The 273,551-nt window shown below is 48.5% G+C and overlaps 1 protein-coding gene across 3 annotated transcripts; it reads right to left on the bottom strand.

Moving 5' to 3' along the window:
• Positions 1-42,017: 42,017 nt before the first annotated feature.
• On the bottom strand, positions 42,018-212,948 carry LOC140392950 (nucleolar RNA helicase 2-like). Of its 3 annotated transcripts, XM_072478749.1 has the most exons (16): positions 212,799-212,944; positions 164,041-164,289; positions 159,057-159,320; positions 154,127-154,202; positions 140,119-140,297; positions 125,250-125,367; positions 116,126-116,311; positions 108,683-108,828; positions 86,864-87,007; positions 71,796-71,957; positions 68,637-68,756; positions 67,856-67,929; positions 50,394-50,553; positions 48,537-48,671; positions 43,831-43,875; positions 42,018-42,432 (listed from the first exon to the last, which is right to left on the bottom strand). In XM_072478749.1, the coding sequence occupies exons 1-16, from the start codon at positions 212,886-212,888 to the stop codon at positions 42,247-42,249; spliced, it is 2,334 nt and encodes a 777-aa protein (XP_072334850.1). In that variant the 5' UTR covers positions 212,889-212,944; the 3' UTR covers positions 42,018-42,246. The 3 variants fall into 3 exon arrangements, with proteins under 3 accessions (XP_072334850.1, XP_072334851.1, XP_072334852.1); XM_072478750.1 differs by lacking the exon at positions 48,537-48,671 and having other exon boundaries at positions 212,799-212,948; XM_072478751.1 differs by lacking the exons at positions 164,041-164,289; positions 212,799-212,944 and adding an exon at positions 159,512-159,683.
• Between the last annotated feature and the right edge of the window lie 60,603 nt (positions 212,949-273,551).

The raw sequence follows: 273,551 nt of genomic DNA, 5'->3' as shown, positions 1-273,551 counted from the left end.
ACCCACGCACACACGGGGAGGATGTGCAGACTCCGCACAGACAGTGACCCAAGCTGGAATCGAACCTGGGACCCTGGAGCTGTGAAGCAATTGTGCTATCCACTATGCTACCGTGCTGTCAATGTTGGTTTGTGTTGCTGGGTGACCCGGGCAGGAAGAAGAGCTGAAGAGGAGCTGCTGAAGAGTGAAGAGCGCAATTTGAACTTGGGGCTTAACTCTTATAGTCCCCAGGGGCTTCCCGCCTTTCGGGGCGGACCCTGTACCTGGTCCCAAGTGATTGGACTTTGTCCCAATCGCTTGGTTCGATTTTCTCCAATACTGGAGCGGTTCCCTGATCGATGGGCGGTCTGGAGATGCTCGTTCACCTCCTTTGTGTTGGCTCCTGCTGGCGCCGAGGAGTCTGGCTTTGCTTTGTGTGTCCAAAATGTTACTTATTGTTCCCGGGGATTGCTCATCAGTATGCAGATGGCTGTTACTTTGTTATGCTGATGGTCGCTGGTATCGATGTTGTCTGTTTTTTTGCAGAGCTAAATACACAGCAAACCTGCAGCCGCTGATTTCTGTCTTGTTGGCTGACTTTCCCATCAGCCTTTGCCGTTCGCCATTTTAAAATCGGGAGTTGGCCACTTTAGGTGGCTACATTCCCTCCTTGTGATCCTAACGCGAAGCGTGAAGGATCACATAACTATGTTGCTTTCCATTCCCTGACCTGTGGGGCACTTCTTTCATGGCCTCTACACTGACCATAACTATGCAAACATTTTTTAACTAACAGTTCTAAGGGGCGTTATGTCAAACAGGGACATGCATTACAAAACAATAAAATGGGAACCTCTAACTATTCTTAATACACGACACTCACTTAAACATTTCATCATTCTAACTTCCTCAACCATACAAACAAAATCATAGCAGTTTATACACATTTTTCCTGGCTTGGCAGTCAAGCTCAGGATCGTACAATTTGCTCATGAACAGTTCTTTACATTTCTTTATTTACAATAAAACCGCAAATGAATGCTCTTTATTATAGATCGTGGGGGTCAGGGGTCTGGTCGTATCCAAAAATAGGGGATCTGATCCTATATACCGGGGTTCGAGCGCGGTAGGCTCTCCTTCTCCATTTCCTTAGATGCATAGTCTGCTTAATGCAGCAGAGTATCGCCAATACTAGTATGGTTTCTATTACATATGACAAAGTACCAGGTTATAAACTTGGCACACCAAGATGGTATATGGTATGGTGTCGCTGGTGACTGGGTTCTGGGTACTGTGGGGAAGTGGAACATTAACGGCTGGGGGGGCTTGAAGTCATGGGGTTCGCGTTCACTCGCAACCAAATGTCCATTATTATGATGATGAACCATGTGAAGGAAGTCCTCATGGCTCTTCTCTTTTCTTTTCTTCTCCGGGCCTGGAGCTTTTGGAGTTCTGTGGAAACAAGCATAGTGTAGGTTAGATGGCTTTTGTTTCGGTGCAACATCGTGGGCCGAAGGGCCTGTACTGCGCTGTATTGTTCTATGTTCTATGTTCTATGTCTGTAACTATCTTGGTTTAACATCTCGTACGATAGTCTGTCTGTCCTTTAGTGCCAATTACTCCCTTTATAATTGGTCACTATGTGTGACTCGCTCAGTTTTTTTTCAAAAGCCGAATTTTAGGACAAGACACACTTCCAACTAATGAACCAGTGCAAACCGTCTCGCAGACTGTGCAATTTACCATCCAAATGTCTCAGGATGCAAATAGCATGTGGTTGGCAACATTGAAAACAGCGCGGGAGGAGAGAGAGCAGGGACAGTGAAAACAGCGCGGGAGGAGAGAGAGCCGGGAGATTTTAAAAGCACGGGAGGAGGGAGAGCCGGGACAGTGAAAACAGCGCAAGAGGAGAGGGAGCCGGGAGATTTAAAAAGTGTGGGAGCTGCGAGTCGGAGCGGAGATTTAAAAAGATCGCGGCCTAGTTTCGGGAGCCGTTCAGGGGAGGAGGAGCACTCTCTGTCAGGGAGAGAACCTGAGAACATCTAAGACCCTCAGAAGGTAGGTAGGATCAAGGAAAACCCAAAAGCTTTCTACAGGTATGTCAGGAATAAAAGAATGACTAGGGTAAGAGTAGGGCCAGTCAAGGACAGGGATGGGAAGTTGTGTGTGGAGTCTAAAGAGATAGGCGAGATACTAAATGAATATTTTTCGTCAGTATTCACTCAGGAAAAGGAGAATGCTGAGACCCAGGCTATTAGAATAGATGGCATTGAGGTACGTAGGGAAGAGGTGTTGGCAATTCTGGACAGGCTGAAAATAGATAAGTCCCCGGTGCCTGATGGGATTTGTCCTAGGATTCTCTGGGAAGCCAGGGAAAAGATTGCTGAGCCTTTGGCTTTGATTTTTATGTCATCATTGGCTACAGGAATAGTGCCAGAGGACTGGAGGATAGCAAATGTGGTTCCTTTGTTCAAGAAGGGGAGTAGAGACAACCCCGGCAACTATAGACCGGTGAGCCTCACGTCTGTAGTGGGTAAAGTCTTGGAGGGGATTATAAGAGACAAGATTTATAATCATCTAGATAGGAATAATATGATTAGGGATAGTCAGCATGGCTTTGTGAAGGGTAGGTCATGCCTCACAAACCTTATCGAGTTCTTTGAGAAGGTGACTGAACAGGTAGACGAGGGTAGAGCAGTTGATGTGGTGTATATGGATTTCAGTAAAGCGTTTGATAAGGTTCCCCACGGTAGGCTATTGCAGAAAATACGGAGGCTGGGGATTGAGGGTGATTTAGAGATGTGGATCAGAAATTGGCTAGCTGAAAGAAGACAGAGGGTGGTGGTTGATGGGAAATGTTCAGAATGGAGTTCAGTTACAAGTGGCGTACCACAAGGATCTGTTCTGGGGCCGTTGCTGTTTGTCATTTTTATACATGACCTAGAGGAGGGCGCAGAAGGGTGGGTGAGTAAATTTGCAGACGACACTAAAGTCGATGGTGTTGTCGACAGTGCGGAAGGATGTTGCAGGTTACAGAGGGACATAGATAAGCTGCAGAGCTGGGCTGAGAGGTGGCAAATGGAGTTTAATGTAGAGAAGTGTGAGGTGATTCACTTTGGAAGGAATAACAGGAATGCGGAATATTTGGCTAATGGTAAAATTCTTGGAAGTGTGGATGAGTCGAGGGATCTCGGTGTCCATGTACCTAGATCCCTGAAAGTTGCCACCCAGGTTGATAGGGTTGTGAAGAAGGCCTATGGAGTGTTGGCCTTTATTGGTAGAGGGATTGAGTTCCGGAGTCATGTGGTCATGTTGCAGCTGTACAAAACTCTGGTACGGCCGCATTTGGAGTATTGCATACAGTTCTGGTCACCTCATTATAGGAAGGACGTGGAAGCTTTGGAACGGGTGCAGAGGAGATTTACCAGGATGTTGCCTGGTATGGAGGGAAAATCTTTTGAGGAAAGGCTGATGGACTTGAGGTTGTTTTCGTTAGAGAGAAGAAGGTTAAGAGGCATACAAAATGATCAGGGGGTTAGATAGGGTGGACAGTGAGAGCCTTCTCCCGCGGATGGAAATGGCTAGCACGAGGGGACATAGCCTTAAACTGAGGGGTAATAGATATAGGACAGAGGTCAGAGGTAGGTTCTTTACGCAAAGAGTGGTGAGGCCGTGGAATGCCCTACCTGCAACAGTAGTGAACTCGCCAACATTGAGGGCATTTAAAAGTTTATTGGATAAGCATATGGATGATAATGGCATAGTGTAGGATAGATGGCTTTTGTTTTTTGACTTCCCATGTCGGTGCAACATCGTGGGCCGAAGGGCCTGTACTGCACTGTATCGTTCTATGTTCTAAGGTAAGTAAGTGATTTTTACCCATTTTTACTTTTATACCTTTTTCAAATTGTGTGTGTTGGGGGTAAACTGAAGTGACATCACAGAAAAGTTGTGACCTGAGTGGCTGGTTGGGAATCTACACTAAATTTAAAAAATTAAGCATTGGTAACTAATTAAACATAATTGCTTAATTATAATTTAGAGGGGTATCTAAGCTAGAGATCGGAGAGTACTATATTTAGCTTTCACATTTATATTAGAAATCGAGTGCTAGGAAACAGATAACTTTTTAAAAAAACTTTTAATTTTAATTTACTAATTAATTGACGCAATGTCAGTTAGAGGGGTGCAGTGCTCTGACTGTGAGATGTGGCACGTCCGGGAGGCTTCCAGCGTCCCGGATGGCTTCATCTGCATGGTTCGGTTGGAGCAGCAATTGGATGCACTTAGGAGCATGCAGGTGGCGGAAAGCGTCATAGATCACAGTTATATAAATGTGGTCACACCCAAGGTGCAGGCAGAGAAATGGGTGACCACCAGAAAGGGCAGGCGGTCAGTGCAGGAATCCCCTGTGGTTGTCCCCATCTCGAACAGGTATACCCCTTTGGATACTGTAGGGGGGGATAGCCTATCAGGGGAAAACAGCAGCAGCCAGAGCAGTGGCACCACGGCTGGCTCTGATGTTCAGAAGGGAGAGTCAATGCGCAGAAGAGCAATAGTAATAGGGGACTCTATAGTCAGGGGCACAAATAGGCGCTTCTGTGGACATGAAAGAGACTCCAGGATGGTATGTTGCCTCCCTGGTGCCAGGGTCCAGGATGTCTCCGAATGGGTAGAAGGCATCCTGAAGGGGGAGGGCAAACAGGCAGAGGTCGTTGTGCATATTGGTACTAACAACATAGGCAGGAAGGGGCATGAGGTCCTGCAGCAGAAGTTCAGGGAGCTAGGCAGAAAGTTAAAAGACAGGACCTCTCGGGTTGTGATCTCGGGATTACTCCCTGTGCCACGAGCCAGTGAGGCTAGAAATAGGAAGATAGAGCATCTAAACACGTGGCTAAACAGCTGGTGTAGGAGGGAGGGTTTCCGTTATCTGGACCTCTGGGAGCTCTTCCGGGGTAGGTGTGACCTATATAAGGACGGGTTGCATCTAAACTGGAGAGGCATAAATATCCTGGCCGCGAGGTTTGCTAGTGTCACACGGGAGGGTTTAAACTAGTATGGCAGGGGGTGGGCACGGGAGCAATAGGTCAGAAGGTAAGAGCATTGAGGGAGAACTAGGGAATATGGACAGTGGGGCTCTGAGGCAGAGCAGACAGGGAGAAGTTGCTGAACACAGCGGGTCTGGTGGCCTGAAGTGCATATGTTTTAATGCAAGAAGTGTCACGGGTAAGGCAGATGAACTTAGAGCTTGGATTAGTACTTGGAACTATGATGTTGTTGCCATTACAGAGACCTGGTTGAGGGAAGGGCAGGATTGGCAGCTAAACGTTCCAGGATTTAGATGTTTCAGGCGGGATAGAGGGGGATGTAAAGGGGAGGCAGAGTTGCGCTACTGGTTAGGGAGAATATCACAGCTGTACTACGGGAGGACACCTCAGAGGGCAGTGAGGCTATATGGGTAGAGATCAGGAATACAAAGGGTGCAGTCACAATGTTGGGGGTTTACTACAGGCCTCCCAACAGCCAGCGGGAGATAGAGGAGCAGATAGGTAGACAGATTTTGGAAAAGAGTAAAAACAACAGGGTTGTGGTGATGGGAGACTTCAACTTCCCCAGTATTGACTGGGACTCACTTAGTGCCAGGGGCTTAGACAGGGCAGAGTTTGTCAGGAGCATCCTGGAGGGCTTCTTAAAACAATATTCGGGAGGGTTTAAACTAATTTGGCAGGGGAATGGGAACCGGATTTGTAGTCCAGCAACTAAGGTAGCCGATATTCAGGACGCCAAAGCGTGTAATGAGGCAGTGGGGAAGGGAGTACTGACAAAGGGGAGTACTTGCAGGCACGGAGATGGGTTAAAGTGTGTATACTTCAACGCAAGAAGCATCAGGAATAAGGTGGGTGAACTTAAGGCATGGATCGGTACTTGGGACTACGATGTGGTGGCCATCACGGAAACTTGGATAGAAGAGGGGCAGAAATGGTTGTTGGAGGTCCCTGGTTATAGATGTTTCAATAGGATTAGGGAGGGTGGTAAAAGAGGTGGGGGGGTGGCATTATTAATTAGAGATAGTATAACAGCTGCAGAAAGGCAGTTCGAGGAGTATCACCCTATTGAGGTAGTATGGGTTGAAGTCAGAAATAGGAAAGGAGCAGTCACCTTGTTAGGAGTTTTCTATAGGCCCCCCCAATAGTAGCAGAGATGTGGAGGAACAGATTGGGAAACAGATTTTGGAAAGGTGCAGAAGTCATAGGGTAGTAGTCATGGGCGACTTTAACTTCCCAAATATTGAGTGGAAACTCTTTAGATCAAATAGTTTGGATGGGGTGGTGTTTGTGCAGTGTGTCCAGGAAGCTTTTCTAACACAGTATGTAGATTGTCCAACCAGAGGAGGGGCAATATTGGATTTAGTACTTGGTAACGAACCAGGGCAAGTGATAGATTTGTTAGTGGGGGAGCATTTTGGAGATAGTGACCACAATTCTGTGACTTTCACTTTAGTAATGGAGAGGGATAGGTACGTGCAACAGGGCAAGGTTTACAATTGGGGGAAGGGTAAATACGATGTTGTCAGACAAGAATTGAAGTGCATAAGTTGGGAACATAGGCTGGCAGGGAAGGACACAATTGAAATGTGGAACTTGTTCAAGGAACAGGTGCTACGTGTCCTTGATATGTATGTCCCTGTCAGGCAGGGAAGAGATGGTCGAGTGAGGGAACCATGGTTGACAAGAGAGGTTGAATGTCTTGTTAAGAGGAAAAAGGAGACTTATATAAGGCTGAGGAAACAAGGTTCAGACAGGGCATTGGAGGGATACAAGATAGCCAGGAGGGAACTGAAGAAAGGGATTAGGAGAGCTAAGAGAGGGCATGAACAATCTTTGGCAGGTAGGATCAAGGAAAACCCTAAGGCCTTTTACACAAATGTGAGAAATATGAGAATGACGAGAGCGAGGGTAGGTCCGATCAAGGACAGTGGCGGGAGATTGTGTATTGATTCTGAAGAAATAGGAGAGGTCTTGAACGAGTACTTTTCTTCTGTATTTACAAATGAGAGGGGCGATATTGTTGGAGAGGACAGTGTGAAACAGATTAGTAAGCTCGAGGAAATACTTGTCAGGAAGGAAGATGTGTTGGGCATTTTGAAAAACTTGAGGATAGACAAGTCCCCCGGGCCTGACGGGATATATCCAAGGATTCTATGGGAAGCAAGAGATGAAATTGCAGAGCCGTTGGCAATGATCTTTTCGTCCTCACTGTCAACAGGGGTGGTACCAGGGGATTGGAGAGTGACGAATGTCGTGCCCCTGTTCAAAAAAGGGACTAGGGATAACCCTGGGAATTACAGGCCAGTTAGTCTTACTTCGGTGGTAGGCAAAGTAATGGAAAGGGTACTGAAGGATAGGATTTCTGAGCATCTGGAAAGACACTGCTTGATTAGGGATAGTCAGCACGGATTTGTGAGGGGTAGGTCTTGCCTTACAAGTCTTATTGAATTCTTTGAGGAGGTGACCAAGCATGTGGATGAAGGTAAAGCAGTGGATGTAGCGTACATGGATTTTAGTAAGGCATTTGATAAGGTTCCCCATGGTAGGCTTATGCAGAAAGTAAGGAGGCATGGGATAGTGGGAAATTTGGCCAGTTGGATAATGAATTGGCTAACCAATAGAAGTCAGAGAGTGGTGGTGGATGGCAAATATTCAGCCTGGATCCCAGTTACCAGTGGCGTACCGCAGGGATCAGTTCTGGGTCCTCTGCTGTTTGTGATTTTCATTAATGACTTGGATGAGGGAGTTGAAAGGTGGGTCAGTAAATTTGCAGACGATACGAAGATTGGTGGAGTTGTGGATAGTAAGGAGGGCTGTTGTCAGCTGCAAAGAGACATAGATAGGATGCAGAGCTGGGCTGAGAAGTGGCAGATGGAGTTTAACCCTGAAAAGTGAGGGGTTGTCCATTTTGGAAGGACAAATATGAATGCGGAATACAGGGTTAACGGTAGAGTTCTTGGCAATGTGGAGGAGCAGAGAGATCTTGGGGTCTATGTTCATACATCTTTGAAAGTTGCCACTCAAGTGGATAGAGCTGTGAAGAAGGCCTATGGTGTGCTCGCGTTCATTAACAGAGGGATTGAATTTAAGAGCCGTGAGGTGATGATGCAGCTGTACAAAACTTTGGTAAGGCCACATTTGGAGTACTGTGTACAGTTCTGGTCGCCTCATTTTAGGAAGGATGTGGAAGCTTTGGAAAAGGTGCAAAGAAGATTTACCAGGATGTTGCCTGGAATGGAGAGTAGGTCTTACGAGGAAAGGTTGAGGGTGCTAGGCCTTTTCTCATTAGAACGGAGAAGGATGAGGGGCGACTTGATAGAGGTTTATAAGATGATCAGGGGAATAGATAGAGTAGACAGTCAGAGACTTTTCCCCCGGGTGGAACAAACCATTACAAGGGGACATAAATTTAAGGTGAAAGGTGGAAGATATAGGAGGGATATCAGAGGTAGGTTCTTTACCCAGAGAGTAGTGGGGGCATGGAATGCACTGCCTGTGGAAGTAGTTGAGTCGGAAACATTAGGGACCTTCAGCACGGTAGCATTCTGGATAGCACAACTGCTTCACAGCTCCAGGGTCCCAGGGTCGATTCCAGCTTAGGTCACTGTCTGTGCGGAGTCTGCACGTCCTCCCCGTGTCTGCGTGGGTTTCCTCCGGGTGCTCCGGTTTCCTCCCACAGTCCAAAGATGTGCAGGTTAGGTGAATTGGCCAATGATAAATTGCCCTTAATGTCCAAAATTGTCCTTGGTGTTGGGTGGAGGTGTTGAGTTTGGGTAGGGTGCTCTTTCCAAGAGCCGGTGCAGACTCAAAGGGCCGAATGTCCTCCTTCTGCACTGTAAATTCAATGATAATCTATGATTAATCTAGGACAAAGGTTTGGCACAACATCGTGGGCCGAAGGGCCTGTTCTGTGCTGTATTTTCTATGTTCTATGTTCTTAATATGTAGACAGTCCAACTAAGGAAGGGGCGGTACTGGACCTGGTATTGGGGAATGAGCCCGGCCAGGTGGTAGAAGTTTCAGTAGGGGAGCATTTCGGGAACAGCGACCACAATTCAGTAAGTTTTAAAGTGCTGGTGGACAAGGATAAGAGTGGTCCTAGGATGAATGTGCTAAATTGGGGGAAGTCCAAAAAGACGAGGTGTTGGGTGTCTTAAAAAATATTAAGGTAGATAAGGTAAATAATACTTAAGGTAGATAAGTAGATAAAGTAGATAAGGGCCTGATGGGATCTACCCCAGAATACTGAAGGAGGCTGGAGAGGAAATTGCTGAGGCCTTGACAGAAATCTTTGGATCCTCACTGTCTTCAGGTGATGTCCCGGAGGACTGGAGAATAGCCAATGTTGTTCCTCTGTTTAAGAAGGGTAGCAAGGATAATCCAGGGAACTACAGGCCGGTGAGCCTTACTTCAGTGGTAGGGAAATTACTGGAGAGAATTCTTCGAGACAGGATCTACTCCCATTTGGAAGCAAATGGACGTATTAGTGAGAGGCAGCATGGTTTTGTGAAGGGGAGGCCGTGTCTCACTAACTTGATAGAGTTTTTCGAGGAGGTCACAAAGATGATTGATGCAGGTAGGGTCGTGGATGTTGTCTATATGGACTTCAGTAAGGCCTTTGACAAGGTCCCTCATGGTAGACTAGTACCAAAGGTGAAGTCACACGGGATCAGGGGTGAGCTGGCAAGGTGGATACAGAACTGGCTGGGTCATAGAAGGCAGAGAGTAGCAATGGAAGGATGCTTTTCTAATTGGAGGGCTGTGACCAGTGGTGTTCCACAGGGATCAGTGCTGGGACCTTTGCTGTTTGTAGTATATATAAATGATTTGGAGGAAAATCTAACTGGTCTGATTAGTAAGTTTGCAGACGACACAAAGGTTGGTGGAATTGCAGATAGCGATGAGGACTGTCAGAGGATACAGCAGGATTTAGATTGTTTGGAGACTTGGGCGGAGAGATGGCAGATGGAGTTTAATCCGGATAAATGTGAGGTCATGCATTTTGGAAGGGCTAATGCAGGTAGGGAATGGTAGAACCCTCAAGAGTATTGAAAGTCAGAGAGATCTAGGAGTACAGGTCCACAGGTCACTGAAAGGGGCAACACAGGTGGAGAAGGTAGTCAAGAAGGCATACGGCATGCTTGCCTTCATTGGCCGGGGCATTGAGTATAAGAATTGGCAAGTCATGTTGCAGCTGTATAGAACCTTAGTTCGGCCACACTTGGAGTATAGTGTTCAATTCTGGTCGCCACACTACCAGAAGGATGTGGAGGCTTTAGAGAGGGTGCAGAAGAGATTTACCAGAATGTTGCCTGGTATGGAGGGCATTAGCTATGAGGAGCGGTTGAATAAACTCGGTTTGTTCTCACTGGAACGACGGAGGTTGAGGGGCGACCTGATAGAGGTCTACAAAATTATGAGGGGCATAGACAGAGTGGATAGTCAGAGGCTGTTCCCCGGGGTAGAGGGATCAATTACTAGGGGGCATAGGTTTAAGGTGAGAGGGGCAAGGTTTAGAGTAGATGTACGAGGCAAGTTTTTTTACACAGAGGGTAGTGGGTGCCTGGAACTCGCTACCGGAGGTGGAAGCAGGGACGATAGTGACATTTAAGGGGCATCTTGACAAATACATGAATAGGATGGGAATAGGGGGATACGGACCCAGGAAGTGTAGAAGATTGTAGTTTAGTCGGGCAGCATGGTCGGCACGGGCTTGGAGGGCCGAAGGGCCTGTTCCTGCGCTGTACATTTCTTTGTTCTTACCTAAGGGTTACCTGAAACAAAACAAAACCCTTTGAACTAAAATTGCCAAAATGAGGTGCGTATGGGCCGCGACGGGTAAGAGATGGATGGAGTCCCCGGGTAGGACGGCTACCAATGCAGTGTCTCCCCTACCCGAGCGTAGTATACCAGAGGGGGGGTTCCCAGGCAGGGCGGGTCCCAAGCAGTTTCTCCACTGTCTGAGCAACCGACAAGAATGGGCAAGAAATGTAGTCATCGTGGGGTGGCTGCCGTATTGGTTCCTCACTGTCGACAGACGAGTTCCGCTGAACTGGAGTCTGGGACAGTAGCAAGTGTCTGTGGGCAAGTCCTCAGAGGTTTCGGCCGAAAAGGCGTGGGGCCGTGGAAAAAAATTTTTGCGGTCTGACAAACAACATTTAACAAACTTAGAAACAACAGGTTCCATCAGAAAGGACATCGTAAATCACATTTGGACTGGGGTGTAACTAGCATATGGAGGGAGTGCAGCGTGATCGAAGAAGAGCGGAAGGAGTGAAACAAAAATGAAGTGGCCTTGCTGCGGTATCACTGCCATGAGAAGTGGTGGGTAAGCGCTCACAGTTTGCATGGGGCAGCTCGGACCTTGTAGCTGCTGTGGGTGGTGTGCTCTTTCATATCTGGGGGCTAGTCTAGCTGGTGGGGGTCTCCTGCAATCTCGGGCGAAGTGTCCTGACTGCCCACAGTTGTAACATGACCCCTGGGGCACACAAGGTGGAGCAGGCTGTCTGGTGCATTGTTCCCTTGGGTATGGTTCCCTGGGTGGGGGGGTCGGGGCTGTTGGTGTCCCCGCTGGTTCGGGGGCATTTGTGGGCTGATTCCGTTGCAGTTTCAGGGGGGCTTGACAATCTCGTGCGTAATGTCCTAATTGTCTGCAATTATAACATTCCGGTGGTTTCTGGGGGGGGGCTGTTCCTTCCTTTGTTTACCCATGCGGGGTTCTGGTGCGTTTTAACTGGATGCATGACTGCCTGCTCTTCCTCGTGATTTTTAAACTGCGGGTTTGTTTCGTACAGACTGCTCAGGCGCGGGACAATCTTTTTAAAACCCATTTCTCATTGTGGGCTTCCTCGGAGGGGTGATAATTCGTGCAGGCTTTTTGTCCTGCCTCTGTGGCATGGGAGCTAAGGGTGCGGGTCAATTTGGCCATGTTGTCTGGGGACAAATGGGCACTTTCTAAATTACCGAAAACTGCTGTGAAATGAATCCACAGGCGTCCAGCAAACGCTGTGGGGTATTCTGTCTTTTCCTGCCTGCACTTATTGAGGCCATCTACGGGGTCACCCTGTTTATACCCGATCGCATCCAGGATCGCGGTATGCATTTCTGCAAGGGTGCCTCCTCCTACATTCTGTGGGTTGGCAAGGGCTGCTGCTACTGAAGGGTCTAAACTTAAAACTGTGAGCTTTACATGCTCTCGCTCATCCAGGCCGTACATGGTCGCCTGATGCTTTACGGTGGCAAAGAAATGGTGGGGGTCTGAGGTGGGGAGGAACGGTGTGATCTTATCGCACGCGTCCCGTAATTGGGTCACTGTTAATGGGGTGGAGTATAGAAATTCCGCATCGTCCACTATGGCTGTGCGGTGGGTGGTTATTGGGTTAATTGGAGCTGGAACTATCTGCTCTGTGGTGGGTTGGGGCGCTTTCCTCTTCTGGGGCTTTCCATGCGCACATGTTCCCTGAACATATCTCTGCGCTGTTTCATTTAATTCTTCCCAATCCGGGCCGTCTTCCTGATATAATTTCGCTCCAAAGGTTTCCTGGAAGCCTTTCTGAACTGAAAGCAGCGATTGCAGCTCTGCAATCTGCTTCCGGCACTTTGCGTGATCTAGCGTGCTTTGTCTTTGTTCTGTGGTGGCAGCATGGAGTGCTCTTAATGCTGCCTTTAGATTGCTACACTGTCTCGGTAATGCTTCAACCTGCTTTTCTGTTTCTTCATGTACCAGGACTGCACGTTGCGTGTCCTGATAGGCCTTTTCATATTGAGACTGGAAGCTGCTCAAGTGCGCCAGACAAGACTGGTGTGCCCTTTTGGCATCCTCCACCTCTCCATCTTTTGCTGCCAACTTCCTTCTCAATTCCAAACTCTCCTTTTCTACCTCGCTTACATCGACCTTACTCATTCGATGTATGCCCTCTACTTCTTTCCGGAGCGTCCTAACGACCTCCTCTGTGCCTCGCAATTGTGCCAAGCAGGACACAATTGCCATCGGCTTGCGAGCTTTCCCTAGGCTCTTTTGGTGGATCTCGCTCAGGTTCTCCCACCAAGTATGTCCTACACTCCCGGGGCCTGATTCCTCGTTGTCACGGAATTCACTCCAAAGGGGCCATCCTTTCCCTTTGAGATATTTCCTGATCTCTTCCTCCCAAATGGGACATTGTCCCACTCTACTGATGCTGGTCGCTGCGACCGCAAATTCCTCTGGGTTCATGAGGCATTGCATTGCCATCTTTCCTATCCGAATGCTGCTCTTCAAATTTGGGACAGGGGTATTAAGGCGGTGCTGTAAATACGGGTACGGCTTTCGCTACTTTCCGCAATACAAACTCCCGACAGTTTTGTCGCAACAAAAAAATCTATCAGTTTTACCTTATCATCCTGTTAGTTACGCATGCATACACACACTTCCGAATTATGAGTATTGATCAGAACTGCTTGAATGCTTGTGGTTTTCTGTTCCCAATTGGATCTCTAATTCAAATTCTGGGTTCTCCCGGAGTGGTTTTGCCACTTCTAGATCGGGTCCAGTCAGGATGTCGCCAAATAATGTTGCTGATTTTCTCCTTGGTTCAATTGCTCTGTTTTATTACCTTTGCTCTTGAGTCGCCAGGTATCTTTATGATACCGCCACGAGGTTCAAGTCCAAGCAATGATCAATAATCCAATACACCGATTAGTAAGATTTAAATCAAAGCACATTTATTATACACAGTAATCGCTACTCATGCACAAATTCTACGTCTAAGCTACTTCTACAACTAACAGGCCTATACTTAACTTTGGACTGGCCCACCAGGTCAGGGAAACAAATGGCCTTTAGTTCGGGTTCTGAGCCTGCGGGATTCGAAGTTGGTACGGATTGGTAGCCAGGCGCGCCTATCTCGTAGCGAGCGTTGAATTAAGGCTTACGATTGTCGGTCTTCACTGCACCGGTCATGGTCAATGTTGGTTCGTGTTGCTGGGTGACCCGGGCAGGAAGAAGCGCTGAAGAGGTGCTGAAGAGTGAAGAACGCAATTTGAACTTGGGACTTAACTCTTACTAGTCCCCAGGGGCTTCCCGCCTTTCGGGGCGGACCCTGAACCTGGTCCCAAGTGATTGGACTTTGTCCCAATCGCTTGGTTCGATTTTCTCCAATACTGGAGCGGTTCTCTGAACGATGGGCGGTCTTGAGGTGCTCGTTCACCTCCTTTGTGTTGGCTCCTGCTGGCGCCGAGGAGTCTGGCTTTGCTTTGTGTGTCCAAAATGTTACTTATTGTTCCCGGGGATTGCTCATCAGTATGCAGATGGCTGTTACTTTGTTGTGCTGATGGTCGCTGGTATCGATGTTTTCTGGTTTTTTGCAGAGGTAAATACACAGCCAACCTGCAGCCGCTGATTTCTGTCTTGTTGGCTGACTTTCCCATCAGCCTTTGCCGTTTGCCATTTTAAATCGGGAGTTGGCCACTTTAGGTGGCTATAGTATGTGAAGAGAAAAAGATTAGAGAAGACAAATGAAAGTCCCTTACAGTCAGAAACAGAGGAATCAATAACAGGGGAATCAATAACAGTGCTTGGGAAAATAGGACTGAGTCAGCATGACTTTGTCAAAGCGAGGTCGTGTCTGACAAATCAGTTAGAGTTCTTTGATGGCTGAGCAACTAAATACATACTTTGGGTCTGTCTTCACAAATGAGGACACATAAGAGACTAGAAATGTTGGGGAATGCAGGTTTAATGAGGGGGGAACTGAGGGTGATCAATATCAGTAGAGAAATGGTGTTAGGGAAATTGATGAGTTTAAAGGCTGATAAATCAACATCCCAGGGACTGAAGGAGGTGGACCTAGAAATGGATGCATTGGTGGTCATCTATCAGGATTCTATAGTCCGCAGAACATTTGCTGCAGATTGGAGGGTGGCTAATGTAACTCCCCTGTTTAAAAAAGGAGGTAGAGAGAAAGCAGAGAATTACAGACCAGTAAGCCTGACGTCAGGGGAATATTCTAGAATCCATTATCAAAGATTTTAAAGCAGAGTACTTAGAAAACAGTGGCAGGATTATAGCAGAGCACTTAGGAAACAGTGGCAGGATTGGACAGAATCAGCATGGATTTATGAAGGGGAAATCATGCTCGACAAATCTACTGGAATTCTTCGAGAATGTAACTAGAGATGCTGAGGGGGAGCAAGTGGGTGTGGTGTATTTGGACTTTCAGAAGGCTTTTGACAAAGTCCCACATAAAAGGTTAGCGCATGGGATTGGGGTAGTGTGTTGAGACGGATAGAAAACTGGTTGGCAGACAGGAAAGAGAGAGTAGGAATTAACAGGTATTTTTCAAATTGGCAGTCCATGACTGGTGGGGTACCACAGGGATCAGTCCTAGGACCCCAGCTATTCACAATATAAATATATATATATATATTTTTTTTTATTTTTTTTTAAAATCAATTTCGAGTACCCAATTCATTTTTTCCAATTAAGGGGCAATTTAGCGTGGCCAATCTACCCAACCTGCACATAGAATAGAATTTACAGGGACTTCCGATGGCAACCATGGAGTGAATGGTTGCATATTTAGCAGCTCCCACTCTTAGTGGTCTTTTAACAGCTTTTAAGCTGGATTTCTGTGGGAATGTTTCAATATCAGTGGATAAAAGCGCGAGGAGAAGAAGACGACCTTTAGTTTATGGAGCTGCACCCAAGAAACAAGCATAAAAGAAGATATCAAAAGTTGGTTGTGTCATATGAGAGTACTTTTAGGACATGTATGTTTAAGCAATGTCGCGTTAAGAAAACAGTGATGTCAGAGAGTGGGTGGGGCTGAGGTCAGGTCAGCCAATTTGCAGTTGAGTTTTGCAGGTTTTTAGTTTCAGTTTTAAAAAAGTCTGTGTGTGTGTGTGTGTGTGTGTGTGTGTGTATTTCCAGAGAGCTGCAAGTTTTGAAAAGAGCTGAGTGGGTGTCTGCGTTTTGCAGGGAACGGAATATCTGCCATGAAAGACTATCTCTGGATCATTTGAGTGATTTAAAGTAAAGTCTTTAACCTGATGTGATTTTGTTTAAAGGTGTTAAGTCTCTTGGAAGTTTGAAGGAACATTTTAAGGAATTATTTACTGTTGCAATATTTTCTGAGTTATCTTTGAAGTAAGGGGTGTTAAGATGTTAAGTTCATGGAATAAACAGTGTTTTGTGTTTAAAAACGCACATGTCCATAATTGTAATCCCACACCTAGGGAAAAGCCATGTGCTAGGAAAAGCAACAAAAACATTAAAGGGTGAGGTTGGTTGAACTCCATGATACATTTTGGGGTTCTGAAATGGTCTCGCCCATAACAATTGGGGACTCGAGGGGGATAAAAGTCTATCTATTGGATTGGCTTTTGTGAACTTAAAGACAGTGAAGGATTGTTGCTTTTCCGGTGTGGTAATTTAGTTTAAGTGGGGAGAGTGTTGTGAACAATGGCTCTTTCAGAGGCTCAGAAGTTTTTAAGGGGTGGAGAATGTCACACGTAGTACTTTACAGACAGAAACGAAACGCAGACTGTTAAATTTGGCAAGAACATTGCAGTTAACATTACCTGACATAATGCGAAAAGATGAGGTAATTATGGCTGTGGTTAAGCATTTAAAGTTGCCTGAGATAGAGTTTGACTCATTGGAAATGGCAAAAATTCAGTTGCAAACTAAACAAATGGAACATGAGAAAGAATTAAAGCGGCTGGAATGAGAGAGTGAGAGAGAGGAAAAAGAGAAAGAGAGAGGAAAAAGAAAGAGAAAGAGAGAGAGAGGAAAAAGAGAAAGAGAGAGAGAGGAAAAAGAAAGAGAAAGAGAGAGAGAGAGGAAAAAGAAAAGGAGAGAGAAGAAAGGAGAAAAGAAAGAATAACCCTAGCAGAACAAAAATAAATAGAAAGGGAGATACAGATCAGGGAAAAAGATAAAGGGAGGGAGTTTGAACTTCAGAAAATGGCCATGAAACATGACAATCAGTTAAAATTGGCAGACGTAAAGGGAAACGTACAGTTGGATGATAGTGATGAGGATAGTGAGAAAGAGCGTCACAGAGGAAAGGTTGAGGGTGCTAGGCCTTTTCTCATTAGAACGGAGAAGGATGAGGGGCGACTTGATAGAGATTTATAAGATGATCAGGGGAATAGATAGAGTAGACAGTCAGAGACTTTTTCCCCGGGTGGAACAAACCATTACAAGGGGACATACATTTAAGGTGAAAGGTGGAAGATATAGGAGGGATATCCGAGGTAGGTTCTTTACCCAGAGAGTAGTGGGGTCATGGAATGCACTGCCTGTGGAAGTAGTTGAGTCGGAAACATTAGGGACCTTCAAGCAGCTATTGGATAGGTACATGGATTACGGTAGAATGATATAGTGTAGATTCATTTGTTCTTAAGGGCAGCACGGTAGCATTGTGGATAGCACAATTGCTTCACAGCTCCAGGGTCCCAGGTTCGATTCCGGCTTGGGTCACTGTCTGTGCGGAGTCTGCACATCCTCCCCGTGCGCGCGTGGGTTCCCTCCGGGTGCTCCGTTTTCCTCCCACAGTCCAAAGATGTGCAGGTTGGGTGGATTGGCCATGATAAATTGCCCTTAGTGTCCAAAATTGCCCTGAGTGTTGGGTGGAGGTGTTGACCTTGGGTAGGGTGCTCTTTCCAAGAGCCGGTGCAGACTCAATGGGCCGAATGGCCTCCTTCTGCACTGTAAATTCTATGATAATCTATGATTAATCTAGGACAAAGGTTTGGCACAACATCATGGACCGAAGGGCCTGTTCTGTGCTGTATTTTTCTAAAAACAAAATAGCCGAAGGCTTGGTGGGAATCTATTTAAATAGGTCCAAGCATTGCCAAGGTTTGACGAGAAGGAAGTGGAAGCCTTTTTCATTTCATTTGAGAAGGTAGCTAAACAAATGAAATGGCCACAGGACATGTGGGTGTTACTGATTCAAATAAAGCTGGTAGGTAGAGCTAGTGAAGTGTTTGCATCACTACCTGAGGAGGTATCTGGAACGTATGAGGAGGTGAAGAAATCCACCTTAAGTGCATATGAGCTAGTGCCTGAAGCTTACAGACAAAGGTTTAGAAATTGAAGGTAAGAATTTGGTCAAACATACATGGAGTTTGAAAGGCTCAAACATAGTAATTTTGATAGGTGGATAAGGGCTTTGAAAATAGACTAAACGTATGAAGCTCTCAGAGAAATTATACTTTTGGAGGAGATTAAAAATTCAATTCCTGATGTAGTGAGAACTCATGTGGAAGAACAAAGGGTTAAAACTGCGAGATTAGCAGCGGAAATGGCAGATGATTATGAATTAGTTCATAAATCAAAGATTGGTTTCCGACATCAGTTTCAGCCGGTGAGGGATAGAAACTGGGGACATGAGAAATACTCAAGTGGTAAAGGTAAAGGTGATCTGATGGGAGACAATAAAGAGAGTGTACCTCAGATTAAAAAAGAAATCCAGGAGGGTGGAAAAGAAATGAAAAGTTTCAAATGTTTTCACTGTAATAAACTAGGCCATGTAAAGTCAGTGTTGGTGGTTGAAGAAAAGCACTGGGAAGGCTGATGTGGTAAAACAGGATAAGACAGTGGGGTTTGTTAGAGTGGTGAAGGAAAGCGCAAGGGAAGCGAAGGAGGTGCAAACGATTGTACAGCCTGTTCAAGAAGTAATTGTTAAGAAGGTGCCAGATGTCTTTAAAGAATTTACTTGTGTGGGTAAAGTTTACTCATGTGTATCAGGAGCAAGTAAAGAAGTCACAATTTTAAGAGATACAGGGGCTAGTCAATTTTTAATGGTAAGAGATGAGGAAACATGTAGTTTGGGAAGAATGTTGCCAGAAAAGGTGGTGGTATGTGGAATTCAGGGTGAGAGGAGTAGCGTTCCATTATCTAAGGTAAGGTTGTCCAGTGAAGAGTGGTGAAGTGGTAGTCGGAGTAATAGATAAACTATCTTGTCCAGGAATACAGTTTATCTTGGGTAATGATATAGCTGGATCGCAGATGGGAGTGATGCCTACTGTGGTTGATAAGCCAGTGGAAAATCAGTCAACTGAAGGGTTGAAGGACGAATATCCTGGGATTTTTCCGGATTGTGTAGTAACAAGGTCGCAAAGTCACAGGTTAAGACAAGAGGAGAAATCAAAGAGTGACGATGAAGTTGAAGTGGAATTATCAGAAATGATTTTTGATCAGATGGTTGAAAAAGAACAAGAACAGGTGGAGGATGAGGCGGTTATTTTTAGTTCAGGAAAATTGGCGGAGTTACAACTGAAAGATGTAGAAATAAAACGGATATATCGGAAAGCATATACGGAAGAGGAATCTAAGCGTATACCAGAGTGTTATTACCGTAAAAGTGATGTCTTGATGAGAAAATGGAGACCTGAACATATGCAGGCGGATGAAAAGTGGGCAGAAGTTCATCAAGTAGTATTGCCGGTAGGGTATAGAAAGGAGGTGTTGCGAGTTGCACATGAGGTACCAGTGGGAGGTCATTTGGGAATAAGGAAAATTCAAGCTAAAATCCAGAAACGTTTTTATTGGCCTGGACTACATAAAGATGTAGTTAAATTTTGTCAATCATGTCACACATGTCAAGTGGTAGGGAAACCTCAAGCAGTGATAAAACCAGCACCCTTAATACCCATTCCAGCATTTGAGGAACCTTTTACAGGGGTGCTAATCAATTGTGTAGGACCGCTCCTAAAACAAAAAGTGGGAATCAATATCTTTTGACTGTAATGGATGTGTCTACTAGGTTTCCAGAGGCCATCCCAGTACATAATATTACAGCTAAAAGGATTGTGGAGGAGTTACTTAAATTCTTTACTAGATATGGACTACCCACAGAAATTCAATCGGATCAAGGAATGAATTTTACTTCAAAGTTATTCAAAGAAGTTATGGATATCTTAGGAATAAAACAATTTAAATCAACTGCGTACCATCCAGAATCGCAGGGTGCGTTAGAAAGGTGGCATCACACATTAAAGACAATGTTCAGGGCGTATTGTCAAGATTATTCAGAGGATTGGGATAAAGGAATTCCATTCATACTGTTTGCAATTAGGGATGCACCTAATGAGTCTACCAAATTTAGTCCATTTGAACTAGTTTTTGGTCATGAGGTAAGAGGACCACTTAAATTGATTACGGAAAAATTGGTGGGTGAGAAATCGGAAATTACACTATTGAATTACGTGTCAAATTTTAGGGAACGATTAAATAGAGCAGGTGAATTGGCTAAACAACATTTGAAAGTTGCACAAAATGTGATGAAACGGGTAGCGGACAAGAAATACAAAGTTCGTAGTTTTGCCAGTGGGGATAAAGTTTAAGTGTTGTTACCGGTGGTAGGGGAGCCTTTAAAAGGTAGGTTTTGTGGACCGTATCAGATTGAAAGGAAATTAAGTGAGGTGAATAATGTGGTTAAAAACACCAGATAGAAGGAAGACTCACCGAGTGTGTCATGTGAATATGTTTAAAAGGTACTTTGAAAAGGAAGGAGAGAAAAAGGAGGTTTTAATGATTCTAACTCAAAGTGACGAACCAAATCCAGATGACTGTGAATTTGACATACCTCAAACTAAATTGGAAAATGAGGATGTTCTGAAAAATTGGGATGAATTGTGAAGTTACCTTTCAGAGAAAAAGCGAACTGACCTGAAGGAATTATTGATATCACACGGGCAAGTTTGTCGAGATAAATTGGGAAGTAGTAAAAGGCTATATCTGATGTAGATGTGGGAAATGCTGTTCCTATCAAACAACATCCACATAGGCTTAATCCTTTAAAATTGGCACAGGTTAACAGAGAGATTGAGAGTATGCTGAAGAATGGCATAATTGAAGTGGGTTGCAGCCAATGGAGCTCACCCATAGTGATGGTACCTAAACCAGACGGTACCCAACGGTTGTGTGTGGACTATAGAAAGACACGGAAAGAACATTTAAAACATTGTATGGAGTTCTTCGATTGACTTCAGGGGGCGGGTTTGGTGATGAACTTAGCCGAAAGTGAATTTGGAGAAGCCCGAATCACTTTCCTTGCAGACTTTCCATTATCTTCAAGACAAAGGGAAATAATTTGATTTCTTAGCGCGAGTGGTTTAGATCGAACAGTTGTGCAAATGTTTTGTGGCGTGATTACTCCACTGACGGACTTGCTAAAGAAACCTAAAAAAATTTCAATGGACAGCAGACTTTCAACAGGCATTTGACTGCCTGAAAGCTGTGGTAACCAATGTTCCTGTATTGGAGAATTGCAAGGGACTCTGTGGTCAGATTGAACGAAATTATCTGATTCTGAAGAGAAATGCCGAGGAGTAGAGGAATGGATGGATCGTGCAGAGACTTTGTTCAAAGAGACTGTCAATCGAGAAGGATTTCGGTTGAAGGAAGAAGAACAAAGAAAAATAACTATATTATTATACCTGTTTGCATGTGTTGTTTTTTTTAAAAAACGAAAAGGTATATTTACTGTGTACATTTCTTAGTGGATGGTGCAAAAGTGAAAAATAAAACCATCTTGAAATTGATGGTTTTTTTTTTCTTGGGGGGAGGTCTCATGTGAGAGTACTTTTAAGACATGGATGTTTAAGCAATGTAGCTTTAAGAAAACAGTGATGTCAGAGAGTGGGTGGGGCTGAGGTCAGGTCAGCCATTTTGCAGTTGAGTTTTGCAGGTTTTTAGTTTCAGTTTAAAAAAAAACGTGTATGTGTATGTGTGTCTGTGTGTTTCCAGAGAGTTGCAAGTTTTGAAAAGAGCTGAGTGGGTGTGTGTGTTTTGCAGGGAACTGGATATCTGCCATGAAAGACTATCTCTGGATCATTTGGGTGATTTAAAGTAAAGCCTTTAACCTGATGTGATTTTGTTTAAAGGTGTTAAGTCTCTTGGGCGTTTGAAGGAACATTTTACGGAATTATTTACTGTTGCAATATTGTCTGAGTTATCTTTGACGTAAGGGGTGTTAAGGGATCCAATGTTTATTTAAGATGTTAAATTGAGTTCAGAGAACTGGATATCTGCCATGAAAGACTATCTCTGTGTTATAACCTGCCTGCTTACCATTGGCTGGGGACTAATGACAATCCCACAATCCTGTGGGAGTATGAGCTTCCCCAATGAGGGGGGGCGGATAAATCATTAGCAGACTCACTGTATATCAATAAAGCTGGCCAGCTTGGAACCAGCAGGAAGGAGTAAGCAGCAAGTGAGGTTGCTGCTGTTGTGTATGTTACTGTAAATAAATGTTATTTCTTTGTATCCTTGAAACAAGTGCTGGATTCTTCGTGGCCCTCACAAAACTGGCGATGAGGGTTAAAGTGAATAGCTGTCTACACTGCTGAAGCCACCTCCCTGGATTTCTGTTGGATACAGGTTGGAAGTTGTTTTCTATTACACCGTGCCTCTGTATGGACGTTTGGATGTTTTTGATGCTACGCTGGAAACAGTATGCACAACGGATGCGTTACTATTTCCGGGCAAACAATATCACTGAAAACGAACGCCAGGTGGTCATATTGCTCACCGCCTGCGGCCCGCATACGTTTGGGGAGATTAGGAGCCTTACGTACCCAGCTGCGCCGGACACCAAAACGTTTGATGAACTTGTGAATTTAGTGGGGCAGCATTTTAACCCAACCCCGTCCACGATAGTCCAACGTTAACGGTTTAATACCGCTGAGAGGACCCGAGGAGAATCCTTGCCGACTTTCTATCCAGGCTACGCAGGATTGCGGAGTACTGTGACTATGGTGAGACCTTGTCAGAAATGTTATTATTAAATATTTTATTGAAAATTTTTGGTCAACCAACACAGTACATTGTGCATCCTTTACACAATATTATAACAACACAAATAACAATGACCTATTTTATAAACAAAAAATGAATAAATAATAAATAACAAAAATGAAAACTAGCCCTAATTGGCAACTGCCTTGTCACAAGTAACACTCTCCAAAAATATAATTTAACAGTCCAATATATAATTATCTGTAGCAACGACCTATACATACTATACAGTATATATTAACAACCCTGAGAGTCCTTCTGGTTCCTCCCCCCCCCCCCCCCCCCACCCCCCGATCCTGGGCTGCTGCTGCTGCCTTCTTTTTCCCATTCCGTCTATCTTTCTGCGAGGTATTCGACGAACGGTTGCCACCGCCTGGTGAACCCTTGAGCCGACCCCCTTAGGACGAACTTAATCCGCTCTAGCTTTATAAACCCCGCCATGTCATTTATCCAGGTCTCCACCTCCAGGGGCTTGGCTTCTTTCCACATTAGCAATATCCTGCGCCGGGCTACTAGGGACGCAAAGGCCAAAACATCGGCCTCTCTCGCCTCCTGCACTCCCGGCTCTTGTGCAACCCCAAATATAGCCAACCCCCAGCTTGGTTCGACCCGGACTCCTACTACTTTTGAAAGCACCTTTGTCACCCCCATCCAAAACCCCTGTAGTGCCGGGCATGACCAAAACATATGGGTATGATTCGCTGGGCTTCTCGAGCACCTCGCACACCTATCCGCCACCCCAAAAAATTTACTGAGCCGTGCTCCAGTCATATGTGCCCTGTGTAATACCTTAAACTGAATCAGGCTTAGCCTGGCACACGAGGACAACGAGTTTACCCTGCTTAGGGCATCTGCCCACAGCCCCTCCTCGATCTCCTCCCCCAGCTCTTCTTCCCATTTCCCTTTTAGTTCATCTACCATAGTCTCCCCTTCGTCCCTCATTTCCCTATATATATCTGACACCTTACCATCCCCCACCCATGTCTTTGAGATCACTCTGTCCTGCACCTCTTGTGTCGGGAGCTGCGGGAATTCCCTCACCTGTTGCCTCGCAAAAGCCCTCAGTTGCATATACCTGAATGCATTCCCTTGGGGCAACCCATATTTCTCGGTCAGCGCTCCCAGACTCGCGAACTTCCCATCTACAAACAGATCTTTCAGTTGCGTTATTCCTGCTCTTTGCCACATTCCATATCCCCCATCCATTCCCCCCGGGGCAAACCTATGGTTGTTTCTTATCGGGGACCCCCCCAAGGCTCCAGTCTTTCCCCTATGCCGTCTCCACTGTCCCCAAATCTTCAGTGTAGCCACCACCACCGGGTTTGTGGTGTAGTTCCTCGGTGAGAACGGCAATGGGGCTGTCACCATAGCCTGTAGGCTAGTCCCCCTACAGGACGCCCTCTCTAATCTCTTCCACGCCGCTCCCTCCTCCTTTCCCATCCACTTACTCACCATTGAAATATTAGCGGCCCAATAATACTCACTTAGGCTCGGTAGTGCCAGCCCCCCCCTATCCCTGCTACGCTGTAAGAATCCCTTCCTCACTCTCGGGGTCTTCCCGGCCCACACAAAACCCATGATGCTCTTTTCAATCCTTTTAAAAAAAGCCTTCGTAATCACCACCGGGAGGCACTGAAACACAAAGAGGAATCTCGGGAGGACCACCATCTTAACCGCCTGCACCCTCCCTGCCATTGACAGGGATACCATATCCCATCTCTTGAAATCCTCCTCCATCTGTTCCACCAACCGCGTTAAATTTAACCTATGCAATGTGCCCCAATTCTTAGCTATCTGGATCCCCAGGTAACGAAAGTCCCTTGTTACCTTCCTCAACGGTAGGTCCTCTATTTCTCTACTCTGCTCCCCTGGATGCATCACAAACAACTCACTTTTCCCCATGTTCAATTTATACCCTGAAAAATCCCCAAACTCCCCAAGTATCCGCATTATTTCTGGCATCCCCTCCGCCGGGTCCGCCACGTATAGTAGCAAATCGTCCGCATACAAAGATACCCGGTGCTCTTCTCCTCCCCTAAGTACTCCCCTCCACTTCTTGGAACCCCTCAACGCTATCGCCAGGGGCTCAATCGCCAGTGCAAACAATAATGGGGACAGAGGGCATCCCTGCCTTGTCCCTCTATGGAGCCGAAAATATGCAGATCCCCGTCCATTCGTGACCACGCTCGCCACTGGGGCCCTATACAACAGCTGCACCCATCTAACATACCCCTCTCCAAAACCAAATCTCCTCAACACCTCCCACAAATAATCCCACTCCACTCTATCAAATGCTTTCTCGGCATCCATCGCCACTACTATCTCCGTTTCTCCCTCTGGTGGGGCCATCATCATTACCCCTAACAACCTCCGTATATTCGTGTTTAGCTGTCTCCCCTTCACAAATCCAGTTTGGTCCTCGTGGACCACCCCCGGGACACATTCCTCTATTCTCATTGCCATTACCTTGGCCAGGACCTTGGCATCTACATTTAGGAGGGAAATAGGTCTATAGGACCCGCATTGTAGCGGGTCCTTTTCCTTCTTTAAGAGAAGCGATATCGTTGCTTCAGACATAGTCGGGGGCAGTTGTCCCCTTTCCTTTGCCTCATTAAAGGTTCTCGTCAGTACCGGGGTGAGCAAGTCCACATATTTTCTATAGAATTCGACTGGGAATCCATCCGGTCCCGGGGCCTTTCCCGCCTGCATGCTCCTAATTCCTTTCACCACTTCTTCTACCTCGATCTGTGCTCCCAGTCCCACCCTTTCCTGCTCTTCCACCTTGGGAAATTCCAGCCGATCCAAGAAGCCCATCATTCTCTCCCTGCCATCCGGGGGTTGAGCTTCATATAATTTTTTATAAAATGTCTTGAACACTCCATTCACTCTCTCCGCTCCCCGCTCCATCTCTCCTTCCTCATCCCTCACTCCCCCTATTTCCCTCGCTGCTCCCCTTTTCCTCAATTGGTGTGCCAGCAACCTGCTCGCCTTCTCCCCATATTCGTACTGTACACCCTGTGCCTTCCTCCATTGTGCCTCTGCAGTGCCTGTAGTCAGCAAGTCAAATTCTACATGTAGCCTTTGCCTTTCCCTGTACAGTCCCTCCTCCGGTGCTTCCGCATATTGTCTGTCCACCCTCAAAAGTTCTTGCAGCAACCGCTCCCGTTCCTTACTCTCCTCCTTCCCTTTATGTGCCCTTATTGATATCAGCTCCCCTCTAACCACCGCCTTCAACGCCTCCCAGACCACTCCCACCTGGACCTCCCCATTATCATTGAGTTCCAAGTACTTTTCAATGCACCCCCTCACCCTTAGACACACCCCCTCATCTGCCATTAGTCCCATGTCCACCCAGTGTGGAGCGTGATCCGAAATGGCTATAGCCGTATACTCCGTTCCCCTCACCTTCGGGATCAATGCCCTACCCAGCACAAAAAAGTCTATTCGCGAGTAGACTTTATGGACATAGGAGAAAAACGAGAACTCCTTACTCCTAGGTCTGCTAAATCTCCACGGGTCTACACCTCCCATCTGCTCCATAAAATCTTTAAGTACCTTGGCTGCTGCCGGCCTCCTTCCAGTCCTGGACTTCGACATATCCAGCCCTGGTTCCAACACCGTATTAAAATCTCCCCCCATTATCAGCTTTCCCATCTCTAGGTCCGGAATGCGTCCGAGCATCCGCCTCATAAAATTGGCATCATCCCAGTTCGGGGCATATACGTTTACCAAAACCACCGTCTCCCCCTGTAGTTTGCCACTCACCATCACGTATCTGCCCCCGTTATCCGCCACTATAGTCTTTGCCTCGAACATTACCCGCTTCCCCACTAATATAGCCACCCCCCTGTTTTTCGCATCTAGCCCCGAATGGAACACCTGCCCCACCCATCCTTTGCGTAGCCTAACCTGGTCTATCAGTTTCAGGTGCGTTTCCTGTAACATAACCACATCTGCCTTAAGTTTCTTAAGGTGTGCGAGTACCCGTGCCCTCTTTATCGGCCCGTTCAGCCCCCTCACGTTCCACGTGATCAGCCGAGTTGGGGGGCTTCCTACCCCCCCCCCTTGTCGATTAGCCATCACCTTTTTCCAGCTCCTCACCCAGTTCCCACGCAGCTGTATCTCCCCCAGGCGGTGCCCCCTCGCCCATCCTCTCCCATACCAGCTCCCCCCTCTCCCCAGCAGCAGCAACCCAGTAATTCCCCCCTCCCACCCCCCCCCGCTAGAACCCCCGCTAGCGTAATTACTCCCCCCATGTTGCTCCCAGAAGTCAGCAAACTCTGGCTGACCTCGGCTTCCCCCCGTGACCTCGGCTCGCACCGTGCGACGCCCCCTCCTTCCTGCTTCTCTATTCCCGCCATGATTATCATAGCGCGGGAACCAAGCCCACGCTTCTCCCTTGGCCCCGCCCCCAATGGCCAACGCCCCATCTCCTCCACCTCCCCTCCTCCCCCCATCACCACCTGTGGGAGAGAGAAAAGTTACCACATCGCAGGATTAGTACATAAAACCCCTCTTTGCCCCCCACATTCGCCCCACCACTTTGTTCGAACGTTCTTTTTAATAACCCGCTCATTCCAGTTTTTCTTCCACAATAAAAGTCCACGCTTCATCCGCCGTCTCAAAGTAGTGGTGCCTCTCTCTATGTGACCCACAGTCTTGCCGGTTGCAGCATTCCAAATTTTATCTTCTTTTTATGAAGCACCGCCTTGGCCCGATTAAAGCTCGCCCTCCTTCTCGCCACCTCCGCACTCCAGTCTTGATAAACGCGGATCACCGCGTTCTCCCATTTACTACTCCTAGTTTTCTTCGCCCATCGAAGGACCATTTCTCTATCCTTAAAACGGAGGAATCTCACCACTATGGCTCTGGGAATTTCTCCTGCTCTCGGTCCTCGCGCCATCACTTGGTGTGCTCCCTCCACCTCCAACGGACCTGCCGGGGCCTCCGCTCCCATTAATGAGTGCAGCATCGTGCTCACATATGCCCCGACGTCCGCTCCCTCCACACCTTCAGGAAGACCAAGAATCCTCAGGTTGTTCCTCCTTGCGTTGTTTTCCAGTGCCTCCAACCTTTCCACACAACGTTTCTGATGTGCCTCCTGCGTCTCCGTCTTCACCACCAGGCCCTGTATATCGTCCTCATTCTCGGCTGCCTTTGCCTTCACGACCCGAAGCTCCCGCTCCTGGGTCTTTTGTTCCTCCCTTAGTCCTTCGATCGCCTGTAGTATCGGGGCCAACAGCTCTTTCTTCATTTCCTTTTTGATCTCTTCCACACAGCATTTCAAGAACTCTTGTTGTTCAGGGCCCCATGTTAGACTGCCACCTTCCGACGCCATCTTGGTTTTTGCTTGCCTTCCTTGCCGCTGTTCTAAAGGATCCACTGCAATCTGGCCACTTCCCTCTCCTTTTTCCATCCGTATCCAGGGGGGCTTCCCTTCTGGTTTACCGCACAGTGTTTTTAGCCGTCAAAATTGCCGTTGGGGCTCCTATCAAGAGCCCAAAAGTCCGTTTCACAGGGAGCTGCCGAAACGTGCGACTCAGCTGGTCATCGCCGCACCCGGAAGTCGCCCTTGTCAGAAATGTTACGCGACCGTTTGGTTTGCGGTATTAACAATGTGGCCACCCGACTTCCGGGTGCGGCGATGACCAGCTGAGTCGCACGTTTCGGCAGCTCCCGGTGAAACGGACTTTTGGGCTCTTGATAGGAGCCCCAACGGCAATTTTGACGGCTAAAAACACTGTGCGGTAAACCAGAAGGGAAGCCCCCCTGGATACGGATGGAAAAAGGAGGAGAAAGTGGCCGGATTGCAGTGGATCCTTTAGAACAGCGGCAAGGAAGGCAAGCAAAAACCAAGATGGCGTCGGAAGGTGGCAGTTTAACATGGGGCCCTGAACAACAAGAGTTCTTGAAATGCTGTGTGGAAGAGCTCAAAAAGGAAATGAAGAAAGAGCTATTGGCCCCGATACTACAGGCGATCGAAGGGCTAAAGGAGGAACAAAAGACCCAGGAGCGGGAGCTTCGGGTCGTGAAGGCAAAGGCAGCCGAGAATGAGGACGACATACAGGGCCTGGTGGTGAAGACGGAGATGCATGAGGCACATCAGAAACGATGTGTGGAAAGGTTGGAGGCACTGGAGAAAAACGCAAGGAGGAACAACCTGAGGATTCTTGGTCTTCCTGAAGGTGAGGAGGGAGCGGACGTCGGGGCATATGTGAGCACGATGCTGCACTCGTTAATGGGAGCGGAGGCCCCGGCGGGTCCGTTGGAGGTGGAGGGAGCATACCGAGTGATGGCGCGAGGACCGAGAGCAGGAGAAATTCCCAGAGCCATAGTGGTGAGATTCCTCCGTTTTAAGGATAGAGAAATGGTCCTTAGATGGACAAAGAAAACTCGGAGCAGTAAATGGGAGAACCCGGTGATCCGCATTTATCAAGACTGGAGTGCGGAGGTGGCGAGAAGGAGGGCGAGCTTTAATCGGGCCAAGGCGGTGCTTCATAAAAAGATAAAATTTGGAATGCTGCAACCGGCAAGACTGTGGGTCACATATCGAGGGAGGCACCACTACTTTGTGACGGCGGATGAAGCGTGGACTTTTATTGTGGATGAAAAACTGGAATGAGCGGGTTATTAAAAAGAACGTTTGAACAAAGTGGTGGGGCGAAGAGGGGGGTTAAAAAGGGGGAAAGAGGAGTTTTATGTACTAATCCTGCGATGTGGTAACTTTTCTCTCTTCCACAGGTGGTGATGGGGGGAGGAGGGGAGGTGGAGGAGATGGGGCGTTGGCCATTGGGGGCGGTGCCAAGGGAGAAGCGCGGGCTTGGTTCCCGCACTATGATAATCATGGCGGGAATAGAGAAGCAGGAAGGAGGGGGCGTCGCACGGTGCGAGCCGAGGTCACGGGGGGTAGCCGAGGTCGGCCAGAGTTTGCTGACTTCTGGGAGCAACATGGGGGAGTAGTTACGCTAGCGGGGGATCAAGCGGGGGGGTGGGAGGGGGGAATTACTGGGTTGCTGCTGCTGGGGAGAGGGGGGAGCTGGTATGGGAGGGGATGGGCGGGGGGGGGCACCGCCTGGGGGAGATACAGCTGCGTGGGAACCAGGTGAGGAGCTGGAAAAAGGGGATGGCTAATCGACCCCAACCCGGCTGATCACGTGGAACGTGAGAGGGCTGAACGGGCCGATAAAGAGGGCACGGGTACTCGCACACCTTAAGAAACTTAAGGCAGATGTGGTTATGTTACAGGAAACGCACCTGAAACTGATAGACCAGGTTAGGCTACGCAAAGGATGGGTGGGGCAGGTGTTCCATTCGGGGCTAGATGCGAAAAATAGGGGGGTGGCTATATTAGTGGGGAAGCGGGTAATGTTCGAGGCAAAGACTATAGTGGCGGATAACGGGGGCAGATACGTGATGGTGAGTGGCAAACTACAGGGGGAGACGGTGGTTTTGGTAAACGTATATGCCCCGAACTGGGATGATGCCAATTTTATGAGGCGGATGCTAGGACGCATTCCGGACCTCGAGATGGGAAAGCTGATAATGGGGGGAGATTTTAATACGGTGTTGGAACCAGGGCTGGATAGGTCGAAGTCCAGGACTGGATGGAGGCCGGCAGCAGCCAAGGTACTTAAAGATTTTATGGTGCAGATGGGAGGTGTAGACCCGTGGAGATTTAGCAGACCTAGGAGTCAGGAGTTCTCGTTTTTCTCCTATGTCCATAAAGTCTACTCGCGAATAGACTTTTTGTGCTGGGAAGGGCGTTGATCCCGAAGGTGAGGGGAACGGAGTATACGGCTATAGCCATTTCGGATCACGCTCCACACTGGGTGGACTTGGAGATAGGGGAGGAAACAGGAGGGCGCCCACCCTGGAAGATGGACATGGGACTAATGGCAGATGAGGGGGTGTGTCTAAGGGTGAGGGGGTGCACTGAAAAGTACTTGGAACTCAATGATAATGGGGAGGTCCAGGTGGGAGTGGTCTGGGAGGCGCTCAAGGCGGTGGTTAGAGGGGAGCTGATATCAATAAGGGCACATAAAGGGAAGCAGGAGAGTAAGGAACGGGAGCGGTTGCTGCAAGAACTTTTGAGGGTGGACAGACAATATGCGGAAGCACCGGAGGAGGGACTGTACAGGGAAAGGCAAAGGCTACATGTAGAATTTGACTTGCTGACTACGGGCACAATGGAGGAAGGCACAGGGTGTACAGTACGAATGTGGGGAGAAGGCGAGCAGGTTGCTGGCACACCAATTGAGGAAAAGGGGAGCAGCGAGGGAAATAAGGGGAGTGAGGGATGAGGAAGGAGAGATGGAGCGGGGAGCAGAGAGAGTGAATGGAGTGTTCAAGACATTTTATAAAAAATGATATGAAGCTCAACCCCCGGATGGCAGGGAGAGAATGATGGGCTTTTTGGATCGGCTGGAATTTCCCAAGGTGGAAGAGCAGGAAAGGGTGGGACTGGGAGCACAGATCGAGGTAGAAAAAGTGGTGAAAGGAATTAGGAGCATGCAGGCGGGAAAGGCCCCGGGAACGGATGGATTCCCAGTCGAATTCTATAGAAAATATGTGGACTTGCTCGCACCGGTATTGACGAGGACCTTTAATGAGGCAAAGGAAAGGGGACAACTGCCCCCGACTATGTCTGAAGCAACGATATCGCTTCTCTTAAAGAAGGAAAAGGACCCGCTACAATGCGGGTCCTATAGACCTATTTCCCTCCTAAATGTAGAAGCCAAGATCCTGGCCAAGGTAATGGCAATGAGAATAGAGGAATGTGTCTCGGGGGTGGTCCACGAGTACCAAACTGGGTTTGTGAAGGGGAGACAGCTGAACACGAATATACGGAGGCTGTTAGGGGTAATGATGGTGCCCCCACCAGAGGGGGAAACGGAGATAGTAGTGGCGATGGATGCCGAGAAAGCATTTGATAGAGTGGAGTGGGATTATTTGTGGGAGGTGTTGAGGAGATTTGGTTTTGGAGAGGGGTATGTTAGATGGGTGCAGCTGTTGTATAGGGCCCCGATGGTGAGCGTGGTCACGAATGGACGGGGATCTGCATATTTTCGGCTCCACAGAGGGACGAGGCAGGGATTCCCTCTGTCCCCATTATTGTTTGCACTGGCGATTGAGCCCCTGGCGATAGCGTTGAGGGGTTCCAAGAAGTGGAGGGGAGTACTTAGAGGAGGAGAAGAACACCGGGTATCTTTGTATGCGGACGATTTGCTACTACACGTGGCAGACCCGGCGGAGGGGATGCCAGAAATAATGCGGATACTTGGGGAGTTTGGGGATTTTTCAGGGTATAAATTGAACATGGGGAAAAGTGAGTTGTTTGTGGTGCATCCAGGGGAGCAGAGTAGAGAAATAGAGGACCTACCGTTGAGGAAGGTAACAAGGGACTTTCGTTACCTGGGGATCCAGATAGCCAAGAATTGGGGCACATTGCACAGGTTAAATTTAACGCGGCTGGTGGAACAAATGGAGGAGGATTTCAAGAGATGGGATATGGTATCCCTGTCACTGGCAGGGAGGGTGCAGGCGGTTAAGATGGTGGTCCTCCCGAGATTCCTCTTTGTGTTTCAGTGCCTCCTGGTGGTGATCACGAAGGCTTTTTTAAAAAGGATCGAAAAGAGCATCATGGGTTTTGTGTGGGCCGGGAAGAGTGAGGAAGGGATTCTTACAGCGTAGCAGGGATAGGGGGGGGCTGGCACTACCGAGCCTAAGTGAGTATTATTGGGCCGCTAATATTTCAATGGTGAGTAAGTGGATGGGAGAGGAGGAGGGAGCGGCGTGGATTAGAGAGGGCGTCCTGTAGGGGGACTAGTCTACAGGCTATGGTGACAGCCCCATTGCTGTTCTCACCGAGGAACTACACCACAAGCCCGGTGGTGGTGGCTACACTGAAGATTTGGGGACAGTGGAGACGGCATAGGGGAAAGACTGGAGCCTTGGGGGGGTCCCCGATAAGAAACAACCATAGGTTTGCCCCGGGGGGAATGGATGGGGGATATGGAATGTGGCAAAGAGCAGGAATAACGCAACTGAAAGATCTGTTTGTAGATGGGAAGTTCGCGAGTCTGGGAGCGCTGACCGAGAAATATGGGTTGCCCCAAGGGAATGCATTCAGGTATATGCAACTGAGGGCTTTTGCGAGGCAACAGGTGAGGGAATTCCCGCAGCTCCCGACACAAGAGGTGCAGGACAGAGTGATCTCAAAGACATGGGTGGGGGATGGTAAGGTGTCAGATATATATAGGGAAATGAGGGACGAAGGGGAGACTATGGTAGATGAACTAAAAGGGAAATGGGAAGAAGAGCTGGGGGAGGAGATCGAGGAGGGGCTGTGGGCAGATGCCCTAAGCAGTGTAAACTCGTCGTCCTCATGTGCCAGGCTAAGCCTGATTCAGTTTAAGGTATTACACAGGGCACATATGACTGGAGCACGGCTCAGTAAATTTTTTGGGGTGGAGGATAGGTATGCGAGGTGCTCGAGAAGCCCAGCGAATCATACCCATTTGGTCATGCCCGGCACTACAGGGGTTTTGGATGGGGGTGACAAAGGTGCTTTCAAAAGTAGCGGGGGTCCGGGTCGAACCAAGCTGGGGGTTGGCTATATTTGGGGTTGCACAAGAGCCGGGAGTGCAGGAGGCGAGAGAGGCCGATGCTTTGGCCTTTGCGTCCCTAGTAGCCCGGTGCAGGATATTGCTAACGTGGAAAGAAGCCAAGCCCCCGGGGGTGGAGACCTGGATAAATGACATGGCAGGGTTTATAAAGCTAGAGCGGATTAAGTTCGTTCTAAGGGGGTCGGCTCAAGGGTTCACCAGGCGGTGGCAACCGTTCGTCGAATACCTCGCAGAACGATAGATGGAATGGAAAAAAGAAGGCAGCAGCAGCAGCCCAGGATCGGGGGGGGGGGGGAGGAGGAACCAGAAGGACTCTCAGGGTTGTTGATATATACTGTATAATATGTATAGGTCGTTGCTACAGATAATTATATATTGGACTGTTAAATTATATTTTTGGAGAGTGTTACTTGTGATAAGGCAGTTGCCAATTAGGGTTAGTTTTCATTTTTGTTATTTATTATTTATTCATTTTCTGTTTATAAAATAGGTCATTGTTATTTGTGTTGTTATAATATTATGTAAAGGATGGACAATGTACTGTGTTGGTTGACCAAAAATTTTCAATAAAATATTTTTTAAAAAAAACAATGCGGCCACCCAGAGAAAGTTGTTAGCTCAGCCAACATTGACTTTTCAACAGCCATTCAAATAGTATTGTCCCGAGAGAGCGCAGAACGAGGAGTGCAGGAGATGTGCACGCCTTGGGGCGCAGCCCCTTCCGCCCGAAAACGTCCCCCCGCACTCCTGCGGTACCTTGGGTGAGACGACATCCAGATCGACGCCAGTGGCCGTCGGACATTCCTCCCCGAAGGGAGCCTTCTCCAGAACCAATGGATGAGGAGCCATGTCCGTGTCACACTTGTAGGCGCCGACCCCGTCGCGGACGCCGGTCCTGGGGGCACCAGAGGCGCTGTCGTTCCGACCGAAACTGGGACCAGCCAGGGGCCGTACCTTCCATGTGGATGAACCTGCAGCGACTACTCCTGAGGACGTGGAGACGGAACACGACTGCCTGCAGCTGCATTGTGTGGCAGCTCCCCGTGTGGCCCCCATTAAGGTGACAGTACGGGTCAATGGTCACCCGCTTGAGATGGGAGTTGGACACTGGCGCAGCGGTCTCCGTGATCACCCAGAGGACATTCGACCGCATCAAGCAGGGAATACAGACCCTTACATTACCGACACACAGGCCAGGTTGGCCACCTACACGGGGGAACCATTGGACATTGCAGGAACTACGATGTTGTTTATGGACGCCAGGAGGGGCGTTTCCCACTTATCGTGGTGCGCGGCCATGGGCCCAGCCTGTTGGGTCGGTACTGGTTGCGCCATTTGCGCTTGCAGTGGCAGCACATCCTCCAAACAGTTTCTGGAGGGTTGAACGAGGTGCGAGGATGATACCCAGATGTATTCCAGACCGGTTTGGGGAAAATAAAAGGGGCTGTAGCCCATATCCAAGTCGAACCAGGAGCCACGCCGTGCTATTTCCGGGCGCGCCCGGTGCCTTACGCCTTGCTCGAGAAGGTAGAAGGCGAGCTCACTCGTTTGGAAAATTTGGGTATTATCAGGCCCGTCCGTTTCGCTGACTGGGCAGCACCAATTGTACCTGTAATGAAGCCAGATGCCACAGTTCGCTTGTGAATACGGCTTCCCGACTTGACCGATATCCAATGCTTCGCATCGAGGATCTCAACGCAAAGCTTGCAGGTGAACTCTCGTTCACAAAATTAGATGAGTCATGCCCACCTACACAGTTGGAGCTAGACCCTGCCTCCCGACCATATGTAACGATTAATACACACTGGGGCCTGTACACGTTTGCCCTTTGGAGTATCCTCGGCCTGTGCTATTTTTCAATGCGTTATGGAAGGCATTTTGAGAGGTTTACCGCGTGTCGCTGTCTACTTAGATGACGTTTTGATCACAGGGACGTCAGAGCAGGAACATTTGGAAAATCTGGTGGCTGTCCTTAGACATTTTTCGGAGGCTGGAGTCCGTCTACGTCACACAAAGTGCGTCTTTCAGGTAAAGGAAGTAATCTACCTGGGTTGTCGGGTGGACCGCGAAGGTTTGCACCCCGTCGCAGAGAAGGTGCGTGCAATTCAACAGGCTCCCGCCCCGCCTGACACTTTGCATCTTCGTTCTTTTCTCGGCCTCAAACTATTATGGGAAGTTCCTCCCCAATCTGGCAACTACGGTGGCCCCGTTGCATCTTCTGCTGAAGAAAAATCACACCTGGGTTTGATCTATGCACACTGTTGACAACACCACCGACTTTAGTGTCGTCTGCAAATTTACTCACCCACCCTTCTGCGCCTTCCTCTAGGTCATTGATAAAAATGACAAACAGCAACGGCCCCAGAACAGATCCTTGTGGTACGCCATTTGTAACTGAACTCCATTCTGAACATTTCCCATCAACCACCACCCTCTGTCTTCTTTCAGCTAGCCAATTCTGATCCACATCTCTAAATCACCCTCAATCCCCAGCCTCCGTATTTTCTGCAATAGCCTACCGTGGGGAACCTTATCAAACGCTTTACTGAAGTCCATATACACATCAACTGCTCTACCCTCGTCTACCTGCTCAGTCACCTTCTCAAAGAACTCGATAAGGTTTGTGAGGCATGACCTACCCTTCACAAAGCCATGCTGACTATCCCTGATCATATTATTCCTATCTAGATGATTATAAATCTTGTCTCTTATAATCCCCTCCAAGACTTTACCCACTACAGACGTGAGGCTCACCGGTCTATAGTTGCCGGGGTTGTCTCTGCTCCCCTTTTTGAACAAAGGGACCACATTTGCTATCCTCCAGTCCTCTGGCACTATTCCTGTAGCCAATGATGACATAAAAATCAAAGCCAAAGGTCCAGCAATCTCTTCCCTGGCCTCCCAGAGAATCCTAGGATAAATCCCATCAGGCCCCAGGGACTTATCTATTTTCAGCCTGTCCAGAATTGCCAACACCTCTTCCCTACGTACCTCAATGCCATCTATTCTAATAGCCTGGGTCTCAGCATTCTCCTCCACAACATTATCTTTTTCCTGAGTGAATACTGACAAAAAATATTCATTTCGTATCCCGCCTATCTCTTCAGACTCCACACACAACTTCCCATCCCTGACCTTGACTGGTCCTACTCTTACCCTAGTCATTCGCTTATTCCTGACATACCTATAGAAAGCTTTTGGGTTTTCCTTGATCCTACCTGCCAAATACTTCCCATGTCCCCTCCTTGCTCGTCTTCGCTCTCTTTAGATCCTTCCTCGCTACCTTGTAACTATCCATCGCCCCAACTGAAACTTCACACCTCATCTTCACATAGGCCTCCTTCTTCCTCTTAACAAGAGATTCCACTTCTTTGGTAAACCACGGTTCCCTCGCTCTGCGCCTTCCTCTCTGCCTGACCGGCACATACTTATCAAGAACACGCAGTAGCTGATCCTTGAACAAGCTCCACTTATCCAGTGTGCCCAACACTTGCAGCCTACTTCTCCAACCTATCCCCCCCAAGTCACGTCTAATGGCATCATAATTGCGTTATTAATGGTTATTATTATTGGTTACTAACCCACTATGATCCTGGAAAGCCTTTGCTCCTCACGTGATGCATCCCCGTATGGTATTGGGGCCTTCCTGTCCCACAAGATGGAGAACGGGGCCGAGCGGCCGATAGTTTTCGCCTCCCGCACATTGACTGCAGCGGAAAAAAAGTACGCACAGATTGAGGAGGACCTGGCAGTGGCCTTTGCTGTGAAACATTTCCACCAGTACATGTATGGCAGCCACTTCACTATCGTGACTGATCATAAGCCTCTGCTGGGACTTTTCAGAGAGGATAAGCCAATACCACCCATTGCTTCCGCACGGATCCAGCGCTGGGCTTTGTTGCTCGCTGCATACGAGCATTCTCTGGAGCACAAAACCAGGAACGCAGATAGCGAATGCCGACGCACTTAGCCAATTGCCTTTATCGACCGGCCCCATGTCGACCCCCACGACCGGTGAGGTGGTTGCAACCCTAAATTTTATGTACACCTTGCCTGTCACGGCATCACAGATCCGTGAGTGGACCCAGACGGAGCCAGTCCTGTCAAAGGTTCGACACATAGTCCTGTATGGTGGGCAGCATAGACGAGTTGCCCAGGCGAGTTGCGGGCATTTTCCTCCAAGCTGTCAGAATTCAGCGTGGAAGACAGCATCCTCTTGTGGGGGATGCGTGTGATTGTCCCAGAAAAAGGACAGGAGCTGATACTAAGAGACTTGCACAATGGGCATCCAGGTGTGACCAAAATGAAAATGTTGGCCCGGAGTTATGTTTGGTGGCCAGGCCTTGATGCCGGCATTGAGAAGGTGGCTCAAAACTGCTCCATTTGTCAGGAGCATCAGAAGCTTCCGCCGGCCGCGCCCCTACATCACTGGGAATGACCAGGGCGGCCTTGGGCGCGCTTGCATGCGGATTACGCCGGCCCTTTTCAAGGATCCATGTTCCTTTTATTAATCAACGCCCAGTCTAAATGGCTAGCGGTGCATAAGATGCTAGGCACAACGTCCGGCAACAATTGAGAAGATGCGTTTATCTTTTAGCACACATGGCCTCCCCGAAGTGCTGGTCACGGATAACGGCACTCCATTTACCAGTGAGGAGTTTGCAAGGTTCATGAAGATGAACGGCATACGCCATATCCGCACTGCCCCTTACCACCCGGCTTCAAATGGGTCGGCAGAGCGCGCAGTGCAGACATTCAAATGAGGCCTAAAGAAGCAGTCTTCCGGGTCAATGGACACGAGGCTGGCTCGTTTTTTGTTTTCGGATAGGACCAACCCCATGCGGTGACTGGGGTAGCTCCCGCAGAACTCCTAATGGGCCGGAGACTTCGCACCCGCCTTAGTATGGTTTTCCCGGACATTGGCGCAAAAGTATGCCGCACACAAGAACGGCAGGGACAGCATTTTTCTCGGCATCGGCTGATTCGGCAGTTTGCGCCCGGTGACCGTGTTCGTTCGCAATTTTGCTGGTGGTGCCCAGTGGGTCCCTGGCACAATCTTTTGCCAAACGGGCCCTATATCTTACCAGGTGCAAGCCCAGGGTCGTCTCCAGTGCCAACATGTAGACCACGTTCGGCCCAGAAGACTATCCCTTCCAAAGAATCCCCGCCCCTGGAGCTAATTTCTACAGCCGCAGAGATCAGAGACAATGGAAAGCAGTCCTCACAATCTTCCTCTGGTGCCTCACTCAAAGCCTGCGCAGGTCGTTACAGGAGATAGAGACACCGAGATGAGAGGCAGCAGACTCTGACTCCGAGATGGAGACACTGGACTCATCAGAGGGGGAATCCTCGGGCCCACGGGCCGTGGATGTACAACCGTTACGTCATTCATCACGGAAGCGCCGGTCTCCGTCACATTACACGCCGCCCGATCCAGCGCCTCGTGCAAATGGTGTCCGGCCTGCGGCAAAACGAGTCCGACGCCCTCCTTCGGTGGATTGCGTGGACTTTGGAGGGGAGGGTTGTTATAACCTGCCTGCTTACCATTGGCTGGGGACTAATGACAATCCCACAATCCTGTGGGAGTATGAGCTTCCCCAATGAGGGGGGGGGGGGGGGCGGATAAATCATTAGCAGACTCCCTGTATAAATAAAGCTGGCCAGTTTGGAACCAGCAGGAAGGAGTAAGCAGCAAGTGAGGTTGCTGCTGTTGTGTATATATATGTTATTGTAAATAAATATTATTTCTTTGTATCCTTGAAACCAGTGCTGGATTCTTCGTGGCCCTCACAAAACTCTGGATCATTTGGGTGATTTAAAGTAAAGCCTTTAACCTGATGTGATTTTGTTTAAAGGTGTTAAGTCTCTTGGAAGTTTGAAGGAACATTTTAAGGAATTATTTACTATTGCAATATTTACTGAGTTATCTTTGAAGTTAAGAGATCCAATGTTTATTTAAGATGCTAAGTTGAGTTCATGGAATAAACAATGTTTTGTGTTTAAAAACCCACGTGTCCATAATTGTAATCCCACACCTGGGGAAAAGCAGTGTGCTAGGAAAAGCACAAATCCATTAAAGGGTGAGGTTGAACTCCATGATACATTTAGGGGTTCTGAAACGTCCTCGCCCATAATAGTTGGGAGTGAAGTTCAGAGTTTGGTGTATGTGCAAAGAAGCAAAGTTCGACCACACCAGCTCAATGGACGATGGATCAGTGGGTTAAATACTTGGATAAGAAGTTCGCCCGGCATCTTAAGGAGTGTGCGGAGGACATGACCCAGGCGGTGGCCTTGATTAAGGAGGTAGTCGACCAGGTGGAGGAGAAAGCTACGACCCAGGGACAGGCGGTCCAACATATGAAACACAGCAATTCCTTTGGGCCCTGCCGCAGTTATGAGCATCGCTACCTTACCTGAATTTACTGCAGTAAGAAATGGATTAAGTTGTTGTTTAAACACACGCCAGTTGCTGTCCAGATTATCATGAAATCTGACTCATTAGTGGCTTCAACGACTCCCGTGTTACTTCTGCCAATCTGCAAAATGTTCAAATCTTTGTGGCAGGCTTTTCCCCCCTCAGTGCTTAATACCATCCAACCCTGGCACCATGTAAAGTTTTTGTCGGATAGTCTGATTTATATTACAATAACACTTGTAGCTAAAGCTATAAATAAATTAACATTAACCATGGGACAACTATATACAAAACAGGTGAATAACTGTACAAACATGCACAAGCAACTTCTCTCCCCAGCTTCCCAATCAGTCAGAGGTCACCTGACTCTAACTTTCACTTATATTTTGAAGCTCTTGTGGTCAGTCAGTGAATTACAACATAACATTTAAAATGGAGATGAGGTGGCATCCTCCCCCCCCCCCCGGCGAGTGTCACAAGTCTTTAGAATGCTTTCTGAAAAGGAAGCAGTCTTTGAATATTTTTACGGTAGAGGGGGATAGATTCTTGGTCGGCAAGGGGGTGATAGGTTATTGGGGGTAGACGGATTGGCAGATTCAAGGTTACTGTCATATCAGCCATGATCTTATTAAATGGCGGAACGGCTGGAGGGCTGAATGGTCTACTCCTGCTCCTTGAAGTCAGAGACAGACCCCAAACTCCAGCATTCTCTCTAACTCTTTGGCATTCTATAAAACCTACTTCTTTAACTAAGCTTTTAATCATGTCTGAATATCACCGTTAGCTGAATGCTAATTACGGTTTGGTTCCCACACATGCTCCTTGCCACATTCTGCTCCATTAAAATTGCTATATTGTTGCAGGTTGCGCATTTTAACTCCCCCGTGACTTCATCATTTTGCATCTGAATGAAGGTGCAGAATCCCAGAAACAGTAGCTCGACTCCTTGTCCTTGGTCTGACTCATTTACATCCACCACCTGCAACTGCTGTTCCAAGTCCCAGAATTGTTTTATTTTGGTTTACAATGTGTGCGTACCTACCTTCAGGCTGGTTAGATCAGACATTGGGCAGCATGTGATGTCTGGAACACTGTTGTGTACTGGGGTCTCATTACACTGCTCCTCCAGGCACTTGGCAGTATCGTTCAAATAAAACCAAGGTCCTGGTCAGATTCATCATGGTAAGGTGAAATGGATGGGGTGAAAACGGAGGAGGGAGGATGTACTGGAAATGCTGGCTATTCTCAGATTGGATAAGTCACCTAGTGCCGATGGTTTACATCCCTAATTTCTGAAAGAACTGGTGACAGAGACAGCGAATGGCCTTACCATAATCTTCCAACATTCAAATGCAACACCCTTATTCAAGAAAAGATGCAAGCCGGTTACTTTATCCGTAGTAGGTAAGGGTTTAAGAAACAATAAGGAAAAAAACAGGCATTTGTTTAGGTTTGTGTTATTTAAGGAGAGGCAGCATGGATTTGTAAAAGGTCAATTGTGCTGGAGTAATCAAAAGAGGGAGAGGGCCTTAGAGTTTATTGAGAATAAGAGATTGGCCAATTTTTCTGTGAATTCAAGAACATGGCAACATAAAGGTGATGTCCTTCAACAGTTCAGCAAACAATATTATCCAAACTCAACACCAAAGTTTTACGAAAGAGGAAAGTGATTGAATTAAGATACTTGATCAAGGGTTGACTGCCAAGGCTTAAGCTTTCAGTCAGCAGAGTACACTGGGCAGTAATATAGACAAGATGCCCCCCCCCCCCCAATCACACCCTCCCCAGGAAAGCTAAGAAATACACCATACAACAGAGGGCAGCCAAATCCACCACAATTTCCTCAAGTCCAATTCCTAAGGCTCTACTCAATTAGCTGATTTCTAAGCTAGAGAATGGCCTTAGCAGAAGTGAGGAGAGAATAATCTTGTTCCTAATCACTCACACACACCACTGCTGCTAAGAAAGAGGGTGTACAACTCCTAGCAATTTGAGCACGGAGTTCAGCTGTGGTGTCCCTTGATAGCATGGCGTATTCTTTTACTTCTGACCCATGCATCAAGCACTGGAGCAAGACTTAGCAACTCCCTCCTAATATCTGCACTGGAGAAGATAAATGGTTAGTGTTTCCACGAATTAACAAATATTCACAGTCTTCAAAGTTAAAGGAATACTTTTTAATTTTCTGTAACCATCCATCCAAATACATGATCCCCTGATTGCAAGTCAGCTGTTACCCACCAATTCCAGCAAGTGTTCTGTGCATTTAAAATAATGTGATAAATGCACAGGTCCTTCACACAGCCCAATGCAGCTGTTAAATCAGTAACTGGGACATAGTCAGATGAGTTGTATAAAAGTGCGAGGTTTGGCACGTGTCTGTTCACACCATTACCAGGCGAAAGATCTACTGAAATTTCTCTTCATGCCTCTGCCGTTCTGACTCCTGTTGAATCCTCCTCCTCTGTTGAAGGAATGCTTCCTGAATCTGGACCCTCCATCCCATCTTTGATCCTCCAGTTCTGGTAACTTAGTCGCTACAGTGAGCTGCCAGCGACGAGTGTCATGCCAGCTTCCCTGTAAACAACACAAGGTTAATATATGAATTTGGCTAGGATGAGCACAAAAACCTTGACTGCAGGTGCGATTCATCAGACTTCCTAGACACTTTAATCAAAATAAGGTTCATTCTAAGAATGTAGTTAACATGTATATAGAACATAGAACAATACAGCGCAGTACAGGCCCTTCGGCCCACGATGTTGCACCAAAACAAAAGCAATCTAACCTACACTATGCCATTATCATGCATATGTTTATCCAATAAACTTTTAAATGCCCTCAATGTTGGCGAGTTCACTACTGTAGCAGGTAGGGCATTCCACGGCCTCACCACTCTTTGCGTAAAGAACCTACCTCTGACCTCTGTCCTATATCTATTACCCCTCAGTTTAAAGCTATGTCCCCTCGTGCCAGCCATTTCCATCCGCGGGAGAAGGCTCTCACTGTCCACCCTATCCAACCCCCTGATCATTTTGTATGCCTCTATTAAGTCTCCTCTTAACCTTCTTCTCTCCAACGAAAACAACCTCAAGTCCATCAGCCTTTCCTCATAAGATTTTCCCTCCATACCAGGCAACATCCTGGTAAATCTCCTCTGCACCCGCTCCAAAGCCTCCTATAATGCGGTGACCAGAACTGTACGCAATACTCCAAATGCGGCCGTACCAGAGTTCTGTACAGCTGCAACATGACCTATATATATATATATATATATATTTCATCAATTATTAAAAAAAAGACACCACACAGCTACAGCAATCTATGTACAACACCCATGCACTATGGACTTCCCCCTTAGTTGTCAATTCAATAACAAAATCCAATTAAACCAAAACCACTTTTCAAGGGCGTGGCCCAACACACTGTATTCTCACTTGAATGGGACTGGTCCTGTCCCTGAGATTCTGATCCAGTTTCAACCAGCAGTTTCAAATTCCTTCCAGAAAGCAACTATTTTTAAAATTATCAAGGCAGTTTGCCCACACCCACTCACTGTGCTTTTCATTGGTACAGTTTTTAAAATGAAAACAGAGCAAAGCAGAGAAAACACTTCTTTCTCCTTCTGCAGTCCAAAGTAGTCAAACTGAAACGGGAACCCCATCTCACCTCACAGCATCAGCCCAATGTGCTACAAGTCACATGATAAGATACTAAACCTTTCTGAAAGGGAAACTCGCATGGCACTAGGAACATGGACAATACTCCGCTTGGGTCAGAGATACCAGGAAATTCCAACAAAAATCCAATCTTCAATGGGATAGTTACAGTATTGAAAGGATTTACTTTAATGGAGCGTTAAGATACGAGAGAAGAATCTGCCAGGAGAGAAATGCTGAGGCACATTGCCGAATTATAATTGTGTCAAATAGAAAACTACAAATCAATCATTAACATACAGAAAGATGAATGTACCTTCAAGACTTCCAGAGAATCTTCAGGAATATCGAAACACACACCCTAAACAAGAAGATTCATAGTTAGCCCATTCCATCACCCTGAGCAGGTGGGACATTTATGCAAGATCACAGTTTAAATTTGGCTGCTTCTGCATTCTGAAAGAATCCCAGAGCCCAGTAAATTTTCCAATTAAACTTACACCTAAAATTAATATTACAATTTTTGAAAGCGGTAGAGATTTATTCAAAAGGTTGAACATACGACACAAATATTAATGATAACGGAAAACCACCCAAATCACAGAACTGGTAATACAAGGACAAAAAGGGCAAATATCAGCCAGGGTCGGATTGATAAATCTTGGGAGATAAACATATGGGGAGTGCAGCAGAAAGCCCAGTCTGTGCAGTTGCCTTCCAGCACCTGGAAAAGTCCCATTTTAGCCATGATTTGGGAAGCATGTTAAAATCATCATCCACATGCAGTCACTGAGCACTGTACTGGGCTCATGCCTGAGATTTACCTTAAAGTGCCAAGACGCAGACATCCGGTTGCAGCATGTAGGTGAAGGTTGCATGTTTGGTGGCTCCTGCCTTTTTTCGGCTCTTTGCAACCAGTTTTGTGAAAAAAAAATTTGTGAGAAGCTTTGGGACGGTCTGACGCATTTATAGAATGTCAAAAATCAGAAAAAATAATCCAGGGGAAAAGGGAGTGAATGAAAGTCCGCCACCAAGCATGGTGCTGCAGGTATAAAAATAGCGGGTGGAAGGAGGCCACCTGGTGGAAAAGATGGCCGAAGTGATGGCTGGGGAATTTGTGGGGTTGATCTCAAGATATTTTGAAAGGCATCAGACGGAGTGGGTGGGTGAGACCCTTGCCCCAACGAGAGAGGAGTTGATGAAGACTGGACAAGAGGGAGCAAGGAAAGAAAATGAAGTGGGTGGAGGAGGCATTGTCACGGCCTAGCGACTAGATCACCTCAATGAGTGAGGAGCTGCGGAAGGTGGCAGAGATGAACAGAGAGCTCAGAGCCAAAGTAGAAGATCTGGAGAACAGGTTATGAATGGGCGGCATGATAGCACAGTGGTCAGCATTGTCGCTTCACAGCACAGGGTCCCAGGTTCGATTCCCGGCTTGGGTCACTGTCTGTGCGGAGTCTGCACGTTCTCCTCGTGTCTGCGTGGGTTTCCTCCCACACCCCAAAGACGTGCAGGTTAGGTGGATTGGCCATGGTAAATTGCCCTTAGTGTCTAAAGGGGTTGCATGGGGTTACTGGGTTACGGGTATGGGACGGAGTTGTGGGCTTACAGTGCTCTTTCCAAGGGCACTGTAAATTCTATGTTCTATGAATGCGAAATTTGAGGATCATGGATGTGCCTGAGGGGGTGGAGGGCTGGAGTAATTCACCGAGATACTGGCGAAGTTGCTGGGGATGGGGGGAGGATCCCTCCCAGTACGAATTGGACAGGGCCTACCGGTCGCTCTGGCCGAAACGGAGGACAAACGAACCGCCGAGAGCTGTGATAGTCTGTTTTCACAGTTTCCAAATGAAGGAGAAGGTGCGTGCAGAGGTGGGCGGAGCAGATGCGTGAGGTGGAGTGGGATGGAAATAGTATATACCGGGATTTTTAAAAAAAATAAGTTTTAGAGTACCCAATTAATTTTTTCCAATTAAGGGGCAATTTAGCGTGGCCAATCCACCTACCCTGCACATGTGGGTCGTGGGGATGAAACCCATGCAAACACGGGGAGAAGAACCGGGATCGAACCTGGGATCTCGGCGCTGTGAGGCAGCAATATACCGGGGCTTGACAAACAGAGCTGGCAAGGAGATAGGTGGCTTTCGGTCGGCTAAGGTGGTATTGTATAAACGTAACGTGTGGTTTGGTGTGGTCTACCCGGCGAAGCTAAGGGTCACACACAATGGCACTGACTACTACTGCGAGATGGCGGAAGAGGCGTTTGTGAAGGCAGAAGGGCTGGGAATGGACAGAACTTGGATTTTGATGTTTTTTTCCTTTGTGTACTTTCCCGTTACGGCGGTTATAGTCAACTGTTTTGTGTAACACATGTTTGGGTGGGGATTTATGGTTATTTTGGTTTGGGGGTTTAATTGGAGGTGGGTATTCCCGATGGTGGATAGGTCGCGGCCATGCTCGCTGGTCCCTTCTGTTCGCAAAAGTGTTGGCCGGGTTCATGGAGGAGATGTGGGGGGGGACGCGGATCCATGAAGGTTTTTACATCCGCGGGATAGGGAGTATCCTTTTTTTTTTTTTTTTTTTAAACTGGTGCATGAAGTGGACTCAAGGATTTACTTTTTTTGGGTGTGGAAGGCGCTGCTAGCTGGGTTAAAAAAGGCAGAGTATTCGGCGATCGTGATATCGGACCATGCCCTGCGCTGGGTGGATGTGGTCTTGGGAGAAGGGTTCAGCTCAGAGGTTGGCGTGGAGGTTGGATGTGGATTTGTTGACAGACTCAAATTTTTGCATTAAGATGGGGAAAGTCATTGAGGACTTCAACCAAAAAGGGGGAGGTTTCGTCATTAGTGGTTTGGGAGGCACAGGAGGAATGGCAGTGGTTGATAGGAGATTTTGCAGGTCCCGGAGCCGGGACGGTTGGTGAGGAGGAAGGAGTTGCAGGCGAAGTTTGATCTTCTAGCCATTGGGAGGGCGATTCGACAGTTGAAGTGAGCGAGGAGGGTCGTTTAGGAGTATGGTGAGGACAGTTGATTGCTAGTGGGCAGCAGCAAGTGAGATTGTGCGGATTAGGGATGGAACGGGTGGGTTGGTGAATAAGGTGTGTGAGGACTTTTATAGTGGTTTGTATAAATTGGAGCCGCCGGAACACGAGTCGGAGATGGAATTTCTGGAGTGTCCAGAGGTGGGAGGAAGAGAGGGCCACATTGGAGGAACCAATGGGGGCAGAGGAAGTGCAGGCAGCAATAGGAAATGCAGCCGGGCAAGTCACCGGGGCAGGATGTGGAATTTTATGAAACATTTAATGATATGTTGGCATCAGTGATGGTCATCTCATTACTACTCCAAAAGGTGAAGATCCGGTAGGGTGTAGCCCATTTCTCGACTGAATGTGGACGCTAAGATATTGGGCGAGGTGTTGGGGGTGAGGCTGGAGCAATGCCTTGCGAAGGTGGTGGGTGGTTTGTCAAGGGCAAGTAGCTGCCGTCAAATGTGCGACGGCTGAACGTGGTGCTTAAGGGAGCTGGAGATGGCATTAGATGCGGAAGAGTTTGACAGAGTGGAGTTATTGGTTTGCGGTGCTGGAGAAGTTTGGGATTGGGCCTAAGTTTGTGGCATGGGTGAAATTGTTATACAAAGGATCCGACAGATTGTGTGTGGACGAACGATATCAATTCGGGGTACTTTCCACTATTTCCGGAAACAAAGCAGGGATGCCCAATGTCCTATGGAAGGGGAGGGGTTGCTGGAACACAGGGTGTCTCTGTAAACGGACGATCTGCTGCTATACATCACGGACCCAGATTCAGTGAGGGACATAATGGGATCGCTAAAGAAATTTGGGGCATTTTCGGGGTATAAGTTAAATTTAGGGAAGAGCGAATATTTTGTGGTGTCTTCAGGTGCACAGGGTTGCCATTCTGGGTAGCGACAACTCATTGTAGATATTTTAGGGGTGCAGATGGTGCGGGACTGGCCGCGACTTTGCAAATTTAATTTCGCGAGCCTGGTGGGGAGGGTCAATGAGTACTTGGTACAGTGGGATAGTCTCCCCATGTCGCTGGAAGGTCGACTGCAGACGGTAAAAATGAACATTCTGCCAAGGTTCTTGTTTCTTGTTCCAGTATCTGCCATTCTTTTGAAGCCGGCTGTTTGAGGGGGTGGAAGATAGCGAGTGGTGTGGGAGGGGCTCAGCCAATCGTGTTCATATGTTCTGGTCCTGCCCAAAGTTGGAGTAATTTCAGGGGTCACTTTTCAGCACCATGTCTGAGGTCCGAACCGGGTCCCCTGGAGGCCATATTCGGGGTGTCAGACCTGCTGGAGCTGCAGAGGTTGATGTTTTACCCTTCGCCTCACTGATTGCTCACAGGCGGGTTCTGCTGGGGTGACAGTCATCTTCTCCGGCCTATGCCTCGGTGTGGCTGGGAGATCTAATGGAGTTCCTGTATTTGGAGAAGGTGAAATTTACTCTGAAAGGGACAGATGTGAGGTTCCACCATAGTTGGGGTTTGTTTATCTTACATTTTGGGGAATCTGGTTGCTGTCAAGGGCTGAAAGAACAGCTGGGAGAGGCAGTGGAAAACAAAGTGAAGAGGATGAGATTCCTAAAGGGTAAATGGCATGTTGGGGGTGAAGATGGCAGTGGCGTTGGGTATGTACCTTCCAAAAATGTTAAAAATCTGAATTAAAATACTTCTATTTTCAGGGGCCTGGAGCTTTGGAAAGGACTGTTTCTGTTAAAAGTATTTTAATTCAAATTTTTTACATTTTTGGAACGTACAAACAAATCAGATTCTATACGTAATAGAAGAACTGAACTGCTTGGCCATTTTTCCATTGACTGGATACAGGAATCGTGTGTGGAAGTGGACATAGGTAGGGTGCTCGCTCGAAGGGTCAGTGCAGACACGATGGGCCGATTGGCCTCAATCTGTACTGTAGGGAGTCAACGACTCTTGGTCCAGCTTGTAGCTATAGATTTCAAGGGTACAACAGTGTCACATTACCTGTACATTGCCAACATACCATTTTACCCTTCAGGAATGTCATCCTCTTCACTTTGTTTTCCACTGCCTCTCCCAGCTGTTCTTTCAGCCCTTGCCATGCATAACTGATATTGTGTAGCTCTGTTGAACAATCCAACACCATTGTTGTATACCCCTGAGACAGAATATGCATGTTAATCTTCAAGTTAATGAAGGCAAACAAACATAGCGACACACATCAAATACAAGCAAACAATTATTTTTGGTTCGAACATGTTAGAAATAGGTTGGCATTTTATTCAAGATAGTTTCTCATTTTGGATTTTCAAAAGACTTTTATTAAGGCACCATATGATAGCCTCATGAGTGAGGTCAGAGTGCACACAGTCACAGAGCAGGAAACAGAATGGATTGCAAATTGTCTAAAACAAATGCAGAAATTGAGGTTGTTAAAGGTTTTCAAACGTTAAAGTTTGTCAAACTAGTGATGGGTGGTTTACAAGGATTGGTACTGGGACCAGCGGTGTCCACCATTTACATAAATGATTTGGGAATTGGCAGCATGGTGGCGCAGTGGGTTAACCCTGCTGCCTCACGGCGCCGAGGTCCCAGGTTCAATCCCAGCTCTGGGTCACTGTCCGTGTGGAGTTTGCACATTCTCCCCATGCTTGCGTGGGTTTCGCCCCCACAACCCAAAGATGTGCGGTTAGGTGGATTGGCCACGCTAAATTGTCCCTTAATTGGAAAAATGAATTGGGTACTCTAAGTTTATATTTTAAAAAATAAAAAAAATGATTTGGGAATCAGAAGTGCAAACAAGATCAACAGTTAGTTAGAAGTATAATTAATATCGAAGAAAACCGTGACAAAATACATGACATGAACAAACATGCAGAATGGATAATGGATTTTTGTATAGGGTGAGCATGAGGTGGTACATTTTGATAGGTGGAATAAGGGGGTAATTTGCATCACAAAATATTGATTTAAAAACCGTGGTATTGGGGTATGAGAGACAGGAGTCAAAAGCAAAATACTGCGATGCTGGAGATCAAAAGTAAAAACAAAGTGCTGGAAAATCTCTGCCTATTTGGCAGGTCATAGTCAATGTGACTTCTTCAGAACTGGACTCGAAACGTTGACTCTTCCTCTTCCCCAGCATTTTCTTTTTATTCAAAGAAAACAAGTTGCGTCACACTTGTATAGAACTTTACTTACACCATTCTTTGGTGTAGTGAGCACACAGTTTAGGTCTCCATACAATGTAATGCTGTAAAAAGGACATGAAAGCATTGGAGCAGGTACAAAAATGATTTCCGGGAATGCTATTAGAGCTAAAACATTCTGCCCATCAGGAAAAATTGAACAAGAATAGATATGCTTATAAGTAGAAATAAACGAAAAAGGCAGAAGGGTTCACATTGAGAACAAAGAGCAGCATGGATCAGCTGTAAAACTTTATTTAATTTCATTGATGTAATATCACATGTAATTTTCAGTTTCAACATCAATGAGTTTACCTCACAGTGAGTCGACATAATGACCGAGGCTAAGCAAGGATCAGCTAGAGGTGGCCTTCCACTGCAGGGTCATGGTGAGGTACAGGAAGCAGTGGGATTAGTTTGCGATTATAGAGTTGTGGAAATCTTGTGGATAGATCGAAGCCCAGCAACAGTGCGATACATATTTAGGTGAAGGACTGGAGTTGAAATCAGCTTTACATTCTTCTTTCCTCGTCTTGTGGTGTGATAGGGGCAGTGACGCACCCTGATCACAGCCCCCAGGTGAGACAGCTAGCTCCAATATAGCTGTGTGAATAATGAACCTGTTACCATGCCCTGAAGGAGCTCTTTGCCACAGTGAGGAATAAGCTTCATGCAGCTGCAGTAATGCTTACCGCATCGGAGTTAAGAAGGGAACGCTGTTCAATGCTCCGTGCCCCAGAGATGTGTGCCAATGCAGCAGCCAACGCCTCCGATGCTCCTCGCTGCTCAATCAAGTTTTCTGCAGCGGAACGGAAACGTTCAATTGCTGCTGCCGGAATGGAATCCATAGACCTTTCAAACACAAAGACAAAACACTTGGCTAGTGGATCTCACTGATTCTGACTCTAGTTTTCTTATTCATTCACTAGTCAATACTTTACCCCAGTGGAGTCCCACTTCTCCACCACCCACAAAAAACCCATTTCCCGAAAACTCGTCATTTACTTCTTTTGTATTAAGAGTTTTGTTAAAGCTTTTTGTCTTGCAGTCAGATTGTATGTACATGAACACACACTATGCCAGTTTCAGCTAAACAAAGCAATGATAGCCATTCACTGGTTTATTCCTCAGCGCAAGATCTTACCCAGAGTCAAGTCCTGGTTTATTTTCAAACAATGCTCTGCTCGGCATAGAACATAGAACGATACAGCGCAGTACAGGCCCTTCGGCCCACGATGTTGCACCGAAACAAAAGCCATCTAACCTACACTATGCCATTATCATCCATATGTTTATCCAATAAACGTTTAAATGCCCTCAATGTTGGCGAGTTCACTACTGTTGCAGGTAGGGCATTCCACGGCCTCACTACTCTTTGCGTAAAGAACTTACCTCTGACCTCTGTCCTATATCTATTACCCCTCAGTTTAAAGCTATGTCCCCTCGTGCCAGCCATTTCCATCCGCGGGAGAAGGCTCTCACTGTCCACCCTATCTAACCCCCTGATCATTTTGTATGCCTCTATTAAGTCTCCTCTTAACCTTCTTCTCTCCAACGAAAACAACCTCAAGTCCATCAACCTTTCCTCATAAGATTTTCCCTCCATACCAGGCAACATCCTGGTAAATCTCCTCTGCACCCGCTCCAAAGCCTCCACGTCCTTCCTATAATGCGGTGACCAGAACTGTACGCAATACTCCAAATGTGGCCGTACCAGAGTTCTGTACAGCTGCAACACTGAGCTGACTCCGGAGCTCAATCCCTCTACCAATAAAGGCCAACACTCCATAGGCCTTCTTCACAACCATATCAACCTGGGTGGCAACTTTCAGGGATCTATGTACATGGACACCTAGATCTCTCTGATCATCCACACTTCCAAGAACTTTACCATTAGCCAAATATTCCGCATTCCTGTTATTCCTTCCAAAGTGAATCACCTCACACTTCTCTACATTAAACTCCATTTGCCACCTCTCAGCCCAGCTCTGCAGCTTATCTATGTCCCTCTGTAACCTGCTACATCCTTCCACACTGTCGACAACACCACCGACTTTAATGTCGTCTGCAAATTTACTCACCCACCCTTCTGCGCCTTCCTCTAGGTCATTGATAAAAATAACAAACAGCAACGGCCCCAGAACAGATCCTTGTGGTACTCCACTTGTGACTGTACTCCATTCTGAACATTTCCCATCAACCACCACCCTCTGTCTTCTTTCAGCTAGCCAATTTCTGATCCACATCTCTAAATCACCCTCAATCCCCAGCCTCCGTATTTTCTGCAATAGCCTACCGTGGGGAACCTTATCAAACGCTTTACTGAAATCCATATACACCACATCAACTGCTCTACCCTCGTCTACCTGTTCAGTCACCTTCTCAAAGAACTCGATAAGGTTTGTGAGGCATGACCTACCCTTCACAAAGTCATGCTGACTATCCCTGATCATATTATTCCTATCTAGATGATTATAAATCTTGTCTCTTATAATCCCCTCCAAGACTTTACCCACTACAGACGTGAGGCTCACCGGTCTATAGTTGCCGGGGTTGTCTCTGCTCCCCTTTTTGAACAAAGGGACCACATTTGCTATCCTCCAGTCCTCTGGCACTATTCCTGTAGCCAATGATGACATAAAAATCAAAGCCAAAGGTCCAGCAATCTCTTCCCTGGCCTCCCAGAGAATCCGAGGATAAATCCCATCAGGTCCCGGGGACTTATCTATTTTCAGCCTGTCCAGAATTGCCAACACCTCTTCCCTATGTACCTCAATGCCATCTATTCTAATAGCCTGGGTCTCAGCATTCTCCTCCACAACATTATCTTTTTCCTGAGTGAATACTGACGAAAAATATTCATTTAGTATCTCGCCTATGTCTTCAGACTCCACACACAACTTCCCATCCCTGTCCTTGACTGGTCCTACTCTTTCCCTAGTCATTCGCTTATTCCTGACATATCTATAGAAAGCTTTTGGGTTTTCCTTGATCCTACCTGCCAAATACTTCTCATGACCCCTCCTTGCTCGTCTTAGCTCTCTCTTTAGATCCTTCCTCGCTACCTTGTAACTATCCACCGCCCCAACTGAAACTTCACACCTCATCTTCACATAGGCCTCCTTCTTCCTCTTAACAAGAGATTCCACTTCTTTGGTAAACCACGGTTCCCTCGCTCTACGCCTTCCTCCCTGCCTGACCGGTACATACTTATCAAGAACACGCAGTAGCTGAACCTTGAACAAGCTCCACTTATCCAGTGTGCCCAACACTTGCAGCCTACTTCTCCACCTTATCCCCCCCCCCCCCCAAGTCACGTCTAATGGCATCATAATTGCCCTTCCCCCAGCTATAACTCTTGCCCTGCGGTGTATACTTATCCCTTTCCATCATTAACGTAAACGTCACCGAATTGTGGTCACTGTCCCCAAAGTGCTCTCCTACCTCCAAATCCAACACCTGGCCTGGTTCATTACCCAAAACCAAATCCAACGTGGCTTCGCCTCTTGTTGGCCTGTCAACATATTGTGTCAGGAAACCCTCCTGCACACACTGTACAAAAAACGACCCATCTAATGTACTCGAACTATATATTTTCCAGTCAATATTTGGAAAGTTAAAGTCTCCCATAATAACTACCCTGTTACTTTCGATCTTATCCAGGATCATCCTCGCCATCCTTTCCTCTACATCCCTAGAACTATTTGGAGGCCTATAGAAAACTCCCAACAGGGTGACCTCTCCTTTCCTGTTTCTAACCATCAGTTACTATCAGTTAACTATCAGTTACAATTAACTGATGCATTCTCCATGGCAATGCCGCTACCAAACATAGAGTTCACTGAGCAATCAACACTCTCTTCTCAAACTGCAGTCAGGGCCCTTCCTATTAATTCCCTTATTTCTCCTTTCTTTATTTTTGCTGTTACCATTTTGATCCATGGATGCTTAATGGACATATAGAGCAGGGGAAATGTGGAACTCAAAGGTTATAACATAGTACACTGTGCTAGCAGTGGACAGCAGAACTCAAGAATTTTCAGCACCCGGGAGAGCATTGGGACTCAGTTTGATTGGTTCGCTGGTGGGCTAAAGATAATATTCTGTTGGTAAAAGGCAGTAGGCTGATTTTCAGAGAGCCAGTTTGAATCCTGCAGTTTGAATAGGGAAGCATCTGCTCTCTCTCCCTTGTTCTCTCCAGAAAAGCTGCTGTATTTCTGAAACTGCAGAGACAGAATGAATCTAGTGAAAACCCCAAATTGAAAGCCTAAATTTAAGGAAGGTCATAGAATTTACAGTGCAGAAGGAGGCCATTCGGCCCATCGAGTCTGCACCGGCCTTTGGAAAGAGCACCCTACTTAAGCCCACACCTCCACCCTGTCCCCGTAACCCCACCTAAGCTCTTTGGACACTAAGGGCAATTTATCACGGCCAATGCAACTAACCTGCACACCTTTGGACTGTGGGAGGAATCTGGAGGAAACCCACGCAGACAAGGGGAGAACGTGCAGACTCCGCACAGTGACCCAAGCCAGGAATCGCACCTGGGACCTGGTGCTGTGAAGCAACTATGCTAACCACTATGCTACTGTACTGCCCTTTGTCATGCTTGGTTTCATTGGTTAGAACATTGGATACAGGAGTTGGGACATCTTTCTAAAGTTGTACAAGACATTAGTAAGGCCACACCTGGAATACAGTGTACAGTTCTGGTCACCCTATTATAGAAAGGACATTATTAAACGGGAAAGAGTGCAGAAAAGATTTACTAGGATGCGACCAGGACTTAATAGTTTGAGTTATGAGACGTTGGAAAGACTAGGACTTTTTTCCCTGGAGCATAGGAGGTTTGTGGGTGATATGATAGAGGTCTATAAAATAATTAGGGGCATAGATAAGGTAGATAGACAACATCTTTTCCCCAATGTAGAGGAGTCTAGAACTAGAGGGCACAGTTTTAAGGTGGGGGATACCGTGATTTTTTTCACAGAGGGCAGTGTGTGTCTGGAATGAGCTGCCGGAGGCAATAGTAGAGGTGGGTCTAATTTTGACTTTTAAAAAGCATTTAGACAGTTATATGGGAAAACTGGATATAGAGGGCATTTCATAGATTATCATAGAATTTACAGTGCAGAAGGAGGCCATTCGGCCCATCGAGTCTGCACCGGCTCTTGGAAAGAGCACCCTACCCAAGGTCCACACCTCCACCCTATCCCCATAACCCAATAACCCCACCCAACACTAAGGGCAATTTTGGACACTAAGAGCAATTTATCATGGCCAATCCACCTAACCTGCACATCTTTGGACTGTGGGAGGAAACCGGAGCACCCGGAGGAAACCCACGCACACACGGGGAGGATATGCAGACTCCGCACAGACAGTGACCCAAGCCGGAATCGAACCTGGGACCCTGGAGCTGTGAAGCAATTGTGCTATCCACAATGCTACCGTGCTGCATTTGGGACTAGTTTAGTACTAAAAACTGGCCGACATGGCCAAGTTGGGCCGAAGAGCCTGTTTTCATGCGATGACTCGAAGGTATGCTATAAGACATTCATCTGAAACAAAGACTTGTGTCCCTTTCATTATTGGGGTGGGTGGGGTTTAGGTGGGTGAGGGGGATTGCAATTAAATAGCAGTTAACCTATTATATTTGCTGCATATTTCAGTATAGTTGTCATTCATAAACTTAATTGTGTTTAAATATACAAACTTGCTGACTATAATTGGACTGCTAAGGGCCAAAGACATCGCATGATTTTCTAGGACTTATTTATTAAATTCCGGGTGAAGTGGGGCTGGAATTGACTGTGCACGAGACTCGGGGGTCGTAACGGGGCAGCACAGTTGCTTCACAGCTCCAGGGTCCCAGGTTCAATTCCGGCTTGGGTCACTGTGTGCGGAGGCTGCACGTTTTCCCCGTGTCAGCGTGGGTTTCCTCCGGGTGCTCCGGTTTCCTCCCACAGTCCAAAGACGTGCGGGTTAGGTGTATTGGCAATGCTAAAATTGCCCTTAGTGTCTAAAAAGGTTAAGTGGGTTACTTGGAGGGGTGGGCTTAGGTAGGGTGCTCTTTCCAAGGGTCGGTGCAGAATCGATGGGCCAAATGGCCTCCTTCTGTACATGTAAATTCTATGATTCTATGCAACATTGTCTAAGATTGTTTCCCGCCATTGGTATTGTGAATTGTCCTGATGAGTGCATACTAAAAGCTTCGACAAAATGTCTTTTTACAGCAATAAGGAAGTTCTGTACGACCAAAAAAAACTCTTATTAAATTAGTTCATGGGATGTGGGCGTCACTGGCATGGCCAAAATTTATTGCACACCCCCCAACTGTCCTCAAAACAGCGGTGGTGAGTTGCCTTCTTGAAACGCTGCAATCCATGTCATGTAGGTACACCTTGAGTGCTGTTAGGGAGAGAGTTCCAGGTTTTTGACCCAGCAACAGTAAAGAAACAGTGAGTCAGGATGGTGTGTAGCTTGGAGGGAAACTTCCAGGTGGTGGTGTTCCCATGTATCTGCTGACCTTGTCTTTCTAGATGAAACTAAAGGTCTTTTGCCAACTGGCTGGTTGAGATCGATAGCCATAATTTGGGGAGCCAGGAGGAGAGTTAACTTTCCACAGGATTCGCAACCTATGACCCACTCTTGTATTTATATGGCTTATGCGTCCCCCACCCCCCCCCCCGCAGAGTACGACAGGAGCTGGGAGTTCACACAGAGCACGTGAGGAGCCGGGAGTTCACAAAGAGTGCGTGAGCAGCCAGGAGTTCACAAAGAGCATGAGAGAAGCTGGGAATTCACAGTGTGAGAGAAGCTGGGAATTCACAAAGAGTGCAAGAGAAGGCGGGTTGATAAAAGGAGCGTGGGACTGAGCACAGAGATTGAAAACAGCACAAAAATTCATTGAGAAATCAGTGCTGGCATAGAATTTGGAGCTCTCGTGGTGATGCCGTATTTCAAGTGACACGGCACAAGTGGGAGCAGCTGATTAGGTGACTACGGTCAGCTAAGTATTTACTACATCAATTGCTTAAGAGTTTGTACGGCCTTTGTTTTATGGTTTAAAAGGGCTATATTCTGTATTAACGAGTAGCAGGAAGGGGCCATGGAGTAATTGATAGTATTTGATTTGAAGCACTTTCCAAAAGAACAAAATAGCACAGAAACGGGCGCTTCGGCCCTCCAAGCTTGTACCAGACATGATACCAACCTTGGCCAAAACCCTCAGCACTTCCTAGTGCTGTATCCCCTACATCCATATATTTGTCAAGATGCCTTTTGCCGTTAATGTATCTGCTTCCACAACCTCCCCTGGTAACGCGTTCCAAGCACTCACCACCCCGTGTAAAAAAACCACCTCGGACATCCCCTTTAAACTTTGCCCCACGGACTTTAAACCTCTGCCCCCTGGTGACTGACCCCTCCACCCTGGAAAAGAGTGCCTGCTCACCCACGCCTCTCAGGCAGGTCACCCCCTCAACCTCCGTCTTTCTAATGAAAACAGTCAGTCTATTCAGCCTCTCTACATAGCTAGCACCCTCCAGACCAGGCAACATCCTGGTAAACCTCCTCTGCACCCTCTCCAAAGCCTCCACATTTTCTGGTAGTGTGGCAACCAGAATTACACACAATATTCAAAGCTCCTCCTGCTCCTTGTGGGAAGCCGGGAAAAGTTTCAGTGCAATCGGCCATCAAGACGTAGGAGCAGTAGACCGTTCAGCCCATCGGGTTTGCTCCGTTATTCAACGAGATTGTTGCCTGGGATGGAACATTTAAGTTATGGAGAGGTTGGATAGCCTTGGGTTCTTTTCTTTGCGAGCAGAGAAGATTGAAGGGCATCCTGATTGATATGTACATGATTATGAGGGGCATGGACAGGGTGGATAGGGAGCAGCTGTTCCCCTTAGTTGAAGGTCAGTTTCGAGGGGCACAAGTTCAAGGCAGGAGTTTTAAGGTAAACCTTTTTACCCAGAGGCGGTGACGGTCTGGAATGCACTGCCTGGGAGGGTGGTAGAGGTGGTTGCCTCACATCCTTTAAAAAGTACAAAATAATAATAATCGCTTATTGTCACAAGTAGGCTCCATTGAAGTTACTGTGAAAAGCCCCTAGTCGCCACATTCCGGCACCTGTTCGGGGAGGCCAGTACAGGAATTGAACCCGCGCTGCTGGCCTTAGTTCTGCATTACAAGCCAGCTGTTTAGCCCACTGTGCTAAACCAGCCCCAGGTGTGGATGAGCACTTGGCAGGTTACAAGATTCAAGGCTATGGTCCAAGTGCTGGCAATGGGATTAGGTAGGTAGGTCAAGTGTTTTTCATGCATCGGTGCAGACTTGATGGGCCGAAGGGCCTCTTTTGCGCTGTATTATTCTGTGATCTTGAGATCTGGCTGATAAGATATGATAATCCTCAACTTCACTTTCCCACCTTATCCCCATAACTCTAGATTTTGTTACTGATTAAATATTTGTCCATCTCAGCCTTGAACATACTTAGCAACACAGCCGCTATGCCCTCGGCGGTAAAGATAGTCAACATCTTCTCCCCAAGGTAGAGGAGTCGAGAACTAGAGGGCAGTTTTAAGGTGAGGTAGGGGGGGGGGGGGGATACAAAGGGGTCCAGAGGGGTCATTTTTTCACAGAGGGTGGCGAGTGTCTGGGATGAGTTGCCAGAGGCAATAGTAGAGGTGGGTACAATTTTGACTTTTAAAAAGCATTTAGACGATATATGGGAAAACTGGGTATAGAGGGATATGGGCCAAATCCGGGCATGGACAAGTTGGGCCGGAGAGCCTGTTTTCATACTGTAAACCTCCATGACTCTAAGGTATGCTACAATACAACCATCTAAAACAAAGACTTTTATCCCGTTCATTATTTTTACACCCTCTTCTCACCTGTGTTTGTGTTTTATGGATGCCTGCATTGAGGGTGGGGAGAGATTAAGTGGGGAAGGGGGACTGCAATTAAATAACAGTTAACCCATTATATTTGCTGCATATTTAAGTATAGTTGTCATTCATAAACTTAATTGAAAAGTAGGGAACACAGCCTCTATGTCCTCTGCGGTAAAGATTTCCACAGATTCACTAATCTCAAAAGAAATACCCCCTCATTCTGGTCTTAATTATTCTGAGATTATGCCCTCTGGTCCTCTAATCTTCCACAAGGGAAAATAGCCTTTCAGAATCTACGCCCTTGAGAATGTCTCATTAAGGCCACCTCTCATTCTACTAAACTCCAATGAGTGCAAACCCAACCTACTCAACCTCTCTTCATAAGGTCGATAAATCCCCAGGGCCTGATAATCTACATCCTAGAATACTTAAGGAAGTGACCCTAGAAATAGTGGATGCATTGGCAGTCATCTTCCAAAATTCTATAGCCTCTAGAACATTTCCGACAAATTGGAGGGTAGCTAATGTAATCCCACTCCTTGAAAAGAGACCTCGGGAGAAAGCAGGGAATTATAGACCAGTCAGCCTTACGTCAATAGTGCCATTAAAAACGATTTAATAGCAGAGCACTTGGGAAACAGTGGCAGGTTCGTAGAGCCAACATGGATTTACGAAAGGGAAATCTTGGGAAATCTATTTGTTACATCATACAATCCAGACAGTGCAGGAGGCCATTCAGCCATTCAAGTCTGCACCGACTCGTCGAAAGACCACCCGACCTTCGCCCAATCCCCCGCCCCAAGGACAATTTAGCATGGCCAATCCACCCTGCTGCGGGAGGAAACCAGGGCACCCGGAGCAAACCCACGCAGACGTAGGGAGGAGATGCAAACTCTACATAGAAAGTCACCCACGGTCAGAATCAAATGCAGGTCTCTGGTGCTGCGAGACAACGGTGCTAACCACTGTGGCACTGTGCCATCTCAAAGAATCTCAGTAAAGTTGATGAAGGAACCAGTGAATGTGGTTTATTTGGACTTTCAGAAGACTTTCGACAAGGTCCCACATAATAGATTGGTATGTAGAATTAAAGCGCATGGCATTGGGCGTGGTGTACTGAGACAGATAGAAAACTGGTTGGCACACAGGAAACAAAGATCATGAATAAATGGATCTTTTTCTAAGTGCAGGCAGTGACTACTGGGGTACAACAGGAATCAGTGCTAGGACCCAGCTATTCACAATGTCATGATTTAGATGAGGTAACATCTCTCAATCAGCAGACGACACAAAACTGGGTGGGAAAGTGAGCGGTGAGGTGCTTCAGTATTATTTGAACAAGTTGAATGAGTGGGCAAATGCATGGCAGATGCCGTATAATTCTAAGTGTGGTAGCAAGCTGTAATTATAAGACCATAAAACATAGGAGCAGAATTAGGCCACTCGGCCCAATATCTGGCTATGTTTCTCATCCCCATTCTCCTGCCTTCATAGAATTTACAGTGCAGAAGGAGGCCATTCGGCCCATCGAGTCTGCACCGGCTCTTGGAAAGAGCACCCCACCCAAGATCAACACCTCCACCCTATCCCCATAACCCAGCAAACCCACCCAACGCTAAGGGTAATTTTGGACACTAAGGGCAATTTATCATGGCCAATCCACCTAACCTGCACGTCTTTGGACTGTGGGAGGAAACCGGAGCACCCGGGAGGAAACCCACGCACACACGGGGAGGATGTGCAGACTCCGCACAGACAGTGACCTAAGCCGGAATCGAACCTGGGACCCTGGAGCTGTGAAACAATTGTGCTATCCACAATGCTACCGCCTTCCCCCCATAATCAAGAACCTATCTATCTCTGTCTTAAAGACACTCAGTGATTGGCCTCCACAGCCTTCTGCGGCAAAGAGTGCCACAGATTCACCACCCTCTGGCTGAAGAAATTCCTCATCTCGGTTTTGAAGGATCGTCCATTAGTCTGAGATTGTGTCCTCTGCTTCCAGTTGTTCCTACAAATGGAAACATTCTCTCCACGTTAACTCTATTCAGGCCTCGCGGTATCCCGAAAGTTTCAATAAGATCCCCCCTCATCCTTTTAAACTCCAACGAGTACAGATCCAGAGTCCCCAACCGTTCCTCATGCGGCAAGTTTTTCATTCCAGGGATCATTCTTGTGAACCTCTTCTGGACCCTTTCCAAGGCCAGCATATCTTTCCTTAGATACGGGGCCCAAAACGGCTCACAATACTCCAAATAAGGTCTGACCAAAGCCTTATAAAGCCTCAGAAGTACATCCCTAGTCTGTATTCTAGCCTTCTTGACATGAATGCTAACATTGCATTTGCCTTAACTGCCGACTGAACCTGCACGTTAACCTTCAGAGAATCGTGAACAAGGACTCCCAAGTCCCTTTGTGCTTCTGATTTCCTAAGCATTTCCCCATTTAGAAAATAGTTTATGCCTAAATTCCTCCTTCCAAAGTGTATAACCTCACACTTTTCCACATTTTATTTCATTTGCCACTTCATTGCCCACTCTCCTAGCATGTCCTTCTGCAGCCCCCTTGCTTCCTCAATACTACCTGTCCCTCTACAGATCTTTGTATCATCTGCAAACTTAGCAACAGTGCCTTCAGTTCCTTCTTCCAGACCATTAATATATATTGTGAAAAGTTGTGGTCCCAGCACAGACCCGAGACACACCACTAGTCACCAGCTGCCATCCTGAAAAACACCCCTTTACCCCACTCTCTGCCTTCTCCAGTCAGCCAATCCTCTATCCATGCCAGGATCTTACCCGAAACATCATGGGCTCTTAACTTATTTAACAATCTCCTATGTGGCACCTTGTCAAAGGCCTTCTGGAAATCTAAATAAATCACGTCCACTGGTTCTACTTTGTCTAACTTCCTTGTTACCTCCTCAAAGAACTCGTACAGATTTGTCAGACATGACCTCCCTTTGACAAAGCCGTGCTGACTCAGTCCAATTTAACCATGCACTTCCAAGTTCTCCGCAATCTCATCTTTAATAACAGACTCTAAAATATTACCAATAACCGAAGTCAGGCTAACCGGCCTATAATTTCCGTCTTCTGCCTCCCTCCCTTTTTAAACAGCAGTGTTACATGAGCCACTTTCCAGTCCTCTGGGACTCTTCCTGCCTCCAGTAATCCCTGAAATATCACCACCGATGCCTCCACAATCTCCTCAGCTACCTTTTTTAGGACCCTGGGGTGTAGTCCATCCGGTCCAGGTGACCTATCCACCTTCAGACCTTTCAGTTTCTCCAGAACCTTCTCCTTAGTGATGGCCACTGCACTCACCTCTGCCCCTGATTCTCCTGGAGCTCTGCCATCCCACTGAAAATGAAATGAAAATCGTTTATTGTCACAAGTAGGCTTCCCTTATGGGAACAGCCTCCCCGAACAGGCGCCGGAATGTGGCGACTAGAGGCTTTTCACAGTAACTTCATTTGAAGCCTACTTGTGACAATAAGCGATTTTCATTTCATTTTCAGTGGGATGGCAGAGCTCCAGGAGAATCAGGGGCAGAGGTGAGTGCAGTGGCCATTACTAAGGAGAAGGTTCTGGGGAAACTGAAAGGTCTGAAGGTGGATTGGTCACCTGGACCGGATGGACTACAGTGTCTTCCACTGTGAAAACTGATGCAAAGTAACTACTCAGTTCATCTGCCATTTCTTTGTTTCCTATTATTGCTTCTCCAGCCACGTTCTCCAGCGGTCCAATGTCAATTTTTCCTCTTTCTTACCTTTTATATATTGAAAGAAATTCTTTCCATCTTCTTTTATATTACTAGCTAGCTTGCACTCATCTTTCATCTTCTCGCCCCTTATTGCTTTTTTAGTTGTCCTCTGCTCGCTTTTAAAGGATTCGCAAACCTCTGGCTTCCCACTAATTCTTGCCACTTTGTATGTTTTTCCTTTTGTTTTTATGCTGTCCTTGGACTTCCCTCGTCAACCATGGATGCCTTGTCCTCCCCTTAGCATGTTTCCTCCTCCTGGAGATGAATTTCTGCTGTGCCTCCCGAATAACCCCCAAAAACTCCTGCCATTGCTGTTCCACTGTCTTTCCTGCTCGGCTTCTTTTCCAATCAACTCCGGCCAGCTCCTCCTTCATGTCTTTGCAGTTACCCTTATTTAATTGTAATACTGTTACATCTGTCTCCAGCTTCACCCTCTCAAATGGCAGGGTAAATTCTATCATATTGTGGTCACTGCTCCTTAAGGGTTCCTTCACCTTAAGATCCCTGATCAAGTCTGCCTCATTACACATCACCAAATCCAGAATTGCTTGTTCCCTATTAGGCTCTGTCACAAGTTGCTCCAAATACCATCTCTTAGACATTCCAAATTCCTTTTCTTAGGATCCACTACCAACCTGATTTTCCCAGTCCACGTGCATATTGAAGTCCCCCATGAATATTGTGCCTTTTTTTTTTACATGCTTCCTCGATCTCCTGATTTATTTTCTGCCCTACATCCGGACTACTGCTAGGGGGCCAGTACTTAACTCCCATCAACGCCTTTTTATCTTTGTGATTCCTCAACTCTACCCACAGAGATTCTATGCCTTCTGATTCTATATCGCTCCTTCAGTCCTTACTTACTAACAATGCAACCATCACCCCCCGCTTTGCCCATCTGCCTGTCCTTTCGATAGGACACATATCCTTGAATATTTAGATCCCAGCCCTGATCCCCTTGCAGGCACGTCTCTGATGCCCACATCGTACCAGCCAATTTCAATGTGCGCAACAAGCTCATTTACCTTGTTCTGTGTACTGCACGCATCAAAGTACAATACCCTCAGTCCTGCATTGACCACCTCCCTTCTCACACGTGTCACTTTTTTTTCTCTGCCTGAAGGTGATGTTGTTCTCTTATTTTTGTTCTGTATTTCCCCTTCTAAGCTTACGCTCTGGTTCCCACCCACTGTTTAAATCCTCCCGAGTGACCCTAGCAAACCTCCCAGCCAGGATATTGGTGCCCCTCGAGTTTAGATGCAGGTCGCACCTGCCCCAGAAGAGATCCCAATGGTCCAAAAATCTGAAACCCTCCCTCCTACACCACTGGTTTAGCCAAGTCTTTAACTGCACTATTCTCCTATTTCTAGCCTCACTGGCACATGGCACAGGGACTAATCCTGAGATTACAACCCCAGAGGTCCTGCTTTTTAGCTTACTGCCTAACTCTCTGAACTCCTTCTGCAGGACCTCATCATTCTTCCTGCCTATGTCATTAGTACCTATGTGTACGAAGACCTCTGGCTGATCAGCCTCCCCCTTCAGGATGTCCTGTGTTCGTTCAGAGACATCCTTGACCCTGGCACCAGGGAGGCAACACACCATCCTGGAGTCTCTTTCACTTCCACAGAAACGCCTATCTGTGCCCCTTACTATAGAGTCCCCTATAACTATCGCTCTCCTGCTGAGCAACAGAGCCAGTTGTGCTACCACTGTTCTGGCTGCTGTTGTTCTCCTCTGATCGGCTATACCCCCCAACAGTATCCAAAACGGTATACCTATTAGAGAGGGGGACAGCCACAGGGGATTCCTGCACTGACTGCCTCCCTTTCTAGCGGTCACCCTTCTCTGTAACTCCTATCTATGATGCTTTCCACCACCTGCATGCCTGTTAGAGAGGGGGACAGCCACAGAGGGTTCCTGCACTGACTGCCTCCCTTTTTTGCGGTCACCCATCTCTATAACTCTCATCTGTGACGCTTTCCGCCACCTGCATGTTACCAAGTGCATCTAACTGCTGCTCCAGCCAATCCACACGGTCTGTGAGGAGCTGCCATTGGTTACACTTCCTGAAGACGTAGTCGATCGGAACGCTGGAAGCATCACGGATGTGCCACATCTCACAGTTAAGAGCACTGCACCTCGCTGAGTGACATTTATGCACTAGCTAATTAATTCAAAATAAACACTGAAATTGTTATTAATTACCACGAGCTTCCCGGCACTTGGCCCAGCAAGGCGGGCAACGCAATTCAACGTTAATTGGTCCACTTAACGAGGCCTCACGGGTTTCTTGTCGCAAATGAAGGCTCGCCAGATGATTCACTGGGACCACTCTTGCTAGCCCCCTGCTGACAAGGCACTTAAACTGTACTTGCTCAGCCAACCCCAGCCAGCTTGCAACAATGGCACGAGTCATTGAGACCGGCCCCAAGATTCAGGGACGCTGATCTGGGGAGGCTCTTCGACACAGTGGAGGCCAGGAGGAATGTCCTGCTCCCCCAAGGGTCCTGAGCCTTGGGCAGCCAGTATTGCCTGGGACGAGATGGCGGCAGCTGTGAGCTTGAAATTGTGACCAGGAGGACTAGCCTCCGGTGTCGAAAAAGGTCAACAACCTACACTGGGCAGCAGGAGTGAGTAGACACCACTGCCCCCCCCCCTCCCCCAAGGGAGAATCCACCCCCGCAACCCCCCCCCCACCCTCCTTCCACCCCCTCCCCTGCTCCCACCACTGTGAACCATGCGAGTGGCTAATGATGCCCCCTCAATGACTCCTCAGGAAAAGCTCACACCATCATTAGGAGAGGGCCCAGAAAGGCAACCCAGGCAGAGTCTGGTGGATGCCGCAGGGGTGAGGAACCACTGGGCTCCACGCAGAGGACCGGTCAAACGTGAGTTGTTATTTCCTTACTGACTGACCTATCCCTCCCACTGACCACATGTCTCCCGCAGGTCCTCCAACCGACGGCGCACCCCGGGCAGCATCCTCTCCTGCCTCCCATGAGACCACCTCGGGGGAGAGATCAGGGGATGCAACCGTTATAGTTTCGGCACAGCTGTTATCCCCACCCTCCACCAGCGCAGATTTACATCATGGTGGGACATGATAGTGGACAGGGTTCGGGGGCACAATCTGGTAAGCACCATGCTACTCCCTGATGTGTATCAGGTGGAGGCAGGAACCCCCAGGGGAGACAACAGTCAGAGGTCTGCTGGATCCCTGGATCCCAGCTTGATGCTGAGCCTGAGGAACCCGGAGCTGATGGAGATGATAGGGAGCAGCCAGGGCATTCAGAGGGAGATGTCAACTCCGCTCAAGCAGATCCATAGCCGCTCTGGGTTCCAGAGGCTACGGGCTACGCCGGCAATGCATGGCACTGAGGCCAACGCTGCTAGGGTGGCGACCGCAGTGGAAAGCCTGGTGCATGACATCAGCAGTGAAGGCGCAGTTGGCGACAGTCATGGCTGAGGGTCTCAGTAGAATGTCCGACTCGCTAGGGGAGGTCACCCAGTACCAGGCTGACTTTGATGAGATTTTGTGGGACCTGTCCCTCTCTCAGGTGGGCTTGGCCGAAACACTGCGGAGCTTGTCCCAGTCGCAGGTGGGCATTGCCGAGACGTTGCAGAGCATAGCCCAATCACTGAGGAGCATCGCCGAGGGCGTTGACTCAATAGTTGATCATGGGGAGTTGCCAGGGCTGGCAGAGCCAGATGATGCAGGGGCTGCCGGGGCTCGAACCAGTTGCCCCTCCGTCCCAAGGTGAACCCCTGGGCCCTATGGGCACCGACTGGAAGGAGGGGTGCCAACACGGACCCGTTACATGGAGTGGCGATGGTGGCTCCCCTTAGTTCTCCCCCTCTGATGAAGCCACACCTCGCAGTTAGCACACGGGACAGTGCATCACGGCTGTGCATGCGCTGTCGACAAATGAGCTGGGGCCCTTCGGCCCCAGAGGACGCCCGTTGGGGCATCAAAGGACACGGGGCGAGGTAAGCAGCTGGCTGCCTCCACCTCTCATGTGCATCCCGGGGACACACAGTCGTAGTGGAAGAGCTAGGAAGGCAAAGCAAGTTGTGGATCACGGAGGGCACCAGGGCGGGGGGGCGGCACCGTCAGGAGACTGGGGACTTGTATTACACATTAAACACCCTTGTGCACAACCATACAACCATTATGATGCCTCTGTCACTTTTGTCCGCAATGCGGGCTGACCTCCGATCCCATAGCCAATCTCTTCAGGCACTCTTCCTGTTTCCGTGGGCACCCAATCCACCCTCCGACCGTGGACAGGTCCCCGGAGCTATGTCCCATTCCCTGGGTGTTTGGAAGTTGGCTGCTGCCGGTGTGGTGTTGCCTCCTGCAGTGTTCAAGTAGAGTGTCCAAGTGTCAAGGTATGATTGGCATGCTCGAGGGATACGGCACAAGGAAGTGCTGAGGGTTTTGGCAAAGGTTGGTATCATGATCGGTACAGGCTTGGAGGGCCAAAGAGCCTGTTCCTGCGCTGTATTGTTCTTTGACTCCTGCATGCTACATGGCCTGCCTACCCACGGGAATCCACTTGGGATGTGTGAAGTGCTCACTTCACCACAATCGCCAATTCCCCATTAGCGATAGCCTTCAGCCGCATGACCAGATGTCTTTTTTGGCCTCTCCTGCTATTCACTGGCTCATTTCGCTTGTGTGACGAGGCCGGTGAATTGCGCCCAATATGGATAAATGTGAGGTTATCCATGTTGGCAGCAAAAACAGGAAGGCAGATTATCTGAGTGGTTATAGATTGGGAGAGGGGAATATGCATCTAGGCCTGGGTATCCTTCTACACCAGTCACTGAAAGCAAGCATGTAGACGCAGCAGTTGGGGCAGAAAGCAAATTATACTTTGGTCTTCATAGAGAGAGGATTAGAGTTTTGGATGTCCAGAAATAGGGGTCACAGCCTAATAAGGGTCATTCAGGACTGAAATGAGGAAGAGAGTTGTGAACTTGTGGAATTCTCTACCACAGAAAGTTATTGGGGTCAGGTTGTTGGATATATTCAAGAGGGACCTGGAGGTGGCCCTTGCGGCTAAAGGGGTATGGAGAGAAAAGAGGAGTGGGATACTGAATTTGCATGATCAGCCATGGTCATATTGCATGGCGGTGTAGGTTAAATTCTAACAGAACTAGACAGGGTAAATGCAGGATGGATGTTCCCGATGGTTGGGGTGTCCAGAACCAGATGTCACTGACCAAGTCGAAATGCAGGCCTAACCAGCGATGCCCAATACCGTAAGTGAATTAAAAAAAAGGATATGGGGTGGACCATTTTGGATTGAGATGAGGAGAAATTTCTTCACCTAGAGAGCAATGACCAGTGGAATTCTCTACCACAGGAAGCAGTTGATGCCGAAACATTGCATGTTAAGAAGCAGTTAGATATAGCCCTTGGACACGTGTTGGCAGCCAGGATTCAAGAGCTCGACAGTTATTAATATGAAATCACACATTACCGGATGGCGTCCTTGTAGGAAGCTTCGACGATGTCAGTGGCTGTTGGAACTCCAACACGTTTGAATGTCAAACCCTTCAAAGAACAAGCAAGAAATCTTAAATGCTACAGTTCCCCATTAGGATTAGATAGTTTTTGCAAGTTACTTACTTCAGAGAAGGGAAATGAAGTGAATCTCGCTCGCTGCGAATATTGAAAAATTTCACAGCAAAGATCAGTTGTCAGTAAAGGGGAGATGAAGAAACAGTGGATTAAACACTAGTCTGTCAGCTCTGATATGCAGGCTCAACTCCAGACCAGTTCCACCAGGGAAGAATTCAATTTGCTACCCATGAGCCTGCAGTGAACGAGTGGGCCATCTCAATCCAGCTCTTGGGTGGTCTGTAATATAGAATTGGCTCAATTCGTAAACCAAAACTGCAATATGATTCAGCGAGGCAACAGGGTGGCTAGGGATGGAAAGCAGGCAGAGTACAGAAAAACAGGCTGTATCCAAATACCAGTGTATCTGACCCCATGGCCCACAACTTAATGAAATGCCAACTTGCAGCTTGAACCTCGGCGAGTGCCTGAGAGGAGGGAGCAAGCAGCTGGCTTTAATCAAGACAGAAAATACAGGAACATGCACAGAATCAGACAAGTTTGAATTGCGTTGTTGTTAGCTAACACCATTATTGTTTGCTTACGGTTGGCTGAGGACAAATGCATTCACTGGGACAAAGCTTGCACATCACTTCTCTGAAGTAATCGGTACAACACACTTCACATCAAAATGTACTTACAGCTTGCTGTTCCACAAATCTCAGATGGTCTGCCTCCTTACGCTGATAAAAACAGATGCAGACCCCGGTACGCCCAGCTCTGCCTGTACGGCCAGAACGATGAATATAAGAATCCACATCCTAAACCAGACATTGATTAGAACAAAGGAAAACTTCTTCCAAAGAACTTAATCAGAAAAAACAGCAAATCACCTCACCCTGAGTAACAAAACACATGAACCAGCAAAAGAATTACGGTTTCATTTTGGGGAATATCTAACAGACGAGATGCTGGAGTAACTCCTCACTATTCAACTTACTACAAGTTTAGAACGTGTCACAAAATAACTCAAATATTAAAGCTCCGTGTTTAGACTATGTATAATTGAGCAATGGTCGATCTTGTGTAAAAGTCCACCCCTGACTTTTGGCCATAAAATCCACTCTTCTTCCTCACTGTGGTTGACAGGGCCCTCAATCGTGCCACTCATTTTCCACTCTTCTGCTCTCACCCCTTCCCCCTTGTTCCCAGAACCATGATAGAGTTCCCCTGTCTTCACTTTCCACCCTACCAGCTTTCGTATTCAAAGGTTCATTCTCTGTCATTTCCACCAACTCAAACATTATGCACCACCTCATCTCTCCTCTGTGACACCCTTGGTTCCCTCCAACATCCACATCATCTAAACAATTGCGAGGTGTAGCACCTGTCCCATAACCTCCTCCCTCTTCATTACCCCAGACACCAAATACTCCTTCCAGGTGAAGCAGCGATTCACTTGCACCACTTTCAATTTAGTCGACTGCGTTTGCTGCTCACAATATAGTCTCTTCTACATTGGGGAGATCAAACGCAGACCAGGTGACCATTTTAAGGAACACCTTTGCTTCGCTCACGAGCCTGACCCCAACCGTACTATTTCAATTTCCATAAAAGCAAGCATGCAGGTTCAGCAAGCAGTTAGGAAGACAAAACCTATGTTGGCCTTCACTGCAAGCGGAGTTGAGTACAGGAGCATGGATGTACAGGGGCTTGCTGAGACCATACCTGGAGTATTGTTTGCCGTTTTGGTCTCCTTTTCTAAGAAAGGATATACTTGCTAGAGAGAGAGCGCAGCAAAGGTTAACGACTGATTCCTGGGGTGGCAAGATTGTCATAAGAGGACAGATTGGGTAGACTGGGCCAAACTTCACTGGAATTTAGAAGAATGAGTCTCATTGAAACGTATAAAATTCTGACAAGGCCAGACAGACTGGATACAGGGATGTTGTTTCCTCTGGCTTGCGGGTCCCAGAATAAGAGGTCACAGTCTCAGAACACAAGGAAGGCCATTTCGTACTGAAATGAGGGGAAACCTTTTCATCAAAGGCTGGTGAGCCTCTGGAATTCTCTACCACATAAAGCTGTGGTGGCTAAGTCACTGAATATATTTCTGAACAAAATAGATTGATGCACTTGGGCAGGACGAACAAGGCAAGGGATCACATGATAAATGGCAGGACCTTGGGAGCACCAAGGACCAGAGGGACCTGAGTGTGCGTGTACAGCAGTCCCTTAAGGTAGCAGGGAAGGTGGAAACAGTGGTTAAGAAAGTATATGGTACACTTGCCTTTATTAGGCGAGGCATAGAAGCACAGGGAGATTATGCTTGAACAATATAAAAGGTTAGACCAGAGAAAGAATATGGTGTGCAGTTCTGGAATCCATAATAGAGGGATGTGATAGCCCTGGAAAGGGTGCAGAGGAGATTTACCACAATGTTGCCTGGACTGGAAAGTTTTAGTTATGAAGAATCATAGAATTTACAATGCAAAAGGAGGCCATTCAATCCATCGAGTCTGTGCCGGCCCTTGGGAAAAGCACCCACCTTAAGCCGACACCTCCACCCTATCCCCGTAACCCAGCAACCCCACCTAACCTTTTAGGACACCAAGTGCAGTTTAGCATGGCCAATCCACCTAACCTGCACATCTTTGGACCGTGGGACCCTGGAGCTGTGAAGCAACAGTGCTAGCCACTATGCTGCCCCTAAAAATAAATCTTCACTGTGATGGCTGGGAATCAAACCCGAGTCAATTGTTCGCCACTATACCACCATCACCCAAAGGATTGGAGGGGAGGGGCGGAGGACTTGATTGAGATGTATAAAATTATATGGGGCACAGAGGGACAAGAAGAAATTTATCCCCTTGGTGGAGGGATCAATGACCAGAGGGCATAAGGGGCAGGAGGTTCCTCTGGATGAGAGGAAAAACTTTTTCACCCAGAGGGTACTGAGAGTGTGGAACTCATTGCTTGAAAGGCTGGTGCAGGCAAAGACCCTCATAACATCTGAGAATATTTAGATACGTACTTGCGATCCCAAGGCATACAAGGCTTTGGGCCAAGTGCTAGAAAATGGAATGGTTGTTTTTGATCGGCACAGGCCCGATGGGCCAAAGGACCTTTTCTGTGCTGTAGACCTAGACCATATAGGCTCTGACATTAGCAACCCTATAAATGGTTGTAAGGAGTGGCACAGTGGGGCACTGCTGCCTCATGACACCAAGGACCCAGGTTCGAGCCCGGTCCCGGGTCATTGCGCGTGTGGGGTTTGCACATTCTCCCATGTGTCTCACGCCCACAACCCAAAGATGTGCAGGGTAGGTGGAGTGGCCACGCTAAATTGCTCCTTAATTTTGGGGGGGGGGGGGGGGGGCCACACTAGATTGCCCATCAATTGGGAAAAATGAATTGGGTACTCAAAATTTAATTTAAAAACGGGGAAAGAAACTTTATCTGGTGAAGGGCGGCATGTTGACGCAGTGGTTAATACTGCCACCTCACAGCACTGAGGACCCAGGCTCAATCCCAGCCCCGGGTCACAGTCCATGTGGAGTTGCACCCCACACAACCCAAAGATGTGCAGGGTAGGTGGATTGGCCATGCTCCTTAATTGGCCAAAAAAGAATTGAGTACTTTAAATTTATTTTAAAAATATGACTTGTGCTACCCCCCCCCCCCCCCCCCCCCCTCAACTTCTTGGCTAAATTTTAGTCTCAGAAGTTCGACTTTTACTAAAGTATATACTATATTTGGATTAGCTAATACAGTTTAAACAATGCTTGAAGAATGCCGCAAGAGAATTCACAATCAATTTAGACATGAGTGGTAAGCAGACATCAGTCGGACTAATTTACCTGTGGTGGGCAGCCCTGTATTACCAGATCTACTTCTGGGATGTCCAAGCCACGGGCAGCCACATTGGTGGCAACCAGCACTTCGAAGGTGCCGTCCCGGAATCCCTTCAATGTGATCTCTCGCTGTTTCTGTGGAATATCCCCGTGGAGACACTGAGCATCCTGCAGAAATCACCACAAACATGGTATAGTGAAATGAAGGTGTAGAATAACTCAACAAAATGATCAATGATTTAGATGTGGGGATGAAATGTAATATGATACAAAACTAAATGGGAGTGCAAGTTGCGAGGTGGATGCAATTTAATAATAATCTTTATTGTCACAAGTAGTCTTACATAACACTGAAATGAAATGAAATCAGAACAGTGACCGTCATCAAACCATTCAAGAAATGTGGGACATCAACAGATTATGGGTGTTTGGGGAACGATATGGCTGATTGCTCAATTAAACTAGTTTAAACTAGTTTTACAGGGGGTTGGGAACCAGAACTATGGATCAGAGAATAGAGCAGCTCTTGAACAGGTAGAAATAGTATGCAGCGAGTCTGTGATAGGGCAAAGTTGCACTCAGTGGAATGGGTTAAAGTCTGTCTGTTTCAATGCAAGGAGTGTCAGGAATAAGGGAGATGAACTTAGCATAGATCAGTACTTGGAACTGCGATGTTGTGGCCATTACGGACACATGGATTTCACAGGGGCAGCAATTGTTGTTCGATGTCCCGGGGTTTAGATGTTTTCAGGAGAATAGGGGGGGGGGGGGGGGGGGGGGGGAGTAAAAGAGGAGGGGGTGTGGCACTGTTAATTAGGGAGTGCATCACAGCTACAGAAAAGGAGGTAGTTGAGGAGGGTTTGTCTACTGAGTCAGTATGGGTGGAAGTCAGAAACAAGAAAGGAGCAGTCACTTTATTGGGAGTTTTCTATAGACCCCCAATAGCAGCAGGGATAGAGGAACAGATTGAGCAGCAGATCTTGGAAAGGTGCACAAGTAACAGAGTTGTTGTCTTGGGTGACTTCAACTTCCCGAATATTGACTGGAACCTCCTTACTGCAAATGGTTTGGATGGTGCAGATTTTGTCAGGCGTGTACAGGAAGGTTTCCTGACTCAATATGTAGATATGCCGACGAGAGGGGAGGCCAAATTGGACTTGGTGCTCGGCAACTAACCAGGCCAGGTGTCAGATGTCTCGGTGACAGTGACCACAACTCCGTGACCTTTATCATAGTCATGGAGAGGGATAGGAACAGAGAGTATGGGAAGAGGGGCAAATATACTGCCATTAGACAGGAGCTGAGGAGCATTAAGTGGGAACTATTCTTCTTGGGGAAATGCACAACAGTACTGTGGGGGTTGCTTAAGGAGCACTTACTGCGAGTGCTGGATAGTTTTGTCCCACTGAGACGAGGAAGGAATGGTAAGGTGAAGGAGCATTGGATGACAAGAGAAGTGGAGCTTCCAGTCAAGAGGATGAAGGAAGCTTACGTATGGTTGAGGAAGCAAAGATCTGGCACGGCTCTAGAGGGTTACAAGGTAGCCAGGAAGGAACTCAAAAATGGATTGAGGAGAGCTAGAAGGGGGCATGAAAAAGCTCTGGCGGGAAGGTTTAGGGAAAACCTCAAGGCGTTCGACATTGATGTGAGAAATAAGAGGATGATTGGATAGGTACATGGATTACGGTAGAATGATATAGTGTAGATTCATTTGTTCTTAAGGGCAGCACGGTAGCATTGTGGATAGCACAATTGCTTCACAGCTCCAGGGTCCCAGGTTCGATTCCGGCTTGGGTCACTGTCTGTGCAGAGTCTGCACATCCTCCCCGTGTGTGCGCGGGTTTCCTCCGGGTGCTCCGGTTTCCTCCCACAGTCCAAAGATGTGCAGGTTGGGTGATTGGCCATGATAAATTGCCCTTAGTGTCCAAAATTGCCCTGAGTGTTGGGTGGAGGTGTTGACCTTGGGTAGGGTGCTCTTTCCAAGAGCCGGTGCAGACTCAATGGGCCGAATGGCCTCCTTCTGCACTGTAAATTCAATGATAATCTATGATTAATCTAGGACAAAGGTTCGGCACAACATCGTGGGCCGAAGGGCCTGTTCTGTGCTGTATTTTTCTATGTTCTATGATCAGAGTGAGAGTAGGGCCGATCAGGGATATTGGAGGGAACTTGTGCCGAGAGTCTGAGGAGATGGGAGAGGCCCTAAAAGAATATTTTGCTTCAGTATTCACTACAGAGAGGGACCTTGTTGCTCATGAGAACAGTGTGAACCAGGTTAATAGACTCAAACAGGTTGATATTAAGGAGGATGTGCTGGAAATTTTGAAATGCATCAGGATAGATAAGTCCTGCCTGACAGGATACACCCAAAGTTACTATGGGAAGCTAGGGAGGATATTTCTGCGCCGTTGGCAATGATCTTTGCGTCCTCACTCTCCACTGGAATAGTACTGGATGATTGGAGGAAGGTGAATGTTGTTCCCCTGTTCAAGAAAGGGAATAGGGAAAATCCCTGGGAATTACAGACTTTTACATCTGTGGTGAGCAAAATATTGGAAAGGATTCAGATAGGATTTATGATTATTTAGATAAACATAGTTTGATTAAAGATAGTCAGCACGGCTTTGTGATGTCATGCCTCACAAGCCTCATTGAATTCTTTGAGGATGTGACGAGACACATTGATGATGGTCGGGCAGTGGATGTGGTGTATATGGATTTCAGTAAGGCATTTGATAAGGTTCCCCATGGTAGGCTCATTCAGAAAGTTAGGGGGCATGGGATCAGGGAAATGTGTCTGTCTGGATACAGAATTGGCTGGCCGAAAGAGGACAGCGAGTGCTAGTGGATGAAAAGTATTCCGCCTGGAGGTCGGTGACCAGTCGTGTCCCGCAGGGACCTCTGCTCTTTGTGGTTTTTATAAATGACTTGGATGAGGAAGTGGAAGGGTGGATTACGAAGTTTGCCGATAACACGAAGGTTGGGGGAGTTGGAGATAGTGTTGAGGGCTGTTGCAGGTTGCAACAGGACATTGACAGGATTCAGAGCTGGGCTGAGTGGCAGATGGAGTTCAACCTAGATAAATGTGAAGTGATTCATTTTGGAAGGTCGAATTTGAATGCTGAATACAGGGCTAAAGGCAGGATTTTTGGAAGTGTGGAGGAATAGAGGGATTTTGGGGTCCATTTACATAATCCCTCAAAGCTGCCACCCGGGTTGATAGGGTTGTTAAGAACAAAGAAATGTACAGCACAGGAACAGGCCCTTCGGCCCTCCAAGCCCGTGCCGACCATGCTGCCCGACTAAACTACAATCTTCTACACTTCGCTGGGTCCGTATCCTTCTATTCCCATCCTATTCATGTATTTGTCAAGATGCCCCTTAAATGTTACTATCGTCCCTGCTTCCACCACCTCCTCCGGTAGCGAGTTCCAGGCACCCACTACCCTCTGTGTAAAAAAAACTTGCCTCGTACATCTACTCTAAACCTTGCCCCTCACCTTAAACCTATGCCCCCTAGTAATTGACCCTGGGGAAAAGCCTCTGACTATCCACTCTGTCTATGCCCCTCATAATTTTGTAGACCTCTATCAGGTCGCCCCTCAACCTCCGTCGTTCCATTGAGAACAAACCGAGTTTATTCAACCACTCCTCATAGCTAATGCCCTCCATACCAGGCAACATTCTGGTAAATCTCTTCTGCACCCTCTCTAAAGCCTCCACATCCTTCTGGTGGTGTGGCGACCAGAATTAAACACTATACTCCAAGTGTGGCCTAACTAAGGTTCTATACAGCTGCAACATGACTTGCCAATTCTTGCCAATGCCAGAAGTCATATGGTGTGTTGGCTTTCATTAACAGGGGGATTGAGTTTAAGAGCCACGAGGTTTTGCTGCAGCTTTATAAAACCCTGGTTCGACTACACTTGGAATATTGTGTCCAGTTCTGTTCGCCTCAATATAGGAAGGATGTGGATGCTTTGGAGAACATAGAACGAAGAATATAGAACATACAATGCAGGAGGCCATTCGGCCCATCGAGTCTGCACCGACCCACTTATGCCCTCACTTCCACCCTATCCCCATAATCCAATAACCCCTCCTAAACTTTTGGACACCAAGGGCAATTTTGCATGGCTAATCCACCTTACCTGTGCATCTTTGGACTGTGCAAGGAAACCAGAGCACCCGGAGGAAACACACACTGACACGGGGAGAACGTGCAGACTCCACAGACAGTGACCCAGCAGGGAATCTAACCTGGGACCCTGGCGATGTGAAGCTACAGTGCTAGCCACGTGTTTTATCGTGCTGCCCTGAGAGGGTACAGAAGAGATTTACCAGGATGCTGCCCGGACTGGACGGCATGTCTTAGGAAGGTTGAGGGAGCTAGGGCTTGTCTCACTGGAGCGAAGGAGGAAGAGAGGTGACTTGATAGAGGTGTACAAGGTGATGAGAGGCGTGGATAGAGTGGATAGCCAGAGACTTTTCCCCGGGGCGGAAATGGCTGTCACGAGGGGACATAGTGATTGGAGGAAGGTAGAGGGGAGATATCAGAGGTAGGTTCTTGACACAGAGTGGTGGGTGCGTGGAATGCACTGCCAGCAGAGGTGGTGGAGTCTGAGTCATTAGGGACTTTTAAGCGGCTCTTGGACAGGCACATGGACAGCAGTAAATTGAAGGCGTGTAGGTTAGGTTGACCTTAGATTAAGATAAATGGTCGGCACAACATCGTGGGCCGAAGGGCCTGTAGTGTGCTGTACTGTTCTATGTTCTATGATTGCTGATGACAATGTTGATGATCCATATGATAAAGCCATTCAAGAAGTAAATTGGCGTATGTAAGTTGGTTCTGCGGATGAAGGTTCTTATGAATTTCAATGCATGTTCCAATACATGCTAGGTTGATGAGTGAAAAACTCAGTGATGTGAGACAGCACTGAGGAAAGCTCCTAGTCGCCACATTCCAGCGCCCGTTCGGGTTCAAAATGTCCAAATAAACAGCACTTATTTCGGGACTTGTGGGAGGAAACCCACGGAGGCACAAGGAGAATGTGCAGACTCAGTGTTAAGGAATAAGACCATAAGACATAGGAGCGGAAGTAAGGCCATTCGGCCCATCGAGTCCACTCCACCATTCAATCATGGCTGATTTCAACTCCATTAACCCGCTCTCTCTCCATAGCCCTTAATTCCTCGAGAAATCAAGAATTTATCAACTTCTGTCTTAAAGACACTCAACGTCCCGGCAATGAATTTCACAGACCCACCACTCTCTGGCTGAAGAAATTTCTCCTCATCTCTGTTCTAAAGTGACTCCCTTTTATTCTAAGGCCCCCGGGTCCTATTCTCCCCTGCTAATGGAAACAACTTCCCTACGTCCACCCTATCTAAGCCATTCATTATCTTGTAAGTTTCTATTAGATCTCCCCTCAACCTCCTAAACTCCAATGAATATAATCCCAGGATCTTCAGACGTTCATCGTATGTTAGGCCTACCATTCCTGGGATCATCCGTGTGAATCTCCGCTGGACCCGCCCCAGTGCCAGTTTGTCCTTCCTGAGGTGTGGGGCTCAAAATTGCTCACAGTATTCTAAATGGGGCCTAACTAATGCTTTATAAAGCTTCAGAGGTACACCCCTGCTTTTATATTCCAAGCCTCTTGAGATAAATGACAACATTGCATTTGCTTTCTTAATTACGGACTCAACCTGCAAGTTTACCTTTAGAGAATCCTGGACTAGGACTCCCAAGTCCCTTTGCACTTCAGCATTATGAATTTTGTCACCGTTTAGAAAATAGTCCATGCCTCTATTCTTTTTTCCAAAGTGCAAGACCTCACACTTGCCCACGTTGAATTATCGGCCATTTCCTGGACCACTCTCCTAAACTGTCTAAATCTTTCTGCAACCTTCCCACCTCCTCATTACTACCTGCCCCGCCACCTATCTTTGTATCATCGGCAAACTTAGCTAGAATGCCCCCAGTCCCGTCATCTAGATCGTTAATATATAAAGAGAACAGCTGTGGCCCCAACACTGAACCCTGCGGGACACCACTCGTCACCGGTTGCCATTCCGAAAAAGAACCTTTTATCCCAACTCTCTGCCTTCTGCCTGACAGCCAATCGTCAATCCATGTTAGTACCTTGCCTCGAATACCATAGGCCCTTATTTTACTCAGCAGACTCCCGTGAGGCACCTTATCAAAGGCCTTTTGGAAGTCAAGATAGATAACATCCATTGGCTCTCCTTGGTCTAACCTATTTGTTATCTCTTCAAAGAACTCCAACAGGTTTGTCAGGCACGACCTCCCCTTACTAAATCCATGCTGACTTGTCCTAATCCGACCCTGCACTTCCAAGAATTTAGAAATCTCATCCTTAACAATGGATTCTAGAATCTTGCCAACAACCGAGGTTAGGCTAATTGGCCTATAATTTTCCATCTTTTTCCTTGTTCCCTTCTTGAACAGGGGGGTTACAACAACGATTTTCCAATCCTCTGGGACGTTCCCTGACTCCAGTGACTTTTGAAAGATCATAACCAACGCCTCCACTATTTCTTCAGCTATCTCCTTTAGAACTCTAGGATGTAGCCCATCTGGGCCTGGGGATTTATCAATTTTTAGACCTCTTAGTTTCTCTAGCACTTTCTCCTTTGTGATGGCTACCATATTCAACTCTGCCCCCTGACTCTCCTGAATTGTTGGGATATTACTCATGTCTTCTACTGTGAAGACTGAAGCAAAGTACTTATTCAGTTCCTCAGCTATTTCCTTGTCTCCCATCACTAGATTACCAGCATCATTTTGGAGCGGCCCAATGTCAACTTTTGCCTCCTGTTTGTTTTTAATGTATTTAAAGAAACTTTTACTATCATTCCTAATGTTACTAGCTAGCCTACGTTCATATTTGATACTCTTTCCTTATTTCTCTCTTTGTTATCCTCTGTTTGTTTTTGTAGCCTTCCCAATCTTCTGACTTCCCACTACTCTTTGCCACATTTTAGGCTTTCTCTTTTGCTTTGATGCATTCCCTGACTTCCTTTGTCAGCCATGGCTGCCTAATCCCCCCTCTGATAACCTTTCTTTTCTTTGGGATGAACCTCTGTGCTGTGTCCTCAATTACTCCCAGAAACTCCTGCCATTGCTGTTCTACTGTCTTTCCCACTAGGCTCTGCTCCCAGTCGATTTTCGTCAGTTCCTCCCTCATGCCCCTGTAGTTACCTTTATTTAACTGTAACACCTTTACATCTGATTCTACCTTCTTTCTTTCAAATTGCAGACTGAATTCTACCATATTATGATCACTGACTCCCAAGTGTTCTCTTACTTTAAGATCTTTTATCAAGTCTGGCTCATTACATAACACTAAGTCCAGAATGGCCTGTTCCCTCGTGGGCTCCATCACAAGCTGTTGCAAAAAGCCCTCCTGTAAACATTCAATGAATTCCCTTTCTTTGGGTCCACTGGCAACATTATTTACCCAGTCCACCAGCATATTGAAGTCCCCCATGATCACTGTGACCGTGCCTTTCTGACATGCCTTTTCTATTTTGTGGTGCATTTTGTGCCCCTGGTCCTGACCACTGTTATGAGGCCTGTACATAACTCCCATTATGGTTTTTTTGCCTTTGTGGTTCCTCAATAGTAAGAGTTTGGTGACCGATGGAGTTAGGTGAGGAGGGAGTAAGGTGCTCCTTTCATTTTGTTTCCGACATTTCCACAAAGAGTGCGAAGAGAGTCAGGAGTTTACAGAAAGTGTAGCTGACTGGGAGCAGAGTCGGAGGGCGGAGATCTAGTTAGTCCACACGGCAGCTATATTCTGGAAGGTAAGAGGGGATGGAGGCTAGGCCAGTTGCATGCTCCTCCTGTAGGATGTGGGTGGTGAGGGATACCACTGGTGTCCCCGCTGACTATACCTGCGGGAAGTGCACCCAACTTCAGCTCCTCAAAGACCGTGTTAGGGAACTGGAGCTGAAGCTGGATGAACTTCGGATCATCCGGGAGGCAGAGGGGGTGATTGAGAAGAGTTACAGGGAGGTAACCACACCCAAGGTACAGGACAAGACTAGCTGGGTTACAGTCAGGGGCAAAAAAACAAACAGGCAGACAGTGCAGGGATCCCTCGTGGCCGTTCCCCTTCAAAACAGGTATACCGTTTTGGATGCTGTTGTAGGGGATGACCTACCGGGGGAAGGCCCTAGCGGCCAGGTCTCTGGCACTGAGTCTGGCTCTGGGGCTCAGAAGGGAAGGGGGGAGAATAGAAAAGCAATAGTTGTAGGAGATTCAATGGTTAGGGGAATAGATAGGAGATTCTGTGGTCGCGAGCGAGACTCCCGGAAGGTATGTTGCCTCCCGGGTGCCAGGGCCAGGGATGTCTCGGATCGTGTCTTCAGGATCCTTAAGGGGGAGGGGGAGCAGCCAGAAGTCGTGGTGCACACGGGTACGAACGACATAGGTAGGAAAAGGGGTGTGGAGGTAATAAACAAGTTTAGGGAGTTAGGCTGGAAGTTAAAAGCCAGGACAGACAGAGTTGTCATCTCTGGTTTGTTGCCGGTGCCACGGGATAGCGAGGCTAGGAATAGGGAGAGAGTGCAGTTGAACACGTGGCTGCAGGAATGGTGTAGGAGGGAAGGCTTCAGGTATTTGGATAATTGGAGCGCATTCTGGGGAAGGTGGGACCTGTACAAGCAGGACGGGTTGCATCTGAACCAGAGGGGCACCAATATCCTGGGAGGGAGGTTTTCTAGTACTCTTCAGGAGGGTTTAAACTAATTTGGCAGGGGAATGGGAACCGGATTTGTAGTCCAGCAACTAAGGTAGCCGATATTCAGGACGCCAAAGCGTGTAATGAGGCAGTGGGGAAGGGAACACTGACAAAGGAGATTACTTGCAGGCACGGAGATGGGTTGAAATATGTACACTTCAACGCAAGACGCATCAGGAATAAGGTGGGTGAACTTAAGGCAAGGATCGGTACTTGGGACTACGATGTGGTGGCCATCACGGAAACTTGGATAGAAGAGGGGCAGAAATGGTTGTTGGAGGTCCCTGGTTATAGATGTTTCAATAAGGAACAGATTGGGAAACAGATTTTGGAAAGGTGCAGAAGTCACAGGGTAGTAGTCATGGGTGACTTTAACTTCCCAAATATTGAGTGGAAACTCTTTCGATCAAATAGTTTGGATAGGGTGGTGTTTGTGCAGTGTGTCCAGGAAGCTTTTCTAACACAGTACGTAGATTGTCCGACCAGAGGAGGGGCAATATTGGATTTAGTACTTGGTAATGAACCAGGGCAAGTGATAGATTTGTTAGTGGGGGAGCATTTTGGAGATAGTGACCACAATTCTGTGACTTTCACTTTAGTAATGGAGAGGGATAGGTACGTGCAACAGGGCAAGGTTTACAATTGGGGGAAGGGTAAATACGATGTTGTCAGACAAGAATTGAAGTACATAAGTTGGGAACATAGGCTGTCAGGGAAGGACACAAGTGAAATGTGGAACTTGTTCAAGGAACAGGTGCTACGTGTCCTTGATATGTATGTCCCTGTCAGGCAGGGAAGAGATGGTCGAGTGAGGGAACCATGGTTGACAAGAGAGGTTGAATGTCTTGTTAAGAGGAAAAAGGAGACTTATATAAGGCTGAGGAAACAAGGTTCAGACAGGGCATTGGAGGGATACAAGATAGCCAGGAGGGAACTGAAGAAAGGGATTAGGAGAGCTAAGAGAGGGCATGAACAATCTTTGGCGGGTCGGATTAAGGAAAACCCCAAGGCCTTTTACTCATATGTGAGAAATATGAGAATGACTAGAGCGAGGGTAGGTCCGATCAAGGACAGTAGCGGGAGATTGTGTATTGAGTCTGAAGAGATAGGAGAGGTCTTGAACAAGTACTTTTCTTCTGTATTTACAAATGAGAGGGGCGATATTGTTGGAGAGGACAGTGTGAAACAGATTGGTAAGCTCGAGGAAATACTTGTTAAGAAGGAAGATGTGTTGGGCATTTTGAAAAACTTGAGGATAGACAAGTCCCCCGGGCCTGACGGGATATATCCAAGGATTCTATGGGAAGCAAGAGATGAAATTGCAGAGCCGTTGGCAATGATCTTTTCGTCCTCACTGTCAACAGGGGTGGTACCAGGGAATTGGAGAGTGGCGAATGTCGTGCCCCTGTTCAAAAAAGGGACTCGGGATAACCCTGGGAATTACAGGCCAGTTAGTCTTACTTCGGTGGTAGGCAAAGTCATGGAAAGGGTACTGAAGGATAGGATTTCTGAGCATCTGGAAAGACACTGCTTGATTAGGGATAGTCAGCACGGATTTGTGAGGGGTAGGTCTTGCCTTACAAGTCTTATTGAATTCTTTGAGGAGGTGACCAAGCATGTGGATGAAGGTAAAGCAGTGGATGTAGTGTACATGGATTTTAGTAAGGCATTTGATAAGGTTCCCCATGGTAGGCTTCTGCAGAAAGTAAGGAGGCATGGGATAGTGGGAAATTTGGCCAGTTGGATAACGAACAGGCTAACCGATAGAAGTCAGAGAGTGGTGGTGGATGGCAAATATTCAGCCTGGATCCCAGTTACCAGTGGCGTACCGCAGGGATCAGTTCTGGGTCCTCTGCTGTTTGTGATTTTCATTAATGACTTGGATGAGGGAGTTGAAGGGTGGGTCAGTAAACTTGCAGACGATACGAAGATTGGTGGAGTTGTGGATAGTAAGGAGGGCTGTTGTCGGCTGCAAAGAGACATAGATAGGATGCAGAGCTGGGCTGAGAAGTGGCAGGTGGAGTTTAACCCTGAAAAGTGTGAGGTTGTCCATTTTGGAAGGACAAATATGAATGCGGAATACAGGGTTAACGGTAGAGTTCTTGGCAATGTGGAGGAGCAGAGAGATCTTGGGGTCTATGTTCATACATCTTTGAAAGTTGCCACTCAAGTGGATAGAGCTGTGAAGAAGGCCTATGGTGTGCTCGCGTTCATTAACAGAGGGATTGAATTTAAGAGCCGTGAGGTGATGATGCAGCTGTACAAAACTTTGGTAAGGCCACATTTGGAGTACTGTGTACAGTTCTGGTCGCCTCATTTTAGGAAGGATGTGGAAGCTTTGGAAAAGGTGCAAAGAAGATTTACCAGGATGTTGCCTGGAATGGAGAGTAGGTCTTATGAGGAAAGGTTGAGGGTGCTAGGCCTTTTCTCATTAGAACGGAGAAGGATGAGGGGCGACTTGATAGGGGCTTATAAGATGATCAGGGGAATAGATAGAGTAGACAGTCAGAGACTTTTTCCCCGGGTGGAACAAATCATTACAAGGGGACATAAATTTAAGGTGGAAGATATTGGAGGGATATCCGAGGTATGTTGTTTACCCAGAGAGTAGTGGGGGCATGGAATGCACTGCCTGTGGAAGTAGTTGAGTTGGAAACATTAGGGACCTTCAAGCAGCTATTGGATAGGTACATGGATTACGGTAAAATGATATACTGTAGATTTAGGACGGTAGCACGGTAGCATTGTGGATAGCACAATTGCTTCACAGCTCCAGGGTCCCAGGTTCGATTCCGGCTTGGGTCACTGTCTGTGCGGAGTCTGCACATCCTCCCAGTGTCTGCGTGGGTTTCCTCCGGGTGCTCCGGTTTCCTCCCACTGTCCAAAGTTGTGCAGGTTAGGTGGATTGGCCAATGATAAATTGCCCTCAATGTCCAAAATTGCCCTTGGTGTTGGGTGGAGGTGTTGAGTTTGGGTGGGGTGCTCTTTCCGGGGGCCGGTGCAGACCCGGGGGGGCCGAATGGCCTCCTTCTGCACTGTAAATTCAATGATAATCTATGATTAATCTCGGACAAAGGTTCGGCACAACATCGTGGGCCGAAGGGCCTGTTCTGTGCTGTATTTTCCATGTTCTATGTTCAACTCTACCCACACAGACTCCACATAGAACGATACAGCGCAGTACAGGCCCTTCAGCCCACGATGTTGCACCGACATGGGAAGTCAAAAAACAAAAGCCATCTAACCTACACTATGCCATTATCATCCATATGCTTATCCAATAAACGTTTAAATGCCCTCAATGTTGGCGAGTTCACTACTGTTGCAGGTAGGGCATTCCACGGCCTCACCACTCTTTGCGTAAAGAACCTACCTCTGACCTCTGTCCTATATCTATTACCCCTCAGTTTAAGGCTATGTCCCCTCGTGTTAGCCATTTCCATCCGCGGGAGAAGGCTCTCACTGTCCACCCTATCTAACCCCCTGATCATTTTGTATGCCTCTATCTGACCCTATGTCGTTCAGTGCTATTGATTTAATTTCATTCCTAATTAACAAGGTAACCCCGCCCCCTCTGCCCACCTCTCTGTCTTTTCGATAGGTTGTGAATCCCTGGATGTTTAAATGCCAGTCCTGAACCCCCTGCAACCACTTCTCTGTGATGCCTACCACATCATACCTGCCAGTCACAATCTGGGCCACAAACCCATTTACCTTGTTCCGTACACTGCGCGCATTTAAATATAGCACCTTTAATTCTCTATTGACCGTCCCTTTTTGTTTTCTTAGTGTGGTGGACCTTGGTTTACTGAGCCTTTCCACACACTGTCATATTTTGTGAGATGGGGACTATCGTAACCTCTCATGAGTTCTGTCTTTTCGTGCTTTTTTGTATTCCTAAGCAGCTATGCTTCCCATTGATTACTTTGCCTTTTGGTTCCCTGACTTTCCCTCCCCCACCCCCCGCAATCTCTAGTTTAAAGTCTTATTGACCACCCTATTTACTCTTTTCGCCAGAACACTGGTCCCAGCTCGGTTCAGGTGGAGACCATCCCAATGGTATAGGTCCCGTCCCCCCTGTTCCAAAACTGATGCCAGTGTCCCATGAAAAGGAACCCCTCTTTCCCACACCACTCTTTCAGCCACATTTAACTTCCCTTATTCTTGCCTCCCTATGCCAATTTGCACGTGGATCGGACAGTAATCCGGAGATTATGACCCTTGAGGACCTGTTTTTTTAATTTGAATCCTAGCTCTTTATAATCTCTAAATAGGTCCTCTTTCCTAGACTTGCCTATGTTGTTGGTACCTACATGGACCACAACAATTGGATCCTCCCCCTCCCTCTCCAGTATCCTTTCAAGCCAGTCAGAGATGTCCCGCACCCTAGCACCGGGCAGGCAACATACCATGCGGGACTCTTTATCCTGCTCGCAAAGGATACTATTTATCCCCCTGATAATAGAATCCCCAACAACTACAATTTGCCTATTTACTCCCTCCCCTTGAATGGTCTGCTAAACCATGGTGCCTTGGTCAGCTGACTCATCCTTCCTGCAGCCCTGTTCGCCATCCACACAGGGAGCAAGTGCCTCATGCCTGTTGGACAGGGTCAAGGGCTGAAGCTCCTGAGTTCCAGACTGCTGGTTCCCTTTACCTGCCTGACTTGCAGTCACACCCTGGCCACTGGCAGGATTTAAACTACTTACTCTGACAGGTGTGACTGCCTCCTGAAACACAGTGTCCAGGTAAGTCTCCCCCTCCCGGATGTGGCTCAGTGTTTGAGGCTCAGACTCCAACTCATCAACTCTGAGCCGGAGCTCTTCGAGCAGCCAACACTTACTGCAGATGTGGTCGCTGCAGCTCATAATGGGATCTGCCAGCTCCCACATCAAGCAGCTCAAGCACATCACCTGACCAGCCATCTCTAATTAATTAATTTGTTTAATTTAAGTTTACGAGTTTAGCTGTGTTTTTTTTAAATTTGGGGCAGATTAGCTATCAACCAATCAGATCACAGCTTCCCTCTGACGTCACTTTTAGAGAAAAAAAACTGGAAAACAGGAAGTTACTGTTAGGTTTTTATACTCACAGAGACTGGTCCTCCTCCTCCAAACGGCTCCCGATAATTAGGCCCGAAGAAAGAGAACAAAACAGCAGGGAAAAAGCACCTTCTCCCACTCTGCACTGAATTACCTCACTGCACCAAATTACCAAGTTTCAAATTCTCACTCTGTCTGTGTCTCACTCACTCAGGCGGTGTCTCTTTGACCAGCGCAACGCAATGGGTTAAGAGACATTCCAATTAAATGTCCATTTATGTTAAGTATCCAATAATTGACACTAATATGTAAAGAAGCTTCAGGTGGCCTTTGGGGCATATGATGTGATGAGAGAGTTTTGTGCAGAGTTGTGTCAAAGGAAAATAAAGGTGTTTCTGTAAAGGAGCAGAACTTTTGACACTTTATACAACAGCAGCTAGACAGCTAACACTCCGCACATACAGTGACCCAAGCAGGGAATCGAACCTGGGACCCTGGCGCAGTGAAGCAACACTACTAACTATGGCACTACTGTGCCGCCCCATAGGCGCTTCAAGGGGATTTGGAGAGGCTAGGTGAATGTCAGTTAGAATACAATATCAAGAAATGGGAGTTTATCTACTTTGGTGGGGAAAAATATCAATACAGAGTATTTCTTAAATGTGAGAGGCGCAGTCTGGAATCTCTGTTATTTGGGAACGAAGAAGGGATAACGCATATCCAGGGTTCCGAATAGATACAGAGATCCATCAGGAATGTTGAACTTCAAAGGAGCTTGGGTGCCCTTGTTCACAATTCACTGAAAATTACCATGCAGATACAGGAAGGATGTTTCCCGTTTTTTGGGGGGGGGGGGGGGGGGGGCGGTTGTGAACGCTCAGCTGTAGAGTATGTTCCAAGACTGAGGTAAACATACTTCTGCATATTCAAAAATTCAAGGGTTATGGGAATGGTGCAGGAAAATGGTGAAGTAGATGATCAGCCATGATCTCATTGAATGGCGGAGACGGGCTGAATGGCCACTTCTCCTATTTCTCATGTTCTTAAAAGGTACCATTCCAGTAACTATTGGAATGGGAAGGAAAGTTTATTACACAGTAAACTGAGAGAAAACCCAGCAACTTGTGAGAAAACCTAGGGTAGAGATCTGTCACTGTATTATATCGGATAACAAAACTGGTTAAGTACAGGTCTATTGCTATGTAGCATGGTATAAGCCTGGGAGGAAGTACAGTCAAGCTCAGAGAGGAGAATGCAGTACCTGTTTTATTGAGGTTACCAGCTCATTTACTTCCCTTTTGGTTTCACAGAAGATGATAGTTCGCCCATGACGACCACTGTATACCTGAATGACATCGCCAATGACTGCCACTCGCTGCGTCCAATGGCATTCTATGGCCAAATGCTAGAGAAAAACATAAAACAAATTTAAGGATTTGGCTGTGAGTTCTACGCCTCAGACCGGAATCCAAGAATGTGAGGAGATATTAAATCCAGTGATAAAAGAACCAATATCATGCATGTAGGCTTTTCAGCAAAGCTAATTACCGGCCTGTATTAGTTTCATATTGTTATTAGAGAAACCAGCAAACGTGTCCAAACAACATGGCAAGTACCTGCAGGTTGAGCCATTTTCAAACTCAGGGCCGCAAAGCATGGGTGGGTCAAGGGGCCAACGGTTGTGGGAAGAAGTACCCAATGGTCATGACCTGTTTTTCAAAATGTCGGCCGCAACCAGCTTTCAGAATGCCAGCTGTCCCACACATACGTGCCCACACAGCAGTGTGCAGGCCCGGATGCCCAGCGAGGCAGACTGCCTCCTCCTGATGTCAGATTCTTGGGAGCAGGAGCAGATTGTTTTTTAAAAATCGATGCAAGTCTTCTCCCTCGAAGCGGTGTCAAGGGGGCAGGTCACGCTCTCGCTGTACGTTGACGTCACGTGCTCTGGGCTCGAGAGATTGCTCCATTTTGGAGCTGCCAGCAGTACACATTAAACAGGGAGAAAGCAGTATTAAGGTGATTTCTTGAGGTATGGGTTTATTAATTGTGCCACTGCAAATCAGGATGCAAAGTTTGTGTGTTATATGCAGGGAGGTACTGGCAAATGAAGGTTAAAACTCTCAAAACTTCAAAGGCATTTGAACACAAGTTTGAGGACAAACTTCTTGACTCTTTTCAATGGATAAATCAGATCTTATATCATAAGCTGAAGTCCTTAGCAGAAATGTAATATTCAATGACAAAGCAAGTGAGATCCTGAGGATGTCACATTGAAGGTAAGCAAAAATGGTGGGTCATTAAATTTGGGCTGCATGGGTCGCGAAGGTCAGCCGGCATGGGGCCCAACGGCTGGTAAAAATGGGTGCTGGGCAAAAAAGTTTGAAAAACAGAGATGGGCTATGCCACAATGGTTAAAAATAGAGATCACAAATCAAGTAACAATCCTCTGACAACACTGCCAGTCTAACTAATGGGTATTCTCATGCAGCACCACAGAGACCAGAGACATAGCTTTAAATTGAGGGGAGATAGATTATAAGACAGGCGTCAGAGGTAGGTTCTTTACTCAGAGCGTAGTAAGGGTGTGGAATGCCCTGCCTGCAACAGTAGTGGACTCGCCAACACTAAGGGTATTCAAATGGTCATTAGATAAGACATATGGATGATAAGGGAATAGTGTAAATGGGCTTTAGAGTGGTTTCACAGGTCGGCGCAACATCGAGGGCTGAAGGGCCTGTACTGCGCTGTAATGTTCTAAAGTCTGATTATACTTTTTCGTTTGATGGCACTTTATCACATTACATCAGGTGCCTAACATTCTACTTGGAATGAATGTCTACCAATTGCTTTTCATTGTACAGATCAAGCACACCAGTCAGTGCAACAATTGACCAACCCTGGCTCTTGCTCCCTGGTAAGCTGTACCAACCCTGGTTTTCGTCTTTGTGTCTTAAATGGGGAACCACTTATTTTTATCCTGTGTCTCCCCTTATTTTTATTCTAGTATCTCACACAAGGGAGACATCCTTTCATCATCCACCCTGCAAGCTCTCAGGAGCAAAATTACCTCTTTTTTTTCTTAAATAATTTTTATTAAAGGTTTTCATAAAATATCAATAACAAAATGAGAAAGAAAAAAGAACCCAACAGGGTTAAGTACAAAACACAATCTAAAAAAGCAACCCCCCAAACCCCTCCCCCCGTACCTAAATAATAAATTAACATTAACACCCCGACTTAAGACAACAGGTGTATACACCCCCTCAGACCCTCCCAGTGTAAATAACATAAACAAAAAAATAAATAAAATACCCCCCCCCCCCCCCCCCGGGCTGCTGCTGCCATTGACCAATGTCTATTGTTCTGCCAGAAAGTCTAAGAACGGTTGCCACCGCCTAAAGAACCCTTGTACTCTCAAGGCGAATTTCACCCTCTCCAATTTAATGAACCCTGCCATATCGCTGATCCAGGATTCCACGCTTGGGAGCCTCGTATCTTTCCACTGAAGGAGAATCCTTCGCCGGGCTACCAGGGACGCAAAGGCCAGAATTCCGGCCCCTTTCGCCTTCTGCACTCCCGGCTCCTCCGCCACCCCAAATATTGCGAGCCCCCAGCCCGGTTTGACCCTGGATCCTACCACCCTCGACACCGTCCTCGCTACGCCCTTCCAAAATTCCTCCAGCGCTGGGCATGCCCAGAACATATGGGTGTGATTTGCTGGGCTCCCTGAGCACCTAACACACCTGTCCTCACCCCCAAAGAACCAGCTCATCCTTGTCCCGGTCATGTGTGCCCTGTGGTGCCCCTTAAACTGTATGAGGCTGAGCCTCGCGCAAGAAGAGGAAGAGTTCACCCTCCCTAGGGCATCTGCCCACGTCCCCTCTTCGATCTCCTCTCCCAACTCCTCCTCCCACTTACCTTTCAACTCCACCACCGAGGCCTCCTCCTGCATCACCTGGTAAGTTTCAGAGATCTCCCCCCCCCCCCCCCCCCGCCCCGAGAGCACCCTGTCCTGTACTGTGTGGCAGTAACCGTGGGAATTCCACCACCTGCCGTCTGGCAAATGCCCTTACCTGTAAGTACCTGAAGGTGTTCCCCGGGGGGAGCCCGTACTTCTCCGCCAGCTCACCCAAGCTCGCGAACTTCCCGTCCACAAACAGGTCCCCAACTTTCGTATCCCTGCCCTGTGCCACCCCGAAAACCCTCCACCTGTTCTTCCTGGGGCGAACCGGTGGTTCCCCCGTAATGGGGTCCACGCCGAGGCCCTAACTTCCCCCCCTATGCCGCCTCCACTGCCCCCAAATTTTGAGGGCCGCCACCACCACCGGACTCGTGGTATACCTCCTTGGAGGGAGCAGCAGCGGCGCCATTGCCAGACTCGTACCCACACAGGACGCCGTCTCCAGCCTCTTCCATGCAGCCCCCTCCATCACCCACTTGCGCACCATTGTCGCATTGGCGGCCCAGTAGTACCCACAGAGGTTGGGCAGCACCAGGCCCCCCCCAGCTCTACTCTGCTCCAGGAACACCCTTCTGACCCTCGGAGTCCCTCGCGCCCACACAAACCCCATTATACTCGCCTGAAAAAAAGCCTTCGGGATAAACACGGGGAGGCACTGGAACAGGAACAAAAACCTTGGGAGCACCGTCATTTTGATTGACTGCACCCTACCCGCCAAGGACAGCAGCAACGCGTCCCACCTCGAACTCCTCCTCCATTTGCTCCACCAGACTTGTAAAGTTAAGCCTATGCTGGGCCACCCAGCTCCTGGCCACCTGGACCCCCAAATAGCTGAAGCTCCTCTCCGCCCTTTTTAGTGGGAGCTCGCCAATCCCCCTCTCCTGGTCCCCTAGCTGAACTACGAACAGCTCGCTCTTCCCCATATTGAGCTTGTACCCCGAAAAGTCCCCGAATTCCCTAAGGATCCTCATTACCTCTGGCATTCCTCCCACCGGGTCCGCCACATACAGCAGCAGGTCGTCCGCATAAAGCGACACCCTACGCTCCTCCCCACCCCGCACCAAACCCCTCCAGTTCCTCGACTCTCTGTGCCATAGCCAGGGGTTCAATCGCCAGTGCGAAGAGCAGGGGGGACAGGGAACACCCGTCTCGTCCCTCGGTGCAAACGAAAGTACTCGGACCTCCTCCTATTTGTGGCCACACTTGCCATTGGGACCTCATACAACAACCTAACCCACCTGACAAACCCCTCCCCAAACCCGAACCTCTTCAGCACCTCCCACAGGTACCCCCACTCTACCCTATCGAAGGCTTTCTCAGCGTCCATCCCCACCACTATCTCCGCCTCCCCCTCCCTCGCCGGCATCATGGTAACGTTCAAAAGCCTCCGCACATTCGCTTTCAACTGTCTCCCCTTCACAAACCCCGTCTGGTCTTCATGGATGATCTGCTGCACACAATCCTCAATCCTCGTGGCTAACACCTTCGCCAGCACCTTGGCATCTACATTTAGCAAGGAAATCGGTCTGTAAGACCCACATTGCAGGGGATCCTTGTCCCGCTTCAGGATCAAGGAGATCAGTGCCCGGGACATCGTCGGGGGTAAAGCCCCCCCTCTCCCTTGCCTCATTGAAGGTCCTAACTAACAGCGGGACCAACAGGTCCATATATTTTTTATAGAACTCGACCGGGAAACCGTCCGGCCCCGGTGCCTTCCCCGCCTGCATGCTTCCTATCCCTTTGATCAGCTCCTCCAGCCCAATTGCGGCCCCCAGTCCCTCTTCCACCTTTGGAAACCTCAATTGGTCCAGGAAACGGCCCATCCCTCCCTCCTCCCGTGGGGGCTCAGATCGGTACAATTCCTCGTAGAAGTCCCTGAAGACCCCATTGATGCCAACCCCACCCAGCAACACGCTCCCTTCCCTGTCCTTAACTCCCCCGATCTCCCTAGCTGCGTCCCGCTTCCGAAGCTAATGCGCCAGCATCCGGCTTGCCCTTTCCCCATACTCGTAGACCGCCCCTGGGCCTTCCTCCACTGCACCTCCGCCTTCCTGGTGGTCACCAGGTCGAACTCGGCCTGGAGGCTGCGCCTCTTCCTGAACAATCCTTCCTCAGGTTCTTCCGCACACCTCCTGTCTACCCTCACCATCTCCCCCACCAGCCTCTCCCTCTCCCCCCGCTCCTTGTGGGTCCTGATGGAGATCAGCTCTCCCCTCACCACCGCCTTCAGTGCCTCCCATACCATCCCCACTCGGACCTCCCCGTTGTCGTTGGTCTCCAAGTACCTCGCTATACTTCCTCGGACCCGCTCGCCCGCCAACAGCCCCACCTCCAAGCGCCACAGCGGGCGCTGGTCCCTTTCCTCCCTCATCTCCAAGTCCACCCAATGCAGGGCGTGGTCCGAAATGGCTATTGCCGAATACTCGGTATCCTCTACTCTCGCTATCAGCGCCCTACTCAAAATGAAAGTCGATTCGAGAATAAGCCTTATGGACATGTGAGAAGAATGAAAATTCCCTAGCCCCCCGGCCGTGCAAATCTCCAAGGGTCCACCCCTCCCATTTGGTCCATAAATCCCCTCAACACTCTAGCCGCCGCCGGCTTCCTACCCGTCCTAGACCTGGAGCGATCCAGTGCAGGATCCAACACCGTGTTAAAGTCTCCCCCCATTTTTATGGAGTTTAATCCGGACAAAGTCTGGTCGCCACATTACCAGAAGGATATGGAGGCTTTAGAGAGGGTGCAGAAGAGATTTACCAGAATGTTGCCTGGTATGGAGGGCATTAGCTATGAGGGGCGGTTGAATAAACTCGGTTTGTTCTCACTGGAACGAAGGAGGTTGAGGGGAGACCTGATAGAGGTCTACAAAATTATGAGGGGCATAGACAGAGTGGATAGTCAGAGGCTTTTCCCCGGGGTAGAGGGGTCAATTACTAGGGGGCATAGGTTTAAGGTGAGAGGGACAAGGTTTAGAGTAGATGTACGAGGCAAGTTTTTTTTTTTTTTTTTACACAGAGGGTAGTGGGTGCCTGGAACTCGCTACCGGAGGAGGTGGTGGAAGCAGGGACGATAGTGACATTTAAGGGGCATCTTGACAAATACATGAATAGGATGGGAATAGAGGGATACGGACCCAGGAAGTGTAGAAGATTGTAGTTTAGTCGGGCAGCATGGTCGGCACGGGCTTGGAGGGCCGAAGGGCCTGTTCCTGTGCTGTACCATTTCTTTGTTCTTTGTATTATCAGGCCCCCCACTTCCAAATCTGGGATCCGATCCAACATACGCCGCATAAAACCCGCATCGTCCCAGTTCGGAGCACACACATTGACCAGTACCACCCTCTCTCCCTGCAACTTACCACTTACCATTATGTACCTACCGCCATTATCTGCCACAATGCTCGACGCCTCGAATACACCTTCTTTCCCACCAAGATCGCCACCCCTCGATTTTTGGCATCTAGCCCCGAGTGAAACACCTGACCTACCCACCCTTTCCTCAGTCTTACCTGGTCTGCCACCTTCAGGTGTCTCCCCTGGAGCATAACCACATCCGCCTTGAGCCCCTTCAGGTGCGCGAACACGCGGGCCCGCTTAACCGGCCCATTCAGTCCCCTTACATTCCAGGTTATCAGCCGGATCAGGGGGCTACCCTCCCCCCCCCTCCCCCGCCGACTAGCCATGACCCCTCCTCGGCCAGCCTCGCGCCCGCACCCCACACCCGGCCCGTTCCCCACAGCGGCATACACGCTTCTCGACCCACCCCACTCGCTCCAGGCTCCAGCTCCTCCTTGATCTTAGCAGCAGCAACTCGATTCTCTCTCTCTTCTCTCCCCCCCCCTCCCGGGCTAGGACCCATCCTAGCTGGTTTACTCCCCCCATTGCACTTCCGTAAGTCAGCTGACTCCCGCTGACCACGGCCACTCCCGCCTCCCCTTCGACTCCTCCCATTGTGGGGCACACCCTCCTCTCCCGCTGACCTACAGGCTCACAGGCTCTCCCCCTCCGTTCTAAGCGCGGGAAACAAGCCTCGCTTCCCCGCCCCGGTCCCCCCCCCCCCACTCCCGTCTTCGGCACAGGAAAAAATCCCGCGCTCTCCACCTACCAGGCCCCGCCACCAACCAAAACAGTGCCCCCATCCACCCTCCCCAACCCGAAAGAGAAAAACACAGAGAAAAAGAAACCCAAAACAATGCAAAGGCCCCTCCCTCCGAACCAAAAATAGGCATAACATATCCACCGCAGTCCCCAATCGCCCATCACGACCCTCAGTCTGTGTCCAGCTTCTCGGCCTGAACAAAGGCCCACGCCTCCTCTGGAGACTCAAAATAATGGTGCCGGTCCTTGTAGGTAATCCACAGTCACGCCGGCTGCAACATGCCAAACTTCACCCCCTTCCTGTGCAGCACCGCCTTCGCTCGATTGTACCCGGCCCTCCTCTTCGCCGCCTCCGCACTCCAGTCCTGATATATCCAAACCTCCGCGTTCTCCCACCTGCTGCTCCTCTTCTTCTTGGCCCACCTGAGCACACACTCCCGATCGACAAACCGATGGAACCGCACCAGCACCGCCCGCGGAGGCTCGTTAGCCTTGGGCCTCCTCGCCAACACTCTATGGGGGGCCATATTCCAGCTCCAGGGGCCCCTGGAAGGACCCCGCTCCCATCAGCGAGTTTAACATGGTGACCACATAGGCCCCCACGTCCGGCCCTTTCAGCCCCTCCGGGAGGCCCAGAATCCGCAGATTCTTCCGCCTCGACCGATTCTCCATCTCCTCGAACTGCTCCTGCCATTTCTTGTGGAGCGCCTCCACCTTTACCGCCAGGACTAAGATCTCGTCCTCATTGTCAGAGATCTTTTGTTGAGCTTCTCGGATCGCCATCCCCTGGGCCGTCTGTGTCTCCAGCAGCTTATCAATAGAAGCCTTCATCGGCTCTAGCAGGTCCGTTTTAATCTCTAGGATTAATCGCTGGATACCCTCCTGTTAGTCCTCGCCCACTGCCTCCACGCTGCCTGGTCTCCACCCGCCGCCATTTTGTCCTTCTTCCCTCCCTTCTTCTGGTCCACCACCACCATTTTTGTCACCCCGCTCCTAGTTAAAGCCATATACTGACGGAGAGCTGTTATTAACACCTTCCCACACCAGGAAACGTCGAAAAAGTGCCCTTGGGGGCCCTGAAAAGAGCCCAAAAGTCCGTTTTTGCGGGAGCCGCCGAATGTGCGACTTAGCTCCGCATAGCCGCAACCAGAAGTCTCGAGAGGGAATCCTTTTGGCAGTGTTCGCTTCATCAATCTGCCCCAAAATGTCTGTGGAAACTCCTGAAAAAGGTCTAAGAGTCCGTTCCAGACGGGAGCAGCCGAATGCGCGACCTACTCCTCCATGGCCGCCACCGGAAGCCTCGTCCCCGCTTCTTCAGTGGCCTTGGTGAGATCTTTTCACAGTTGTTCCCTCTGCTGCTAGAATTCAACTTTGATAAATGCCCTCAGGTCAGCTTGCAGCTTTAAGCTTGCCCTTCCCCCGCCTGCATGCTGGAAGAGGCTTTTGTCTATTCCTGCAGCTCAAGCCAAATCTTTTACTGTTTCTGTCGGGTCTGGTAACCAAAAGACAGACCATTCCTGGGGGACACTGTCAGGGGAATGTTGCAGTCTTCTTGCCACACCAGGAAATGTCAAACAAATGCCGTGGGGGCCGTGTAAAAGAGCCCAAACGTCCGTTCCAAGGGGGAGCTACCGAATATGTGAACTAGCTCTGCATAGCCGCACCCGGAAGTTGCAAAATTACCTCTTAATCGTCTGCACTCCACTGGATACAGGGCCAACTTGCCCAACCTTTCCTCATAAAATAAACCCAGGATATTCCCAAGAATCAGTTGAGTGAAGCTTCTCTGAATTGCTTCTCAGGCAATGGTATCCATTGTTAATAAGGGGTCCAAACCACACTAGCACAGTGGCTAGCACTTGCTTCACAGCGCCATAGTCCCAGATTCGATTCCCGGCTTGGGCCACTGCCTGTGTGGAGTCTGAACGTTCTCCCAATGTCTGCGTGAGTTTCCTCCGGGTGCTCTGGCTTCCTCCCACAAGTCCCGAAAGACGTGCTGTTAGGTAATTTAGACATTCTGAATTCTCCCTCAATGTACCCGAACAGGCCCCAGCGTGTGGCGACTAGGGGATTTTCACAGTAACTTCATTGCAGTGTTACAACACAAGACATAGGAGCAGAATTAGGCCACTCAGCCCATCGAGTCTGCTCCGCCATTCAATCAGGGCTGATATTTTCTCACCCTCATTCTCCTGCATAACCCCTGATCCCCTTATTGTCTTTTTTAAAAAAAAAAATTATTAGAATTTTCACAAAATATCAACAACAAAATACAGAAAGAAAACAACCCCCCCCCCCCCCCACATAAATAATAAATTAACAGCCATCATCAACACAAAAGCAAATATACACGCCCACTCAAGAAAAGCGAACCAAACCCCCCCCCCCCTCCCGGGTTGCTGCTGCTGACCATCTTCTAACGCTCTTCCAGGAAGTCGAGGAACGGTTGCCACCACCTGAAGAACCCTTGCACCGATCCCCTTAAGGCAAATTTCACCCTCTCCAATTTAATAAACCCCGCCATATCGTTGATCCAGGATTCGCATCCTTCCACTGAAGAGGTCCTTCACCGGGCTACCAGGGACGCAAAGGCCAGAATACCAGCCTCTTTCGCCTCCTGCACCCCCGGCTCCTCTGCCACCCCAAATATTGCGCACCCCCAGCCCAGCTTGACCCTGGAACCTACCACCCTTGACACCGAGGCCGCCTCCTCCTCCTGCATTACCTGATACATTGCCGAGATCCTCCCCTCTCCAACCCACACCCCCGACAGCACCCTGTCCTGGACCCTATGTGGCGGCAACAGTGGGAACTCCACCACCTGCCGCCGAACAAACACCCTTTGGGGGAGCCCGAACTTCTCCTCCAGCTCACCCAGGCTCGCGAACATCCCGTCCATCCTTCTAATACCTGCCCTGTGCCAGCTCAGGAACCCTACGCCCATCCTCCCCGGGACAAATCAATGGTTCACGCATATCGGGGACCACACCGAGGCCCCCACCTCCCCCCTGTGACGTCTCCATTGCCCCCAAATTTTGAGGGTAGCCGCCACCACCGTGCTCATGGTATACCTCGTTGGAGGAAGCAACAGTGGCGCCGTCACCAGCGCCTCCTGGCTCGTGCCCATACAGGACGCCATCTCCAGCCTCTTCCATGCCGCCCCCTCCCCCTCCATCACCCACTTGCGCACCATCGCCACGTTGGCAGCCCAATAATACCCACAGAGGTTAGGCAGCGCTAACCCCCCCCCCATATCCCTGCACTGTTCCAGGAACACCCTTCTCACCCTCGGAGTCTTCTGCGCCCACACAAACCCCATAATGTTCCTATTAAACCACTTGAAGAAGGCCTTAGGGATCAGGATGGGGAGGCACTGGAACAGGAACAAAAATCTCGGGAGCACCGCCATTTTAACTGACTGCACCCTCCCCGCCAGGGAGAGTGGCAGCACGTCCCACCTCTTAAACACCTCCTCCATTTGCTCCACCAGTCTCGTGAAGTTAAACTTATGCAGGGCCCCCCCAACTCCAAGCCACCTGGACCCCCAGGTACCAGAAACTCCTCTCTGCCCTTTCTAGTGGGAGCTCACCAATCCCCCTCTCCTGGTCCCCTGGGTGAACAACTCGCTCTTCCCCATATTGAGCTTATACCCGGAGAAATCCCCAAACTCCCTGAGAATCCTCATCACCTCCGGCATTCCCCCCACTGGGCCCGCCACATAGAACAGCAAATCGTCCGCATAGAGCGACACCCGGTGTTCCTCCCACCCCGCACCAGCCCCCTCCAATTCATCGACTCCCCCAATGCCATGGCCAGGGGCTCAATCGCCAACGCAAAGAGCAGGGAGGACAGGGGACACCCCTGCCTCGTCCCCCGGTGTAACCAAAAATACTCTGACCTCCTTCTGTTCGTGGCCACACTCGCCACCGGGGCCTCATACAGCAATTTAACCCAGCTGACAAACCCCTACCGAAACCCGAACCTTTTCAGCACCTCCCACAGGTACCCCCACTCTACCCTATCAAAGGACTTCTCCGCATCCATCGCCGCCACTATCTCCGCCTCCCCTTCCACCGCCGACATCATTATAACATTCAAGAGCCTCCGTACATTTGTATTCAGCTGTCTCCCTTTCACGAACCCCGTCTGATCCCCGTGAATGACCTGCGGCATACAGTCCTCTATCCTCGTGGCTAAAATCTTTGCCAACAACTTTGCATCTACATTTAGGAGTGAGATCGGCCTGTATGACCCACAGCGTAGGGGATCCTTGTCCCGCTTCAAGATCAAGGGGTTCAGCGCCCGAGACATCGTCGGGGGCAAAGCTCCTCCTTCCCTTGCCTCGTTAAAGGTCCTTACCAACAGAGGGCCCAGCAGGTCCGCATACTTCTTATAAAATTCGACCGCGAACCCATCTGGCCCCGGCGCCTTCCCGCCTGCATGCTTCCTATCCCTTTGACCAACTCCTCCAACCCAACCAACGCCCCCAGCCCCTCCTCCACCTTCGGGAATCTCAACCGGTCCAGAAAGCGACCCATCCCTCCCTCCTCCAGTGGGGGCTCGGACCGATACAGTTCCCCGTAGAAGTGAAGACCCCATTGATACCCACCCCACTTCGCACCATGCTCCCTTCCCCCCCGATCTCCCTAGCTGCCTCTCGCTTCCGAAGCTGGTGCGCTAGCATCCGGCTCGCCTTTTCTCCATATTCATATACCGCCCCCTGCGCCTCCGCCTTCCTAGTGGTCAACAGATCGAATTCGGCCTGGAGGCTGCGCCGCTCCCTAAGCAATCCATCCTCCGGGACCTCCGCGTACCTCCTGTCCACCCTCACCATCTCCCCCACCAGCCTCTCCCCCTCACTCTTCTCCCTCCTCTCATGGGCCCTAATGGAGATCAGCTCTCTCCTGACCACCGCCTTCAGCGCCTCCCAGACGACCCGCACTAGGACCTCCCCGTTGTCATTAGCCTCCAGCTACCTCTCTATGCACCCTCGGACCCACCCGCTCACCTCCTCATCCGCCAGCAATCCCACCTCTAAGCGCCACAGCGGGCGCTAGTCCATCGCCTACCCCAGCTCGAGGTCTACCCAATGCGGAGCGTGATCGGAAATGGTTATCGCCGAGTACTCAGTATCTTCCACTCTTGGAATCAGCGCCCTACTCATAACAAAGAAGTCAATCCGGGAATAGGCCTTGTGGACATGGGAGAAGAATGAGAATTCCCTGGCCTCGCAAACCTCCATGGGTCCATCCCTCCCATCTGGTCCATGAATCCCCTCAGCACCTTGGCCACCGCCGGCCTCCTAGTCGTCCTAGACCTGGAACGATCTAGTGCCAGGTCCAGCACTGTATTGAAATCCCCCCTCCCCCATTATCTGTCTCCAGGTCCGGAATCCGGTCCAACATACGCCGCATGAAGCCCGCATCGTTCCAATTCGGGGCGTATACATTGACCAACACCACCCGCTCCCCCTGCAGCTTGCCACTTACCATCACATACCTACCGCCATTGTCTGCCACGATGCTCGACGCCTCGAACGACACTCTCTTCCCCACCAAGATCGCCACCCCCCCCGATGTTTTGCATCCAACCCCGAATGAAACACCAGGCTTACCCACCCCTTTCTCAACCTTACCTGATCCGCCACCCTCAGGTGCGTCTCCTGAAGCATGGCCACATCTGCCTTCAGCCCCTTCAGGTGTGCAAACACCCGGGCCCGTTTGACCGGCCCACTCAGTCCCCTTACATTGCAGGTTGTCAGATCAGGCGGCTACCCGCTCCCCCCCCTCCCCCGCTGACTAGCCATATCCCTCCTAGGCCAGCCACGTGCCCGCGCCCCCCACACGGCCCGTTCCCAGAAGCGGCAGACCCCCGCCCCGCCCTCCTCTACCGACTCCCCCCAGCTAGGCCCCCCACTAGCTGCATTGCTCCCCCCATTGCACTCCCGTAACCTGCTGACCCCGGCCACTCCCTCGACCCCTCCCAGTGTGGAACTTCCCCTCCGCCCCCCCCCCCCATTGCCCACCAGCAGGCTCTCCCCCTCCCCCTTCCACTCACAGCGCGGGAAGAAGCCTGCGCTTCCCAGCTCCGGCCCCGCGCCCTTCAGCCCTTAGCGTGGGAAAAAAACAGTGCATCCCACTCGCCCGGCCCCACCTCCTCTGGTGCAGCTCCTTTTTCAGGCCTGGTCCCCTTGCCCCCAACTCAGGCCTAGCCCCTCGCCCGACCCCCCCCCCCCCCCGCGGGACCCCATCCCCCCTGCCAGCCATCAACCCCCAAGCCGTTTACCTGCCCCCCCCCCCCCCACCCCCCTCCCCCCAAGAGCCCACCCGGCGGACCAAACCGAAACAGTGCCCAACCAACCCCCGAAAAACAAAGAACCAATAATGATCAAAGAACCTCCCCTCGAAATACAACACAACAATCCCTAACCATCCCTTCACCGCGGCCCCCCACCCCTGACCCTCAATCCGAGTCCAATTTTTCGGCCTGGACAAGGCCCACGCCTCCTCCGGGGATTCAAAATAATGATGTTGGTCCTTATAGGTGACCCACAGGCTGCAGCATGCCGAACTTCACGCCTATCCTGTGCAGCACCGCCTTCGCTCGATTGAACCCTGCCCTCTTCTTCGCCACCTCAGCGCTCCAATCTTGCTAGATCCGGATCTCCGCGTTCTCCCACCTGCTGCTCCGCTCCTTCTTGGCCCACCTTAGCACGCACTCCCGATCAGCAAACCGGTGGAACCGCACCAGCACCGCCCGCGGCGGCTCGTTGGGCTTGGGCCCCCTCGCCAGCACTCAGTGGGCCCCCTCCAGCTCCAGGGGCCCCTGGAAGGATCCCGCTCCCATCAGCGAATTCAGCATGGTGACCACGTAGGCCCCCACGTCCGACCATCCAGTCCCTCCGGGAGGCCCAGGATCCATAGATTCTTCCACCTCGACCGGTTCACCATCTCCTCGGACATCTCCTGCCATTTTTCAATGGAGCGCCTCGTGTGCCTCCACCTTCACCGCTAGGCCTAGGATCTCATCTTCATTCTCAGAGACCTTTTGCCGGACCTCCTGGATCGCCACCCCTTGGGCCGTCTGGGTCTCCAGCGGCTTATCGATTGACACCTTCATCGACACCAGCAGATCCGCTTTCAGCTCCCTAAAGCAGCGCTGAATAAACTCCTGCTGCTCCTGCGCCGACTGCATCCACGCTGCCTGGTCTCCACCCGCCGCCATCTTGGTCTTTCTCCCTTGCACCTTCTTTTGCTTCACTGCCATTTTTTTGATCGCCCCACTCCTGGTCCAAGCCAGGAGTCCAACTATTGGGGGAATGTTGCTATCTCCTTCCCACACTGGGAAACATTGAGCAAGCGCCGTTACGGGCTCTAAAAAGATCCCAAAAGTCAGTTTCTAGCGGGAGCTGCCGAACGTGCGACTTAGCTCTGCATAGCCGCAACTGGAAGTCTCTAGCTCTGTCTTAAAGACAGTGATCTGGCCTCCACAGCCATCGGCGGCAAAGAGTTCCACAGATTCACCACCCTCTGGCTGAAGAAATTCCTCCTCATCTCTGTTTTAAAGGATCGTCCCTTTAGTCTGAGATGGTGTCCTCTGCTTTTACTTTTTCCTATAAGTGGAAAAATCCTCTCCACATCCATTCTATCCAGGCCTCGCAGTATCCTGTAAGTCTCAATAATATACCCCCTCATCCTTCTAAACTCCGAGTACAGACCCAGAGTCCTCAACTGTTCCTCATACGACAAGTTCTTCATTCCAGGGATCATTCTTGTGAACCTCCTCTGGACCCTTTCCAATGCCAGCACATCCTTCCTTAGATACGGGGCCCAAAACTGCTCACAATACTCCAAATGGGGTCTGACCAGAGCCCTATACAGTCTCAGAAGTACATCCCCGGTCTTGTATTCTAGCTCTCTTGACATGAATGCTTACATTGCATTTGCCTTCTTAACTGCTGACTGAACCTGCACATTAACCTTAAGAGAATCGTGAACAAAGACTCCCAAGTCCTTTTGTGCTTCTGATTTCCTAAGCATTTCCCATTAATGTCAGCCTACTTGTGACAATAATAAAGATTCTAAAAAATTCCTGGGCAACAATTCTCCTCGAGTTTTAAATCCAGACCTCCAAATGAACAAACCGTGGCAAATGCTGGCCCAAGGGTTTTTCAATATGTCGATGCCCTTCGGTACTCCCTGGGCAGTGTCTGCTCAATGTGGCAGCAACACAATACAAAAAAGGCTTTGCACACAACAATCAATCAGAGACAGCAAATGTGTTTAATACGCTCCATGGTGATTTCGATGCTTGTGAGCTATAGGATATTAGGAACAGCAATGGTTTCAGTACTGGGCAGCAAGGTAGCACAGTGGTTAGCACAGTTGCTTCACAGCTTCAGGGTCCCAGGTTTGATTCCCGGTTTGGGTCACTGTCTGTGCAGAGTCTGCACGTTCTCCCCATGTTTGCTTGGGTTTCCTCCGGGTGCTCCAGTTTCCTCCCACAGTCCAAAGATGTGCAGGATTGGCTTAGTGTCCAGAAAAGGTTAGTTGGGTTACGGGGATAGAGTGGAGGTGTGGGGATAGGATGGAGGTGTGGGTTTGGGCAGGGTGCTCTTTACAAGGGTCGGTTCAGACTCGATGGGCCAAATGGCCTCCTTCTGCGCTTAAAATGTTATGATTATGATCCAGTACGTATCTAGTCCAACACAAAACTAGTTAGTGATTGGTCTGGTTCTGGGGAATGAAGTGGATCAAGTGTCAGTTGTGGAAAAACAATAGGTCTGAGGATTGGGAGATGTTTAGAATTCAGCAAAGGACCAAGGGATTGATTATGATGGGGAAACTAGAGTACGAAAGTAAGCTTGCAGGGAACATAAATACTGACTGCAAAAGTTTCTACAGGTAGGTGAAGAGAAAAAGATTGGTGAAGACAAATGTAAGTCCCTTACACTCAGAAACGCAGGAATCTATAACAGGGGACAAAGAAATGGCTGAGCAACTAAATTTGTGTCCTCATTTGTCGCTCTTCACAAATGAGGACACAAATAAAATACCAGAAATGTTGGAGAATGCAGGGTTTAGTGAGAGGTAAGAACCGAAGATAATCAATATCAGTAGAGAAATGGCGCGGGAAAAATTCAAGGGGTTAAAGGCTGATCAATCCCCAGAGCCTGATAATCTACATCCCAGGGTACTGAAGGAGGTGAACCTAGAAATGAATGCATTTTCCAGGTCATCTTCCAGCATTCTACAGACTGCAGAACAGTTGCTGCAGTTTGGAGGGTTGCTAATGTAACTCCACTATTTAAAAAGGGAGGTAGAGAGAAAGCAGGAAATTACAGACCATTAAGCCTGACGTCAGTAGTGGGAAAAATTCTAGAATCCATTATGAAACGAAATGAAAATTGCTTATTGTCACAAGTAGGCTTCAAATGAAGTTAGTGAAAAGTCCCTAGTTGCCACATTCCGGCGCCTGTTCGGGGAGGCTGGTACGGGAATTGAACCGTGCTGCTGGCCTGCCTTGGTTTGCTTTCAAAGCCAGCGATTTAGCCCTGTGCTAAACCAGCCCCTCTCAAAGATTTTATAGCAGAGTACTTAGAAAACAGTGGCAGGATTGGACAGAGTCAGCATGGATTCATGAAGGGAAAATCATAGATACATAGAAGATAAGAGCAGGAGGAGGCCTTTTGGCCCTTCGGGCCTGCTCCGCCATTCAGCACGACAATAGCCTAATTCTGCTTTCTCCCCATAGCCTTTGATCCCATTCTCCCCAAGTGTTATATCCAGCCGCCTCTTGAATATATATAAAGTTTCAGCAGGCTCACCATTGTGAAGAAGTGTCTCCTTATCTCTGTCCAAAATGGTTTACCCTGAATCCTCAGACTGTGACCCCTGGTTCTGAACACACCTATCATTGGTAACATCTTCCCTGCATCTTCTCTGTCTAGTCCTGCTAGAATTTTATAAGTCTTGATGAGATCCCCCCCCCTCATTCTTCTGAACTCCAGCGAGAACAGTCTCAACCTAGCCAATCTCTCCTCATATGACAGTCCCGCCATCCCTGGAATCAGTCTGGTAAACCTTCACTGCACTTCCTCGAGAGCAAGAACATACTTCCTCAGAGAAGGAGACCAAAACTGCACACAATACTTGCACTGTACAATTGCAGCAACACATCCCTGCTTCTACACTCAAAACTTCTTGCAATGAAGGCCAACATACCATTAGCCTTCTTTACCGCCTGCTGCACCTGCATGCTTACCTTCAGCGAATGGTGCACAAGGAGACCCAGGTCCCGCTGCACACTCCCCTCTCCCAATTTACAACCATTCAGGTAGTAATCTGCCTTCCTCTTTTTGCTTCCAAAATGAATAACCTCACACTTATCCAAATTATACTGCATCTGCCATTGGTTTTCCCACTCACCCAACCTGTCCAGATCTTGCTGTAGGATCCCTGCATCCTCGTCATAATTCACCCCCCCCCCCCCCCACCTAATTTGGTATAATCTGCAAACTATGAGATGTTACATTTTGTTCCCTCATCCAACATCATTAATATATATTGTGAATAGCTGGGGTCCCAGCACCGATCCCTGTGGTACCCCACTGGTTACTGCCTGCCAATTTGAAAAGGACCCATTAATCCCTACTCTTTGTTTCCTCTTTGCCAACCAGTTTTCTATCCACCTCAATACATTTCCCCCAATCCCATGCGCTTTAATTTTGCACAATAATCTCTTATGTGGGACTTTGTCAAAACGCTTTCTGAAAGTCCAAATATACCACATCGACTGGCTCCCCCCTAGTAAATGTACGGGTTACCTCTTCAAAGAATTCCAACAGATTTGTCAAGAATGATTTTCCCTTCATAAATCCATGCTGACTCTTGACTGATCCTGCCACTGCTTTCTAAATGTTCCGCTCCAAAATCCTTGATAATGGATTCAAGCATTTTCCCCACTACCGATGTTAGGCTTACTGGTCTACAATTCCCTGCCTTCTCTCTACCACCCTTTTTGAATATCGGAGTGACGTGAGCTACCCTCCAATCTGCAGGGACAGTTCCAGTCTATAGAATCCTGGAAGATGACCACCAATGCATCCACTATTTCCAGAGCCACTTCCTTAAGCACTCTGCGATGGAGATTCTCAGGCCCTGGGGATTTATCTGCCTTCAATCCCATCAGTTTTCCCAGCACCATTTCTCTACTAATGTTGATCTCCCTCAGATCTTCCCTCTCACTAAACCTTTCATTCTCCAACATTTCTGGGATCTGATTTGTGTCCTCATTTGTGAAGACCGAACCAAAGTATGTATTTAATGGCTCAGCTATTTCTTTGTCCCTTATTATGCATTCCCCTGTTTCTGTCTGTAGTGGGATTCCATTTCTCTTTACCAATCATAGAATCATAGAACCAATCTTTCTCTTCACGTATCTATAGAAACTCTCAGTGTCAGTCTTTATGTTCCCTGCAAGCTTCCTTTCGTACTGTACTTTCCTGTTCTTAATCAATCGCTTTGTCCTTCTTTGCTGAATTCTAAACTGCTCCCAATCCTCAGACCTATTATTTTTCTTGGCCAATCTGTATGCTTCTTCCTTGGATCGGATACTATTTCTAATTTCCTTTGTAAGCCATGGATTGGCCCTCTTACCCCCTTTGCTTTTGTGACAGACAGGAATGAACAGTTGCTGTCGTTCCTCCATGCGTTCCTGGAATGTTTGCCATTGTCTATCCACTGTCATCCCTTGAAGTAACTCTCCCCAATCTATCAAGGCCAACTCACACCTCATATCCTCATAGTTCCCTTTATTAAGATTCAGCACCCTAGTCTCCGAATCAACTACTTCACTCTCCATCTTGATAAAAAATTCTATCATGTTATGGTCGCTCATCCCCAAGGTGTCTCATACAGCCAGATTGGCAATAACTCCCTTCTCATTACACAGTACCCAGTCTAAGATGACCGATTCTCTAGCTGGTTCCTTCACATATTGGTCAAGAAATCTATCCCGTTTGGTTGATAAATCATGGTTGATAAATCTACTGGAGTTCTTCGAGAATGTAACTCGTAGAATTGATAAAGGGGAGTTAGTGGATGTGGTATATTTGGACTTTCAGACGGCTTTTGACAAAGTCCCGATAAAAGATTAGCGTCTAAAATTAAAGTGCATGGGATTGAGGGCAGTGTATTGAGATGGATAGAAAACTGGTTGGCTGACAGGAAACAAAAGAGTAGGAATTAACAGGACTTTTTCAAATTTGAAGGCAGTGACCAGTGCTGTACCACAGGGGATCAGTGCTAGGACTCCAGCTATTCATAATATATATTAATGATTTAGACGAGGGAACAAAATATCTCCAAATTTGCAGATGACACCAAGTTGGGTGGGAGGGTGAGCTGTGAGGAGGATGCAGAGATCCTTCAGTGCGATTTGGACAAGTTGAGTGAATGGGCCAATGAATGGCAGGTGCCATATAATTTGGATAAATGTGAGGTTATCCACTTTGGTGGCAAAAACAAGAAGGCAGACTATTATCTGAATGGCCACAAATTAGGACTGGGAATGTGGACTTGGATGGCCTTGTAAACCGTCACTGAAGGTAAGCATGCAGGTGCAGCAGGCGGTAAAGAAGGCAAACGGTATGCTGGCGTTCATTGCGAGAGGATTTGAGTACAGGAGCAGGGATGTCTTGTTGCAATTATACAGGGCCTTGGTGAGGCTACAGTTGGAATGTTGCGTGCAGTTTTGGTGTCCTTTTGAGGAGGAATGCAGTGAAGGTTTACCAGACTGATTCCTGGGATGGCAGGACAGATGTACAAGGAGAGATTGAATCGGTTAGGATTGTATTCACTGGGGCACAGACGAATGAAGAGGGATCTCATGGAAACCTGTAAAATTCTAACAGGATTGATGCAGGAAGTATGTTCCCGACAGTGGATGTTTGTCCATAACCAGGGGCCAGTCTGAGGATATGGGGAAGATCATTTAGGACAGAGATGAGGAGAAATGTCTTCACCCAGAGAGTGGTGAGCCTGTGGAGTCCATTTCGAGAAGTAGTTAGACATAGCACTTAGGGCAAAGGATTTGGAAGAATATGGACGAAAGCGGAATTAGGCTACTGAGTTGGATGATCAGCCATGATCAAAATGAATGCCGGAGTGGGCTTGAAGGGTTGAATGGCCTCCTCCTGCTGCTCCTATTTTTAAAAATATGTTTCTAATGTAGTTTCAGATTGAGTTGCCTATGGGAAAGGACAAGGAGCAATCCAGAGAAAAAAAAAATTGGAGGAGGCCCAAATTCAATGGGTTGAGAGTGGGTTTGGCTTGGGTAATTTTTTAAAAATGATTTCAAGGGATGTGGGCATTGTTGGTTTGGCCAGCTTTGATACAAATCCCAAAATACCCTAGAGGTGGTGGTGGCAAGCTGCCCTATTAATCTGCAGGTGTCCATATGGTGTAAATCCAGCCAGTGCTGTTGGGAAGGGAGTTTTAGGATTTGGACTTGGTGATCATGAAGGAACAGCAATATAGTTCCAAGTTTTACAATACAGGAAGAGGCCCTTCGGCCCATTGTGTCTGCGCCAACAATCAAGCATCTATCTATACTCATCTCAATTTCCAGCACTTGATCCGTAGCCTGGTGCTACGACTTGAGGACTTGAGGTTTCAAGTCCTCATCTAAATGCTTAAATGTTGAGAGGGTTCCTGCCTCTACCACCCTTTCAGGTAGCGTGTTCCAGTTTCCCACCATCCTCTGGGCGAAAAGGTTCAAAATGATGAGGGAGCAGGGCAGAGGAGGTAGGGAGAAACTATCATCATTGTGAAACGGTAGATGTGCAGGTTAGGAGAACCAGAGGAGATGATTGACAAAGCAATCAATATGATGAGAAAAGGCCTTTTATACTGCAGGTCAAATACAGCAAGTGTGTGGTAGAGACAGATTTAATTGTGGGTTTCAAAAGAGAATTGGAATCATAGGATTTACAATGCAGGAGGCCATTCAGCTCATCGAGCCTGCACTGGCTCTTGGAAAGAGCACCCTACCTAAGCCCACACCTCCACCCTATCCCCGTATCGCAGTAACCCCACCCAACCCAACCTTTTTTTCGACACGGAGGGCAATTTAGCATGGCCAATCGACCTAACCTGCACATCTTTGGACTGTGGGAGGAAATCGGAGCACCCGGAGGAAACCCACGCAGACACGGGAACAAAGTGCAAACTTTGCAGACAGTGACCCAAGCCGGGAATCGAACCTGGGACCCTGGAGCTGGGAAGCAACTGCTAACCACTGTGCTACCGTGCCCCCATAAAATTGGATAAGCACGAGAAAAAAATGCATGGATACACAGTAAAGCAGGGGAACGAGGCGAGTTGCTCTTAAGAGTCAGCATGAACAAAACATGCAGTGTCCTTTTTCTATAACCATTCCCTTGAACAATTTCCAGTCCAGCAGTCTTTGAATCCCTTAATTAGTGACCACCAGCCGAAAAGCGAGCCACCCAGCCTAACCCCATTTCCCAGCACTTGGCCCATAGCCCTCGAGTTTACAGGACTTCAGGGACATATCCAGAAACCTTTTAATGAGTTGACTAACCATTTAGCAGTATCGTCATGTTCAACTATCATCTTCCAAGTCCCTTAAAAGTCCAATAGTCCCTTCCAGCTCCCAACACAAGTGAAAAAGCTATTTCATCGCAACACCTGACTACGGTCCTTGTTCTTTAAAACTGTTTTAGTATTTTTAACAGTGGCCTTAATTATCTTCCGCAGCTACATCATACCCATCCCTACTGTCCCAATAATTAGCTTTATAATGAAAAAATGATCTCAAATAACATTCTTAGCATGTTCCCAGGCCAGCCATTAAGGTTTACTTTTGCTATCTTTTTAACTAAGAGACCCAGAAATAGATTTGAATGCTACCTAAACACACAAGTTGATTTATTCCAAATCTATTAACATCTGAAAACAGAATTTCAGTTGCAATTCATTTCCCCAATGTTCAAACTTACCTCAACCGTTGTAGCTGCTCTCTGAGTCCGTTTTCCAATGAGATCGACCTGTTTGTACTTCACTTTCATGTATTTCTTTGCAACTTGGTAAACCCAGGCAGGGCAGGTTGCAGAGAAGAGGAGTGTTTGAGGATTTTCTTTGGAATCTTATTGGGGAAGGGGGAGGAAAACAAAGATTACATATCAATAAGAAACATTTTGCATTAAAATCAATGAAAGCCACAAGTAGAAGTGTCATGAAGTCAGAGCAGGATGACAAATAGCTGGTTTCCCACCTGATCACCTACTATTAATGAATATCCAGTGTCTTCTGCAAGGGTGGATGAAAGTTCATCAGGCACAATAAACAAAAATGCCAAAAATTTCAAAACCTTATCTAATGAACTGATGGTCGATTTCCGGTAGTGGCCATGTTGTGAGTGGACACACACAGGGCAGCTCCTACTTGAAGACACAAAAAAAGATGTATTTTTACCTGATACTGGGTGGAATTTTAATGAAAAGGCATAGGTGAATGTTGGAGTAGTTTCCCCAGGAGTGGTATGCCTGCTGGTTACCAGAACCAGCAGAAAACAGTGAGATTTGGCTGAAAAGTTGGAACAGGTTTGTGCTGCAGCAAACACTGTAAACATGCAGGTGGGGGAAGGGCTGATGCAAGCTGGAAGGCCTCAGATGGAGCAGCTGATGGCTTTTATTAAGGCGGAATTCAAGAAATGCAGGAGGATCGCGCAAAGGCCATCGAAGGAGCGGTGGCACCCCTGAATAGTTCTTTGGAACTGGTGGAGAAGTGTTTGGAGTGCAGGGGCCACAGATTAGGGAGATCGACGGAGTGATCTCGGACCACAGCGATCGTATGGTGGCTCCGGAGGCGGAGCTCCGAGGGGACCTTTGTAAAATGTTGTAGGCAAAGGTGGAAGAGCAGAAAAATACCTCGAAAAGGTAGAACCTGCGAATAGTGGGCCTGCCTGAAGGAGTGGAAGGCATGAGTGTCACGAGATATGTCTCAAAGATGCTGGCGGGGCTGGTGGCAGAAGGGGTACTAGATAAGGCGCCTGAAGTGGACCGAGCGCATTGGTCCCTGAGGCAGAAGCCAAGAGCTGGGAAGCCACCGCGGGCGGTGATCGTGAGACTCCACAAATTGGTGGATAGAGAAGATCCCGCGATGGGCCAGGGAGAAGCATACCTGCAACTAAGAGGGGAATAAGGTCCAAATTTATCAGGACATCGGAGCAGAGTTGGCAAAGCAACAGGCAAGCTTCAACAAGGCCAAGGCGGTACTGTACCGGCGGCAGATCAGGTTTGGGGTGCTCTACCTGGCAAAGTTATGGGTGACGTTCGGAGGCCGGGAGTATTATTTCGAGACACCAGAAGCGACCAAAGACTTCATTAAAAAGCACGAACCGGGGGAGAGCTGAGCGGACAATGCTTGGGAACCGGGGTGCTGCCACTTTGTAACTGCTGGGAGCATGTTTGAAGTGGGGGTAGGGATTGGGATTGGTTGTCTTTTTGGGGTGGGGGTGGGGGGGGGGGGCGTGCACTGTTTACTATTGAGATTGTAAGGGATGAAATGTTTATGTGGGGATGAATGTTCCCGTTCCTCCCCTCCTCCTGTTTTCTGCGACTGTTTGAGTTTAGTATTTGCTTGTCTGCTTTTGGAGAAGGCTGCCTGGAGTTCAGGACAAGTCTTTGTTTGGGTGGGGGAGGGTAAGGTCAACAGGCAGCCTTCCTCCATGAGCTGAAGAGTGGGGAGGGGGGCTCTGGTAACGTGGAACGTCCGGGGACTGAATGAGCCAATTAAAAGGTTGCGGTTGTTCGCACACCTCAGGAGGTTGAAAGCATGGTGCTTTTTCTGCAGGAGACGCATCTCCGTGTGAAGGACCAGGTTAGGCTAAGGGGTGGATCAGGCAGGCTTTTCACTCAGGGTTTGATTCAAAATCGAGGGGAGTGGCGATTTTAATGAGCAAAGAAATAGGATGTGTGAATGCGAAGGAGGTGAGGGATCCGGTTGGGTGATATGTGATTGAGAGTGGGGTATTGGAAGGGGCACCGGTGGTGTTGGCAAATGTGTATGCCCCAAATTGAGATGGTGGGTTTTGAGGGGGTTGCTTGCAGCAATCCTGGATTTGGCCACGCACCAGTTGATCATGGGAGGAGATTTTAACGGTGTCCCAGAGCCGAGGGTGGATAGGTCGAGCCCGAGGCCGATGGGTGGTGTACGAATGGCAAGGGAGCTTGGGGGGGGGGGGGGGGGGGGGGGGGGGGGGGGCGGTTATGGAAAGGATGTGTATGGTGGATCCATGGCACTTTCAGAACCCCGGGGGGGGGGGGGGGGGGGGAAAGAGTATTCCTTCTTTTCGCACGTCTATAATAATAATAACAATCGCTTATTGTCACAAGTAGGTTTTAATGAAGTTACTGTGAAAAGCCCCTAGTCGCCACATTCCAGCATTGTTCGGGGAGGCCAGTACGAGAATTGAATCCGCGCTGTTGGCATTGTTCTGCACTACAAGCCAACTGTTTAGCCCACTGTGCTAAACCAGCCCTCATAAGAGGATTGATTACTTTGTAGTGAGTCGGGAGAATTTGGTTTGTGTGGAGGGGGAAGAGTGTGCGGGGATAGTTAGCGCGGACCATGCACCCCACTGGCTGGAGATTCGGTTTAGATCGGGATGAGAGCAGAGGTCGGGGTGGAGGTTTGACTCGGGGTTGTTGGCGGATGGAGGTTTTTGTGATCAGTCCGAGGAGATAGGAGAGGCGCTAAATTAATATTTTTTGTCAGTATTCACACAGGAAAGACAATGTCGAGGAGAATACTGAGATACAGGCTACTAGACTGGACGGGATTGAGGTTCATAGGGAGGGGGTGTTAGCAATTCTGGAAAGTGTGAAAATAGTAAGTACCCTGGGCCGGATGGGATTTATCCTAGGATTCTCTGGGAAGCTAGCGAGGAGATTGCAGAGCCTTTGGCTTTGATCTTTATGTCGTCACTGTCTACAGGAATAGTGCCAGAAGACTGGAGGATAGCAAATTTTGTCCCCTTGTTCAAGAAGGGGAGTAGAGACAACCCCGGTAACTACAGATCAGTGAGCCTTACATCTGTTGTGGGGAAAGTCTTGGAAAGGATTATAAGAGAGAGGATTTAGAATCATCTAGAAAGGAATATTAGGGATAGTCAACACGGTTTTGTGAAGGGTAGGTTGTGCCTCACAAACCTTATTGAGTTCTTTGAGAAGGTGACCAAACAGGTGGACGAGGATCAAGCAGTTGATGTGGTGTATATGGATTTCAGTAAAGCGTTGGATAAGGTTCCCCACGGTCGGCTATTGCAGAAAATACGGAGGCATGGGATTGAGGCCGATTTAGATCAGAAATTGGCTAGCTGTAAGAAGACAGAGGGTGGTGGTTGATGGGAAATGTTCAGCCTGGAGTTCAGTTACTAGTGGTGTACCACAAGGATCTGTTTTGGGGCCACTGCTGTTTGCCATTTTTATAAATGACCTGGAGGGCGTAGAAGGATGGGTGAGTAAATCTGCGGATGACACTAAAGTCGGTGGAGATGTGGACAGTGCAGAAGGATGTTGCAGGTTACAGAGGGACATAGATAAGCTGCAGAGCTGGGCTCAGAGGTGACAAATGGAGTTTAATGCCGAAAAGTGTGAGGTGATTCATTTTGGAAGGAATAACAGGAATACAGAGTACTGGGCTAATGGTAAGATTCTTGGTACTGTGGATGAGCAGAGAGATCTCGGTGTCCAGCCCTGAAAGTTGCCACCCAGGTTGATAAGAAGGCGTACGGTGTGTTAGCTTTTATTGGTAGAAGGATTGAGTTTCGGAGCCATGAGGTCATGTTGCAGCTGTACATAACTCTGCGGCCGCATTTGGAGTATTTCGTGCAATTCTGGTCGCCGCATTATAGGAAGGATGTGGAAGCATTGGAAAGGGTGCAGAGATTTACCAGAATGTTGCCTGGTATGGAGGGAAGATCTTATGAGGAAAGGCTGAGGGACTTGAGGCGGTTTTCGTTAGAGAGAAGAAGGTTAAGAGGTGACTTAATAGTGGCATACAAGATGATCAGTGGATTAGACAGGGTGGACATTGAGAGCCTTTTTCCTTGGATGGTGATGGCGAGCACAAAGGGACATAGCTTTAAATTGAGGGGAGATAAATATAGGACAGATGTCAGAGGTAGGTTCTTTACTCAGAGAGTAGTAAGGGCATGGAATGCCCTGCCTGCAACAGTAGTGGACTCGCCAACATTAAGGGCATTTAAATGGTCATTGGATAAATATATGAATGATAATGGAATAGAGTAGATCGGCTTTAGATTGGTTTCACAGGTCGGCACAACATCGAGGGCCGAAGGGCCTGTACTGCACTGTAATGTTCTATATTCTAAGGAGCGGGCGACGATTAAGGAGTGTGTGGAGATGAATCGGAATGGGGAGGTGTCGGCAGCCATTTTTTGGGAAGCACTGAAGGCAGTGGTCTGGCTCGTGCGGATAGGGAAAGGAGGGAAGAACATGACTGTCTCGTGAGCGAGATAGTGGAGGTGGACAGGGTGCCCACCGTGGAGGGATTGGAGAGGAGGAAAAAGTTGCAGGGGCAGTTTGACAGGATGTCAATGATGGGTGTTGTAAGGCAAGAGGGGTGCAGTGAGTATGGGGAGAAGGCAAGCCGCATACTGACGCTCCAGCTGCAGAGGCAGGCTGCATCCAGGGAAATAGCGAAGATACGGACTGAGGATGTGGTGTCGGAGCCAGGGAAGATAAACAAGGCATTTAGGGAGTACTACCAGGGACTTTACGAGGCAGACCCGGGGGAGAGGAGGACATGGGGTGGTTTCAGGATGAGCTGGAATTTCCCCAGGTGGAGGAAGCAAAGATGCAGGCGTTGGAGGAGCCCTGGGGCTGAGGGGGGTGCTGGATAGTACCAGGGTATGAAGTCGGGGAAGGCCCCTCGGCCGGATGGGTACCCGCTGGAATTTTATAAGGAATTTGTGACGGACCTGGCACCACATCTGTTGTTTAATGAAGCATTAGAGAAGGGGGAGTTGCCGGAGACGATGGCGCAGGCAGTAATCACACTATTCCCGAAAAAAGGGAAGGACCCGGTGGAATGTGGGTCGTATAAGCCCATATCACTATTGAAATTGGATGTGAAAGTATTGGCTAAGTTGTTGGCGTGGAGGATGGAGGACTGTTTCCCCAGGGTGGTTGCAGAAGATCAAACAGGCTTCGTGAAGGGCAGGCAGTAATACAAGACGGCTGTTGAATGTGGTGATGAATCCGTCAGGGACTCTGGTACCGGAGGTGGTGGTATCCATTGTTCGGGTGGAGTGGCGATACTTTTGAGGTTTTGGGAAGGTTTAGGCCGAGATTTGTGGCATTGGTGTGGTTGCTGTATGTGGCACTAAGGGCGAGGACGAATGATATGAGCTTATGAAGCTTTGACTTACACAGGGGTACTAGGCATGGGTGTCCTCTGTTGCTGCTGCTGTTTGTGCTGGCCAGAGAGCCATTGGCAAAGGCTCTCAGGGGTCAGCAGAGTGGGAGGCGATTATGAGGGGACAGAGGGAGCAGCAGGTGTCGCTCTATACCGATGACCTCTTGCTGTCTGTTTTGAATGAGTTGGAGTTTGGAAAGGATTATGGGCCTGCTGGGAGATTTGGAGGGTTCGCGGGATACAAGCTGAATGTAGGGAAAAGCGAGGTATTCTCGGTGAATGAGCTGAGGTAGCTGGCTAATTTAGGGGGGTGCCATTTACGGTAGCGAGGGATAGGTTTAGATATTTGGGGATTCAAGTAGCAAGGCAATGGACGGGGCACCATAAGTGGAACTTAACGAAGTTGGCGGAGGAGGCCAGGGAGGATCTTAAGAGGTGGGATACACTGCACTTAACATTGGCGGGGAGGGTCCAAGTGGTGAAAATGAATATTCTGCGAGGTTCTTGTTTATCTTTCAGGCTCTCCCAATCTATAATATAAAAATCTTTATTGTCACAAGTAGGCTTACATTAACATTGCAATGAAGTTACTGTGAAAAGCCCCTGGTCGCCACACTCCGGCACCTGTTCGGGTACACAGAGGGAGAATTCAGAATGTCCAATTCACCTAACAGCACGTCGTTCGGGACTTGTAAGAGGAAACCGGAGCACCCGGAAGAAACCCAGACAGACACAGGGAGAACGTGCAGACTCAACACAGACTGTGACCCAAGCAGGAATCGAACCTGGGACCCTGGAGCTGTGAAGCCATAGTGCTACCATGCTGCCCTAACCTTTATACCAAAGGTCTTTTTTCGGAAAGTGGACACGATCATTTCGGACTTTGTATGGGCGGGTAAAGAGCCGAAGATGGAGAGAACCCTGATACAGAGGGCTTGGTGTTGCCGAACTTGCTTCATTATTATTGGGTGGCGAATGTGTACAAGGTGTGGTGGTGGTGGGAAGAGGTAGAGTGGGTTAGGATGGAGGAAGAATCTTGTAATGGGTCTAGTTTTGAGGGCTATGGTGACGGCAGCATTGCCAATGGCTCCGAGTAGGTATTCAGGGAGCCCGGTGGTGCAATCCAGAGATCTGGGCATGCATGTCTACAGATCTTTGAAGGTGGCAACACACGTAGACAAGGTAGTCAAGATAGCAAAACGAATGCTTGCCTTCATTGGACAGGGCCGCGAGTATAAAAACTGACAAATCATGCTGCGGTTGTATAGAACCTGGGTACCGCTGCAGTTGAAATATTGTGCACAATTCTGGTTGCCACACTACCAGAAGGATGTGGAGGCTTTGCAGAGGAGGTTTACTAGGATGCTGCCTGGTCTGGAGGGTATTAGCTATGTGGAGAGGTTGAATAGACTCGGATTGTTTTCATGAGAAAGACAGAGGTTGGGGGGGTGACCTGATAGAGGTCGACAAGATTATGAGGGGCATGGAGAGAGTGGATGGGCAGGCAGTCTTTCCCAGGGTGGAGGGGTCAGTCACCAGAGGGCATAGGTTTAAGGTCCATGGGGCAAAGTTTAAAGGAGATGTGCGAGGCAGGGTTTTTACGCAGAGGGTGGTGAGTGCTTGGAACGCGTTGCTAGGGGTGGTTGTGGAAGCAGATACATTAACGGCGGTCAAAAGGCATCTTCTCAAACATATGGATAGGATAGGTATAGAGGGATACGCCACAAGGAAATGCTGAGGGTTTTGGCAAAGGTTGGTATCATGACCGGTACAGGCTTGGAGGGTCGAAGGGCCTGTTCTTGTGCTGTATTGTTCTTTGTTCTAAAGGACATTTGTGAACAAGATCGTTTTTTACGACAATCCACACTGCCCCAAAGCAAGTTGACAGCATAAAACTCTTGCCAAACAATATGGTTGCTTCAGAAGAAAACAATAACAGCCAAAAAACAGAAGCTAAAAACAGAGAAAAAGAAAGCTTGTGACGAAGTTGAATGATTCACCTTTTTTGTATGCAACTTTCAGAATATCCTCCACTTGCTCGGCAAAGCCCATGTCCAGCATCTGATCCACTTCATCCAGGACCACGTGTTTCAGTTTAGACAGGTCAATTTTCATGTTCTGAAGATGGTCCCTGATCCTCCCAGGCGTTCCCACCAGAATATCGATGCCATTACGAATGCTGGTCACTAAAAGACAATTCAACGGTAACTTCATCCATGCATTTCAGCCAGGAACATTTCTCACAATCAGTTTAGTAATGAAATGACGCCCATTACTTCACTAGGAAGCAAACCGTTCAGAGGTCCACAATTAACTATCTTAAAAGGATCTCTAACAGCACTGCTTCTCTATCTCCGTGGTTGAAAGTGGTTCTCATTCACCTTTCCAAATGCAATTAGAGATGAGCAACACATGGTAGCCTTGGAAAAGTCAAATTTAGCATTTAATTGAAATCTAGAGTTTAAATTCTTATGTTCACAGACGTAAGCAGGGTTTGAACAAGGCCTCCACTGGTAGAGCAGCTCTCGAATTAAAGGCAGCTCAAATGGGTTCCTGTATAACTGACTCAGCTAACCTTTGATGGAGGATCTTATTATGTAAGACAATTTGGTGCAACTTAGAATAGAGGTCTGGGAGTTTTGTAATTAAGGGAATTTGGGAAAGGGGTGCTCTTTTGCTTTTTAACTTTCTCAGTCTTCAGGAAGTGGTCTTACTCTACTGAAAAGATAGTTATTTGTTGGTTATTTAGGTGATCTAAGGTTTCTATATCGAAGGTTCAAAATAGTTTAGCAACTGGTGGTAAAGATAATAAAACACAAGAGTAAAATATATACCTAAATAAAATAATTCAGTAGTTAAGGCGGCAAGGACAGGTGATGTGTCACAGCTGCAGCATGTGGGAACTCCTGGGTGCCAGTTTGACCCAGGGCAACACATCCACAGTCAGTGTTTGAAGTTTGAGCAGCTCTGGCTCAGAGATTATAAGCTGGAGGTCAAACTGCAGACACTGCATTGCATTAGGGTCAGTTACCTGGATTCTATGTACCAGGAGTCAGGGTCATCAGATTTGTAAGTGGCCAGGAGAGTGACTGCAAGTGAGGCAGGTAAGGGAACTCAGCCTTTTTAATGGACTAACAGAGGGCACGGTGGCGCAGTGGTGAGCACTGCTGCCTCATGGCACAGAGGTCCCAGATTCAATCCCGGCTCCAGGTCACTGTCCGTGTGGAGTTCACATTCTCTCCGTGTTTGCGTGGGTTTCACCCCCACAACCTAAAGATGTGCAGAATAGGTGGATTGGCCACGCTAAATTGCCCCTTAATTGGAAAAAATGAATTGGGTACTCTAAATTTATTTTCAAAAAAATAATGGTCCAACAGGATGAGTTTTTTTCTCTTGCTAGATGTTTGGATTAGACGGCTTCAGGGCAGACGAGCTGACTGACAGTGATGCAGGAAGTCATTCAAGTATGGGGAGCAAAAGGAATATAGTGTGAACATTCCTTGTTCTCGTCCTACTCATTCCCACTCCCGCAACTCTTTTCCCATTACACCGATGATTGTACTGGTGCTGCTTCAAGCTCTCATCTCAACCAGGAAAGATTTATAAATTTTTCTTCCAATTTCAACCCCTCTCTTCCCTTCACATGGTCCATCCCTGACATTTCTCTTCCTGAACTTCTGTTTCCATTGCCAGTAATAGACTGACCAATGATAGTCATCACAAACCCGACTTCCAAAAGTACCTTGACGACAGTCCCCCACACCCTGCTCCTTGTAAGAACTCCATCCCATTCTCCCATTTCTCTGTCGCATCTGTTCTGAAGCCACCTTAAAAAAAAATAGCACTTCTGACATGTCTGCTTTTTCCCTTAACCATGGTTCCCCTCCCCCTCTATGGTTGACAGGGCACTCAACCGGGATCGCCTCATTTCGTGCACTTTCCTAACCCCTTCTCCTCCCTCGCGGAACTATGATAGAATGCCGCTTCTCCTCACTTTCCACCCCATCAGTCTCCAAATTAAAAGGATCTCCTTTGGAATTCCAGCACAATTCCACCATGAAACACATCTTCCCCTCATCCCCTCCCCCGTCAACATTCCACAGGGAGCACTCCCTCCGGGACACCCTGGGTCCACTCCTCCGTAACACCCAACTCCCCTGTCCATGAAACCTCCCCTTGCAATCGCAGAGTGTACCACCTGCCCCCTCTACCTCCTCACGATTCCAGCCCCAAACGCTTAATTTAAGGTTAAACATTGTTCCACGTACACCTTCTTTAATTTGGTCCACTGTATCAGCTGCTCCCAATGTAGTCTTTACATTGGGGAGACTAAACGCAGACTGGGTGACCTGCCTTCACTCAGCCCGCAAGCACGACTCCAACCTTCCTGTTGCTGCTATTTTCACTCATCATCCTGCTCTCACACCCACATCGTCCTTGGTTGGTTTCTGCAATGCTCCAGTGAAACCCGGCGCAAACGTAGGAGCACCATCTCCCCTTTGGCACTTTACAGCTCTCGAGACTCAACATAGAGTTCAACAACTTTAGACCGTGACCTTTCTCCTCAATCTTAAAACCTTTAAAAAAAATCCCAAATATTTATTGTCTCAATGCAAAATCGCCCACTGAACCGGGCCACCCGTCTCTTGTTCTTATAAGTTGCTACATTTTTTTGTACAAAGTGTGCAGGAGGGTTTCCTGACACAATATGTTGACAGGCCAGGTGTTAGATTTGGAGGTAGGTGAGCACTTTGGGGACAGTGACCACAATTCGGTAACGTTTACGCTAGTGATGGAAAGGGATAAGTATACCCCGCAGGGCAAGAGTTATAGCTGGGGGAGGGGCAATTATGATGCCATTAGACATGACTTGGGAGGGGTAGGTTGGAGAAGTAGGCTGCAAGTGTTGGGCACACTGGATATGTGGAGCTTGTTTAAGGAACAGCTACTGCGTGTTCTTGATAAGTACGTACCGGTCAGGCAGGAAGGAAGGCGTAGAGCGAGGGAACCGTGGTTTACCAAAGACGTGGAATCTCTTGTTACGAGGAAGAAGGAGGCCTATGTGAAGATGAGGAGTGACGTTTCAGTTGGGGCGTTTGATAGTTACAAGGTAGCGAGGAAGGATCTAAAGAGAGAGCTAAGACGAGCAAGGAGGGGACATGAGAAGTCTTTGGCAGGTAGGATCAAGGAAAACCCAAAAGCTTTCTATAGGTATGTCAGGAATAAAAGAATGACTAGGGTAAGAGTAGGGCCAGTCAAGGACAGGGATGGGAAGTTGTGTGTGGAGTCTGAAGAGATAGGCGAGATACTAAATGAATATTTTTCGTCAGTATTCACTCAGGAAAAAGATAATGTTGTGGAGGAGAATGCTGAGATCCAGGCTATTAGAATAGATGGCATTGAGGTACGTAGGGAAGAGGTGTTGGCAATTCTGGACAGGCTGAAAATAGATAAGTCCCCGGGGCCTGATGGGATTTATCCTAGGATTCTCTGGGAAGCCAGGGAAGAGATTGCTGGGCCTTTGGCTTTGATTTTTATGTCATCATTGGCTACAGGAAGAGTGCCAGAGGACTGGAGGATAGCAAATGTGGTACCTTTGTTCAAGAAGGGGAGGAGAGACAACCTCGGCAACTATAGACCGGTGAGCCTCACGTCTGTTGTGGGTAAAGTCTTGGAGGGGATTATAAGAGACAAGATTTATAATCATCTAGATAGGAATAATATGATTAGGGATAGTCAGCATGGCTTTGTGAAGGGTAGGTCATGCCTCACAAACCTTATCGAGTTCTTTGAGAAGGTGACTGAACAGGTAGACGAGGGTAGAGCAGTTGATGTGGTGTATATGGATTTCAGTAAAGCGTTTGATAAGGTTCCCCACGGTAGGCTATTGCAGAAAATACAGAGGCTGGGGATTGAGGGTGATTTAGAGATGTGGATCAGAAATTGGCTGGCCGAAAGAAGACAGAGGGTGGTGGTTGATGGGAAATGTTCAGAATGGAGTTCAGTTACAAGTGGCGTACCACAAGGATCTGTTCTGGGGCCGTTGCTGTTTGTCATTTTTATCAACGACCTAGAGGAGGGCGCAGAAGGGTGGGTGAGTAAATTTGCAGACGACACCAAAGTCGGTGGTGTTGTCGACAGTGTGGAAGGATGTAGCAGGTTACAGAGGGACAGAGATAAGCTGCAGAGCTGGGCTGAGAGGTGGCAAATGGAGTTTAATGTAGAGATGTGTGAGGTGATTCACTTTGGAAAGAATAACAGGAATGCGGAATAATTGGCTAATGGTAAAGTTCTTGGAAGTGTGGATGAGCAGAGGGATCTAGGTGTCCATGTACATAGGTCCCTGAAAGTTGCAACCCAGGTTGATAGGGTTGTGAAGAAGGCCTATGGAGTGTTGGCCTTTATTGGTAGAGGGATTGAGTTCCGGAGTCATGAGGTCATGCTGCAGCTGTACAAAACTCTGGTACGGCCGCATTTGGAATATTGCGTACAGTTCTGGTCACCGCATTATAGGAAGGACGTGGAAGCTTTGGAGCGGGTGCAGAGGAGATTTACCAGGATGTTGCCTGGTATGGAAGGAAAATCTTATGAGGAAAGGCTGATGGACTTGAGGTTGTTTTCGTTAGAGAGAAGAAGGTTAAGAGGAGACTTAATAGAGGCATACAAAATGATCAGAACAAAGAACAAAGAAATGTACAGCACAGGAACAGGCCCTTCGGCCCTCCAAGCCCGTGCCAACCATACTGCCCGACTAAACTACAATCTTCTACACTTCCTGGGTCCGTATCCTTCTATTCCCATCCTATTCATATATTTGTCAAGGTGCCCCTTAAATGTCCCTATCGTCCCTGCTTCCACTACCTCCTCCGGTAGTGAGTTCCAGGCACCCACTACCCTCTGCGTAAAAAACTTGCCTCGTACATCTACTCTAAACTTTGCCCCTCTCACCTTAAACCTATGCCCCCTAGTAATTGACCCCTCTACCCTGGGGAAAAGCCTCTGACTATCCAAATCAGGGGGTTAGATAGGGTGGACAGTGAGAGCCTTCTCCCGTGGATGGAAATGGCTAGCACGAGGGGACATAACCTTAAACTGAGGGGTAATAGATATAGGACAGAGGTCAGAGGTAGGTTCTTTACGCAAAGAGTGGTGAGGCCGTGGAATGCCCTACCTGCAACAGTAGTGAACTCGCCAACATTGAGGGCATTTAAAAGTTTATTGGATAAGCATATGGATGATAATGGCATAGTGTAGGTTAGATGGCTTTTGTTTTTTGACTTCCCGTGTCGGTGCAACATCGTGGGCCGAAGGGCCTGTACTGCGCTGTATCGTTCTATGTTCTATCTTGCTGCAATATCTCGCAGCTACGGTTAATATCCAACATTCTCCCTATCTTCAGTTCTGAGGAAGAGTAAAAAGGACTTGAAGCGTTAACTCTGATTCCTCTCCCTCCAGATGCTGGCAGACCCAGCATTCTTTGCTTTTTGCATCATTCTTTGCTTTTGTTTCAGAAGATGCTAGCGTTCATTAACAGAGGGATTGAATTTAAGTGATGATGCAGCTGTACCAAGGCCACATTTGGAGTACTGTGTACAGTTCTGGTCACCTCATTTTAGGAAGGATGTGGAAGCTTTGGAAAAGGTGCAAAGGAGATTTACCAGGATGTTGCCTGGAATGGAGAGTAGGTCTTACGAGGAAAGGTTGAGGGTGCTAGGCCTTTTCTCATTAGAATGGAGAAGGATGAGGGGCGACTTGATAGAGGTTTATAAGATGATATGGGGAATAGATAGAATAGACAGTCAGAGACTTTCCCCCCGGGTGGAACAAACCATTACAAGGGGACATAAATTTAAGGTGAATGGTGGAAGATATGGGGGGGGGGGGGGATGTCAGAGGTAGGTTCTTTACCCAGAGAGTAGTGGGGGCATGGAATGCACTGCCTGTGGAAGTAGTTGAGTCGGAAACATTAGGGACCTTCAAGCAGCTATTGGATAGGTACATGGATTACGGTAGAATGATATAGTGTAGATTCATTTGTTCTTAAGGGCAGCACGGTAGCATTGTGGATAGCACAATTGCTTCACAGCTCCAGGGTCCCAGGTCCGATTCCGGCTTGGGTCACTGCCTGTGCGGAATCTGCACATCCTCCCCGTGTGTGCGTGGGTTTCCTCCGGGTGCTCCGGTTTCCTCCCACAGTCCAAAGATGTGCAGGTTGGGTGGATTGGCCATGATAAATTGCCCTTAGTGTCCAAAATTGCACTTAGTGTTGGGTGGAGGTGTTGACCTTGGGTGCTCTTTCCAAGAGCCGGTGCAGACTCAATGGGCCGAATGGCTTCCTTCTGCACTGTAAATCCTATGATAATCTAGGACAAAGGTTCGGCACAACATCGTGGGCCGAAGGGCCTGTTCTGTGCTGTATTTTTCTATGTTCTAAGATGTGGGCAGGGTTCTCAATGAGCACCGTTTCTCCCGTCTTCACTAAGGAGACGGATGACGCAGACATTCAAAGTGTGTGAAATATTAGATACAATAAGCAGAGTGAGAGAGGAAGTAGTGGAGGGATTGGCATCCTTGAATGATAAATCACCAGAGCCAGATAAGATTGTATTCTAGGTTGAAGGAAGCCAGGGAGGAAACAACAAATGCTCTAAGGATCATTTTTCAATCCCCACTAGAAACAGGTGAGGCCCCAAAGGATTGGAGACCTATGAATGTTGTTCAATAAGAGTGCAAGGGATAGGCCAGACAGCAATAGGCCGGTCAGTCTGACTTCAGTGAGCAAATTATTGAAAATAATTCTGAGAGAAAGGATAAACTGTCACTTAGAAAGGTATGGATTGATCAGGGATAGTCAGCATGGTTTTGTTTGGGGAAGGTCGTGTCTTACTAACTTAATAGAATATTTTGAGGGAACAACAAGGATTGATGAAGGTAGTGCTGTGGATATTGTCTACACAGATTTCAATAAGGCATTTGACAAGGCCCGTCATGACAGACTGGTCCGGAAAGTGAGATCTCTAGGGATAGAGGGAAAGGTGGCAGGTTGGATCCAAAACTGGTCAGTGACAGAAAACAGAGGTTAATGATCGATGGATATTTTTGTGAATCCAGCGGTGATCCACAGGGCTCAGTGTTGGGCTCTTGCTGTTTGTTACTTAAAGGTAGGAGGCATACTTGGGAAATTTGCAAATGCTACAAAGATTGGCCGTGAAGTTAATGAAGAGAATAGTTGTCGACTCCAGAATGCTATCAATGGTTTGGTTGAGTGGGCAGAGAAGTGGTAAATGGAAATCAATCCACAAAAGTGTGAAGTAATGCTTTTGAGGAAGACAAAGAAAGCAAGGGATACTAAATGAGTTGGAAAATATTGCGAGGGGTTGAGGAAGTGAGACACCATTGAGTGCACAACCACCGATCCTTGAAGGTGGCAGAATAGGTAGACAGGGTGAAGAAAGCAGATGGAATACTTTCCTTTATTGGGCGAGGCTTTGATTTGATTTATTGTCCCGTGTGCCGATACAGTGAAAAGAATTGTCTGCGTACACTCCACACAGATCGTTCCACACATGAAAAATACAAAAACAGTGATGTAATGATGGAATTGTGTAAAACGCTGGTTAGACCACAGCTGGAGTTGTGTGTACAGTTCTGGTCACTACATTACAGGAAGGACAAAACTGCTCTGGAGAGAGAACAGGAAATTTACAAGAACATTGACAGGGCTTAAAAATGGAAGCTATGTGGAGAGATTGGATTATTTTCCTTAGAACAGAGATGGCTAAAGGGTGCACCTAATTGACGTGTACAAGATTAAGAGAGGCCTAGATAGGATAAATTGGGGTAAATAGGAAAGACCTCTTTCCCCTCGAGGTCAGTTACCAGGGGCATGATTTAAGGTGACTTGTAGAAGGATTAGAGGAAATATGCAGAAAAACATTTTCACCCAGAGGGTGATGCTCGTCTTGAATTCACTGCCTAAATTAGTGGTTGAAGCTGAAATGCTCAACTCATTTGAAAGGTACCTGGATCTGCATCTGAAGTGCTGGAACCTGCAAGGCTACAGACCAGGTGCTAGAAAATGTGACTAAAATCAGCAGCTAGTTTTTTCTTCACTTTTTTGGCAAACGCAGACACAATGGGCCGAATGGCCTCTTTCTGCACCATAACTTTTCTATGCTTCCAGATGAGAAGTGGTAATAATAATATATAATAATCTTTATTGTCACAAGTAGGCTTACATTAACACTGCAATGAAGTTACTGTGAAAAGCCCCTAGTCGCCACATTCCGGTGCCTGTTCGGGTACACAGAGGGAGAATTCAGAATGTCCAAATTACCTAACTTGTGGGAGTCGTGCACAGGGCCCCTAATAATAATCACATGGTAGGGTGGAGCACAAAGGAAGAAATAATTAGAACTAGGAGCCACTATTTAAAAATAAGGGGGTCGATGATTTAAAGCAGTGACGAGGCAGTGACTGGCTGGAGAGTGGAGAACTGGGCATGGTCTAAAAATCAGTACTAGAGCTCTCAAGAATTAAATTAGGTAACACCTTTACACACACAAATGGCAACGGTTTGGAACTCTTCCATAAATAGCGACTGACGCAAGGTCAATTCTTAATTTTAAATCGGAGTTTGATAAAACCTTTGGTTATCAAAAATCTTAAGGAATATGGGGCAAAAATGCAACGGTCACATATAAGCCATGATCTCACTCAATGATGCAAGAGGTTTGAGGGCTGAATGGCCGAGTCAACTATCTGTCTCACTTTCCTCCTTTAACATGATCCTCAAGACCTACCTTTGGTTGCCTGTCCTCGCTCTTCTGTGGGTCAGTGTCAAATTTTAATCTCCAATTAGGGATGGCCCAGAAGACAAAGCCCACATTCCATGAAATAGAAAAAATAACCCTGTGAAACAGCTTGGACCATTTTATTATGTTGAACACACAGCGCAAGTATGTAAGCTGTTATTAAACTCCATTTCTTTACTGGCTGGCTTTGCAGAAGAGACGCCCATGGTCAGTTTGTACCCCACCCCAGCACAAAGAAAAAGCATACCGTATCTATTGCTGGATAGTGGGGGCAAATCAGGGTCAATACCTTTGAATACGAGGCACTTACTCTGTCCAGCATATGCTGTTCCACCATAAAAACAAGAGACAGCGAGCTTCTTGGTTATATCCTGGATATCTCTCGCTACTTGAATTGCCAGTTCCCTTGTTGGAGTAAGCACAAGGACCTGGTAGGGAAAACGGAAAGGGAATGTATGAAACTGTAACTCTATTGAGCACTGTTATAGGACCAGTAATTGAGACGTTTTAATTATTTTATTTATTTATTTTTATTTACACCGTGCAGGAGGCCATTCGGCCCATCGAGTCAGCACCGACCCACTTAAGCCTTCACTTCCACCCTATCCCCTTACCCAATAACCCCTCCTAACCTCTTTGGTCACCAAGGACAATTTATCATGGCCAATCCACCTAACCTGCACGTCTTTGGTCTGTGGGACGAAACCGGAGGAAACCCACGCAGACACGGGGAGAACGTGCAGACTCCGCACAGACAGTGACCCAGCGGGGAATCGAACCTGCGACCCTGGCGCTGTGAAGCCACAGTGCTATCTACTTGTGCTATTGTGCTAGATTATTAAATCTAGAGAATTGAATCCCACATTATACACCATCTGTCATTATCTTGCCAACTCACCAAGTCGGTCCAAATCCCCTTTAGCCGCTTTGTATCCACGAACTTGGAAATATCCAAATCATCGATATATTGTGAATAGGTGGGGGCCAAAAACTGATCCTGGCAGCATCGCACTAGTCACAGCCTGCCGACATGAAAATGACCCGTTTCTTTCTACTCTCTGCCTGTTAACCAATCCTCAATCTCTGCCAGTAAAATACCTCTTATCCCAGGTGCTTCAATTTTGATAACTAGCCTCCTGATGGGAACATGATCAAAAGCCTTCCCATCAACTTGTACCTTAAATTAGATGATCCCGCCCATTACCACGAGGCTTAGATCAATTCAATTTGGGATGCAACACAGTGTTTAAACCCCCCCCCCTAAAATTAACTGATGAGTGACCAGGCTCGGGATGGCCGCAACATCCTCTTCATAAACTCTACATCATCCCAATGTGTGGCATACATGCTGTGCAACCTCCCCCCTCCCCCACTTCAATACAGCGGTGGTTACTGTAAAGCATTTGTTCCTCCTGATCTGCCACCGCCTTCTCCACCTGATACCAAACTCTCTTACTCATCAGTATTGCTAGCCCCTGGGCTCTGCTATCAAAGCCCAAGTGAAACACCTGACTCCCTCAAATCTTAACTGGTCCTTCACCCTTGGATGGGTCACTTGCAGCTGCAAGTCAGCTCTTTAAAATGCGAAAAGACTCTCGCCCACTACACAGGCCCATGCAACCCCGCACTTGCCACGTTACCATTCGGACCGGGGTGTGGGGGGGTCACTCACTCTCTCCTTTCCCCCCCAAAATCAGCCATGATCCAGCAGAGAGCAGTAGAGCGGAGTTGCTGATTGGCTGTTGCGGGGAAAATTTGCATCTGTGCATTGCGGTCACTGCATCCAGAAAGTTTACCTGAGCAAGACACCCGAGGTGTTCAAGTCAAGGCAAGCATCCAGCAGAGAGCAGTAGAGTGGAGCTGCTGATTGGCTGTGGCGGGGAAAATTTGCATCCATGCATTGCAATCACGGCATCGGAAAGATGGTTTGTGGAGGAGCTGTTGTCAAGTGACAGTTAAACCCCAAACTCTTCTCCAGTGTTTCCCTCTCTACCTCCTCCTCTAACCAGAAAAAAAGACAATCACTGTAAGGATCCCAGCCGAGTAATGATCAAGAGGGAGACTCGAGGGCAGATAGAAGTAGAAATAAATTGTGATGTCCCAACCTGCAGGTAAGTGATTGGCTGTGACTGGTAAGTAGTTTTTCTTTTCCCTGAGGTGTTATCGTGCAAGGCGCGGTGGTTGCTGAGAAGGGGAGTAAATTTTGTTTTTAAAAACTTACTGTTGGGAGTGTAAAAATAGCACGAGATCCCAGACCCATGTTATGCTCCTCTTGCTCAATGTGGGAGTTCAGGGACGCGGCCAATGATTCTATGACTCCTTCATGTGCGGGATCTGTGTCCAGCTGCAGCTCCTGTTCGACCGCATGACGGCTCGGGAGCTGCGGATGGACTCACTTTGGAGCATCCGCGATGCTGAGGAGACCGTGGATAGCACGTTCAGTGAGCTGGTCACACCGCACATTAGGATTGGGAAGGGAGACAGGGAATGGGTGACCAAAAGGCAGAGAAAGAGCAGGTATACCGTTTTGGATACTGTTGGGGGAAGATGACTCACCAAGGGAAGGCAGTAGTAGCCAGGCTCATGGCACTGTGGCTGGCTCTGCTGCACAGAAGGGCGTGAAAAAGACTGGCAGGGCTATAGTCATAGGGGATTCAATTGTAAGGTGAGTAGGCAGACGTTTCTGTGGTCGAAAACAAGACCCCCGAATGGTATGTTGCCTCCCGGGAGCACGGGTCAGGGATGTCTCAGATCGGCTGCAGGACATAATGAAGGGGGAGGGTGAACAGCCAGTTGTCATGGTGCACATAGGCACCAACGATATAGGTACAAAACGGGATGAGGTCCTACAATCAGAATTTAAGGAGTTAGGAGATAAGTTAAAAAGTAGGACCTCAAAGGTAGTAATCTCAGGATTGCTACCAGTGCCACGAGACAGTCAGAGTAGAAATTCAAGAATAGTCAGAATGAATACGTGGCTTGATTGATGGTGCAGGAGGGAGGGATTCAGATTTTTGGGACATTGGATCCGGTTCTGGGGGCGGTGGGACCATTACAAATCAGATGGTCTACACCTGGGCAGGACTGGAACGAATGTCCAAGTGAGTGCTGTTGGGGAGGTTTTAAACTAATGTGGCAGGGGGGGTGGGAACCAGATTAGGAAGTTAGAGGTCAGTAAAGAGGCAGCAACTAAAGCCAGTAAGGTACTAGATAATAAACTCAATGTGACTAAGGGGAAGAGTAGACAGGGAAGAGATGATGAACGCAAACGGACAAGTGGTCTGAGGTGCATTTGTTTCAATGCGAGAAGTATAGCAGGTAAGGCAGATGAATTTAGGACTTGGATTAGTACCTGGGAATATGATGTTATTGGTATTACTGAGACTTGGTTGAGGGAAGGGCAAGACTGGCAACTAAATATCCCAGGGATAGAGAGGGAGGTAAAAAGGCTGGAGGAGTTGGATTACTGGTCAGAGATGATATCACAGCTGTGATTAAGGAGGGCAAGACGGAGGATTCGTGCACAGGCAATATGGGTAGAGCTAAGAAATAGGAAGGGTGCAGTAACATTGTAACAAAGCGTGAAGTAGAGGTACAAATATGTAGACAGATTATAGAAAAATGTAGGAGCAATAAGGTGGTTGTGATGGGAAATTTTAACTTCCCCAACATTGAATGGGACTCGTGTAGTGTTGGAGGCGTAGACGGAGCAGAATTTATAAGGAGCATCCAGGAGAGTTTTTTAGAGCAGTATGTAAATAGTCCAACTCGGGAAGGGGCCATACTGGACCTGGTATTGGGGAATGATCCCGGCCAAGTGGTTGAAGTTTCAGTCGGTGATTACTTTGGGAATAGCGATCACAATTCCGTAGGTTTTAGACGAGAGTGGTCCTAAAGGAAGAGTGCTAAATTGGGAAAAGACCAAGTATAACAAAATTCGGCAGGAGCTAGGGAATGTGGATTGGGAGCAGCTGTTTAAGGGTAAATCCACATTTGAAATGTGGGAGTCTTTTAAGGAAAGGTTGATTAGAATGCAGGACAGACGTGTCTCTGTGAAAATGAGGGATAGAAATGGCAAGATTAGGGAACCATGGATGACGGGTGGAACTGTGAGACCAGCCAAGATGAAAAAGGAAGCATACACAAGATCTAGGCGACTTAAAACTGATGAAGCTTTGGAGGAATATCGGGAAAGTAGGACAAATCTCAAACGCGCAATAAAGAGGGCTAAAAGGGGTCATGAAATATCTTTGGCTAACATGGTTAAGGAAAATCCCAAAGCCTTTTATTCGTATATAAGGAGCAAGAGGGTAACTAGAAAAAGGATGGGCCCACTCAAAGACAAAAGAGGGAATTTATGTGTGGAGTCAGAGGAAATGGGTGAGATTCTTAATGAGTACTTTGCATCGGTATTCACCAAGGAGAGGGACATGATGGATGTTGAGGCTAGGGATGGATGTTTAAATACTCTAGGACAAGTCGGCATAAGGAAGGGGGAAGTTTTGGGTATCCTAAAAGGCATTGAGGTGGACAAGTCCCCAGGTCTGGATGTGATCTATCCCAGGTCACGGAGGGAAGCGAGGGACGAAATAGCTGGGGCCTTAACAGATATCTTTGCAGCATCCTTGAGCACATGTGAGGTCCCGGAGGACTGGAGAATTGCTAATGATGTTCCTTTGTTTAAGAAGGATAGCAGGGATAATCCAGTGAATTATAGACCTGTGAGCTTGACGTCAGTGGTAGGCAAACTGTTGGAGAAGATACTGAGGGATAGGATCTATTCACATTTGGAAGAAAATAGACTTATCAGTGGTAGGCAGCTTGGTTTTGTGCAGGGAAGGTCATGCCTTACAAACCTAATAGAATTCTTTGAGGAAGTGACAAAGTTAATTGATGAGGGAAGGGCTGGAGATGTCATATACATGGACTTCAGTAAGGCGTTTGATAAAGTTTCCCATGGCAGGTTGATGGAAAAAGTGAAGTCGTGTGGGGTTCAGGGTGTACTAGCTAGATGAATAAAGAACTGGCTGGGCAACAGGAGACAGAGTAGTGGTGGAAGGGAGTGTCTCAAAATGGAAAAAGGTGACTAGTGGTGTTCCACAGGGATCCGTGCTCGGACCACTGTTGTTTGTGATATACATAAATGATCTGGACTACGGTATGGGTGGTCTGATTAGCAAGTTTGCAGATGATACTAAGATTGGTGGAGTTGCAGATAGAATATCATAGAATTTACAGTGCAGAAGGAGGCCATTCGGCCCATCGAGTCTGCACCGGCTCTTGGAAAGAGCACCCTACCCAAAGTCAACACCTCCACCCTATCCCTATAACCCAGTAACCCCACCCAACACTTTGGGCAATTTTGGACACTAAGGACAATTTATCATGGCCAATCCACCTAACCTGCACATCTTTGGACTGTGGGAGGAAACCGGAGCACCCGGAGGAAACCCACGCACACACGGGGAGGACGTGCAGTCTCCGCACAGACAGTGACCCAAGCCGGAATCGAACCTGGGACCCTGGAGCTGTGAAGCAATTGTGCTATCCACAAGGCTACCGTGCTGCCCGTAACAACATAGTGAGGAGGACTGTCAGAGAATACAGCAAAATATAGATAGATTGGAGAGCTGGGCAATGAAATGGCAGATGGAGTTCAATCCAGGCAAATGCGAGGTGATGCATTTTGGAAGATCTAATTCAAGAGCGGACTAAACGGTCAATGTAAGAGTCCTGGGAAAAATTGATGTACAGAGAGATCTGGGAGTTCAGGTCCATTGTACCCTGAAGGTGGCAACGCAGATCGATAGAGTGGTCAAGAAGGCATACAGCATGCTTGCCTTCATCGGACAGGGTATTGAGTACAAGAGTCGGCAGGTCATGTTACAATTGTATAGGACTTTGGTTAGACCACATTCACCAGGATGTTGCCTGGTATGGAGGGTGCTAGCTATGAAGAAAGGTTGAGTAGATTAGGATTGTTCTTGTTGGAAAGACGGAGGTTGAGGGGGGACCTGATTGAGGTCTACAAAATTATGAGAGGTATGGACAGGGTGGATAGCAACAAGCTTTTTCCAAGAGTGGGGGTATCAATCACAAGGGGTCACGATTTCAAGGTGAGAGGGGGAAAGTTTAAGGGAGATGTGCGTGGAAAGTTTTTTTACGCAGAGGGTGGTGGGTGCTTGGAACGCCTTGCCAGCGGAGGTGGTAGAGGCGGGCACGATAGCATCATTTAAGATGCATCTAGACAGATGTATGAACGGGCGGGGAACAGAGGGATGTCGATCCTTGGAAAATAGAATACAGGTTTAGATAAAAGATCTGGATCGGCGCAGGCTGGGAGGGCCGAAGGGCCTGTTCCTGTGCTGTAATTTTCTTTGTTCTTGACCACCCCATGAGGCATACCTGCCCCCTGCGAACTTTTTAGGCCCACCATCCTCCAAAAACACCCCCGGCCATGTCGCACAAATGAGACCAAGACTTGACCCCGGTCCCAGAAGCAGCCAACCACTTCCTCTTTAAACCACTCCTATCAACCTCCCATTCCCCACCAATCACACCACCTAGGCCCGTCAAACCTTTCCACACAGGCTCGGCCGACTGCAGCCCCCCCCCCCCACTCCCGTTTATTGGCGAGGTGACCCCCACCAGACCCCCACATACCTAGCACAAAGACCTCCAACCCCCCTCAAAACCCAGGCCTTCTAAACACCCAAACATGTTAAACAGCAAACCAAGGGGGGAAACCCTTGTGAAAACAGACGATCACAGCTCTTAGTGGATCATTCGCTTTTGGCTTTGGCCAGAGCAACTGAGGAGCCCTATCCAATTCGAAGAGGGGGATGTTGTTGTTCTCCTCCCTCAAAAACTTGCCGAACATCGCCGAAAAGGCGGTCCCACAATCCGAACATTCGTGATCCGTTCTCCAGGTCCTCCGTTTTGCCTCTAACCCCTTTATTACGTTCCTTCACCTTTCGCAGCTCCTTTCCCATCGAGGCGAGCTGGTCACTGCTCTGCAACAATTCCTGCTCCAGCCCCTTCAACACCTCACCATGTTCCCGCATCACCTTTCCAAGAGCCTCCTATAATTGGGGCCAATGTATTCTCCACCACAGAACATAGGAAATACAGCACAGAACAGGCCCTTCGGTCCACGATGTTATGCCAAATTTTTGTCCTAGATTAAGAACAAATTAATCTACACCCCATAATTTTACCGTAATCCATGTACCTATCCAATAGCTGCTTGAAGGTCCCGAATGTTTCCGACTCAGCTACTTCCACAGGCAGTGCATTCCATGCCCCCACTACTCTCTGGGTAAAGAACCTACCTCTTGACATCCCCCCTATATCTTCCACCATTCACCTTAAATTGATGTCCCCTTGTAATGGTTTGTTCTACCCAGGGAAAAAGTATCTGACTGTCTACTCTATCTATTCCCCGGATCATCTTATAAACCGCTATCAAGTCTACCCTCAACCTTTCCTCTTAAGACCTACCGTCCTAAATCTACACTATATCATTTTACCGTAATCCATGTACCTATCCAATAGCTGCTTGAAGGTCCCTAATGTTTCCGACTCAACTACTTCCACAGGCAGTGCATTCCATGCCCCCACTACTCTCTGGGTAAAGAACCTACCTCGGATATCCCTCCGATATCTTCCACCTTAAATTTATGTCCCCTTGTAATGATTTGTTCCACCCGGGGAAAAAGTCTCTGACTGTCTACTCTATCTATTCCCCTGATCATCTTATAAACCCCTATCAAGTCGCCCCTCATCCTTCTCCGTTCTAATGAGAAAAGGCCTAGCACCCTCAACCTTTCCTCGGAAGACCTACTCTCCATTCCAGGCAACATCCTGGTAAATCTTCTTTGCACCTTTTCCAAAGCTTCCACATCCTTCCTAAAATGAGGCGACCAGAACTGTACACAGTACTCCAAATGTGGCCTTACCAAAGTTTTGTACAGCTGCATCATCACCTCACGGCTCTTAAATTCAATCCCTCTGTTAATGAACGCGAGCACACCATAGGCCTTCTTCACAGCTCTATCCACTTGAGTGGCAACTTTCAAAGATGTATGAACATAGACCCCAAGATCTCTCTGCTCCTCCACATTGCCAAGAACTCTATCGTTAACCCTGTATTCCGCATTCATATTTGTCCTTCCAAAATGGACAACCTCACACTTTTCAGGGTTAAACTCCACCTGCCACCTCTCAGCCCAGCTCTGCATCCTATCTATGTCTCTTTGCAGCCGACAACAGCCCTCCTTACTATCCACAACTCCACCAATCTTCGTATCGTCTGCAAATTTACTGACCCACCCTTCAACTCCCTCACCCAAGTCATTAATGAAAATCACAAACAGCAGAGGACCCAGAACTGATCCCTGCAGTACGCCACTGGTAACTGGGCTCCAGGCTGAATATTTGCCATCCACCACCGCTCTCGGACTTGTATCGGTTAGCCAATTCGTTATCCAACTGGCCAAATTTCCCACTATCCCATGCCTCCTTACTTCCTGCAGAAGCCTACCATGGGGAACCTTATCAAATGCCTTACTAAAATCCATGTACACTACATCCATTACCTTCATCCATGTGCTTGGTCACCTCCTCAAGTCAATAAGACCTGTGAGGCAAGATCTACCCCTCACAATTCCGTGCTGACTATCCCTAATCAAGCAGCGTCTTTTCCAGATGCTCAGAAATCCTATCCCTCAGTACCCTTTCCATTACTTTGCATACCACCGAAGTAAGACTAACTGGCCTGTAATTCCCAGGGTTATCCCTATTCTCTTTTTTGAACAGGGGCATGACTTTTGCCACTCACCAATCCCCTGGTAACACCACTGTTGACAGTGAGGACGAAAAGATCATTGCCAACGGCTCTGCAATTTCATTTCTTGCTTCTCATAGAATCCTTGGATAAATCCCGTCAGGCCCGGGGGACTTGTCTGTCCTCAGGTTTTTCAAAATGCCCAACACATCTTCCTTCTTAACAAGTATCTCCTCGAGCTTATCAGTCTGTTTCACACTGTCCTCTCCAACAATATGGCCCCTCTCTTAGTAAACACTGAGAAAAGTACTCGTTCAAGACTTCTCCTATCTCTTCAGACTCAATACACAATCTCCCGCTACTGTCCTTGATCAGACCTACCCTCGCTCTAGTCTTTCTCATATTTCTCACACGTGTGTAAAAGGCCTTGAGGTTTTCCTTGATCCTACCCGCCAAAGATTTTTCATGCCCTCTCTTAGCTCTCCTAATCCCTTTCTTCAGTTCCCTCCTGGCTATCTTGTATCCCTCCAGCGCCCTGTCTGAACCTTGTTTCCTCAGCCTTACATAAGTATCCTTCTTCCTCTTAACAAGACATTCAACCTCTCTTGTTAACCATGGTTCCCTCACTGGACCATCTTTTCCCTGCCTGACAGGGTCATACATATCAAGGACACGTAGTTTCTGTTCCTTGAACAAATTCCACATTTCAATGGTGTCCTTCCCTGACAGTCTATGTTCCCAACTTATGCACTTTAGTTCTTGTCTGACAGCATTGTATTTACCCTTTCCCCAATTGTAAACCTTGCCCTGTTGCAAACACCTACCCCTGTCCATTACTAAAGTGAAAGTCACAGAATTGTGGTCACTATCTCCAGAATGCTCCCCCACTAACAAATTTGTCACTTGTCCTGGTTCATTACCAAGTACCAAATCTCATATGGCCTCCCCTCTGGTTGGACAATCTACATACTGTGTTCGAAAAGCTTCCTGGACACACTGCACAAACCCCACCCCGTCCAAACTAATTGATCTAAAGAGTTTCCACTCAATATCTGGGAAGTTGAAGTCACCCATGACTACTTCCCGGAGACTTCTGCACCTTTCCAAAATCTGTTTCCCAACCTGTTCCTCCACATCTCTGCTGCTATTGGGGAGCCTATAGAAAACTCCCAACAAGGTGACTGCTCCTTTCCTATGAAACGAAAGAGCAAATGCTGGAAAATCTCAGCAAGTCTGGCAGCATCTGTAGGGAGAGAAAAGAGCTAATGTTTCGAGTCCGATGATTCTTTGTCAAAGCTAACAGAGAAAGTGGGAAATATTTATACTGTGGAGTGAGAATGAAAGATGAGTCATAGCCACAAACCCAGGGAAACCGGGTGCTAATGGCCACAGAAACCAAGGGGAAAGAGTGTGAATGGCAGTCCCCAGAGAGGACAAAAGATGTGAACGGTCAAACAGCAGGGAAACTAACATCAGAGGATGAACTGTAGATGTGGGGAGAGGGGAAGCAAAGAGGAGAAAGGTGAAGGAAAGGTGGATAAGATTGGGGGAATTAAATGTATATTAAGAAAGAAAGAAATGGTAAAAGACAGTTAAAATGAAATGAAAACAAATGGGTCGAGGTGGGGTAGAGCTGGTGAATTTGATGTTCAGGCCGGAAGGCTGTAGCGTGCCTAACCGGAAGATGAAATGTTGTTCCTTCAGTTTGCGGTGCGCTTCACTGGAACATTGCAGCAGGCCAAGAACAGACATGTGGGTATGGGAGCAGGGTCTTTTGTTAAAATGGCAAGCAACAGGAAGGTCAGGGTCCTGAATGCGCACAGATCAAAGATGGCCTTTCCTATTTCTGACTTCAACCCATACTACCTCAGTCGGCAGATCCTCCTCGTACTGCCTTTCTGCAGCTGTTATACTATCTCTAATTAACAATGCCCCCCCCCACCTCTTTTACCACCCTCCCTAATCTTATTGAAACATCTATACCCAAGAACCTCCAACAACCATTTCCACCCTTCTATCCAATTTTCCATGATGGCCACCACATCGTAGTCCCAAGTACCGATCCATGCCTTAAGTTCACCCACCTTATTCCTGATGCATCTTGCGTTGAGGTACACACACTTCAATCCATCTCTGTGCCTGTAAGTACTCTCCTTTGTCAGTGTTACCTTCCCCGCTGCCTCACTATACGGCTACCTTAGTCGCTGGACTACAAATCCGGTTCCCATTCCCCTGCCAAAATAGTTTAAACCCTCCCGAAGAGTACTAGAAAACCTCCCTCCCAGGATATTGGTTCCCTCTGATTCAAGATGCAACCAAACCTGCTTGTACAGGTCCCACCTTCCCCAGAATGCGCTCCAATTATCCAAATACCTGAAGCGCTCCCTCCTACACCATTCCTGCAGCCACGTGTTCAGCTGCACTCTCTCCCTATTCCTCGCCTCGCTATCACGTGGCACCGGCAACAAACCAGAGATGACAACTCTGTCTGTCCTGGCTTTTAACTTCCAGCCTAACTCCCTAAACTTGTTTATTACATCTACACCCCTTTTCCTACCTACATCGTTGGTACCAAGGTGCACCACGACTTCTGGCTGCTCACCCTCCAAAGGACCCTGAAGCCACGATCCAAGGCGTCATGGACCCTGCTACCCGGGAGGCAACAAACCATCCGAGAGTCTCGCCCATGCCCACAGAACCGCCTGTCTGTACCTCTAACTATTGAGTCCCCTATAACTAGTGCTCTCCTCATCTCCCCCCTTCCCTTCTGAGCCCCAGAGCCGGACTTTGTTATTTGACCGTTCCCTTCATGTCCTTCCCATGTCGCTCAAAATGCTCAGTAAGCGTGTCCACAGTAATGGCCAGAGCCCCACCCGGCGAGCCTGCTCCCGCCACCTTTCCTCCCACAGAACTCTGCACCAAACTCAGACTAGCGCTCGTTCCTCTTCGTGCCGTATTCTTCCGTCGGGTTTTCGACATCCTCCAATTCCCAGAACTTTACTGAATTCAGCTCATAGGACATTACAGCGTAGTACAAGCCCTGCGGCCCTCGATGTTGCGCCGACCTGTGAACTCAATCTAAACCCTACCTACAGTATTCCATTATCATCCATATTTTTATCCAATGACCATTTAAATGCCCTTAATGTTGGCGAGTCCACGACTGTTGCAGGCAGGGCATTCCACGCCCCTACTACTCTCTGAGTGAAGAACCTACCTCTGACATCTGTCCTATATCTATCTCCCCTCAATTTAAAGCTATGTCCCCGCGTGCTAGACATCACCATCCGAGGAAAAAGGCTCTCACTGTCCATCCTATCTAATCCTCTGATCATCCTGTATTACAGATTTAAGTCATCTCTTAACCTTCTTCTCTCCAACGAAAACAGCCTTAAGTCGCTCAGCCTTTCCTCATAAGATCTTCCCTCCATACCAGGCAACATCCTGGTAAATTTCCTCTGCACCCTTTCCAATGCTTCCACATCCTTCCTATAATGCGGCGACCAGAACTGCACGCAATACTCCAAATGCGGCCGCACCAGAGTTTTGTACAGCTGCAACATGACCTCATGGCTCCGAAACTCAATCCCTTTACCAATAAAAGCTAACACACCGTACACCTTCTTAACAACCCTATCTACCTGGGTGGCAACTTTCAGGGATCTATGTACATGGACACCGAGATCTCTCTGCTCATCCACACTACCAAGAATCTTACCCAGTACTCTGTATTCCTGTTATTCCTTCCAAAATGAATCACCTCACACTTTTCTGCATTAAACTCCATTTGCCACCTCTGAGCCCAGCTCTGCTGCTTATCTGTAACCTGAAACATCCTTCCGCACTGTCCACAACTCCACCGACTTTAGTGTCATCTGCAAATTTACTCACCCATCCTTCTTCGCCCTCCTCCAGGTCATTTATAAAAATGACAAACAGCAGTGGCCCCAAAACAGATCCTTGTGGTACACCACTAGTAACTGAACTCCAGGCTGAACATTTCCCATCAGCCACCACCCTCTGTCTTCTTACAGCTAGCCAATTTCTGATCCAAACTGCTAAATCACCCTGAATCCCATGCCTCCGTATTTTCTGCAATAGCCTACCGTGGGGAAACTTATCAAACGCTTTACTGAAATCCATATACACATCAACTGCTTTACCCTCGTCCACCTGTTAGGTCATCTTCTCAAAGAACGCAATAAGGTTTGTGAGGCACGACCTACCCTTCACAAAACCGTGTTGACTATCCCTAATCAAATTATTCCTTTCTAGGTGATTATAAATCCTATCTCTTATAAACCTTTCCAAGACTTTGCCCACAACAGAAGGCTCAATGGTCTATAGTTACCGTGGTTGTCTCTACTCCTCTTCTTGAACAAGGGGACAACATTTGCTATCCTCCAGTCTTCTGGCACTATGCCTGTAGACAATGATGACACAAAGATCAAAGTCAAAGGGCTCAGCAATCTCCTCCCTCGCTTCCCAGAGAATCCGAGGATAAATCCCATCCGGCCCAGGGGACTGGTCTATTTTTACACGTTCCAGAATTGCTAACACCTCCTTATGAACCTCAAGCCCGTCTAGTCTAGTAGTCAGTATTCTCTTCGACAACATTGTCTTTTTCCTGTGTGAATACTGACGAAAAATATTCATTTAGCACCTCTCCTATCTCCTCGGACTTCACGCACAACTTCCCACTACTGTCCTTGACTGGCCCTACTCTTACCCTAGTCATTCTTTTATTCCTGATATAGAAAGCTTTAGGGTTATCCTTGGTCCTACCTGCCAAAGACTTCTCATGTCCCCTCCTGGCCTCATATAAAGGTTCCCCCCAAAATTGGGTGAAACGGGCCAGAAAAACAACAACCCTAGTGGGAGCCACCCAATGTGTGACCTCCACTACATGCCGCCACCGTAAGTCCTCTTAAATCCTCTACCTGTGCGCATTCAGGAAGAGTTCCGGAACGTTGTCTTTTTAACATGATTCTGGCTTCTGAGCTTGGTTGGTGTTAACCTTGGTTTAATTTGCCTTCTGCAAACCTTTTCTCCTTCCAATGAGCTACCTCTCTAGTTTAAATCCTTCACAACAGCACTAACAAATCTCCGTGAGGATATTGGCCCGGGCCCTGTCAAGGAACCGATCAAGCGTGCTCAGGTCCCACCTGCTCCAGAACCGGTCTGCTGACCTCTCTCTTACAGCAATTCTCTAGCCACATGGTCAATCACTGAATACCCCTATCCCAATGCTCACGAGCAAATGGCACTGGGAGTAATCTTGAGATTATTGCTTTTGAGGCTATGCTTTTTCATTTCATTCTTAACTAATTTTAAATTCTGCATTGAAGACTTTATCCCACTTCCGACCTATATCATTGGTACCAATATGGATCACGATCTCTGGCCCTCTCCCAGAAGGATGTCGAACAACCACGCCACGGCTTCCTTGAGCCTGGCACCAGGGAGGCAACACACTGGCCTGGAGTCATATTTACAGCCACAGAAACAGCTATCTTATCCCCTGACTATCAAATCCCCTATCATGATTGCTCTTCAACTCATCTTCCTACCCCCGTGCAGCTGAGCCACCCATGATGCCAGACTTAGCACTGGCTGCAATCCCGAGGAACTATCACCTTCACTTTTATCAATGGGAAACTGATTAGCAAGTGGCATGATAGGCTCAGTGGACTTCTGCAGGACCCTTCATGGTTCTCTTAGGCTGCCTGGCTTCACCCCTTTCACCTCTAGTGAAACCCCCTTCCTAAAGGGGAGGTGGGGCGACACAAAGGCCTCACAGCGCCAGGGACCCAGATTCAATTCCAGCCTTGGGTCACGGTCTGTGTGGAGTTTGCGCTTTCTCCCCATGTCTGCGTGGGTTTCCTCCCAGTCTAAAGATGTGCAGGTTGGGTGGATTGCAGGAATATGCAATTTAGGTTGTGGATAGTGGGCGAGTGGATCGGTGCAGTCTTGATAGGCTGAATGTGCTAAGCACAATTCTCCACCTTGTGGATGCACAACAGTGATTCCAGCCACCACTGAGTTCCGAAACTCGTGGAGCTCAAGATTTTGCAGCCACACACTTGTGTCCATCACATGGCTTGCCCACATCTCCCTACAATACTGCAGGATGTACATTCCACCCAGACACTTGACAAAACAAGAAAGTTCACATTCCAGGCACGTGAAAAATGACCATTTGGACGAGATTTTGAATGGCAACAAGAATACGCAAACTCAAGTGTGGGACAGGAACATCACTCTCCACACTTGAATCCAACGAGTTTCTATCCTGGTGCTCACTATGCACTAAGTGGGAGAGACCCATCCCTGGACAAAAGAAATAAGTTATGGTCTTAAGGTCCTCCAGCAGTCCGACTGGTGGTTAATTTACCTTGGGAGGTCGATTTCTCTTCCAGTCAGCAGACTCGACCTGCAGCTTTTCCACCAGCGGGATGGCAAATGAGAAGGTTTTGCCGGTGCCAGTCCTGGCCTGTGCCACACAATCACCCCCATCATAAATGCAGTTGAACGTCTGTGCTTGTACTGGAAACAAGTAGGCCACGCCTCGGCCTATAGGGCAGCAACCAGAGGAATGCAGCAGATTAGAAGGAACAATTTAGCAATACTCACACTTCAAAGCTGGCAATGTAAAGCACACGAAAAATAACCCAATCTGAGCTATTATTTACCTCGGTTGGCAATTGAAGCTTGGCTCAGAGTCTGCTTGTCCCAAAGGCACTTTGGCAAAGTAAGTGTACTTGTACAGCAGAAAGCTGCTAGCTATGAAACTGCCTGTACTGTGGGGAAGCAGTGCATCTATATCTATTTTTTAATTAAATATTTTATTGAAAATTTTTGGTCAACCAACACAGTACATTGTGCATCCTTTACACAATATTATAACAACACAAATAACAATGACCTATTTTATAAACAAAAAATGAATAAATAATAAATAACAAAAATGAAAACTAGCCCTTATTGGCAACTGCCTTGTCACAAGTAACACTCTCCAAAAATATAATTTAACAGTCCAATATATAATTATCTGTAGCAACGACCTATACATACTATACAGTATATATTAACAACCCTGAGAGTCCTTCTGGTTCCTCCTCCCCCCCCCCCCCCCCCCCCTCCCCCCCCCCCCCCCCTCCCCCCCTCCTGGGCTGCTGCTGCTGCCTTCTTTTTCCCATTCCGTCAATCTTTCTGCGAGGTATTCGACGAACGGTTGCCACCGCTTGGTGAACCCTTGAGCCGACCCCCTTAGGACGAACTTAATCCGCTCTAGCTTTATAAACCCCGCCATGTCATTTATCCAGGTCTCCACCCCCGGGGGCTTGGCTTCTTTCCACATTAGCAATATCCTGCGCCGGGCTACTAGGGACGCAAAGGCCAAAACATCGGCCTCTCTCGCCTCCTGCACTCCCGGCTCTTGTGCAACCCCAAATATAGCCAACCCCCAGCTTGGTTCGACCCGGACTCCTACTACTTTTGAAAGCACCTTTGTCACCCCCATCCAAAACCTCTGTAGTGCCGGGCATGACCAAAACATATGGGTATGATTCGCTGGGCTTCTCGAGCACCTCGCACACCTATCCTCCACCCCAAAAAAGTTACTGAGCCGTGCTCCAGTCATATGTGCCCTGTGTAATACCTTAAACTGAATCAGGCTTAGCCTGGCACACGAGGACGACGAGTTTACCCTGCTTAGGGCATCTGCCCACAGCCCCTCCTCGATCTCCTCCCCCAGCTCTTCTTCCCATTTCCCTTTTAGTTCATCTACCATAGTCTCCCCTTCGTCCCTCATTTCCCTATATATATCTGACACCTTACCATCCCCCACCCATGTCTTTGAGATCACTCTGTCCTGCACCTCTTGTGTCGGGAGCTGCGGGAATTCCCTCACCTGTTGCCTCGCAAAAGCCCTCAGTTGCATATACCTGAATGCATTCCCTTGGAGCAACCCATATTTCTCGGTCAGCGCTTCCAGACTCGCGAACTTCCCATCCACAAACAGATCTTTCAGTTGCGTTATTCCTGCTCTTTGCCACATTCCATATCCCCCATCCATTCCCCCCGGGGCAAACCTATGGTTGTTTCTTATCGGGGACCCCCCCCAAGGCTCCAGTCTTTCCCCTATGCCGTCTCCGCTGTCCCCAAATCTTCAGTGTAGCCACCACCACCGGGCTTGCGGTGTAGTTCCTCGGTGAGAACGGCAATGGGGCTGTCACCATAGCCTGTAGGCTAGTCCCCCTACAGGACGCCCTCTCTAATCTCTTCCACGCCGCTCCCTCCTCCTCTCCCATCCACTTACTCACCATTGAAATATTAGCGGCCCAATAATACTCACTTAGGCTCGGTAGTGCCAGCCCCCCCTATCCCTGCTACGCTGTAAGAATCCCTTCCTCACTCTCGGGGTATTCCCGGCCCACACAAAACCCATGATGCTCTTTTCAATCCTTTTAAAAAAAGCCTTCGTGATCACCACCGGGAGGCACTGAAACACAAAGAGGAATCTCGGGAGGACCACCATCTTAACCGCCTGCACCCTCCCTGCCATTGACAGGGATACCATATCCCATCTCTTGAAATCCTCCTCCATCTGTTCCACCAACCGCGTTAAATTTAACCTATGCAATGTGCCCCAATTCTTAGCTATCTGGATCCCCAGGTAACGAAAGTCCCTTGTTACCTTCCTCAACGGTAGGTCCTCTATTTCTCTACTCTGCTCCCCTGGATGCACCACAAACAACTCACTTTTCCCCATGTTCAATTTATACCCTGAAAAATCCCCAAACTCCCCAAGTATCCGCATTATTTCTGGCATCCCCTCCGCCGGGTCCGCCACGTATAGTAGCAAATCGTCCGCATACAAAGATACCCGGTGCTCTTCTCCTCCCCTAAGTACTCCCTTCCACTTCTTGGAACCCCTCAACGCTATCGCCAGGGGCTCAATCGCCAGTGCAAACAATAATGGGGACAGAGGGCATCCCTGCCTTGTCCCTCTATGGAGCCGAAAATATGCAGATCCCCGTCCATTCGTGACCACGCTCGCCACTGGGGCCCTATACAACAGCTGCACCCATCTAACATACCCCTCTCCAAAACCAAATCTCCTCAACACCTCCCACAAATAATCCCACTCCACTCTATCAAATGCTTTCTCGGCATCCATCGCCACTACTATCTCCGTTTCTCCCTCTGGTGGGGCCATCATCATTACCCCTAACAACCTCCGTATATTCGTGTTCAGCTGTCTCCCCTTCACAAACCCAGTTTGGTCCTCGTGGACCACCCCCGGGACACATTCCTCTATTCTCATTGCCATTACCTTGGCCAGGACCTTGGCATCTACATTTAGGAGGGAAATAGGTCTATAGGACCCGCATTGTAGCGGGTCCTTTTCCTTCTTTAAGAGAAGCGATATCGTTGCTTCAGACATAGTCGGGGGCAGTTGTCCCCTTTCCTTTGCCTCATTAAAGGTCCTCGTCAGTACCGGGGCGAGCAAGTCCACATATTTTCTATAGAATTCGACTGGGAATCCATCCGGTCCCGGGGCCTTTCCCGCCTGCATGCTCCTAATTCCTTTCACCACTTCTTCTACCTCGATATGTGCTCCCAGTCCCACCCTTTCCTGCTCTTCCACCTTGGGAAATTCCAGCCGATCCAAGAAGCCCATCATTCTCTCCCTCCCATCCGGGGGTTGAGCTTCATATAATTTTTTATAAAATGTCTTGAACACTCCATTCACTCTCTCCGCTCCCCGCTCCATCTCTCCTTCCTCATCCCTCACTCCCCCTATTTCCCTCGCTGCTCCCCTTTTCCTCAATTGGTGTGCCAGCAACCTGCTCGCCTTCTCCCCATATTCGTACTGTACACCCTGTGCCTTCCTCCATTGTGCCTCTGCAGTGCCTGTAGTCAGCAAGTCAAATTCTACATGTAGCCTTTGCCTTTCCCTGTACAGTCCCTCCTCCGGTGCTTCCGCATATTGTCTGTCCACCCTCAAAAGTTCTTGCAGCAACCGCTCCCGTTCCTTACTCTCCTGCTTCCCTTTATGTGCCCTTATTGATATCAGCTCCCCTCTAACCACCGCCTTCAACGCCTCCCAGACCACTCCCACCTGGACCTCCCCATTATCATTGAGTTCCAAGTACTTTTCAATGCACCCCCTCACCCTTAGACACCCCCCCTCATCTGCCATTAGTCCCATGTCCATTCTCCAGGGTGGGCGCCCTCCTGTTTCCTCCCCTATCTCCAAGTCCACCCAGTGTGGAGCGTGATCCGAAATGGCTATAGCCGTATACTCCGTTCCCCTCACCTTCGGGATCAATGCCCTACCCAGCACAAAAAAGTCTATTCGCGAGTAGACTTTATGGACATAGGAGAAAAACGAGAACTCCTTACTCCTAGGTCTGCTAAATCTCCACGGGTCTACACCTCCCATCTGCTCCATAAAATCTTTAAGTACCTTGGCTGCTGCCGGCCTCCTTCCAGTCCTGGACTTCGACCTATCCAGCCCTGGTTCCAACACCGTATTAAAATCTCCCCCCATTATCAGCTTTCCCATCTCTAGGTCCGGAATGCGTCCTAGCAACCGCCTCATTAAATTGGCATCATCCCAGTTCGGGGCATATACGTTTACCAAAACCACCGTCTCCCCCTGTAGTTTGCCACTCACCATCACGTATCTGCCCCCGTTATCCGCCACTAGTCTTTGCCTCGAAGATTACCCGCTTCCCCACTAATATAGCCACCCCCCTGTTTTTCGCATCTAGCCCCGAATGGAACACCTGCCCCACCCATCCTTTGCGTAGCCTAACCTGGTCTATCAGTTTCAGGTGCGTTTCCTGTAACATAACCACATCTGCCTTAAGTTTCTTAAGGTGTGCGAGTACCCGTGCCCTCTTTATCGGCCCGTTCAGCCCTCTCACGTTCCACGTGATCAGCCGAGTTGGGGGGCTTCCTACCCCCCCCCCTTGTCGATTAGCCATCACCTTTTTCCAGCTCCTCACCCGGTTCAAACGCAGCTGTATCGCCCCCAGGCGGTGTCCCCCTGCCCATCCTCTCCCATACCAGCTCCCCCCTCTCCCCAGCAGCAGCAACCCAGTAATTCCCCCCTCCCACCCCCCCCGCTAGATCCCCCGCTGGCGTAATTACTCCCCCCATGTTGCTCCCAGAAGTCAGCAAACTCTGGCTGACCTCGGCTTCCCCCCGTGACCTCGGCTCGCACCGTGCGACGCCCCCTCCTTCCTGCTTCTCTATTCCCGCCATGAATATCATAGCGCGGGAACCAAGCCCGCGCTTCTCCCTTGGCCCCGCCCCCAATGGCCAACGCCCCATCTCCTCCACCTCCCCTCCTCCCCCCATCACCACCTGTGGGAGAGAGAAAAGTTACCACATCGCAGGATTAGTACATAAAACCCCTCTTTGCCCCCCACATTCGCCCCACCACTTTGTTCGAACGTTCTTTTTAATAACCCGCTCATTCCAGTTTTTCTTCCACAATAAAAGTCCACGCTTCATCCGCCGTCTCAAAGTAGTGGTGCCTCCCTCGATATGTGACCCACAGTCTTGCCGGTTGCAGCATTCCAAATTTTATCTTCTTTTTATGAAGCACCGCCTTGGCCCAATTAAAGCTCGCCCTCCTCCACCTCCGCACTCCAGTCTTGATAAACGCGGATCACCGCGTTCTCCCAGTTACTGCTCCGAGTTTTCTTCGCCCATCTAAGGACCATTTCTCTATCCTTAAAACGGAGGAATCTCACCACTATGGCTCTGGGAATTTCTCCTGCTCTCGGTCCTCGCGCCATCACTCGGTATGCTCCCTCCACCTCCAACGGACCCGCCGGGGCCTCCGCTCCCATTAACGAGTGCAGCATCGTGCTCACATATGCCCCGACGTCCGCTCCCTCCACACCTTCAGGAAGACCAAGAATCCTCAGGTTGTTCCTCCTTGCGTTGTTTTCCAGTGCCTCCAACCTTTCCACACATCGTTTCTGATGTGCCTCCTGCGTCTCCGTCTTCACCACCAGGCCCTGTATATCGTCCTCATTCTCAGCTGCCTTTGCCTTCACGACCCGAAGCTCCCGCTCCTGGGTCTTTTGTTCCTCCTTTAGCCCTTCGATCGCCTGTAGTATCGGGGCCAACAGCTCTTTCTTCATTTCCTTTTTGATCTCTTCCACACAGCATTTCAAGAACTCTTGTTGTTCAGGGCCCCATGTTAAACTGCCACCTTCCGACGCCATCTTGGTTTTTGCTTGCCTTCCTTGCCGCTGTTCTAAAGGATCCACTGCAATCTGGCCACTCTCTCCTCCTTTTTCCATCCGTATCCAGGGGGGATTCCCTTCTGGTTTACCGCACAGTGTTTTTAGCCGTCAAAATTGCCGTTGGGGCTCCTATCAAGAGCCCAAAAGTCCGTTTCACAGGGAGCTGCCGAAACGTGCGACTCAGCTGGTCATCGCCGCACCCGGAAGTCAGGGCATCTATATCAAGGCTTGCTCACTCTGAGGCTGTGTTAAAAATCCTGGGGTCCACCATTTGGTCTCTCAGGGGGCATTAAGTCCCAGGCTACTTCTTAGTTACCCATATCGAATGGAAAACTAATCTCAGGATTTGAAATATTTAATTTATCCCCAGTCTTATGAGTTTTCAGATGTCCACAATCCAGTGTGTGAAAAAGTGCACTTTGACTTCCACCCTGAATGACTGAGCTAATTCTAAAGTTGTACCCATCCTGCTCGGGACTCCCTCACCAGAGGAACTAGTTTCAGGCACGTTAACTTGGACAAGTTAAACTAACGGACAACAAACATAGCCAGAGTTACAGGAGTGTGTAAGAATATTTAAAAATATGAACTGCAATAAAAAACCAGTAGAAGTCTATACAGCAATTGGAATAAAACACAGGAATTGGAGACATTGTGGATATTCGGCTATTGTCAGAATTATTGAGACATGGCTACAGACAAGCGAAAGGAGTGAAACAGTTGTAGTTATTCGGAAAAACGTCAGCAGAAAGAGACACAGCTATCAGCTAGACAGTAGAATTGGTAGAAATAAAAGATCATTCACACTGGCAACCTGCAGCCAGTGGAATACACTTAGTGGAATGGAGGTGGATCATAGAGTCAAAGAACAGATGAGACCCTTCGGCCCATCCAGTCTGCACCGACAAAAATACACAATCTACACTAATACCACTTTCCAGCACTTGATCCATTGCCTTGAATGTTGACATATCAAGCGCTCATCCACGTAACTTTAAACGGTTGTGAGGATTCCCACCTCCACTAGCCTCCCAAGCAGTGCATCCCAGACTCTTCTGCCCCCAACCAACTGGGTGCCCCTGAACTAAATGGAACAAACCTATCAGGAGATAGCCAGAATTTCCTCTCTGATGCCAGGGTCAAGGATGTCATGGAGGAGCAGCAGTATATTCTACTGAGGGAGGTGATCAGCCAGAGGTCACAGTCTACTGGCCCATTTAGGTACCAATGACACAGTTATGAAAGGGGGTGAGGTCCTGCAAACAGATTTTATGGAGTGAAGGAGATTTAAAAGCAGGACCTCTGAAGCAGTAAACCTAGGATTATTTCCAGACCCATGTGCTTGTGGGTCGATGAGAATTAAGCAACAGAATACACAGCTGGAAAGCTGGTGTCGGAGGGAGGGCATCGGATTCCTGAGATCAAGATCATTCTGGGGAAGGTAGGATGTGTATAAGCCACATGGCCCGCACCTGAACAGGATTGATACAAATGCCCTGGCTGGGAGAATTAATAGTGCTGTTTGACGGGAGGGAGTGGGGTAGAGTTCAAATTTGAATGACATGGTATGGGAACCCAAGGGAAAATGCAGATCAGGAGATGTAAAACTAGTGAGTGACCGAAAGACGGAAGCACAGGTTAAAAAGTGTGCAGCAGGGGCAGCACGGTGGCGCAGTGGTTAGCACTGCTGTGTCATGTGAGAGTACCTTTAAGACATGGATGTTTAAGCAACGTACCTTTAAGAAAACAGTGATGTCAGAGAGTGGGTGGAGCGGAGGTCAGGTCAGCCATTTTGCAGTTTAGTTTTGCAGTTTGGAGGAAAAGAGCTGGGTGTGTCTGTGTTTTGCAGTGAGCTGGATCTCTACCATAAAAGACCATCTCTGAATCATTTGGGTGATTTAAACTTATAATAGTGAAGCCTTTAACCTGATGTGATTTTGTTTAAAGGTGTTAAGTCTCTTGGAAGTTTGAAGGAACATTTTAAGGAATGATTTACTGTTGCAATATTTTCTGAGTTATCTTTGAAGTAAGGGGTGTTAAGGGATCCAATGTTTATTTAAGATGTTAAGTTGAGTTCATGGAATAAACAGTGTTTTGTGTTTAAAAACCCACGTGTCCATAATTGTAATCCCACACCTAGGGAAAAAGCCGTGTGCTAGGAAAAGCAACAAATCCATTAAAGGGAGAGGTTGGTTGAACTCCATGATACATTTTGGGGTTCTGAAAACGCCTCGCCCATAACAGTTGCCTCACTGCGCCGAGGCCCCAGGTTCGATCCCGGCTCTGGGTCAGTGTCGGTGTGGAGTTTGCACATTCTCCCCGTGTTTGCATGGGTTTCGCTCCCACAACCCAAAGATGTGCAGGTTATGCAGATTGGCCATGCTAAATTGCCCCTTAATTGGAAAAAATGAATTGGGCACTCTAAATTTATTTAAAAAAGCATGCAGCACATAAAATTGCCAGTTTTAAATTAATAATAATCTTTATTGTCACAAGTAGGCTTACATTAAACACTGCAATGAAGTTATTGTAAAAAGCCCCTAGTCGTTACACTGCGGCGCCTGTTCGGGTACACATAGGGAGAATTCAGAATGTCCAAATTACCGAACAGCACGTCTTTTGGGACTGTGGGAGGAAACCCACACAGACACAGGGAGAACGTGCAGACTCTGCACAGATGGTGATCCAAGCCGGGAATTGAACCTAGGACCCTGGTGCTGTGAAGCAACAGTGCTACCCACGGGGTGCCCACTGATATTTACAAGGTATTGTAAATAAAGGCAATGAACCTAGGGCACAGATCGACACATGGCACCACGATATCATTGCTGTAACATAAATCTGGCTGAAAGAGGGGCAAAAATGGCAGCTGAATCTCCCTGGGTACAGAGTTTTCAAGAATTGGAAACAGGCTGCCCACCGGCTAATTGGGTCAAGGCAGTGCCTGGTGCCGCACTTATCCCATCTCAAAAGGCCCAGTTTCAATCCCCAACCTGTGCAGTTTGCCGATTCAAGCCACACTTGACATAGAGAGAAGTTGTCAGGGTTGCTAATTGCCAGTGAACCTTGATTAAAAAGCAGATATCTGGCAATGGTAGTGCTGCATTCAAATATGATACCCCACTCAATGATTCATACGGTCGGATACTGGACGCTGAGACCCCGACTCCAGTAAGGCCTTACTTCAGTGGTCGGGAAATTACTGGAGAGAATTCTTCGAGACAGGATCTACTGTCGTGGTCCACATTGGCACGAACGACAAAGGGGACAAGGATGTCAGGCAGGCTTTCAGGGAGCTAGGATGGAAGCTCAGAACTAGAACAAACAAGAGTTGTTATCTCTGGGTTGTTGCCCGTGCCACGTGATAGTGAGATGAGGAATAGGGAGAGAGAGCATTTAAACACGTGGCAACAGGGATGGTGCAGGCGGGAGGGATTCAGATTTCTGGATAACTGGGGCTCTTTCTGGGGAAGGTGGGACCTCTACAGACAGGATGGTCTACATCTGAACCTGAGGGGCACAAATATCCTGGGGGGGAGATTTGTTAGTGCTCTTTGGGGGGCTTTAAACTAATGCAGCAGGGGCATGGGAACCTGGATTGTAGTTTTAGGGTAAGGGAGAATGAGAGTATAGAGGTCAGGAGCACAGATTTGACGTCGCAGGAGGGGGCCAGTGTTCAGGTAGGTGGTTTGAAGTGTGTCTACTTCAATGCCAGGAGTATACGAAACAAGGTAGGGGAACTGGCAGCATGGGTTGGTACCTGGGACTTCGATGTTGTGGCCATTTCGGAGACATGGATAGAGCAGGGACAGGAATGGATGTTGCAGGTTCCGGGGTTTAGGTGTTTTAGTAAGCTCAGAGAAGGAGGCAAAAGAGGGGGAGGTGTGGCGCTGCTAGTCAAGAGCAGTATTACGGTGGCGGAGAGGATGCTAGATGGGGACTCTTCTTCCGAGGTAGTATGGGCTGAAGTTAGAAACAGGAAAGGAGAGGTCACCCTGTTGGGAGTTTTTTTATAGGCCTCCAAATAGTTCTAGGGATGTAGAGGAAAGGATGGCGAAGATGATCCTGGATAAGAGCGAAAGTAACAGGGTAGTTATTATGGGAGACTTTAACTTTCCAAATATTGACTGGAAAAGATATATTTCGAGTACAATAGATGGGTCGTTTTTTGTACAGTGTGTGCAGGAGGGTTTCCTGAAACAATATGTTGACAGGCCAACAAGACGCGAGGCCACATTGGATTTGGTTTTGGGTAATGAACCAGGCCAGGTGTTGGATTTGGAGGTAGGAGAGCACTTTGGGGACAGTGACCACAATTCGGTGACGTTTACGTTAATGATGGAAAGGGATAAGTATACACCACAGGGCAAGAGTTATAGCTGGGGGAAGGGCAATTATGATGCCATTAGACGTGACTTGGGGGGGACAAGGTGGAGAAGTAGGCTGCAAGTGTTGGGCACACTGGATAAGTGGGGCTTGTTCAAGGATCAGCTACTGCGTGTTCTTGATAAGTATGTACCGGTCAGGCAGGGAGGAAGGCGTCGAGCGAGGGAACCGTGGTTTACCAAGGAAGTGGAATCTCTTGTTAAGAGGAAGAAGGAGGCCTATGTGAAGATGAGGTGTGAAGTTTCGGTTGGGGCGATGGAGAGTTACAAGGTAGCGAGGAAGGATCTAAAGAGAGAGCTAAGACGAGCAAGGAGGGGACATGAGAAGTATTTGGCAGGAAGGATCAAGGAAAACCCTAAAGCTTTCAATAGGTATGTCAGGAATAAGCGAATGACTAGGGAAAGTAGGACCAGTCAAGGACAGGGATGGGAAGTTGTGTGTAGAGTCTGAAGAGATAGGCGAGATACTAAATGAATATTTTTCGTCAGTATTCACTCAGGAAAAAGATAATGTTGTGGAGGAGAATGCTGAGCCCCAGGCTAATAGAATAGATGGCATTGAGGTACGTAGGGAAGAGGTGTTGGCAATTCTGGACAGGCTGAAAATAGTTAAGTCCCCGGGACCTGATGGGATTTATCCTAGGATTCTCTGGGAGGCCAGGGAAGAGATTGCTGGACCTTTGGCTTTGATTTTTATGTCATCATTGGCTACAGGAATAGTGCCAGAGGACTGGAGGACAGCAAATGTGGTCCCTTTGTTCAAAAAGGGGAGCAGAGACAACCCCGGCAACTATAGACCGGTGAGCCTCACGTCTGTAGTGGGTAAAGTCTTGGAGGGGATTATAAGAGACAGGATTTATAATAATCTAGATAGGAATAATATGATCAGGGATAGTCAGCATGGCTTTGTGAAGGGTAGGTCATGCCTCACAAACCTAATTGAGTTCTTTGAGAAGGTGACTGAACAGGTAGACGAGGGTAGAGCAGTTGATGTGGTGTATATGGATTTCAGCAAAGTGTTTGATAAGGTTCCCCACGGTAGGCTATTGCAGAAAATACGGAGGCTGGGGATTGAGGATGATTTAGAGATGTGGATCAGAAATTGGCTAGCTGAAAGAAGACAGAGGGTGGTGGTTGATGGGAAATGTTCAGAATGGAGTACAGTCACAAGTGGAGTACCACAAGGATCTGTTCTGGGGCCGTTGCTGTTTGTCATTTTTATCAATGACCTAGAGGAAGGAGCAGAAGGGTGGGTGAGTAAATTTGCAGACGATACTAAAGTCGGTGGTGTTGTCGATAGTGTGGAAGGATGTAGCAGGTTACAGAGGGACATAGATAAGCTGCAGAGCTGGGCTGAGAGGTGGCAAATGGAATTTAATGTAGAGAAGTGTGAGGTGATTCACTTTGGAAGGAATAACAGGAATGCGGAATATTTGGCTAATGGTAAAGTTCTTGAAAGTGTGGATGAGCAGAGGGATCTAGCTGTCCATGTACATAGATCCCTGAAAGTTGCCACCCAGGTTGATAGGGTTGTGAAGAAGGTCTATGGAGTGTTGGCCTTTATTGGTAGAGGGATTGAGTTCCGGAGTCGGGAGGTCATGTTGCAGCTGTACAGAACTCTGGTACGGCCGCATTTGGAGTATTGCATACAGTTCTGGTCACCGCATTATAGGAAGGACGTGGAGGCTTTGGAGCGGGTGCAGAGGAGATTTACCAGGATGTTGCCTGGTATGGAGGGAAAATCTTATGAGGAAAGGCTGATGGACTTGAGGTTGTTTTCGTTGGAGAGAAGAAGGTTAAGGGGAGACTTAATAGAGGCATACAAAATGATCAGGGGGTTGGATAGGGTGGACAGTGAGAGCCTTCTCCCGCGGATGGATATGGCTGGCACGAGGGGACATAACTTTAAACTGAGGGGTAATAGATATAGGACAGAGGTCAGAGGTAGGTTCTTTACGCAAAGAGTAGTGAGGCCGTGGAATGCCCTACCTGCTACAGTAGTGAACTCGCCAACATTGAGGGCATTTAAAAGTTTATTGGATAAACATATGGATGATAATGGCATAGTGTAGGTTAGATGGCTTTTGTTTCGGTGCAACATCGTGGGCCGAAGGGCCTGTACTGCGCTGTATTGTTCTATGTACTCCCATTTGGAAGCAAATGGACGTATTAGTGAGAGGCAGCATGGTTTTGTGAAGGGGAGGTCGTGTCTCACAAACTTTTTTCGAGAAGGTCACAAAGATGATTGATGCAGGTAGGGCAGTGGATGTTGTCTACATGGACTTCAGTAAGGCCTTTGACAAGGTCCCTCATGGTAGACTAGTACAAAAGGTGAAGTCACACGGGATCAGGGGTGAGCTGGCAAGGTGGATACAGAACTGGCTAGGTCATAGAAGGCAGAGAGTAGCAATGGAAGGATGCTTTTCTAATTGGAGGGCTGTGACCAGTGGTGTTCCACAGGCATCAGTGCTGGGACCTTTGCTGTCTGTAGTATATATAAATGATTTGGAGGAAAATGTAACTGGTCTGATTAGTAAGTTTGCAGACGACACAAAGGTTGGTGGAACTGCGGATAGCGATGAGGACTGTCAGAGGATACAGCAGGATTTAGATTGTTTGGAGACTTGGGCGGAGAGATGGCAGATGGAGTTTAATCCGGACAAATGTGAGGTAATGCATTTTGGGAGGTCTAATGCAGGTAGGGAATATACAGTGAATGGTAGAACCCTCAAGAGTATTGAAAGTCAAAGAGATCTGGGAGTAAAGGTCCACAGATCATTGAAAGGGGCAACACAGGTGGAGAAGGTAGTCAAGAAGGCATACGGCATGCTTGCCTTCATTGGCCGGGACATTAAGTATAAGAATTGGAAAGTCATGTTGCAGCTGTATAGAACCTTAGTTAGGCCACACTTGGAGTATAGTGTTCAATTCTGGTCGCCACATTACCAGAAGGATGTGGAGGCTTAGAGAGGGTGCAGAAGAGATTTACCAGAATGTTGCCTGGTATGGAGGGCATTAGCTATGAGGAGCGGTTGAATAAACTTGGTTTGTTCTCACTGGAACGAAGGAGGTTGAGGGGCGACCTGATCGAGGTCTACAAAATTATGAGGGGCATAGACAGAGTGGATAGTCAGAGGCTTTTCCCCGGGGTAGAGGGGTCAATTACTAGGGGGCATAGGTTTAAGGTGAGAGGGACAAGGTTTCGAGTAGATGTACGAGGCAAGTTTTTTTTACACAGAGGGTAGTGGGTGCCTGGAACTTGCTACCGGAGGAGGTGGTGGAAGCAGGGACGATAGTGACATTCAAGGGACATCTTGACAAATACATGAATAGGATGGGAATAGAGGGATACGGACCCAGGAAGTGTAGAAGATTGTAGTTTAGTCGGGCAGCATGGTCGGCACGGGCTTGGAGGGCCGAAGGGCCTGTTCCTGTGCTGTACATTTCTTTGTTCTTTGTAAGCTAACAACCACTGGGATTGGGAGAAAGCAGAGCTTCAAATGTCCAACAAGACTTCAGGATCAGAGTCAGCAACACTGGCACTAAGCACAGGGATTTCAAGTGCAGAAACAGTTGGATAAAGCAGAAAATGAAGACTAAAGAGCTTGAAATAAGTAAATTATCATCATAGGTGACTGTGGAATTGAAAGTCCTTCATAGAAATTTGCAAATACTGCCAGCAGTCAGGGAGATCACAAACAACATTAATCTCCAAATGAAGAAAATACACACAGAAAACGCATACCCTTTAGCAGTTCAATAGTCTCTTGCGAAATCTTGAAGTTCGAAAAGGCCCCTGCTTTCTGTTCTGGAGTTAGCTCCTATAAATCAACATTAAAAAAATGTCACCATTGTTGTTTAAAACATTCAATACATCTTCACACATACATTCTGGAAAGATTATCAACAAGAAACCAGGACATTTTGAACAAAGTCATTTTCCTCTCACCCAGGTCCATTCTCTATCAGCATCCACCACTGACCAGAAACTGAACTGAACTAGTGGTATAAATACTTTGTCTATCAGAGCAGGTCAAAGGATAGGAATGTGGTGAGAAACTTACGTCCTGACTCCCGAAAGCCTGCCCACCACGTACAAGTCATGAGCGCGATGAACACTCTCCACTTGCCTGGATGAGTGCAGCTCCAACAACACTCATCATCCAGGACAAAAGCAGCCCAATTATTAATAATTGTCACAAGTACACCGGGCACATATGACAGTGGCCCGGATGAGCAAGTTTTTTGGGATAGTGGACAGGTGTGCGAGAGGACCAGCAAACCATGTCCATATGTTTTGGGCGTGACCCAAGCTTCCCTAAGCTTCTTAGGGGATTTTGGCAGGTTTTTGCAGATGTCATGTCCACTGTGTTAAAAACAAGGGTGGTGCCAAGTCCAGAGGTGACGATTTTCGAAGTGTCGGAAGATCCGTGAGTCCAGGGGGTGAGTGAGGCGGACGTCTTGACCTTAGCCTCATTGGTAGCCCGGAGACGGATATTATTAGCGTGGAGGGACTCGAAGCCCCCAAATTCAGAGATCTGACTTAGTGACATGGCTTGGTATTTCAGAGCCGAGAAAATAAAAGTTCGCCCTAAGAGGGCCAATGCTAGGGTTCGTCCGGAGGTGGCAGCCGTTCGTCGACTTCTTTGGAGAAAACTATCAGCAGAGGTGGTGGGGAGGGAGGGGGGGGTGTAAGAGTTGGATTATTAGAGGTAGGACTTGAGGGAGGGAGACGGTCTTTGCACTGTGTTTATATTTGTATTTGCACTGTTTACTATTATAAAATTATAAATGCCTTAATAAAATGTTTTTCAAAAGAAAAATAATTGTCACAAGTAGGTTTACATTAACACAGCAATGAAGTTACCATGAAAAGCCCCTAGTCGCCACATTCCGGCACCTGTTCGGGTACACGGAGAAAGAATTCAGAATGTCCAAATTACCTAACAGCATGTCTTTCAGGATTTGTGGGAAGAAACCGGAGGAAACCCACTCAGACACAGGGAGAACGTGCAGACTCCGGACAGACAGTAACACAAGCCGGGAATAGAATCTGGGACCCTGGCACTATGAAGCAACAGTGCTAACCATAATTGATTGGCATGTCATCCAAACATTCAAACCCTCCACCACCGACGAACAGTGGCAGCCTTATGTACCACCTACAAGATGCACTTCAGGAAATCCTACGGTAGCACCTTCCAAACCCTCAATCACGAACCTTTAGAAGGACAAGAGCAGCAGATACATGGGAACACCACCTAAAAGTTCCCCTCACCATCTTGACCTGGAGATAAACCATCATTCCTTCAATGTCGCTGGGTAACATTCCTGGAATTTGCTCTGTAACAGCACTGTGGGGGTATCTACAACACATGGACTGCGTCACTTCAAAGCGGCAGCTCATCGCCACATTCTGAAGGACAACTAGGGATGGGCAATAAATGTTGGCCTAGCCAGCAATGCCCACGTCCTGTCAATGAATAACCCCACCTCACATGTACATTGGCACAAGCAGCATGCGATGTCAGAGAAAACACATCCCACTCACCTGGAACACAGGAAATGTCCCAGCTCATCAATAATAGATGTTAACAGGAAATGAATGGCAGGAAGGCAAATGGGCAAAGTGCGATGCACTGGTAAAACCAGTCTTCCAATGAGTGCAAATTTACAACATTGTTACAGTGCAGGAGGCCATTTGGCCTATCATCTCTGAATCACCATTCCATTCCTCCATTCTCCCCGTAACCCTGCACATACTACCTATTCAGACAACTGTCTAATTAAACTCCATTTGCCATTTCTCTGCCCAAGTCTCCAACCTATGTCCTGCTGCATCCTCTGACAATCCTCAACACTATCTGTCACTCCACCAACCTTGCTGTCATCTGCGAACTTACGAATCAGACCAGCTACATTAACCTCCAAATCGCTTATGTATACTACAAACAATAGAGGCCCCAGCACAGATCCCTGTGGAACACCGCTAGTCAGAACCTCCCATTCAGAAAAACACCCTTCTACTGCTACCCTTTGCCTTCTGCGAGTGAGCCAGTTCTGTATCTATCTTACCAACTCACCTCTGATCCCTGGTGACTTCACCTTTTGTATCAGTCTGCCATGAGACACCTTGTCAAACGCTTTACTGAAGTCCATGTAAACAACATCCACCGTCCGCCCCAAATCAGTCATCTTTGTCACCTCCTCAGAAAACTCAATTAAGGTAGTGAGGCACGACCTCGCTTTCACAAAATCATGCTGCCTATCGCTAATGAATCCATTTGTTTCCAAATGGGTATAAATCCCGTGCTTGAGAATTCTCTCCAATAATTTACCTACTAACGTCACCGGCCTAGTTTCCAGGATTATCCTTGCTACCTTTCTTAAACAGCGGTACCACATTAGCTATTCTTCAGTCCTCTGGGATCTCACCTGTAGCCAATGAGGATACAAAGATGTCAGTCAAGGCCCCAACAATTTCCTCCCTTGCTTCCCTCAGTATTCTGGGGTAAATCCCATCCGGCCCAGGAACTATGTACCTTAATATCTTTTAAAAGACTCAATACCTCCTCCTTTTTGATGTTAACATGATCCAGACTATCCCCACACCCTACCCAAGAATCATCTTCCACAAAGTCCCTTTTTTTGGTGAATACTGATGCAAAGTACTCATTTAGTACCTTGCCCATTCCCTTTGGTTCATCACATAGATTCCCCCCACTGTGCTCAAGTGGTCCAATCCTTTCCCCGGCCACCCTCTCGCTTTTTACATATGAATAAAAAGCTCTGGGATTCATCTTAATCCTACTTGCCAAGGACTTTCATGACCCCTCCTAATTTCCCACTTAAGTGCTTTCCTTTCTTTATACTCAAGGGTTTTGACTGTCTCCGCCTTTCTAGACAATACAAAAGTCTCCTTTTTCATTTTGACGAGGTTCCTAATATTCCTCGTTATCCGAGGCTCCCTAAACTTCCCAACTTATCCTTCGTTCTCTCAACAATGTTTCTTTCCTGAGTCCGAACCAACTGTCACTTGAAAGACTCCCATGTGTCCAAAGTTGATTTACCACCAAACAGCCGCACCCAATCCAAATTCTTCAATTCCTGTCTAATGTTATTGTAATTTGCCTTCCCCCAGTTTAGCTCCTTAACGCGAGGGTTATCCTCATCCCTATCCAAAAGTGCCCTAAAACCTACGGAATTATGGTCACTACTCCCAAAAGGTCACTGCTCTGAAACCTCAACCACTATCCAGGCTCATTCACCAATACCAGTACAGCTAAGCTTTGACAAAGGGTCATCTGGACTCAAAAGAACAATACAGCACAGGAACAGGCCCTTTGGCCCTCCAAGCCTGCGCCAGTCACGTGTCCAATCTAGACCAATCGCCTGTATCCTTCTATACCCCGGCTGTTCAAGTGCCTATCCAGATAAATCTTAAAGGTCGCTAACTCTCTGCCTCAACCTGGAACCAAAGGAATGCACTTGGCAGTGCATTCCAGTCCACCACCACCCTCTTGTGTAAAAAAACTTCCCCCGCACATCTCCACTGAACCTTTCGCTCCTCACCTTGAACTTGTGCCCACTTGTCATTGAAATTTCCACCCTGGTAAAAAGCCTCCAACTGTTCACCCCATCTATACCCCGAATAATTTAATAAACTTCTATCTGGGGAGAACAATCCCAGTTTATTCAATCTCTCCTCATAGCTAATACCCTCCATGCCAGGCAACATCCTGGTAAACCTTTTCTGTACTCTCTCCAAAGCCTCCACGTTCTTCTGGTAGTGTGATGACCAGAATTGGACACAGTATTCCAAATGTGACCTAACCAACGTTCTCAAAACTAACATTTTTTGAGCTTTTATACTCGATACCTCATCCTATGAAGGCAAGCATGCTTTATCACCATTTCCACCCGTGCAGCCACTTTTAAGAATCTGTGGACCTGCACACCCAGATCTGTGTCTGTATGCTCCTGATGGTTCTGCCATTTATTTTAGAGCTCCCACCTGAATTGGATCTACCAAAATGCATCAGCTCGCATTTGTCCGGGTTAAATCCCATCTGCCATTTCTCTGCCCAATTTTGCAGCCTACCTATATCCTGTTGTATTCTCTGACAATCTTCATCACTATCTGCAACTCTTGCAAACTTAGTATCATCCGTAAACTTGCTAATCAGACCCACTATGTTTACTTCCAAATCATTTATAAACATTACAGAGAGTAGAGGTCCCAGAACTGATCCACTAGTTACAGGCCTCCATTCGGAAAAACATCCTTCCACTGCTACCTTGCTCCCCTCTGTCTTCTATGGCCAAGTCAGTTCTGGATCCATTGAAATGTTAGCTCTTTTCTTTCCCTAGACGCTGCCAGATCTGCTGAGATTTTCCAGCATTTTTTCTTTGGTTCCAGTACTGCTCCTTCCCTCGTTGGACGGTCTACATATTGCATCAAAAAGCCTTCCTGGATACACCTTACAAACTCTGCCCCATCCATTTCTGCACTAAGCGAGTCCCATCTTGGCATTTTTCCTACTTTCACCAGCCAGAGCTTTCTCATATCCTCTCTTTGCTCTAATTAGACTTTGGAAATTCTACACTGTTCTCGTCAGTTTATTTCCATATTTCAGATCATCAGGGCAGATTCCTGAAAGATTTTGAATTCTCACCTCTATTTCACCCTCTGAATACTGACTGCAGTTGTCACTCAAGCCTGGGATGATTTCAGATTTTGGCTCTTTTATCAATCCGTTTTTTTCTTTCTTTTTACTTTTTCTTTTAGTCTTTTTATTAGAATCCTCGGTTTTGAGTTTTTTTGATTTTGGAGGTTTCAGTTCAATTTCATCAACTTCTTCCAATTGGCCATTTTCCTCTTTTTTGGACCTTTTCTCAGAGATCTCGCTTTTTTCGGCCTGTTTCTTCTCTTTATCTCCCTACAATTAAACAGTAAAAATGAAAATGTTAGCAGTGGCCAGGCACACGGCTCACTCCCGACACCACATTGCCGCCTCGGTCGAACGACTGCTTCCCCAGCCCCAGGAACAGAGCCGTCAGCGCTACACCGAGGACGAGGCTTCAGCCCAGACAGCCGGCCCGCTCTGCCATGCGGGGCCGCGGCCCTCACCTTGCTTTTTTTGGCTCCCTTCTTGCTCACGGACTCGGGTTCCATCCTGTGCTCCAGGTCCTGGGGCTGGCACCTGAGTCGAGCCGGCATTTCTGGAACACGGAGCGGGACACGCGGCTCGGTGTGACCGGGCAGTACAACAGCGGCCGGAAAGAGGGGGCAGCAGTTGCGCACAAGCGACCAAGCACCGAAGCTCCAGGGACAGCTCTACACCGGCTCACTCCGGTACTGCAGCAGCACACAGCAGATTATTCCTCCGGGGACAGCGCTATTCCGGATCACTCGGGTACTGCAGGCCCACAAAGCAGACTACCTCCGGGTACAACGCCGCTCCGGCTCGCCACGGAACTGCAGGACCACACAGCAGATCATTCTTCCGAAACAGCGCTACTCCGGCTCACTCCGGTACTGCAGGCCCACACAGCGGACAATTCCTCCGGCTACTTAAGATATTTCGCCCTGTAACCCTGCACATTCCTCCCGTTTGTTTTCCTCATATTCTTTTGCTTCTCATTCCAATTATTTGAAATCTCTGGTTCTCAATCCTCAGGAGCGGGAACTCCAGGCCTCTCATGATGCCTCATTTCTATCAAATTTCCTCTTTGCTGCCTTCTCTCCAAGGAAAACAGCCGCAACCTCTCCAATCTGTCCTCAAAAGTTTCTCATCCCTGGAACTATTCTGGTAATAGTCGGAGGAGGGGGCCAGTGTTCAGGTAGGTGGTTTGAAGTGTGTCTACTTCAATGCCAGGAGTATACGAAATAAGGTAGGGGAACTGGCAGCATGGGTTGGTACCTGGGACTTCGATGTTGTGGCCATTTCGGAGACGTGGATAGAGCAGGGACAGGAATGGATGTTGCAGGTTCCGGGGTTTAGGTGTTTTAGTAAGCTCAGGGAAGGAGGCAAAAGAGGGGGAGGTGTGGCGCTGCTAGTCAAGAGCAGTATTACGGTGGCGGAGAGGATGCTTGATGGGGACTCATCTTCCGAGGTAGTATGGGCTGAGGTTAGAAACAGGAAAGGAGAGGTCACCCTGTTGGGAGTTTTCTATAGGCCTCCAAATAGTTCTAGGGATGTAGAGGAAAGGATGGCGAAGATGATCCTGGATATGAGCGAAAGTAACAGGGTAGTTATTATGGGAGACTTTAACTTTCCAAATATTGACTGGAAAAGATATAGTTCGAGTACATTAGATGGGTCGTTTTTTGTTCAGTGTGTGCAGGAGGGTTTCCTGACACAGTTTGTTGACAGGCCAACAAGAGGTGAGGCCACATTGGATTTGGTTTTGGGTAATGAACCAGGCCAGGTGTTGGATTTGGAGGTAGGTGAGCACTTTGGGGACAGTGACCACAATTCGGTGACGTTTACGTTAAGGATGGAAAGGGATAAGTATACACCGCAGGGCAAGAGTTATAGCTGGGGGAAGGGAAATTATGATGCCATTAGACGTGACTTGGGGGGGATAAGGTGGAGAAGTAGGCTGCAAGTTTTGGACACACTGGATAAGTGGAGCTTGTTCAAGGATCAGCTATTGCGTGTTCTTGATAAGTATGTACCGGTCAGGCAGGGAGGAAGGTGCCGAGCGAGGGAACCGTGGTTTACCAAAGAAGTGGAATCTCTTGTTAAGAGGAAGAAGGAGGCCTATGTGAAGATGAGGTGTGAAGTTTCAGTTGGGGCGATGGATAGTTACAAGGTAGCGAGGAAGGATCTAAAGAGAGAGCTAAGACGAGCAAGGAGGGGACATGAGAAGTATTTGGCAGGAAGGATCAAGGAAAACCCAAAAGCTTTCTATAGGTATGTCAGGAATAAGCGAATGACTAGGGACAGAGTAGGACCAGTCAAGGACAGGGATGGGAAGTTGTGTGTAGAGTCTGAAGAGATAGGCGAGATACTAAATGAATATTTTTCGTCAGTATTCACTCAGGAAAAAGATAATGTTGTGGAGGAGAATGCTGAGCTCCAGGTAAATAGATTAGATGGCATTGAGGTAAGTAGGGAAGAGGTGTTGGCAATTCTGGACAGGCTGAAAATAGATAAGTCCCCGGGGCCTGATGGGATTTATCCTAGGATTCTCTGGGAGGCCAGGGAAGAGATTGCTGGACCATTGGCTTTGATTTTTATGTCATCATTGGATACAGGAATAGTGCCAGAGGACTGGAGGATAGCAAATGTGGTCCCTTTGTTCAAAAAGGGGAGCAGAGACAACCCCGGCAACTATAGACCGGTGAGCCTCACGTCTGTAGTGGGTAAAGTCTTGGAGGGCATTATAAGAGACAAGATTTATAATCATCTAGATAGGAATAATATGATCAGGGATAGTCAGCATGGCTTTGTGAAGGGTAGGTCATGCCTCACAAACCTTATCGAGTTCTTTGAGAAGGTGACTGAACAGGTAGACGAGGGTAGAGCAGTTGATGTGGTGTATATGGATTTCAGCAAAGCGTTTGATAAGGTTCCCCACGGTAGGCTATTGCAGAAAATACGGAGGCTGGGGATTGAGGGTGATTTAGAGATGTGGATCAGAAATTGGCTAGCTGAAAGAAGACAGAGGGTGGTGGTTGATGGGAAATGTTCAGAATGGAGTTCTGTCACAAGTGGAGTACCACAAGGATCTGTTCTGGGGCCGTTGCTGTTTGTCATTTTTATCAATGACCTAGAGGAAGGCGCAGAAGGGTGGGTGAGTAAATTTGCAGACGATACTAAAGTCGGTGGTGTTGTCGATAGTGAGGAAGGAAGTAGCAGGTTACAGAGGGATATAGATAAGCTGCAGTGCTGGGCTGAGAGGTGGCAAATGGAGTTTAATGTAGAGAAGTGTGAGGTGATTCACTTTGGAAGGAAAAACAGGAATGTGGAATATGTGGCTAATGGAAAAGTTCTTGAAAGTGTGGATGAGCAGAGGGATCTAGGTGTCCATGTACATAGATCCCTGAAAGTTGCCACCCAGGTTGATAGGGTGGTGAAGAAGGCCTATGGAGTGTTGGCCTTTATTGGTAGAGGGATTGAGTTCCGGAGTCAGGAGGTCATGTTGCAGCTGTACAGAACTCTGGTACGGCCGCATTTGGAGTATTGCGTACAGTTCTGGTCACCGCATTATAGGAAGGACGTGGAGGCTTTGGAACGGGTGCAGAGGAGATTTACCAGGATGTTGCCTGGTATGGAGGGAAAATCTTATGAGGAAAGGCTGATGGACTTGAGGTTGTTTTCGTTAGAGAGAAGAAGGTTAAGAGGAGACTTAATAGAGGCATACAAAATGATCAGAGGGTTAGATAGGGTGGACAGTGAGAGCCTTCTCCCGCGGATGGAAATGGCTAGCACGAGGGGACATAGCCTTAAACTGAGGGGTAATAGATATAGGACAGAGGTCAGGGGTAGGTTCTTTACGCAAAGAGTAGTGAGGCCGTGGAATGCCCTACCTGCTACAGTAGTGAACTCGCCAACATTAAGGGCATTTAAAAGTTTATTGGATAAACATATGGATGATAATGGTATAGTGTAGGTTAGATGGCTTTTGTTTCGGTGCAACATCGTGGGCCGAAGGGCCTGTACTGCGCTGTATTGTTCTATGTAAACCTCTTCTGCAATCTCTCCAATGCGTTCACATCTTCCCTACACTGCCCACAATATTCCAGCTGAGGTCGAACTCGCGTCTTGTATGTATGGCACAGTGGTTAGCATTGCTGCATCACGGCGCTGAGGACCCAGGTTCGATCCCGGCCCTAGGTCACTGTCTGTGGAGTTTGCAGTTTCCCCGTGTTTGCTTGGGTTTCACTTCCACAACCCAAAAATGTGCAGGTGGATTGGCCATGCTAAATTGCCCCTTAAAATAAAACTATGTCTTGTATAAAAGCGGATAAACTCCGCACGACGGGCAGCATCTATAGCGAGAGAGACCAAGTTAAGGTTTCAAGCCCATATGATTTCTTCAAACATTAACTGTTTCAATAAAAGCAAATTACTGCGGATGCTGGAATCTGAAACCAAGAGAAAATGCTGGAAAATCTCAGGTCTGGCAGCATTTGTAGGGAGAGAAAAGAGCTAACGTTGAGTCCAGATTACCCTTTTCTCTCCATACAGGTACTGCCAGACCTGCTGAGATTTTCCAGCATTTTCTCTTTGAATTCTGTTTCTCTCCACAGATCTGCTGTGTTTTCCAGCCTTTTCTGTTTTAATTTGTGTTGTCAAAGTTTAACATAACCCCCTCCTTATAGTCTATGCTCCTATTAATAAAGCCCAGGATACTGTGTGCTTCATTAACAGCTCTTTCAACCTTTTTTGCACCTTCAATGATTTATGGACATACACACTCAGGTCTCTGCACCACCTTTCGAGTGGTGCCCTTTAGTTTACTGTCTCTCCATGTTTCCCACCCAAAATACATCACCTCACATTTCTCCACATTGAACCTCATTTGCCACCAGTTTGCCCTCTCTTTAACTTGTCTACGTTATTCTGAAATTCTGCACTGTCCTTTTCACAGTGTTTTTCCATGTTTCAGATCATCAGGGTAGATTCCTGTAAGATTTTGAATTCTCACCTCTTCTATTTCACCCTCTGAATACAGACTACAATGGTCACTTGAGCCTGAGATGACTTCAGAATTTGAATCTTTTATCAATCCATTTTTTCCATTCTTTTTATTTTGTCTTTCAGTCTTTTCATCACACTCCTTGGGTTTCAGGTTTTTTGATTTTGGAGCTTTCAGTTCACTTTCATCTGCTTCTTCCAATTGTCCATTTTCCTCTTGTTTGGACCTTTTTTCGGTCTGTTTCTTCTCTTTATCTCCCTACAATTAAACAGTAAAAATTAAAATGTCAGCAGCACCCAGACACACTGCTTTTCCATGGCCTGCGTATGTGGGAATTCCTAGACACTCTGTGCAATCTGTATGACCACCAGTTTGAGAGCCAAATTTCGGAGCTTGAGCATCGGCTGGAGGCACAGCGCCACCTCTGCGAGGCTGGGAGTTACGTGGATAACATGTTTTTAAACGTGGCCATCTTGCAGCTCAAAGAAGTGCAGTCAATGGGGAAATGGGTGACCACCAGTCAGAAGGGGGTGGGGGTTGTGGCCGCCAGGCAAGCCCCAAAGTGCATCTCACCCAAGAAACATTTTTGTGTGTTGGAAAACGGAGAGTGACGGTTTCTCTGGGGAATGCAGCCAGAATCAAGTTCATGGAACTGTGGGTGGCTCGGCTGCACAAGGGCAGGAGGAGTAAGAGTGGAAGAGCAATAATGAGAGGTGACTTAATTGTGAGGGGTGCAGACAGGCATTTCAGCAACCACAGATGTGACTCCAGGATGGTGTGTTGCCTCCCTGGTGCCAAGGATCGGTTGAGGGCATTCTGAAGGAAGAGGGAGAACAGCCATAGGTTGTGGATCACATTGGTATCTATAGCACAGATAGAAAGGGAGAGGAGGTCCTGCAGCAAAAATTTAGGGAGTTAGACAGCAGGACCTCAAACGCTATAATCTCTGGACTACTACAAGTGCCACATGCTAATGAGTATAGGAAGAGGAGGACGGAGCAGATCAATGGTTGGCTGAAGAGATGGTGCAGGAGGGTGGGCTTTAGATTCCTGGATCACTGGGTCTATTTCTGGGGAAGGTGGACCCTGTACCAAGTCAGATGGTTTGCACCTGAACTGGATTGGGACAAACATCCTTGTGGGAAGGATTGTCAGTGATGTTTGCCAGTGATGTTGGTGGGGGGGGCGTTTAAACTTGTATGGCGGGGAATGGGTCACAGTGAAGAAATAGAGTAAGGGGTGATGCACAGTCAAATATTGAAGAAAAACCAAGGCAGAGCAAAGCGAGACAAGTTAACACATAGGGGAATATGGCACGACTAGATGGCATTTATGGAGTCATAGATGTTTACAACATGAAAACAGGCCCTTTGGCCCAACTTGTCCATGCACCCAGTTTTTTTTTTAATAAATATTTTATTGAAAATTTTTGGTCAACCAACACAGTACATTGTGCATCCTTTGCACAACATTATAACAACACAGATAACAATGACCTATTTTATATAAACAAAAAACAAAAAATAAATAAATATTAAATAACAAAAATGAAAACTAGCCCTAATTGGCAACTGCCTTGTCACAAGCTACACCCCCCCGCCCACCCCCACCCCCAAAATCCTGGGCCGCTGCTGCTGCCTTCTTTTTTCCCCCCATCTATCTATCCGCAAGATATTCGACGAACGGTTGCCACCGCCTGGTGAACCCTTGAGCCGACCCCCTTAGGACGAACTTAATCCGCTCTAGCTTTATGAACCCCGCCATGTCATTTATCCAGGTCTCCACCCCCGGGGGCTTGGCTTCTTTCCACATTAACAATATCCTGCGCCGGGCTACTAGGGACGCAAAGGCCAAAACATCGGCCTCTTTCGCCTCCTGCACTCCCGGCTCTTGTGCAACCCCAAATATAGCCAACCCCCAGCTTGGTTCGACCCGGACTCCTACTACTTTTGAAAGCACCTTTGTCACCCCCATCCAAAACCCCTGTAGTGCCGGGCATGACCAAAACATATGGGTATGATTCGCTGGGCTTCTCGAGCACCTCGCACACCTATCCTCCACCCCAAAAAATTTACTGATCCGTGTTCCAGTCATATGTGCCCTGTGTAATACCTTAAACTGAATTAGGCTTAGCCTGGCACACGAGGACGACGAGTTTACCCTGCTTAGGGCATCTGCCCACAGCTCCTCCTCGATCTCCTCCCCTAGCTCTTCTTCCCATTTCCCTTTTAGTTCATCCACCATAGTCTCCCCTTCGTCCCTCATTTCCCTATATATATCTGACACCTTACCATCCCCCACCCATTTCTTTGAGATCACTCTGTCCTGCACCTCTTGTGTCGGGAGCTGCGGAAATTCCCTCACCTGTTGCCTCGCAAAAGCCCTCAATTGCATATACCTGAATGCATTCCCTTGGGGCAACCCGTATTTCTCGGTCAGCGCTCCCAGACTCGCGAACTTCCCATCCACAAATAGATCTTTCAGTTGCGTTATTCCTGCTCGTTGCCACATTCCATATCCCCCATCCATTCCCCCCGGGGCAAACCTATGGTTGTTTCTTATCGGGGACCCCCCCAATGCTCCAGTCTTTCCCCTATGTCGTCTCCACTGTCCCCAAATCTTCAGTGTAGCTACCACCACCGGGCTTGTGGTGTAGTTCCTCGGTGAGAACGGCAATGGGGCTGTCACCATAGCCTGCAGGCTAGTCCCCCTACAGGACGCCCTCTCTAATATCTTCCACGCCGCTCCCTCCTCCTCTCCCATCCACTTACTCACCATTGAAATATTAGCGGCCCAATAGTACTCACTTAGGCTCGGTAGTGCCAGCCCCCCCCTATCCCTACTGCGCTGTAAGAATCCCTTCCTCACTCTCGGAGTCTTCCCGTCCCAAACAAAACCCATGATGCTCTTTTCTATCCTTTTAAAAAAAGCCTTCGTGATCACCACCGGGAGGCACTGAAACACAAAGAGGAATCTCGGGAGGACCACCATCTTAACCGCCTGCACCCTCCCTGCCATTGACAGGGCTACCATATCCCATCTCTTGAAATCATCCTCCATCTGTTCCACCAACCGCGTTAAATTTAGCCTGTGCAATGTCCCCCAATTCTTAGCTATCTGGATCCCCAGGTAACGAAAGTCTCTTGTTACCTTCCTCAACGGTAGGTCCTCTATTTCTCTACTCTGCTCCCCTGGATGCACCACAAACAGCTCACTCTTCTCCATGTTCAATTTATACCCTGAGAAATCCCCAAACTCCCCAAGTATCCGCATTATTTCTGGCATCCCCTCCGCCGGATCCGCCACATATTGTAGCAAATCATCCGCATACAAAGATACCCGGTGTTCCTCTCCTCCCCTAAGTACTCCCCTCCATCTCTTGGAACCCCTCAGCGCTATCGCCAGGGGCTCAATCGCCAGTGCAAACAGTAATGGGGACAGAGGACATCCCTGCCTTGTCCCTCTATGGAGCCGAAAATATGCCGATCCCCGTCCATTCGTGACCACACTCGCCACTGGGGCCCTATACAATAGCTGCACCCATCTAACATACCCCTCTCCAAAACCAAATCTCCTCAACACCTCCCACAAATAATCCCATTCCACTCTATCGAATGCTTTCTCGGCATCCATCGCCACTACTATCTCCGTTTCACCCTCTGGTGGGGCCATCATCATTACCCCTAACAGCCTCCGTATATTCGTGTTCAGCTGTCTCCCCTTCACAAACCCAGTTTGGTCCTCGTGAACCACCCCCGGGACACATTCCTCTATTCTCATTGCCATTACCTTGGCCAGGACCTTGGCATCCACATTTAGGAGGGAAATTGGTCTGTAGGACCCGCATTGTAGCGGGTCCTTTTCCTTCTTTAAGAGAAGCGATATCGTTGCTTCAGACATAGTCGGGGGCAGTTGTCCCCTTTCCTTTGCCTCGTTAAGGGTCCTCGTCAGTACCGGGGCGAGCAAGTCCAAATATTTTCTGTAGAATTCAACTGGGAATCCGTCCGGTCCCGGGGCCTTTCCCGTCTGCATATTCCTAATTCCTTTCACCACTTCTTCTACCTCGATCTGTGCTCCCAGTCCCACCCTTTCCTGCTCTTTCACCTTGGGAATTTCCAGCCGATCCAAAAAGTCCATCATTCTCTCCCTCCCATCCGGGGGTTGAGCTTCATATAATTTTTTATAAAATGTCTTGAACACTTCATTCACTCTCTCCGCTCCCCGCTCCATCTCTCCTTCCTCGTCCCTCACTCCCCCTATTTCCCTCGCTGCTCCCCTTTTCCTCAATTGGTGTGCCAGCAATCTGCTCGCCTTCTCCCCATATTCATACTGTACACCCTGTGCCTTCCTCCATTGTGCCTCTGCAGTGCCTGTAGTTAGCAAGTCAAATTCCACATGCAGCCTTTGCCTTTCCCTGTACAATCCCTCCTCCGGTGCTTCCGCATATTGTCTGTCCACCCTCAAAAGTTCTTGCAGCAACCGCTCCCGTTCCTTACTCTCCTGCTTCCCTTTATGTGCCCTTATTGATATCAGCTCCCCCCTAACCACCGCCTTCAACGCCTCCCAGACCACTCCCACCTGGACCTCCCCATTGTCATTGAGTTCCAAATACTTTTCAATACATCCCCTCACCCTTAGACACACCCCCTCATCCGCCATTAGTCCCATGTCCATTCTCCAGGGTGGGCGCCCTCCTGCTTCCTCCCCTAACTCCAAGTCCACCCAGTGTGGGGCATGATCCGAAATGACTATAGCCGTATATTCCGTTCCCCTCACCTTCGGGATCAATGCCCTACCCAGCACAAAAAAGTCTATGCGCGAATAGACTTTATGGACATAGGAGAAAAACGAGAACTCCTTACTCCTAGGTCTACTGAATCTCCACGGGTCCACCCCTCCCATCTGCTCCATAAAATCTTTAAGCACCTTGGCTGCTGCCGGCCTCCTACCAGTCCTGGACTTCGACCTATCCAGCCCTGGTTCCAACACCGTGTTAAAGTCTCCCCCCATTATCAGCTTTCCCGTCTCTAGGTCCAGAATGCGTCCTAGCATTCGCCTCATAAAATTGGCATCATCCCAGTTCGGGGCATACACGTTTACCAAAACCACCATCTCTCCCTGTAGTTTGCCACTCACCATCACGTATCTGCCCCCGTTATCCGCCACTATAGTCTTTGCCTCGAACATTACCCGCTTCCCCACTAATATAGCCACCCCCCTGTTTCTCGCATCCAGCCCCGAATGGAACACCTGCCCCACCCATCCTTTGCGCAGCCTAACCTGGTCTATCAGTTTCAGGTGCGTTTCCTGTAACATAACCACATCTGCTTTAAGTTTCTTAAGGTGTGCGAGTACCCGTGCCCTCTTTATCGGCCCGTTGAGCCCTCTCACGTTCCACGTGATCAGCCGGGTTGGGGGGCTTCCCACCCCCCCCTTGCCGATTAGCCATCGTCTTTTTCCAGCTTCTCACCCAGTTCCCACGCAGCTGTATCTCCCCCAGGCGGTGCCCCCCCGCCCATCCTCTCCCGTACCCACTCCCCCCTTTCCCCAGCAGCAGCAACCCAGTTATTCCCCCCTCCCACCCCCCCCGCTAGACCCCCCGCTAGCGTAATTACTCCCCCCATGTTGCTCCCAGAAGTCAGCAAACTCTGGCTGACCTCGGCTTCCCCCCGTGACCACAGCTCGCACCGTGCGACGCCCCCTCCTTCCTGCTTCTCTATTCCCGCCACAATCATCATAGCGCGGGAACCAAGCCCGCGCTTCTCCCCTGGCCCCGCCCCCCATGGCCAACGCCCCATCTCCTCTCCCTCCCCACCTCCCCCCATCACCACCTGTGGGAGAGAGAAAAGTTACCATACCGCAGGATTAGAACATAAAACCCCTCTTCGCCCCCCACATTCGCCCCACCACTTTGTCCAAACGTTCTTTTTAATAATCCACTCATTCCAGTTTTTCTTCTACAATAAAAGTCCACGCTTCATCCGCGGTCTCAAAGTAGTGGTGCCTCCCTTGATATGTGACCCACAGTCTTGCCGGTTGCAGCATTCCAAATTTTATCTTCCTTTTATGAAGCACCGCCTTGGCCCGATTAAAGCTCGCCCTCTTTCTCGCCACCTCCGCACTCCAGTCTTGATAAACGCGGATCACCGCGTTCTCCCATTTACTGCACTGAGTTTTCTTCGCCCATCTAAGGACCATTTCTCTATCCTTGAAACGGAGGAATCTCACCACTATGGCTCTGGGAGTTTCTCCTGCTCTCGATCCTCGCGCCATAACTCGGTACGCTCCCTCCACCTCCAACGGACCCGTCGGGGCCTCTGCTCCCATTAACGAGTGCAGCATCGTGCTCACATATGCCCCGACGTCCGCCCCCTCCACACCTTCAGGAAGACCAAGAATCCTCAGGTTGTTCCTCCTTGCGTTGTTTTCCAGTGCCTCCAACCTCTCCACACATCGTTTCTGATGTGCCTCCTGTATCTCCGTCTTCACCACCAGGCCCTGTATATCGTCCTCATTCTCGGCTGCCTTCGCCTTCACGACCCGAAGCTCCTGCTCCTGGGTCTTTTGTTCCTCCTTTAGCCCTTCGATCGCCTGTAGTATCGGGGCCAACAGTTCTTTCTTCATTTCCTTTTTTATCTCCTCCACGCAGCATTTCAAGAACTCTTGTTGTTCAGGGCCCCATATGAAACTGCCACCTTCCGACGCCATCTTGGTTTTAGCTTGCCTTCCTTGCCGCTGTTCCAAAGGATCCGCTGCAATCCGGCCACTTTCCTCTCCTTTTTCCATCCGTGTCCAGGGGGAATTCCCTTCTGGTTTACCGCACGATGTTTTTTGCCGTTAAAATTGCCGTTGGGGCTCCTGTCAAGAGCCCAAAAGTCCGTTCCACCGGGAGCTGCCGAAACGTGCGACTTAGCTGGTCATCGCCGCACCCGGAAGTCCCATGCACCCAGTTTTTAACCACTAAACAAATCCCAATTGCCTGCATTTGGCACATATCCCTCCATACCGAGCTGTCCCATATAACTGTCTAAATTCTTATAAAAGACAAAATTATATCTGCCTCTGGCAGCTCGTTCCAGACATCCAGCACCTGTGTGTGAAAAAATTGCCCTTAAGGCCGTTTTGTATCTCTCCCCTCAAACCTTAAACCTATGCCCTCTAGTTTTACACTTCCCTACCTTTGGGAAAAGATGTTGACTATCTATGCCATTCATTATTTTATAGACCTCTAGAAGTTCACCCCTTAGCCTCCTACGCTCCAGGAAAAAAAGTCCCAGTCTATCCAGCCTCTCCTTATAACTCAAACCATCAAGTCTTGGCCGCATCCTAGTAAATTTTTTCTGCACTCTTTCTAGTTTAATAACATCCTTTCTATAATAGGATACACAGACCTGTACACAGTATTCCAATATGGCCTTAATTAATGTCTTGTACAACCTCAGCAAGATGTTCCAACTCCTGTATTCAATGTTCTGACCAATGAAAGCAAGCATGTTGAAAGCCTTCTTCACTACCCTGTCCACCGTGACTCTACTTTCAAGGAGCTATGAACCTGTGCTCCTAGATCTCTTTGTTCTGTAACTCGTCCCAACACCCTACCATTAACTGAGTAGTCCTGCACCGATTCGATCTACCAAAACGCCTCACCTCACATTGATCTAAATTAAACTCCAGCCATTCATCGGCCCACTGGCCCAATTGATCAAGAACCCGTTGCAATCCTAGATAATCTTCTTCACTGTCCATTATGCCACCAATCTTGGCGTCACCTGCAAACTTACTAACCAAATCATTAATATATAATCACAAATAACAGTGGATCCAGCACTGATCCCTAAGGCACACCACTGGTCACAGGCATCCAGATTGAAAAATAACCCTCTACAATCACCTTCTTCCGTCGTCAAGCCAATTTTGTATCCAATTGGCTACCTCACCCTGGATCCCATGAGATTTCACCTTATGCAACAACCTACCCGTGCGGTACCTTGTGAAAGGCCTTGCTAAAATCCACGTAGACAACGTCAACTGCGCTGCCCTCATCTACCTTCTTGCTTACCCTTTTCAAAAAATTAATCAAATCCGTGAGACATGATTTTCATCTCCCAAAGTGATGCTGCCTGTCCCTAATCAGTCCTTGCCTCTCTAAATGCCTGCAGATCCCGTCTCTCAGAATACCTTCTAACAACTTACCCACCACAAACGTTAGGCTCACCGATCTGTACTTCCCAGGCTTTTCCCTGCAGCCCTTCTTAAACAAAGGCACAACATTTGCTTCCATCTAATCTTCAGGCACCTCACCTATGGCTGTCGACGATTCAAATATCTCTGCAAGGGTTCCCGCAATTTGCTCCCTTGCCTGCTACAACGTCCTAGGATGTATTTCATCTACCTTGATGCACTTTAAGACTTCCAGCACCTCCTTCTCTGTAATATGTACACTTCTCAAGACATCACTATTTATTTCCCCAAATTAACTGACATCCACGCCTTTCTCAACAATAAATACCAATGAGAAATATTCATTAAGGATCTCACCCATCTATTGTGGAACCACACATAGATGACCTTAAGAGGCCCTAATCTCTCTCTTGTTACTCTTTTGCCCTTCAATGTATTTGTAGAAGCGCTTTGGATTCTCCTTTGCCTTATCTCATGTCCCCTTTTTGCCCTCCTGGTTTCCCTCTTAACTCTACTCCGACAAACTCTATACTCATCAAGCTTTGCGTAGGTCAAGGAGAGACAGCCTGAGTGAGACACATCCAGAGTGGAAATTTGCAACTTGGTAATTTGGTGCAGTGAGGTAATTCGGTGCAGAGTGGGAGAAGGTGCTTTTTCCCTACTGTTTTGTTCGCTCTCTTTCTTCTGGCCTGTAACTTCTAATCTGCAAGGAGAAAACCAGAGAGCATTGGAGAACCTGGGAAGGGAAGTGATTTGTTTTTATTTTTATTACCTTTTCAAATTGTGTGTGGGGGGAAAACTGAAGTGACATCACAGTAAAGCTGTGACCTGATTGGCTGGTTGGGAATCTACACTAAATTTAAAAATTAAGCATTGTTAAACTAATTGAACATAATTACTTAATTATAATTTAGAGGGGTATCTGAGCCAAAGATCGGAGAGTACTGTATTTAGCTTTCACATTTATAGTAGAAATCTCGTGCTAGGAAACATATAGTTAACAGTAACTTTCTTTTTTTTTAAATTTTAAATTTAATTTACGAATTAATTGATGCAATGTCAATTAGAGGGGTGCAATGCTCTGACTGTGAGGTGTGGCAGGTCCGGGAGGCTTCCAGCGTCTCGGATGGCTTAATCTGCAGAAAGTGCACCCAACTGGAGCTCCTCACGGACCGCATGGTTCTGTTGGAGCAGCAGTTGGATGCACTTAGGACCATGCAGGTGGCGGAAAGCGTCATAATCACAGTTATATAAATGTGGTCACACCCAAGGTGCAGGCAGAGAAATGGGTGACCACCAGAAAGGGCAGGCAGTCAGTGCAGGAATCCCCTGTGGTTGTCCCCCTCTCGAACAGATATACCCCTTTGGATACTGTCGGGGGGGATAGCCTATCAGGGGAAAACAGCAGCAGCCAGAGCAGTGGCACCATGGCTGGCTCTGATGTTCAGAAGGGAGGGTCATAGCGCAGAAGAGCAATAGTCATAGGGGACTCTATAGTCAGGGGCACAGACAGGCGCTTCTGTGGATGTGAAAAAGACTCCAGGATGGTATGTTGCCTCCCTGGTGCCAGGGTCCAGGATGTCTCCGAACGGGTAGCGGGCATCCTGAAGGGGGAGGGCAAACAGGCAGAGGTCGTTGTACATATTGATACTAACAACATCGGCAGCAAGGGCCATGAGGTCCTGCAGCAGGAGTTCAGGGAGCTAGGCAGAAAGTTAAAAGACAGGACCTTAGGGTTGTAATCTCGGGATTACTCCCTGTGCCACGTGCCAGTGAGGCTAGAAATAGGAAGACAGAGCAGCTAAACACGTGGCTAAACAGCTGGTGTAGGAGAGAGGGTTTCCGTTATCTGGATCACTGGGAGCTCTTCCAGGGCAGGTGTGACCTGTATAAGAAGGATGGGTTGCGTCTAAACGGGAGAGGCATAAATATCCTGGCTTGCTAGTGTCACACGGGAGGGTTTAAACTAGTATGGCAGGGGGGTGGGTACTGGAGCAATAGGTCAGAAGGTGAAAGCATTGAGGGAGAACTAGGGAATAGGGCCGGTATGGCTCTGAGGAAGAGCAGACAGGGAGATGTTGCTAAAAACAGCGGGTCTGGTGGCCTGAAGTGCACATGTTTTAATGCAAAAGTATTACGGGTAAGGCAGATGAACTTAAGAGCTTGGATTAGTACTTGGAACCATGATGTTGTTGCCATTACAGAGACCTGGTTGAGGGAAGGGCAGGATTGGCAGCTAAACATTCCAGGATTTAGATGTTTCAGGTGGGATAGAGGGAGATGTAAAAGGGGCGGAGGAGTTGCGCTACTGGTTAGCGAGAATATCACCGCTGTACTACGGGAGGACACCTCAAAGGGCAGCGAGGCTGTATGGGTAGAGATCAGGAATAAGAAGGGTGAAGTCACAATGTTGGGGGTTTACTACAGGCCTCCCAACAGCCAGCAAGTAAAAACAACAGGGTTGTTGTGATGGGAGACTTTAACTTCCCCAATATTGACTGGGACTCACTTAGTGCTAGGGGCTTAGACGGGGCAGAGTTTGTAAGGAGCATCCAAGAGAGCTTCTTAAAACAATATGTAGACAGTCCAACTAGGGAAGGGGCTGTACTGGACCTGGTATTGGGGAATGAGCCCAGCCAGGTGGTAGAAGTTTCAGGACGGGGGCATTTCGGGAACAGTGACCACAATTCACTGTTTTAAAGTGCTGCTCGACAAGGATAAGAGTGGTCCTAGGGTGAATGTGCTAAATTGGGGGAAGGCTAATTATAACAATATTAGGCGGGAACTGAAGAACATAGATTGGGGGCAGATGTTTGAGGGTAAATCAACATCTGACATGTGGGAGGCTTTCAAATGTCAGTTGAAAGGAATTCAGGACCAGCATGTTCCTGTGCGGAAGAAGGATAAATACAGCAAATTTCGGGAACCTTGGATAACGAGAGATATTGTAGGCCTCGTCAAAAAGAAAAATGAGGCATTTGTCAGGGATAAAAGGCTGGGAACAGACGACGCCTGTGTGAAATATCAGGAAAATAGAAAGGAACTTAAGCAAGGAGTCAGGAGGGGTCACAAAAAGTCATTGACAAAGAGGTTAAGGAAAATCCCAAGGCTTTTTGCACATACATAAAAAGCAAGAGGGTAGCCAGGGAAAGGCAAGGGAATCCATGTGTGGAGCCAGAGGAAATGGGCGAGGTACTAAATGAATACTTTGCATCGGGTCCAGTGTTCACCAAAGAGAATTGGTGGATGTTGAGTCTGGAGAAGGGTGTGTAGATAGCCTGGGTCACATTGAGATCTAAAAAGAGGTGTTTGGTGTCTTGAAAAATATGAATGTAGATAAGTCCCCAGGGCCTGATGGAGCCTACCCCAGAATACTGAAGGAGGCTAGAGAGGAAATTGCTGAGGCCTTGACAGAAATCTTTGGATCCTCACGGTCTTCAGGTGATGTCCCGGAGGACTGGAGAATAGCCAATGTTGTTCCATTGTTTAAGAACGGTAGCAAGGAAGACTTCCAGTGGGGTGGGCGAGCAGGGCGGCCGCAAGAAAAAGAGCTCCCGCCGGTGGCCGCGATTCGCGGAAATCCCCGAGACCCCACGCACTCCCCGACTATCGTCGGCTCTTGGGGCCGCCACGAGCAGCCAGCAGGGCCGGTTTAAAAGCCGGCGAAGAACCCCGCGCGGGTGTCGGGCGGCGGGGGCTGAGGTGCCGGGCCCGGCAGGTCAGAGCAGCGGGGGCGGAGCTCCGGAGAGGCCATGGCGGCAGGCCCGAGCGCCATGTAGGGAGGGTGCTCCTCGTCGGATGGCTCCCACCTAGGAAGAAGAAGGTTGAAGCCTGGTCCCAGGTGAATGCAGAGGAGAAAGAAAGAAGATTTATGGAAGTTTGGTAAAAGTTTTTTTTCTCAAAAAAGAAGAATGTCAGATTGATGAAGGGCAGGAGGGTGAAGGGGGAGAGAGGAGAAAGGAAAGAAGATAAAAAACAATAAGCCGCTAAAAGATGCGAAAAGCAGCGTCAAAGAAAGGAGGAAACGCGGGTTCACCGCCGAAGGAGAAGACGAGCAAAAGCAAAAGCGTTGACAGGATGGCGGAAGCCGAACTGCAAGGCGGGCCCGCACTACTTACGGTGGAGGAGATGACCGAGGTGATGGTGGTGGAGCTGGAAAAACGTTTGGTGAGGCACATGGAGATCCTGAGGAAAGAGATGGTGGTCGTGGTGAGGTCAGTGTTGGAGGAGGCAATCGGCCCGATCAGGGTGGAAGTGGCAAAGGCATTGGCCGAGATGAGAGAGCAGGGCGAGAAGATGAAGGAGGTGGAGAAGGCCGTGACACGACACAGCGACCAGGTCACCTCGATGGGGGACGAGCTGCGGAGGGTGGTGGAGGTTAACAGAGGGCTCCGAGCAAAGCTGGAAGACTTGGAAAACCGCTCAAGGCGGCACAATTTGAGAATTGTGGGCTTGCCCGAAGGGACAGAGGGCCCAAGGCCAACGCAATACTTCGCTAAGAAGTTGGCGGAGCTGATGGGGGAGGGTGAGAACCCCACCCTGTACGAGCTAGACCGAGCTCATCGGTCATTAAGGCCAAAGCCCAAAGTGAACGAGCCGCCAAGGGCAGTAATTATCTGCTTCCATAAGTTTTGCATGAAGGAGAAAGTATTAAGCTGGGCGAAGCAGAAGCGTGAGGTGCTGTGGGATGGTACTGCGGTTCGGATCCACCAGGACTGGACGGTGGAGTTGGCAAAAAGACGAGCGGCGTTTGGGCGAGTGAAGGCAGCTTTGTACAAGAAGGGGGTGCGATTTGGTGTGGTGTACCCGGCGAAGTTGAGAGTAACATATAAAGCCAAAGACTTTTATTTTGAGACAGCGGAGGCGGCGGAGGCTTGGGACGTGAAGAGTGGAACTGGAAGAAAGACTGTGGACTGTGTTTGAGCGGCTGGAAAATGTACAAATGTTACAACTTTCTTTTTACTGAATTGTATTGAAATTTGAAATTTACTTCTCTTTGCATTGTTACAGAGTTCAAGTTAATGGCGTTCTGTGTTGCGACGGTTAAATGTTATGTTAGTGAATTGTAGGGGTTGGATTGTTGGGCTTGTTTTGGTGTTTCTTTCTCTGGGACTGGGCGGAAGGGGGCGAGCGATATTGGCGGGTGGGGGGTGGGGGGGGGGAGAGAGCCACCCGCGCTAGCTAACTAGAGTCAGTTAGTGAACGGGGGTGAGGTGAGAGGAGGACTGCGGACATTGGAGCCTGGATAGCAGGCTTCAATGGGCCTACGAGGCGAGCAAGAGTGGGTGGAGGGAGGGATGGCGGGGGATGTTTTTGTAGGGGGGGTTCTTGGGAGGGGGGGTTTCGATGTTAACAATGGACAGGGGCGGGTCAGGCTTATGGGGCAGGGCCCGTTGGTATGGTGATGGTGGATAAGAAAGGTGGGTGGGGTGAGAGACCCCCAGTAAGGATAATCACGTGGAACGTGAGAGGGCGAGGAGGTCCGGTCAAGAGGTCAAGGGTGGGAGTTCCGGGTGCGGCGATGACCAGCTAAGTCACACGTTTCGGCAGCTCCCGGTGGAACGGACTTTTGGGCTCTTGATAGGAGCCCCAACGGCAATTTTAACGGCTAAAAACACTGTGCGGTAAACCAGAAGGGAATCCCCCCTGGACACGGATGGAAAAAGGAGAGGAAAGTGGCCGGATTGCGGAGGATCCTCTAGAGCAGCGGCAAGGAAGGCAAGCACAAAGCAAGATGGCGTCGGAAGGTGGCCGTTTAGTATGGGGCCCTGACCAACAAGAGTTCCTGCGGCGCTGTGTGAAAGAACTAAAAAAGGAGATGAAGAAGGAGCTGCTGGCCCCGATATTACAGGCGATTGAAGGGCTAAAGGAGGAGCAAAAGACCCAGGAGCAGGAGCTTCGGGTCGTGAAGGCAAAGGCCGCTGAAAATGAAGACGAAATACAGGGCCTGGTGGTGAAGACAGAGATGCACGAGGCACAACACAAATGGTGTGTGGAAAGGCTGGAGGTGCTGGAGAATAATGCGAGGAGGAAGGATTTAAGGATTCTTGGTCTTCCCGAAGGCGCAGAAGGGGCGGACGTCGGGGCATATGTGAGCACGATGCTTCACTCGTTAATGGGATCGGAGGCCCCGACGGGCCCGTTGGAGGTGGAGGGAGCTTATCGAGTTATGACGCGAAGACCGAGGGCTGGAGAAATACCTCGAGCCATAGTGGTGAGATTTCTCCGCTATAATGACAGAGAGATGGTCCTCAGATGGGCGAAGAAAACTCGGAGCAGTAGGTGGGAGAACGCGGTGATCCGCGTATATCAAGATTGGAGTGCGGAGGTGGCGAGAAGGAGGGCAAGTTTTAATCGGGCCAAGGCGGTGCTTCACAAAAGGAAGGTCAAATTTGGAATGTTGCAGCCGGCAAGACTGTGGGTCACACACCAAGGGAGCACCACTACTGTGAGACGGCAGAAGAGGCGTGGACATTTATTGTGGAGGAGAAGCTGGAATAGGCGGGCCAGAAAAAGAACGTTTGGGACAAAGTGGTGGGGTGATTACATGGGGTGAAGGGGGGGAAAAAGGGGGAAGGGATGATCTCTCAAGTTTTTAATCTTGCGACCCTGTAACTTTTCTCTCTTCCCCATGTCGTGGGGGAGGGAGGATGAGGAATTGTGGGTGCCGGCCATTAGGGGTGGGGCCAAGTGGGAAACGCGGGCTTTGTTCCCGCGCTATGGTAATCATGGCGGGAACAGGGAAGCAGGAAGGAGGGGGCCACGCACAGTGGGGGCCGAGGTCACGGGGGGAAGCCAAGGTCAGCCAGAGTTTGCTGACTTCTGGGAGCAACATGGGGAGTGCAATTACGCTAGAAAGGGATCTAGCGGGGCGGGGGGGGGGGTTTAACTGGGTTGCTGCTGCTGGGGAGAAGGGGGAGCTGGTACGGGGTGGGGTGGTCAAGGCGGGTGGGCGCCGTCGGGGGGAGATATGGCTTCATGGGAACCGGGTGAGGAGCTGGATTAAAAAAGGGGATGGCTAGTCGACAAGGGGGGGGGGGGGGGGGTAGTAAAGAGCCCCCCAACCCGGCTGATCACGTGGAATGTGAGAGGGCTGAACGGGCCGATTAAAAGGGCACGGGTACTCGCACACCTAAAGAAATTAAAGGCAGATGTGGTTATGTTGCAGGAGACGCATTTGAAACTGATAGACCAGGTCAGACTACGCAAAGGATGGGTGGGGCAGGTGTTTCATTCGGGGTTAGACGCAAAGAACAGGGGGGTGGCTATATTAGTGGGGAAACGGGTACTGTTTGAGGCAAAGACCATAGTGGCGGAAGGTGGGTACGTGATACGTAGATACGTGATGGTGAGTGGCAGATTGCAAGGGGAGGCGGTGGTTCTAGTGAACGTACATGCCCCGAACTGGGATGATGCAAATTTTACAAGGCGTATGTTGGGACGTATCCCGGACCTGGAGGCGGGAATGTTGGTAATGGGGGGAGACTTCAATACGGTGCTGGATCCAGGGCTGGACAGATCGTGGTCCAGGACCGGGAGGAGGCCGGCTGCAGCTAGGGTGCTCAAGGACCTCATGGAGCAGATGGGAGGAGTAGACCCCTGGAGATTTAGCAGGCCTAGGAGTAAGGAGTTCTCGTTTTTCTCCTATGTCCATAAAGTATATTCACGGATAGATTTTTGTGTTTTGGGAAGGGCGCTGATCCTGAGGGTGACAGGGACGGAGTACACGGCTATAGCTATCTCGGACTCCCTCCACATTGGGTGGACCTGGAGATAGGGGAGGAAAAAGAACAGCACCCACCCTGGAGAATGGACATGGGATTATTGGCGGATGAGGGGGTATGTTTAAGGGTGAGGGGTGTATTGAAAGGTACTTGGCGCTTAATGACAATGGGGAGGTTCAGGTGGGAGTGGTCTGGGAGGCGTTGAAGGCAGTGGTTAGAGGGGAGCTGATATCTATCAGGGCACATAAAGGAAAGCAGGAGGGGAGGGAAAGGGAGCGGTTGCTGAAAGAATTTGAGAGGGTGGACAGACAATATGCGGAGGCACCGGAGGAGGGACTGTACAGGGAAAGACAAAGGCTACATGTAGAATTTGACTTGTTGACTACGGGTAATGCAGAGGCACAATGGAGGAGGGCACAGGGTGTACAATACGAATATGGGGAGAAGGCGAGCTGGTTTCTGGCCCACCAACTGAGGAAGAGGGGAGCAGCGAGGGAGATAGGGGGGGTGAGAGATGAGGAGGGAGAGATGGAGCGGGGAGCGGAGAGAGTGAATGGGGTGTTCAAGGCATTCTACGAAAGATTATATAAAGCTCAGCCCCCGGAAGGGAAGGAGAGAATGATGTGCTTTCTGGATCAGCTGGTATTCCCCAAGGTGGAGGAGCAGGAGAGGGCGGGACTGGGAGCACAGATTGAGATGGAGGAGGTAGTGAAAGGGATTGGGAGCATGCAGGCGGGGAAGGCCCCGGGACCAGACGGATTCCCGGTGGAATTTTATAGGAAGTATATGGACTTGCTGGCCACGCTTCTGACGAGAACCTTTAATGAGGCTAGGGAAAGGGGGCAGCTGCCCCCGACTATGTCAGAGGCAACGATATCGCTCCTCCTAAAGAAGGAAAAAGACCCGCTGCAATGCGGGTCCTATAGGTCCATTTCCCTTTTAAACGTGGATGCTAAGATTCTGGCCACGGTAATGGCGACGAGGATAGAGGACTGTGTCCCAGGGGTGGTTCATGAGGACCAAACTGGGTTTGTGATGGGGAGACAGCTGAACACGAACATACGGAGGTTGCTAGGGGTAATGATGATGCCCCCGCCAGAGGGGGAAGCGGAGATAGTGGTGGCGATGGATGCCGAGAAAGCATTTGATAGAGTGGAGTGGGATTATCTGTGGGAGGTGCGGAGGAGATTTGGCTTTGGAGATGGGTATATCGGATGGGTACAGTTGCTGTATAGGGCACCGATGGCGAGTGTGGTTACGAATGGACGGGGGTCTGATTATTTCCGGCTTTACAGAGGGACGAGGCAGGGGTGTCCCCTGTCTCCGTTATTGTTTGCAATGGCGATTGAGCCCCTGGCCATAGCACTGAGGGGTTCCAGGAAGTGGAGGGGAGTGTTTAGGGGAGGAGAAGAACACCGGGTATCTTTGTATGCGGATGATTTGTTGTTGTATGTGGCGGACCCGGTGGAGGGGATGCCAGAGATAATGCGGATACTTGGGGAGTTTGGGGATTTTTCGGGGTATAAATTGAACATGGGGAAAAGTGAGTTGTTTGTGGTGCATCCGGGGGAGCAGAGCAGGGAAATAGAGGATTTACCGCTGAGGAAGGTAACAAGAGACTTCCGGTACTTGGGGATTCAGATAGCCAAGAATTGGGGAACCTTACACCGGCTTAATTTAACACGATTGGTGGAACAGATGGAGGATTTCAAGAGATGGGACATGGTGTCCCCGTCACTGGCAGGTAGGGTGCAGGCGGTTAAAATAGTGGTTCTCCCGAGATTCCTCTTTGTGTTTCAGTGCCTCCCGGTGATGGTCGCGAAGGCTTTTTTTAAGAGAATCGAGAAAAGTATTATGAGTTTTGTGTGGGCCGGGAAGACCCCGAGAGCGAGGAGGGGGTTCTTGCAGCGTAGTAGAGATAGGGGGGGGGGCTGGCACTACCGAGCCTAAACGATTATTACTGGGCCACCAATATTTCAATGGTGTGTAAGTGGATGGGAGAAGGGGAGGGAGCGGCGTGGAAGAAATTGGAGAGGGCGTCCTGCAAGGGGACCAGCCTACAAGCAATGATGACGGCACCGTTGCCGTTCTCACCGAAGAAATACACCACAAGCCCGGTGATGGTGGCAACATTAAAAATTTGGGGCAGTGGAGACGGCATAGGGGAAGGACGGGAGCCTCGGTGCGGTCCCCGATAAGAAATAACCATAGGTTTGTTCCGGGGAGAATGGATGGGGGATTTGGAGCATGGCAAAGAGCTGGGGTAGTACAACTGAGAGATCTGTTCGTAGATGGGACGTTTGCGATTCTGGGAGCGCTGACGGAAAAATATGGGTTACCCCAAGGGAATGCATTTCGGTATATGCAACTGAGGGCTTTTGCGAGGCAACAGGTGAGGGAATTCCCGCAGCTCCCGACGCAGGAGGTGCAGGATAGAGTGATCTCAGAGACATGGGTGGGGGATGGTAGGGTGTCGGATATATACAGGGAAATGAGGGACGAGGGGGAGATCATGGTAGGTGAGCTGAAAGGGAAATGGGAAGAGCAGCTGGGGGGAAGAGATTGAGGAGGGGCTGTGGGCTGATGCCCTACGTAGGGTAAACTCGGCATCCTCGTGTGCCAGGCTAAGCCTGATACAATTCAAGGTTCTACACAGGGCGCATATGACTGGAGCACGGCTCAGTAAATTTTTCGGGGTAGAGGATAGGTGTGGGAGATGCTCGAGAAGCCCAGCGAATCACACCCACATGTTCTGGTCATGTCCGGCACTACAGGGGTTCTGGGTGGGGGTGGCGAAGGTGCTTTCGAAGGTGGTGGGGGTCCGGGTCGAGCCAAGCTGGGGGTTGGCTATATTCGGGGTCGCAGAAGAGCCAGGAGTACAGGAGGCGAGAGAGGCTGATGTTTTGGCCTTTGCGTCCCTAGTAGCCCGGCGCAGGATATTGCTTATATGGAAGGAAGCCAAACCCCCCGGGCGTGGAGACCTGGATAAATGACATGGCAGGGTTTATAAAGTTAGAACGGATCAAGTTCGTATTAAGGGGTTCTGCTCAAGGGTTCACCAGGCGGTGGCAACCGTTCGTCAACTACCTCACAGAACGATAGAGGGAATGGAAAAGAAAGAAGACAACAGCAGCAACCCGGGGGGGGGGGGGGGGGGGGGGGGGGAGAAGAGATCCGGGCGGGCTCTCAGGGATGTCATTGTATATGTATAGGTATTTGTTATAGGTAATGTATATTGGACTGTTGGATTGTATCTTTGGAGAGTAACTATTTTTGACAAAACAGTTGCCATTTAGTTTTTGTTTATATATTATTTGTTTAAAACTGGCCACTGTTATTTATATTGCTTTATTGTTGTTTAAAAGAAAAACTATGTACTGTTATGTTTGGCCAAAAAAAATCTTGAATAAAATATATTTATTTTTAAAAAAAGAGGTCAAGGGTGCTTGCACATCTTAAAAGTTTGAAAGCCGATGTAGCAATGCTGCAGGAGACTCACTTGAGGGTGAAGGACCAGGTGAGACTTAAAAAGGGCTGGGTTAGCCAAGTGTTTCACTCCGGATTTGGTGGAAGGGCTCGAGAGGTAGCGGTGCTGGTCAGCAAAAGGGTACGCTTCCAGATGGAGAAGGTGGTGGCAGATCAGGGGGGTAGATATGTGATTGTGACAGGGGCATTGGAGGGGTGATTAGTGGCGCTGTTAAGTGTATACGGTCCCAATTGGGACGATGTGGGATTCGCGAGGAAGGTGGTTGGGGCTATTCCCGACTTAGACACGCATGAGCTGATTGTGGGGGGGGGGGGGGACTGGAACCTGGTGCAGGAGCCAAGGTTGAACAGATCACGGCCGCGCTCGCTGGTCCCATCAGGGGGGGCGAAGGCGCTGGCTGGGCTAATGGTGGAAATGGGAGCGGTGGTACCTTGGAGGTTCCTGCACCCAAGGGAACGGGAGTATTCGTTTTTCTCAGCGGTCCATAAGGTATACTCGCGGATCGACTTTTTTGTGGTGGGGAAGGCTTTGCTGGCTGGAGTCAAGGGGTCGGAATACTCTGCAATTGCAGTGTCAGATCACGCTCCACATTGGGTGGATATGGTGCTAGAGAAGGGGGCAGCGCAGAGACCGGGGTGAAAACTGGATGTGGGGCTTTTGGGGAACCAAGTATTCTGTGAGAAAATTGAAAAGATAATTAAGGAATATGTAGGCTTCAATTGTACGGGTGAGGTGTCGAAGGCAGTCGTCTGGGAGGCTCTAAAGGCGGTGGTGAGAGTTGAGGTAATTTCGTTTAAGGCTAGGGTGGATAAGGAGGAGAGGTTGGAGCGGCAGAGGGTAATAGATGGATGGTGGAGGTAGATAGGAGGTATGCAGAGGATGGGGACCCGACAAAGCTGGAAAAGAGGAAGGAACTACAGGCGAGCTTCGACCGACTGTCCACCAGGAAGGCGGTGCGCCAACTGAGACGAGCAAGGGGTGCAGTTTATGAACATGGAGATAAGGCGGGGCCTTATGTTAGCAGGTCAGCTCCGGAGGGAGGCAGCGGCAAGGGAAATTCTTCAGGTGAAGGATAGGGCAGGGAAGTTGGTGGTGGCCCCAGTGCTGATTAACAAGGTTTTTGAGGAGTTTTATGAGAGGTTGTACAAGTCAGAGCCACTCGGAGGAGACCGTGAGATGCAGGAATTTCTCGATGGGTTGGAGTACCCGAGGCTAGGGGAGGGGGACAGGGCTACATTAGAAGGAGCAATAGTGGAGCAGGAGATAAAGGATGCGATTGGGAGGATGCAGTCGGGGAAGGTGGCAGGGCCGGATGGGTTTCCGGTGGAATATTATAAAAAATTTAAGGATAGGTTGGCACCCCTGATGGTGGGGATGTTTGAGGAGGCGATAGGCAAGGGGGTGTTGCCGCAAACCTTGGGGCAGGCATCAATTTCCGTTACTAAAAAAAGATAACAGAGTGTGGGTCGTATCGGCCCATATCACTTCTGAATGTGGACGAAAAAGTGTTGGCGAACGTACTGGCGGGTAGGCTGGAGGAGTGCCTTCCGAAGGTAATAGGGGAGGATCAGACGGGGTTCGTGAAAGGGAGGCAGCTGTTTTCGAACATTAGGAGGGTTTTGAACGGAGACTTCCGGGTGCGGCGATGACCAGCTAAGTCGCACGTTTCGGCAGCTCCCGGTGGAACGGACTTTTGGGCTCTTGATAGGAGCCCCAACGGCAATTTTAACGGCTAAAAACACCGTGCGGTAAACCAGAAGGGTGTTCCCCCTGGACACGGATGGAAAAAGGAGAGGAAAGTGGCCGGATTGCAGCGGATCCTTTGGAACAACGGCAAGGAAGGCAAGCAGAAACCAAGATGGCGTCGGAAGGTGGCAGTTTCATATGGGGCCCTGAACAACAAGAGTTTTTGAAACGCTGCGTGGAGGAGATAAAAAAGGAAATGAAGAAAGAGTTGTTGGCCCCGATATTACAGGCGATTGAAGGGCTGAAAGAGGAACAAAAGACCCAGGAGCAGGAGCTTCGGGTCGTGAAGGCGAAAGCAGCAGAGAATGAGAACGATATACAGGGCCTGGTGGTGAAGTCGGAGATACAGGAGGCACACCAGAAACGATCTGTGGAGAGGTTGGAAGCACTGGAAAACAACGCAAGGAGGAACAACTTGAGGATTCTTGGCCTTCCTGAAGGTGTGGAGGGGGCGGACGTCGGGGCATATGTGAGCACGATGCTGCACTCGTTAATGGGAGCGGAGGCACCGGCGGGTCCGTTGGAGGTGGAGGGAGCATACCGAGTTATGGTGCGAGGATCGAGAGCAGGAGAAACTCCCAGAGCCATAGTGGTGAGATTTCTCCGTTTTAAGGATAGAGAAATGGTCCTTAGATGGGCGAAGAAAACTCGGTGTAGTAAATGGGAGAACGCGGTGATCCGCGTCTATCAAGATTGGAGTGCGGAGGTGGCGAGAAGGAGGGCGAGCTTTAATCGGGCCAAAGTGGTACTTCACAAAAAGAAGATAAAATTTGGAATGCTGCAACCGGCAAGACTGTGGGTCACATATCAAGGGAGGTACCACTACTTTGAGACGGCGGATGAAGCGTGGACTTTTATTGTAGAAGAAAAATTGGAATGATTGGACTATGAAAATGAACGTTTGGACAAAGTGGTGGGACGAGTGGGGGGGGGGGCGAAGAGGGGTTTTATGATTTAATCCTGCGGTATGGTAACTTTTCTTTCTCCCACAGGTGGTGATGGGAGGAGGTGGGGAGGGAGAGGAGATGGGGCGTTGGCCATGGGAGGCGGGGCCGAGGGAGAGGCGCGGGGTTGGTTCCCGCGCTATGATAATTATGGCGGGAATAGAGAAGCAGGAAGGAGGGGGCGTCGCACGGTGCGAGCCGTGATCACGGGGGGAAGCCGAGGTCAGCCAGAGTTTGCTGACTTCTGGGAGCAACATGGGGGGAGTAATTACGCTAGCGGGGGGTCTAGCGGGGGGGGGGGGGGAATTACTGGGTTGCTGCTGCTGGGGAAAGGGGGGAGTGGGTACGGGAAAGGATGGGCGGGGGGGCACTGTCTGGGAGAGATACAGCTGCGTGGGAACTGGGTGAGAAGCTGGAAAAAGATGATGGCTAACCGGCAAGGGGGGGGGGGGTGGGAAGCCCCCCAACTCGGCTGATCACGTGGAACGTGAGGGGGCTTAACGGGCCGATAAAGAGGGCACGAGTACTCGCACACCTTAAGAAACTTAAAGCAGATGTGGTTATGTTACAGGAAACGCACCTGAAACTGATAGACCAGGTTAGGTTGCGCAAAGGATGGGTAGGGCAGGTGTTCCATTCGGGGCTGGATGCGAAAAACAGGGGGGTGGCTATATTAGTGGGGAAGCGGGTAATGTTCGAGGCAAAGACTATAGTGGCGGATAACGGGGGCAGATACGTGATGGTGAGTGGCAAATTACAGGGAGAGATGGTGGTTTTGGTAAACGTGTATGCCCCGAACTGGGACGATGCCAATTTTATGAGGCGAATGCTAGGACGCATCCCAGACCTAGAGACCGGAAAGCTGATAATGGGGGGAGACTTTAACACGGTGTTGGAACCAAGGCTGGATAGGTCGAAGTCCAGGACTGGTAGGAGGCCGGCAGCAGCCAAGGTACTTAAGGATTTTATGGAGCAGATGGGAGGGGTGGACCCGTGGAGATTCAGTAGACCTAGGAGTAAGGAGTTCTCGTTTTTCTCCTATGTCCATAAAGTCTATTCACGCATAGACTTTTTTGTGTTGGGTAGGGCATTGATCCCGAGGGTGAGGGGAACGGAATATACGGCTATAGCCATTTCGGATCATGCCCCACACTGGGTAGACTTGGAGATAGGGGAGGAAACAAGAGGACGTCCACCCTGGAGAATGGACATGGGACTAATGGCGGATGAGGGGGTGTGCCTAAGGGTGAGGGGATGCATTGAAAAGTACTTGGAACTCAATGACAATGGGGAGGTTCAGGTGGGAGTGGTCTGGGAGGCGTTGAAGGCGGTGGTTAGGGGGGAGCTGATATCAATAAGGACACATAAAGGGAAGCAGGAGAGTAAGGAACGGGAGCGGTTGCTGCAAGAACTTTTGAGGGTGGACAGACAATATGCGGAAGCACCGGAGGAGGGACTGTATAGGGAAAGGCAAAGGCTGCATGTGGAATTTGACTTGCTGACCACAGGCACTGCAGAGGCACAATGGAGGAAGGCGCAGGGTGTACAGTATGAATATGGAGAGAAGCTGGCAGATTGCTGGCACACCAATTGAGGAAAAGGGGAGCAGCGAGGGAAATAGGGGGGGTGAGAGACGAAGATGGAGAGACGGAGCGGGGAGCGGAGAGAGTGAATGAAGTGTTCAAGACATTTTATAAAAAATTGTATGAAGCTCAACCCCCGGATGGGAGGGAGAGAATGATGAATTTTTTGGATCGGCTGGAAATTCCCAAGGTGGAAGAGCAGGAAAGGGTGGGACTGGGAGCACAGATCACGGTAGAAGAAGTGGTGAAAGGAATTAGGAACATGCAGACGGGAAAGGCCCCGGGACCGGACGGATTCCCAGTTGAATTTTACAGAAAATATTTGGACTTGCTCGCCCCGCTACTGACGAGGACCTTTAACAAGGCAAAGGAAAGGGGACAACTGCCCCCGACTATGTCAGAAGCAACGATATCGCTTCTTTTAAAGAAGGAAAAGGATCCGCTACAATGCGGGTCCTACAGACCAATTTCCCTCCTCAATGTGGATGCCAAGGTCCTGGCCAAGGTAATGGCAATGAGAATAGAGGAATGTGTCCCGGGGGTGGTTCATGAGGACCAAACTGGGTTTGTGAAGGGGAGACAGCTGAACACGAACATACGGAGGTTGTTAGGGGTAATGATGATGGCCCCACCAGAGGGTGAAACGGAGATAGTAGTGGCGATGGATGCCGAGAAAGCATTTGATAGAGTGGAATGGGATTATCTATGGGAGGTGTTGAGGAGATTTGGGTTCGGAGAGGGGTATGTTAGATGGGTGCAGCTGTTGTATAGGGCCCCAGTGGCGAGTGTGGTCACGAATGGACGGGGATCGGCATATTTTCGGCTCCATAGAGGGACAAGGCAGGGATGTCCTCTGTCCCCATTACTGTTTGCACTGGCGATTGAGCCCCTGGCGATAGCGTTGAGAGGTTCCAAGAGATGGAGGGGAATACTTAGGGGAGGAGAAGAACACCGGGTATCTCTATATGCGGATGATCTGCTACTATATGTGGCGGATCCAGCGGAGGGGATGCCAGAAATAATGCGGATACTTGGGGAGTTTGGGGATTTTTCAGGGTATAAATTGAACATGGGGAAGAGTGAGCTGTTTGTGGTGCATCCAGGGGAGCAGAGTAGAGAAATAGAAGACCTACCGTTGAGGAAGGTAACAAGAGACTTTCGTTACCTGGGGATCCAGATAGCTAAGAATTGGGGCACATTGCACAGGCTAAATTTGACGCGGTTGGTGGAACAGATGGAGGAAGATTTCAAGAGATGGGATATGGTAGCATTGTCAATGGCAGGGAGGGTGCAGGCGGTTAAGATGGTGGTCCTCCCGAGATTCCTCTTTGTGTTTCAGTGCCTCCCGGTGGTGATCACGAAGGCTTTCTTCAAAAGGATAGAAAAGAGTATCATGGGTTTTGTTTGGGCCGGGAAGACTCCGAGAGTGAGGAAGGGATTCTTACTGCGTAGTAGGGATAGGGGGGGGCTGTCACTACCGAGCCTAAGTGAGTATTATTGGGCCGCTAATATTTCAATGGTGAGTAAGTGGATGGGAGAGGAGGAAGGAGCGGCGTGGAAGAGATTAGAGAGGGCGTCCTGTAGGGGGACCAGCCTGCAGGCTATGGTGACAGCCCCATTGCCGTTCTCACCAAGGAACTATACCACGAGTCCGGTGGTGGTAGCTACACTGAAGATTTGGGGACAGTGGAGACGACATAGGGGAAAGACCGGAGCATTGGGGGGGTCCCCGATAAGAAACAACCATCGGTTTGCCCCGGGGGGAATGGATGGGGGATATGGAATGTGGCAAAGAGCAGGTATAACGCAATTGAAAGATCTATTTGTGGATGGGAAGTTCGCGAGTCTGGGACGCTGACCGAGAAATATGGGTTGCCCCAAGGGAATGCATTCAGGTACATGCAATTGAGGGCTTTTGCGAGGCAACAGGTGAGGGAATTCCCGCAGCTCCCGACACAAGAGGTGCAGGACAGAGTCATCTCAAAGAAATGGGTGGGGGACGGTAAGGTGTCGGATATATATAGGGAAATGAGAGACGAAGGGGAGACTATGATGGGCGAACTAAAAGGGAAATGGGAAGAAGAGCTAGGGGAGGAGATCGAGGAGGGGATGTGGGCAGATGCCCTAAACAGGGTAAACTCGTCGTCCTCGTGCGCCAGGCTAAGCCTGATTCAGTTTAAGGTATCACACAGGGCACATATGACTGGAACACGGCTCAGTAAATTTTTTGGGGTGGAGGATAGGTGTGCGAGGTGCTCGAGAAGCCCAGCGAATCATACCCATATGTTTTGGTCATGCCCGGCACTACAGGGGTTTTGGACGGGGGTGACAAAGGTGCTTTCGAAAGTAGTAGGAGTCCGGGTCGAACCAAGCTGGGGGTTGGCTATATTTGGGGTTGCACAAGAGCCGGGAGTGCAGGAGGCGAAAGAGGCCGATGTTTTGGCCTTTGCGTCCCTAGTAGCCCGGCGCAGAATATTGCTAATGTGGAAAGAAGCCAAGCCCCCGGGGGTGGAGACCTGGATAAATGATATGGCGGGGTTCATAAAGTTAGAGCGGATTAAGTTCGCCCTAAGGGGGTCGGCTCAAGGGTTTACTAGGCGGTGGCAACCGTTCGTCGAATATCTTGCGGAAAGATAGATGGGGGAAAACAAAGAAGGCAGCAGCAGCAGCCCAGGACTTGGGGGGGGGGGGTGGCCTGAGACAAGGCAGTTGCCAATTAGGGCTAGTTTTTATTTTTGTTATTTAATATTTATTTATTTGTTGTTGTTTTTGTTTAAATAATCATTATTACTGTATTGTTACAATGTTGTGTAAAGGATGCACAATGTACTGTGTTGGTTGACCAAAAATTTTCAATGAAATATTATTTAAAAAAAAAAAAAGGAGGGTTTTGAACGTTGTTATGGCACCGGCGGAAAGAAAGATGTGGCATTGGACGCCGAGAAGGCGTTTGATCGGGTAGAATGGGGGTACCTGATGGCAGTGCTGGAGCGGTCTGGGATTGGACCAAGGTTTGTGAGCTGGGTAAAGCTATTATATAAGGAACCGAAGGCGAGTGTCCGCACAAATAATATCAGTTCGAGATATTTCTCTCTCCACCGTGGGACGAGACAGGGATGTCCTATGTCCCCCCTGCTGTTTGCACTTGCGATTGAGCCATTGGCCATCGCATTGAGAAGTTCGGGAGCATGGAAAGGAATAGTGCTGGGGGGGGGGGGGTGGGGATAGAGCATAGGGTGTCCTTATATGCCGACGACTTGCTGCTGTATGTGTCGGAGCCGAGTGCGTCGATAGGAGGAATATTGGAGCTACTGCGGGTATTTGGGTCTTTCTCGGGGTACAAGTTGAACCTGGACAAGAGTGAGTACTTTGTGGTGTCTCGGCCGGGGGTGGGGGCAGGGGTGGGGGGGGGGGCTGCCATTCCGTAGAGCAGGGACTCATTTTAGGTATCTGGGGGTGCAGGTTGCCCGAGAGTGGGGGAGGCTTCGCAGGTACAACATCACTAGTTTGGTGGGGAGAATGAAAGCCGATCTGGCAAGGTGGGACAGCCTTCCTCTGTCACTGGCAGGTCGGGTACAGGAGGTTAAAATGAATGTGCTGCCGCGATTCCTGTTTATTTTTCAATGCCTACCGATTTTCCTGCCAAAGGCTTTTTTCAGGGAGATTGAGGGAAAGATTACCTCATTCATATGGGGAGGGAAGGTGGCCAGAGTGAGAAAGGTGCTGCTACAGAGGGGAAGGCAGGCAGGGGGTTTGGGTCTCCCGAACTTGTTGTACTACTACTGGGCAGCGAATGTGGAGAAAGTGCGGAGCTGGGTCAGAGGGGTGGATTCTCAGTGGGTCAGAATGGAGGAGAGTTTGTGCAGGGGGTCGGGGCTGAAGGCACTTGCAACAGCGCCGCTCCCGATAGCTCCGGGGAAATATTCAGGGAGTCCGGTAATAATAGCTTCATTGAAAATCTAGAGGCAGTTTCGCCAACACTTCGGGTTGGGGTTAAGGTCAAGGGAAATGCCGATTCGGGGGAACCACAGATTTGAGCCAGCGAGGTCGGATGGAAGTTTTCGGAAATGGGAAGAGAAGGGGATTAAGACGCTAAAAGATTTGTTTCTCCGGGGTCCGTTTGCAGGATTGAGGGAGCTGGAAGCGAAGTATGGGCTAGAGCAGGGAGAAGTGTTTAGATACATGCAGGTTCGGGATTTTGCCAGGAAGGAGATACAGAGCTTCCCAGAGGAACCGGCCTCCACATTGCTGGAGGAGGTGTTGACGACAAGGGGACTGGAGAAGGGGGCAGTGTCAGCGGTGTACGGAGCCATTTTGGAAGAGGATAAGGCACCACTGGAAGGGATCAAAGCAAAGTGGGAGGAAGAGCTGGGAGAGGTTATAGAGGAGGGGGTCTGGTGTGAGGTGCTCCGGAGAGTGAATGCCTCCACCTCATGTGCAAGGTTGAGGCTGATACAGCTGAAGGTGGTATAGAGAGCGCACCTCACGAGGGCGAGGGTGAGCCGATTTTTTGAAGGAGTAGAGGATGTGTGTGAGCGTTGCGGGGGGGGGGGGGTGAATCACGTTCATATGTTTTGGTCCTGTCCAAAGCTAGGGGAGTACTGGAAGGAGGAGTTTAGGGTAATTTCCAAGGTGGTGCGTGTGAAACTGGACCCAGGTCCCCAGGAGGCAATTTTCGGGGTGTCGGACCAGCCAGGGTTGGAAACGGGAGCGGAGGCAGATATCATAGCCTTCGCCTCGTTGATCGCCCGAAGGCGGATCCTGCTGGGGTGGAGAGCAGCCTCTTGACCCTTGAGAAGGTTAAGTTCGAATTGAGGGGAAGCTCGGAGGGGTTCTACAAGTCATGGGCACGATTTATTATGCACTTTCAAGACCTGGATAACATCGAACATTAGTTGGAGGGGTGGGGGGGGGGGGGGCTGTGTAGATTAAGGGTGACTATGGGTAATCCCGGATTCCTTTTTGTCATTTGTTTATGTTAACATGTGGGCTGAGGTTTGGGGGTTGGTGGGCGGATGGGATTGTTGTTATTATGGGGATTGACATATCTTGCTGATTATTGTTTATTGTTGATGGGTGTAAACGTGGGAGAAAATGTGAAAAAGGAGGAGAATTTAAAAAAAATGTTTAAAAAAAAGAAGGGCAGCAAGGATAATCCAGGGAACTTTACATCAGTGGTAGGGAAATTACTGGAGAGAATTTTTCGAGACAGGATCTACTCAACATCTACCAATTTCTTCTCTTTGGTGAATACTGATGCAAAGTATTCATTTAGTACCTCGCCCATTTCCTCTGGCTCCACACATAGATTCCCTTGCCTATCCGTCAGTGGGCCAACCCTTTCCCTGGCTACCCTCTTGCTTTTTATGTACGTGTAAAAAGCCTTGGGATTTTCCTTAACCCTATTTGCCAATGACTTTTCGTGACCCCTTCTAGCCCTCCTGACTCCTTGCTTAAGTTCCTTCCTACTTTCCTTATATTCCACGCAGGCTTCGTCTGTTCCCAGCCTTTTAGCCCTGACAAATGCCTCCTTTTTCTTTTTGACGAGGCCTACAATATCTCTCGTCATCCAAGGTTCCCGAAAATTGCCGTATTTATCCTTCTTCCTCACAGGAACATGCCGGTCCTGAATTCCTTTCAACTGACACTTGAAAGCCTCCCACATGTCAGATGTTGATTTGCCCTCAAACATCCGCCCCCAATCTATGTTCTTCAGTTCCCGCCTAATATTGTTATAATTAGCCTTCCCCCAATTTAGCACATTCATCCTAGGACCACTCTTATCCTTGTCCACCAGTACTTTAAAACTTACTGAATTGTGGTCACTGTTACCAAAATGCTCCCCTACTGAAACATCTACCACCTGGCCGGGCTCATTCCCCAATACCAGGTCCAGTACCGCCCCTTCCCTAGTTGGACTGTCTACATATTGTTTTAAGAAGCCCTCCTGGATGCTCCTTACAAACTCCGCCCCGTCTAAGCCCCTGGCACTAAGTGAGTCCCAGTCAATATTGGGGAAGTTGAAGTCTCCCATCACCACAACCCTGTTGTTTTTACTCTTTTCCAAAATCTGTCTACCTATCTGCTCCTCTATCTCCCGCTGGCTGTTGGGAGGCCTGTAGTAAACCCACAACATTGTGACTGCACCCTTCTTATTCCTGATCTCTACCCATATAGCCTCACTGCCCTCTGAGGTGTCCTCCCGCAGTACAGCTGTGATATTCTCCCGAACCACTAGCGCAACTCCGCCTCCCCTTTTACATCCCCCTCTATCCCGCCTGAAACATCTAAATCCTGGAACGTTTAGCTGCCAATCCTGCCCTTCCCTCAGCCAGGTCTCTGTAATGGCAACAACATCATAGTTCCAAGTACTAATCCAAGCTCTAAGTTCATCTGCCTTACCCGTAATACTACTTGCATTAAAACATATGCACTTCAGGCCACCAGACCCGCTGTGTTCAGCAACTTCTCCCTGTCTGCTCTGCCTCAGAGCCACACTGTCCCTATTCCCTAGTTCTCCCTCAATGCTCTCACCTTCTGACCTATTGCTCCTGTGCCCACCCCCCTGCCATACTAGTTTAAACCATCCCGTGTGACACTAGCGAACCTCGCGGCCAGGATATTTATGCCTCTCCAGTTTAGATGCAACCTTCTTATATAGGTCACACCTGCCCCGGAAGAGCTCCCAGTGGTCCAGATAACGGAAGCCCTCCCTCCTACACCAGCTGTTTAGCCACGTGTTTAGCTGCTCTATCTTCCTATTTCTAGCCTCACTGGCATGTGGCACAGGGAGTAATCCCGAGATTACAACCTTCGAGGTCCTGTCTTTTAACTTTCTGCCTAGCTCCCTGAACTCCTGCTGCAGGACCTCATGCCCCTTCCTGCCTATGTCGTTAGTACCAATATGTACAACGACCTCTGCCTGTTTGCCCTCCCCCTTCAGAATGCCCTCTACCCGTTCGGAGACATCCTGGACCCTGGCACCAGGGAGGCAACATACCATCCTGGAGTCTCTTTCACGTCCACAGAAGCGCCTATCTGTGCCCCTGACTCTAGAGTCCCCTATTACTATTGCTCTTCTGCGCTTTGACCCTCCCTTCTGAACATCAGAGCCAGCCGTGGTGCCACTGCTCTGGCTGCTGCTGTTTTCCCCTGATAGGCTATCCCCCCCGACAGTATCCAAAGGGGTATACCTGTTCGAGAGGGGGACAACCACAGGGGATTCCTGCACTGACTACCTGCCCTTTCTGGTGGTCACCCATTTCCCTGCCTGCACCTTGGGTGTGACCACATTTACATAACTGCGATCTATGACGCTTTCCGCCACCTGCATGCTCCTAAGTGCATCCAATTGCTGCTCCAACCGAACCATGCGGTCTGTGAGGAGCTCCAGTTGGGTGCACTTTCTGCAGATGAAGCCATCCGGGACGCTGGAAGCCTCCTGGACCTGCCACATCTCACAGTCAGAGCACTGCACCCCTCTAACTGACATTGCGTCAATTAATTAAAATTAAAATATATATATATATTTTTTTAAATATATATTTTTTTTAATTTCAAAGTTACTGTTAACTATAACAATTAAGGGAAACAGTTAAGGGAAAGTTTTATATGAGAGAGTACTGTAGCTGTGTGTGGTATTTATGTTTGTAGTTAATAAAAAATGCTTACTTGTGTGTGTTTAGATAAATGTTAACTGAATTTGTAGAATAAACTTTGTTTTTGATTAAAAGTGTTTAAGGCCTCTGTTGAATAACACCTGAAAGGTAGGCCCTTGTGCTCCCCGTAACCAAAATTAATAAACAGTTGTAGGTTAGGTGAACTCCATGATATACGAGTCCATAACACCCTGACACAGACACACTTTTGAAAGCCTCCCACTTACCAGCCGTCCCTTTGCCTGCCAACAGACTCCCCCAATCAACTTTTGAAAGTTCCTGTCGAATACCATCAAAACTGGCCTTACCCCAATTTAGAATTTTAGCTTTTGGGCCAAACCTGTCATTCTCCACAGCCACCTTAAAACTAATGGAATTATGGCCTCTGGTCCCAAAGTGATCCCTCATTTCTGTCACCTGCATTTCCTTATTTCCCAAGAGGTGGTCAAGTTTTGCCCCCTCTCTAGTCAGCCACCCACATACTGAATGAGAAATTCCTCCCAAATACACGCAACAAATTTCTCTCCATCCAAGCCCCTAATGTCCCAGACACTGTTGGGAAAGTTAAAGTCCCCAACTATTACCACCCTAATTTTCTTGCAGCTATCTGTAATCTACTTACATATTTGCTCCTCAATTTCCCGCTGACTATTTTGGGGCCTGCAGTACAATCCTATCAAAGTGATCTCCCCCTTCTCATTTTTCAATTCTATCTATAGAGACTCAGTGGGCAAACCCTCGGATATCCTCCTCTCAGTACTGCCGTCATACTCTCAAAAACAACGGTTCTATCTTTCCTATTGCATCCGTACCTTGGAACATTGAGCTGCTAGTCCTGCCCCTCCCTTAACCATTGTTTCAGTAATAGCTACAATATCCCAGTTCCATGTACCCATCCTTGCCCTGAGTTCATCTACCTTGCCCTTCAGGCTTCTTGCATTAAAATAAATTCAGTTTAATCTAGACTTCCCTTGCTCTCTGCCTTGCTTTCTCAGACCAGCAGTCCCATCACGCGCAGCACAAGTGATTAGCACTGCGGCTTCACAGCACCAGGGTCCCAGGTTCGATTCCTTGCTGGGTCACTGTCTGTGCGGAATCTGCACGTTCTCCCCGTGTCTGCGTGGGTTCCGCTGGCTGCTCCAGTTTCGTCCCACAATCCAAAGACATGCAGGTGAGGTGGATTGGCCATGATAAATTGCCCTTAGTGACCAAAAAAGGTTAGGAGGGGTTATTGGGTTACAGGGCTAGGGTGGAAGTGAGGGCTTAATTGGGTCGGTGCAGACTCGATGGGCCGAAAGGCCTACTTCTGCACTGTATGTTCTATCACGTTTTGTGCACTGTCCCTGTGTTTTATTTCTCTTAGCTTTACTGGACCCATTCAGAGTTTTTCACAGTCTCTGTACTCTGACCCTTTTTGATTTTGGTTTCTCTGCCTTTCACTTTTTCCCTTACTGCCTTTTGTTTGTATCCCACTTTAGTTCCCTCCGACTTCCTGCATCGGTTCCCATCCCCCTGCCACATTAGTTTAAACCCTCCCCAACGGCACTAACAAACGCTCCTCTTAGGACAATGGGTTCCAGTCCTGCCCAGATGCAGACCGTCCGGTATGTACTGGTCCCACCTCCAACAGAACCGGTTCCAATGTCCCAAGAATTTGAATCCCTCCCTCTTGCACCATCTCTCAAGCCACGTATTCACCTTATCCATCCTGACATTCCTACTCTGACGAGCAGGTGGCACTGGTAGCAATCCTGAAATTACTACCTTTGAGGTCCTACTTTTTAGTTTTACTCCTAACTCATTAAATTTTGCTTTATTTTAATGCAAGGAGCCTTACGGGTAAGTCCATAAGACCATAAAGGCATAGGAGCAGAATTAGGTCACTTGGCCCATCGAGTCTGCTCTGCCATTCAATCATGGCTGATATTATCTCATCCCCATTCTCCTGCCTTCTCCCCATAACCCCTGATCCCATTATTAATCAAGAGTAAGGCTGATGAACTGAACATTAATTAACACATGGGAGTATGATAATATTGCTATCATAGAGGCATGGGGCAGGACTGGCAGCTCAATACCCGAGGTATAGAGCCTTCAGGCAAGGCAGGTGCAACAGGGTGTAATCCGACCGGTAGCATCTACTAACAATGCCCCAATTTGGCCAGTCAAAAAGGCAGACGGATCATGGCGTTTGACTATTGATTATCATGAATTAAATAAAGTAACCCCACTCACCGCCCCTACTGTAGCAAGAAGCCCCACGACCATGATGAAGCAGGGGTGCAAGCTAAATATTTCACCGTGCTAGACATTAGCACTGGTTTCTGGTCCATACCCTTAGACCGAGCTTGCCAGTATAAGTTCACCTTTACGTTTCAAGGCCGGCAATATACTTGGACGTGCCTCCCACAGGGCTTCCACAATTCGCCATCTATTTTTCACTGGCAGCTAGCTACTGGTCTGTCCAAATTCTCCCATCCCGATTGCCTAGTACAGTATGTGGACGACCTGCTACTGCAGACCAACACCAGAGAGGAACTCTGCTAGACAAACTGCTAGCCCTGCTCCACTCTGCAAGGTCAACTCAAAGAAACCGCAAATTATGAAGGCAAAGGTACTATATTTGGGTACCATCATCACCCACGTGAAGAGGGAAATAGAAAGGAAACGGATTGACACCATTCTACAACAGCCCCAGCCCCATAATGTGAGTACACTCCGCTCATTTTTTGGATTAGTCGGGTATTGTAGGAATCACATCGATGGATTTGCCGCTAAAGCCACCCCACTCAGAACTTTGAAAAAGAAATGAGCCCTGGAAATGGGCTCCACAGCGTACAGAGGCAGTCAACGATTTAAAGCGCACCCTCACCACAGCCCCTGCTTTGCAGGTTCCTGACCCCGAATTGCCATATGCCATAGAGGTAGCAGCCACTGATCAGACCATTTTAGCTATACAGGAACAACATGACCGATTAGGCCCCGTAGCGTACACCTCCAGAGTTTTAGACCCCACAGCACAAGGGTTTTCTGGGTGTGAGCGACCCCTGCTCAGTCTTTTGGGCGGTCCAATACTTCGCCTACTTTACGGGACTCAACCCGGTCAAGATCCGTACCGAACACACCCCGACTCAGCTTCTCTTAGATGGGCGACTTACGGACGGTTCAGTTAGCCAGGTTCGAGCCACGCGATGGACATTATTACTACAGGGCAGGGACATCTCTGTAAAACGCACCAAGGTCCCAACATTTTTGGCGGATAATTTACACGATGGAGGAACCCCACGAGTGTCAGGTGATAACAGCCAAACACCCTGTTGGGTTACCCTTCATTCCCAGATCACTACAGCCATGGGCAGGCAACAAGAAGGCAGGCCCTCAACAATTGAGTGACGCATTCAAAATTTATGTAGATGGCTCTTCCACTATTGAGGATGGCAATAGGATAACTGGGTATGGTATGTATATAGAGGATTCACAGGGACACCCACAGAAGAAGTAGTCCTTAATCTACCAGGACACCTAGGAGCCCAGGCCGCTGAACTTGCAGCCATAGCTTATATGGTTGCCCACCCGGAATCTTTCCCAACGCCTGCTGACATACACTCAGAGAGCATGTATGTCTGCAACAGTTTGACCAAGTTCCTTCCCCTGTGGGAAGCTCGTGGTTTTGTTTCTACAGACAGTAAGCCCCTACCTTCAGCCCCCTTACTCTTTTTAAAAAAATATATATTTTATTAACGTTTTCAAACACAATTTTTCCACTTTACAAATCAACATAAGAGATAACACAATAACTAATAAGTAACATTATTTAAATAAAAGTGAACTAGCTAAGTAACAAGAAATAGTGCCCCCCCCCCCCCCCCCACACCCTCTGGGCTGCTGACGATCTATTTTCCCTTAACATTCCGCGAGATAGTCAAGGAACGGTTGCCACCGCCTGGAGAACCCCTGAACCAATCCTCTCAACGCAAACTTCATCCGTTCCGGTTTTATGAACCCTGCCATGTCGTTTATCCAGGCCTCCACACCGGGGGTTTCGCTTCCTTCCACATAAGTAAGATCCTTCGCCGGGCTACCAGGGACGCAAAGGCCAGAATATCGGCCTCTTTCGCCTCCTGCACTCCCGGCTCTTCCGCTACCCCAAATATAGCTAACCCCCAGCCTGGCTTGACCCGGACCATCACCACCTTTGAAACCACTCTTGCCACTCCCCTCCAGTACTCATCCAGTGCCGGACACGACCAGAACATATGTGTGTGGTTCGCCGGGCTTCCCAAGCACCTCCCGCACCTGTCCTCCACTCCGAAGAACCTGCTCAGTCTTGCTCCCGTCATGTGTGCTCTGTGTAGAACCTTGAATTGTATCAGGTGAAGCCTGACACACGAGAAAGAGGAATTTACCCTACTTAGGGCATCAGCCCACAGCCCCTCCTCAATCTCCTTCCCCAGCTCTTCTTCCCATTTTCCTTTCAGCTCCTCTACCAGCGCCTCCCCCTCGTCTCTCATCTCCTGATATATTTCAGACACTTTGCCCTCCCCGACCCATACCCCCAAAATCACTATCCTGGATCCCCTGTGTCGGGAGCAGCGGAAATTCCCTCACCTGTTGCCTCGCAAACGCCCTCACTTGCATATATCTAAAGATATTCCCCGGGGGCAACTCATACTTTTCCTCCAGCGCTCCCAGGCTCGCAAACTCCCCGTCAATAAACAAGTCTCTCAATCTCCTAATTCCTGCCCGATGCCAGCTCTGGAACCCTCCGTCCATCCTTCCTGGGACAAACCTATGGTTATTCCTGATCGGGGACCACACCGAGGCATCCGTCAGCCCCCTATGTCGCCTCCATTGCCCCCAGATCCTTATGGTTGCCACCACCACTGGGTTCGTGGTTATACCTTTTCGGGGAAAGCGGTAGCGGCGCCGTCACCAGCGCCTTTAGGCTCGTTCCTTTACAGGACGCCATCTCCAGCCTCTTCCACGCCGCCCCCTCTCCCTCCCTCATCCATTAGATTGCCGTGGTTGTCAGTCCACGCTATTGCAGGCATAAGCTCGTATTTAAACATAATAAAATAAAGAGATTAAATGAATAATCTCTAATGTAAATTTCCCTTAACATTAAAGAAGCTACATACGGCATCATTAAAGTTAAGAATCACCACCGCACCTAGCAACTTAGCTAAAGCTGGGGCCCGCAATGGTCACTTCTGGCAACCACCCGGACGCGAACCAATGAATGCGGTTCAGACTAGCATAGCGGATCTAGCCCAAGCACAATGCGCAGACGGGTCCCTCAAGCGGGTTCTGAATGGTAATTGCCCGGCCCCATATGATAAATGGAAGGACAAGCTCAACATACAGGATGATTTATTCTTAAGAAATCAGCTCATATACCAATTCCATGACGGACAGGGACACCAGGGTGTAGACCTACCATAAATCACCTGAAAACCTTGTGCTGGTGGCCTGAATTAAGGGGGGATGTGACCCATTACATACAGAACGGCCTCATCTGCGCTCAGAACAACCCTGACCGGTATGCCAGGAAGGGACATTTAAGGCCCACCCGTTCTGTAGAAGGCCCCTGGACAAATCATAGAATTTACAGTGCAGAAGGAGGCCGTTCAGCCCATGGAGTCTGGACCGGCCCTTGGAAAGAGCACCCCACTTAAGCCCACACTTCTACCCTATCCCCCTAACCCAGTAACCCCACCTAACCTTTTTGGACACTAAGGGCAATTTATCATGACCAATCCACCTAACTTGCACATCTTTGGACTGTGAGGGGAAACCAGAGCACCCGGAGGAAACTCGCGCAGACAAGGGGAGAACGGGCAGATTCCACACAGACAGTGACCCAAGCCAGGAATCGAACCTGGGACCCTGGAGCTGTGAAGCAACTGTGCTAACCAATGTGCCTCCGTGCTGCATCCGTCAATGTCTGGATAGGACATGACAGGATTTTACCATACGCAGTGGAGAAGGAAGAAGAAAGGAATGCTTATAGGCACCACTCTAAATAGATGTCAGCAAACCGACGAGATAATCAAATGCCCTAACCCAGTCTATTTGAACAAGCATGCTATGTGCGGCTTCCAAACAAACACATCTTTACATTGTACCAAAGAGGCACGCAGCCTGGATACAGACATCATTCAGGTAGCATACAAGGGAGTACTGCTTGATCACCTCCCTAAAGCAATAGCAATATGGCACTGTGACTTCAGCAACAAGACCTTCTGCATAAAACCTGACATTCCGGCCAGGGTGGGCCTCATACATTTAATTAACATCCACAGAAGGGAAACGGTAGACATCAATGCCACTGACGAACTCGAGCAAAACCTGGGGGATTATTACGAAGAACACTACACTGAACATCGATCCCTACCTGAGGAACTGCACCAAATTAAGCAAAATTGGCCACAGCTCACAAAACATTCACCAAAGTAATACAGCAGTCCAAAGATGTCACCCAGCAGATCGCAGAAATCAAGGCCACTACTTGGTGGGATGATTTCTGGGATTGGGGCTCTAACCTTATTATCCTCACAGTCCAGTTCCGTAGGTGGAAAGCAAAAATCATTAGACGCACGGGACTTGGGACCCATGTTTACAACCCAAGCCCCTTTACTTCAAACTAAAGAGATTCCCTGGGACTCATACTCAATTGCCCAAGTTTACATGTACCTGCTGCTAAATGGGCTATTCAGACCCTCCTCGTGTTGAGACTTTTTGATACTGTAATGCTGTGCAATTTGATGCTGTTGCTTTAAAACTCTGTACTGTATACACGTTTTGTAATTTTATAAGGAAATAGGATGACTGTGGCAGGATAAGATTATTTTATATTTTTAACAGTGCACTTGTGTGAAGTTAGGTCATATTAATGTATTATGTAGCACAGTGTTTTTCAAACTTTTTTTCCAGGGACCCATTTTTACCAACCGGCCAACCTACTGGACCCAACCCGGCCGACCTTTGCAGCCCACGCCGGTCGACCTGCGCGACCCTGAGTTTGTTTACCTTGTTTGCTGCTGACAAAAATGGAGAAGGTTTTGGGTCCCTTTGGCCCCCCAAACTTGAAAAAAAAAGGCTGCGACCATATTACTAAAAATGCTGCCACACTGCGCATGCATGCCCGATCATCGGTGCGCATTTGCATAGTTTTGTGCATGCGCACCGATGATCGGGCATGCATGCGCAGTGTGGCTGAAATTTTTTAAATCTGTTCCTTACCATTTTGAAGGCAGCTTGCAGCCGGCATTATTAAAAGCCTGCTCCTGCTGTTGTGCGCGGATTTGGGCGATCGGGAGCGCCGCGACGGACGGCTCCGCGACCCTCCCGACACCCACCTGCGGGTTTCACCCGAGTTTGACAATGCCTGATGTAGCATGAGTTAGGGCCTTACTTGACCGACAGATGACTGGGGATACAGGGCAGTCCAATTTGGTGATCCACCACGCTTCAGGATAAAGAGGAGGGATATGTGGCTATCTAAAATGGCCACCCGCAGATATCGATAGGAAATTTGGCCAAGTCTGAACACAGACAGGCTGCAGCATGCAATTATACAAAAGGCTGCAGCTCAGATTTATGCAGAAACTAACAAAGGAAAATGGCCATTCCGGGACAATGGGCTCCAGGTAGAAACTGACAGTAAGTGGCAGACTCAGTGGCGCCTGCTTTCCTTATTTGGGAAGGCCTATGTGCCTCAGACACTAACGGCTATGGCCGACTGGGACGCGCCCAGCCATCAAGGTGATCCGAGAACTGATCAATCCATTGGACAGTCACTTGGGACCGCCCAAAAGAGTGCAAAGGTCTCAAGGATAAAGGGTGCTACACAGCCCACCACTCGACTGCAGCTTCGACAGCCATCAACAACGGTGAACCCTTCACCAGCCAAGAGGAAGACCATCCACAGAGGGACAAGAGCTGAGGGCATAGACAACTAGTAACAAGAACTCCAGCACTGCCAGATTACCGATAAGGCCTTATCTGCACTGTAATTGCCAGTCACCTGAAAAGCAGACACAAATATGCTCACCCCTCACTGTCTAAGTTCACTAAGCCAACCCAATCACGAAAGATAGACTTTTATCCCAGAAGAGCCCCCAATTTGTTATGGGCCAGGGTTTAGAAAACTCCAAAAGTATATCATGGAGTTCACCTGACCTACAACTGTTCATTTATTTTGGTTACAATGAGCACAAAGGCCTGCCATTCAGGTGTTATAATAATCGCTTATTGTCACAAGTAGGCTTCAATGAAAATAGAACATAGAACATAGAACAATACAGCGCAGTACAGGCCCTTCGGCCCACGATGTTGCACCGAAACAAAAGCCATCTAACCTACACTATACCATTATCATCCATATGTTTATCCAATAAACTTTTAAATGCCCTCAATGTTGGCGAGTTCACCACTGTAGCAGGTAGGGCATTCCACGGCCTCACTACTCTTTGTGTAAAGAACCTACCTCCTCTGACCTCTGTCCTATATCTATTACCCCTCAGTTTAAGGCTATGTCCCCTCGTGCTAGCCATTTCCATCCGCGGGAGAAGGCTCTCACTGTCCACCCTATCTAACCCTCTGATCATTTTGTATGCCTCTATTAAGTCTCCTCTTAACCTTCTTCTCTCTAACGAAAACAACCTCAAGTCCATCAGCCTTTCCTCATAAGATTTTCCCTCCATACCAGGCAACATCCTGGTAAATCTCCTCTGCACCCGTTCCAAAGCCTCCACGTCCTTCCTATAATGCGGTGACCAGAACTGTACGCAATACTCCAAATGCGGCCGTACCAGAGTTCTGTACAGCTGCAACATGACCTCCTGACTCCGGAACTCAATCCCTCTACCAATAAAGGCCAACACTCCATAGGCCTACTTCACCACCCTATCAACCTGTGTGGCAACTTTCAGGGATCTATGTACATGGACACCTAGATCCCTCTGCTCATCCACACTTTCAAGAACTTTTCCATTAGCCAAATATTCCACATTCCTGTTTTTCCTTCCAAAGTGAATCACCTCACACTTCTCTACATTAAACTCCATTTGCCACCTCTCAGCCCAGCACTGCAGCTTATCTATATCCCTCTGTAACCTTCCACTTCCTTCCACACTATCGACAACACCACCGACTTTAGTATCGTCTGCAAATTTACTCACCCACCCTTCTGCGCCTTCCTCGAGGTCATTGATAAAAATGACAAACAGCAACGGCCCCAGAACAGATCCTTGTGGTACTCCACTTGTAACTGAACTCCATTCTGAACATTTCCCATCAACCACCACCCTCTGTCTTCTTTCAGCTAGCCAATTTCTGCTCTACCCTCGTCTACCTGTTCAGTCACCTTCTCAAAGAACTCGATAAGGTTTGTGAGGCATGACCTACCCTTCACAAAGCCATGCTGACTATCCCTGATCATATTATTCCTATCTAGATGATTATAAATCTTGTCTCTTATAATCCCCTCCAAGACTTTACCCACTACAGACGTGAGGCTCACCGATCTACAGTTGCCGGGGTTGTCTCTGCTCCCCTTTTTGAACAAAGGGACCACATTTGCTATCCTCCAGTCCTCTGGCACTATTCCTGTATCCAATGATGACATAAAAATCAAAGCCAATGGTCCAGCAATCTCTTCCCTGGCCTCCCAGAGAATCCGAGGATAAATCCCATCAGGTCCCGGGGACTTATCTATTTTCAGCCTGTCCAGAATTGCCAACACCTCTTCCCTACGTACCTCAATGCCATCTAATCTATTTACCTGGATCTCAGCATTCTCCTCCACAACATTATCTTTTTCCTGAATGAATACTGACGAAAAATATTCATTTAGTATCTCGCCTATCTCTTCAGACTCTACACACAACTTCCCATCCCTGTCCTTGACTGGTCCTACTCTGTCCCTAGTCATTCACTTATTCCTGACATACCTATAGAAAGCTTTTGGGTTTTCCTTGATCCTTCCTGCCAAATACTTCTCATGTCCCCTCCTTGCTCGTCTTAGCTCTCTCTTTAGATCCTTCCTCGCTACCTTGTAACTATCCATCGCCCCAACTGAAACTTCACACCTCATCTTCACATAGGCCTCCTTCTTCCTCTTAACAAGAGATTCCACTTCTTTGGTAAACCACGGTTCCCTCGCTCGACGCCTTCCTCCCTGCCTGACCGGTACATGCTTATCAAGAACACGCAGTAGCTGATCCTTGAACAAGCTCCACTTATCCAGTGTGTCCAACACTTGCAGCCTACCTCTCCACCTTATCCCCCCCAAGTCACGTCTAATGGCATCATAATTTCCCTTCCCCCAGCTATAACTCTTGCCCTGCGGTGTATACTTATCCCTTTCCATCCTTAACGTAAACGTCACCGAATTGTCGTCACTGTCCCCAAAGTGCTCACCTACCTCCAAATCCAACACCTGGCCTGGTTCATTACCCAAAACCAAATCCAATGTGGCCTCGCCTCTTGTTGGCCTGTCAACAAACTGTGTCAGGAAACCCTCCTGCACACACTGTACAAAAAACGACCCATCTAATGTACTCGAACTATATCTTTTCCAGTCAATATTTGGAAAGTTAAAGTCTCCCATAATAACTACCCTATTACTTTCGATCTTATCCAGGATCATCCTCGCCATCCTTTCCTCTATATGCCTAGAACTATTTGGAGGCCTATAGAAAACTCCCAACAGGGTGACCTCTCCTTTCCTGTTTCTAACCTCAGCCCATACTACCTCGGAAGATGAGTCCCCATCTAGCATCCTCTCCGCCACCGTAATACTGCTCTTGACTAGCAGCGCCACACCTCCCCCTCTTTTGCCTCCTTCTCTGAGCTTACTAAAACACCTAAACCCCGGAACCTGCAACATCCATTCCTGTCCCTGCTCTATCCATGTCTCCGAAATGGCCACAACATCGAAGTCCCAGGTACCAACCCATGCTGCCAGTTCCCCTACCTTATTTCGTATACTCCTGGCATTGAAGTAGACACACTTCAAACCACCTACCTGAACACTGGCCCCCTCCTGCGACGTTAAATCTGAGCTCCTGACCTCTATACTCTCATTCTCCCTTACCCTAAAACTACAATCCAGGTTCCCATGCCCCTGCTGCATTAGTTTAAACCCCCCCAAAGAGCACTAACAAATCTGTGAAAAGCCCCTAGTCGCCACATTCCGGCGCCTGTTCGGGGAGGCTGGTATGGGAATTGAACCCGCGCTGCTGCCATTGTTCTGCATTACAAGCCAGCTGTTTAGCCCTCTGTGCTAAACCAGCCCCTGTGATGAATATCACATTCGCCGCAGAATTTGGTTCGAAATAAGGCAACAGAAATTTATACCAGTATTTTAATTCAAAGTGGAATAAAACCACTTCAGCTAAAGGTCATCCAGAAGTCACCATTTGCTGGGAAAAACTCCGAGCTGACTTCAAGGATCATTAATACATTCCAAACAAATACAGGATAAGGAAAACCTTGCTTTGACACACCGTAAATTCTTTAGATCACTCCCCTGCACCTATGAGTATTCAAACCATGAGGACAGGAAATTTTTCAGATAAATGAATACACAAGTCCTTCCTTAACTATATAATGCTTGACACTTACAGTAACATCCTCAGAGAAGTGTCTGTTTTGATATCTAAGAAACATGACAACACTGAAAAAAGACAGATCTCTATACGAGTCCCTCTTTGCCAATATATCTTAAGACACCTGACATTCACGCAGACACTAAGATCATTAAAACATATATTGATGATAATACATCAAATTAGCCATTTGGCTATAGACAATTAACCAACAATAAGTGATAAGACAACAGAGACAGTCCTTGACTGATTAGAAGATTTTATGTATAAAAAAGGGGCATTTTGGCAGAGGTACCTTTTCACTCCCCTGCAGGAGTGTGGGTCAAAGCTCTGTTCTTCAAACTTGTCTCATCAAACAAAGACCATCATGGTTTTGTAAATATGTTTCTGTTAAGCTTCTTAGAAATGTATTAGAAATTGATAGGAGATACTTTAGGATTTTCCATGTTTCAGATATCTCATTCTCTTCCGAGAAGTTAGTGTGTTAGCAGATAAAGGACTGTTAACGGGTTTTTATATTATTAACAGATAACTAAAGACTGTTAATCAATTTATATTTTTAATTCTGCAATTCTGTATGTATCTATTGGGAGCATTTTACAATAAAAATGCTTTGATTGCAATTATACTGTGTAGACTTACTCTCAAAGTTTAAAATCCTAGACACTCATTTAGGAAGTCTTAAATGACTAGGACCCACAACGACAGAGGTAACGATTTAGTTATGAGTGACGTATCTGAACTTTTCCCATAAAAAGTTACTGAGATCCTGTTTAACTGTCTGAGACCCGGAAAAGCATTCTCCCTTCGTGAGATCTATTTTGAGTCTTAGCAGAGAAACCCTGTTTTGGTGGGTTAACCTAGAGCATAGGTTATTAATAAAGTATTATCAGGTCCGGAATAACCTAAATCCGTCACACACCTTTTTCAACAGAGGCCTTAAGCACTTTTAACCAAAAACAAAGTTTATTCTACAAATTTAGTTGACATTTTTATAAACACACACAGTAAGCATTTTTATCAACTACCAACATAAATACCCCACACAGCTACAGTACTCTATTCCCTCAATAAATGTCCTCCTTAAGCTGTTCCAATTTAATAACAAGATCCCAGAAAACCATTTTCAAAGGTATGGCCCAGCACACAGCACTCAAGACCTGGTTTGGGCACTTGTGTCCTTTCCAAAACAGCAGGTTTAAATTTCTTCCATAAAACAATTATTTATTTTCAAGTTATCAAGCAGTCTGGAAACAGCTTTTAAAATACAAATAGAGGGAAAAAATCTTTCTTTTTCAACCTGTGCTGTACAAACCAGTTCAAACTCAAAGCGAAAGTAAAACCAACTCAAAAACAAAAGTAAAACCCCAGTCACAGGCCAGCTCCACCCACACAACAACATCACTGAAGCCATGTGCTGAGACAAAAACACTTTAGGGACACTCCCATGACAACAGATGCTGCCGGACCAGTGGTCGTCCAGTATTTTCTGTTTTAGTAATAGAACAGAGAGTATAGAAAACAGCAGGAATCTAACACCAGGCACAGCAGATAAGGGGACAACTATGAGAAGGGGGGCAGTCCACAGAGGACTGAGGGTGTTGTACTTAAATGCACACAATATACAGAACAAGCACATATTGAAATTGGCGGGTAAGATGACAAGGGGGATCAGAGCTGGGACCTAAATATCCTATCGAAAGGACAGGTAGATGGGCAGAGGGGGTGGGGTTGCTTATTACTAACAAAAATTTAACTAACTCGATAACAAGAAGCAATTATAGGGTGGGAAGGCGTGGAATCTGTGTGGGTAGAGGTGAGGAAACGCAAAGGGGAAAAAAAAGACCCTGATGGGAGTTATGTACAGGCCCACAAGCAGTAGTCAGCGTGGGGCAGAGAATAAAACAGGAGTTAGAAAAGGCATGTAAAGAAATGTACAATAATTATGGGAGACTTCAATATGCAGGTGGACTGGGAAAATCAGATTGGTAGCGGATCCCAAGAAAAGGAATTTGTGGAATGTTTACGAGGTGGTTCTTGGAGCAGCTTGTGCCCACGAGGGAACAGGCAATTCTAGATTTGGTGATGTGTAATGAGGTAGACCTGATTAAGGAACTTAAGGTGAAGGAACCCTTAAGGAGCAGTGACCACAACATGATGGAATTTACACTGCAGTTTGAGGGGGAGACTCTGGAATCAGGTGTAACTGTTTTACAATTGAGTAAATGAGTAAACAACCATATGAGTGAGGAGCTGGCCAGAATTGATTGGAAAAGGAGCCTAGCAGGGAAGACAGTGGAACAGCAATGGCAGGATCTTTGGGGGATAATTTGGGAAGCACAACACAAATTCATCCCAAGGAGGAGGAAACATGCTAAGAGGACGAGGCAACTATTGCTGGCAAGGGAAATCAAGGAAACATAAAACAAAGGAAAAAGCATATGATGTGGCGAGGATTAGTGAGAAGCCGTTAAAAGCAAGCAGGGGACAACTAAAAAAGCAATAAGGGGGGAGAAGGTGAATTGAGCGCAAGATATCTAGTAATACAAAATAAGATTGCAAGAGTTTGTTTCGATATACAAAATGGAAGAGAGGCTAGATTAGACATTGGACCACTGGAAAATTAGGCTGATGAAGTAGTAATAGGAAACAAAAATGGCGAAGGAACTGAATTGTTACTTGACAATGCTAGACCGTCAAAGTCACGGGGCAGAGGCGAGTGTAGTGCCCAAGATGATGATGCTGGGGAAGCTGAAAGGTCTGAAGGTATCCACCTTTTATCCAAAACATTTGGACTGGATGGATGGCCCCCAGGGTCCTAATGGAGAAAGCTGAGATTGTGGAGGCATTGATGGTGATCTTTCAGGAATTACTGGTGACAGGGAGGGCCCCAGAGGACTGAAAAATGGCTAATGGAATGCTCCTATGTAAGAAGGGAAAGAGGCAGATGATGGGAAATTATGAGCCAGTTAGTCTGACTTCAGTCGTTGGAAAAATTTGAGAGTCCATTATTAAGGATGAGATTGCAGAATACTTGGAAATGCATGATAAAATAGGACTGAGTCAGCACGGCTTTGTCAAGGGGAGGTCATGCCTGGCAAATCTGTTAAGTCTTTGAGGAAGTAACGAGGAAGTTAGACAAAGGAGAGCCAGTGGACGTGATCTATTTGGATTTCCAGAAGACCTTTGATAAGGTGCTGTTCAGGAAACTGCTAAATAAGATAACAGCCCAGGGCAAGGTACAGGCCTGGAGAGAGGATTGGCTGACTGGCAGAGTGGGGATAAAGGTTTTTTTTTTCAGGTTGGCAGCCAGTGACCAGTGGTGTACCTTCAGGGTCGGGACCACAACTTTTCACAATATACATTAACCATCTGGAAGAAGGAACGGAGGGGACTGTTGCTAAGTTTGCGATAATACAAAGATCTGTCGAGGGACAGGCAGTGGTGAGGAAGAAGGGGGGCTGCAGAAGGACTTGGAACAGGCTAGGAGAGTGGGCAAATAAGTGGCAGATTGACTACAATGTGGAAAAGTGTGAGGTTATGTTCTGGTAGGATAGATAGGTTCTTGATTAACCAGGGGATCAGGGGTTACGGGAAGACGACAGAATGGGGATGGCAAACCTATAAACCACAATCGAATGGCGGAGCAGACTCGATGGGCCGAATGGCCTAATTCTGTTCCTATATCTTATAGTTTTGTATGTATGCAAGTCTCAGAAATGTAAAATTAATAGGGCAATAATAGTAGGGGATTTCAATTTCCCCAATATTAATTGGGATAGTCAGAGTGTAAAAGGCTTAATGGGGGCAGAATTCATGTCTAACAAATCTGATAGAATTTTCCGAGGAAGTGACGAGGTGTGTAGATGAGGAAAGTTGATGTAGTCTTCAATGGATTCAGTGAGGCTTTTGACAAGGTCCCACATGGGAGACTGGTCAAGGTAAGAGCAATTTGGATCCAAAATTGACTTAATGGCAGGAGGCAAGGGCGATGGTTGAAGCCCGTGTCCAATGGTGTTCCATAGAGATTGATGGTGAGTCCCTTGCTGATTCTAGTGTACATTAACAATCCAGAAGTTAATGTAGCAGACATGATCTGTAAGTTTGTAGATGACCAAAAATTGGTGGTGCGTTAATAGTGAGGAAGAGGAATCACAGAATCACTACAGTGCAGAGGGAGGCCATTCAGCCCATTGAGTGTGCACCGCCTCTCTGAAAAAGCACCCTACCTAGACCTACGCCCCCACACTATCCTCGTAATCCCACATAACCGTTGGATATTATGGGGCAATTGAGCCTGACCAATCCACCTAACCTGCACATCTTTGGGCTTGAGGAAAACCTTAGATTACAGGACGATATATGCAGACTGGTCAGATGGGCAGAACAGTGCCAAATGGAACTTGAAAGTGCCAGGTAATGGATTTTGAGAGGACTACCAAGTCAAGGGAATGCACAATGAATGGTCGGACAATAGGAAGTACAGAGGATCTCCGGGACCTTGGTGTTGATGTTCACAGATCTCTGAAGAGAGCAGGATAGGGTGGGGAGGTGTTAAGACGACATATGGGATACTGAACTTTATTAACCAAGGCACAGAATGTAAGAGCAGGGAGACTACGATGGAGCTGTATAAAATGCACATTAGACCACAGTTGGAGTACTGTGTGCAGTTCTTGTCACCACACTATGTGATATACACGAGAAAGGGTGCAGTACAGGAGATTCACCAGGATGTTGCTCGGCTGGAGCGTTTGGGGCACCGGATTCAAAATTGAGGAACACAGACAGGGTGGATAAGGCACTTTCTCCCTTAGCAGAGGGGTCAATAATCAAAGATTTAAGTTTTTTCATAGAATTTACAGTGCAGAAGGAGGCCATTCGGCCCATCAAGTCTGCACCGGCTCTTGGAAAGAGCACCCTACCCAAGGTCAACACTGCCACCCTATCCCCATAACCCAGCAACCCCACCCAACACTAAGGGCAATTTTGGACACTAAGGGCAATTTATCATGGCCAATCCACCTAACCTGCACATCTTTGGACTGTGGGAGGAAACCGGAGCACCCGGAGGAAACCCACGCACACACGGGGAGGATGTGCAGACTCCGCACAGACAGTGACCGAAGCTGGAATCGAACCTGGGACCCTGGAGCTGTGAAGCAATTGTGCTATCCACAAGGCTACCGTGCTGCCCAAACGGTAGTTGTAATGATAATCTTATTAGTGTCACAAGTAGGCACTGCACTGCAAAGATGTTAGTGTAAAAATCCCCATGTCGCCACACAACAGCACCTGTTTGGGTACACGGGGTGAATTCAGAATGTCCAAATCACCTAACAAGCACATCTTTTGGGTCATACGGGTGGAAACTGGAGCACCCGGAGGAAACCCATGGAGACACGGGGAGATTGACCCGGGTCCCTGGTGCTGTGAAGCAACAGTGCTAACCACTGTGCCTCCATGCTGTCCCTATTGGGAAGGAGGGTTAGAGGGGATTTGAGGAAAACCTTTCCACCCAGAGGGTAGTTGTAATCTGGAACTCACTGCTTGAAAGGGTAGTGGAGACGGGAACACTCACAACATTGAAGAAGTATTTAGATTATCACTTGAAATGGCGTACAAACTGCTGGAAAATTGGATTATGACAGGTGTTTGATGGCCGGCACGGACGCAACGGTTCGAAGGACTTCTTGCTGTGCTGTAAAAACTCTGTGACTCACATTCCTGCCTCGCTCTAACAGCAGCTTCCCCAGCTCAGGAGCAGCGCCGTTTTCCCGGCTTCAGCCCAGACAGCCGGCCCGCTCTGCCATACGGGGCCGCGGCCCTCACCTTGCTTTTTTTGCCTTCCTTCTTGCTCACGGACTCGGGTTCCATCCTGTGCTCCAGGTCCTGGGGCTGGCAGCTGAGTCGTGCCGGCATTTCTGGGAACACGGAATAGGACACGCGGCTCAGTGACCGGTCGGTGCGGCAGCTGCGCACAAGCGACCAAGGCCCGAAGCTCCAGGGATAGCGCTACTCCGGCTCACTCGGGTACTGCAGGCCCACAAAGTAGATCACCTCCGGGTACAGCGCAGTTTCGGCTCACCACGGAACTGCAGGACCACACAGCAGATCATTCCTCCGGGAACAGCGCCGCGCCGGTTCACACCAGTACTGCAGATCCACACAGCGGACCATTCCTGCAGGGACAGCGCCTCTCCGGCTCACTCCAGTACTGCAGGTCCTCGGTGGACCATTCTTCGGAGGACAGCGCCTCTCCGGCTCGGTCCAGAACTGCAGGTCCACACAGCAGATCATTCCTCCGGGTACAGCGCCTCTCCGGCTCGGTCCAGTACTTCAGTCCACACAGCAGATCATTCCTCCGGCGACAGCGCCTCTCCGGCTCGCTCTGGTACTTCTCCCGGTAACTGCACGTTTGAAAAAGCTTTTTCTCACATCAGTTTTGCTTCTCATTCCGATTACTTGAAATCTCAGATCCTGACTCCTCAGGAGCTCCAGCCCCTCATGATTCTGAACATTTCTATCTTTTTTGCTGCCTTCTCTCCAAGAGGAACAGCCCCAACTGATGTGTTGGGTGTTCTGGATAACAAACAGGTCACCAACACTGGAAGTGGTGCAACTCTATTTTATTATAAGGTTAACTATATTAACATACTTGAACTGTGGGTAAATGCAATACCAGCTTTAAATGTTGACCCTTGCCTAGTCCTAACCAGGTGATGCACTCAGCACATGGTGAATGTCTGTGTTGCAGGCTGTGAGCTCTGTGCTCCGAGCTGGGTGATACTAGAAAGAGCGGGAACTCTCCCGTCCCCTGTCTTTATAGTGCGTGTGCTCTCACTGGTGATTGGCTGCAGTGTTGTGTATGCTGGTTGGTCCCACTGCATGTCCATCAGTGTGTGTGTGTCTGCACCATGATATACTGGTGTATATTATGACACCAACCTCTCCAATCTATCATCATAACCTGAAGTTTCTCATCCCTGGAACCATTCTGGTAAACCTCTTCTGCACTCTGTCCAATGTGTTCACATCCTTCCTATACTGCAGTGTTGTTATAGACATTTTGAGTTGATTAACAACTCCATAAGATAAAAGAACACAGTCAAATACAAAACAATCAGCAATACGTGGAAACATCCACAATGCACCAAACCAAAAATCAATTAGTCAACAAGAAAACAAACCCACAACTTTCTAGCCAGCTTATGCCTGCCCCGCCTCAACGGTAGCCCCACATAGCCCCACGTGTGAGGGAACCATGGTTCACAAAAGAGGTTGAATGTCTTGTCAAGAGGAAAAAGGAAGAGTATGTAAGGATGAGAAAACAAGGTTCAGTTGGGTCGCTTGAGGGTTACAAGGTAGCATGGAATGAGCTATAAAAAAAAAGAGCTTAGGAGAGCTAGGAGGGGGCATGAGAAGTCCTTGGCGGGTCAGATCAAGGAAAACCCCAAGACGTTTTACTCTTATGTGAGAAATAAAAGAATGACCAGGGTGAGGGTAGGTCAAGGACAGTAGTGGGAACTTGTGCATGGAGTCAGAAGAAATAGGAGAGGCGTTGAACACTTTTCTTCAGTGTTCACCAAGGAGAGGGGCCATGTTTTTGAGGATGAGACTGTGATACAGGCGGGTAGGCTGGAGGAGGTAGTTGTTCTGAGGAAGGATGTATTCGCAATTTTGAAAAACCTGAGGGTCGACAAGTCCCCTGGGCCAGATGGGATATATCCAAGGATTCTTTGGGAGGCAAGGGATGAGATTGCAGAGCCTTTGGCTTTGATCTTTGGGTCCTCACTGTCTGCGGGGATAGTGCCAGAGGACTGGAGAGTGGCGAATGTTGTTCCTCTGTTTAAGAAAGGAAATAGGAATGACCCTGGTAATTATAGGCCAGTTGGTCTTACTTCGGTGGTCGGTAAGTTAATGGAAAAGGTCCTGAAGGATAGGATTTATGACCATTTGGAAAGATGCAGCTTAATCCAGGATAGTTAACACAGATTTGTGAAGGGTTAAGTCGTGCCTCACAAATTTGATTGAATTCTTTGAGGAGGTCACTAAGATGAAGGTAGAGCAGTTGATGTCGTATACATGGATTTTAGTAAGGCGTTTGATAAGGTTCCCCATGGTCGGATCATGAAGAAAGTAAGGAGGTGTGGGATAAAGGGAAATTTGGCCAATTGGATAAGTAACTGGCTATCACATAGAAGACAGAGGGTGGTGGTGGATGGAACATTTTCAGACTGGAGACCAGTTACCAGCGGTGTACCACAGGGATCAGTGCTGGGTCCTCTGCTATTTGTGATTTTTATCAATGACTTGGAGGAGGGGGCTGAAGGGTGGGTCAGTAAATTTGCTGATGACACCAAGATTGGTGGAGTAGTGGATGAGGTGGAGGGCTGTTGTCGGCTGCAAAGAGACATTGTTAGGATGCAGAGCTGGGCCGAAAAATGGCAGATGGAGTTTAACCCTGATAAGTGCGAGGTGATTCATTTTGGTAGAAAAAATGTGAATGCGGATTACAGGGTCAACGGCAGGGTTCTGAGGAATGTAGAGGAACAGAGAGATCTTGGGGTTCATGTCCACAGATCTCTGAAGGTTGCCACTCAAGTGGATAGAGCTGTGAAGAAGGCTTATAGTGTGTTAGCGTTTATTAACAAGGGGCTTGAGTTTAAGAGCTGCGGGGTTATGCTGCAACTATACATGACCCTGGTGAGACCACATTTGGAGTATTGTGCGCAGTTCTGGTCACCTCATTACAGGAAGGATGTGGAAGCATTGGAAAGGGTGCAAAGGAGGTTTACCAGGATGCTGCATGGTTTGCAGGATAGGTCTTATGAGGAAAGGTTGAGGGAGCTAGGGCTTTCCTCTTTGGAGCGGAGGAGGATGAGAGGCAACTTAATAGAGGTTTATAAGATGATGAGGGGGATAGATAGAGTGGACGTTCAGAGACTATTTCCTCGGATGGATGTAACTAAGTGCCCCGTAGTGTCCAAAAGTTAAGTGGAGGTTGCTGGGTTACAGGGGTAAGGTGGATGTATGGGATTAGGTAGGGTGCTCTTCCAGGGGCCGGTATAGAATTGATGGGCCGAATGGCCTCCTTCTGCACGGAAAATTCTATGACACACAGGATACCGGAGATGCTGGTCTCGGATAATGGAACACAAGCATTCTCAAGTGCGGAGTTTGGTAGATCCATGGCCGCCAAAGGGATGCGGCATGTACATAATGCCCTGGATCACCCAGCGTCCAATGGATTGGCAGAATACATCATTCAGACATTTAAGAACGGAATGAAGCAGCAACCCTTGGGGTCCTGGGAGACATGGCTGGCGCAGTTCCTTTTTTGTTACAGGACAATGCCACAAGCCACGACGGGGGCCATTTTGGCCAAATTGTTGATGGGCTATTGCCTGCGAACATATTGAGTTTAGTCCTCCCGGACATTGGTGGGAAAATCTGCCAGGGCCAGGATCAAGCCAAGGCTGATGCCGGACAACACTCACCCTTACGCACCTTTGCAATAGGAGACCTAGTCCGAAACTTTGGAGAAGGAGCCACCAGGCATCGTGTTGACCCAGGCAGGAACAAAGAACAATACAGCATAGGATCCGACCCCTTCGGTCCTCTAAGCCTGCGCTGCACATGGACCTGCCTGAACTAAAACCGTCTACACTTACAGAGTCTGTATCCTTCCATTCCCATTCTATTCATATATTTGTCTAGATGTCCCTTAACTGCCACTATGATACCTGCTCCCCCCACCTCTCCAGGCAGCGTGTTCCATATATTTACCACCCTCTGTGTAAATAAAAACTTGCCTCGCACATCAGTTCTAAACTTTTCTCCATGCACTTTAAACCTATATCCCCTGGTACTTGACTCTCCACCCTCAGAAGATGCAATTCGAACTGGCATGTGGATCACCTCCGAGGGCGCATTCAAGAGACGCCCGATCCAATTAGGAAGTTTCAGAGCAAAACCATCCCCTGCTCGAATTGATGCACCAGTCGCCACCATCAGTCCCAGGCACACCTGCCTGAGAGAAGCCAATTTCAGATGTAAAGGACGCCGAAATGCCGGACGAAGACCCACTACACTCTGCTTCTGAGGTTGCCATGGGCACATTGCCATCAGCAGAGCCAAGAGTGTCAACTACGCTGGCCACCACAGCGCCTCTGACCCTGCCAAAATGTTCCACGCGGAAGTGCCACTCCCCAGTTCGGTACATGCCACCGGATGGTAGATGTTCGCTCCTTGATAGCCATTCCTGGGGCAGGACGCATAAGGCACCTTTAGATCCAGCCACAGACGTGGACGTAGATGGGTCTCCGGTGGCGGGGCGGGGGGAGGCGGGTGGGGGGGGGGGTTGAAGGGATGTTGCAACCCTTACTGAAATCACAGACAAGATCAGGACAATTAGATTCTCGGTGACCTCCTCTGAATATGAGCTCCCCTATAATGGGGGTGGGGTTTCCCCCTTAACTGGGAGAGCAGACCTCTATTATAAAACCCCAACCTGGGAGCAGGTCAGGGAGGGAGGCCTGTTGGGGAGTGGAGAATGTAATAGCGTAATTAAATATAATCTTTGTTTTCTACCTGCCTGGTCAATGTGTGCTGCTTCAGCAGATTCTACAAATATCCACAATATTCCAGCTGAAGTCTAACTAGTCTTTGTATAAAAGCAAAATACTGTGGATGCTGGAAATCTGAAACAAAAAGAGAAAATACTGGATAAACTCAGCAGGTCAGGCAGCATCGAATCTTTATTATTGTCACAAGTAGGCTTACAGAGCGGGGACACAGTAAAAGAGCGTGATGAGGGACTTCCGGGTGCAGCGATGACCAGCTAAGTCGCACGTCTCGGCAGCTCCCGGTGGAACGGACTTTTGGGCTCTTAATAGGAGCCCCAACGGCAATTTTAACGGCTAAAAACACTGTGCGGTAAACCAGAAGGGAATCCCCCCTGGATACGGATGGAAAAAGGAGAGGAAAGCGGCCGGATTGCGGAGGATCCTCTAGAGCAGCGGCAAGGAAGGCAAGCACAAACCAAGATGGCGTCGGAAGGTGGCAGTTTAATATGGGGCCCTGACCAACAAGAGTTCCTGCGGCGCTGTGTGGAAGAACTGAAAAAGGAGATGAAGAAGGAGCTGCTGGCCCTGATATTACAGGCGATTGAAGGGCTAAAGGAGGAGCAAAAGACCCAGGAGCAGGAGCTTCGGGTCGTGAAGGCAAAGGCCGCTGAAAATGAAGACGAAATACAGGGCCTGGTGGTGAAGACAGAGATGCACGAGGCACAACACAAAAGGTGTGTGGAAAGGCTGGAGGTGCTGGAGAATAATGCGAGGAGGAAGGATTTAAGGATTCTTGGTCTTCCCGAAGGCGCAGAAGGGGCGGACGTCGGGGCATATGTCTGCACGATGCTTCACTCGTTAATGGGATCGGAGGCCCCGACGGGCCCGTTGGAGGTGGAGGGAGCTTATCGAGTTATGGCGCGAAGACTGAGGGCTGGAGAAATACCTCGAGCCATAGTGGTGAGATTTCTCCGCTATAATGACAGAGAGATGGTCCTCAGATGGGCGAAGAAAACTCGGAGCAGTAGGTGGGAGAACGCGGTGATCCGCGTATATCAAGATTGGAGTGCGGAGGTGGCGAGAAGGAGGGCAAGTTTTAATCGGGCTAAGGCGGTGCTTCACAAAAGGAAGGTCAAATTCGGAATGTTGCAGCCGGCAAGATTGTGGGTCACACACCAAGGGAAGCACCACTACTTTGAGACGGCAGAAGAGGCGTGGACATTTATTGTGGATGAGAAGCTGGAATAGGCGGGCAAGAAAAAGAACGTTTGGGACAAAGTGGTGGGGTGATTACGTGGGGTGAAGGGGGAAAAAGGGGGGGGGGGGATGATTTTTCAAGTTGTTAACCTTGCGACCCTGTAACTTTTCTCTCTTCCCCATGTTGTGGGGGAAGGGAGGGAGGATGAGGAACGGTGTGCGCCGGTCATTAGGGGCGGGGCCAGGTGGGAAAGGCGGGCTTTGTTCCCGCGCTATGGTAATCATGGCGGGATCAGGGAAGCAGGAAGGAGGGGGCCTCGCACAGTGGGGGCCGAGGTCACGGAGGGAAGCCGAGGTTAGCCAGAGTTTGCTGACTTCTGGGAGCAACATGGGGGGTGCAACTACGCTAGAAAGGGATCTAGCGGGGCGGGGGGGGATTAACTATGTTGCTGCTGCTGGGGAGAAGGGGGAGCTAGTACAGGGTGGGGTGGTCGAGGCGGGAGGGCGCCGTCGGGGGGATATACGGGTACATGGGAACCGGGTGAGGAGCTGGATTTAAAAAGGGGATGGCTAGTCGACAAGGGGGGTGGGTAAAGAGCCCCCCAACCCGGCTGATCATGTGGAATGTGAGAGGGCTGAACGGGCCGATTAAAAGGGCACGGGTACTCGCACACCTAAAGAAATTAAAGGCAGATGTGGTTATGTTGCAGGAGACACATTTGAAACTGATAGACCAGGTCAGACTACGCAAAGGATGGGTGGGGCAGGTGTTTCATTCGGGGTTAGATGCAAAAAACAGGGGGGTGGCTATATTAGAGGGGAAACGGGTACTGTTTGAGGCAAAGATCATAGTGGCGGATAGTGGGGGTAGATATGTGATGGTGAGTGGTAGATTGCAACTTGGTTCTAATGAACGTATATGCCCCGAACTGGGATGATGCAAATTTTATGAGGCGTATGTTGGGACGTATCCAGGACCTGGAGGCGGGAAAGTTGGTAATGGGGGGAGACTTTAATATGGTGCTGGATCCAGGGCTGGACAGATCGAGGTCCAGGACCGGGAGGAGGCCGGCTGCAGCTAGGGTGCTCAAGGACTTCATGGAGCAGATGGGAGGAGTAGACCCCTGGAGATTTAGCAGGCCTAGGAGTAAGGAGTTCTTGTTTTTCTCCTATGTTCATAAAGTATATTCACGGATAGACTTTTTTGTTTTGGGAAGGGCATTGATCCCGAAGGTGACAGGGACGGAGTACACGGCCATAGCTATCTCGGACCACAGTCCACATTGGGTGGACCTGGAGATAGGAGGGGAAAAAGAACAGCACCCACCCTGGAGAATGGACATGAGATTCTTGGCGGATGAGGGGGTATGTTTAAGGGTGAGGGGGTGTATTGAAAGGTACTTGGCGCTTAATGACAATGGGGAGGTTCAGGTGGGAGTGGTCTGGGAGGCGTTGAAGGCAGTGGTTAGAGGGGAGCTGATATCTATCAGGGCACATAAAGGAAAGCAGGAGGGGAGGGAAAGGGAGCGGTTGCTGAAAGAACTTTTGAGGGTGGACAGACAATATGCGGAGGCACCGGAGGAGGGACTGTACAGGGAAAGACAAAGGCTACATGTAGAATTTGACTTGTTGACTACGGGTAATGCAGAGGCACAATGGAGGAGGGCACAGGGTGTACAGTACGAATATGGAGAGAAGGCGAGCCGGTTGCTGGCCCACCAACTGAGGAAGAGGGGAGCAGCGAGGGAGATAGGGGGGGTGAGAGATGAGGAGGGAGAGATGGAGCGGGGAGTGGAGAGAGTGAATGGGGTGTTCAAGGCATTCTACGAAAGATTATATAAAGCTCAGTCCCCGGAAGGGAAGGAGAGAATGATGTGCTTTCTGGATCAGCTGGAATTCCATAAGGTGGAGGAACAGGAGAGGGCGGGACTGGGAGCACAGATTGAGATGGAGGAGGTAGTGAAAGGGATTGGGAGCATGCAGGCGGGGAAGGCCCCGGGACCAGACGGATTCCCGGTGGAATTTTATAGGAAGTATATGGACTTGCTGGCCCCGCTTCTGACGAGAACCTTTAATGAGGCTATGGAAAGGGGGCAGCTGCCCCCGACTATGTCAGAGGCAACGATATCGCTCCTCTTAAAGAAGGAAAAAGACCCGCTGCAATGCGGGTCCTATAGGCCCATTTCCCTTTTAAACGTGGATGCTAAGATTCTGGCCAAGGTGATGGCGACGAGGATAGAGGACTGTGTCCCGGGGGTGGTCCATGAGGACCAAACCGGGTTTGTGAAGGGGAGACAGCTGAACACGAACATACGGAGGTTGCTAGGGGTAATGATGATGCCCCCGCCAGAGGGGGAAGCGGAGATAGTGGTGGCGATGGATGCCGAGAAAGCATTCGATAGAGTGGAGTGGGATTACCTGTGGGAGGTGCTGAGGAGATTTGGCTTTGGAGATGGGTATATCGGATGGGTACAGTTGCTGTATAGGGCCCCGATGGCGAGTGTGGTCACGAATGGACGGGGGTCTGATTATTTCCGGCTTCACAGAGGGACGAGGCAGGGGTGTCCCCTGTCTCCGTTACTGTTTGCATTGGCGATTGAGCCCCTGGCCATAGCACTGAGGGGTTCCAGGAAGTGGAGGGGAGTGTTTAGGGGAGGAGAAGAACACCGGGTATCTTTGTATGCGGATGATTTGTTGTTGTCTGTTGCGCAGCCGGTGGAGGGGATGCCAGAGATAATGCGGATACTTGGGGAGTTTGGGGATTTTTCGGGGTGCAAATTGAACATGGGGAAAAGTGAGTTGTTTGTGGTGCATCTGGGGGAGCAGAGCAGGGAAATAGAGGATTTACCGCTGAGGAAGATAACAAGAGATTTCTGGTACTTGGGGATTCAGATAGCCAAGAATTGGGGAACCTTACACCGGCTTAATTTAACAAGATTGGTGGAACAGATGGAGGAGGATTTCAAGAGATGGGACATGGTGTCCCTGTCACTGGCAGGTAGGGTGCAGGCGGTTAAAATGGTGGTTCTCCCGAGATTCCTCTTTGTGTTTCAGTGCCTCCCGGTGATGGTCACGAAGGCTTTTTTTAAGAGAATTGAGAAAAGTATTATGAGTTTTGTGTGGGCCGGGAAGACCCCGAGAGTGAGGAGGGGGTTCTTGCAGCGTAGTAGAGATAGGGGGGGGCTGGCACTACCGAGCCTAAACGATTATTACTGGGCCGCCAATATCTCAATGGTGTGTAAGTGGATGGGAGAAGGGGAGGGAGCGGCGTGGAAGAGATTGGAGAGGGCGTCCTGCAAGGGGACCAGCCTACAAGCAATGGTGACGGCACCGTTGCCATTCTCCCCGAAGAAATACACCACAAGCCCAGTGGTGGTGACAACACTAAAAATTTGGGGGCAGTGGAGACGGCATAGGGGAAGGACGGGAGCCTCGGTGCGGTCCCCGATAAGAAATAACCATAGGTTTGTTCCGGGGAGAATGGATGGGGGAATTGGAGTATGGCAAAGAGCTGGGGTAATACAACTGAGAGATCTGTTCCTGGATGGGACGTTTGCAAGTATGGGAGCGCTGACGGAAAAGTATGGGTTGCCCCAAGGGAATGCGTTTAGGTATATGCAACTGAGGGCGTTTGCGAGGCAACAGGTGAGGGAATTCCCGCAGCGCCCGACGCAGGAGGTGCAAGATAGAGTGATCTCAGAGACATGGGTGGGGGATGGTAGGGTGTCGGATATATATAGGGAAATGAGGGACGAGGGGGAGATCATGATAGATGAGCTGAAAGGGAAATCGGAGGAAGAGTTGGGGGAAGAGATCGAAGAGGGGCTATGGGCTGATGCCTTATGTCGGGTAAACCCGTCGTCCTCGTGTGCCAGGCTAAGCTTGATACAATTTAAGGTTTTACAGAGGGCGCATATGACTGGAACACGGCTCAGTAAATTTTTCGGGGTAGAGGATAGGTGTGGGAGATGCTCGAGAAGCCCAGCGAATCACACCCACATGTTCTGGTCATGTCCGGCACTACAGGGGTTCTGGGTGGGGGTGGCGAAGGTGCTTTTGAAGGTGGCGGGGGCCCGGGTCGAGCCAAGCTGGGGGTTGGCTATATTCGGGGTTGCAGAAGAGCCGGGAGTACAGGAGGTGAGAGAGGCTGATGTTTTGGCCTTTGCGTCCCTAGTAGCCCGGCGCAGGATATTGCTTATGTGGAAGGAAGCCAAACCCCCGGGCGTGGAGACCTGGATAAACGACATGGCAGGGTTTATAAAGTTAGAACGGATCAAGTTCGTATTAAGGGGTTCGGCTCAAGGGTTCACCAGGCGGTGGCAACCGTTCGTCAACTACCTCACAGAACGATAGAGGGAATGGAAAAGAAATAAGGCAACAGCAGCAACCCAGGGGGGGAGGGGGGGGGTAGGACCCGGGCGGGCTCTCAGGGATGTTATTGTATATGTATAGGCATTTGTTTTAGGTAATGTATATTGGACTGTTGGATTGTATTTTTGGAGAGTAACTATTTTTGATAAGGCAGTTGCCATTTAGTTTTTGTTTATATATTATTTATTTATTTGTTTAAAACTGGCCACTGTTATTTATATTGTTTGATTGTTGTTAAAAAGAAAAACTGTGTACTGTTATGTTTGGCCAAAAAATCTTGAATAAAATATATATTGTTTTAAAAAGAGCGCGATGAGAACAAAGAACAAAGAAAAGTACAGCACAGGAACAGGCCCTCCAAGCCCGTGCCGACCATGCTGCCCGTCTAAACTAAAATCTTCTGCACTTCCGGGGTCCGTATCCCTCTATTCCCATCTTATTCATGTATTTGTCAAGATGTAACTTAAACGTCACTATCGTCCCTGCTTCCACCACCTCTTCTGGCAGCGAGTTCCAGGCACCCACTACCTTCTGTGTAAAAAAAAAAAACATGCCTCGTACATCTCCTCTAAACCGTGCCCCTCGCACCTTAAACCTATGCCCCCTAGTAATTGACCCCTCTACCCTGTGAAAAGTGCTCTGTCTATGCCCCTCATAATTTTGTAGACCTCCATCAGGTCACCCCTCAACCTCCGTCATTCCAGTGAGAACAAACCAAGTTTATTCAACCTCTCCTCACAGCTAATGCCCTCCATACCAGGCAACATCCTAGTAAATCTCTTCTGCACCCTCTCTAAAGCCTCCACATCCTTCTGGTAGTGTGGCGACCAGAATTGAACACTGTATGGCCTAACTAAGGTTCTATACAGCTGCAACATGACTTGCCAATTTTTATACTCAATGCCCCGGCCAATGAAGGCAAGCATGCCGTATGCCTTCTTGACTACCTTCTCCATCTGTGTTGACCCTTTCAGTGACCTGTAGACTTGTACACCTAGATCTCTCTGACTGTGAATACTCTTGAGGGTTCTACCATTCACTGTATATTCCTACCTGTATTAGACCTTCCAAAATGCATTCCCACACATTTGTCTGGATTAAACTGCATCTGCCACCTCTCCGCCCAAGTCTCCAGATCTAAATCCTGCTGTATTCTCTGACAGTCCTCATCGCTATCCGCAATTCCACCAACCTTTGTGTTGTCAGCAAACTTACTAATCAGACCAGTTACATTTTCCTCCAAATCATTTATATATACTACAAACAGCAAAGGTCCCAGCACTGATCCCTGCGGAACACCACTAGTCACAGCCCTCCAATTAGAAAATAATCCTTCCATTGCTACTCTCTGCCTTCTACGACCTAGCCAGTTCTGTATCCATCTTGCCAGCTCACCCCTGATCCCGTGTGACTTCACCTTTTGTACCAGTCTGCCATGAGGGACCTTGTCAAAGGCCTTACTGAAGTCCATATAGACAACATCCACTGCCCTACCTGCATCAATCACTCTGTGGCCTCCTCAAAAAACTCTATCAAGTTAGTGAGACACGACCTCCCCTTCACAAAACCGTGCTGCCTCTAGCTAATACTAGCGAGGCGACGGGGTCACAGGATAAAAGAGCGTGAGGAGAGCGGCAGAGTCACACGATAAAAGAGCCGAGGAGAGTCGCGGGGATACAGGATAAAAGAGCGTGAGAAGAACGCGAGGAGAGCGGCAGAGACACAGGATAAAAGAGCGCGAGGAGAGTGGCGGGGACACAGAGTAAAAGAGCGCGAGGAGAGCGGCGGGGACACAGAGTAAAAGATACACACACACTGATGGACACACAGCGGGACCAATCAACACACAGAACCGTTACGCCATTCACCATAGAAGCGCCGTTCTCCATCTCGTTACACGCCGCCCAATCCAGCGCCTCGTGTAAATGGTGTCCGGCCTGCGGCAAAACGAATCCGACGCCCTCCTTCGCCAGGGTCTTCGGTGGATTCCTTGGACTTTGGGGGGGAGGGATGTTATAAACCGCCTGCTTACTAAACCGCTGCAGACTAATGGCAATCCCACAATCCTTAGGGAGTATGAGCTTCCCCAATGAGGGGGGCAGAGAAATCATTAGCAGGTCCCTGCATAAATAAAGCTGGCCAGTATGGAACCAGCTAGAGAGGAGTGAGCAGCAAGGGAGTTACGGCTGCTGTTGTGTATGTATATATATGTTATTGTAAATAAAGTTTTCTTTCTCTTATACAAACTCGTGCTGGATTCTTCGTGGCCCTCACAAAAATTGGGTACTCTAAATTTATTTTTAAAAGTACCTGGATGAGTACTTGGCACGTCTTAACGTTCGAGGCTATGGGCCAGGTGCTGACAAATGGGATTAGGATTGACAGATCAGGTGCCTTTCGTGCGACAGTGCAGACTCGATGGACCAAAGGGCCTATTCCGCACTGTATTTTTCTGTGATTGTATAAAACACTGGTGAGGCTACAACTGGAGTATTGTGTGCAGCTCTGGTCACCACATTACAGGAAGGATGCAATTGCTCTGGAGAGAGTGCAGAGGAGGTTTACAAGAATGTTGGCAGGGTTAGAAAAGTGTAGCTATGAATAGAGATTGGATAGGTTGGGGTTATTTTGCTTGGAACAAAGAAGGCTGAGGGAGGTGTAAAACATTATGCGGGGAATAGAGAGAGTGGACAGGATAAAATTGCTTCCCTTGGTGGAGAAGTCTAGAATCAGGGGACATACATTCAAGATAAGTGGCAGAAGGTGCAGAGGAAACATGAGGAAGCACTTTTCTACTCAGACGGCAGTGGGAGTCTGGAATCCGCTGCCCGAGTTGGTGGAGGCAGAGACCCTAAACTCTTTTAAAATATACCTGGATCTGCACTCAAAAGTGCTGGAAGATACAGGGTGATGGATCAGGTGCAGTAAAGTGGGATTAGAAAGGATACCTGAATGTTCTCAGGCTGGCATGGACAAGATGGACCGAATGGCCTTCTTTTGTGCTGTAACTTTTCTATGATTTTATATACAGATCATGATATTTTTAATTTTCACCAATCAGCAGGTTACAGTGATGCTTTGTTATCTCAGCCCAATTATATCTATACAACGAGATTACTTCATTACATTCCAAGTGAGTCCATCCAATCACTGCTAATACTACATTGTCCAGCCATTACCAAGGCAGCATGTATACATGTAGTTCATACCTAAAAATAATCGCTTATTGTCACAAGTAGGCTTCAATGAAGTTACTGTGAAAAGCCCCTAGTCGCCACATTCTGGCGCCTGTTCGGGGAGGCCGGTACGAGAATTGAACCCGCGCTGCTGGCCTTGTTCTGCATTACAAGCCAGCTATTTAGCCCACTGAGCTAAACCATCCCCTGTAGTTAATCCTGCCCATTTCTCTGTCCTGCTTGCAATTCAAATTTCTTTTAACTCCTTCAATCCCCCCTTTTAGCCTTGGCAAATTCCCAAATAGGGCAAGTATCAGTGTTGACAATTCCTTCCTTCATCCTTCGGGTGGCCAGTCATCCAGATAAAAGGAGGAATCCTAAACTGATGAATAGTATAAACTATCTTTTGCCATAATCGCTTTTCCCCTTGGGCCAACTTTCACAGCAGATTTTGTCATGGGCCAGGGCTTAGAAACTCCAAAGAGTATTATGGAGTTCACCTGACCTATAACGTTTAAGTTGAATTTGCCCAGGATGAGCACAAAAGCCTTCGCCTCAGGTGTGATTCATCAGACTCCCTAGACACTTTAATCAAAACAAGGCTTATTCTAAGAATATGGTTAACATATATATAAACACACATCAAGAATTTTTATCAATTACAAACATAAACACAGCTAAAGTTATCTCCAAATGTTCTTTCCATGACTGACTAAAAATCGCCAGATCGTCAATGTACACCACACAATTGGGTAATCCTGAAATGACTTTGTTAGTTAGCTGTTGAAATGTGGGTGGGGCGTTTTTCATGCCAAATGGCATAACTTTGAATTGGTATATATCATTTGGAGTCACAAAAGTTGAAATCTCATTCGCCCTTTCGGATAAAGATACCTTTGAGTAAGCTAATTGTCCCACCTTCTCAATGCAGTCCTCCAACTGTGGGATAGGATAAGAGTCTGTTCTTGTAACTGCATTAACCTTTCTATAGTCCACACACAATCATTGGGTACCGTCCGGTTTCAGTACCATTGCTAGGGGTGAGCTCCATTCGCTGCAACCCACTTCAATTTGCAATTTTCAAGCATACTTTCAATTTCTTTTTGAACATGTGCCAATTTAAGAGGGTTAAGTCCATATGGATGTTGTTTAATTGGAACAACATTTGCCACATCTACATCATGTATAATCATTTTAATACTTCCTAACCTATTTCCACAAACATGCCCATGTGATATGAATAACTCAGGGCAGTTCGTTTTTCCTCTGGAAGGTAATTCAATAATTTATCCCAATTTTTAAGAGCATCCTTGTTCTCCAATTTAATTTGAGGAATGTAAAATTCAGCGTAAAAGACCAAAGAACAATACAGCACAGGAATAGGCCTTTTGGCCCTGCAAGCCTGCGCCGACCATGGTACCTGCCTAAACTAAAACCGTATGCACTTACGGAGTAAGTATCTTTCCATTTCCACCCTATTCATATATTTGTCTAGATGCCCCTTAAATGCCATTATCGTACCTGCTCCCACCACCTCCCCAGGCAGCGCATTCCATATATTTACCACCCTTTATGTAAAAAAACTTGCTTTGTACATCCGTTCTAAACTTTTCCCCACGCACATTACACCTATGTCCCCTAGTACTTGACTTTCCACCCTAGGAAAGAGCATCTGACTATCCACTCTGTCCATGCCACTTATAATCTTCTATCAGGTCGCCTCTCAACCTCCGCCATTCCAGTGAAAACAGACCGAGTTTATATAACCTCTCCTCATAGCTAATGCCCTCCATACCAGGCACCATCCTAGTAAACTGCTTCTGTACCCTCTCCAAAGCATCTCATCCTTCTGGTAGTGTGGTGACCAAAATTGTACACAATATTCCAAGTGAGGCCTAACTAAGGTCCAGTACAGCTGCAACGTGACTTGCCAATTTTTATATTCAATGCCCCGACCTATGAAGGCCAGCATGCCGTATGCCTTCTTGACCAACTTATCGACATGCGTTGCCACTTTCAGTGATCAGTGGACATACACGCCCTGATCTCTCTGCCTGTCAAAACACGCAAGAGTTCTACCATTTACAGGGCAGCACGGTGGCACAGTGGGTTAGCCCCGTTGCCTCACGGCGCCGAGGTCCCATGTTCGATCTCGGCTCTGGGTCACTATCCGTGTGGAGTTTGCACATTCTCCCCGTGTTTGCGTGGGTTTCGCCCCCACAACCCAAAGATGTGCAGGGTAGATGGATAGGTCACGCCAAATTGCCCCATAATTGGAAAAAATGAATTGGGTACTCTAAATTTATATTAAAAAAAGAGTTCTACCATTTACTGGGTAATTCCTACATGCATTGGACCTTCCAAAGTGCATTGCCTCACAATTGTCTGCATTAAACTCTGTCTGCCATTTCTGCACCCAAGACTCCAACCAGTTTATATCTTGCTGTATCCTCTGACAATCCTCTTCACTATCCGCAACTCCACCAATTTTTGTGTCATCTGCGAACTGACTAATCAGACCAGCTACATTTTCTTCCAAATCATTTGTATACACTAAGGACAACAAAGATCCCAAAACTAATCACTGTGGAACACCGCTAGTCACAGCCTTCCATTCATAAAAGCTACCCTCTGTCTTCTGTGCCCAAGCTAGCTCTGTATCCAACTTGCCAGCTCGCCTCTGATCCCATGTGACTTCATCTTTTGTACCAGTCTACCATGAGTTACCTTGTCAAAGGCTTTACTGAAGTCCATGTATGCAACATCAACTGCCCTTCCCTCATCTATCATCTTTGTCACTTCCTCAAAAAACTCGATCAAATTCTCATAGAATTTACAGTGCAGAAGGAGGACATTCGGTCCATCAAGCCTGCACCGGCCGTTGGAAAGAGCACTCCATTTAAGTCCACACTTCCAACCTATCCCTGTAATCCAGTAACCCCACCTAACCTTTTTGGACATGAAGGGCAATTTATCATGGCCAATCCACCTAACCTGCACATCTTTGGATTGTGGGAGGAAACCGGAGCACCTGCAGGAAACCCACGCAGACACGGGGAGAACGTGCAGACTCCACACAGACAGTGACCCAAGCCAGGAATCGAACCTGGGACCCTGGAGCTTTGAAGCAGCTGTGCTAACCACTGAGCTACCATGGTGCCCCAAAATTTAGTGAGGCACGACCTCCCTTCACAAAACCATCTGGATTTGGTTCTTCACTTTGGGTGAGAATCACTAAAACCTCCTCCTTTTGCTCTCCTTCCCTTTCAAAATACCTTTGAAGTATATTCACATGACACACCTTCGATCTAGTGTTCTTACAAAATAATTCACCTCACTCAATTTCCTTTCATCTGATAAGGTCCATAAAATCTTGCTTTTAAAGGTTCATCTACCACTGGTAGCAATACTAAAACTTTATCTCCACTGGCAAAAATACGAACCTTCGCTTTCTTGTCCGCTATCTGTTTAATCACATTCTGTGCAACTTTTATATGTTGTCTAGCCAAATCACCTGCTCTATTTAACCGTTCCCTAAAATTTGACACGTAATCCAATAATATAGTTTCGGACTGCTCACTCACAAATTTCTCCTTAATCAAGTTCATGGCCCTCTTACCGCATTGTCAAAGGGAGGTCAAGTCTGAAAAATCTGTTCGAGTTCTCCGACCACGCGCCCACTCCTGTATGCAGCTCTCCTCGCTGATAAGGAATTCAGTACTAAAATATCCCAAGCCGTAGACCAAAATGGGCAAGTCTCACCCTCCACGTTTTGGGAGGTACTGAAGGCGGTGATCAGGGGGGAAATCATAGCCAAAAGGGCCGTTAGGGACAGGAAGGAAAGGGCAGCCAGGCAGCGGCTGATTGACTCCATACTGGAGATGGATCGGCGGTACTCCATGGCCCCAACCGTGGAACTGCTGGTGGAAAGGGAAAAGCTGCAGGTGGAATTTGACCTGCTGTCCACAAGGAAGGCAGTCCACCAGCAACGCCAGGCACGGGGGTCTTTCTACGAACATGGAGACAAAACCAGCTGCATGCTGGTGCACCAGTTGAAGAAATAGGCAGCGAGAAAGAGATCGCACAAGTTAGGGACAGAAATTGTCGGGTGGTACCAGACCCAAATGAGGTAAACAAGACCTTTACAAACTTTTACCTCCGAACTCAGGCATGGATTGACTTGGTGTACTGGCGGTAGGGGAGGACAGGAAACAGTGGCTGGAAGCACCGCTAGGGTTGTGCGAAATCGTGAATGCATTGATTCCATGCAGTTAGGGAAAGCGCTGGGACTGGATGGGTTCCTGGTAGACTTTTGCAAAAAATTCCCAGCAGCGCTGGCCCTGCATCTGAGGGAGATGTTCAATAACTCACTGTCAAAGGGGACCCTGCCTCTGTGGGAGCTCAGGGAGAATTACGCGGTCCCAGATGACTATACCTGTGGGAAGTGCACCCAACTGCAGCTCCTGGGAGACCGAGTTAGGGAGCTGGAGATGGTTGGATTCAGGATCATCCGGGATACTGAGCACTTTATAGATAAGAGTATTAATGAGGCGGTCACGCCTAAGGAACAGGCAGAGAGTAGTTGGGTAACCACCAGGAAAGGCAAAGGGAGCAGGCAGAGAGTGCAGGAGTCACCTGTGGCCATCTCCCTCATTAACAAATATATCATTTTGGATACTGTTGAGGGGGATGACCGTTCAGGTGAAAGCAGCTGTAGCCAGATCTGTGGCACTACAACTGGCTCTGCAGCACGGCGGAAAAGGGAAAAGGTAAACAGGACCATAGTAATAGGAGACTCGATAGTTAGGGGGACAGACAGGAGATTCTGTGGGTCACAAATGGGAGTCCCGAATGGTGTGTTGCCTCCTGCATGCCAGGGTCAAGGATATCTGGGAGTGGCTGCAGAACATTCTCAAGGGGGAGGGGGAGCAGCCAGAAGTCGTTGTGCACGTTGGCACAAATGAGATTCACTTTCTGATTGATTCAGATTCTCATTCAGATTGATTCAAACACCCAAACAGATTGATTCAGATTCTCATTCAGATCGATTCAGATTGTTCAGTTTCTCATTCAGATTGATGTATATTCTCATTCAGATTGATTTGGATTTCCATTCATAATAATTCAGATTCTCATTCAGATTGATTCAGATTCACATTCCGATTCTAATTCAGATTCTCATTCAGATCGATTGAGATTCATATTCAGATTGCTCAGATTCACATTTGGATTGATTCAGATTCTCATTCAGATTGATTCAGGTTCCCTTTTAGATTGATTTAGATTCTCATTTAGAAAAAAAATCAGATTCTCATTCATATCGATTCAGATTCACACTCAGATTGATTCAGATTCATATTCATATTCACTTTCTATTATTGACTACAGCTTCGCCTTCAACACCATAATCCCAGCCAAACTCATATCAAAGCTCCAAAACCTAGGATTTGGCTCCTCACTCTGCAACTTGAACCTCGACTTTTTAACCCACAGACCACAATCAGTAAGAATGAACAACAACACCTCCTCCACAATAGTACTCAATACCGGGGTCCCGCAAGGCTGCGTATTTAGCCCCCTACTACACTCCCTGTACACTCATGACGCGTGGCAAAATTTGGTTCCAACTCCATCTACAGGTTTGCTGACGATACGACTATAGTGGGCCGGATCTCAAACAACGAGTCAGAATACAGGAGGGAGATTGAAAAACTAGTGGAGTGGTGCAGCGACAACAATCTATCCCTCAATGCCAGCAAAACTAAAGAGCTGGTCATTGGCTTCAGAGAGCAAAGTACTGTACACCCCTGTCAGCATCAACGGGGCCGAGGTGGAGATGGTTAGCAGTTTCAAATTCCTAGGGGTACACATCTCCAAAAATCTGTCCTGGTCCACCCACGTCGACGCTACCACCAAGAAAGCACAACAGTGCCTATACTTCCTCAGGAAACTAAGGAAATTCGGCATGTCCACGTTAAATCTTACCAACTTTTACAGATGCACCATAGAAAGCATCCTATCAGGCTGCATCACAGCCTGGTATGGCAACTGCCCGGCCCAAGACCGCAAGAAACTTCAGAGCGTCGTGAACACAGCCCAGTCCATCACACAAACCTGCCTCCCATCCATTGACTCCATCTACACCTCTCACTGCCTGGGGAAAGCGGGCAGCATAATCAAAGACCCCTCCCATCCGGCTTACTCACTCTTTCAACTTCCTCCATCAGGCAGGAGATACAAAAGTCTGAGAACATGCACGAACAGACTCAAAAACAGCTTCTTCACCACTGTTACCAGACTCCTAAATGACCCTCTTATGGACTGACCTCATTAACACTGTATGCTTCACCCGATGCCGGTGTTATCTAGTTACATTGTATACCTTGTGTTGCCCTGTCATGTATTTTCTCTTATTTCCTTTTCTTTTCATGTATTTAATGATCTGTTGAGCTGCTCGCAGAAAAATACTTTTCACTGTACTTTGGTACACGTGACAATAAACAAATCCAATCCAATCTAATTCAGATCGATTCACATTCTCATTCTGGTCGATTTAGATTCTAATTCAGAATAATTCAGATTGTCTTTCAGATCAATTCAGATTCACATTTCGATTGATTTAGATTCTCATTCAGATTGATTCTCATACAGATCTATTCAGATTCACATTCAGATTGATTCACTTCGATTTAGATTCTCAGTCAGATCGATTCAGATCCACTTTCAGATTGATTCAGATTCCCATTCAGATCAATTCAGATTCACATTCAGATTGATTAAGATTCTCAAAATGATCGATTCAAATTCTCGTTCAGATCGATTCAGATTCTCATACAGATCAATTCAAATTCATATTCAGATCGATTCAGATTCACTTTCCAATCGATTCAGTTTCCCATTCAGATTGATTCAGTTTCCCATTCAGATTGATTCAGTTTCCCATTCAGATTGATTCAGTTTCTCATTCACATTGTTTTGGGTTCTCATTCAGATTGATTTAGATTCTCCAGCAGAGTGGTGACACTGATTGGCTGTTGCGGGGAAGATTTGGATTGTGCTTCAGTGCTTCCTAGTGGTTTGTGGAGGAGCCATTGTCAAGGGACATTTAAACCCCAAATACTACTTCAGTGTTTGCCTCCCTCCCTCCTCCTGTCACTGTGAGGACCACAAGCAAGAGAAATAAAAAGGGAGGGAGAGGTGCGCTATTTGAAGATTTGCAGCGTGGTGAGGCTTTGGCTTGAGAGGCTCCGGCGAGTGGCATCTCAGCAGAGTACAGGTAACCTCAGGTAATGTCCTCTTAAGTTTCCTCTTTAGTCTTGGTGCAGATATGATGGCAATGAGGGCAGTGATATGCACAGGCTTCGACCTCTTTGATCCTCAAAAGGACAAGAGTGTGGATCACACAGACCCGTCTATTTCCTAAATACTGATGCAAAAGTTGTAGCGAAAGCACTGTCGAGATGCCTGAAGAGCTGCCTGCTAGTGTTGATCTCCAAATTTCTTTCTCTGTCAGTCTGGCCTCAATAAAAGTTGAGACGGATTCGCACGTAAACAGAAGTTATTTATTTATTTAGCTTGCAAGCTTAATCATCTTACAGAAATGTAAGAGACATCCAGCCTCTTTCATTCCAGAAAACGACTGACTAAAAGACAAAGAGATCTCTGCAAAATCAATTCAAATGGTATCAAGTTTCACATACTCGACGGACATAGGTCAGCCTAGGTCCCTCCTGACCTGTTTGATCTATTCTGATTGGCTCACTTCCAATCCCTTTCTCTGGCCCCTATCAATGAAGCATCACCCTCATAGACACACCTCTTCCTGCTTTTTCCATGCGGTCTCAAATTCCTTTGTCCCTAACTGCAAAAATCAAAGTGGCTTATTTCTACATTACATTAACTAGTAACTCTAAAGTAACTATTTTATATCACATTCGTCATTCCCTCCTTTTATCATTCCATGATAACCGAACTATCCAATCTATAGCTACGGTTCCTCATCTAAAAAGATCCGTCGCTGCATTTCCAATTCTGGTCTTAGCCCCCCTTCATCTGCTTCACCCTCATGGATTTTAACAGTTAAATTTTTTTTCTCGGTGATTGGGGCGGTGATCTGATCCAGTGCACCCAGCATTCTACCCATCACACATTTAAGGATGGCCAGGCCCACAAAGATGCAGCCGATAGCTACCACTAGATACATGGCCATATTTATCAACCAGTCCTTCCATCCTCCAAATCCCCAGTTACCCCAAGAGCCAGGATCCTGCATCCCGTCCAAGTGATCCCGTATGCGATCCATAAATGTAGTAATGTTAGCGGTCAAGTCCTGAACACCCATAATACACTTGCCCTGTACTATGGCGCATACCCCACCCTCACGGGCCAGAAGATAGTCAAGAGCATACCGGTTCTGCATTGCAAACAACCGTAGCTGAGACAACTCCTTAGTTATTGCCCCGAGGGCTCCCAAGGTTTCATTTCCCAAGATGGTAAGGCCGCAAATAAAATAATTCCGATCACTAACAGCCAAGGAACCCCCCACACCTCCCAGTGTCAATACGCTCAGAATGCCCCACCCGGCTGAGTGGCCCCGGTTGGGTGCAAGAACCTGAGGTTTTTTCCAGTTCTCGCAAAATTCAGCAGAGACTGCCCGGCGTGCTAACTGATTATGCAGGTTCCACGCCGAAGGGCAGGGGACTGTGGTAGGGACTAGAGTCCCTATAGCAATTCGGCGGGGAAATGGGGTGACAAAACGTTGGTCGCCGTACCATTAAATAAAAAGTAGTATCCTTGTTCCGTGTGGAGACTAGCATCACAATCAGCATATCGGTTGCGTAAGGACCTCCCAGTAGCCCAGTTTATCCAATTTTGAAATGCCCATTCGGGCCGCCCAGCAATGCGGAAAGCCCTATTCCCGACAGTGATATGAGAGACATTCGCCCAGCCACAAAGGAGCTGGAGGCCAGCGTTCAATGGAACGCAAGTGGTGCTATAACAAACGCATTGGCCAGACGCCTGGGTGATATGGCACCTCCTGTCCGTACAGGTGGGAAACAGACATGTTATATTTGTGTCCACCTCTACCAGCAAACAGCCATATCCTTCACTGCTGAAGCAATTCTCGTACGACCGGGAATCCCTATTGGGAGTGAAGTGGCTAGGTATGTACGCCCTCCACCGTCGCAGCCTATCGTACTGTGAATGGGAATTATCCCAAGGAAGGGGAAGGCAAATAGCCGGTGGTGCTGAATCCGGATCGTAAGGAAGAGTGACTTGCTCGGGCAATGGCTCGGAACGCTGACAATGAACCACCGTTTGGGGAGTGCCCCAAAGCGGTGAAACAGAAAATAACCTAGACACCGCTGCGGGGTTTGGGTAGCAGACAACCCGTCCCTGGCCATACAGACGGTGGTAAATCTGGTAGAAGAGATTCATACTACCCGGGTTTTCCTCAGTTTGGCCTTTAATTAACTTAAGTGCATCTCCCGGTAACCTACGTTCTAGCTGTACTTCCCTTCTCACACGCCCCGTCCTCTCTCTAGTCCCTTTCTCTTTCTCATGGTCTCTTCCTACACTCTTCTGACAGCCTGATGTTACCTTTATTGTACCACTTTTAACACATCCAAAATCAAATTTACATGTATTCCAAAAACAAGGCAATGTCCATATAATGTTCCCTTCCCATCGCCGGGACCGGTGCAGCTGCTTCATGACTCCCGCATTCTCCTTAACTTTGATGACCTTCCATGAGTCGATACCATGTCCTCGTATATGGGGGCAGTGAAGAACATCACCTTTGCATAGGTGATGTATCCTTGTAGATTGGTTGGGGCTACACAGATACATAATATTCCCCTTTTCCATGTCCATCGCCAATAACACGCCAAGCGAAGTGAGGCCAAATATCAGACAGACGATGCGTAGCCACTCCATCATGCTCCACACCTGTAAAATAGCACTGGAGAAGGGAGGCAGGTTAGTATCCGACCTTTTACAGTAGTGGAGATGGACTCAATTTACAGTGATGTAGGTGGACCCAAGCACTTCGCCCCTCCACTTTAACTGCTGTGGGGGTGGCAAGGAGAACTTGGAAGGGCCCATCCCATCGCGGCTCCGACCCCTTCCTAGTCCAATTTTTTGACCATGACATAACTACCGGGCTGGACTGAAAGTGAGCTAGGTACTGGGGCAATGGCTGGTGAGCCGCACGGACTGGGCCATGGAGTTCCTTGAGCACTTGCGTAAGGGCTAGAACATAGGTGGTCATTTCTTCAGTCATCTGATGAAACTGAACCCGTCTGGGAACCTGCAGGCTCCAAGGAGTTCTAAGAGGCCTGCCATAAAGAATCTCGGCGGGAGAGAGCCGGGCTGGTCCCGCAGGTGTAACCCGCAGCTGGAAGAGGGCAACGGGGAGCAACTTAAGCCATGTCAGTCCCGTGTCTGCTCTTAATTTAGCCAATTTAGTTTTGAGGGTCTGATTGTGTCTTTCAACCAACCCGGCCGCCTGCGGTCTGTACGCACAGTGTAACTGCTGGCGTATGCCCAACTGGGAGCAAAACTCCTTGTTAATTTGTCCAATAAAATGAGGCCCATTATCAGAACTTAACTGAGCTGGTATACCGTACCGGGGAATGATTTCCCTCATCAAGACTTTAACCACAGTAGCAGCTTTACTATAGATAGTCGGATACGCCTCAACCCATCTGCTGAACACATCCACAATGACCAAAACATATTTATAACATTGACACCTTTCCAACTCAATGTAATCCATTTGGAGCGTCTCAAAGGGACCACTGGGCAACGGGGTTTGCCCCTTCCCACAAGGGATACCTTTTCCGGTGTTATATTGCTGACAAATCAAACACCGATTACTGATACTTTGGGCCAACCCCTGCATTTTAGGGTGCCACCAAGTGTCCAGCAACAAATCACTAGTCCCCCGAGCCCCACAATGAGTTGCAAAGTGTACACATTCGATGACCCATAAAGCCAGTACATCAGACATACAAGTCTGATGTGCAGGCGTGGTCCATAAAGAGGAAACAGAATCATATGTACAACCTAACCGTTTCCACATTTGTTTATCACTCTCAGGAGCGTCCTCCTGTAACCTTATGACGTCTGGCATTGGCTTGTCAGAAGCAGACACATTCATAGTAGATCGTTTAGTCTGACTTAACATTTTAGGCACCATCACTTGCTGAATTTGTGCGGCTGTGCGCGCTGCACAATCTGCTCGTTCATTACCAACGTCAACTGGGGTTGTACCATTCGTGTGGGCAGCGCATTTAATAACGGAAATCTGCGCTGGCAGAAGGAGGGCCTGCAGTAGGTCATTAACTAAACCCCGGTGGGATATTTGACCACACATAATCATGTCAGGTTGTTCTGACGAAATGTCACTCAAATCGCCCCTTATTGTGGTAGTTTCCTGAATCAAGGCTAAACAGTCGTGGCCAGGTGCGTCTTCATGGACAGGGGGACCACTAAGAAAACAGGCTGGATTGATAGTGGTACAGTGTTTAAATGTCAGACGTGGATTGTTCAAAAGGTATATCTCATACCTATCCTGACGAGCTGCGGTAAGATGCTGACCATTCGCCCCATATCCCTGGCATGGTACTGGTCATGGACCTGACGTGTAATATGAGGGCTTACCGAAGCTGACTGTGGCCATAAATGTGGTGATATTGTAACAAAATCGGCTGTACCTTCTTTTCCCGTGACTGTGGCTGTAACTTTGACTGGCCATTCGGTCTCAAGTAATGGCCGGTATTTGTCCTCCAACTCCCTGTTTCGTCCAGTTCTGTCATAGGCCAGGGTAACGTGATGCAGTGATAGTTGCTGTTCAATGTCTAACGTCCACCACTGGGGGGTGATAGAAATATAGCACTGTTGTCTCATCCTCCTCTTCGCTGATCCACCCACCCAAAGTCACTATATTGGAGCTCCTGCTGGTAAACTACCATTTCTGCCGCTTGTTGGGATCGCAGATCATCCTTTTTCATTACATACTCAGTCTTAACCTTTGTAACTGAGCCTCCTTCTTGGCCTACACCCTCCTTCCAGTAAAATCTGACTGCCCTTGCCATCTGGGAAGGGTCGTTCTCCGTCCAATTCATGTTATTACATTTCACAGCAGTAACCACAGAAGGTGGTAGGCAATGCATTAACATAGCACAGTATTGAGGGGAATTCTGACCATTTTGATACAGCAAATCGCCTGACTGCCCCCGGTAGATTTCATTAAAACGCCCCAGACATTCCTATGGCTCATCAATCTTCCTAGGTTTTAGGTCTAAGATAACAGAAAGATTTATGGGCCTTTGAAATGTGCTATTCAACGCATTCAAGATCTGTGTCCTTCTTTTCTCTATTTGCTCTCTTTTTTTTTTTACTTAAAAATGTTTGAAAATTCAAATTGAATTACTGCAACTTGCAAGCTTAGCTCTGATCTCAACTCAGAACTAAATTTACAATTTGCTTAACACAAACTTGTATAACATTTACAACTTAATTATTTCTTTATCTTAACAATTTTTTCTTTTAACAAGTTTTTTTTCTGTTACATACACATAAGTATTAGCAAAATCAACTATCATAAGTATTAGCAAAATCAATTATCATCTCCAGATTGACACTTTTTAAAATGGTGTCCATGATCTTCTTTAAGTTTCTATTAATCTCCAGATAAAATGAGATAAACCTTATTTCAAGTAAGTGAAATTTAAGATTCTGGCAATTTCAATCAATTGCTTTCGAAAATAATAACTTTTATCAAAGAGGTGGAGAAACCCACTGGTTTCCTTTAATTAATTCAAAACGTAACTTTGCTGGTGTTCACTGACTCAAAGGAAAGGTATCCGATTACACTATGGCTGCTGCTGTTCTCTCAAAGCCTGAGTGAGAAGCACTGTCTGTTTTCAACTCCGCCTGCTGCTGTTAACCCTTTGAGAGACTTCTGCTTCAACCTCACAATCTCAACTAGACCTCGGAACTTTACAGTCCAAGGAGACAATTTTAGCTTAATCAACTATATATTTAAAACACTCACACATAGAGTTGAACCATCTTCAGATTTAAAAACAGTTATACTGGACTGAACCCCCATCTATTGAAGTCCCATCAGCCCCTGAACCCATATAATAGACTGAACCTTTATTATTTAAAGTCCCATCAGCCTCTGAACCCTGATAATAGACTGAACCTTTATTATTTAAGTCACATCAGCCTCTGAACCCCGATAATAGACTGAACCTTTATTATTTAAGTCACATCAGCCTCTGAACCCTAATAATAGACTGAACCTTTATTATTTAAAGTCCCATCAGCCCAAAACCCTAACCCAAGCCGAAACAACAATATGAAATCCCATCAATTAAAGTGCTAATCCCCAGACTGACCTGTGATTTCGTCGAGGCGGTCTTTCTGTGCCAACCGCGAGTGACCAGACTAATCAGACGATAAGAAGAGGGGAACAATCAATGCTGGTCGTTTTCCATTTCTACATTGAGGGCCCTTTGTTCCCGTCCTCCTGTTCATAATCAGTCTAATTCTGATTTCGCAGTTGGAACAGGATCGCCCAGAGAAATCCCGGTTTTCGGCACCAAATGTTGATCTCCAAATTTCTTTCTCTGTCAGTCTGGCCTCAATAAAAGTTGAGACGGATTCGCACGTAAACAGAAGTTATTTATTTATTTAACTTGCAAGCTTAATCATCTTACAGAAATGTAAGAGACATCCAGCCTCTTTCATTCCAGAAAACGACTGACTAAAAGACAAAGAGATCTCTGCAAAATCAATTCAAATGGTATCAAGTTTCACATACTCGACGGACATAGGTCAGCCTAGGTCCCTCCTGACCTGTTTGATCTATTCTGATTGGCTCACTTCCAATCCCTTTCTCTGGCCCCTATCAATGAAGCATCACCCTCATAGACACACCTCTTCCTGCTTTTTCCATGCGGTCTCAAATTCCTTTGTCCCTAACTGCAAAAATCAAAGTGGCTTATTTCTACATTACATTAACTAGTAACTCTAAAGTAACTATTTTATATCACATTCGTCACTAGAAGTGATCGTGGAAGATCAGACCGGGTCAACGGCAAATAACTAACAGCAAACATTAGACACCTGCTGAATGTTGTAATGACCCCAGCCAGAGTGGAAGACACCAAAGGTGATTGTCTCCTTGGATCTGGAGAAAGCCTTCGATCGAGTAGAATGGAGGTAGCTCATGGAGGTACTTGAACGGTTTGGGTTCGGGGCAGGCTTCACTGCATAGATGAAGCTCTTGTACAATGCTCCTAAGGCGAGCATACGGATGAACACCAGCAACTCTGAATACTTTCCGCTGCACAGGGAAAAAAAGCATGGGTGCCCGTCATCCCGCTCCTGTTCGGACTGGCAATTGAACCACTGGCTATCACCTTTCGATTGGCGGACTGTTGGATGGGCATTTCGAGAGGGGGCATAGAGTCTCGGTCTATGTGGATTGTTCGGATATGGCTGGTCTATTCCGAGTTTCCTTTTCAATTCCTCTGCTCCTGACTGCTTTCATTTACAGACTTCAGCTAGCTACTGCCACACTGAGATCGTTTGCTTAAAACTACAATAGGCGGAGTTGAAACACTCCTGGTCTAATGGACCAGGCAAGGGCTTCCCTTTGGGTTCTGTGACAGAGGCCGTGATGCCAGTTTGATAGACTTGGCAAGCAACCAATCAGCTTTGTAATGTTCTTGTCAGATGGCCTGATTTATATTCCAGGAACACTTGTAGCTAAAGCTATAAATGATTTATTAACATTAACTGTGGGTGAATTTTGTGAGGGCCACAAATAATCCAGCACGAGTTTGTAGAATCGAAAGAAATAACCTTATTTACAATTACATATATACAACAGCAGTACTCCACCACTGCAAACTCCTCTCTAGCTGGTTCCACACTGGCCAACTCTATTTAAGCACGTGACTGCTAATGATTTCTCTGCCCCCCCTAATTGGGGAAGCTCATATTCACTAAGGATTGTGGGATTGCCACTAGTCCCCAGACAGTAGTAATTAGGCAGTGTTGCTCTTATTAGCCTTAGTTTATTAGCTCTGATTATGTCACCTTTGCTCACGAGTCGCCAGGTATCTTTCTGATACCGCCACGTGGTTCAAGCTCGAGTTATGATTAATAAGTCAGCACACCGCTTAGTAAGATTGAAATCAACGGTCATTTATTATATACAACAAGTAATGCTTACACAATAATCCTACTATCTATACAGAAACCTATCACTACTGGCCAATACTTAACTTTAGGAAGGGCCCACCAGGTCAGGAAAACGAATGGCTTATCGAATCGGATCTGGCCCGCGGGATTCAAAAAGGCTGATACAGGTCGATGGCTAGGAGTCTTTATCGGGTAGCGATCGCTGGAGTCAAACTTACTGTTTCTTTGTTGATGTTCTTGCGAAGGTCTCGAGCAGGAGAAGAAGGGAGAGAGAGCGATCTGAACTTGGCCCCTTACTTTATAGGGCCCAGGGGCTTCCCGCCTCTCGGGGCGGCCCTTGACCCTGAGTCCCAAGTGATTGGACTTGTTCCCAATCACTGGGTTTGATACGTCCAATAACGGGGCGATTCCTCGATCGGGGGGTGGTCGTTCACCTGTCTTTGTTTCGGCCACTGCAGGCGCCGACAGGTCTGGCCCGGCATTCAATTGCTAATATGTTGCAATTGTTCCCGGGGATAGCCGATTAAACTGCAAATGTCTGGGTTGATGTGCTGCTAATGGTCTTGAGTATCGATCTGGGCCGACTTCCCCAGAGCCGAATATGCTATTCTGTCTGCAGCTGTCCGCTTGTGTCCTGTTGGCTGCTTTTCCCATCAGCCTTTTCGGTGAGCCATTTTAAATCGGGTTTTGGCCAAATTAATAGGGAATCAGCCATTTTAGGTGGCTACAGCAGGTTATAACAGTGAACTATATACAACACTACAGATGAAAAACAGTATTAACATGCACAAGCAACTTCTCGCTTCCAGCTCTTCAGTCAGTCAGTCTGAGGTCACCTGACTCTAACATTTGTTTATATATAGTGAGACTCCTGGTGGTCAGTTGGCAAATTACAGCACAACCATGATATCACTACATCCCCTTTCATTTGAAGGAATAAATTAATACATTATCATCAGTATATTGTTGCTAACTTTCTCCTTTGCTCTGTTTTATTACCTTTGCTCGCGAGTCGGCAGGTATCTTTATGATACTGCCACGAGGTTCAAGTCCAAGTAATGATCAATAACCCAATACACCGATTAGTAAGATTCAAATCAAAGCACATTTATTATACACAGTAATCGCTACTCATGCACAAATTCTACGTCTAAGCTACTTCTACAACTAACAGGCCTATACTTAACTTCGGACTGGCCCACCAGGTCAGGGGAACAAATGGCCTTTCGTTCGGGTTCTGAGTCTGCGGGATTCGAAGTTGGTACGGATTGGTAGCTAGGAGCGCCTATCTCGTAGCAAACGTTGAATTAAGACTTACTTTGTTCGGTGGTCACTGCACCGGTCACGGTCAATGTTGGTTCGTGTTGCTGGGTGACCCGGGCAGGACGAAGAGATGAAGAGGGCTGAAGAGAGAGCGATTTGAACTTGGGGCTTAACTCTTTTAGTCCGCAGGGGCTTCCCACCTTTCGGGGTGGACCCTGTACCTGGTCCCAAGTGATTGGACTTTGTCCCAATCGCTTGGTTCGATTTCTCCAATACTGGAGCGGTTCCCTGATCGATGGGCGGTCTTGAGGTGCTCGTTCGCCTCCTTTGTGTTGGCTCCTGCTAGCGCCGAGGAGTCTGGCTTTGCTTTGTGTGTCCAAAATGTTACTTATTGTTCCCGGGGATTGCTCATCAGTATGTAGACGGCTGCTTCATTGTTATGATGATGGTCGCTGGTATCAATGTTGTCTGGCCTTTTGCAGAGTTTTAATACACAGCAAACCTGCACCTGCCGGTTTCTGTCTTGTTGGCTGACTTTCCCCTCAGCCTTTGCCGTTCGCCATTTTAAATCGGGTGTTGGCCAATTTAGGTGGCTACAATATTTACATGTGATATCATGAGCCTGTGAGTCTAACAGTATTATTTAAAATAAATTAAAACTGGTTTAATAAATCTCTCTCTCTCTCTCTCTCTATCTATATATATATATATATATACAAGAACAGTAAGCATAGTATGTACAAAGAGTCCAAATCTACAAATTGAGTCGGTCAGGTCTTCTTCTCACTCTGGTTGATTTTATCAAAGTTTGACTTTGCTGCATAGACTTATAGATTTAATATTCTCCATGGCATTCTTATGCTCAGGAACTGCTGAACTATCTTACACTGCAGCTGATGTTGATTTTGACATTGATTCGTCATCCATTGTTGTGAAAGTGTTCTCTGGTTATCAAGAGTGTGCCACAATCTCTTCTTAAAACCAACCCTTCCTCAACCTGTACATTGTAGGAACGTGGTGCTACTTCTTCAAGTACAATGGCTTTTCTCAGCTAATTGCCTGAATCTTCTACTCTCACAATGTCATCACTACTCAGAGGTGATAAAGTTCCAGTGCTTTTGTTTTGCTTTAACGTTTTGAATTTCCTGCAGTACCACTGAAGTCTCCTCCTTCTTTGCCAAGTATGGAAGTACGCAACCTTCTATTTATGACTAACTCTTCTGGCGATCTACCATGTGACAGTGGTGACGGTCCGTAACTCAATACTGCGAGATATGGATCAGATTGGCTGTCCATTGCTTTGTTCAACAATTGCTCAACAATATGTACACCTTTTTCGGCTTTTCCATTGGCTTGAGGGTACAACAGACTCGACCTGACGTGATTGAAATCATACGTGACTGCTAAGTGTTGCCACCCTTTACAGCTAAAACAAGGACCGTTGTCACTTGCAACGACTTGACGAATTCCGTTACTAGCAAAAATTGACTTGGTATGCAGTATTACGCTGTTTACTATTATGCTTGACAGTAGAGCCATTTTGGAATAGATTGAAAAATAGTCTATGATCATTAAATAATCTTTCCCTTATAGGTGAAAGAGATGCATAGGTACTTTCTGCCATGGTGCCGGAGGTAAATCAAATATTTGAATAGGTTCTCCTGTTTGCTTGCAACAATGCGTCTGGCATGTGTCACAGCAGCTGACCACCCTGTCAATACCTGGTTTATACCTGACCACTAAATAGAGTCATAAGCTCTCCGTTTACATTTTTCAATCCCGAGATGTCCTTCACGTATCCTCTTTAGTACATCCTTGCAAAGAGATTGAGGTATAATTAAAGTGTTCAAACGAAATACCACTCCATTAATGATACTGAGTTCAGATCTTTTATTGTAGAACTCCATACATTGACCTCTGGACCAGTGTGAGGTTTTTTTTAATAAACAATTTTATTGAGGTATTTATGGCATATAAAACTGCAACATTATACCGGAGTGTACAAAAAGCAAATAAGACACTATGCAAGCGTCGGATCCCCTCTCACAAGAACCTGCCTAAGCAACCCCCTACTCTACGCTACCCTAACCCCCCCATCCCCTCCCCCCCTCCCCTGCTGATGATTAATTCTCCGCGAGAAGTCAACGAATGGCTGCCACCTCCGGATGAACCCTGACAGCAATCCTCTCAAGGCAAACTTAATTTTCTCCAGCCCGAGAAAGCTCGCCATGTCCGAAAGCCATACTTCAGACTTTGGGGGGCTTTGACTTCCTCCGTGCCAACAGTATTCGTCGCCGGGCTACCAGGGAAGCAAAGGCCAAGACGTTAGCCTCTTTCTCCTCCTGGACTCCCGGGTCCTCCGAAACCCCCAAAATTGCCACCTCAGGACTCATTGCTATCCTAGTTTCAATACCCGGGACATGACATCTGTGAATCCCTGCCAGTACCTCCTTAGTTTAGGACACACCCAGAACATGTGTACATGGTTCGCTGGTCCTCCAGGCACATCTAGCACATTTGTCCTCCAGCCCAAAGAATTTGCTCATCCGGGCCACCGTCATGTGGGCCCGATGTACGACCTTGAACTGGATCAGACTGAGCCTGGCGCATGTTGCGGTCATGTTTACTCTACTCAAAGCGTCTGCCCATTTGCCGTCCTCTATCTCCCCCCCAAGCTCCTCCTCCCACTTAAGTTTCAGTTCTTCGGTCTGTGCCTCCTCTGCTCCCATTAGTTCTTTATAAATGTCGGAGACTCTCCCCTCTCCTCTGAAAACTACCCTGTCCTGGATCCCCCTTTGTGGGAGGTGTGGGAAGGATGGTACCAATCTGCGTACGAAAGGCCACACCTCCAAGTACCTGAATTCATTCCCTCTCGTCAGCCGAACTTCTCCTCCAACACCCTCATGCTTGGGAAGGTCCCTTCCAGGAACAGATCGCCCATCCTCGCAATCCCCGCCCACCGCCATAATTGGAACCCACCGTCCATATTCCTCAGGGCAAATCGGTGGTTACCGCAGATTGGGGACCAAACCGATGCTCTCACTTCCCCTATATGCCTCTGATGCACGATCAATTACACTCAAGACGAAGTGATTTCATAACTGAAGGCTTTAATCAACTAGAACTTGTTCCCCAGCAGCTTTGGTACAGAAACTGAAGGCTGCTGGGACGGCACCTGGTCTTATACTCTGTCTGTTAGGGCGGAGCTACGTATCAACAGCCAATGGTAAACTCCTAGGTTTAACCAATGGTCATCAGCCTCTTAGGTACCGCAATACCTGATAATACCACATTCACCCCCTGTTAAAAAAGAGTCCTGCGAGGGGGGGGGGGGTGGCCAGTGGTAACAGTCGCCTTGAACATGGTATGATCAGATATGGAGGTACCGTGATACCTCCTTACAGGGCTGTCGAGAATATTTACAAAGTGTTCGTTCACGGTTAAAGTCAGAGCGAAGCAATCAGTCGATCGGGTGGCCTGGTCGTCCTTCTGGATCGTCTGGGCTTTGGTGGTGATTCTGGTGGGGGTCCAGGTGGTTGCGACTCCGGGAGCGTGGTTTCGGCCTCCCTGGCAGCTTCGTCACCCCTAGGCGGCACTGTTGGGGCAAACGGTTGACACGGGGGGGTGCGCCTGTAGGGGGCGTCGGTGGGTGGGTGGGCCTAGGCAGGAGCGGTGGGAGTACTGACCCTTCAGTGAGGTGCTGTGGGGGGGGGGGGGGGGGTGGGGGTGGGGGGGGGGGTGGGGGGTAATGGTTTGGGTGTGCGTGGGGTTCCGGCGGGCGCCAGGTACCGTAGGGAGACCGTATCTTGCCGGCCGTCAAGGAACGCCACGTAGGCGTACTGGGGGTTAGCGTGCAGCAGGTGGACCCTCCCGACCAACGGGTCCAACTTGTGCGCCCGCACGTGCTTCCGAAGCAGGATGTCGCTTGCCAGGTTGGGAGCGAGGTCCCGGAGGAGGATGTCCTGGGGAAAACCAGGAGACGTTCATGAGGTGTCTGATTGGTAGTTGTACAGAGCAGCGACCGGATGGCGTGGAGGGCCACCGGGAGAACTTCTTGCCAGTGGGAGACTGAGAGATTCCTGGACTGTAGGGCCAGTAGAACAGTCTTCCAGACCGTTCCATTCTCCCTCTCCACCTGTCCGTTTCCCCGTGGGTTGTAACTGGTCGTCCTGCTTGAGGCAATGCCCCTGCTGAGCAGGAATTGACGCAGTTCGTCGCTCATAAAGGAGGACCCCCTATCACTGTGTATGTACGCGGGGAAACCGAACAGTGTAATGATACCCTGGAGGGCCTTGATGCCGGTGGTTGCGGTCATGTCTGGGCAGGGGATGGCGAATGGGAACCGGGAGTACTCGTCAATCACATTCAGGAAAAACGTGTTGCGGTCGGTGGAGGGGAGGGGGCCTTTGAAATCCATGCTGAGGCGTTCAAAGGGACGGGAAGCCTTCATCAGGTGCACCCTCTCTGGCCGGTAGAAGTGCGGTTTGCACTCCGCGCAGATTTGGCAGTCCCTGGTGACTGTCCTGACCTCCTCGATGGAGTAGGGCAGGTTGCGGGTCTTGATGAAGTGGAAGAAACGAGTGACCCCCGGGTGGCAGAGGTCCTCGTGGAGAGCTCGGAGGCGGTCCACTTGTGCAGTGGCACAAGTGCCATGGGACAGGGCATCAGGAGGCTCGTTTAGCTTCCCCGGACGGTACAAGATCTCGTAGTTGAAGGTGGAGAGTTCTATCCTTCACCGCAAGATCTTGTCATTTTTAATCTTGCCCGGCTGTGCATTATCGAACATGAAAGTAACCGACCGTTGGTCCGTGAGGAGAGTGAATCTCCTGCCGGCCAGGTAATGCCTCCAATGTCGCACAGCTTCTACTATGGCTTGCGCCTCTTTTTCGACCGAGGAATGGCGAATTTCGGAAGCATGGAGGGTACGGGAGAAGAAGGCCACGGGCCTGCCCGCTTGGTTGAGAGTGGTCGCCAGAGCTACGTCGGACGCATCGCTCTCGACCTGGAAAGGGGAGGGACTCGTCGATGGCGCGCATCGTGGCCTTTGCAATGTCTGCTTTGATGCGGCTGAAGGCCTGGCGGGCGTCCGTCGACAGGGGGAAGGTTGTGGACTGGATTAGGGGTCGGGCTTTGCCTGCGTAGTTGGGGACCCACTGTGCGTAATAACTGAAAAACCCGAGGCAGCGCTTCAGGGCCTTGGGGCAGTGAGGGAGGGGGAACTCCATAAGGGGGCGCTTGCGCTCAGGGTCGGGGCCTATAACTCCATTTCGCACTACGTAGCCGAGAATGGCTAGTCGGTCGGTGCTAAATACGCATTTATCCTTATTGTACGTTAAGTTAAGGATTTTCGCGGTCTGGAGAAATTTGTGGAGGTTGGTGTCGTGGTCCTGCTGGTCATGGCCGCAGATGGTGACGTTATCCAGATACTGGAACATTGCGCGTAAGCCGTACTGGTCAACCATTCGGTCCATCTCTCGCTGGAAGACCGAGACCCCATTAGTGACACCAAAGGGAGCTCTTAAAAATGATAGAGCCGCCCATCTGCTTCGAAGGCAGTGTACTTGCGGTCACTATTTCAGAGGGGTAGCTGGTGGTAGGCGGACGTGAGATCCACCGTGGAGAAGACCTTGTATTGCGCGATCCTGTTTACCAGGTCGGCTATACGGGGGAGAGGTTACGCGTCCAGCTGCGTAAACCTGTGGATGGTCAATGACCATCCTATGTTTCTCCCCGGTCTTTACCACCACTACTTGAGCTCTCCAGGGGCTGTTGCTCGCTTCGATGACCCCTTCCCTCAGCAGCCTTTGGACCTCTGACCTGATGAAGGTCCGGTCCTGGGCACTGTACCGTCTGCTCCTGGTGGCGTCGGGTTTGAAATCCGGGGTGAGATTCGCAAACAGGGAAGGCGGGTCAACCTTAGCGCCCGGTAGAAATCCTCCAACGATTCCCCGGGGCTTTGCCGTCTAGTTGCAAGCAGGTGACGTGCATAAACCTGATTTACAGGGCGGATATAATGTCCTTTTAACAGTTCGATCGCAGCATCATAGTCCTCCGCCTCCTCGATAAGGGTGTAGATCCCAGGGCTGAACCTTGAGCGCAGGAGCTGCATTTTCTGTCCTTCTGAGGGAGTGCCTCCGGCCATCTCGAGGTAGCCTTTAAAGCACGCCAGCCAGTGTTTAAATATTGCAGCCGAGTTCTCCGCGTGGGGGCTGAGTTGTAGGCACTCCGGTTTGATTTGGAGATCCATCCTTCCAGCTTAAGTCTAGTCGATTAAATTGATGCACGGCAATTACACTCAAGACAAAGTGATTTCATAACTGAAGGCTTTAATCGACTAGAACTTGTTCCCCAGCAGCTTCGGTACAGAAAGTGAAGGCTGCTGGGACAGCACCGGTTCATATACTCCTCCGCCTGTCAGGGCGGAGCTACGTATCAACAGCCAATGGTAAACTCCTAGATTTAACCAATGGTCATCAGCCTCTTAGGTACCTGATAATACCACAGCCTCCTCCACTGGCCCGAGATCCGTAGAGCCGCCACCACTATAGGGCTGGTGGAGTATCGTGCCGGCGGGAGCGGCAGCGGCGCCGTAACCAAGGCTGCCAAACTGGTGCCCCTGCACAAAGCTGCCTCCATCTGCTCCCAAACCGACCCCATACCCACCATCCATTTCCTTATCATGGCTATGTGAACTCGCCAACATTGAGGGCATTTAAAAGTTTATTGGATAAGCATATGGATGATAATGGCATAGTGTAGGTTAGATGGCTTTTGTTTTTAGACTTCCCATGTCGGTGCAACATCGTGGGCCGAAGGGCCTGTACTGCGATGTATCGTTCTATGTTCTATATTAGCTGCCGAGTAGTAGTTGCTAAAGTTCGGCAACGCCAGCCCCCCATCCTCTCGGTTCCTCTCGTGCATCGCCTTCCTCACCCGTGGGGACTTTCCCGCCCAAACAAAATCAGGATAATTTTATCTAGCCTCTTAAAGAAGGACCACGGTATGATAATGGGGAGACACTGAAATATGAACAAGAATCTTGGGAGAATCGACATCTTCACCGTCTGCACTCTCCCCGCCAATGACAGTGGGAGCGCATCCCATCTCCAGAAGTCGTCCCTCACTTGCTCCACCAGCCGGGACAAGTTTAGCTTATGCAACTTACCTCAGTCTTGTGCTATTTGTATCCATAAATATCTGAAGCTTTCCCCTACCAGCCTGAACTGCAGCCCCCTCAGCCTACTCTCCTGACCTCTCGCCTGCACTACCCACATCTCGCTCTTTGCCATGTTCAATTTATTTGCTCAGGGTTTCCATGATTCCGTCCACCCCCGCCATTGGGTATGACACGTATAACAGCAGGTCATCTACGTAAAGCGAGACTTTATGTTCCACTCCCTCCCCGGACCAACCCTTTACTGTCCCTTGAAGCTCTCAGAGCAATTGTCAGCGGCTCTATAGCCAGCGCAAACAGCAGTGGGGAGAGGGGGCATCCCTGTCTAGTCCTGCTGTGCAGTCTGAAGTAAGGGGACCAGTGTGAGTCGATGTTCCTTATCACCTCTTGAAGAGTTTGATCCTTCCTGGTCTCTTCTAGGATCTCACATAGTTTTGTATCGGATATTGGTAATTGTGCGGAAATTAGATTGACATGCAGATCTAAATCTGCAGCAATTTCACTACTAATATTTTGAAAATATTTTTTTTATTAAAGCATTTGTAATTTTCACAGTTTAACACATTAACATTTCTTAAACAACCGCGTGTGCCGCCGACACATGTACAAAAACCTAAAAAAAAACAATGTCCCCAACTGCCCGCGTCCTATTTTTTAACTACCCGTATACTGAGTTCCCTATCCTTATCTAACACTGCCATGCCTCCTATTTTCTTCCACCCTCTCTTCTCTCCCCCCACCCCCTTACTGCTGATGTTCAATTTTCTTTGAAGAAGTCGATGAACGGTTGCCATCTCTGGGCGAACCCCTGAGTTGATCCTTGTGGTGAACCACTGTAATAAGAGATGTCAGGTAGGACCTGCACTCCAGGTTTGCCAGTAGCTCCTGCCGGCTGGCTCCGCTCACGGAGAACTGTATAAATATGCATGACCTCCAGTGCCCTGCCATTTCGCCAGTGCAGCAGGAAGCCACGCATCTGACTGTAATAAAGCCACAGTTGTACCTAACTTTAGTTTTTGTGCAATTGATCGTGCATCAATTTATTAGTCAGATTTTCCACAGAATGGATATCAGAATTAAGCCCGATCGCCTGCAGCTGGATCCGCACTCGCTCGATGCCAGAAAAGACTTTACTCACTGGCTAGCATGTTTTGAGGCCTACATTAAGGCTGCGGACCCTGAGCCAATGGAGGCTCAGAAGGTAAACGTCCTGTACTCCCGACTGAGCTCCAGCGTGTTCCCGTTGATCCAAGACGCCACGAATTACACAAAAGCAATGGAACTCCTTAAGGAATGTGGTGTATATGGATTTCAGTAAAGCGTTTGATAAGATTCCCCACGGTAGGCTATTGCAGAAAATACGGAGGCAGGGGATTGAGGGTGATTTAGAGATGTGGATCAGAAATTGGCTAGCTGAAAGGAGACAGAGGGTGGTGGTTGATGGGAAATGTTCAGAATGGAGTTCAGTTACAAGTGGCGTACCACAAGGATCTGTTCTGGGGCCGTTGCTGTTTGTCATTTTTATCAATGACCTAGAGGAGGGCGCAGAAGGGTGGGTGAGTAAATTTGCAGACGACACTAAAGTCGGTGGTGTTGTCGACAGTGCGGAAGGATGTAGCAGGTTACAGAGGGACATAGATAAGCTGCAGAGCTGGTCTGAGAGGTGGCAAATGGAGTTTAATGTAGAGAAGTGTGAGGTGATTCACTTTGGAAGGACTAACAGGAATGCAGAATATTTGGCTAATGGTACAGTTCTTGGAAGTGTGGATGAGCAGAGGGATCTAGGTGTCCATGTACATAGATCCCTGAAAGTTGCCACCCAGGTTGATAGGATTGTGAAGAAGGGCTATGGAGTGTTGGCCTTTATTGGTAGAGGGATTGAGTTCCGGAGTCATGGGGTCATGTTGCAGCTGTACAAAACTCTGGTACGGCCGCATTTGGAGTATTGCGTACAGTTCTGGTCACCGCATTATAGGAAGGACGTGGAGGCTTTGGAGCGGGTGCAGAGGAGATTTACCAGGATGTTGCCTGGTATGGAGGGAAAATCTTATGAGGAAAGGCTGATGGACTTGAGGTTGTTTTCGTTGGAGAGAAGAAGGTTAAGAGGAGACTTAATAGAGGCATACAAAATGATCAGGGGGTTGGATAGGGTGGACAGTGAGAGCCTTCTCCCGCGGATGGATATGGCTGGCACGAGGGGACATAACTTTAAACTGAGGGGTAATAGATATAGGACAGAGGTCAGAGGTAGGTTCTTTACGCAAAGAGTAGTGAGGCCGTGGAATGCCCTACCTGCTACAGTAGTGAACTCGCCAACATTGAGGGCATTTAAAAGTTTATTGGATAAACATATGGATGATAATGGCATAGTGTAGGTTAGATGGCTTTTGTTTCGGTGCAACATCATGGGCCGAAGGGCCTGTACTGCGCTGTATTGTTCTATGTTCTATGTTCTAATTTTCAGGAACCTTGGATAACGAGAGATATTGTAGCCCTCGTCAAAAAGAAAAAGGAGGCATTTGTCAGGGTTAAAAGGCTGGGAACAGACAAAGCCTGTGTGGAATAGAAGGAAAGTAGGAAGGAACTTAAGCAAGGAGTCAGGAGGGCTAGAAGGGGTCACGAAAAGTCATTGGCAAATAGGGTTAAGGAAAATCCCAAGGCTTTTTACACGTACATAAAAAGCAAGAGGGAAAGGGTTGGCCCACTGAAGGATAGGCAAGGGAATCTATGTGTGGAGCCAGAGGAAATGGGCGAGGTATTAAATGAATACTTTGCATCAGTATTCACCAAAGAGAAGGAATTGGTAGATGTTAAGTCTGGAGAAGGGTGCGTAGATAGCCTGGGTCACATTGAGATCCAAAATGACGAGGTGTTGGGCGTCTTAAAAAATATTAAGGTCCCCAATCAGGAACAACCATAGGTTCGCCCCAGGAAAAATGGATGGAGGATTTCAGAGCTGGTACCAGTTGGGAATTAGGAGGGTGGGAGATTTATTTATAGATGGGACTTTTGCGAGCTTGGGAGCATTGGAGGAAAAGTATAAGTTGCCCCGGGGAAATTTCTTGAGATATATGCAGGTGAGGGCGTTTACTAGACAACAGGTGAGGGAATTTCCGTTGCTTCCGACACAGGGGATACAGGACAGGGTGCTTTCAGGGGTGTGGGTCGGAGAGGGCAAGGTGTCAGAGATTTACCGAGAGATGAGGGAAGAGGGGGAGGAGTCGGTGGGCGAACTAAAAGGAAAGTGGGAAGAACTAGGGGAGGAGATAGAGGAGGGTATGTGGGCTGATGCCCTAAGCAGGGTAAATTCCTCTTCCTCATGCGCCAGGCTTAGCCTGATTCAATTTAAGGTGCTACATAGAGCACACATAACGGGAGCAAGATTGAGCAGGTTCTTTGGAGTGGAGGACAAATGTGGGAGGTGTGGCGGGAGCCCGGCAAACCACGCACATATGTTTTGGGCGTGCCCGGCACTGGAAGGGAGTGCGGGAGTGATTTCGCGGGTGGTGAAGGCCCAGGTCAAACCAGGCTGGGGGTTAGCTCTATTTGGAGTTGCGGAAGAGCCGGGAGTGCAGGAGGCGAAAGAGGCCGACGTTGTGGCCTTTGCGTCCCTAGTAGCCCGGCGCAGGATCCTACTCATGTGGAAGGAGGCGAAACCCCCCGGACTGGAGGCCTGGGTAAATGATATGGCGGGGTTCATTAAACTGGAGCAGATAAAGTTTGCCCTGAGAGGATCGGCTCAAGGGTTCACCAGGCGGTGGCAGCCATTTCTCGACTACCTAGGGGAACGTTAGAGGGAAGACAGATGACCAGCAGCAGCAACCCAGGGGGAAGGGGGGGGGGGGGGGAGGGGTTACTTTAGTTTAGGTCAAAGATAAAGGGGTTTTGTTACTTGTGTATTGTTAAAAATTTCTGTATTGTTATTGTTGCGTTTGCTTTGTAAGAGGGGAAAAATTGTTGTTTGGGAAAAAAATTTCAATAAAACATATTTTTAAAAAAATAAAAAATATTAAGGTAGATAAGTCCCCAGGGCCTGATGGGATCTACCCCAGAATACTGAAGGAGGCTGGATAGGAAATTGCTGAGGCCTTGACAGAAATCTTTGGATCCTCACTGTCTTCAGGTGATGTCCCGGAGGACTGGAGAATAGCCAATGTTGTTCCTCTGTTTAAGAAGGGTAGCAAGGATAATCCAGGGAACTACAGGCCGGTGAGCCTTACTTCAGTGGTAGGGAAATTACTGGAGAGAATTCTTCGAGACAGGATCTACTCCCATTTGGAAGCAAATGGACGTATTCGTGAGAGGCAGCATGGTTTTGTGAAGGGGAGGTCGTGTCTCACTAACTTGATAGAGTTTTTCAAGGAGGTCACAAAGATGATTGATGCAGGTAGGGCAGTGGATGTTGTCTATATGGACTTCAGTGAGGTCTTTGACAAGGTCCCTCATGGTAGACGAGTACAAAAGGTGAGTCACACGGGATCAGGGGTGAGCTGGCAAGGTGGATACAGAACTGGCTAGGTCATAGAAGGCAGAGAGTAGCAATGGAAGGATGCTTTTCTAATTGGAGGGCTGTGATCAGTGGTGTTCCGCAGGGATCCGTGCTGGGACCTTTGCTGTTTGTAGTATACATAAACGATTTGGAGGAAAGTGTAACTGGTCTGATTAGTAAGTTTGCGGACGACACAAAGGTTGGTGGAATTGCGGATAGCGATGAGGACTGTCAGAGGATACAGCAGGATTTAGATTGTTTGGATTCTTGGGCGGAGAGATGGCAGATGGAGTTTAATCCGGACAAATGTGAGGTAATGCATTTTGGAAGGTCTAATGCAGGTAGGGAATATACAGTGAATGGTAAAACCCTCAAGAGTATTGAAAGTCAGAGAGATCTAGGTGTACAGGTCCACAGGTCACTGAAAGAGGCAACACAGGTGGAGAAGGTAGTCAAGAAGGCATACGGCATGCTTGCCTTCATTGGCCGGGGCATTGAGTATAAGAATTTGCAAGTCATGTTGCAGCTGTATAGAACCTTAGTTAGGCCACACTTGGAGTTCAGTGTTCAATTCTGGTCGCCACACTACCAGAAGGATGTGGAGGCTTTAGAGAGGGTGCAGAAGAGATTTACCAGAATGTTGCCTGGTATGGAGGGCATTAGCTATGAGGAGCGGTCGAATAAACTTGGTTTGTTCTCACTGGAACGAGGGAGGTTGAGGGGCGACCTGATAGAGGTCTACAAAATTATGAGGGGCATAGACAGAGTGGATAGTCAGAGGCTTTTCCCCAGGGTAGAGGGGTCAATTACTAGGGGGCATAGGTTTAAGGTGTCGCCATCTTGTCCCGACCCCGCAATGTGCGCACCATGGGCGACATCGCCAGACAGCCCGACATCGGAACTGCAAGGTTTAGAGTAGATGTACGAGGCAAGTTTTTTTACACAGAGGGTAATGAGTGCCTGGAACGCGCTACCGGAGGAGGTGATGGAAGCAGGGACGATAGTGACATTTAAGGGGCATCTTGACAAATACATGAATAGGATGGGAATAGAGGGATACGGACCCAGGAAGTGTAGAAGATTGTAGTTTAGTCGGGCAGCATGGTCGGCACGGGCTTGGAGGACCGAAGGGCCTGTTCCTATGCTGTACATTTCTTTGTTCTTTGTACTGGCGGAGACGAAAACCTTGGCGCTCTCCATGACGGTCGCATCCCGTAACGTACAATCGTACCCCACCCGCCGTACTGCCCACCCTTCTACTCCTTCCTGCCCCTCCAGGACCCCACCGACGACCTCCTCAGCCGGGGCCCTGCCTTCCCAATACGCCTGCGCCGCACGCCGATCCGCGCACTCCGGGGGTCCCCGCTGCTACTTCTGCGGTCAGCAGAAGCACCCCCGCCAACATCGCCCGGCCCACACTGCAGTTTATGCAGCAATAAAAAGGGCCACTTCGTGGCTGTGTGCCAGGCCCGCCCAGTCGCTGTGATCGCGCCTGCCATCGCCCCCTCCCCCATGCCAGACGCACAATGGGAGCCGCCTTGTCCCCCTTCGGCCACGTGCGCCCATGGGCATCGCCATCTTGTCCCGACCCCGCAATGTGCGCACCATGGGCGACATCTCCAGACAGCCCGACATCGGAACTGCAAACGCTCGCCACCGGAAGCATCCGATGGCTACCCGCAGCTCACTTCGATGACGCTGGACCAATCTCGCCCGCACAACCTGGCCACCGCATCGACGACGGTTAAAATCAACGGCCACGCGACCTTGTGCCTGTTGGACTCCGGGAGCACCGAAAGCTTCGTTCGCCCAGATACGGTAAGGCTCTGCTCCCTCGAGGTCCACCCTGCCAATCAAAGGATCTCCCTCGCATCTGGATCCGACTCCGTCCCGATCCGAGGCTTTTGTACAGTCACCCTCACGGTCCAGGGCGTAGAATTTAGTAACTTCCGCCTCTATGTCCTTCCTAATCTCTGCGCTGCACTCCTGTTGGGCCAGGACTTCCAGTGCAACCTCCAGAGCCTCACCCTCAAATTCGGCGGCCCCTTAACCCCCCTTACCGTTTGCGGCCTCACGACCCTCAAGGTTGATCCCCCCTCCCTTTTTGCCAATCTAACTGCGGATTGCAAGCCCATTGCCACTAGGAGCAGACGGTACAGCACCCAGGACAGGACCTTCATCAGGTCCGAAGTCCAGCGGCTACTTAAGGAGGGTATTATCGAGGCCAGCAACAGCCCCTGGAGAGCCCAAGTGGTAGTGGTTAAAACTGGGGAGAAACATAGGATGGTCGTGGACTACAGCCAGACCATCAATCGGTACACGCAGCTCGACGCGTATCCCCTCCCACGCATGTCTGATATGGTCAATCAGATTGCGCAGTACCGGGTCTTCTCAACAATTGACCTGAAATCCACCTACCACCAGCTACCCATCTGGAAGTCGGACCGGCCATACACTGCCTTCGAGGCGGATGGTCGCCTCTACCACATCCTTAGGGTCACTTTCGGTGTCACAAATGGGGTCTTGGTCTTCCAAAGAGAGATTATCATAGAATTTACAGTGCAAGAGGCCATTCGGCCCATCGAGTCTGCACCGGCTCTTGGAAAGAGCACCCTACCCAAAGTCCACACCTCCACCCTATCCCCATAACCTAGTAACCCCACCCAACACTAAGGGTAATTTTGGACACTAAGGGCAATTTATCATGGCCACTCCACCTAACCTGCACATCTTTGGACTGTGAGAGGAAACCGGAGCAACCGGAGGAAACCCACCACACACGGGGAGGATGTGCAGACTCCGCACAGACAGTGTCCCAAGCCGGTTTCGAACCTGGGACCCTGGAGCTGTGAAGCAATTGTGCTATCCACAATGCTACCGCGCTGCCCGAATGGACCGAATGGTCGACCAGTACGGTTTGCGGGTCACCTTTCCGTACTTAGTTAAGTCACCATCTGCGGCCATGACCAGCAGGACCACGATGCCAACCTCGATAAATTCCTCCGCACTGCCACTCTTCTCAACCTGACCTACAACAAAGAGAAGTGTGTGTTCAGCACTACCCGATTAGCCATTCTCGGCTATATAGTCCAAAACGGACATCTCGGGCCCGACCCCGACCGCATGCGCCCCCTCATGGAACTTCCCCTCCCCCACTGCCCCAAGGCCCTCAAACGATACCTGGGGTTCTTTTCCTGCTATGCTCAGTGGGTCCCAAACTATGCGGACAAGGCCCACCTACTCATTCGGTCCACCCAATTCCCCCTCGCGGCCGAGGCACAACACACTTTCGCCCGCATCAGAGCAGACATCGCCAAGGCCGGGATGCGCGCAGTGGACGAGCCACTGCCTTTCCAAGTAGAAAGCGACGCTTCAGACGTCGCCCTTGCCGCCACTCTAAACCAGGCAGGCAGACCTGTGGCATTCTTTTCCCGCACCCTTCATGCCTCTGAAATTCGACACTCATCCGTCGAAAAGGAGGCCCAAGCTATCGTTGAAGCTGTGCGGCATTGGAGGCTTTACCTGGCCGGTAAGAGATTCACTCTCCTTACGGACCAACGGTCGGTAGCCTTCATGTTCAATAACACACAGCGGGGCAAGATTAAAAATGATAAAATCTTGCGGTGGAGAATCGGGCTCTCCACCTATAATTACGAGATCTTGTATCGCCCCGGTAAACTCAACGAGCCCCCAGACGCCCTCTCCCAAGGTACATGTGCCAGCGCACAAGTGGACCAACTCCGGGCCCTACACGACAGCCTTTGTCACCCGGGGGTCATTCGATTGTACCATCTGGTCAAAGCTCGCAATCTGCCCTACTCCGTCGAGGAAGTAAAGACAGTCACCAGGGACTGCCAGGTCTGTGCGGAGTGCAAGCCGCACTTCTACCGGCCAGACTGTGCATGCCTGGTGAAGGCTTCCCGCCCCTTTCAATGCCTCAGCGTGGATTTCAAAGGGCCCCTCCCCTCCACCGACCGTAACACGTACATTCTCAATGTGGTCGATAAGTACTCCAGAATCCCCTTCGTCATCCCATGCCCCGATATGACATCTGCCACCGTCATCAAGGCCCTCAGCACCATCTTCGCTCTGTTCGGTTTCCCCGCCTACATCCACAGTGACAGAGGATCCTCATTCATGAGCGATGAGCTGCGTCAGTTCCTGCTCAGCAGGGGTATAGCCTCCAGCAGGACGACCAGCTACAACCCCCGGGGAAACGGGCAAGTAGAACGGGAGAATGGGACAGTTTGGAGGGCCGTCCAGCTGGTCCTACGGTCCAGGAAGCTCCCAGCCTCACGCTGGCAGGAGGTCCTCCCTGACACTTCATTCGGTCACTATTGTGCACCGCCACTAATAACACACCCCATGAACATGTTTTTACCTTCCCCAGGAAGTCCACATCCGGGCACCCGACTTGGCTCGCTGCTCCAGGACCGGTCCTTCTCCGTAGGCACGTCCAACTCCACAAGGCGGACCCCTTGGTCGACAGGGTTTACCTGCTCCACGCCAACCCTCAATATGCCTACGTTGTGTTCCCCGATGGCTGCCAAGGTACTGTCTCACTCAGGGACCTGGCACCGTCAGGTTCCACCCCAACACACACCCCCACCTCCCACCACACCGCCAATATTGACCCCACCAGAGCACACCCCCCTCCCCTTTTCCGCACAAGAGGACAAAGAGGACTTCTGCATGCTCCCGGATTTCGCCGATGACTGGCCAGCATCAGCACCGCCACCACCGCCATCGGTGCCACCTCCACCACCGCCAGCACCAACTTCGCCACCACCGTTACACCGCTTCCAACGAAGCACCAAAGCACCGGACCGGCTGAACCTTTGACGGACTCCGGACCGTCAACATGGACTTTTCTTTCCCTCACAGGGGGTGAATGTGGTGAACCACTGTAATAGGAGATGTAAGGTAGGACCTGCACTACAGGTTCGCCGGTAGCTCCTGCTGGCTGGCTCCGCCCACGGAGAACTGTATAAATATGCATGACCTCCAGTGCCCTGCCATTTCGCCAGCTGCAGGAGGCTACGCATCTGACTGTAATAAAGCCACAGTTGTACCCAACCTTAGTCTTTGTGCTATTGATCGTGCATCAATCCTCTCAAGGTGAACTTGATTTTTTTTCCAGGTTGACAAACCCTGACATATCGCTGACCCACACACCTGACTTTGGGGGCTCCGAGTTCCTCCAGCCCAGCAAAATCCGTCTCCGGCCACCAGGGACCAGGGACATCGCCCCCTGGCCCCGGATCAACCGATACCCCAAATATTGCCAGTTCTGGACTCGGGGTTACCCTCCCTTCCAGGACTTCTGACATAACGTCTGCAAATCAATGCCAGAATACCCTCAACTTTGGACATGCCCAGAACATATGCACATGGTTAGCCGGACTACCCCACACCGCCCACATCTATCCTCCACCTCCTCAAAGAACCTGCTCATCCGGGCTACCGTCATGTGAGCCCTCTGGACCACTTTGAACTGGATCAGGCTAAGCCTGGCACAGGATGAAGATGAATTAACTCTCTTCAAGGTTTTTTCCTGCTTTTCCATTTCAGGCTCTCTTCCCAGCTTCTCTTCCCACTTCCGCTTCACCTCCCTGATCGGGGTCTGTTCCCACTCCATCAACTCCTTGCATATCTCTGAAATCCTCCCCTCTCCAATCCCAGTTTTTGACATCACCTTATCCTATAGTCCCCTCAGGGGGAGGCGAGGGAAGCTTGGGACCTGCCCTCCGGACAAAGTCCCGGAGCTGAAGATATCGAAACCCATTCCCACACGGATGCTCAAACTCCTCCTCTAGTGCATTCAAGGTCGGAAAGCCCTCCTGGATAAATAAATCCCCAAATATCACGATCCTTGCCTGCCGGCACCTCCTGAAGCCCCCATCCAGCCTTCCCAGGATAAACCGGTGATTGCTACAAATCGCAGACCAATCTCATGTGCTGCCTCCATTGCCCTCACACCCTTAGGGCTGCCACCACCACAGGGTTTGTAGAGTACCTAGCCGGCGAGAACGGCAGGGGTGCCGTTAGTAAAGCCTCCAAACTCGTACCCTTGCAGGATGCCGCTTCCACTCGCTCCCAGGCCGACCCCTCCCCCACTACCCACATCCTGACCATCGATATATTGGCCGCCCAGTAATAGCTAATAAAGCTCGGGAGGGCCAGGCCCCACTCCACGCGACCCCGCTCCAAGAATGCCCTCTTTACTCTCGGGGTTTTCCCTGCATACACAAAACCTGTAATCGCCACATTTATTTTTCTAAAAAAAGCCTTTGGAACAAAAATCGGAAGGCATTGAAAAAAGAAAAGCAGTCTTGGGAGGACTGTCACCTTCATCGTCTGGACCCTTCCCGCTAGCGTCAGCGGGAGCATGTCCCATCTATGGAAGTCCCTTTTCATTTGGTCGACCACTTTGCCCAGATTTTACTTATGGAGCTGCCCCCACTCTATAGCCACTTGAATCCCTAAATATCTGAAATTCCCCACCACCACCCTCAGTCTCCTTTCCTGTCGCCGTGCCTGCATCACAAACATCTCGCTCTTTCCCATATTCAACTTACAGCCTGAAAATCGCCCAAATTCTCCCAGTATGTTCATGTTTTCGGTCATTCCCCCCATCGGGTATGTAACATAAAGCAGCAAGTCATCCGCACAGAGAGAAACCCTGTGCTCCACCTCTTCACTATTCCCCGCCACGCACTAGATGCTCTAAGGGCCATTGCTAAAGGCTCCATGGCCAGGGCAAACAGTAATGGGGAGAGCTGGCATCCCTGCCTTGTCCCTCTCCCGAGATTAAAATATTCTGACCGGGTTCGGTTGCTTCTCACATTTGCCACAGGGGCCTGATATAAATCAAATCCCTGCCCGAGGGGCAGCACGGTAGCATTGTGGATAGCACAATTGCTTCACAGCTCCAGGGTCCCAGGTTCGATTCCGGCTTGGGTCACTGCCTGTGTGGAGTCTGCACATCCTCCCCGTGTGTGCGTGGGTTTCCTCCGGGTGCTCCGGTTTCCTCCCACAGTCCAAAGATGTGCAGGTTAGGTGGATTAGCCATGATAAATTGCCCTTAGTGTCCAAAATTGCCCTTAGTGTTGGGTGGGGTTACTGGGTTATGGGGATAGGGTGGAGGTGTTGATCTTGGGTAGGGTGCAAGAGCCGGTGCAGACTCGATGGGCCAAATGGCCTCCTTGTGGGTTTCCCCCTTGGTGTTGGGTGGAGGTGTTGAGTTTGGGTAGGCTGCCTTTCCAAGAGCCGGTGCAGACTCAGGGGGCCGAATGGCCTCCTTCTGCACTGTAAATTCAATGATAATCTATGATTAATCTAGGACAAAGGTTCGGCACAACATCGTGGGCCAAAGGGCCTGTTCTGTGCTGTATTTTCTATGTTCTATGTTCTGCACTGTAAATTCTATGATGAACCCAAACCTGCCTAAAATGTCCCATAGGTACTTCCACTCCACCCGGTCGAAAGCCTTCTCCGCGTGCAAGGCTCTACCACCTCAGCCTCTCGCCCCTCGGCTGGCATCATTATAATATTGAGAAGCCGTCTAATATTGGACGTCAGGTGCCTGCCCTTCACAAATCCCGTCCGATCCTCACCTATTACCTCTGGAACACAATCCTCTAATCTGGTGGCCAGGATCTATGCCAGTAATTTAGCATCTACATTTAAAAGGGAAATTGGTCTATATGATCCACAGCTCTCCGGGTCCTGTCTCCCTTCAGGATGAGAGAGATTGATGCCTGTTATAGCGTTGGGGGAAGCACTCCCAACTCCTTGGATTAATTGAAAGCCTTGACTAACAGCGGTCCCACTAGCCCCGAAAACTTTTTATAAAATTCCACTGGGAATCCGTCAGGCCCCGGGGCTTTACTTGATTCCATCGCCCCCAATCCATCTATCACTTCACCGAGCCCAATTGGGCCCCCCAAGACTTCCACCAGCTCCTCATCTACCTTCGGGAACGCTAGCCTCTCCAGGAATTGGTTCATTCCCTCCTCCCCCACAGGGGGTTCCGACTCGTACAAACGGCTATAGAATTTACGGAAAACGTCATTAACTGCCCCCGGGTCCCTCACTATTTTCCCCCTCACATCCTTAATTTTCCCTATCGCTCTCGCCGCCTCCTGCTTCCTCAGCTGATGTGCCAACACCCTGCTAGCTTTCTCCCCATATTCATATACTGCCTCTTTTACCCTACTTGCCTGTGGAAAGGAGCCCAAAATCCATTTGAAGTCTCTGATGCTCCTTCAGGAGCTCCTCATTCGGGGACTCCGCATATCTCCTATTTCTCCAACTAGCCTGTCGAGCTCCGCCCGTTCAGCCTTATCCCTATGGGCCCGAATCGAAATATATTCCCCTCTTATGACCGCTTTCAATGCCTCCCACACCACCCCAGCTGCAGTCTCTCCTGTGTCGTTGATTTTTAATACCCCCGAATGGCCTCCCTCACTCACTCACATATCTTATCGTCCGCTCGCAGCCCGGCATCTAGCCGGATGCCTCCACGGTGGGCGCTGAGAATTTCCGGTGTTCACCTGTAGGTCTAGCCAATGTGGCGCATGGTCCGATACTACGATTGCTGAATACTCTGTGTCCACCACCCCCGCTAACAATGTTTTGTCCAATATAAATAAATCGATCCTGGAGTACACCTTGTGCACATGAGAGTAGAATGAATATTCATTGCTCCTTGGCTTCTCAAATCTCCACGGATCAACACCTCCCATGTGCTCCATGAACTCCCGCATCTCTTTCGCCATTGCTGATACTTTCCCCGACCTAGAACTCGACCGGTCCATCCTAGGATCTAAGACCGTGTAAAAATCACCCCCCATAATCAACCGGTGCGAGTCGAGGTCCAGGACTTTCCCCTGATCATTTTGTATGCCTCTATTAAGTCTCCTCTTAACCTTCTTCTCTCCAACGAAACAACCTCAAGTCCGTCAGCCTTTCCTCATAAGATTTTCCCTCCATACCAGGCAACATCCTGGTAAATCTCCTCTGCACCCGCTCCAAAGCCTCCACGTCCTTCCTATAATGCGGTGACCAGAACTGTACGCAATACTCCAAATGCGGCCGGACCAGAGTTCTGTACAGCTGCAACATGACCTCCCGACTCCGGAACTCAATCCCTCTACCAATAAAGGCCAACACTCCATAGGCCTTCTTCACAACCCTATCAACCTGGGTGGCAACTTTCAGGGATCTATGTACATGGACACCTAGATCCCTCTGCTCAGCCACACTTTCAAGAACTTTACCATTAGCCAAATATTCCGCATTCCTGTTATTCCTTCCAAAGTGAATCACCTCACACTTCTCTACATTAAACTCCATTTGCCACCTCTCAGCCCAGCTCTGCAGCTTATCTATATCCCTCTGTAACCTGCTACATCCTTCCACACTATCGACAACACCACCGACTTTAGTATCATCTGCAAATTTACTCACCCACCCTTCTGTGCCTTCCTCTAGATCATTGATAAAAATGACAAACAGCAACGGCCCCAGAACAGATCCTTGTGGTACTCCACTTGTGACTGTACTCCATTCTGAACATTTCCCATCAACCACCACCCTCTGTCTTCTTTCAGCTAGCCAATTTCTGATCCACATCTCTAAATCACCCTTAATCCCCAGCCTCCGTATTTTTTGCAATAGCCTACCGTGGGGAACCTTATCAAACGCTTTGCTGAAATCCATATACACCACATCAACTGCTCTACCCTCGTCTACCTGTTCAGTCACCTTCTCAAAGAACTCAATAAGGTTTGTGAGGCATGACCTACCCTTCACAAAGCCATGCTGAATATCCCTGATCATATCATTCCTATCTAGATGATTATAAATCTTGTCCCTTATAATCCCCTCCAAGACTTTACCCACTACAGACGTGAGGCTCACCGGTCTATAGTTGCCGGGGTTGTCTCTGCTCCCCTTTTTGAACAAAGGGACCACATTTGCTGTCCTCCAGTCCTCTGGCACTATTCCTGTAGCCAATGATGACATAAAAATCAAAGCCAAAGGTCCAGCAATCTCTTCCCTGGCCTCCCATAGAATCCTAGGATAAATCCCATCAGGTCCCGGGGACTTATCTATTTTCAGCCTGTCCAGAATTGCCAACACCTCTTCCCTACGTACCTCAATGCCATCTATTCTATTAGCCTGGGGCTCAGCATTCTCCTCCACAACATTATCTTTTTCCTGAGTGAATACTGACGAAAAATATTCATTTAGTATCTCGCCTATCTCTTCAGACTCCACACACAATTTCCCATCCCTGTCCTTGACTGGTCCTACTCTTTCCCTAGTCATTCGCTTATTCCTGACATACCTATAGAAAGCTTTTGGGTTTTCCTTGATCCTTCCTGCCAAATACTTCTCATGTCCCCTCCTTGCTCGTCTTAGCTCTCTCTTTAGATCCTTCCTCGCTACCTTGTAACTATCCATCGCCCCAACCGAAACTTCACACAGGCCTCCTTCTTCCTCTTAACAAGAGATTCCACTTCCCTGGTAAACCACGGTTCCCTCGCTCGACGCCTTCCTCCCTGTCTGACCGGTACATACTTATCAAGAACACGCAGTAGCTGATCCTTGAACAAGCCCCACTTATCCAGTGTGCCCAACACTTGCAGCCTACTTCTCCACCTTATCCCCCCCAAGTCACGTCTAATGGCATCATAATTGCCCTTCCCCCAGCTATAACTCTTGCCCTGCGGTGTATACTTATCCCTTTCCATCATTAACGTAAACGTCACCGAATTGTGGTCACTGTCCCCAAAGTGCTCTCCTACCTCCAAATCCAACACCTGGCCTGGTTCATTACCCAAAACCAAATCCAACGTGGCCTCGCCTCTTGTTGGCCTGTCAACATATTGTTTCAGGAAACCCTCCTGCACACACTGTACAAAAAACGACCCATCTATTGTACTCGAACTATATCTTTTCCAGTCAATATTTGGAAAGTTAAAGTCTCCCATAATAACTACCCTGTTACTTTCGCTCATATCCAGAATCATCTTCGCCATCCTTTCCTCTACATCCCTAGAACTATTAGGAGGCCTATAAAAAACTCCCAACAGGGTGACCTCTCCTTTCCTGTTTCTAACTTCAGCCAATACTACCTCGGAAGAAGAGTCCCCATCTAGCATCCTCTCCGCCACCGTAATACTGCTCTTGACTAGCAGCGCCACACCTCCCCCTCTTTTGCCTCCTTCTCTGAGCTTACTAAAACACCTAAACCCCGGAACCTGCAACATCCATTCCTGCCCCTGCTCTATCCATGTCTCCGAAATGGCCACAACATCGAAGTCCCAGGTACCAACCCACGCTGCCAGTTCCCCTACCTTGTTTCGTATACTCCTGGCATTGAAGTAGACACACTTCAAACCACCTACCTGAACGCTGGCCCCCTCCTGCGACGTCAAATCTGTGCTCCTGACCTCTATACTCTCATTCTCCCTTACCCTAAAACTACAATCCAGGTTCCCATGCCCCTGCTGCATTAGTTTAACCCCCCCCAAAGAGCACTAACAAATCTCCCCCCCAGGATATTTGTGCCCCTCAGGTTCAGATGTAGACCATCCTGTCTGTAGAGGTCCCACCTTCCCCAGAAAGAGCCCCAGTTATCCAAAAATCTGAAACCCGCCCGCCTGCACCATCCCTGTAGCCACGTGTTTAAATGCTCTCTCTCCCTATTCCTCATCTCACTATCACGTGGCACGGGCAACAACCCAGAGATAACAACTCTGTTTGTTCTAGTTCTGAGCTTCCATCCTAGCTCCCTGAAAGCCTGCCTGACATCCTTGTCCCCTTTCCTACCTATGTCGTTGGTGCCAATGTGGACCACGACTTGGGGCTGCTCCCCCTCCCCCCTAAGGACCCGGAAAACACGATCCGAGACATCACGTACCCTTGCACCTGGGAGGCAACATACCAAACGTGAGTCTCTCACGCTCCCACAAAATCTCCTATCTGTGCCCCTGACTATAGAGTCCCCAATTACTAATGCTCTGCTCCTCTCCCCCCTTCCCTTCTGAGCAACAGGGACAGACTCCGTGCCAGAGGCCCGTACCCCATGGCTTACCCCTGGTAAGTCGTCCCCCCCACAAGTATCCAAAGCGGTATACTTGTTTCTCAGGGGAACGACCGCAGGGGATCCCTGCACTGACTGTTTTTTCCCAGTCCCTCTTACAGTTACCCACCTATCTCCAATCTTTGGTGTAACTAATTCCCTGAAGCTGCTATCTATGACCCCTTCTGCCTCCCGAATGATCCGAAGTTCTTCCAACTCCAGCTCCAGTTCCCTAACTCGGTCTTGGAGGAGCTGGAGATGGCAGCACTTCCTGCAGGTAAAATCAGCAGGGACACTAACTGCATCCCTCACCTCAAACATCCTGCAGGAGGAACATTGTACTCCCTTCCCTGCCATTCCTCTAACCTTCTACCAAGATCTGGCTAACAACTAAATTAAATTTTTATAAAAAATAATAATAATATAATAAAAATATGGTACTTACCTCAGACCAATGGGTTTTATTATTAGGTTAGAGGAGGAGGGCGGGTGGGAGACACTACACGTGTAGTGTCTCGGGTTTCCTCTCCACCAGAATTTATTGGTGAGGGTCTTCCCAGACTTCCTGATCCCGCCTAAAAAACTAATTTAAAGAAAAGAGAAAAAGTCTCAGCTCCTGCTGAAACTGACTCACCACTCACCAGCTGCTCTCACGCCGCCGAAATCGACTGGCCTGCCCCTGCAAAGAGAAGTGCTTTTAAAGGTTGACTTACCTCCCAGCACCCTCCTTCCGCAATGCTCCCGCTGAAACTGACTAACCAGCTGTTCTCCCGCCGAAATCGACTGGCCTGCCCCTGCAAAGAGAAGTGCTTTTAAAGGTTGACTTACCTCCCAGCACCCTCCTTCCGCAATGCTCCCGCTGAAACTGACTAACCAGCAGCTCTCACGCCCCCGAAATCGACTGGCCTGCCCCTGCAAAGAGAAGTGCTTTTAAAGGTTGACTTACCTCCCAGCACCCTCCTTCCGCAATGCTCCCGCTGAAACTGACTAACCAGCTGCTCTCACGCCGCTGAAATCGACTGGCCTGCCCCTGCAAAGAGAAGTGCTTTTAAAGGTTGACTTACCTCCCAGCACCCTCCTTCCGCAATGCTCCCGCTGAAACTGACTAACCAGCTGTTCTCCCGCCGAAATCGACTGGCCTGCCCCTGCAAAGAGAAGTGCTTTTAAAGGTTGACTTACCTCCCAGCACCCTCCTTCCGCAATGCTCCCGCTGAAACTGACTAACCAGCTGCTCTCACGCCGCCGAAATCGACTGGCCTGCCCCTGCAAAGAGAAGTGCTTTTAAAGGTTGACTTACCACCCAGCACCCTCCTTCCGCAATGCTCCCGCTGAAACTGACTAACCAGCTGATCTCACGCCGCCGAAATCGACTGGCCTGCCCCTGCAAAGAGAAGTGCTTTTAAAGGTTGACTTACCTCCCAGCACCCTCCTTCCGCAATGCTCCCGCTGAAACTGACTAACCAGCTGTTCTCCCGCTGAAATCGACTGGCCTGCCCCTGCAAAGAGAAGTGCTTTTAAAGGTTGACTTACCTCCCAGCACCCTCCTTCCGCAATGCTCCCGCTGAAACTGACTAACCAGCTGTTCTCCCGCCGAAATCGACTGGCCTGCCCCTGCAAAGAGAAGTGCTTTTAAAGGTTGACTTACCTCCCAGCACCCTCCTTCCGCAATGCTCCCGCTGAAACTGACTAACCAGCTGCTCTCACGCCGCTGAAATCGACTGGCCTGCCCCTGCAAAGAGAAGTGCTTTTAAAGGTTGACTTACCTCCCAGCACCCTCCTTCCGCAATGCTCCCGCTGAAACTGACTAACCAGCTGTTCTCCCGCCGAAATCGACTGGCCTGCCCCTGCAAAGAGAAGTGCTTTTAAAGGTTGACTTACCTCCCAGCACCCTCCTTCCGCAATGCTCCCGCTGAAACTGACTAACCAGCTGTTCTCCCGCCGAAATCGACTGGCCTGCCCCTGCAAAGAGAAGTGCTTTTAAAGGTTGACTTACCTCCCAGCACCCTCCTTCCGCAATGCTCCCGCTGAAACTGACTAACCAGCAGCTCTCACGCCGCCGAAATCGACTGGCCTGCCCCTGCAAAGAGAAGTGCTTTTAAAGGTTGACTTACCTCCCAGCACCCTCCTTCCGCAATGCTCCCGCTGAAACTGACTAACCAGCTGTTCTCCCGCTGAAATCGACTGGCCTGCCCCTGCAAAGAGAAGTGCTTTTAAAGGTTGACTTACCTCCCAGCACCCTCCTTCCGCAATGCTCCCGCTGAAACTGACTAACCAGCTGTTCTCCCGCCGAAATCGACTGGCCTGCCCCTGCAAAGAGAAGTGCTTTTAAAGGTTGACTTACCTCCCAGCACCCTCCTTCCGCAATGCTCCCGCTGAAACTGACTAACCAGCTGCTCTCACGCCGCCGAAATCGACTGGCCTGCCCCTGCAAAGAGAAGTGCTTTTAAAGGTTGACTTACCTCCCAGCACCCTCCTTCCGCAATGCTCCCGCTGAAACTGACTAACCAGCTGCTCTCACGCCGCTGAAATCGACTGGCCTGCCCCTGCAAAGAGAAGTGCTTTTAAAGGTTGACTTACCTCCCAGCACCCTCCTTCCGCAATGCTCCCGCTGAAACTGACTAACCAGCTGTTCTCCCGCCGAAATCTTCTGGCCTGCCCCTGCAAAGAGAAGTGCTTTTAAAGGTTGACTTACCTCCCAGCACCCTCCTTCCGCAATGCTCCCGCTGAAACTGACTAACCAGCTGCTCTCACGCGGCTGAAATCGGCATATATATTTACCAGCACCACTGCCATTCCCTCCAGCTTCCCGCTCACCATAATAAATCTGCCTCCTGGGTCTGTCTCCATTTTCCCCACCGCAAACGCCACCCTTTTGTTAATCAGGATGGCCACCCCACTTGTTTTAAAGTCCAATCCTGAATGGAACACCTGTCCGACCCATCCCTTTTTCAGCCTAAATTGATCCCCCAGCTTCAAGTGTGTCTCCTGTAACATGGCCACGTCCGCCTTTAACTGTCTCAAGTGTGCGAACACACTTGACCGGCCCATTCGGGCCACGCACATTCCATCTAACCCCTGACGATCAGCCATGCCCTTTCCTAGGCCAGCCCTTAGCCCATGACCCGCACCTCCCCAGATCCGCCCCTCAGCAGCAACCGCCATCTAGTCTCCATCTCCAGCCTCCTGGAAGTCCCGTAATCGTCTTCAATACCCCCCACCCCCTCCCTCCCCTATCTCGCCACTTTTCAGCTCACCCCCCACTTCGCTTTCGTGAGCCAGCCTTACCAGCTAGCCTAGCAGCTCCACCCCTGTTGCCTAAAGGTCTACCGGCTGCTGGATCTTTACTCCCCAACTCTTAACATAAGTTTTCAAAACAATAGCACCAAGCACAAAAAGCAAACACACCATCCACTTAAGGTCTAAGCTCAACAGCCCATCCCTCCCCCTTTACAACATCTTATCAATTCCATCACCTTCAAACTGAGCCCCAGAGAGACAGAAAAAAATTACGCATGCAAAAACTCAAACAGATGTCTTTCCCTCCTAGACCATCTCAATGAGAACTTTTCTTCATCCCCCTCCATTTTTAATTTTTTTTTTTCCCCCCTTTTTTTCCTTTTTTACAAACACACAAAAAAAGGAAGAATCTGTACCTTAGTACATACACTGAAAGGACAAAGTTAGATAACAAAAAAACCCTTCTCTTCCCGGTCATCGCAACTCAAGTTAGAGTGCACCACAGAACTTTTGATTTAAATCGCTACTGACCAGTTTTCTCTTTTTATTAAGTCCTTATGGGTCCCCAGGTTACAACAACCTGGGGTTGTTGTAGTCCAAATTTTATTCCCTTCCCTTTCATAAAGACCGCCACTTCTTCCGGCGAGCCAAAATATAGTTCCCGTTCATCGTAGGTTATCCAAAGACGGGCCGGGTCGAGCAGTCCAAATTTTATTCCCTTCGCATACTGGGCCGCTTTAACTTTATTAAAACTCGCCCTCCTCTTAGCAAGTTCTGCTCCCAAGTCTTGGTAGACCCTGATCTCGGCCACTACTAATATTTTGTATCGCCACTATTTATAAAAAAAAAATGTTTATTCAAGGTTTTCAATAGATTTTTACAAAACACTCCAAAAAGGGAACAAAATATACATGTACATCCCCTCCAACAACTTAAACCACTAAACATTAAACTATCTAACAAACTAAGAATAAAAATGGGGCAAACGCCCCTTACAATAATAAAAACAGGCCAAAACCCCCCCCCCCCACCTTCCCCCTGGGTTGCTGCTGCTCTTGACCTCCACCCAACGTTCCACGAGAAAGTCTAGGAACGGTTGCCACCGCCTGGAGAACCCCTGCACAGACCCTCGCAAGACATACTTTATCCTCTCCAACTTGATGAACTCTGCCATGTCATTAATCCAACCCTCCACGCTTGTGGGTTTCGCATCCCTCCACATTAGTAGGATCCTCCTCCGGGCTACCAAGGACGCAAAGGCCAGAACTCCGGCCTCTTTCGGCTCCTGTACTCCCGGCTCATCTGATACCCCGAATATTACTATCCCCCAGCTCGGTGTTATCCGAGTGTCCAAGACTTTGGACATAGCCTTTGCGAAGCCCCTCCAGAACCCCTCGAGTGCTGGGCACGCCCAGAACATTAGGGCGTGATTTGCTGGGCTCCCCGAGCACCTCACGCATCTGTCCTCCACACCAAAAAACCTGCACATCCTCGTCCCTGTCATACACATGCCCTGTGAACCACTTTGAACTGGATCAGGCTATGTCTGGCGCAAGACGAGGAGGAGTTAACCTTACCCAGGGCCTCCACCCACAAGCCCTTATCCAGTTCCTCGCCCAGCTCCTCCTCCCACTTGCCCTTCAGCTCCTCCACGAGGCTTCCTCCGCCTCCTGCAACTCCTGATAGATCGCCGAGACCTTGCCCTCTCCCACCCATACACCCGAGGTCACCCTGTCCTGAATCCTCCGTGCGGGAAGCAGCGGAAATTCCCTTACCTGCCTTCTCACAAACGCCCTCACCTGCATGTACCTAAAAGCGTTTCCGGGGGGTAACCCAAATTTCTCCTCCAGTGCTCCCAGGCTAGCAAAAGCCCCGTCGATAAATAGGTCCCCCATCCTTTTAATTCCCGCCCGATGCCAGCTTAGGAATCCGCCATCTATCCTGCCTGGTGCAAACCTATGATTATTCCGTATTGGGGACCAAATTGAGGCCCCCAACTCACCCCTGTGCCGTCTCCACTGCCCCCAGATCCTCAGTGTCACCGCCACCACCGGGCTCGTGGTGTACCGCGTCGGCAGTAGCGGCAAAGGTGCCATCACCAGCGCTCCCAAGCTAGTGCCCATGCATGGCGCCCCCTCTAATCTTTTCCACGTCACCCCCTCTCACTCCATTACCCATTTCCGAATCATTGTCACATTGGCTGCCCAGTAATAACTACACAGGTTCGGTAGCGCCAGCCCACCCCTGTCCCGACTATGCTCCAGAAACAGCCGCTTGACTCTCGGGGTCTTACTTGCCCATATAAACCCCATAATGCTCCTGCTTACTCGCTTAAAAAAGGCCTTGGGGATGAGGATGGGCAGGCACTGGAACACAAACAGGAACCTAGGGAGGACTGTCATCTTAACGGACTGCACCCTGCCCGCCAGGGAGAGTGGCAACATGTCCCATCTCCTAAAGTCTTCCTCCATCTGGTCTACCAACCGCGCAAAATTAACTTATGCAGGGCCCCCCAACTCCTGGCCACCTGGATACCCAAAATAACGGAAACTCCTCTCCGCCCTCTTAAGCGGCAGCTCCTCCAGCCCCCTTTCCTGGCCCCTTGCATGCACCACAACGAGCTCACTCTTCCCCATGTTAAGCTTGTAGCCTGAGAAGTCCCCAAACTCCCGAAGGATCCGCATGACCTCTATCATCCCCTCCACTGGATCTGCGATGTACAAAAACAGGTCATCAGCATACAACGAGACCCGATGTTCCTCCCCTCCCCAGACCAACCCCCTCCAGTTTCTAGATTCCCTCAACGCCATGGCCAGCGCTCAATTACCAAAGCGAACAGAGGGGACAGGGGGCACCCCTGTCTCGTCCCACGGTACAACCTAAAATATTCTGATCTCCGCCAGTTCATAAATACGCTCGCCACCAGGGCCTGGTATAACAATTTGACCCACCCTATGAACCCCTACCCGAACCCAAACCTGCTAAGCACTTCCCATAGGTACTCCCACTCCACCCGATCAAAGGCCTTCTCCGCGTCCATTGCCGCCACCACCTCTGCCTCCCCACCCTCCGAGGGCATCATGATCACATTCAGGAGCCTCCGCACATTTGCATTTAACTGCCTGCCCTTCATGAACCTCGTCTGGTCCTTGTGTATCACTCCCAGGACACAATCCTCAATCCTTGTGGCTAGGACCTTTGCCAGCAACTTGGCATCTATGTTAAGGAGCGAGATCGGCCTATACGAGCCACATTGCAGCGGGTCCTTGTCCCGATTAAGGATCAGCGAGATCAGCGCCCGAGACATTGTCAGGGGGAGAATCCCTTCCTCCCTCGCCTCGTTGAAGGTTCTCACCATCAGCGGACCCATCAGATTCACAAACTTCCTGTAAAATTCGACCGGGAACCCATCAGGCCCCGGGGCCTTGCCCGCCTGCATGCTTCCCAATCCCGTAACCAGCTCCTCTATCCCAATCGGGGCCCCCAGGCCTTCCACTTGCCCCTCCTCCACTCTCGGGAACCTCAATTGGTCCAGGAACCGCCGCATCCCCTCCCCTCCCTTCCCTCCGGGGGTTCTGACTTATACAGGTTCCCATAGAAATCCCTGAATACCTCATTTATTTTAGCCGAACTCCGCACCGTGTTCCCCCCTCTGTCCCTGATTCCTCCAATTTCCCTCGCCGCCTCCCTCTTGTGTAGCTGATGCGCCAGCATCCGGCTCGCCTTCTCCCCATATTCGTATACTGCCCCCTGCACCTTCCTCCACTGGGTCTCAGCTTTCCCCGTGGTCAACA

This window comes from Scyliorhinus torazame, chromosome 16, assembly GCF_047496885.1.
Source record: "Scyliorhinus torazame isolate Kashiwa2021f chromosome 16, sScyTor2.1, whole genome shotgun sequence".
Taxonomy (NCBI): domain Eukaryota; kingdom Metazoa; phylum Chordata; class Chondrichthyes; order Carcharhiniformes; family Scyliorhinidae; genus Scyliorhinus; species Scyliorhinus torazame.
This window is presented reverse-complemented; position numbering and strand designations above follow the sequence as displayed.

Excerpts from the sequence above, each read along its gene's own strand:
- LOC140392950 (XM_072478749.1), bottom strand. The coding sequence starts at position 212,888 with ATGCCGGCACGACTCAGCTGCCAGCCCCAGGACCTGGAGCACAGGATG. Across the intron at positions 116,312-125,249 it reads AACAGCATATGCTGGACAGA|TGACCAGCATTCGTAATGGC; the intron begins GTAAGTGCCTCG and ends ATTGTCTTTTAG. Across the intron at positions 48,672-50,393 it reads CCCTTCTTAACTCCGATGCG|GGGTATACAACAATGGTGTT; the intron begins GTAAGCATTACT and ends ATTCTGTCTCAG.